The sequence below is a fragment of the Lepisosteus oculatus genome, chromosome 1, assembly GCF_040954835.1.
Source record: "Lepisosteus oculatus isolate fLepOcu1 chromosome 1, fLepOcu1.hap2, whole genome shotgun sequence".
In the NCBI taxonomy this organism is placed as follows: Eukaryota; Metazoa; Chordata; class Actinopteri; order Semionotiformes; family Lepisosteidae; genus Lepisosteus; species Lepisosteus oculatus.
In genome coordinates, this window is record NC_090696.1 from 15826620 (window position 1) to 16068811 (window position 242192).

The 242192-nt window shown below is 47.5% G+C and overlaps 11 protein-coding genes and 1 long non-coding RNA gene across 18 annotated transcripts; 6 read left to right on the forward strand and 6 right to left on the reverse strand.

Annotated features, from left to right (window-relative positions):
- Window positions 1–9289: 9289 nt before the first annotated feature.
- Window positions 9290–43035, reverse strand: ankrd52a (ankyrin repeat domain 52a). Its single transcript, XM_069179849.1, has 28 exons — window positions 42867–43035; window positions 40211–40294; window positions 35060–35138; window positions 33024–33094; window positions 32079–32279; window positions 30987–31074; window positions 29500–29642; window positions 28976–29188; window positions 28243–28321; window positions 27341–27455; window positions 26920–27002; window positions 26414–26531; window positions 25684–25752; window positions 25422–25562; window positions 24824–24886; window positions 24536–24647; window positions 23611–23682; window positions 22888–23089; window positions 21404–21491; window positions 21053–21170; window positions 20492–20711; window positions 19668–19755; window positions 18384–18467; window positions 18054–18199; window positions 17646–17728; window positions 17089–17171; window positions 16756–16847; window positions 9290–16103 (listed from the first exon to the last, which is right to left on the reverse strand). Exons 1-28 carry the CDS (start codon window positions 42891–42893, stop codon window positions 15862–15864), a joined length of 3204 nt encoding a protein of 1067 aa, XP_069035950.1. The 5' UTR covers window positions 42894–43035; the 3' UTR covers window positions 9290–15861.
- Window positions 43036–44210: 1175 nt separating this feature from the next.
- coq10a (coenzyme Q10A) lies at window positions 44211–55791 on the forward strand. Its single transcript, XM_015344304.2, has 5 exons — window positions 44211–44933; window positions 50012–50167; window positions 51069–51261; window positions 51545–51646; window positions 52037–55791. The coding sequence occupies exons 1-5, from the start codon at window positions 44806–44808 to the stop codon at window positions 52202–52204; spliced, it is 747 nt and encodes a 248-aa protein (XP_015199790.1). The 5' UTR covers window positions 44211–44805; the 3' UTR covers window positions 52205–55791.
- A 4881-nt stretch (window positions 55792–60672) lies between these two features.
- Window positions 60673–84337, reverse strand: cs (citrate synthase). Its single transcript, XM_006629232.3, has 11 exons — window positions 84154–84337; window positions 75908–75955; window positions 75091–75198; window positions 72820–72885; window positions 71245–71376; window positions 70587–70775; window positions 68668–68867; window positions 66296–66425; window positions 65006–65107; window positions 63962–64171; window positions 60673–63731 (listed from the first exon to the last, which is right to left on the reverse strand). The coding sequence occupies exons 1-11, from the start codon at window positions 84202–84204 to the stop codon at window positions 63561–63563; spliced, it is 1407 nt and encodes a 468-aa protein (XP_006629295.1). The 5' UTR covers window positions 84205–84337; the 3' UTR covers window positions 60673–63560.
- Window positions 84338–86717: 2380 nt separating this feature from the next.
- cnpy2 (canopy FGF signaling regulator 2) lies at window positions 86718–99736 on the reverse strand. Of its 4 annotated transcripts, none has more exons than XM_006629233.3 (6): window positions 99598–99736; window positions 97590–97724; window positions 96957–97072; window positions 89260–89457; window positions 88975–89071; window positions 86718–88481 (listed from the first exon to the last, which is right to left on the reverse strand). In XM_006629233.3, exons 2-6 carry the CDS (start codon window positions 97675–97677, stop codon window positions 88438–88440), a joined length of 543 nt encoding a protein of 180 aa, XP_006629296.1. In that variant the 5' UTR covers window positions 97678–97724; window positions 99598–99736; the 3' UTR covers window positions 86718–88437. The 4 variants fall into 4 exon arrangements, with proteins under 4 accessions (XP_006629296.1, XP_015199520.1, XP_015199521.1 ...); XM_015344034.2 differs by having other exon boundaries at window positions 99645–99716; XM_015344035.2 differs by lacking the exon at window positions 99598–99736 and adding an exon at window positions 99341–99528.
- A 1283-nt stretch (window positions 99737–101019) lies between these two features.
- LOC102692806 (inactive dipeptidyl peptidase 10) lies at window positions 101020–149373 on the reverse strand. 3 transcript variants are annotated; one of them, XM_015344046.2, is made up of 26 exons: window positions 149171–149373; window positions 133507–133621; window positions 132342–132437; window positions 131418–131512; window positions 130599–130673; window positions 121814–121866; window positions 120128–120209; window positions 119653–119773; window positions 118851–119005; window positions 117123–117220; window positions 116542–116665; window positions 115955–115996; window positions 115061–115165; window positions 113990–114084; window positions 113530–113577; window positions 110778–110896; window positions 108359–108406; window positions 107711–107809; window positions 107556–107622; window positions 106588–106782; window positions 106105–106159; window positions 105686–105785; window positions 105115–105173; window positions 104398–104470; window positions 103823–103896; window positions 101020–103149 (listed from the first exon to the last, which is right to left on the reverse strand). In XM_015344046.2, the coding sequence occupies exons 1-26, from the start codon at window positions 149207–149209 to the stop codon at window positions 103012–103014; spliced, it is 2370 nt and encodes a 789-aa protein (XP_015199532.2). In that variant the 5' UTR covers window positions 149210–149373; the 3' UTR covers window positions 101020–103011. The 3 variants fall into 3 exon arrangements, with proteins under 3 accessions (XP_015199532.2, XP_015199530.2, XP_015199531.2); XM_015344044.2 differs by having other exon boundaries at window positions 115061–115168; XM_015344045.2 differs by lacking the exon at window positions 149171–149373 and adding an exon at window positions 146847–147576 and having other exon boundaries at window positions 115061–115168.
- Window positions 149374–154338: 4965 nt separating this feature from the next.
- On the forward strand, window positions 154339–166274 carry racgap1 (Rac GTPase activating protein 1). The gene is made up of 17 exons (XM_006629234.3): window positions 154339–154496; window positions 155758–155845; window positions 156960–157162; window positions 157576–157712; window positions 157923–157992; window positions 158418–158471; window positions 158565–158642; window positions 159281–159398; window positions 159923–160068; window positions 160802–160966; window positions 161876–161971; window positions 162434–162632; window positions 163020–163125; window positions 163309–163441; window positions 163756–163885; window positions 164211–164319; window positions 165012–166274. The coding sequence occupies exons 2-17, from the start codon at window positions 155761–155763 to the stop codon at window positions 165085–165087; spliced, it is 1905 nt and encodes a 634-aa protein (XP_006629297.2). The 5' UTR covers window positions 154339–154496; window positions 155758–155760; the 3' UTR covers window positions 165088–166274.
- Window positions 166275–166609: 335 nt separating this feature from the next.
- On the reverse strand, window positions 166610–171370 carry LOC102693004 (uncharacterized). Its single transcript, XM_006629339.3, has 5 exons — window positions 171136–171370; window positions 169498–169603; window positions 168599–168705; window positions 168064–168236; window positions 166610–167590 (listed from the first exon to the last, which is right to left on the reverse strand). The coding sequence occupies exons 1-5, from the start codon at window positions 171254–171256 to the stop codon at window positions 167315–167317; spliced, it is 783 nt and encodes a 260-aa protein (XP_006629402.2). The 5' UTR covers window positions 171257–171370; the 3' UTR covers window positions 166610–167314.
- A 1059-nt stretch (window positions 171371–172429) lies between these two features.
- Window positions 172430–195428, forward strand: bin2a (bridging integrator 2a). The gene is made up of 13 exons (XM_006629340.3): window positions 172430–172864; window positions 174041–174222; window positions 179070–179150; window positions 182134–182188; window positions 184715–184809; window positions 185041–185136; window positions 186357–186464; window positions 187454–187539; window positions 187974–188049; window positions 188400–188482; window positions 189025–189784; window positions 190414–190509; window positions 192356–195428. The coding sequence occupies exons 2-13, from the start codon at window positions 174142–174144 to the stop codon at window positions 192476–192478; spliced, it is 1740 nt and encodes a 579-aa protein (XP_006629403.2). The 5' UTR covers window positions 172430–172864; window positions 174041–174141; the 3' UTR covers window positions 192479–195428.
- A 766-nt stretch (window positions 195429–196194) lies between these two features.
- LOC102693410 (cell adhesion molecule 2-like) lies at window positions 196195–202533 on the forward strand. The gene is made up of 4 exons (XM_015344025.2): window positions 196195–196342; window positions 199556–199636; window positions 199951–200004; window positions 201222–202533. The coding sequence occupies exons 2-4, from the start codon at window positions 199606–199608 to the stop codon at window positions 201392–201394; spliced, it is 258 nt and encodes an 85-aa protein (XP_015199511.1). The 5' UTR covers window positions 196195–196342; window positions 199556–199605; the 3' UTR covers window positions 201395–202533.
- A 2020-nt stretch (window positions 202534–204553) lies between these two features.
- On the reverse strand, window positions 204554–216032 carry dazap2 (DAZ associated protein 2). Its single transcript, XM_006629235.3, has 4 exons — window positions 215836–216032; window positions 210898–211019; window positions 209886–210134; window positions 204554–207730 (listed from the first exon to the last, which is right to left on the reverse strand). Exons 1-4 carry the CDS (start codon window positions 215846–215848, stop codon window positions 207602–207604), a joined length of 513 nt encoding a protein of 170 aa, XP_006629298.1. The 5' UTR covers window positions 215849–216032; the 3' UTR covers window positions 204554–207601.
- A 5637-nt stretch (window positions 216033–221669) lies between these two features.
- pou6f1 (POU class 6 homeobox 1) lies at window positions 221670–237173 on the forward strand. Of its 2 annotated transcripts, none has more exons than XM_015344049.2 (11): window positions 221670–222032; window positions 226332–226426; window positions 227503–227680; window positions 228601–228737; window positions 229637–229862; window positions 230508–230710; window positions 231942–232070; window positions 232484–232711; window positions 234621–234765; window positions 235392–235560; window positions 236823–237173. In XM_015344049.2, exons 2-11 carry the CDS (start codon window positions 226355–226357, stop codon window positions 237166–237168), a joined length of 1833 nt encoding a protein of 610 aa, XP_015199535.2. In that variant the 5' UTR covers window positions 221670–222032; window positions 226332–226354; the 3' UTR covers window positions 237169–237173. The 2 variants fall into 2 exon arrangements, with proteins under 2 accessions (XP_015199535.2, XP_015199534.2); XM_015344048.2 differs by having other exon boundaries at window positions 221670–221829.
- Window positions 237174–237234: 61 nt separating this feature from the next.
- Window positions 237235–241055, forward strand: LOC138224201 (uncharacterized). The gene is made up of 2 exons (XR_011182567.1): window positions 237235–237872; window positions 237986–241055. It is a non-coding gene; the product is annotated as an uncharacterized lncRNA (long non-coding RNA).
- The last annotated feature ends 1137 nt before the right edge of the window (window positions 241056–242192 follow it).

Here is a 242192-nt window from a genome sequence, read left to right on the forward strand (position 1 = left end):
GTCTGTAAACTTCAATGGAGACATATGGCTCAATTTGTACACATATTCAACACTTCAGAAAGTACTGGAGTGGCGATTGTGGTTTTGGGAGGAGGGAGAGAATCTTTAAAACTTCTGCTTTCTGAAAGAAAGGAGCAAGCCAATGTACCCTACTGGACTCTGATCATTTTAAACAGGTCAGGGTGGAATAAAAATGAACAGTGCACCACAGGTATTTTCATGTATATGCTACTGTTGAACCATAATGGAGACTATTAATACAGTTTGGCTTCACATTCCAGTGGTATTTGATATAGATATATATATAAATATTTCCATAGAACACACACATACACTCAAACATACTTTTCTCCTCATTGAAGATGGTAAGATGCTATATTATTTATATATATATTTGCTAATACAGATGGATATCAGCTGGATACGTTGATGAGCTGTAAAATGTGGAGGTAGGAATAATATAATAATAGTAACAACAATAAACCAGAATAGGAATACTAGGTTTACAGCATTTGTAGTAGCATTCGATCACTGGCCTCCTGTTTTGAGAAGTTTCATCTTGAATGGAAAAGATGGGGATAGCCCTGTGTTTGTAGGCTGGAGACCCAGGAGCCTGGGAGGAACTGTGTCGCGTGTTCTGGCAGTAAGATGGTTGTATTTACAGTTATGTCTATGAGGTAACGGGACATCAGATGCCCTGGATTTAATATATATATATGTATAGGCTATAGGTGCTACTTGTTCATTTCTTCTGCTACAGTTTGGACTGAGTGCCTGATTTACCAAAGCTGGAAGAAAAAGATTGAAACTTTTTTTTGACTAGCAAATTTCACAGATCTAAAATTGTGAAAAACAACGTGACTTGCAAATGAATTGAAGGGGAAATGTCAACAGACCGATTAAGGAAAACCTTGAACCAGCTTTGGAAAATAAGATCATTCAGCATGCATCCCCTAAACAATAAAGGTTTGTGTTTTTTCCCCTCCTCTCTATTTCCGTCCCCGGTCGGGATTCGGAATCTCCAGCCGCTACTCAATCCCATTTGCCCACCAGGACCCAGCTCCCTTGGACCCTGAGATCCAAGAGGCACTGCTCTTCTCGCCGCGATCCCTGTAAACTCACATATGTGCAGATTCGGTTTTGCTTGGACAGGCCAGACCAGGCAAAAATCAACGTGTGCTCATTGGCTCCTCGCCGGTGCTGAGAGGACTGTGCAAGGCAACATGTGCTCAACCCGCTGTAGTGACTGTGAACAGCCAGCCCAGGAGACAGCAGTGCGCTGGAAGGTCACAAAACGTGTGCTCAGTAAGTAAACCTGGTCCATCTGGCGTGGCTAAATCACAAACACACAGACACACACTAGTGGCCACAAAAGGGTGGGACTAGCTTCTCCCCCGCCCCCCCATTCAGTTATTTCCCCTGTCCAATTCATTTCCCCTTGTCTCGAAGTCCCATCTAGCATATAGAAGCAGTGCCTCTAGGAACTGAGGCCAAGAGAGTTGCTGTACTTGGAGATTCATCACAAGATCTGCAAAGTCATTAGTGCACTCTGTACTCCTGGCCCGTTCTAAGCTACAACATAAAAAGTGTTCTTATGGTGCTCTTAAGGCAAAACCTTTGCCTAACGTCATCTAGTCAGAGCTTTCCTATGATGCCCCATTGAAGTCCCTACCACAGAGATGTTCTTCCAGGAACCCAGACCGACGAAAAGCACCGCGCATATGAGGCTCTGCCTGCTTTCCACACACCCTGCAGCTCAAGGCTCCAAACCCAAGCCAAATGCTCTCCGCTCGCCCTCATCGGATGAGGGGACCAAGGGAATGTTAAGTAGTGTTCCGCCACCTGGGGACTTTGCAAAACTGTAAACGGGCAGAGTAGCGCGCGCTCGTGACGGACGCACAGTAAACATTCCTGACGCAGTCTCTCTCTGTTACCACACGCTTAGCTGCCTCGTATGTACGCCTGTCCCTCCGTGTGCGTGTCGACAAAGAGAAACCTGTCCGCACAGAAACCCTCGAAACTCGCCAAAAGAAACAGAGTACCTGTGGCGTTTTAAGCCTGTGACCCGTAATAACACGACGATCCACTCCATTTTTTGTTCCTCTTTTGAGCAGGACGTCACCCGTGCCCACTGTGAAAACAGGGCGGCTCTCTGGTATATTGGTATGTCCTCTGCAGCCCACCTGGCCCCAGGACCCCCAGAAACTGACAGCAGCAGCACTGTTAAAGGTCCGGGCTACACAGTCCTCTTCTAGCCCTGCTCTGAAGCAAACTCAAGGCCAGTCCTAGTACATGCGCAACAACACTGATCAAAAGACAACCGGAATGTGTAGAGCACTCCAGACCTCCTGTGCTTGATCAACAGGTGGATTACTGGGGGAAGGCAGCCACCTCCCGTTCTTATGCTTGTTACTATTGTCTCGACCACAGAAGACACTTGCAAACCAAAAACCAAAAACAGGGTGCAGATGCACACTAGGACAACAGCATAGACTGGGGGGGGGTGCATATTGACCAGGTGGGAGGAAAAAACTAAAGTTTTCAACACCGGATGGTGAACTGGCAGTACGAGCACCAGGGTTCCTCTCTGAATAGCTGCCTCCATTGATGATTGAATCTATTTAATCCTGGCAACCGGGAGCCACAGGGCACAAGTGCATCAGTGGATATATGTGCAAACACACACAACTGGGGCACCTGGAAACCCCCCCCACACACACACACAGAAACATGGGAACATGCAAACTCCACACACAAGGCACCCTAGACTGGAATCCAACCCAGAACCTGTCATACCTATCCGCTGCCTCTGAAAATGTTCAATTTGCCATTTCAAATACTACAGATGCTTTGCGACACTCAAGGTTCGGAATTAAAACACAAAAGAGCGCAGCATCTACCACCGATTTCTGAAGAACACATCCACCTCCAGCTGCAAGACACTTTCCAAGGAGCCTGGGTAGCGAAACTGATTGCATATGTTTTTACATCGTGGAGGAGTGCAACACACTGGAAGAGAATTCACTGGAATACTTCCAAAAGCATCTGTAAGAGGTCTTTGGATCGAAAAGCTGCCGTCTCTAAAAAGATATTTTCACTGCTTTAAAGGATTTGCTGGCTGTCTAGGCTCCTTTGCTCCCTTTCCAGGGACTGTGACCCAACTAATACATTTACTTAATTGATCCTACTAATCTTAAAAGGTTTCCTACTAAAGATCACATGAATATCACTCTAGAACTGGAGAGTTCTGCCATGTAGCTCCCATGCTGGTTAGACTATGGATAAACGGAAGATGTTTACAGTTGTTCCCATAAACGAACTTACAAGTGACGGACTTGGGAGTTTCTATTGTGCCGATCAACCCTTCTGGTTGCCAAGAATCTGCCAGTGTCGGTGATCGTGGTGGGTTGGTCCAACTGGGCAGGGACCAGCAGGATACAGTCATGTGCTCACTGCTGATGGCCTGGGTTTAAACAGGGCCTATTTCAGTGAGGCATTTTCATCCAATGCTGGTGCACGCTCTGTGTGTGTGTGTGTGTGTGTGTGAGGGACCCCCCCCTCCTACAACAAACAAAATATGACACAGAGATGTGCAAGGTCAGATCACACACCTCCCATGAAAAGGTTTTGGTTCTTAGTGCCTGATGTTTTACAGACACCTCTACAGAGGTCAATGTTCCTGAAAAAGCCTAAAACACAAGATAATTGCTTAAACCAAACCCCACTGTTTTAGAGGGGCATCAGCACTGTGCAAAACCAGCTGAGGTGATCTTGCTTTTGTTGAAAGACATTGATGAGGTTTTTTTTTTTGCTGTAGTATTACGTTCTACAAGCTGGTCAGCGAGGAAGGGCTGTTCACTTATTGCACTGTCTACCACCCATTCCTGCGGGTCTCAGGTCTAATGCTGCAGTTGCAGTGTCATTAGAAGACATCAGACACGGGGACCTACAATGAGATGACGGCTTACTAAAGGCTAGTACAGACTAATAAAGATACGGCACACTACTGTAGCTACAGCAAGAACAGAAGATACAGCTGCACACCACCAGCTAGACTACTAGAAATCCCAGACAAGAGATTGGATCCCTTGCCCTAAACGTCAGGTAGATTCGTAATGCACACTGCCAAAAACTGATAACACTTCAGGTTCAATCTGACTACCTTTTTGATATAATGACATGCAGTTCTTTGGGGGGGAAAAAAACCCCAACATAAAAAGCTTCCATTATTTTAAACCTTTCAAAGATCCTAGTCAAGCCACTCTTCTCTGTTATTGCATTGCACGCCGGAAATGAAGCTCCTCCCTAGCACATCAGGAGGACTGTCCTGGCTCTCCATAAGATGCTTATCCATCCGATCCGGTGTCTGCCCTTAAAGATGACACTTGAGTATCCCAAGGTTTGCAATTCCACTGTAAAATAATTAGATGAGCTTGGAATTTCAAACTATCTGACCTAAAGGGCCATGATCCTTTTTTCAGCACACAACGTGGTATAAAAGACATGAGGGAATCCTGACCGACAAACTACCCAGCATGCAACTTCCAGCAGGCTTTTGCTTTCAAATCTCCTAAAACCATAAATGTAAAATACACCAAGATATGATACTGCTGTGTGCAGAAAATAGTTACCCTTCATTTGGAGCCCTCCTAATGCAGAAGGCGAAAGAGGCAGCGAAACAGGACTCCTGTGGCATAGCAAGGTGGTCCGCTTCAGGTTTTAACAGCTGCAGGCTCTTGCACCCACTGCAGGCAGAGAAGCAATGCCACTTTGCCTTCTCGCATCTTTGCAAAAAAAACATGCCAAAGAAATAACCAGTGCTAGGTGCTGGATGATGTAAAGACACGCAATTCAAACAATTCTGAACTGGATCCAACTGCAATGGGAGCTACAGCATTCCTTGAACAAAACTGACCTGTTTCTTCCTTGAATGTGCTCTAAATCACTGTTTCTAGAGTGCTGGAGACAAGAAGAAGCCCTTGACCAATGCAATGAACAGAAGAATAAAACTGTCAGTATTGAAACAGCTTCCCAAATAAGGTGAACAGTGTACAAAAACACTGGCTTTTGAGACTTAAAAGAAAATATATATTTTTAAAATGATTAAAAATTAAAATTCTTCTCTTGACCAAAGTGTTGGGGAGGTGCTACTGGCACACGTTCTGTGCAAAAACAAACACCAAAGCTCTTTCTCCTCAAGGCTAGCACAGCTGCTTCCGGGCCATCCAGGCTGAGTGAAATAAAATGCAAGTCTATCGAAAACTCAAAGAATTTTTAGTGAGGACTCACACCATTACCGACACGAGACGAACTGCATGTTGAGTTGCAAAGTGCTACAGGCCAAATAGCTCTGCTCAAAACAGCTACACTACACTCCCCCGCCCATTCAAAATGAACTTCTGTGCTCAAGGCCTGGGAAAAAGGCTGTGCCTATGATCAGAGTTTGGAACTGATCTTCTCCTTGTGGAACACCAAGAGAAATGAAAGCGATAAGTAACTGTTCCCCCCTAACCGCCCCATGTTTTTGATGGAAATCACAAATCGGAGATCAAGCACTATTGCCCAACGTCCGCTATGCAGTGGTTTAGCAACGGGCAGCACTTTAATGAAAGAAGGCAGAGGGATGCTTCACGTGCTTTTGAGTCATCAAGGTGATTGTCTGCATTGAGGCAGTAACGTTAGAGAAGCGGATCTGTCTGAAAGATGTCAACTGAGGTATGGAGGAACGTCTTATTTGGCCTGAATACTGACCTTTTTTTTAAAAAAAAAACGACTCTGGGATCACCCCCCAGTGTCCTGAGCCGTATAGTGCACATGGAAATAAAAGCAGAACAGAGGTCACAGTGGGTCTTCTGTCACGCAGCAGGGTTTTGAAAACTCTCGAAAATCATAATCGTAAAAATTATTTTGCCATGATATGAAAAGGAATGCAATCTTACTTTTTCACATGCATATAGCATTAAGCTCAAACTACAAAAAAAACACTGAATGCAGTTACAGTACAATCACCCGGCAGAATGATAAATCACTTAAATGAACAAGATTAACATCACTGCCCTTGACAGACAGAAAGAAGGGATTTACTGAGGACTACTTGGGAGAAAAATGGTGTTAACCTTTCAGGAGAGCAAAGACGCACACAATGAGAGAATTATTCTGACCTTTGTCCACACAGAAGCGCCACATCCTAACACTTGGACTTCTCTGGACCAACATTATACCAAGAGATCACAGCAAAGGGAAATTCAAAACTAAATACACAAACAAATGGACCGTGGACTTGAGATTCCGAAAAATATACAGATTACAATTTACAAGGCAACGCGTTAGTAGCTTTCCAAGTTCTGTCCTGTGCCTCAGGACAGACCCGCTCTGCAATAAATGTTTTTTTTTTTTTTTAAAAAGCATGCCATCTTGTCCAACAAGCTCTTTGTCCAGTATTGCAGCCAAACATTAACAACTTTAAAATCACTATTTAAAAGCAGACTTAAGGTATATTTGTGAACATCTGAACATGGTTGATTCCTTAACCCAGCTTTAAGGCAGAGTGCTGCTGAGCCCAGCAGATCAATGGGGCTGATTTGCTATTGCCTCAGAACACATGCATCTTCAAGTAGTAAGGGACTCGGACGTCCACGGAGGTAAAACGGAACACTCTTCTCAGAGCAATGTTATCAGCTTACTAGCTTACTAGCTACCCATAGAAGAATATGAATGAACTTTAATCTTGCAACTCCTACCGAAACAGACAAGAGAGACAAAGATCACATTTGACAAGAGCAACACCTGGCTCCGTTTCTGCACCTGCTAGCATTGCTCGCCACAGTCACCAGTGCACGCTAATAAACTGCCTTTAGATTCCCTTCGAAAACCAGGAACAACGAGCAAAGACCCATATCTGCCAAGATGCTGTAACGAGCATGAGAACCCTCAACTGTTTAATGGGGCTGCGTTAACCACTTGCCCAACTGGTGACAGTGCCCCACACCTCAAGTGCCCCGAGTTTACAGTCCATCTCCCAGCTTTGCAGAACGGTCTCTTCTAAGTCACTCTGCTGCGGTACTTGAACCACCAGCACTTTAACTGCTACGCTGACCCAACTAATTACCGGTTAACTGCTTAAGGGGGCGACTGAACTTTCACACAGACAAATGCTGCCACGGAGCTGCCCACGAAGAGCTGCAGCTGTCAAACACCCCTCCAATTGATCATTTCTTGTGGTGGCAGCTGGATCTGAAAAGCCAAAACTGATGACGGAAGCGGATATACAATCAGGAAAGATTAACCAATTCTGAACTGAGAAAAGAAACAACAAAACTCTTGCCTTGCTTCACCCAAAAACTCAACCCTGAACTTAAATGTCTGAGTCTCTAAAGATTAAATGATTTTTTATGCCTTTTTTGGACCCTCCCCCCACCCTTTTGTGCAACATGACGTCACTTGGTGCCAATGTCATCTACTGGCGATTGCTTTTGCCTGTAATCTGAATCAGCTCTGAAATCAAGTTTAATGTCTGAACGAGCCCTGGTTCTCTGCTATAGAATTACATAGTCAGAGCCTGCTCCAAAATTAACATTTCCCACCTCTTTTGGAACTGAAAAGCCTGGTAGTCTGAACCAATCAAGGACATTAATCACAAGTGTAAACTTTGCCTGTGATACTGCATACCTTCTGAAAGCCTGCTGATCTCCGCTATTGCGTATTTCCTGCAAAAAAACTGCACTCCCCAAAAGTTAGAGATTCCTTATGCACGTTCTTCAAAAGACACGTCAAATAAAAGACAGGAGACAGCAAAGACGTCTCTAAAGAATAACTAAGGGTCTTATGGCACTTTATAGAGACTGGTTTGTTAACATGGTAGGTGGTTGAGATACTGGAGTATTGTTTAAATTGTCATATATTTAAATCACCCTTCAAGTGACTTGGAGAACTTTAAAGACCTGTTAAGGCAATCGCAATCAAGTTTTCTGCGCTGAATTTCCGTTTGTGTTTGGTCACGTCATGGGACACCCACTGTCCCAACAAAGCTAACTATCTGAGCGCATCCGGGATTAAGGTAAGTCTTTGTTTTAAAAAAAAGCCTTCATCAATATGAAGATTGTGCCGATTTGAATACAATAAGACTTGAGCACTAAGATTAAATGATTGGCCCAGACATTTTCACTGTTCCTAAAACATGCTCGAGTTTATATCTGGACTGAAACGGTCAAGCGACGGAGGCCCAGGATAAAAAAAAACCCAGCAAAACAGCTTGAAAAAAATGGACATTAACCGCAACCCCCGATATTTCAGAATAGGGGCGCACTGTCCAGTCGCAGGAAGACATCTAGATCCCTTTTTTTAGGGTAGGGGAAATTGCTGCCTTTTTTAAATTCATTTATATATTGACAATGCAATTAGATTCAATATTATAATAGTCTATAACCAAACTACTCCTACCACTGCGCATAATGGACCATACATTCAGTTTATGTCAGCAAATCACTTTATGGCTCAGTTGAGTTGTCCTGTCTTTATTTTCCCTCTTCAGTAAAATCTTTTTTTTTGGCAACTCTTCTTTAAATGAATGGCAGTGCAAATACACTTTTTGATCTGAAATGTATTTGTGCTACTCGCACACGTGCCCCCGCGTACTGTGACGGGCACGTGTGCGCTCCCCCCCTCTATCGATCTGTCCCAAGAGACGCCTCTCCGCATCTCTTGGCTACGTCCCTCTCGCCCTCTCTTCTCTCGTTAAGGTTCCGCTTAGGAGATTTTAACCCTTTTGTTATTAGAATATATACACGCACACATACATATATATGCATATATATTTGAAAAGTATGAAAGTGCTTTTTTTTTTTGACCAAGTGCTTTGGATCAGGGCTGAGTGGAACGATTCATACACTTGCAAATCTGTATTGTTTTCAACTCTGAAAAGCTTAGCGGCTTCGCATGGCCCCCTGACTACAGCGCAAATCCAAACTCCCTATCGGTAACTGGGCAGGCAAAAAAAAAAAAGTTACTTAGTAGGATAGTAGGATACAACGTGCCATCCTTTACTTCATGGGTATTACCTCCCTGGTCACAGACCGCTGCACTCTTAAAGGGAACTGCACACTCTTAAAGGGTTTTTTTTTTGCCTGCCCAAACTAAACCCTCAGCTTCCTTCTCAGATTCGGCCTCGTCGATGAAATGTCACAAGGTCACTCAACAACAACAAAAATGTGACTTTGCGCTTATGGAAAAGAAAGCCTAAAACTAATCTCCAATTCGACAATTTCACCGTCAAATGGCTTAAATTCTCACGATGTCTCGTCTCCTAAACTCGCCCCTTTCTGACATCAAAAAAGGCTACGTAACAACCTTACAAAAATGCTCAGGTAGCTTAATACAATCATTTTCAGCATATTTAAGTACCATACAAATGAGGAATAACAATGACACTATTTTGGCATTCGCTATTCCTACATAATGTAAAGGATATCGATTTAAAGGCTGTGAAATTCAACATTAAAAAGACCTTGTGAAACCATTTTAAAAAATCCCAGTACTGGCCACACGACGGCGCAAGTTAAGCTTTGCATTTTCACGCCCCGGTTCCTCCTCAGCCCTCACATTTACGCACCAGGGAACCAAAAACAATCTCACTCCGCGAACTACCGCAAGATTAATTGTTTGAGTACTACGAATATTACTCTTAGTAGTAACAAGCTGTGCTGTTGATGTGTACAACATTCCGTTAAAAGAGAACAATCCTGCGGGTCGAATGAAAGGTTAACAGCCGTGAGGATGTCAAGTCAAAGCTTTTTGCCCAGACGCAGGCGTCGGTCGTATTCAGTGTAAACTGTAGCAGGGAAATGCTGGTCAACAGAACACGTCCGAAATCAGAGGGGGTTTCCACTGGGGAAGGGGTTAACAGACGCAACACACACTTGACATGGCCCCGGACAGTCTTCCAAGTTTTTAAGGAGAGAGAGAGAGGAAAAAAAAAATTCTAAAAACCGAAACAGACACTTGTGCAGCAACGCTAAAATAAATAAAGTGTTTCTTTGAGAAATAAAAGCCCTTACGATACTGATTGTCACTTGAAAAAAAAAAAATATGACATGAAAAGTTCTGTTTGATGCAGCAGCGTTCTTCAAAACATTTGGGAGAGGGGAGGGGGGATAAGGAACCACTGACAGTTCTGCAACATTGAGGTCTCCCCTCAACACCCAGGTTCTCAGCCATACTGGAAAGATTGCTTAAAGACACCCATTAGTTCTCTGTTAGGATGACACGGAGGCTTAGCCACATGGTGCTCGAAACACGGCCGACTGATGCTCATGAAGGCTTTGGGGCTTTCGTAATCAAGATGGGGATGGTCCTCCTGTGTATGATGAACAGCTACAGTTCTGCCTCTGTCATTATACTGCGCGCCAATCTTTGGAATTCCCCCTGAAGAGAAGGCAAGAAGGAAACCCTCTGGCCTCCATCTCAGCATTCTGGAAATCCACCTGTTCACCAGCTGCTGAGAAACGGAACTTGAAACGCAAAACTAGACATCGCCTACTGTTCCATTACCCAACCGAGTTAAAAGTGAATTCCTACCCAGACTTCAATCCAAGTACCCCAAAACACCACCTTCACATTAGTATCCCAAGTTCTGGTACATGGGCAGAGTGACAGAGTTAACGCCAGTATCATTAAAATTTCTTAAAGCTATAGTAGTTCTGGGATTTTCGTTAGCAGGATGATTACAGTTACAGTTTATCCGGTCGAAAACACAAAAGTGCCAAAACACAGGCAACACCACGAAGAACACAAACTTTAGAACAGCTAATATACTGGCCTTCAAAATCACACACACACACATACACACACTCAGACAAGCACACAAATAAGAGACAACCCTTCAAGTAAAAAAAAAACCGACTCAGTCCTTCAGGATGTCAGATTTTTCTGCTCATCTCCAAAAACGTTTGGAATTACAACAAACTAAAATCTAAAGAAATCCATCGTATCAAGCGGGCCCTGGCAGTTATGAAGAAATTAGCACCAAAAAAACAAAACAAAAATCATAGCTTTTCCCCCCATTTAAGTGCTTTAGTTACCACATTGCCACGAACAGTAAAGGGGTGTGTTAAGTCACTTCTTGGTCAATGGCCAAGACAAATTAAGCTCTTTGAAGGGACTTAATAACAGAGAGACAGGATGTTAATCCTGCATTCTGATACGCTTTTTGCAGGATGAAAGATGTCACCGGTGATACCCTCAAATATAAAGAAACTGGAAGACTTTCCTATGGGGAAAAATGGCAGAAAAGAAGATCAGATGTTACAGCAAGTAGCCAGGGGAGGTCAGAAAGCAGCGAATAGCGACACCGACGGAACCTTTGGGATGGTAATATTGCTAAACTGGGGTGGAAGTTAACAGGTGCAAGTGATCAGGACTGTCTGGTGTCGGATTGCTTAAGGTCCTTGGGTTTTGTAAAGCTTACAAATCTCAAAAGAAAAAAAAAACAGTATAAGTCTCCACTTAAGAGGAAAAAGTGCACCGAGCGGTACATGTGCAGTCCTGGATTCAAGCTCAAATGCACCAACCAACTGGCTGAGCTGTACTGCCAACCAGAGCCAGCGGGCACAGAGACAGTCCTGTGGAGCTGTAGAAACAGCTGGCCTGGGATTGGGGAATCCTCTGCTGCAGGCATGCCATGCCATAAAACTGAAGGAGCTTGCAAGCGAGCTGGACACGCCGTTGATTAGCAATGCAAAAACACAGCAGTTCACAAGTGGTGTACACAAGGCTTCTCGAGACAGGCACACACACCCCACACACACAACCCTGCAGTCTCTGCCATTTCGAAGGTGTGGAGAGGGGGAGGGGGGGGGAGAGAGTGAAGCATTTTAACCAACGCGTAAACAGAACCACACTAAAGTAACTGATCCTGAGTTTGCATTGTAAACATTGGAGAGCGGGTCCTGTTCTATCAACACGAGACCCAGCTCCGTGCGTGAAGAAACAAAATCACAAAAAGCCACCAAACATAGTGCAACCGTTTGCCATACGCCACACATATTGCTGTTCGGCCCCAGACCATGAGGTTAGAAGGGTTTTCGATTTTACTTTAAAAAACAAAAAGAGGTCCTGTGCAACGTTAACTTGAAAGAGTAAGGCAGAACCAGAGCTGCTATCAGAACGGACAAAACAATGCTTCCAATTAAAAAAAAACAGGACTTGTAAAGATTTCCTTCCACCTTTGGGTGAAGGTTTTTATTATAGCCCCAATCTAGAATGGGCAAAATCGCAAAGTGGCCCGTCTAAGGACAAAGCGATGAGGACAACAGTCATTCCAAAACTGTCCAGTGCCTGGCCGTCTGCTCAATCCTGACTGCAAGGCTGCAATGCCAGCAACTGAGCTCTGACCCGGGTCTCAGTGGAATAGCTGCAAGCTCACAGTTTAGTTGCACTGTGCTGTGAGCCACCCAGAAAAGCACCCAACTCCAGCATCACGTGAGCAGCTGTGAGCCACGCCCCCAAGGGAATCGACCAATCAGCCGTCTGCCCTGGCGGAAGTAAAGAACCTCTGGACATCACCCGTCGCTTATGCGTAAAGCATCTCTAAAGTGCAATTCATTTGAATGCCCCATTTCATCCACTCCTATGCAAGCAAAATGTTAAAAGAATGGACAACCATAAAAAATCATCTTTAAGTCAGTCCTTAATGATTCCTAGAGCAAAGGGAGGTTTTTTTACAGTACATTGTTGGCCACTGTGTGACCTATATTTACGCTACACCACAAAACCAAAGTGTGGAACGTCGTGCAGGTTGGTTCCCCAGTTTCTCATTTGTTCAGCTCAACGCCCGAATATGACAGATTTCACATCAAGAGGCATTCGCTCTCTCTCTTTTTTTGAGAGGAGTACAAATTGGCCAATTTTGGACTATTTCAATTGACATTCTGAATGCAAACGCACTACTGAAGATATCAAAACTGCAGGTTTGGTGTCTGAAGAGAAATGTCAGTTTTCAAGTCATTTATATCACCCTGAATTCAGACTTATGATTAATTTTATTTGATATTTTTTCAGGAAGTCGTGAAAAGCAATCTTTTCCAGTATGGCTGCCTGGCATTCTCCAATAATTAAAATGAAAGACACTTACGTTGAAGGAAATCATAGCAGTCACCATAACATTTATAATTATAGCAGTCATAAAAACAAATAACCTTTGGTCATTTTAAAAACAGTAAACAGCATATTCCAGTTTAACACTTCACTACACTTCAGACAATACTTTTTAATTTAAGATTTAAATTAATTGGGTGTCAACTGACACCTCATCACACTCCTCCTTCTTAACAAAAAAAGTGCACATTTCAAGAAAAAAGGGTACCGTAACAGCAAAGTAACACTTAAGAATTTGAAGGCTTTATCTGTGACTATTGCTCTCAGCACATATGGAAAAATTTTTCAAAACAAAAAGAAAACCACTAATGCAGCAATTATTTGTCAATGTAAAAAGGCAGCAAACATTATCAGCAGCCGCAGAAAGCTAGTGTCTGTCCGGAAGCAGGAACGCCTGCTTTTAACTGTTTTGTGCAAATTTTATCCAGTGCTAACAAGCTTTTAGAGACAGCCATCACTAGGCTATCTTTGGTACTCTCTCTAATAGTGTTCAAGTTTTACAACAGAATTCGAATAAGTCCTTTTAATACCACGAGCCAGAAGGAAGCTACATAATAATACTAAAATAATACAGTAAGGACGACTGAAAGCTTTGATAAGCGATCTCCTCTTAAACTTGGTCAGGGCCATGCTTGAAGTGTGTGTTGGTCTTTTCAAGTAGTTAACGCACCACGTGGGGAAATGAGCATTGTTCTCTTTTAAAACCTTCCGATCATCAGTTTAAAAAAGGAGGGGGCGGGGCGATTGCTTCCAGAGGGTGAGATATCGGGGCACACTGCAAGGGAAAAAACAAACATGCTGAACATGATCCTGTTCTACTGCAGTGTGCTGGGCTCTGAAAACAATTCTTTCTTGTAGGGGACTACAGACTCCCCGCTCCCTCCCTCTCCCATCCACCCTCCCCTTCTCTCTAGAGGAGTGTGCAGAAGAAAAATGCATCTTGCTGGGGCTACACCCACTTCTCCTTTAAGGCATCATAAGTTCTTGTAATATGAAAGGTCAGGAAGGGGGGGTGGAAACTGAACCAAATTCGGCAAAAAACACCCCAACGTAATTTTACTGCACTCTGCTAAGGAGGAATTAAGCAGAAGGGAATTATGATTTGCATTTTTGAGGTTGCTTATGAGCGCTCTGCCACTACAGAACTATGATCCACTCCCCCTTCCCCGGGACACTGCACTGTTAAAACCCCTGCAGGACCCGTCTCTTCACTGCGATCAGGATCGGCTCTGCAGTCCGATGCACAGGAAGTGTCCGGGTTCTGTAGGAAATCATCTGCACACTCCTAACCCCACCTGTTTGTCTGTACAGTCAAACCCATTACAAACACCGCACTCTCCGTCTCGAGTTGGAAACGATCCACAGATCACACAATGGGGCTTCCTAGTCAGGACTCGCTGGGTCTGGATTGTAAGCACATGCCCACCTCACAGTCTTATAATGCTGACGTTAGTTTGACTCAGCAGCAGCAGTCAACAGAACACTGCAGTAATGCACAAATAGGCAATTACACCATCTTTTGCAATCAAACCTACAAACACATCTTTAAAAGTTTTCAAACACAAGAAGTCTGGTAAGTTAAAATGAAGGTTCATGATGAATGGAGATGTATTACTGGCTTCTATATGGGATACTACTGGGATACTAGCAGAGTCCTCATCTATGGGACGACTAGCCTGTGGAATATAGGTAACAAAGCATTCGTTACCAGTTGCCTGCTAACTGAACAGTTAAAAAATGCAGAAGCTTAAGCTACGACTGGAAACTGGAGGATCCCCTGGCTCTTTCTACTGTGCAGCTCTTTGGGGCGGGGAAAAAAAAAAAGTCTTCCAGCCACCATGCCCAGACCAAACAAGCTAGCTACTCTAAGATGCAGGAGAAGCTTGGAGCAGTACAGGTCAAACGTTTCTCTGGAGCACATCCCTGGAACACTTGGGTTCCCCCACAGGAAAGAGGAATCTGATGACCAACAGGCAATTCTGTGTTTTTGGAATACAGTACTGCTCAAGCAAGAAAAACGGCACAAACAGCTGTGCTAGACCTGCGGTCATTTCATGCAAACTAATGAAAGAAAATACAGTAAGCGAGATAAAATCAAGATGTAAAAGCACACTTCGGAGTGCTACTTTCAAGCATAGGAAAACTTTTGATAATTTTACTTAATGAACTAACAACAGATAAGTATAGCTATACTTAAAACTACCCTTTTTGGAAAGCTTAAAATTGTGGGTGTGGGGGTTCAGAACAAGACCAGAGTACCGGATGAAGAAACACCACCCAAGTCTGGGATGGTGTTGCTTGGTCACCCGAAGTGTTCAGGGATTTGCAATTCCATAGGAACATGCAATACAAGCGACAGTCGTTTTTTTAAGAAAACAGATTAAATTAAAAGCAATTAAAAATGACCTGACTGCTCCAAACTCCTGCAGTCAAAGGATATGGAAAATCCTGGAATTTCAAACCCTCCTACCAGAGCGTGCAATCAGAGACTTCCCTATAGCTTGGTATTTACCAACACAAGCGATCTAGGAGCCCCTAGGAAAGACTCAAGTTTTTTCAGGATTGGCCTGGAGCTACAGGAGTCTGGGGGTCGAGAGAGTGGGAAGAGAGGAGTGCGTATGATTGTATCTGGGTTTGACTGTACTGCAGGATTCCCGCTGTTTATTTTAGGGATGATTTAGGTGTCACCCGGCACGGGAGGGATGGTGGGCATCACTCAGAGAAGCAGCCATCCAGGCCAATGGCGCCGGGGCGCTCCTTGGCGTAGGGGTGGCGCAGGTTGCCGTTGGGCAGGGGGCTGCAGGCCGCCGCGATGCCGCAGTGCTTCAGCAGGTTGAGGCCGAAGGGGGAGCCCCCGGGGTCTTTGGGAGGAAAAGGCTTCATGGTGGAGAGGATCAAAGCCAGGCAGTCAGCTACATCCTTGTTGGGGGCGCAGGCCAGGGCTGGGGTGTGACCTGGGAGGAAAAAACACACACATACACACACGGGCCTGACATTGCTCCTCCAACAAGGCACATGGATCTACATGGAGATTCATGTCGGAACACTTTATCCATCCCCAAGGGGGGCAAGTTAAGCCGCAAGCAGGGCAACATACAACACATTCCGAAAAGAACAGCGTATCACAACATTTCTAAGAAAACAAATGACACCAGAATGTCCATAAAACGATTATGAAGCTAAACAAGTGCATGTGCACTTTGTCCTATACTACAAAAAAATCACTTCATTAGGAACTTAAGTATTAAAGTCCATGTCTGTTTGCAGAGGGGGCTCTATCCAAGTGAGATCATATTGATAAAACACTTCACACTCATTTCTTGAGAGCCTGAAGGCCTCTGGAACAAAGCTAAATCTGAACAACCAGATACACATTTTCAGGGGTCTGTAAATAACAAAAGGATTACCTACAAGCAGTTTCAATTAGTGCAAGAAAGGGGAAAGGACAACCAATACTAAGTACTGAATTCGCACAAAAAATAACCACTGTGAAAATCTCTAAGGCTGCTCACGTATCCCAGGCCTCATGCTGGGCATAAGTAGAGTAGAGGAATTGAACTGGACCCAGCGATTTCCGAACATGAAGTCAAAACGCATCTGGCTTACCCTCCTCGTCCACAGCCAGGACAGTGGCCCCTCGGCTCAGCAGGACCTGCACCACTGTGGCCAGGCCGTTCCGCGCCGCGATGTGCAAGGGCCTGTGGGGAGACACAGGTAACGCAAGCGCCTCCGGGCTCATCCTCGCAAAATCGAGAAGAACGTTTCTCTAACAGTTAAACACACTTGTGTACTGATGTTAAAAAAAAAAAACCAAGAGCCTTCAGTAGTCTAATAACATTTTGAGGGCTGTTGGAGCCATATGGATCTCAGAAGGAACTGATGCCAGCCCTCGGAAATTAAGCGCCTCTTGAGATTGGCGCTACCCAACACTTTACTTACATCTGCAGCGCGCTGTTAGTTGCATTGATGAGGGCCTGGTCATGGGTCTCCCCCAGAATCAACAAGGCACACATCTCATGGCCCTAGAAAAGACAAGGCACACCTGTCAAGGTGGAATTAACTGCTGAAAGTTCAGCGCGACTGCTGAACTTTCAACCTGTTCCAAGATCTCAGCATGTGACACGTCCTACTCTGACTGGCAAATGGTGATCACTTGGCCGATCAAAACAGAGGGACAGTTTAAGGCCCGAGCACTACGACATGCTCACCGACAATCACCGAGAGTCAGGACCTTAGCTTGACATGTGATCTGAAAGATAAAACCTATTCCGACAGAAAGCACCAGTGTTCCACAGGAGGTATACCGCCTAAACCTCTAGCAGCAACCAGAGACATGACCAACCCATGTACCGGCCAGGCCCTGCGGATCTTCACGGGTCTGAAGCGAGTAGGCTTCACTGAGACATGGCTGCCGCCTCCCCTCTGCTAGCTCAGCATCGGAACAGAAAGACCAGAGGAAGACAGACAGGCGCAGCGCGAAGACTCTAGACCCTCACCTTGCTGCAAGCCAGATGCAGTGCAGTGTTCTTGTTGACATCCATCAGCGTCAAATCAGCCTTTGCTCGGTGCAACAAAATTTCTGGGGTGGGAAACAGAAGACTCAATACATCAGCGGTGCCCCTCTTTCATCAGATCCACGAAAAAATGCTTTTGTAAAACAAACCACGGAGCATAAACGTAAGATGTCTGTGTACGTCTTAACGTCTTTGCGTTCGACAACCCTGTTCTACTTGACACCTTCAGCCCTTTATCTTACGATCTGCATTTCCTCCGGTGGTCGGTACCAGTCATGGGTCCTCGATGCTCTCTGCACTCCCGACATTTGAAACGAACCTTGTGAAGCAAAGCTCAGGGGAATTTGGAACGAGAGAATTGAGACTTCAATACGCTTCGGCTCATCTTACCTACGGCGGCTGTCTGCCCGCGGTCTGCCGCCACCATGAGGGCAGACCTGCCCGACTGGTCCACGGCATTGACGTCTGCCCCCTGGCACAGCATCAGCTGCAGGCCATGCACGTTCTCGGAAAACGCGGCGGCGTGGAGCGGGGTCCTGCGGGAACACAGACAGCAGCTCATGGATATGCAGGTGGGCATGATCTGCTCCACTAAAGGCCTTCAATCTATCCAGCACCTAACTGACTTCAGGCGCATGACTGGCCAAGCTGCTAAGAATCCCTTATACGATGAAGGGACAACTGGACCGTTCTGGGCCTTTGGCAGCCACCCATGCGTACCTTCCTTTGGCATCTCTGCAGTTCACGATCTGGGCACCGATGGACTCCACCAGCAACTCTGCAGCACCATCATGACCATTTATTCTGCAAAGCAAGGAAGAGGCCCTCCTTTCTGTGAATCCTTTCCCACTCATGGTTCCAAGAAGAGCCTGCAGTCCTTCTCATAACATAACATCACTTTATTGGTCATATACAGTTTTTGTGCATACCCCAGCTTGCTTTCCATGAGACACACAGACAGGGAGAGAAGCTTGGGGTCAGAGCGCAGGGTCAGCCATTGTACAGCGCCCCTGGAGCAGCTGGGGTTAAGGGCCTTGCTCAGGGGCCCAACGGAGTAGGATTCCTCTGCGGGCTGCAGGATTTGAACCGGCAACCTTCCAGCCACAGGCGCAGATCCTTAGCCACAGAGACACCGCTCCGCCCCATACCGATACCGCCGACAAGTTTTTCAGTTCCAAAGCAGTAATTCGTCATGTCACAAATTCAACATTCCATGATTGTAAGTTTAGGAAATCTTTTTTGCAATAAAGGTAAACTACCTACCTACTAAAAATTGCCTGTCTACTCCTATTCAACTTCTGTGTTCAGAGAAGTCACTACTGACACTGCTGCGTAGAAATGCGTTTTTTAAACTTGTACCTTGCTAGAAGACGTTTGGGGCCATAAGCTTCTTGGCTCCAAAACACATGCAATCCCAACATTTGGCCCCACATCCTTAAAGTAAATGTTCCCTCAAATTTCAAAATCGACCAAAGTACGAAACCCTTTCTGATGGCAATCCTTCTCCAAGGGATTTTGGAAATGAATCAACCTATTTCCCCACCTGCCTTTCCTGGCATAAGTCAATTCAATGTGTGCTAATCAACCACACTCAGACACGACCTGCATGACAAAGTTCATCCCAGGCTTTTTTCCCCGATTACAGAAAGAAGGCTGCTTTGTTGTGAAACATCAGTGACATTCATGCTTGGGTTTGCATCTAAGTGAAATCCATTCTAAATCGCCGAGCTATTTCATCCGTTTTCACAGATGGCGAGATCTTGTTGAAGCTACAGGGTTCAACGCGTGTTCAGAGCCAGGAAAGGGAGAGGGCCACTCTCCTTCACTGGCTGAGCTCCTCCATGTGAACAGTCTGAAGCAGCACAGTACCCCCCATTTCCAGCACACACAGGCACACCTGCATACTAAAGACAGGCTGGAACTGGCTGAGGGACCACCATCAAAATACATGTTTAAAAAACGTCAGCAATGATAAATCCCAACAGTGTGAACAGAACTACTCACAGAGCACAGTGCAACGGGGTGAAGGGGTTTCCTTCCTGGATACTAAATGGTTTGTTTTCAAGTAAAACGTCCAAACAGTCTTCATGCCCTGGAGAGAAGAGGGGAAATGGAAACTCAATCACGACGCAGTCACTGCCAAGAGGGTCTGCCGCGTTACCGCTGAAGAGCGCTCTCCTGCTCGGAGTCCTGCCACTGAAGGCCAAGTGTGGACACCCACCTGTGGGCAAATCTCCCCCCCCGAAATTAAAAACACAAATCTGAGGCTTTTCAGTGAGCTAATGCGAGCACCACATGAGAAAGATCCCGTGAGTGAAATCACGACGAATCCCTATTAACGTGAAACAGTTTTTGCTCAGAAAACGGCAATGCCCCGCCCCAGTAACAGCCAATTTTCTTTTCCAAAAACATGAATATTACAGAAATTTGCCTGAGAAAGCTTTTGAGGTTCTGTGGGAGCGAGGTTGCTCAGGACAGTTGAAAGAATGACAAAAGAAATTCCAGGCCTTTAAGGAATGGCCTATACAGTCCATGAAGAGACTTCAACACAACTTACTGACACAGTTAACCTAGAGGACTACTTCAGGACCTGTAAAGCAGCAAGGCCCAAGGGGGCACATGTAAAGAAATATTGTTCTGTAAATGCGTCTAGAAAGAGCTGCAGGGAGCAGGGGCCTGGAACACACTGCTCCACCTTGTTAAAGCCGATTCCCTGGCATCTTTCATGAAAAGGGTAAAAGGGATCCAAAAAGACCAAAACAAACGAGCACAGCGAAACCTTTATTATCCCTGTAGAAAGCGACCGAGAAAACCAGGGAGCCGCTCACCGTGGTAGGAGGCCCAGTGTGAAGGGGTGTACCCGCTGTAGTCCAATATGGAGTCCAGGGGGTCTGTATTGAAGGCGGCCTGCAGCAGGCTGCCCAGGAGCTCCATGTGCCCGCAGGCCGCAGCGAAGTGCAGTGGGGTGCGCCCCTTGAAGTCCCGGCACAGCGCAAAGGCATCGTGGTCCAGGAGGGCCGAGACACAGTCCTCACAGCCGATCACTGCCTGGGAACACAGAGGCACGACAGAGGGGGTGGTCACCTGGTCAGCCCGTTACAGAGTCCTATTACAGGGCAAACAGCTGGTCACTTGCTCCTCTGTAGCTTATTTCCCCGTTTGGTAAGGCCGTCTCTCTGGACTCTGCTCAAAAACACGCCACGCTTTACGTGATCTGAAGGATGACCACAGTGCAGCTCAGGGTTCCCCAGTGGGCCAGAGGCAAGGCCACAGGGCCTGAACTGGGAACACGCCTCCGCTGTTTTCTGAATGGCTCTAAGCAGTAAGGAAAGAAGAACGTCGCGGAGGGCACTGGCCGCCCACTGTGGCGCAGGGCCCAAGATGCTCACCCCCCTGTGCAGGGCGGTCCTCCCTCTCTTGTCCCCCGCGTCGGCCGTGGCCCCCTTCTCGAGCAGGAGGTGGACGCAATCCGTGTGGCTCCCCAGCACAGCCAGCATCAGAGGAGTCCTGCAGCCAGACACACGCACACAGAGGGCAGAGGTCACTCTACACTGCAGGCCGGCATGCTGGGCCTAGTCCAGGGGAGCTCAAGGGGCCGATTTTTCATCCTAAATCTGGGCCGGAGGATTTAGATCTCCCCGAGTTCAACAGGACCAGAAAATGGATGGAATAAGGTGAGGAAAAAAAGGAAGAAAAACCAGGAACCACAAGCCCTTTAGGATTTGAAAAAGGGTACTCACTGTCCCTGGGCGTCCATGACATCTGTGACATCTGCTTTCTCGCCACCGTCGATCAGCATGTGCAGGCAGTCTGTGTGGCCGTTGGCAGCTAAGGAAACACAAACACGCCGCTGTTGCCTCGTGGGAGAACTCATGTCCCTTGAGGAACAGCTACAGCCTGGTAACTAGCCTGCCCGTCCCAGAATCCCACCACAGGTCTGAACAGCTCACAGCCATATTAGGCCGAGCCGGCAACGAAGCAGAGATTTCTATACCACTTTAGACAGAACACACAATGTAAACCCCTATTTAAAAAATACACAGCCAGCACTTCCGCATAAATACATCAACTGTCTATGAACTGAGATGAGATGAATGTTGTCAGACTATTTGAAAGCACTAAGGATGTTTCAGTTCTTGAGGACAAAGGCCCTAAGGTTGGGAGTACTTCCCATCCCGTTTTTTTGGGGGGTTTGGTTCTTTTAGCAAAGGAAAAGGTCTGGCATCAACAGAGGAAAGTGCCCATCCATTTGCTCCTGCAGGATGTCTCCATGAAGAACCTGGAATGGCAGCAGAAAGTGTTTCAAACCAACTCTAAGAAAAGGAAGGGGACGATGAAACACTTTTGTCATCTGAGTGACGTGCTCTGGCGAGTCAGCAGGCGATTCCAAAAGGGGGGGAAAAAAAACATCTGAATATCTGGCATGTGATAATTCAGACGTCCCAATGATCAGATCCATCAGTCCCTACAGGAGAAGGCTGATTGGAGGCCGAAGAGGGAATGATTTAAACAATGACAGTTTACGAGGGCCACAGCCTTGCCCTTTCAGTGGAGCAAGTAGAACAGGACAAGTACCTGGGGACTGTTCTGGACTCCAAGCTTAATTTAGAAGATGTTGACCTTTTCTGAGGATCAGGTCAGTATTGCTGTTTTTTTTCTTAAGGAAGCTCAAGCATTTTAAGGTCGATGATTCATTATTGATTTTGTTCTACCGGTCCTTCCTTGAATCTGTTCTAACTTTTACCCTGATCTGCTGGCTTGGCAACCTGAAATCTGAGAGGCAAGGACAGGCTGGGCAGCCTTGTGAAAATTTGGCAGGTCACTGGCGCTGATCTTCCAGCCCTCTCCTCCAACTATCACTCACACGTTTTGCGTAAAGCAAAATCCATCTGTGACGATCCTTCACCCCCTTGTTTAGTAACTTCCAGTTACTCCCATCAGAGCACAGAGACCGACTCCCCAGCTCCAAAACCAACAGATTCAAGTTCTCATTCACACCTGTAGCCGGATCGTTACTTGACACTTGACCTGCTGTGTAAATGTGTGAATATTGTTGTCCCTGTCGTTTTCTTCTTCTGTCCGTCTGCACACCAACACTGCTGCTGTAAAACAACTTGCCCCCCCGGGGATAAAAGACACTCTCCCTCTCCCTCTTGCAAGCTCTCCTGGCGATGCCGTCAGAGGGGCCCCAGGGGAGACGGTATTGGGGAATGCCGGCCCATACCTGCCACGTGGAGAGGAGTCCATTTGTGCCGGCGCTCCTTAAGGACGCAGGAGGCCCCGTGGCTCACCAGCACCTCCACGCAGTCCGTGTGGCCCTTCTGGGCGGCCAGGTAGAGGGCGCTGCGCCCGGCGGCGTCCCGCACGTCCAGGCTGACCAGCGTCTCGGAGAGCACGCGCAGGGCTTCACAGTGACCGTTATAGGCCTGTTCGAAGCGCACGGGAGATTAGCACAGCAAGACTACCTGGAATCAGTCTGGTCTCATCAGAACTCGGACCTAGAGCAACTCTGGGTCTGTTAGATCTTCAATTAAGATTATAGACACTAGTTTATCATCTAGTAACTAAAGAACTGCCTGGAATTACCTATTAACCTGCATCATCTTCAAAAAGTCAGGATTTAATTTATTTCTAGGGCCATGCTGGTACAAAGCACCCCGTATACCTTAGGCCTTTTCTATTATTTTCCATTGCCGATACCAGTAAAAGAACCGTCATACAGAGTAAGCTAAAAATATGTACGCGTATATGTTACAGTGCCTTGCTAAAAACAACTACCCATTACAGCGCATCGGTGCAGTTTATAAATCACCCTCCATGCTGTAAACCAAATGAATAAATCCACATAAATAAACACCGTGCCTTGTCTTAATTCCTGGTTGGAAAACTAACCTGAAGTACGCGATACAATATGAGAAACTGGTAGCAGAAATAAGCCAGTACTTACAGCTAAGTGCAAAGGGCTAACTGGAATGGAACTCTCCACATCTTCCAGGCAGTTGAAAGACATTTCCAAGAGCTGGAAGGCAGAGAGACGACAGTGGAGACAGCAACTCTTGTAACTCTGTGCCAAGACTTGGTCACCCATATCAGACGCTTGTTTCCTTCAATATCCTTTTTTTATCCCTTTTATGGGAGTCACACAACATCTCTATCTTCCTAACCCTTTCAAATATTTTAAAATCAAATTTTGAGAGGAGGCTAGATTTTCCTTGCAAACATAGAAAACCAATGATGAAATACGAGGAGAAAAAACTGCATGCCACCAGAATGCCAATAGCGTTAAGTCATCTTCCAGAACACACAGGGTTTCTAGGGTGCCCAGAGAGAAACCCCTGTTTGACGAGCAATACAGACACAGATGGAGAACTGCAGGTGTGAAGAGATGGATTCCAGAGAGACTGCACTAAAAGGTCCAGACTGCGACCCACGTCACTGCTTCCTTGAGGCTTGCTGATGTGGGTGCCTGCAGCACAGCAATAGTGCTTTAGCCTTCAAATACTGCACGAGAGCACACACTAGTGGTTATTGCTCACATCACACTAACATACACACAGGTCAAGGCCAGAAAAAGGAGAGAGGACCCCCGATCCTAGAGTCCATGCAAACTCCCCCACAAAATGACATTTGGCACCCAAATCTTTTTGGGCCAGGGCTCTGGGCAGCACATTTCACGCATTTAGCATACATATACACATACAGAACTGCAAACTACCCCAACGTTCAAGTCAACACACACCAGGTGAATTAAAATTCCACAATCGCCTTGAAACCAATCAGCGCTCCAAACATTGCTAAACTGGAGGATGGTTGCTCACTTCGGGCAGATTATTTCACTCAAGAGATAAATAGCAAGTGCCCTGAAGCCTCACCAGTTCAAGGTTTTGCTTGTTGCCATGGGCAGCTGCATAGTGAACCGCACTGTATCCCTGCTTGTTGCGAACGGCTGGGTCTGCGCCACTGTCCAGCAGAAACTCCAAACAGCTGCAGGGACAAACAGAGAGGTCAGACACGTGTCCAGCTTGTTCTCCCTCCCATTCAGGCCTCCCCGGCTTCCTGCAGCATCTACACCGAGCAGAAAAATGAAAACCACTTTCTGGCCTCAGGGCTCCGACTCCAGCAGTCCTTCTCTACATGCAGGCACCGGACGAGAAACTCACAAAAAGGTCTCCTTTGCTCTCTCCTCCTCGTTCTCATGGCTCCCGGAGTAATGGCGATCCACTCTGAAAACGAAAGCCGGCAATTTAGTGCTCCGGAGAGACGCTGCTGCCAGGAAGGCTTTCACAGCGGTGCCATTCAGCAAAACTGCCTACTGAAACCAACGTCACCTTGCCCGGTCTGCTAGCACTGCAATCTCCTTTGCATTCCAATAAACTGAAAATCACCATGGAAATGCTATGTCGGAACCCGATGCTTCCAGGAGAACATTTCTGAAAACGGGGCCTTTTAATCCGAGGTTATTCCCCGATCTCAAGCAGGACAGGTTCTGGCGCCGGAGCCAACGGCTGGCTACATGTCCCGGAGACGGATGTTATGAACGTGCTGGAAAGTACACAAAATGCTCCCGTTTATAGAATCAGCTGGCCCACTCAAGAGCATTGTGAAAACTGAAGCAACGAAACACACACGCAACACTAACGATTCAGACCGGAGGGCAGTGCCCCATCTAAGGGTACAAAGTATGTTCCTTTGAGCCTCCAACACCATTCCACTCCCACTGTTCTTTCAAGAAGAGGGCAAGCGTGCGACCGGGTTTACCTTCGGAAGGTTTCGGAAGCAGCAGAGTAGTGCAGGGGGGTACAGCCTTTATTGTCGCCTTCGTTCACCTCGGCGCCGGCGCTCACCAGGGCCACTGTGCACTGGTAGCTCCCGTTAGCAGCCGCATAGTGCAAAGGAGTCCTGCGGACCACAGAGAACACCTGCTCACGCCATCGCCGCCTCACTGGGCAGCAGCCTCGCACAGAGCTCTGCACCGATTCCGTATCGGACCGGCCTGTGGGTACGGCCGGGTCTGCCTTACCTTCCAAATTTATCCTTCTTACTCAGGTCAGCCCCGCTGCTCAACAGCAAGTTAAGACATTCAACGTTTCTGTTTAACGACAACGGAGAGGAAAGAAAAGACGGGCATGAGAGTTGCAGAACTTTAAAGGGTGAAATATTTGGCGGTGGTTAACAATTAGAGACACGGGTCCTGGCCTGTATCCCACATGAATGAGCTCGGCAGAGCATCATCACTATCACACGCTAGGATCAACAAGGCCAGGTTTGTCACACGGGCTGCTTCGCTCACGTGCAATCAGTGCGAGGACAACAGTGACGCCAGAGACAAAGCGGTCTTCTTCAAAACCGTGTTGCTTCAAGGCCAAATCACGTTGACCATCAGCAAGCTGAATATCTGGTTTAAGTGCATCAATTTGAAAAGACCCCCCCCCGAGGATGATATTACAGTCCATAACAGTGAGGTGCCCAAACACATCGATAAAGAACTGTTCATTAGGGGCATATTCATATCCCATCACCACTTCTTCCCCGTATGGTAATCCCTCAATTTAATACACAAAATTGAGAAAAGAGCGGTGTATCTGGCAATGGAGGAAGACGCAAGAATGAAGAAAGAGAAGAGCAAACAGAAAGCAAAAACACAAAACCACAAAACGCAGAAGGAAAAGCAAAAGGAAGGAAATCCAAACTGAAAAACAGTGCACAAAGGAGCAGAGAGCCCCCTGCAACCCCCCAGGCCCCTCGCTCACCCTCCCGATGCAGCAGCGTGTAGGCAGGTCCTCCCGAGGTTATCGGGCGTGTTGATATCGAATCCGGCCGACAGCACGTGCTCGTTGCTCAGAGACGAGACGATGCTGTACAGCTGACCTGCAGAGACACGGGGCACCTTTCACAGACCTCTCAGCGCTCCGAGCTCCGTCCTCCAGCAGGAAGAGCCGGAAACACGTTTAAAAACGGGAACAGGAAGCAGAGGATTGTGGGGGGAACAGAACAAGCTGCCCAGCCGTCTCGTTGTCACCCCATCCTCTTTCAAGAAAGGGCGGGATGAGATTCTCAGATCAGCCAACTACCAAATAGGCTGGATAGGCCAAGATGGCTCTCGTCACTGGCAACGATTCTTGTGACCCACCCTGCATTGAGATTTGCAAGCAGAGCTTGTAGCAGAAGTGTAATTCATGGGCAAGACTGATCATAACCCAGCAGTGCTTCAAGACGGCACCACGTGCAGGTCGGACTGTAATTCTACACCACTCACCTGAGGAGAGTAACTTGCGACAACAGTCTGAAAACCCGTAGAGCACAGCCAAGTGCAGCGGAAACATCCCATGAATCCCTCGCCTGCACGGACACAGAGACAGGTAAGCAGGTCACGCCAAGTGTCAGGTAACGCTCTCGTGCAAAATAAATACTAGCCCTACCAGGCCCCGTCACATTAAAATGAATGCCCCACTGAAAAAAAAAAACACCCAGGTTGCATCTAAATAGTAATAAACCGCTCTTGGTGTTACGCAATGCAAACGCAAACCAGCCAAGCTACCAGATGCTTGTGTTTGCGTTTACTTGCACACTTGAAAAGGTGTCCAACCCATAATCGAGGCTGCGGAGTTGATTGTGACAGGGCTCTACGAGTGCCATGGGGCTCCGATAAACACAGGTGCGCTCGTGACAGGCCTCACCTTGCTGTGTCAGCACCGTTTGTCATCAGGGTGCTAATCAGCAGTTCATGGCCATACTTAGCAGCAACGTGAAGAGGAGTATTGCCATATTTATCCACACAGTCGATCTCCCCGCCTGCGAGAAAACCAGGAGAGAAGACAGTCAGAGCCGTCTGCTGAACCGCTGGTGTGTCTGCTCCACCAGAACTGAGCCCAATCCGAAGCGAGGCTTGATTTAAAGCACGAAAGACAGATTTGCCAAAATGACAATGGCACGGGGAGATTCAAGTTCAAGCACATGTAAAAACGTGCCATGGCAATAATTACAACCCAGCCTCATCTCACAGGGTGAAGTAGAAGCATTTTTAAACCGTCTTCCCCCACCTGCCTGGAGTGACAAACAACTCTCAAACCCAGAGCCACCCATGTCAGGCAGTCCCGCTGACCGTACGATACGATCTCTCGGCGGGTTTGACGCCAAGGTATCATGATCCAAGGAGGCTGGTATGAGGTTCGACCCCGGCTGCCACCCTCTATATCGAAGATGCAAAAATCACCCACAAAAACAGAGAATCAAATTTCTTTAGCCAACCCGCCCCCCAAAAATACATCAGCCCAACAGGACTAAGGAAACGCAGTTAAAAACATGAAGAACACAGATGGAGGAAGGGATATTTCAGACGGCATCTCAGGAACTCCCCCGATTTAAAAAAGATGGCGCCTGTACCCTAAACCAGAGAGTCACTAGTCTTGGTGTCCAGCTGTGTGAGCGCGCAGGGCTGGTACTCTTCTGCGAAGCCCTCCCAGTGTCGGCGGAGGGAGGGAGGGCACAAGCCCCCCCCTCTCTACCCAGGCCAGGATCAGAGGTCGCAGCCCTGAGCGCTGGCTCACCACACCCACGGCGAGACAAGACGGCGACTCACCATTCTGGATCAGGATCTGCGAGCGGGTGAAGCGGCCGTGAATGGCGGCCATGTGCAAGGGGCTCTTCCCTTCTTTACTCTGGAAAAGAGGAAACCGCGAGCGAGGGTCAGCCGGGCCGGGCGGGAGCTCCTCGGCCTCTGCGCGGACCGAGCTTCGGGCACACCGAAACGAAAACACTGATTCATCCGTCCCTCAATTGAACAGGAAAAAGCCAAACCCGCAGACGGCCAGAACAGGAGGGAACTCCTTGGTGAAAGTCTGTGGCGTTACATGGGCAGACGGAGTCGCAGTCCAAACACACATTTCTATACAGATCTCAGACTGAATCCTTTTCCATGACTAATTAGCATCATGAATACAAAAGCCAGAGAAAAGGAAAAACTGAGAAGGGAGCCCCAGCGCCCCAGGTTATTGACCTGTTCACCCCACTTCTCTTTTAAGGGCGGGGTCTTATAAAAGGAAAACGTAAAATGAAAAATAATAAAAATTTGCCTCCAAATTAAATCTTGAGGGAACACGGGGTCCTTGATCACGTTTTCGGTCGGTCTGGGGTAAAGGCAGTCACCGAAAAAGCAGGGAAAATAACAGAAAATCAAGTGACCAGCCAGGCAGGAGTCTCAAAGTCCAATGAGCTTGGGCTACTGGATCCCACGATGAGCTAAGCTCATCAGGACGGGGAGACCCTTTCCGGCCACGCCCGGAGTTTCTGAGACCCCCCCGCCGCGCACAGACCTGCATGTTGACGTCCGCCCCGTTGTTGACCAGCAGCTCCAGGCAGAGGGCGCCGTTGGTGGACACGGCCGCGAAGTGCAGCGGGGTGCAGCCGCGCTCGTTGGGCTGGTTGACGTTGGCGCCGTGGTTGACCAGCTCGTTGGCCACCGCCTCCTGGCCCATGTAGCAGGCCACGTGCAGGGCCGTGTTCCCAAACACGTTGGGCTCGTCAATCTGAGAGAGAGAGGGAGGGAGAGGCAGAGCGGGGAGATCAGAAGAGGAGGACAGAAGCAAGCAGAGAGAGGGAAGGCAAGAAAAGGGAGGCAAGAGAGTTATTCTTCGATGAACTAACCCATGCTGCTTTTATCCCATCTCACGCACCCCTCCCCAGTCGGTAAAAAGGTCATCGCGTGCTTTAATTCCACAACACGCGAAGACCTCTGACCGAGTTAAAGCCAGAAAGAGACGGACGCCTGCAAACAGACAGGTGCACCGACACGAAGAAAAGGCTGCGGATTAAGACGGGAGACCCCGGGGGAGCCCACCTCCGCGCCGAGCCGCAGCAGGTACTTGACCGCCTCGATCTGCCCGCTGGAGGCGGCCGCGTGAAGGGGGGTGTAGCCGCGCTTGTCCTTGCACATCGCGTCCGCGCCGCGGGACACCAGCAGCTTCACCACCTCCAAGTGCCCTGCAGGGACGGGGAAGGGAGGCGTCAGGGAAGAAGGGGGGCGAGGAAAGAGAGGGAAGAGCGAGGCAGGGAGGCGTCAGGGAAGAAGGGGGGCGAGGAAAGAGCGAGGCAGGGAGGCGTCAGGGAAGAAGGGGGGCGAGGAAAGAGAGGGAAGAGCGAGGCAGGGAGGCGTCAGGGAAGAAGGGGGGCGAGGAAAGAGCGAGGCAGGGAGGTGTCAGGGAAGAAGGGGGGCGAGGAAAGAGAGGGAAGAGCGAGGCAGGGAGGCGTCAGGGAAGAAGGGGGGCGAGGAAAGAGAGGGAAGAGCGAGGCAGGGAGGCGTCAGGGAAGAAGGGGGGCGAGGAAAGAGAGGGAAGAGCGAGGCAGGGAGACGTCAGGGAAGAAGGGGGGCGAGGAAAGAGAGGGAAGAGCGAGGCAGGGAGGCGTCGGTGAAGAAGGGGGACGAGGAAAGAGAGGGCTTAAAAACGTAACCAGCTGCTCCAGCCACAGCACACGCTGACTGCATGAGAGCTGACAAAAACAGAACCACAGCCGAGGAACGAGAGAGACGCGCTTAATTATGATCTAAACAACTGCATGTGACGTAACTCAAATAGCCCATTAGAAATCGGGGCCTCCTACATTTTACTTCATTTACATCATTCACAGTACTTTTGAACCTTCCTTTTCTAATGCAACGAGTACAGAACTACTACTACAGGCTGTGCTCTTTCATTGGCGCGTTCTATTAGCAGATATATGCCTAGAGATTCTCCGTTGGGCAAAAAATAATTTCTGGGAAACTTTTGACTGCAAGGGAACATGCACATGAGGGTAAACGAGTGCCAAGACCAAGCTGAAAGGAACCAAACCCGCTTCAGAAAGTCGGCCCTGCCCCCTCCACCCCAGACCCGATAGAAGGATTTGGAGGAGGTGCAGAGACTGCGACGCATTAAAATGGCCACCCCACCTCAGAGGGACAGCGTGCCGACACTTCCACAGGCACGGGTGCCTGTATGATCACAGAGGCCAAGACACCACATGCAGACCGTGCTTGCTTCCTTCCGTTTTGGCGTTGTTACACACCGATTCTCACATCACAGTATTCTGCGCACGTCTCCTACAGCATCACAAATCCCTCATCCCGCCGGGATGAGGTGCTGTCTTGGCTCGTGCACTCGCCAGTTGGCAGCCACAGAGCTTTGCAGTCGCCGTTTGCGGAAACGGAGGGCGTGACAGATGACTGAGAAGAACCGCAGAACACGGGCGGTACCAGAATTTCACACAGGCGGGGGGGGCCGAGAAGTCGGGGGCACCAGATCGCCTATTCACTGCAGGTTCCCCTGGAGTGCTCCCGGCCTGGCTCACCTAAGTAGGCTGCCCAGTGGATGGGCTGCCTCTCCTTCTTGTCGCTGGCGTTCAGGTTGGCCCCTTTGTTCAGCAGCAGGTTCACCATCTGGGAGCAGAGAGAAGAGTAACGGTCAGCCGTCGGCCGCCAGCAGGGGAGGGGAGCAGAGGGGCAGCGCTACAACAGACGCCGACAGTAAATCTCCTGGCAGCGCACTCTTCCTCGCCTGTCAGAGGACATCTGCCTCCTTCTGCTCTCTGGGCACCCCTGGAAAATTCCCCCCTTGGGAAATGTGCGCCACAAAGCGCGCTACAACACACTTTTAACCTATCCTTCTAAATTTGCTACGAACACCATTTTTTGTTAAAGGAGACCTTCCGTGTGATGGGGGTTTGTCTTTGGGCTGCGTTGTACTTGTTGTATATGAAAAGTACTCCAACCATAAGGGGAAACAAAAATGCTCCTGTTGTGTTAAGAAAATACAGGGCAGATCCAACTATGCGTGGTAAATTCTCTTCCAGCAGACTTCTCTCCCACAACCAGGCAGTACTCTTTTTTTTTCTTGGAAATGCCCTCATTTTACTATGGCAAAACCTGTCACACCATTGCGTCACACCGCAATGTGGTGTGGGCAAAGTTTTTTCACTGTGCTATCAACCGACAAGAATAGCTCCATCTTTTACCATAACGCTTCACAGTGCCATCAATGATCTCATGCGGCCCTCACACTTGATCATTTACTCTAAAACACAATACTTTCATCCTTCCAATGCCAACGCCTTGCATGTGTATTTGGAAATGATATTCAACTCTCTCAACCTTGCTGGGCCGTTTCCTTTTGAAAAAGCTCCACGCACCCCCTCGATTGCAAGGACAAAAGTCCGCTTGCTGCTTGCACTGCCCCGTTCATTCCGAACGAACCCCTTAAGAGCTAAAACCGGTCAGCTACAGCTCCTCTACTGGATCCAGATGGGGCTAAAGGAAAAACGTGGCTTCCTCCTGGTTTTGGGAGATCAGGCGGTTTATCCTGGGGGGGCCACAGAGCCAGCTGACCGAGACCAACGGGCACCCCCCTCCCCCCCTCCCCCCCTCCCCAGCTTCCCGATCCTCACCTCCACGTGCCCGCTGTGCGCGGCGTGGTGCAGCGCGGTCCTGCCCGTGCGGTCCGCCACGTTGACGCTGTTCAGCAGGGGGATCAGGGCCTCGGCACACTTGGTGGCGCGGTTGGCGGCGGCCACGTGCAAGGGCGTCTGCCAGAACTTGTCCCTGGCGTTGATCTCCGCCCCCTGCCGCAGGAGCAGGCTCACTGCCTTCTGCACGGAGAGGACAGACCGACAGCCGTCAGCAGAGAGGGTCATGACATGGCCCATCCCCATGCCCACGTCCGTCTTAATGGAACGCAAGCGACTTCCTTGACTCACATCACACGCAGGCCAACATTATGCCCGACAATCATTTTTTGAATTTAGTCTGCATGACTAAACGTTTCTGTAATTGGAATGACCAGTTACACAATTACTGCAGTGGAATGACAACTTCTTCATCCACATGGATCACCGAATCCAAAAGACATCCCAAGTCCTCTAAAAGGCAAACTTTCTGCCCCTTGGACTCCTCACCACACTAAGCTACCTGCAGCAGCTGCAGAGCCCCCGCATCAGAGGAAGAGGCAACGATGATGGGCTCACGACGGTACAGCTAGTTCATGAGCACCAGGGGGAGCGGTTCTGCGCACAACCCCTTGGCCACGCCTGCTCCTCGAACTCTGCCTACCGCCAGGTTATGACGGCCCAAATTGGAACGAGTGATTTTCTAGAGGCCCCAGCCAGGGCCTGTCGCAATGCGAGGAACCCCGCTTTCACTTTCAAGCTGCCAGCTGGTAAACCAGGAGCTGTTACAGGGGCGTGCGACCATCGCTGCATATCCGAAGTCTACTGGAGCCACTGTCCTTGGAACAGAAGCGACTTTCGCCAGGATGCATCTTGCGTTTCGGACAGAAACCAGCCTGGAAGACACATTCCTAAATCAAAGCCGAGAGCCGGCGGACTGCTACTTACTTCATTCCTCGAGGCAGCGGCGCGGTGCAGAGGGGTCAGCCACACATGGTCCTTAGCATTAACACTAGCACCTGTGCAAGGGGACACACACACAGACTCTTACTGGGGGGGACGTGTTCACAGCGCAGCCCTGGTGTTAGCAAGAACCGACAGGCGTCTTGCTGTGACTGAAATGCCTTGAGCGACTGTAGTTGGAATAAGAAAATGCATAGTTAAGGAAAATATTTTTCTACTCACTCAAATGCTTCTTGGATACCATTTTCAAGTAGCAAGGAATGAGATCCATCACTAAACGCATCAACACAGGTACAGTGTTATGAGGTGAGGGAAGAACTGGCTAAAACGGCTTGAGTTCATCAAGTGGTGGAGAGCTAGTGTTCAACTGGTTCCCAGTCCCTCCCTAGGGAAGTGTGAAAATGAAGCAGTGCGAGGAGGAGGAGGAGTTAGCCAATTCCAGGATGTGGGAGAGCCGGCCAATGAATGGAGAAGAGGCAGGCTTTCACCACCAGGCATCTGTTCCTCTCAAATCCTCCAAGAGTGTGGAGTAGTTCTGACCCTTATAAATGTTTACCTGGGACTGCCCAGCCCAAATGGAATTGGGTCAACTGTCCAGATCAGATCATAAACCACGCCCAGGCCCCCAGCTCCATGGCTGGACAGCCACAGAGAGCAAGGATTTGAAAGATCGAAAGTGCTGGGACTCCCAAGACTCGAGGTTTAATAATAAGAATTCCTTACACTTATATAGCGCTTTTCTGGACACTCCACTCAATGCGCTTTACAGTTAACGGGGACTCTCCTCCACCACCTGGATGATGCGACAGCAGTCAGAGTGAACAGTACTCTCCCCACACACCAGCTCTCAGTGGGGAGGAGAGCAGAGTGATGAAGCCAGTTCAGAGATGGGGATTATTAGGAGGCCGTGATTGGTAAGGGCCAATGGGAAAGTTGGCCAGGATGCTTTTCGAGAAACGTTTGAGAAGCGCCCTGGGATTTTTAATGACCACAGAGTCAGGACCTCAGTTTTACGTCTCATCCAAAGGACTGCGCCTTTTTACAGTATAGTGTCCCCGTCAATATACTGCGGCATTAAGACCCACATAGACCGCAGGACCACACACAGGCCCTTATTGGTCCCCCTAACACCTCTTCCAGCAGCAGAGGTTTTCCCAGGACGTCTCCCATCCAGGTACTGACCAGGCTTCCACCTGCTGAGCTTCAGTGGGCTGCTGGTTATGAGTTGCAGGGTGATATTCTTCATTAACCCTTCATTGGCCAGCAGCCACAATGTTATCCGGGCTTCGCTATAATTATTATTAGCAGTTTCAACACCGATGTGATCAAGACATTTAATTTATTAAATGTACTGCAAGGAAGATCTACACATTTTTCATACAATACTTTTATAAATAACCATAAATCAACAGTTTATGTCGATTTCTTTAGTTTATGTTGAAAACGAACGTACCCCCCTGAGCGTCTGTGTAAGCAGGGGTGGTAGGGTTCAGAATAACATATTGAACCTTTATATCAACATTTATGCAAAAAAAAAAAGATTCTTGGTTGATGGAACAAAACTCATGGCCCAGTATTTTAGATGCTTATTGAAATAACGGTGCTGCTCTGTCAAAACTGTTTCACAGCTGCTAAATCATACGGCTCCCTGCTTAGAGCCCCTCTCTCATAGCTACCGGCACTGACACAGGAACTGTGGTATCTGTGGCACGGAGGCCCATAAGGGCAGAAACAGGCATCGGATGCCTGCGATAACCGCCTGGTTTTCCTATTAACGTGAAGAAAGTAAATGCAAGTACTCTCTCAGCAGTCAGCTCACAACAGGCAGATTGTGAACACTGAAACCGTTGGCAGCCTGGGGCTTTGTCGGTGTTCTGGGTGAGGCATCTGCAGGATCACTAAGCAACCCATCCTGCTGACAAGGCTAGGCACAGGGTTTCCTAGCAAATGGGCACCTCATGTGGACAACGTGAGGAGCTGAGGCGGGGGGGGCCCTGCTGGGAGGAGAAGTGGGCTCTTACCTGAATTGATGAGGAGGTCCATAATCGGAACATCGCCTAAACAAGCAGCAGCATGCAGGGGGGTACGCCTCTCTTGGTCCTGCAGAAAGATGGGGGGAAACATTACGCACAACAGTGACCCATCTGCTCGTACGGTCAGCAGACTGGAGCTCAAGTGCCCATACATAAAACTGTACTAGCTTTGTACTACTTTACCAGCAGCCATATCACCCTGCAACTCACAACTGGCAACCCACTGAAGCTAAGCAGGTGTGAGCCTGGTCAGTACCTGGATGGGAGACCTCCTGGGAAAAACTAAGGTTGCTGCTGGAAGAGGTGTTAGTGGGGCCAGCAGGGGGCACTCACCCTGCGGTCCATGTGGGTCCTAATGCCCCAGTATAGTGACGGGGACACTATACTGTAAACAGGCGCCGTCCTTCGGATGAGACGTAAAACCGAGGTCCTGACTCTCTGTGGTCATTAAAAATCCCAGGGCGCTTCTCGAAAAGAGTAGGGGTGTAACCCCGGTGTCCTGGCCAAATTTCCCCCCTGGCCTTTACCCCATCATGGCCTCCTAATAATCCCCCTCTATGAATTGGCTACATTACTCTGCTCTCCTCCCCACTGATAGCTGATGTGTGGTGAGCGTTCTGGCGCACTATGGCTGCCGTCGCATCATCCAGGTGGATGCTGCACATTGGTGGTGGTGGAGGGGAGACCCCATTACCTGTAAAGCGCTTTGAGTGGAGTGTCCAGAAAAGCGCTATATAAGTGTAAGCAATTATTATTATTATTATTATTACTATTACAGGAACACAATAATTACAAATGAGAGGAGGCCATTCACCCCTTCTAAAGCATTTGGATGCTAATGGCTTATTGATCCAAGGATGTTATCCAGCCATTGCTTGAAGGACTGTGGGGACAATATGGCTGTTCCTACCAACTACTGGCAAAGTTTAATGGATGGAGGGCCACAAGAATGGAAAAGAGGTTAGTAGCAACCAGCCCATTTGGAAATCAGTAGTTAATTCATTAAAAGATCTCAACCAGCTGTTATTTGAAAGGAGCCAGGGTAACAGCTTAGACCACATGACTGGGTAGCTTGTTCCAGACTCCCACAACCCTTCTGCTGTCAAGCCTGCTACACTTTGTTTTCAACACAATTCAACGCCTTGCTTTTCCCCTTTGATCAGCAAATGACATGCAAAAGACTGCACCTCGCAGAGCCAACGGCTGTGCTACGGATCGATCCTCCATGACACAGCAGGATTACAACTGCACACGTGAACGCTGCTGCTTAGCGCGAGGAAAGGCTCTCTTGTTTGGATGTCAAGCCGTCAGAGCCGGGAGTTTTTAAGCCTGTTAACAAAACCCACAAAGGGATGACCTAGCCGGTCAGTAGGGCGTCCCCTTCCAAGAAGCACAGCGAGCGCAGACGCCACCCGAGTTGAGATAGCAGATTCCTCCACAGGTGCCGCCCAGACAGATGCTGGAAGCCCCTGCGAGGCCGACTGAAGGGTTCGAGGAAGAGGAGGCTCCATTCAAACAGCTTTCAGTCCAAAAGGAAACTGCCAGGAAGCAAGATGGCTCAAGGAAAGACCAGCTGTCCACACAGCTCTCTCACTCTCTTCCGAGACCAGAATGTTAAAAAAAACACCCAGAGATCTCACCTACAGAACTGGCGGACCCTGCGCTGCAGTATTCTGGGAAAGTATGCCAAAGGAAGTCTGAGAGAAATTAAACTTACAGCATTTCTACCATGTTGCGTTCTTCACCTTGAACCAATTTAGCGAGATTTAATCATCTGCTTGTCCTTATCGGTACAAACCTCTTCAATGATCCTACAGCTGGTAAACCTAGAAATAGCTTCACCGCAATGCAACAGGAACAATGCCTTGGTTGGATATTTAAAAGGACACATTTTTAAACAAAAGCACAAACCCTAAACGGATGCCCTCTGTGCAAGTGTCCCACAGAGCAGAACTCGTTGTTGCCGAGCCAGAAAGAAAGGTGACTCTGAACTCTGGCATTATGGGTCCAACAGCCTGGCAGACAGTCATACAGACAAGACAGGACCTGGGCTGGCCAAGTGTTTAAGTGGTGGTGGTCAGTACACCAGACACTGCTTTAACATGGATTAAAACTACAAACTAATGAAACTCTTAAATTAACATTAACAGTCATTACCAGAAAGAATGGCAAACCACGTAAATGTTTGGAGTTCTTAACTTATTTTATCCAAAAAAACACCAGTCTCAAATCAAGTGCATCAGTAGAGAGATTGCTGGTCATTGACCAGGAAATATCTTGGCTACAAGCGAGGATAACTTCAAAACGACGTGCTAGTGAATGACCAAGCTGGATACTGGAGAACCGCAGTCCAGCAGATCTGACGGGCTCACATTAAGGCACCAGCTTGTAAAGGCCTGGAACACAGGCACGCTCTGACCACTTAAGAAATAGCTCAAATACATCAGGAACAGCTCTCTGGGGTTCTCAAAAGCAACGAGGCAAGTGCACTTTAATTTCAAACGATAGCTAAACTACCAGACTGAACCTCCCTCAGCGATAAAAACAAAGATAGAACATCTTCGCAAACTACCTGCCTCACACAGGTGTGGTCTGACAGGGAAGCACATCAGCACAAGGGCAGAATGGAAAAACAACAGCAAACGCAAGAGCACTTCTCCCCACTAAGTAACCTTCCAACAAGGTGCTCTTTTTTTGTTTTATGAGTCAAGAAATCACTTCACCATTATGCAACTTCATCATCGGTCTCAGGAATTGAACCCCGGGCAACTCAAGCCCTGGAGCGCTGCCCCCGATTCAGGTTTTTGTGCCAGCTCGGGCCTTAATGACTTGACTGAATTACGTGGATGAGAAGTGAATCCTGCTACACTTCCCAGCTCTTAACCCCCAGGAACTCGGATTTCAGGGACTGGTGCTGCTGATCCCCGATTCAGCCCCTGTGTGAAGGGCCACGGTTCGACAGGCATGCCAGCCCTGTGGAGAGGAATGCTGCCGAAGGTGGAAATAATGAACGGCGACGAGCCCCTGCCGAAGGCATGCAAGCAAGATGTCGAGTAGAACGATTTTTGTGCTTCGCATTCCTCTTCGGGACCTATATCTTTCGGAAGATGTGCGAGGGATCAACTGCAGCTGAAGAAGCAGGCAAAACAGATGCGATAGTCTGGAACAAGCTGCCCAGCCATGCTACTCTGGCTTCCTCCAGGAAACAGCTTCCTCCAAGATACGACATCCTGGGATCAATTAACGTGCTGCCACACGGGCTCGGCAAGCGGAACGACCTCTCTTCTGCGACGTTCAAGGAGCGCACCGCCGTTACTAGGGAGGCGGGAACACAACACACGCTGCACTGGGCCTCATTAAAGCACACCACAATTCCCAGATCAGGCACCGCTGCCCTCCCGCTGGACTCCCCCCAGCCCCTTCGCCCCGCTCGGAGACGGCGCCCGGGCCTCGACAGGGCGGGGTCACATGCTCGTCTCAGAGCCGCCGCGGTACCCATGGGCAGATTTTATTTTCACACGGTACCGTCCCAGAAAGTTACAGGACGCTCGCTGGGGTGCTGGCCCTCCCTGCTGCCGCGGGTTTCCCCGCGAGTGGCCAGTCAAAACCCTACGGCTGAAAGCGGACGACAGGTTTGGGGCGACTCAGGGCCCCGAGTCAACAACGACAACAACAACAACGACAGGGCCCCACATCCAGCCGGCCGTCATTGAGAAGCCCATCTCGAAGACGCGCTGTGGAGTGGAGACGTCCAGAGAGCTCCACGCCCCCAGGAGTCCTGCAGACCAGGAGCCCACGGCCCGGACCTGCTGTGGAATGGCATCTGGCCTGCCCATGGAGCCCAGCGCGAGGACTCTAGCTGAACATCTAGGGGACAGCGACAATTTCAGCGCCGAAGCAGTCTCAGATGCGGCTCGGTTATCGAAAATGTTGGCTCAGACCTTGTGATCAGTTTTGATGGGGACATTCAGGACAACACAGCTGGTGAAGACGGGGAGCTCATGCTTTTTCCCCGCCCCCACTACAGTAAGCCGAACAGGATACACTCCGGATCGACTGTGGGGAATTGAGTGGGGCGAGCCCCTGACACAGCCACTTCCGGGACATCATCCCCACTCCTCAGCATACCAACTCCAGTCACTCCCAACTCCCACTGGGGCATCTGTGGGAAATCGGCACAGACAGATAGCACTGGACAGCAAACCGCAGCCGGAGCGGGGCTGGTTTAGATCTGACGGTAGGTCCTTCACCCACAGAATCAAGTACCGCGTGAGGAGTATCTGACCAGCCGAACAATAAGGTCACTGAAAACAATAATGCACAGTGACTTGGCATCCTTCTGTTCCGATACCGAATCCTTTTCTAAGGTGATTTTTTTTTATCAGCCCCACGGCCTCAGAAGTTTTGACTTGCTGCGCAAAGGAAATAAAACCACCACAGACTTTGGATCCCGGAACAACAGGCAAATTAGGGAGGCTCGGATTGTGCAGAGGACTTTTTAAAACCGCGCCGCACACAGTCCAGGCTCGTCGGACGGGTCGGGGCCGGGTTACCTTCGCCGAAAACAAAGGAATCAGAGGTTCTACTAAAATCCCATGTTGCTCCCCTCCATCACAGCAGAAGAAGAAGCTGACAGGGCACAATTTTCATTTCAAGACGCTAATAGCACCAGATACACTTCCAAGAAATGCCATAATGCTTTTAGTTTTGAATTAATTTCAGGACTACTTAGTCTGGGAAAGATTCATCAGCTAATTTAGTTTTAACCCTTTGTGGCCTTTTTGTTTTTGCTCAAAACATGAACTTGTATGAATGCCTGCTTCAGAAGAGTTATTTAGATAGATAAATCAAAGTTGCATTCATTACTGTACAACAATATGTACAGGTAGCAATTTGGAATAGCAGGACTTGGCAGTCTGCTGCAGAAGGCCAGATTCAGGGCTCACAAAGGGCAGGGACTCGATTTGTAGAACGCCGCACAAAAGAGACATCACAAAGTGATCTATCGAATGTGCACAGCAAGGCACACCAACCAAAGCCAGGCCCAATCGCCCACGAGCCATCACAAGAGAACCATTTGTTAATAATTATGGACTCCACCCGCGAAGAACGTGTCAAGAAAAAGACCGCAGTTCTCACCAGTGCATTGACATCTTCCTTCTTGTGCAACAACAATTGAACTTCTTCTGCATTCCGGTTAAATATAGCCTGGACCAGGGGGGGCTGCAAGACAAAACAAGACTCTTTCAGAGTTTAGAAATAACACACAAGCACTTAAACACCCTCTCATCCTCTCGGCAGACAGCATGGCTGGTCACTGTCCTAGGGAGAGCACAGCAGCTGGGGTACGAACAATAGCCACTGTTTCGGGCGAGGAACACCTGGACTCCTCACGTTCATACAATTCTATACATCCATCCGATGCCGTTTGATAAAGGCATTTCCTCGCACGCGCCGTTCTGCAATTTGGGTTTGTAGTTCAAGAACAGGAGAAAGGTTACACCGCCTGCTCGGCAGGAAGACATTGTAATGGATGCCACGATCTGACCCATCCATTTCTTGAAAGAAGCCAGTTTACCAGCTGCCACAACATGACTGGGTGGCTTGCTCCAGACTCCCGCCACCCTCTGCGTAAAGAGGGGTAGAGGGAAGCCGGCGTAACTTAAAAAAAAAACAAACACGGATCACGACTTGAGCACTATTCAGGACTGCGCGCACTGCGACTCGACTGGCTTCATCTTCTTTTCCCTCAAAGGGTTTTCCTGGAAAGGCAGATCTCATCTGCTTATTGGGGGGGGGGGGGAGTCAGGATGCTAACAATGGAAAGAGAAGGAGGCGTCTCCTACACCTTCGCCATAATACACAGAGCGAAAACATGGAAATACAGGGCTGTTGTCCTGTAAAGCAAAGCCCAGCAGAGAATGGAGGTTCCCCATCCGCCTTTGGCAGGGTGCAAATAAATAAATCGCAGGATTGTTAGGTCACAGGTTCACCGCACGATCTAGCAGAGATCACAGGATCCGAGCTAGAAGGACACAGAGTACCTCCCTCAGGTGCTCACACGCGGCTCACAGGCCTTCAGAGGAAGATCTGCTCCTTCATTCACTTTAAGGAAAAAGCCAACTGTCTTCATTACCCCCCCCATACTGGTTAAGAGGGCCAAATTGATCTTTGAAGGGTGAACAGAACGCAGGGTTTCGAAAGACGGAGCAGGGACCCAGAGCACAGCGAGACCTGCCCACATCTTCAACACTCGCATCCCTCAGGCCCTGCCTGGCTTCAGGAGCTCCGCAGTGAAGACCTTCCCGTCACCCCTTGAAAGCCCTACAGCCCTAACTGTCAAACGGCTTCTAGGCCAGGCAAAGCACTCCAGGGATGTCCACTGTGTGGACACAATCCCTAACACTGCCGTATTTTTGCACCACACAGATCATATCACAAGAGGTTCTAGCAATACTCTCTGGGCAGAGGTGTCGGGTCTGGCTCGAGATTTAATGTTCTGAACCACGGGGTTCGCACACGGGGCGCTGGAAGCATAACAGGCAAAGTTAAGACGACATATTTACACATTCGCCTTCTCTGCTTCCCAGTGCCTCGTCATTGCTCCAGGCAAAACCTGGAACGGCCTTAACAGCGACGTCATGGGAGCAGCAAAAACAACGACGCATATATACACACACGTCACACTCAGACCAGGGTCAAAATCCACACCATGGACAGTATAAAATGTGTGGCTCATTAGTTTCATGCCCACTGCACCACAAAACGTTTTAAAAGATCGGTAATATTGTATTTATAAAACGATTCATCTGCCAGGGCGCCTTGTTTCGGCTCACGGATGGGGCTTTGGGCGCTGACCGGAGACGCGCAGTGTTGAGCTCAACACCCCGGCCAGGCGCAGGCACCTTCAGGTGCTCGGACATCTTCAAACACACACTCCCGCGTTTCTTGGCAACCTCCCCGTCTCCCTTCCCAACGACGGCGGGGGGGGGGACAATTCACCCATTAATATTCTTTCGCTTTTATTTTAAGATAGGCAGGTGAGCCGCGACCCTACAGATTAATGGGTGGGCCGCCAGCCCTCAGTTTACCGCTTAGACCAATTGCAACGGAATCGCTTTTGCCAAATGTCTTTCCTCTAAATGTGCAAGCGTCTGGAAAAAGGTTGTGTCAAAATTACAAAAAAAAAAAGACCTGCGTTCAGCTAGCCTCGGCAGCATCACTAGCCAAAAACGTTCCGCCTCACCATGCAAACACACATAAAAACGACGTTGTCTAGGTACAGCGCTTTAGATTTCCGGACAATCGTAGAAAAAGATGCATTTTCATAGTTGCAGAATTTTTTTTTTTAAGCATGGAAAAGAGCTAAATATTTCCGGGAACCGAAAGCGGCGGAAAAACCCCCTTCTGTGTCTGACATTACAACCCGGAGACGGGAGTGCGCGTCCCTCATCCCTCGGCCGCAGCTGCAATTGGAAAAAAAAAACTACACGATTGAGACAGCGCACAAAAGTCACACAAAGAAACGGTCGTTAAGAGAAAATCCAGATCTAACACCACCCGCGACTGCGACCCAGTCCTGCCCTGCCCGGGGGGAGTTTTAAATACGAGGAGATTTGAGGGGGGGGAAAATGTGACGCGAAAAAGGACGTCGAGGGGCCTACAGCCGCCGGCCTTTCCTAGTCAGCCCGGGCCGAGGTCTCAGCCGCCCGCCCTCCGGAAAAGAAGCGGAAAAAAAAACCCCGATCGTTATTTCCACCGCGTTTCTCCCCTCCGCTCGTCGCGGGTCCCTCACCTGGTCAGTTATGTTGAGTATTCCCATCTCCCGGACTCAATCAGGGCGAAGCTCCTTCATCAGGATGGGCTGGAGAGGTAACTGGCGGTAGTTTTATTATGATTATTACTGAGGAACAGGGTCGCTCGGTATCAGTGCGCTCGCTGTTGTTTATTGCTGGTAGACTGGAAGGGAGGGGGAGGAGGAGGAGGAGGGAGGCTGGGGGGGGGGGACACCGCCTACAGGAGCGGCGGCGAGCGACAGCGCCACCCCCTGGCGGGACCGAGCAGCGGCCGCTAAGGCAACCGCCGGCTCCGAGGTGCTCGGAAACGAGACCCAGGCTGCGCTGCGTGGGAGTAATTAATTACGCCGCCTGTAATGAAGGAGGGAGCGCTAGGGGGACTTCACTCTGCTGCTGCGGCTAATTATAGCCCTTACTCGCAATACACAAACAGGCCGGGTCACACGATCCCAGATTTTCCTTAGGCGGCCTTCTGAAAGGGGAGCCGGGAGACCCGCCTGGAAGAAACAATGAGGACCGATAGTTTGAACGGGGGGACAATTTAGAGGCTGATTCCCACGCCGGAACGCAGACAGAAGATAACTACGTCGCGAACAGGGAGGGGGGTTTGGGTTTCTACGTTTCAGCGGAATTAATCTCCGCTTCGCGTTCAGCGGCGCAGGAAGAAAAGCCTGTTGACGGATCCCGACTGCACCCCTGTCCCACGGACAGTGCGTCACGTGTGCACAGTTCCGAATAAAATCGAAACTGAGCGGTCTTGTGCCCAGGAAAGCGCTTTCGTTTATGCCGGGATCCCGGATTCACAATGCGAAAGTACCGAGGACAAGCAGGGCGTGACTCTCTCTCATCATCTCCCCAGTCGCCACATCCCAGCCCCGTTTAATCTCTCGGTGACGCAGCAGGAGCCAAGAACCTTGTCCAAACCTACAAGACAGGTTGCAGGGTTTGGTTTTGAAGGCGTCCTTGCACCCCGGATTAGTGTGACAGAACTAAGCGCCGAGCTGCGCTGCGTGTGCAGGCTGGTCTGGGTCTGTGAGGAAGACTGAGCCAATAAAGCCCATATCGAGGCAGCTGGTGCAAGCAGCCACATTCATCAGCTCTTATGTGTGAATAAACCTTGGGCGGCAGACCTAAGAGACAATAATGAGCTCTGATTTATCGATATTCAGCTTTTTTTTTACTGCAAACGACGAATATGCACGATTCTTTATATATACTATTATCCATATTAATAATATTTTATATAACTTTACAAAAAACAATTTAGAATATCCTGCAGTTGAAATATTTTAAATAATCCCATGAAATGTTTCATGATACTGTTCTGTACTTGGTGTATTTAAACTTAAAAAAAATATTTTTTTCCCCCAAGATAAGCAATTCGATCGCGGCTCGGGAAGGTTCAGAAAACTACCCATCCCAGAAGGCTTTATTCTCGCCCTCCCAACCGGACGTTGTCACGCTCTCGGTTTTACGCAACACCCATTCCAGGGGGTTGGCCTAGCAACTGTATGACGTAACCTCCAGTGACAGTGAGAGGCGACTGAGCCGGTATCTGGCGGAAGGTCGGGATTTGGCGAAGAGGACGACGGACGTACAAAACAGAGAAAAAAAGGAAGAAGCAGTCACAAAAATGACAACAAATCGCTGACAGCAACTTGATTTTTGGGTACTACATGAAGGTCACCTATTTTGGAAAGCAACAGCCGCTATTTTTAAATGTTGGGTTAATCGATCGTGTCCTGGCTTCGTGATATCGTATAGTTTGTAGTATTAGCTGCTCCGGAAAAATAGTAAACCCGAGGGACCGTCCCGGGAGAGAAGAAAGGAGCCTCCTGGACTGCGGAGGGCTGCTTCCTGCCGTCGACGGGGCTCTTTCGGGGAAGGGGGGCATCTGAGGAGAAAGGAAACATCCACCCCCGTTTCAGGGACCTGGCCATGGCCGTCGCGCGGCGGCTGCCCATGGGCGTGCGGACGTTCAGCGAGCTCCTCGAGATCGCCACCCTGGGCACGAGCCGGTCCGCCAGCCGAGTGGGGTCCCGTGCCCGAGGAAAACAGCCAATCAGGTGAGAGAGAGCCCCGCTGCCACGAGCAAAACAAACGGCGTCAATGAGAGAGGGGCGCGTGGGTCCGCGTCCGAGACAAAGCGCAGATACCGCGCGGGTGCTTGTAGACCTGGAGCAGGTCCGTATGGTCTGACCCCGACCCGGCCGGCGTCCAGGTCTCTGGCGTGAGTATGTCGGGGGGGTTTTCTCGGGAGCAGAACTTGGTCCCCCTTCTAACTTTGAGTCAGATTCCGAAGGGGTTACTGGGAGGAACCGGTCTAAATATCCACAGGCCACCCTGTCAGTTCAGCCCGGCGCAGTGCGGCTGGAAATGTTACACCAGGGCCTCTCGTCTCATCCCTTCTGGCGTTTGCAGGCAGCCCATACGCCCGAGAAACGCTTGAGAAGAACATTTTGGGGAGAAAAAGAAAACACGCTGTTATGTCGGCTCCACTACACCGCGTTTGATCTCTTTTGCCAAAACGTGGTGCCCAGCCCGCAGTGTTGTTTCCAAGGGTTTAGTCTTCCGTGCTGAGCGGGGGAAACCGGTCGTAGCGCCTTGGCGTGTTTTCGGCACTGAAACCGTGACACAGCGCGGAGGACTGCTGCCGTCCCGCGGCGCGTGGCCGTGTGGACGTCTTGTTTCACTCAGAGTTTTGACGGGGACCCGAGTGAAGGTCGGTCCAGTACTTCAGATCGGGACTAGCAGAATGAGGCTCCAGTCTCCTCGTTGTGAAAGGCACATCAGTGTAAAGGGAGAACACAACCCATGTAAACAAGTCGTTCAACAACGGGGGGGAGTTCTTTACACGAAGGGTTGTGGGTGGATGGACCAAACAACCTATTGATGCTGCAAATGCTGAATCCTTCCCATTAAGCTTCCTCCAGCCACCTAAAGAAAACAGGCCCAAGTCAAGGATGTCAAATCGCTAGTCTGAGGAGAGGGGAAAACTCTTGTAGGGTTTGCATCTGAACAGTGGCTCCTGTGTCGGGTGGCTGGCAGGGCTTCAGGCCAGACCGGCAGAGGGTGACCTTCCAGACTGGTGCAGCGAGTTAGTGTTGGTGCAGACAGACAGAGGCTTCAGGAGACCTTGACGTTAGACCTTGTCTGACAGTGTGTCACATGCCTCCCATTCCCAGCAGCTGTAGGGGGAGCAGTGCGCGGGGGCGGGGGGGTCTCCTGTAAGACCTGTACCCCCCTGTGAACTCTGACCCCGGAAGGGGTCACCAGCCACCCAAGCCTGTAGATCCCTCCCCCTGGCCAATGCATGGCCTTCATGGAATTAGGGTGGGAGATGTTGTGTGTGCTCAGATATAGTCCTTTTCACTTCACAGTGTGGCTTTTCACCTGAGCTATGCCAGTGCAGCCTTGGGGCTTAAGATTACTGTGGCACCGCTCAGGGCAAGACTGAGATCTCAGATCTAGAATTCCATACACTACAGGCCCGAGTCCTCGGATTGTGCCTCCCTTGTTGTCTGTGTAGTCAGAAAGCAGGAGTCTTTACAGTGTTTTTCAGTGGGTGTGTTCTTTTTGGAAGCGGCTTCATCTGTTTCTTATTCACGTGAATGTGGGGGAAAAAAAGCCTTTCTCCTTAACTGAAAACAGCAGAACTTTCTTTTTTTTCCGATTCTGCACAGAAAACAAAGTAAAAAAAAAAAACCAAAACAATTCCCCGCTGTTGACTCATACAGTAAAATAACATCGGCCCACACTCACAGGAGATCTAAATCCCTCACAGGTTTTTTTTTTATTTGCAGCTGCTTCTGGCACTGTTGTGCGATTGTCCACATGGGCATTTTCCTGTTATCAGCGGGGTTTTGTCGTGTGCCGTCTACCCGGTGAAACTCAAGTCGGCAATATGGAGGTCGAATGTTCCGGCTTTCTTGTCCTTGTGCTGAGCACCAGACCCCAGTGTGTACGCCGCCTGAAGAGACTCTCCGCCTGGCGGTGCCGCTCGGCGAGATCGCTGCGCTGTTGTGTGTTTTTGGGGGGGGGGGTGCGGACTTGGCACCCTCGGGGGTGCTCTGTGAATAAGGTGCCTGCAGCAGGGTGGCAGGGTGGCAGGAAGGGGGCGCCGCAGGAGCTGGGTGCCGCACGCTGTCACCCGGGGCTGCTGGGGGGCCGCCGGCGTGTCATCGTGTCTGGTTTGTTTTTCCAGTGTTTGCTCACCGCAGGCGGAGCTCTCCCTTAAGCCAGGGAGCGGGAGGCTTGCAGTGCAGCTCAGCTTTTAGACAAACAGACAGCGCAGCTCCGCGGGCGTGGGCGAACCTGCTCGCGCCAGTCAGGCTCAGGCCCGGCCCGCCCGGCTCGGGGCTGGCCCCCAGAACCAGAACCTCCCGAGAGACGGGCTGAAAGAGGAGCTGTCGTCCACACCGTGACTGGCGGGAACTCAAGGAGGCCAAAGCCCCCCCGAACGTGGATATCCCCAGGGCAGAGTTAGCTTTGCCTGTGCTTTCCAGCCCAGTGGGGCAAATGGTGGCGTGAGTTGGCTGGATACTGTGGTACCAGTGTGGCTCCTCATCACTGTTGTGAGAACAGGGTGTTACTGGCCATTAGCTTTAACATGAAACATTTCTGCCCTTCATCCATTGACCTTGTTGCACAATAAAATAGCCTTCACTAGCTTCCCCATAGTGTCTGCTGTGAAGAGTTCTGCATCATTTATACCCTAAAGTGCAATAGGTTTTAAGCCTTAATTACACGAGGTAGAGAAGCATCCTAACTCAATGCTTTTTTCCCTATATTATTTTTCACATGTGAGAATGGGCAGACGGTTGGGTTTTTGTACTGACGTGACGTGAGGCCTGAGATAACCGGAATCGGTGGGCCCGAGTGGCAGGGAGGTGAAAGGTCAGGACGGAGGCAGCGAGCGCTCGCTGGGCTCTCTGATGAGCAGACGGCAACGCTGGCTGCTCAGGGAATGAGAGAATCCTATCGGGATCCCGGACCGATGGCAGGCCGAGGGGGGCGGTTGGCGCTGCTGCCTTACGGGTCCAGGGGTCCTGGGTTCGATTCAGGCCCCGGAAAAAGGGGGTGTGGAGTTTGTATTTTCTCCCTGTGTGCGCTTCCGTTTCCTCCCAGACACGTGGAGGCTCTAAATTCTCCCTCCCTGCTTCCTCCCCCGGTCCCATGAGCAAGGGAGGGAGCTGGGCCCTGCCCTGCCCTGCCCTGCCCTGCTCTGCCCTGCCCTGAATGGGTCTAGTGCCCGTTCGTCCTGCACTCAGATCTGAGTACAGATTGCGCAGACAGATCTAAAAAGAGAGATTACATTTCAGACCCAGTGCTGACAGGCTCCCAGGCCTGCCAGTATAAACATGATGTGTAGCTTATGACTGATTTTATGACCATTGCAACTGCATGGATTTTTCGTGGTGTTTCCGTATTTGATGACGGGGTTGTGTGTCTGTGGCGGCAGCCTTCTGGCCAGTTGGCCATTTCTGAGAGAGATGTACTTCTCATTTGACCTTTCTGAAAGGACTGCTCAAACAGGGCTGCCCTGATCAAGCTCAAGGGAAGGGCTTCGGTGATGGAGGCCTCAGGACACTGGGCAGGACTGGGTCTCTTCCTAATCCTAATCTCTGCTCAGCATCCGGACCCTGGCGTCGGCAGAAGTGGCACCTGAACTGCAGGAGCCCTCCTGTGAAATGTCTTGTCAGGTCCGGCTGCTTTCCCTTGCGCACTACCTCAGGGCCCTGGCTGCAGAACTGGCCCTAGACTGGGGACAAGAGCCCGCAGGTGGCCAGGAAGTCTCAGGGCCCAGCTGGGCAGCAGGCAGAGGAGTACCCTGCAACTCAAAGCCTGTCAGCCCCAGACAGTATCAGCCAGTGATACTCCTGCTCACAGTCTGCTGATGATAATAATAAACTTTATTTTATATAGCGCCTTTAAAGGTGGCTTCTCAAAGCTCTTAGAGACAAGATGTCTGGGCAACAGGACATCCTACCAACCCTAATCCTCACCTGTGCCTCTGCAAATGCGTTTTGTTTTCTAAAGTAGCCCTTCAACACTCCCCATAATCCAGTAACTAACAATAACAGGGACAGGCCTGCCAGACCGCGAAGAACTGAGGTCTGCCCCCTCATGAGAAGTGTTTGACTAATCCTGCCTTTGTGCTCATTTGTTACCGGGGCAGCTATTTCAAAACACACTCTGTGCAAACAGTCTGAGCCGCGGTGTCTTACGCAGTCTGTGAGCGAAGGGGTTATGCAACTAGCAGTGGGGCAGCGTTACGTGTTACTGGCATGTGGGCTCATTCATGCATTTGCACAGACGCCCAGGCATGTGGGGATCACAGAGACAGTCCAGCTCCTCCGCAGCGTGGCTGCTCTGATACTGACCACACTGACCAGTCTTTCGTGGCTGAAATGCTGAGTTTCAGTAACTTGCGCAGGGTGTTTCCCTCGGCTTCCCACCCTTCCGCAGTCTGGGCTGGGGTTACAAACCAGTGTCATCGGTCTGTCTGGTGCGCCCTGTCCCAGACCAGGGCAGTGGACAATGTGTCCGTGTCCTGCTGGCGAGCTGGATCACAGAGCGATCGAGTCCTGCAGGGAAATGGATAGGAGCCACCCTGCTGAGCTACATGAGAGATCGGTCATCGCCGATACTTCCTCTAGAAGTGTCTCAAATCGCATTGAGGGTCAATATTTGCATATCGTTCTACTGCAGTAACACCAGGAATCCCACTGTGTTTCGGAAGGGCTCTCGGGAAACATCAAAGCCGTTCCAGTCTAACATTTCCAGAGGTTTGTTATCTGACTATAGCTGTCTATAGTCTTACTACTACCATGATTCTGATGAGAGGGTTATTTTTTAACACTGCTTCAAAAAATAATCTAACCATGAATTAATAATGCCAATATAGAAGTCAGATTAATGATGGTTAGACAATACGATGTGGTGACGTCACATCGCTTTGAAGCTCTTAAAATCCTGGGCAATGTTTTGCTTATAAACAACTTAAATTTCTCCTGATGTGGCTTGGAAATTTGACCTGGCTGCCACTCAACGCGTTGCCACCTCGAGTTGTTTTTGTTCCGTGTAAATGAGTTCCTGTGGAATTACTGGGTGAATGAGAAGTGAACCAGCCGGAATCTTGCAGGCACCTGTCCTCCTGTGGGATTCTAATGACCCGGGCTCCCAGAATGCTTTGCTGCCTAGACTGGGACACACCCATCCCTCACAGCCGGTCGTTCATCAACCTGAGCAACCCGCTGACCAACAAGAGGAAAGAGTACTCTGAGCGCAGGATACTGGGGTAAGGCCGCCCACCTCTGCTAGCTCAGGCTTGACTTTCTAGTTCCGTTAGGCTTTCTTTTAACATGCTCATGCTTTAACCAGCATTTAAAGTACCTATCTGTGTTTTGGAACGAATCACTGCATGCCTAGTCACAGGCATAAAGCCACCGTAATGCCTCGTAAAACAACGGTCAAGCTACTTCTAGTTATAAATGAAAGTCGAAATTGGTCACGAGCATACAGCCACCCTGTATCTTCCCGTGGCACGTGACGCGGAGGCACAGGCCTGCCAGACCGCGTGACGGGAGGTCTGAGCGAGGAACCCGATCATGTGGGTCATCCTTCAAGTTCCAATTACATTGTCGTGCCTTTGGCTTTCAGCGTATCGGCTGCTGACCTTTGATCAGTAACCCAGGCCATCAGCAGACTAGATGGATGAGAACAGCCAAGGTGTCATTTATAACCAGGTCACTGAACAGCTGCCCAATAGGTCACAGTCTGTTTTCAGTGTGGACATGCTCGCAGACGTGTGTGCCGCCTTTCCTAACTTGCCGCTTTGGTTAAAAGACAGATCCCAGTAGATTCTGCCATAATCTCCCCAAAGGCTAAAGAAAATTGAGAGGGTGATCATATGCTTTCGAGACAGAATTGGCTCTTTCTAGTTCTATGAGGAGTGTACAGTAGGTCTCGGTACGTAACAGTGACACATACAGAGTCAGCATGCTGACTGATTCAGCAATGTCAGTCACAACTGCATTTTGATATTTAATTCCATCTATGTGCTTACGGACATTAAGACTCTCTTTCACCCCATTGCCAGCACATCCCTTCAGTGAAGAGAAAGCAATCTTTGCCTGTTGGCAATGTGGTTGACGTGTTTCTGCCATGAGAATTAATCTTGTCCTTCTCTTTCTGGGCAGGTACTCTATGCAAGAGATGTATGATGTTGTGTCCAATGTAGATGACTACAAGCACTTTGTGCCATGGTGCAAGAAGTCTTTAGTGGTTTTCAAGAGATCTGGTCACATCAAGGCCCAGCTGGAGGTGGGCTTCCCCCCGATTGTCGAGAAATACACCTCCATGATCACCAACGTGCGCCCCCATCTCGTCAAGGTACCCTTGCTCTCTCGCATTGTCACAGACAACCAGCAGCGCCCTGGACCAAACAGAGCTGTGATTATCTGCTCTCCAGGGCTCGGGGGAGGGAAGACGTTCTTAGCTTTTCATTCTGTTATCCACCCTGTATCTTCAAGAACAGTCCGAGTGCTCTTCACATTAGAAGTTAAACGGGTGCCATCTTTTCAGATTCTTTAACATAAAAAGATTTGCTGCCTTTCCATTGCCAGATGGCGTTGTCAGCTTGAAGGGTAGGTCTTACCTCTGTCTGGCTCCCCAGGCGGTGTGCACTGATGGCAAGCTGTTCAACCACCTCGAGACGATATGGCGCTTCAGCCCTGGCATCCCCGGATACCCCCGCACCTGCACTGTCGACTTTTCTGTGAGTGGCACCTTTGTTCCCCCCTAGAGGCTGGGCAGATGGCCTTAGCGGGCATACTGGCACAGAGAGGCGTTCAGCGCTTCAGTGCCACACCTTTGTCTTCTATTCTACCTGTTGTTGTCCAGCCCGTTTTCCCGGGAATCGCGGAGAGCCCAGGGTCTTTTTTACGGCCACCAGAAATTCGAGGAGGTCAGATCGTAGTCTGTAGACTCCTCGTGTCCTTCATCCCTGGCCCAGTCATACTTCCTAAAACACCTGTTTAAGCACCTTTTCAGTTCAGCTTAAAACGCCACCCCTTGCTTGGCTCTCATCACTGCCAAACAGTTTTTGTAGTCGAGCAGAAACGAAAGTTCTGTTTTCTGTGAAGGTTTTTCTCTCCGCCCCCTGCAGATCTCCTTCGAGTTCCGCTCGCTGCTGCACTCCCAGCTGGCCACCGTGTTCTTCGACGAGGTGGTCAAGCAGATGGTGGCCGCCTTCGAGCGCCGGGCGTTGAAGCTATACGGGCCCGAGACGCGCATCCCCCGAGAGCTCATGTTCCACGAGGTGCACCAAACGTGAGGCCGGGGGCAGCCACGACCCCCCCCAGCCTGATCTGTGCCACCAGACGCCCAGTCCCATCCCACACCCCATGCACACTGCTACGATTACCCGGGGGGGCACAAGCCCCAGAGTGCCCCCAGAGGAGCTCAGAGCGGGTGGAGCCGTTCCAGTCTTTACCATCGGCCTCCGGCGGCAGCGCGGCACACATCCACACCGTGTCCACACCACACGGACCAACAGTTCCGGCCACATTCATGCGCTGGGTTTCCCGCGCCTGTAGTGACAGGGGAGCCCTTGTACTTTTTACACCTAGCTCTTTTCATCGGAGACCCCAAGAGGAAGGGTGAGAAGGAATAGTAGGGGAGCCGTCACACCGCTTCGTGTGGAAAGTGGTTGCGGTGCAATACAGGAAGCGCAGTGCTACAGCGGCGTGGAGGGAGGGTGCTTTGACCGGATTCATGGAGGTTCTGCGGGCCCCAGGGCCTCCGCAGTCTGCTGTCGGAGACCTTTCTTCCTCCAAATAATAAACACACATTCCTGCTGTTGAGTCATGTGTAGAGGATCTGCATGGCAAGCCGGTTGGATAGTTAGAGGTTTGCAGCAGCCCTATGCCCCTCTGCACGCTATCCTCGTAGATCGCTCCCAGGCTTAATCCGATACCGAGCTTCAAAACCAGGAATGCTGCTTCCTTGGGCAGATCCTGTTTTTTCCCCGATTCTCTAGTGCTTTCCACTTTTCTCTTCCCTTTTATTTGAGCCAGTATATTATATTCAGAAGTTCTCCCATAACCCCACGCAGTCAGACAAAGACGTGAAGAAATAGCTTTTTTTTTTACCCCAAAGAAGGGGATTGATTTTGATTCGGAACAAGTCATACAGAAGGTCATTTTCTTTCTGTGACTTTTGTGCAGATCAGAAAAATACAACTATTAAATGTCTGCGCTTTTTTAATTGAAAGTGATCTTACTGTTTGAATATTGATCTAAAAACAGCAGTAAGAAGTTGCCGAAGAATCAGTGGTACGCCTTTGCTCTTTTAGGGCTGTGTTTTGGCATTTTAAGGGTTCAGAAACATGGTAGGTGCCTTTTGAAGTTCAATATCAGTGAACGAGAAAGGTCAGCAGAGCACACATTTCCAAGCATGCAGGACCCTAGGATCATTTTCAGTCCTCGTTTGTGTGTGCGTGCAAAGCCAGCAGGCTCTGATTGAGGTGGCCTGTGAAGGGGTCAGAGGACATACCCAGGCAACAGATCAGCAGAGAGCTCTCGTCATTTCTTCCTGCTTTAGAAAAACAGGACCTCTGGGAGTAATCTAGCAGGCCCAGTGCAGTGTGGTTCCCACTTTCAGATGCTACGTGTTATAATCCCGAAGTCTGCTCATTCCACTCCTGCCTGAGATTTATTTATTGCTCTTGCACACTTGCCATTAAACATGGAGTCACGGCTTTAACTTATAATCACAAAGACAGTTTGTTAGTTTTGTGCAAAAAAACTGATAAACAGATGCTCATCCCACAATTCCCTGCAGACGCTTCCGGGACGTGCAGGAACTGGAGCAAATCGCAAAAAAAGGTCCAGTACATTTCACGCACGAGAGTTTGGCTGAGGCATGGTAAACCCTGGAATGGCTGAAACCGCCCTGAAAACCGCTCACAAGGCATTTACCACATCTTTGAGGCAGCCATTCCCTTCCATTGAAAAACCTATGGACTCTGTTGCAGTCGGGACAGCAATACCTAACGCGAATGTAGGAGCTTCCCACTTGTTCCTCATAGGCGGCAGCTGAGAAGCTTTCCACCTAGGTGCAGCTGGACAACTCCTGTCCTCTTGGGCTGCAGTGGCTCCTGGTTTCCATTCTGTCCGAGTTTTCCGTTGCTGGATTGGAATGTGCGTTTATTTTAAGTGGACCAACACTGTTCTTCCAGGCCTGAAGCAGCCGTGGGTTTAACAGTGCCCAGCTCGAGCAGCCTGCCATCCTGGCCCAGGAGAGCCACGAGGGCTTTCTTGTTTGCACTCCAGGCAAACTATCCCTCTCTTCATTGAGACCGTTATTGATCAGATTCCTCAGGGCCGATCCCATCTTTAGCCTCTGATTGAAGAAACGTACAGAACGCATGGACTGCATTCTCCAGGAGCAGGGCTGGAGGGCACTACCACTAGATGACAGGAGTTGTACCCCTGACGGTACTTGCAGTAGTTTTTTCTGGGGGGAATCTGTATTGACTGAAATCTACTCGAGTCTATATATAGTGGTAAAGGCTTTGTGATCCTTTCCGGTATCCAGTCTGGCCGCATGAGCAGCTGTGTGTGGGGAAATGCCATGGTCCTTTCAAGGTTTTTCTAATTTCTTCTTTCAGGGCTGCCAGTTTTGGAAGATTTTTCTGCCATAAAAGCTTGCCGTTCGCCTTCTCTTGCACTGACAAAAAAAAACTGAACCACAGGATTAACGTTCATGAAGTCTCCGTTTTCTCAAAAAGGAAAAGGACACAGTGTTCGAACAGGTTTCTCACACAGCGTCACTCTGCTGCAATTGAAATAGTTTCCTTTAATGACTCGGGCACTAAACTAATCCGCCCAAGCCATTCCTTTTATTTGTGCATTGTCATTTGGTACCATAGGTGCCTTCAGACCAAATATCTTTATTTTAAGAGATCAGCAGCATGGTGGTGACATCAGCTGGAGATTGTCATCTACCTCTTTTAAGTGCATAATTAGAAAATGATTTGAACTAATTCAATGATCAGGTATCATTTCAAGTAAAAAGTAGCTGTGGCCCAGCAAAGGTAATCTAAAGTTTCAAAGTGGTTAACAGCAGCTCACTGGCTGCCCTGCTCATTTTCCATTAAGGCTGTCAGGCTGCTTTTCTGGAGTACTGGAAACAGGATTATGTTTCCTTTTGGCCAGGATCTGTGTTTTTTGTTTTGCACAGTTTTTGTTTCAAAGTGTCCGGGTTTCAGCAACTTTTGAAACGGACCATCTCCACACCACATCTTACATGTCTTAATATAAAGAAATGTCTTCAGCAACTTAGGTGTCCAGTTAAGCAACAAAGACCTCCAGTTCAATAAACACACATGCCCCTCCAAGACTGGCAATCCTGAATCAAGCATTTAAAAATGGGAAAAAAAACATTTTCAAGTTACATATGTAAGTACGAGGAACTGCTGAGTACTGTATATTTGTAATACTGTAATGATGGGAACTACTCTAAAAAAAGTGTGCTTATGTACACATGCTGCCTAGCTATAAATCTAGTTTGAAAGAGGATAAATAAATTATATATGAAATATAGGCTTAATTTTAATGTTTGTTTTAAGGAATGAAAGCATGATGTATAATGAGACTGTGTTTTTAGAGAGAATTGTTGTACAGTATTAGTTCACATTAGGAGGCAGTGGGAGCCAGTTCTGGTTTTTCACTGGAGCTTGATTAAGTGTGCCTGTGGCGAGGCAGGGTAGGTTATCAGACTGCCAGGAGCACATGGAAGAGCTCAGCATGGTCTGCATTTGGGGAATTCATTTCCAGTCCTGTTAAGAGCTGTGCGTCAGGGTGTTGCTTCTTACCAGACTCATATCTTTACACTCAGGGTATTAAAAGGTAAACCGTGTCCCCTGTCTGCCTTGTGGTCATTATCTTGGAGACTCTGCCCATCTCAAGTCTCACCTCGGCCCTGTGTCCTGCTTCCATCACAAACCCCTTGCACAGCAGCCTGGATCCAGGGAAAAACCATCTCTCTTCCGGCGAAACAATAACAGGCAAAAGAAATGCAAGGGACCTTCCTAACGTTATTTTCAGAGGAATTGGCATCTACGCCGTGTCTGCTAGAAAACAGTTAGCAGTAGAAAACTTAAATCAGCCCTCGATATCTTCAGCACGTGGCTGGTGCCCATCAAGCTTTCACTCGTGACAGGAGTCCTGGAAGGAAGCACGTCTAGGAACGGCATACTCCAACCCGTTGGTAAAAGTGAGTGGTGCACATTATCTAAACATTAAGGAATTATTTCTTTTTTTAAAAAAAAAGTTTTAACATTGAATTCCTGTAACCTTCCTGAATAGCAGCACCTCATCTAGCGAAACCTTAAATTAAAAGTAATTTGAGTGCAGGCATTTAGGTCAGCAGGTCTGGGTGTACAGAGCTATGGGTTTAACTGGGTTTCATTCCAGTGCCTCCCGGCACCGAAGCAATGAAACTGAATCGGTTTCACGAGGCGTTCGTGTTGTCGCAAGCCCCAGAAGACTCCGCCGTGCCTGAAGGATTCGGTCTCCCCCACAGTAATTGTGTTGCCACGCAGTTGCCATTCCCCTTGACAGGGTTCGCTCTTCCTCATAGCGTCATTCAGTAAATACTGACGCGGGCCCCATCACTGTCAGACACATCTGTTCTGAAACCTTGCAGACGGTGCCAACCACAGTGCCCAATGGGATTTTTTTTTTAAAGTTTGTTGGTCAACAGAATAAAATTATATTTGAAATAAAAAAGTGTTCTGCCTCCGTCTTAATTTTTTTACACAGAAATGGATAAAGACAGACAGTCTAATAATAATAATAATACAAATTTGAATGTGAGTAGTTTTAGTTTACGATATGTCCTGAATTCACAAAGACTTTGACCTAGGTTCTTAGAAAAGCAAAAGCTAGTAGAAGTAGAACACTGACACAAACCCCCCCCCCAAAAAAAGTTTTATGTTGCTACTAAAATCTGTAGCAGTGACATCCAGGCCATTTTTAAAAAGGTATGAACAGCTCAGGTATTATAAGATGCCCACATGTACTGTAGGAATGGCAGTGAGGTACGATATTGCTTCATGTTAAGCCCCCCACAATGATGAGCTGCCGCTGCTGCCTGATCGTCCTGCTTTGTCTACGAATCGAGAGAAATGTCAAACAGTTCAAAGCAATAGTTTGAGAAAACCGCTCACTCCTCGGTGGCTTCATAAGATGCGTCATCTACGTTTTACCAGCAACTGATCATACTTGAAAACCAGGCAGCTAGAGATGAGACAAGTCCTCAATGTCACACACACGGGTCTCACAAGGCACGCATTAAAAAGCGTTCCGCAGGCTCTCGGAACAGCAAATAAAGTTAGAAAAAAGGAGCGATAACAGTGTGGAAAATCTTGAAAATCAAAATCCCTCTATTTCCTTTCCGGCCATCTTGGGGGCTTCGACTTTCCCAAAGGCACAGGGCAGGGGGGCAATAAAACCAGCCGCCCAGGGTGACCTGAGCAGCTCTGCAGCGGGGCCCGAGTGGGGCTGGCCGGGGCACAGTGGAAAGAACGTGGAGCAGCTGGGGGCCTGGTGACGCGCCGGCCAGGACACGGCCCTGTTAGGAAGGACGAGGAGGGCCAAGCCTGAGCAGACCAGAGGCATCTGGGACAACTATTTATAACAGCAGGGAGGCAGACAGCCCCCCAAAATAGCCCAGCCCTGCGCCTACATGCTCATACAGATACTGCACGGCCAGTCTCTCCTAGCGCAATGTTCTCCTCATTAATCTGCTCCTGGAAAGCTGTTAATCATGCACAAAACATATTCCAATGACAAAGAAACATTTACAATGTATCATAGCCAGTATTTAAGCTTGGGAGTTTGAAAACAGAGTGCTACCAAGCCTTTATTAGGGACACAGTTTATAACTTTGGGTGAATTTAAGAACCAGAGGACAAAAACTGCTGATCCAGAAGGCGTGCTTCTAAGCCCCCGCTACATCTCTAAGCTCATTATGTTTTTAGAAAGCCTAGTTGTTCCATGTTCACAGCGTCAACGGTCTAAATTAAGATGAACAACTTTTTATTTAATATCGCCTTATCTGAAGTGCTTCTCGGTGCATTATTTGTAATAACCGACAGACCACAGCAGGGTCACAGAAGTTCTCAGCTGAACAAAGCGAACATCTGAGTTGCGAGAAGTGTAATCTAAACTTTTGACGGCATCTTAACAGCCCAGGGTTAAGGCAGCCAGCACAGCTGCCTCACAACGTCTGGGTCAGGGAAACTTGGAATCAAACTTGGAGTACCTGTCTGTGTGTTTATAACATCAGCATCAAGAGCTGAGGAAAAGGTCTAAAATAAGGTAAACTAACTAAAAACACCCTTAACTGGTAGTAAGATTTTAAGCAAAGAAAACCTGCTGGATGAGGACATTGAGGACGAGACTTGGGCCCCCAGTTTTATGCAGTTCCTTGTCTAGCCTGTGTATTTAATCCTTTTTTACAATTTTAGCTCAAAGCCAAAATCACTGTGCACTGAAATTGTTTTAAATGTGACCTAATTCACAGCAATGGGGGAAGACTGGGCTTGAAAGCCCTGTTCCATAATGCTATAGTCACATTTCTGAACAGAACACGCCTATAGGCTACAGCCCCACAGTTTATAAAGGCAGTTTTCAAAGATCAGTGAGCAACAACCCCAAAAACACGTTCCAACAGTACTAGTCAAGGGCGTAGTCAGTCCTATTAAGTCCTGCAGAGTCTAACTGTAACAAAAGACGGTATCAAGAGAGGCCCTTGGCAGGTCTGAAACCTTTGAACTACTAAAGGACGAAAAGAGTAAAAACCAGGGTATTTATAGAACCTATTACAACTTGGGATAGAGTAGGCACAGACTGCTACAGCACAGCCCAGAAACACGTGACAGCAGCCCTGCAAAGAGGAGCATGACATCTGAGACCATCACATAACAACTACAGAGGAACAGCCGCACACAGCGCCCGGTGTTTCCGACACGGGGATATTCCCACCCTCCCAATAAACAGGACTGCAGTCTCCGATGGTTTCAAATCTCACACTTTCGGTTTTAGTGGCTACATTCCATTACAACATCCCTGTGGATTACCCCCCTCCTAACACAGACTATCTACACCTCACGAGATAGCTCAGTCAGGCAGTGCTTGGGTTCACTAAGGACAGGCAGAACTCACATTCCCAGCAGTGCACACAAAGCAGCAGGGTCTCCGGAGGTGAAGGCGTTTGCTCTGCCTTTTCAGACAAAGTCCCCATTCCAGAGAAGCACATTCTGTACAAAACATGGAAGCCTTAGCAGGATAGGTTCTTATACCATCATCTCCAACTTCGATCCCAGAGAGCCCCAAAAGTCCCATTGGCAACTTCAATCAATAATAATTGCTTACACCTATATAGCGCTTTTCTGGACACTCCACTCATAGTGTTTTACAGGTAATGGGGATCCCCTCCACCACCAGTGTGCAGCCCCATCTGGATGATGCAATGGCAGCCATCCTGGCCAAATTTCCAGAACACTCAACTCACACTAGCTCTCAGCAGGGAGAACAGTGATGGAGCCAGTTAAGCGATGGGGATTATTAGGAGGCCATGATTAGTAAGGGCCAATGGGAAATTTGGTCAGGATTAAAAATAAGGATATTTATTTAGGATTGGTCAGGGCGCCAGGATAATACCCCTACTCTTTTAAAGAAACACCCTGGGATTTTTAATGACCAAGAGTCAGGAGCTCGGTTCAAGTCCCATCCGAAGGACGGCACCTGTTTACAGTATAGTGTCCCCGTCACTATACTGGGGCACTAGGACCGACAGACCGCAGGGTGAGCGCCCCCTGCTGGGCCCACTAACACCTCTTCTAGCAGCAACCTTCGTTTCTCCCAGGAGGTCTCTCATCCAGGTACTGGCCAGGCTCACAACTGCTGAGCTTCGGTGGGTTGCCAGTGGTGAGTTGCAGGGTGATATGGCCACTGGCTAAAATCAATCAATGGCTAAGTCCCCTATCAGCTAATTAAGCCAACAAGTGGGCATACTACAAGAGCAGGAACACACTATTCCTTCAACGACACTAGGCTAATGGGTTAGAAGGCAGAGCATGATCAGCCCTGCACGTCTTTTTACTTTCCCCATATTTCCACAACCTCTATGAAACCCTGGTTATTTAAAGATTTCTATGAGGTTTTCTAATGACTGATCAATACTGTCAAGGTGAGCTTAGTTCCATTAATAACTAGAAAAATCAGATAGAAGTTATATTCATGCATAACCCTCTCAGTCCTTGTTCAAGTAAACCGGTCTAGGCAAAACTGTCTGTTCAGAGCAGCTCCTCACTACTACACAGCAGGCAGCTGCAATTACAACCCAGAGTACTTACAAAAACTATTATATGCCTGTGTACAGGTGAGTATAATTAGAGGTCTCATTTTTCATGGGGTTTGTTTTGTAAGTCTACCGGCCTTAAAAGTTAGTCATCAAGTCATGTAAGTCATGAACATCGTAGAAGCTGCGGTGTAGCTTAAGCTGGCTCTAACAAAGGCCTGTTTTACTCTGTGAAAACTACACAACACTTACAACCGTTCACACCAGGTGCCTTCCCAGAATGCAGTGCTTTCTACATCTTGCACTCCTGGTGTAAACGCAAACAAAATCTCAGCAGAACAAACACAAAAAAAACGGTCTGTAAAAGCCGAGAAACTAGAACACGCAGCATGCCAAAATAAGGAATTCTGAAAAGAAAACAAGGAGACGTACTTTGTTAATAAAAACATTTATTTGTTTTTCCTTTTGTCCCTTTTCCCCCCCCTACCCCACCCTTCCGAAGTTCGTTTTTCCTTCCTGTTAATTGAACGGTTTGTTTTGGTAATTCCTATTCAGAATAACCTGAGGTGTGAGGGGCCGACACACGTGGAGAGAAACGGGACATTCACTCAAACAACACACCACTCGGAGCACAGCCTCTCCACGCAGCTTTACAGAAACAACCGGAAAAGACAGGGATTCAGACAACAAGGGATTAAAACAAAAACAACAAAAAAAAAATCAAGCAAAATTAAAACACAGAGGAGGAAGAGAAGCCAGAGTGCTCGGGAGGAAGGAGTGCATGTGATCTGTCAACCAGAGACAGGTGATAAACCCCGCACCCGGCTTCCCTCCCCAGACTTGTGAACAATCTTACGCCGGAGCGGAAGTGCTGTGCCCAGGGCGGGGAAGAGCAGTTCCCTACCAGGATACAACCGGCTGCACAGATGCACGCCAGCCCGCCATCCGTCCTGTGGCTCTCGACGGGAGAGAAAGATCACGGGACGCCAATGTACTGCCGTGCAGCAGTATGTGGGACGGAGAACAAAGAGCGGACAAAAGCGCACACCTTCACATTTCCGGGGAAAGAGGGAAAAAAAGCTTGATTGAAAGGTGTTTTATGCAAGCTGGAACAAAAATAAATCTCTTCACAGATTCAAAGAAAAGATGAGAATCCAAGCCCCGTGGCATACACTACCATTAACTACTGTACAATAAAAAATAAAGAATACCGACACCCTTGAAATAAAGGTGGGACTCGAACGTTACCAGTCACCAAAAAAGGCTTTCACCTTTATGAAAATCTAGCATTGCTAACTGGATTCCTCAAGATCGGCAATCCCCAATTTACTGATATGGCTTCAGTAGAGGTTAACCAAACCAAACAGCTGATTAAAACTAACAGGTAACGATCAGTAACAATTTAATGAATTAATGAACAAATTCCTACCAGATAACTTAATAAAAGAAGCCTATGATTTAATACATATATGGCTTAATAGCATTTAAATATCACTAAACCAAATTAAGTTCATTTCCAAATCATGTCATGGCCTAATGCCAAGGGTCTATTTAGAAGTAGCACCGGCCTAAAAAAAAAACACCAGCACATTAAATGTCAAGTGCTTAAGGGTTTTTAAATAAGATTTTAAATAAGTTACTATGGGAAAAAAAACACTCATGCATAAGATTGTTCACAAGTATAAAAAAAAATTAAACCCCCTGCCCCCAATAGCTCAGCAACGCAAAATGCACCTCGGGGCATTTTCAGCTCCTCACCCCAAGATAAACATAACTTATTTCTCCTACAGCCCTCTTCAAATTAACCGACTGAAAAGGTACACAAGATATGAAATATAATACAATATCCTTCAGGTTATTCTGACCAGGCAAGACAAGGAAAACACCAGCAGTGAAGGAGAGGGAGACATGAAGATTTCACAGACGGCTTAGTGGAGTTTGGATAGTGATCAGTTTTAAAGGGACAGTTGCCTCGAAACAGACCTGTTTCACAGATGAAGAACCTGGAGGTCTGACTGCACTCTGTAATGCTGACTAGAAGGACTACTCTTTACTTTGCATACTGGAGTGTTCTATGGCCAAGGGAAGACATTGACATTCCATTCCATTCTTCTGCCGGCGCTCCACTGAGCGCAGTGCCACAGCCCGTGGCGTTTCCCATCATTACGGACTGGCCAGAACCGAGTCCAGGCTACCAGATTGCCCGCATCCTGGATTAGGGGAATCTACTTGGGAGGTCTCCCTCCTCGAAGCCAAGGCAGATCTGAGACGGCTCGGAGCTGCCGCATGAGAAGACCAGGCCAGTTTGTTTGGTTTTGCGTTTCTTTCCTCCTTCACCACAGCTTTGAAAAAAAGATATGGATATAAATCATGTCTTCGTGATTAAGGGAAATGCTGAGAGAGAGGAGCAGCCCCAGTGGCAGGGGGTCGAAATCAAGCTCTGCCTCCTTCCCCTCCCCCCATAACAGGTACTGTGCAGCACAGGCAGATGCTCACTCAAGGCAACGAGACATAACAAAACACCACGCGGTCTTCGAAGGTGATGGAGGAAAGATAAAGGAGATAAATGGCTGTACAAACCAGCAAGATCAGCACTTCTGATCTGATCTCGGAAACTACAAAAAAAACTGTAGTTTCTGAACGGTTCTATTCTTGCTCTAATGGAGTGCTTTGGCTTCAAGGGAAAGACCTCCTCCTATACTCTGCACACTCCGGACCTCCTCCCCAGTGCAACAGAAAGAAAGGCAGGGGGATCTGCAACCATCATGGCCTTCCGATCCATTCCACACCGTCGCTGGCCTCTGAAGAGCCTGCCTCCGTCGCGCAGTCAGTCGGGTCAGTTAAATAAGCTCGCGGAGCACGCTGCTTTTCCAGGGCTCGGCGATCGGGATGGAATGAGCTCCGGAAGCCACGGTCTGGAGCGCACCGAAGAGACGGACCCGTTCCATCGCAACTCGGCCGAGGCGGGCAAGGCTGCTTGAAACTCTGCATGTGGTCAATGTTAAAGCGGATCACATTTTAAAATGAAATTGTCAGTTTCACAACAGGATGATAGAGGCCGGGGGGGGGGGGGGGGAGTCTATTATACAAGGGGTTGGTGTATTTGTATGGGGGGCGGGGGGGGGACTCTGCATACAAGCAGACAGAATCCCCCTCCCTTTGAAACGGACGAATTTACGGCTCAAGACAAAAAAAAAATAAGACTGGGATACTGATCGTTTTGGAATACCTAAGCGGTCTACGGAAGGCCCTTCTTTTACTTGTTTTAAAAGCGTACTGTCTCTTTAATCCCCGGGGTGTCTCTCCTTGGGTCATCCTGGTTACCCAGATTTGGAGCCCACCAGTGACATCAGACCGTCAGTGCTCATGCTCTTGGGGCGCTCCAGGGGGAAACCCAGTGCCCTGCTCCAGATCAGCTGGGAGAGGACCCCAAGGGCACGGGACACCCCAAAAAGCACAGTGTAGTAATTCATCTCTGTCATCCCATAGTACTGCAAGAGAAAGACATTAAAAAAATACTTTCAACACACCAGTTTCTCCAACAATGTTCAATCACAGCCTTGAGATGTTCACTTTACTTTCTGAAGTACCTTTAAACCAGTAAAGGAACCTGTCACCTGTATTTCAGACCTTTCATTAGTGTCCCCATTGAGAGCACAACATTTTTACGGCCTGTGAAGGCAGCACCCTGAGCCCCAGAACCCCCGTCCCCCACACTGACCTGCAGCAGTACCCCGCTGTGGGCGTCCACGTTGGGCCAGGGGTTCTTGGCCTTGCCCTGCTCCAGTAGGACGTTGGGCACGATCTTGTAGAGCTGGGCCACCAGTTTGAACATGGGGTCACTGGGGAGGTGCTTCAGGGCGAACTCGCGCTGGCAGGTGTAGCGGGGGTCCGTCTTCCTCAGGACAGCGTGGCCGTATCCCGGGACAACCTGGGCGTCAGAGTGAGGGAGGGGGGAATCGGAACACAGGCTTGTTATTTCAGTCTGCAGGACCTGCTTCCTTCCCCTTGTGAGCTCTCGAGCAACTCAGCGCAAGCACAGATGAGCAGCACCTGTATGATCAGCAGAGCTGCCTGTGTGAGATTGTGCTCTACCCTGAAGAAAGAAAAAAATCCTGTAAAAAAAAAACCTTTTTGGATACAGTGATGGGGGTCTTACACATACACCTTAACGCCAAACCTCTAACCCCCCCATTATAGCAGTGGGAAAAACCTCGGTCGTTTCTGGTTGGTTGGGTACGCTCATTAACAATCAAATTTAGCTGAGCACTAAGAAAGCTTAGGACACCAACAATGAAGCATCTGTAGCATCTAAAGCTGGGCCCTGCAGAGTCTTGTGGATCCAGTTGGTTAATTAGTAGTAGTTAATGTATTTCCCAGTCTTCCACTCACAGGGGCCAGTGAGGAGAAGGGTTATGCTCCGCACTTTGTTGCGCTGTGGGTTTGAGTCTCCTCTCCAGAAGGAGACAATTTTCCCCAATTGCCCCAGTCCACTCATCCATATAAACGGGGGTATCTCTACAGCTGACCAGTGTCCCAGTCGGGGGTAAATAGTGCACTACAGAATAGTGCTATGGAACCCAGTGGACTACTCATTAAGTTTTTCAAGAACAGCAAACCACATCCTGCTGGATTCCAAGGTTCACTGCTCAAGCATGCATGGCTCCCCCATTATCTCATTTAAAAAAACCACGGCTGGGACCACGTGCCCAGCGGGCAGCTGAACCGCTGGCCCTCTCCATCCACGGCCCCGCCACTCTCTTACCCGGCCAGACTTGAGCGTGTTCCAGATGTAGTCTCTGAGCTTCTCGTCCGACACCTCTCCTCCCAGCTCCTTCTGTAGCTGGGTCAGCCACACCAGCACCTCCTGCAGGGCACAGAGGGAAATGCAGGTGGTCATGAAGCCGAGGGCCTCAGTAAATCTAAATTGCCTAAAGCAGGACAAATCTATATCACTCCTAATTGTGCCACTTGTCTGGAAATAGATACAAATAAACCTTAGTATTATTTGTAACGTTCTGCATTTTTGTTAATTTTTAACTAAATACCTCCCTATCAAATACCACCCTCTGTAAGTGTGGGATGTTTTTTAGCGTTAACTATAATTCATTAAAATATTGCAGCTGTGCGTATGGTACACTATAAAAAATTCTGTCCTGCTGTGAAGAAGACTCGTCAGGATATCTTGTTCAATAACTTGAAGAATAGAAACGACCAATTATACAGTTTCACCTTGAGCATTCGATATATGAATCTTGCAACAACAAATCAAACTAACTTTCTCAAAGACATTCTCACATAAATGAAAGTTATTCCTTTTGTCACCGCTTCCCCTCGTGATCGATTAGCCGTTTTTATCGTGGGACGTCTTAATTTTTAACATCATGTCAGCCAACTGTGTTGCCAGGGCTGGGCTTCCTTTTAGAATTTTTCCCTCTTCCCAGTTTAACTAGCAAAAGGCAAGTTTAAAGGGATGCCACATGGAATATATACCTGCACAAACCAAGCATGTTGGTTTTCCATTCACTTCATTTCTTTTTCTAAGGGAAAAAGAATTTCTCCATTTGCGCTGAGGTTCACTGCTTTGAGCTCATGCGCTTTTTCACCTTGTTGTAATACAATCAGCTGTGATTGCTACATGACAGGGCTAAAACCCATCAGCCCCAGCCTGCCAGAAAATGATTCCAATCCCATTCCAATGATTTCTATGACTTTCAATCTGCCACACCGAACTCCTCTGTCCGACACATTTGTATTTCTAGATCTGTAAAGCACTCCTATCCACTCATTTTCCTTAACGGTCAAAACCGGAACCTGACAGGGCACAGGTGCAGACCCTACTCCAACAGGTTCTGAAACCCTCACGGTTTTAATAATAATAATAAAAATAATAATAATAATAATAATAATAGCTTACATTTATATAGTGCTTTTCTGGACACTCCACTCAAAGCGCTTTACAGGCAATGGGGACTCCCCTCCACCACCACGTTTTAAGACGGTATAATAAAAAAATAAAAAGGAAGTCTGCCTCCGCTCCCCGGGAGCAACTGACCTGGTTGGCGAGTCCGTGGAGAGGCCCGGCCAGCCCGTTCATGGCGGCGCTGAAGGAGAGGTAGGGGTCAGAGAGCGCGCTGCCCACCAGGTGGCTGGTATGGGCACTGACGTTCCCACCCTCGTGATCACTGCGCAGACAGAAAGGGAGGGAGGGCCGGACGACAAGGTTACGACAGGTGACAAAGAACGCCGATAACCATAAGTGGCTACCCAACCACATAGCCCCCTTTGGACAGTTAGCAGACAACTCATCCAGAGAGCTACTCCGACTCTTTCTTAACAAGATGCCAGCTAGTAGAAGAGGATGCCCAGGGTTCCCAGATATCAGACTCCTACAATCCTTGGTGTAAAGATGTGCTTCTCATTTCTGTTTAAATGCCCTTGCTCAGTTTCCCTGTGTCCGCTGGTTGGTGCTTCCTGGGATTGTGAATAAGTCCAGTGGGCTGACTTTGCCAATGCACAAGAGAGGGACAAGGATGGACATAACACTCCCACTGCCCCACACTGGGAACCATTTCAGATTTCACAAGCTGTAGTGCTCCTGAAAGCAAGGCAATACTATTGACACTGTACCACCATGAAAACCATCATACACAAATTTGAATAGTGTGGCCTGCACAAGTTATCACGTATGGACTTTTCTTTATTTTGATTAAGCCCTGCACCTGTGCTGCTATATTAAATCGTAAACGTGCTTTTAATAGAGCATGTTCACTTACTGTGCTCTACAACGTCCACTAGGGGGCAGTCCATACCAATATACACAGAGCTTGAGCGCTGATTTAGAGAACTTCATGGCAAAATAAACTCCCAAATAATCACATTACTGGATTTTGAGTTTTGCTATACAGACAAAAGCAGAAATATACTTAAATTACACAGAATTTAAGTCCATAACTTTCGCTGCTAAATGCATAGCCCATGTCACATTCATTTAAAATCAGTAAATGAATACAAGTGCCTTTGCACTATTATTGATTGGAAATTAATAATTTCTTACACTTATAGAGTATTTTCATGGACACTCCACTCAAAAGTGCTTTACATGTCCACCACCACCAGTGCCTCCAGTACGGAGACAAGGTATTTGAAGCAACAATTCAAAAACCGTATTTTAAGAATGGTAAAGGAGCTTTAATGTAGAAAGCGCCATCTTGACATTTTTTTTTTAGAAGAGTCTTATTCCGAGTATTAAAAACTGGGGAAGTGTCTTGTGTTGCAGAACAAAAACAAGTTGAACACAGTGATCAGGTCTGGTGGCAAAACTACTGGTGAGTCCTTGGACTCAATAACACGTCTACCAGAGTGACATTAACACCGCACATAAAATCTTTGATACCACATCTCACCCAAAAGCATACCATAGTTGTAGTTTTCTTATTTATTGTTATTGTCATCCTGTAAAGCGCTTTGAGAAGCCACCTTTAAAGGCGCTATATAAAAAAGTTTTTTATTATTATTGTCGTATATAAAAATTGTCATCATGTTTATGAGCTCTATCTGTAAGAGACAATAGAGGTTAATTAATTCATCATTCATTTACCTTCCTCATCCACCAATATTTAAAAGCAGTAAATAAACATGAATTTCTGCAAATGTTATGGTTAGGACTACACATTTCTGCGGTTAGGAGTCCTAGGTATAACTACCCCAGGAAAAAAAAAGTTAGATATTTATAGTTGGAAAGATCTGGCCATAGTTTAAGTAACTACTGCGTTTTTAAGGCTCTGTATAGATTATATTTCAGTGTGCAAAGTCATGTGAATCAACCAAATGCACTGCCTGTAACTACAGCTGCAGCTTCCACTGTATCTGCAGCTCGAGATGATTGACAGCTGCCCAGTGGGTCCTTTTGGCATTTTTTTGTAAGCTTTACCTTTGAACAACCAAGTATTTCTTACTTGGAAACATGGATTCAATTTATCTCCCTACAAGGACCTGATTCTAGTTTATGAGAAAGTATACAGTGATATCTATGTGTAGACCTTTTTGTTTGTTGTGTTTATCAGACAATTGTATGGCCCCCCCATACCTGCTGGCATAGTGTAAATAGTTAATTTTATATATATGAAATGTAGAAATGTAAGATGAAGGCAAATGTTTATTCTGCTGTTTTGGTTATGTTGTTTGTAAACCCTTTCATCGTTAAATAAGTTTTAAAAAAAGTATTTCTGATGAACGAATCGAGAAATCACCCCCCCCCCCACCCTGATCCCAACACCTCTCTCTTCGCCTGGCATACCAATGTTATAAATGCCGAAGTGCTGGGTGGTTTCTGACCATGTGCCCCGAAAGGTGACCATCCCCTGGTAATGTCTGCTCTGACCGCACTCCCCTTGCGGGGCGCCCAGCGACGCCGAGGCGGCTGACCTGTGGATGGTGAGGTACAGTCTCATGAGCTCGGTGAACTGCTGGTCGCTGTAGCCCAGCATGTTGGTGAAGTTGTGGGACCAGTCCAGGCTGGAGTCGATGGCACCGATGCTGCTGCCCTCCCGGTACAGGTTGCGGTAGATCTTGGCTGCCACGCAGGGCAGCTTGGCGATCAGATCCATGGAGTCCTCGTAGATGAACTGCCAGAGGCAGAGAAAGAGTGAGAGAGGAGTCAGCATGGACCATCACAGACACCACTGACCACAGAAATGACCTAGAGACCTGTGACACATTGAACACGGGAAGATTCTTTTAATTTAAGCTTTAACCTGGTGTGAAGAGAGGCACAATCAAAAGAATAAAAGCCACAATGAGGTATGGGATAGGGGGCGATGGTGACAATTCTGTTTGTAGTTTATCCTCAAGTTAAAGCCCAGCCATGCACCACTCATGCCTTCTCACTTACAAATGAATATTCAACTGCCCACTCCAGTATGAACAGAGACACCTATATCCCGTTACAAATGCGTCAGCTAAATTACACAGCAGACATCCCTAATATGACCACCGCAATGAGAGAAAATGACAGCATAATAGTAGGCGATGTGTTAAGCAGTTCCTGTTAAAACCTGACTTCCCCTTGACTTCAAAGGCATGGGGTTCAGCAAAAATAATGATGTATTGTGGCCAACTTCATGCCACAAACACTTCTCCCTGCCTGAAACCAACACTCTATACACTGTGCTATACACTGCTATGTTAAATAACAACACTTTTTTTATGAACTGGAATCTCCTGAATTATTTGGCAAGATTTTAAATACATTTTAGAGCTGTAATAACCACAAAGAAAAACCAACAGGGACCCATTTGCAGCTTAATGAGATTTTCGTGTCTTCTATATTGAGTTAAAGGCTTTACATGTCATACAGGCAAGAAAACAGAACCTAAAATGTAAAACAGCCAGCTCATCAACAGCAACAAAGACCACAGCTTCAAACCTGATAGGAAAGTACTGCTCACAGTTTCACTTTGGCATCAACAAGTCTGAGCTGCCTACTGATAAAGTACTATGGTCTGAAATCACTTCCCTTCTGCTGAAACAGCACCTTGTCATCACAGCAGGTGACCTTCCCCTCATGCCTTATCTTTATGACATGAGTGATAAGCAGACCCAAAACATGACCTCTCATGCCCTGTAAGGCAAGTCTACAGCAGGCCAAGTGCAGGATGGGAAACCTGGAGAACTGTACGGCTGCCCATGATGGGGAGCTAACCTAACCCCTCACTGACCTAACCTTTACCGCCATCTCAGTTAATTTACAGGGTCTGTTCTCATAGCACCCTAGCTTTAACTTATGGCTAATCCAACCAGACTCTGGTTAACCTTTTCCAGGTTAACATTAACGTGTTAAAGAAGGTGTTTCATTTAACCAATAAATCTTGCTGGACAGTTGCTAATGTTTCCAAAGATTCCCGAAAACATGGGAAGAGTCATTTTTGCCAACTCTGTTGGCAGGAAACACCAACACTTTAAAGAGACATCGAGGCCAGGTCATATGTACAATTCATAGCCATGGCTAGCAGACATGGGAGTGTTGTGCTCGCAGCACCATTTCATATTCTGACGAAAGGCATGGCCCTTGTGCCTCTATATTAAAAGCTGCAAACTCTGATAAAACATGGCCGCTAAAAGAAGCACAGATGATTGCTTGAAGTCGGACATTTCTTTCATAACAAGACACCTGTACAGCCATGATCCTGAGATCTCCGATCCTTGAGGACACCTGGTAATGCGAGTATCGCCAGGGAAAAGAACACCCAGTTGGCTAATGCTTCGAGCCACAGCTTGAGAGGACTTCGGCACAAGGTCATGTGAAACCCTCCCCGATGAGGTGAAAGCGCCCAGCCCCGCCTCACCTCCCAGTACTTGGCCTTGTTGACTCCTTCAGAGTAGGCCCTGGCGAAGCTGCTTTCGCTGTTGAGTGCGGTGATGGCAGCACTGAACTGAGACATGGGGTGCAGGTTGGTGGGGAAGTTGTCCAGCATGGTGACCACATGGGAAGGCAGGGCAGCTCTCTTCGCCCACTCTTTTGACACCCAGCTCACCTGCAAAAGCAACGCGTGTCCAGTGAAGCAGTATTACTACAAATCCCTCACAGTAACTGGCTTGACTATGTCAATAGCAATAAGATGCTGAAATGCTCAAAAGGCCTCAAATCCTGTTGATCACAAGAACCGGATGTGTGAGGGGACTGAATTGTGTACAGCAGGATTATTTGCCTTGAGCTGCTTTGGGAATAAAAGAACCCCAACACACCCGCAGTCTGCACTTTCTACAGAGTGATCCAACAAAAAAAACTGTGGATCCTTGGGTCCAAAACATCTGGTTTTATTACAGCCCGCCTTGCGCCCTGTCCTCCTGATACGGGCTCTGCTGTTGTGACCCCTTTTGATAAGGGGTGGACGATTTTGTTATAGACCTCCCCACCCAAAGCAATGAGAAAATCTGTCCAGGTTCAGGACAGCAGACCCCTGCTCTGTGTCGTGCAGCCGCAGAGCAAAACTGCTCTCTCACCTGCTCCTGCGTGGGCACCTGTCCGGTAACCAGCAGCCAGAACAGTCCCTCGGGCAGAGGCTCATCTCCCCCTGGAGCTTTGGGAAGCAGCTCCTGGCACTCTGGGATGCTGTAGCCACGGAAACGGATTCCCTAGCGACAAGAGAGTGAACAAAGAAAGAGTTGAAATGTGTTAAGTTGACCGTTTACACTATTTCTATCTGAAGCATTTATACTCCTCCACTAGAAAAGCCTACTGCATAGTAGGGTCTGCATTTCCACCCAAAACAAAGCTGATTTTGATCCCCAAAACATTTAAATTAAGAGTACAGCAGTACAGGATACCTAATACCTGGTGATTTTCCCCAGGGTGAGTAGTGTAAGCCACAAACGAATATTAGCAAGTTGCTCATCGGAAACAGGCTGTTCAAGGCTAACTCGATATTAAGTTAATGATTCTGGGAAACCTACTTTGACAAGTACCTTGAGTTTATAAGGTCATGTCAGGAAAGGCAATACTGATAGGAGCTCACTGAAAATAGGAGATTAACAACCTTTAAACAGCCTGAAGAGGAGACTGGTGCTAGGTGAGGGCCTCACTTTTTTCAACAAACAGAGACAAAATCTATGGTGCTTATCAAAAAAAAACTTTAGAAAGTTAAATATGCTCCAGTAAGCAATACTCCAGGCTATTATGGGATCTCCGTGTCAATGACACAAGGTCTTGTGATCATCATCCACTTAGCCTGCAGATTAGGAGCAACATTTCCTTTTGTGTAATAACAGAATATACATAGATCTGCAGCATAAGTGCCTTGTACCCTGATTAGCATCATACCTCTGGCACTATTTACAGAGATGAGTTTCAGTCTTGGTAAGGGAGATGTACAGATCAATTAACACAGAGAAGAGAGGGGAAAAACCAAAGCGGTGCCAAGACAACACTGCCAATACCAGACTAATATATTTACAGTCTTAGAAAGCAAATCAACGGATTTAATCTCAATGAGTCACTGAGTAAAAACAGAAAGCAGCATGAGAAAGCCGAGCAAGGCGGACGAGGCACATCCAGCCTTGACTATCAACAGTGATCAAATGGTTTAACGATGCATCAGTTCAATACCTTGACTCTTGTTTTCTTTAACCACAAATAAAAGCACAGGAATATACTCTGGTGCAATTGATGCCTAATGTGGCTGTTCTGTTTAGCCAGGTCTTTGTGGGTTCCTGCTTTATGGCCCAAATGAGTAGCATTTGACCCTCCTGGCCCTAGAGCCACAGCCCAGCTGGCTTTATTGGGAACATACAAATGTAGAAACAGTGCTAACAAAGAAAGCCAATTAACTGAGTTACATCCCCATCAGCTGAAATGAAGATCAGATCCTCCGACTGACAAAGTCCAAGAGCAACCGTCGAGGACCTGCGGAAGGGTAACACACCAGGTCTTGTGCTACCTTCCGGCACACGGAGGTGTGGGAGGGCGCTATGCCCTGCTTTCGCCAGGGCACGTCGTGCAGCCCGCCTGTGTCCAGGTTCCATGCGGCTTGTGGAGGACTGATCCTGAGCGCAACATGCATGCCTCATGGGGCCACTCACCTCCTCTGGGTCCAGTACCGAAGTCTCATACACCAGCCCCTTCATGCCCCTCATTCCTCCATACACCTGAGGGAGAACAGAGAATGGAACAGTCAAGCCCACGAGCCACTTCAAACCCCTGAGCCGGTCTACTACACAGCCTGGCTCCCAGATGAACACGGATAACCTTCCCTGTATCTCAACCTCCTCCTGCCAACATAACAACCTGAGTTATTACTGCAATCAAGATTAATGAATTACTATGTAGTTATTACTGGGATGATGGTTTTTAGTTGCCTACTGGATTAATACACTTTAATTTAAAAAAAGCTAAAGTCGATCCAGAAACAAAGCATCAAACTGCACGGACCAGAGGTCAAAGTCCAAGAAAGTGAAATGTACTCTCCACAAAATTGGGTTTGCAGTATTCCAGAATGAAGGCTTTGCTTGATGGGAGACAGAGGCCGTTCTGCCATCTTGTTCAAGGCATGAAACAACCTTTTTAAAATAAATGAGATACTCGCAGGCTGCAAGAAGTGCATACAGGCAGGCTTTCACAATCCTGCTGGGCTCTGGGCGTATTTAGAATTTTAGGTTTATGTGCTGTAAATTGTGGATCTGTAAAACAGGACAGATGCAGCAACAAAACTAAATCAAACTCTTAAATAGGAGAATTATACTTCATGTCCCCGGCTCTGGGAGAGCTGGTCAAGAATATCCAATTACACAAACTGCCTTAACTATTCAGATTCCGTTTTAATGAGGGGAGTCAGACACTAATCAAGTTCAATATGCTTTTAACCAGGAATTAAGTCCCTTCTTTCACTTTCAATCAACACAGTGCTACTCTAAAAAAAAGCTGGATTATTTAATATTCCACTGGTGCTGGCAGGAACATGGTATGGGACTATAAATAGCACTGCTTTAACTATTGTACACCTACAGTACCATAAACCTCAGGACTGAGGAATTATTTCTACTATAAATTGAGAATTACTTTGCAACATATTTAAGGTGAAAATGTAGCTCAAAACATGCATTTTAACTAAACCTGTTAAATGTGCACCACAAACTAAAGATCTGTCACCCTACTGAAAGAAGGTGGGATTCTCCAATGTTCCTGTAGTGTATCCGTAGTACAATGCATAAGCTTATGCATCAGACCCTGCACGGCACAAGGCGGTATCAGTGCTGCTAATCGTCGTAACAAGGTTGTATTTCAAAATCAGAGTACACCGATACAAGGGGGTGCTGCGGTGGCTCTGTGGCTAAGGATCTGCGCCTGTGGCTGGAAGGTTGCCAGTTCAAATCCCGCGGCCGGCAGAGGAACCCTACTCCATTGGGCCCTTGAGCAAGGACTTAACCCCACCTGCTCCAGGGTGCTGTATAAATGGCTGACCCTGCGCTCTGACCCCAAGCTTCTCTCCCTGTCTGTGTGTCTGTGTGTCTCACGGAGAGCAAGCTGGGGTATGCGAAAAGAAATTCCTAATACAAGAAATTATATATGGCCAATAAAGTGATCTCTTAGATTTTGCTTACTAGAAAAACAGAAACAGGGAACGGGTATGAATCATGTCCTGTCTATTGTTTAGTCAGTTATTCCAGGTAATCAATGAACTGAAAACGACGATGTTGATTAAGAACAGTTTCACATTGCTGAGTTGAATAACATTTGGAAACGCATGTGGGCGAAGAATTCCTTTCCTCTCTCACCACGGCAATCCGGTGGCTTTCAATGTCTCTCCACACAACACTGCTTAACAGGCGGTTCTGGACCGTGTGGAAGTGACAGAACCATCGTTTCACAAGGTAAAGTGGCAGATTGCCACCCCCCCCCGTCCGCCCCTCTCCCGCGTTAATGATCCACTGGGACACCGGGGTGTCAGCGGCTGACAGAGATGTGTGGGCGGCAGTGCGTGAGTCAGTCTGAACTGAGCGGACCCGGCCCCTGTGACTCAGCTAAACCTCAGCGCTCCCATCAGCTGACAGCTCAATGCTAAAGTGCATCATGATGCCTCCAACGCTGCGAAGGAGACAGAGGAAACCGAAAGCTGCCTCACGTTGTTGTCTGGGCACACCCTCGTCACGCATAGTCTTTCAAAAGGTTTGGCCAAGAAGCATTAGTCACTAAAAGCAATGGGTTTTTTTTTTAAGTTAGTAAACAAACACAGCAGGACTAATGACAACTAGCCACAGCTAGTGAATTTCAGCGAGAGAAGGCTGCCCACAACACAAGCAGAGACTAGTTTTGCTCAGCCTCTGTGCCACACAGAGCTGGAGTGCTCGGCTTACCATGTCCACTGTGATTTGTCCGATAACAGTTTTGCCATGCTGCTGTTTAAAGTTCTTGATCCGGGTCTGTTCTTTGGGGATAAGGTCTGCCAGGACATCCTTCAGGCTCTAAGGGACACAAAAATGGGTTAACTTTGATCACCAAAGATTTCACAGGGAAAACTTATAGTCCACATAGATCCACAGTCCACAGAACTATTACAAAGACTCCCAGAGGAGGCACCCTCAGCCGTACCCACGGTATATTAAACTCTCTCTCGCTGTCAGACCCTGGTCGAGCCAGTGCTTTAATTGCCTTACTGATCATGTATTGGATTATTGACCACACTGCTGAAAGTCACTTCCCGATTTCAAGACTTAAAAATTCAATGGTGCAAACTACCTAGAGACCCCCAGCTTTCGTCTAATCTAGGCAAATGCATAGAGGAGTTTTTTTGTGTAATATATAAATCGATAGTGACCAACTTCTCTCCATCTAAATCCTAATATACTGGAAGTAGCAAACTTTTCCATGAATGTACTACATTTATTTTTTTTCCCTTTAATAAATAATAAAACTAAATAATTAAACTAACTGATATAAAAACGTATGTATCCCTACTTTTAAAACTTTGTTCTTTGTGTAAGTATGGACAGGAAACGGGACCGGTGGAAGAGCGTCCTTCAAGGAACACCAGTACGAGATCGACCCATCGGCTGCTAACACACAAATGAGTGAGAGGGTGGCCGAACCACTCCGCAATCTCGCGATCTGCCCTGGGGGATGGCTCCGTCAACGGGACAGGCGAGCAGCAAGTGTGCGGACTGAATTACTTACCGCCGACGAACTGGCGTGTCTAGCTGCGACAAGGACGCAAGCAGCGTTCTGAAAAACAAAAAGAGGGGAAAAATAAAACTAAAACCTGCAAACGTCACCGGACATTCACCAGCCACAGGACTGGCATCATCATGGCCACAGCACACTGAGGACTTAGACAGCAACAGGGTGGAGAGCTGGAGCTCAGGGAATAAGCAAAGCTGGCAACCAGGAAAACCACCAGCCCCCTCCGAGATGGATCAGGCCCCTATCCAGCCAAGAGCTAACCACAGGGGTCAGTTCTACCAACTCGGACACAAAGGGAGAAACAGGGAACAGGGGCGCTGAGAGACACGGGGAAGAAGGCTGAAAGATAAAGAGGCCAGAGACGGCAGACAGCTCAGCAAACTTGCATGACACGCCAAGGGCTTTAGACCCCGCCCCCACCCCAGCTCCCAGCAACGCAAGAGATCCCACTGGGACCGACTCTGAAAAGCAGAGGTACGCAGACGCTGGTTATTTTTAACGCTGGCTTCACGTAGCAAGTTTGAGATTCCTCTGATCAAGTTACTATAAAAGCAGGGATGCTTCAGAGAAGATATACACCGCAGTATAGTTTAAAGGTGTAAACAAGGACAATGTTTTTGAATACGTCGAAGACAAACTAATTAGAAGGCAGCATTCAGGGCTCTGAGAGGGCTCGTTTTGTAACTGGATGGTTGTGGATTGAGAACATGAATGTAACACAACGAAATTCACTTCACAGCGGTGAGATGTGAAGCTGCAGTGGTTCATATCTCCGGTCCTGGGTTTCATTGTGGCTGAGACAACAGTCCGGGTGGCTTTTTCATGTTGTTCCCAGCATTGCATGTGCTTTTACCAGGCAGTTGGCTTTCCTCAGATCTCCCAGAAAAGGGGCAGATGAAGCGGTGTAAACCTGAGAAGACCACTACCTAATACGGGATAAATGGATTCGGCAAAAGATTCATTTGATGCAGATGTTATAAGCTGCATCAAGTCCCTCGTTATTACAGGCAGGAACTCACCCCTCTTTGCAAAGGTCTCTGTATCAGCCTCCTTCGGCTGAACGAGCAAGTGCCGATACAGAACGAAACTGCACCAGCAACACCAAGAGCAAGATGACTCATCCCGACATCAGTTCAACAGGTCTCTGCTCAGGATTATCTGGCTGAAAACTGAGAAGCGACTTTACGAACCACACCGCTGACTACAAATAAACCTCACAATAGTACATAAAGCACTATCATGGACGCTTTCACTGAAATCCAAAAGACTTAAGTAAAAAGAACACTAATGCTATGGATCCTTCTGCTACTGTTAAGCACAGTTATGTTCACCTGGGATCCAGTTGGATTTAGAGAACCTTAATGCCACAATGGTTAAAAAAGGTTATGTTCTCCTGTGGGCTTGAACGTCACCCCTGTGACCTCAAACAGGAGAGAATGAGGAAGTGCGGACAGTCTCCTCCACCCCGCCCAACTTCGAGCCACCCGCCTTTGAACACTTCACAGGCAGCACAGCTGTGCATGAGAGCACGGGTGACCAGATTCAGACTTACACCACCCGAGGGGGGGATGACAAGAGGCCAGACAAGATGACGTGAGTTCCAAAGGTCACGCCTCGTTTCAGCAAAGCAATTGTGTATGTATATATTGTGTATGTTTATGTGGAAATTCAGATTTATATGGAATGCGGCAGAAGCTTTCAGGGGACCATTAGGACACCTAGCCACACAGAAAGGGAAGCCTGGGATAGATGCAGAAGAAATGTAAGCTTTAAAACCGTCATCTCTTTGTATTTATGGGTTTCTTAAAACTCAAAGCAAATGCATTTGACCATCAGCTCCTCTGTGGACAACTTATTTTTGGCACAGGTGACGTAAATTGCACTACTTGCTAAAATAAAAGCATTTGACTGAAGCCACCCCACTTCAAACGAACAAAAATTAAAATTAAGAACTGGCACGGTTTAAAGCATGCATGGAGGAGTAAAAAAACAAACAAACACTTTTACAATGTAGGTTCTGTGCTTCTGTAGCCTTCTGTGCTTAACCGAAACCTGGCACAAACAAACTGGTGGACTCCTGTTTAACCAATCAGTCCCTCCTGGGTATGGTTTGTTTGACCTTCCGGTCTGTCAGGCAGAGGCATCATTGTTATTTATAATCTTTTTTACAGTCTAAGTCCTATTACTACACCCCCTCCCTCTTCTTTTGAGTGTCTTGTTTTAAATGTTTCTACCCCCCAATCTACTATTATTGCCACAGTTTCTAGACCACCCAAACCCAGTGAAGCCTTCTTAGGTGAGTTTGCTGATTTTCTCTCATTTTTATGCCTTATGTTTAAAAGGATCCTTATTCTAGGGGACATTAGTATACACATCGATTCAAGCTCTTCCAGTCTGGCTGAACACGTCCTTTCTCTATTGGGATGTTTTGATCTTACTCCGTTTGTTTGTACCACTACACATAACAAAGGACACACCTTAGATTTAATTATTGCAAATGACTCTTTTGTCTCCCACTGCTCTCCCCTTGATCTAGGCCTCTCTGACCACTTAGCCATTCTTTTCAATCTGGAATTACCTGTTTCTAACACCTCCCCCTCACGCTCTGTAAATTTCCACAACTGGCGATCAATTGATCAACCAAGGTTTGCAAATTCTGTTCTGTCCTCCTTATCTTGTTTCTCTTCCTCTGACCCTCTAGAGGACAAAATACAGTTACATGACAGTGCTCTTTTATCTACCCTCGACACCTTTGCTCCTTTAAAAACTCAAACCATCTCCTTCAGCATCCCTCAATAAACTAGTGACACATATGAAACCTACGACATCTATTTTAGATCCCATTCCAACCATTTTATTTCAGTCCTGTTTCTGTTCTCTCTGTCCCATTGTCCTCAATATTATATATGAATCCTTGAGCACTGGCATTGTACCAACGGTCCTCAAAACTGCTGCCATTACCCCCGTGCCAAAAAAGCCTAACACGGCTCTCGACAACCTTAACAACTTTCGCCCCATCTCCAACTCACCCTTTCTTGCAAAAATTCTAGAACATGCTGTCACACTCCAGTTACATAACCACCTCATGACAAACAACCTTTTCGAACCCCTCCAATCTGGCTTCCGTCAACTTCACAGCACAGAAACTGCCCTGGTCAAAGTCACTAACGATCTTCTAATAGCTTCTGATTCTGGTTCTTTCTATACTCATCCTTCTTGATCTCAGTGCTGCTTTTGACACTGTTGACCATGACATCTACTTTCTTGTCTTGAGACTGTGTTTGGAGTTTCTGACACTGCTCTCAAATGGTTCAAATCTTACCTCACTGATCGCTGTCACTTTGTCTCTCTTAATGGGTATAGGTCTGAATTTGGTCTTGTTAAGTCTAGTGTTCCTCAGGGCTCAATACTGGGCCCCTTGCTCTTCAGCATTTACATGTTTCCACTTGGTCAGGTTTTAAGATCACATGGCCTCAGCTATCATTTCTATGCTGAGGATACTCAAATATACGTCCATACCAAACCTGACACTGATGTGGCTGTCTCTATTCTATCTAATTGCATCTCTGACATAAAAATTTGGATGACTCAAAAATTCCCATCTATATTGTATGGGTGACGGGCCCTTCTCCTGTTATGCCCCCCAAACTCTGGAACTCTCTGACCAACGATATCAGAGTCACCTTCTCTAAACTCCTTCAAATCCAGACTCAAAACCTTCTTCTTTAGAAAAGCCTTTACTGGTTCCATTCTTTACCCCTCTGCTTTTCTTAGTACCACCATCCACGGTCTCCTCTGTATACTGTAATCGTGTTTTATCTTGTGTATTCTTTTTATTTATTGTTGCCATTCTGTAAAGCGCTTTGAGAAGCCACCTTTAAAGGTGCTATATAAAATAAAGTTTATTATTATTAGGTTCATCCAAGTCAGTGACCCTAGTAGTAACATCCCAGATCAGACCCCCAGGGAGCTAGAAAGAGAAGTATAGTTTTAATGCGCTTTCACAAAGGCACATTTTCAAACACCTATCAGCAAGCTTACTGACCAATAAAGGCATCCAAAACATTCTTGTATGATTTTTGCGTCTTTCAGTCTGCAATTAAATCAAGGATGTCTAATAGTTCAATGAGGTGTGAAGTTTTTGTAGCCATAGAACTGTTAATCCCCACTGCTCTACTCCAGCTATGAAGAGACTGCACACTCATTATATCTTTTGTTCCATCAGGGAAGGACATTCAGTCCAGAAATTCTTGTTAAATTTAACAAAACACAAAAAAGCAGAAGCAGCAATGCAAGAACTGAGAAGATTATAATAAGCATGTTAATTTTTAAAAAGGCACATTGTGAAGGGGCAACCAGAAGATGAGAGTCAGCACACTGACACTGTGCAGAGATGAAAGGAGCTTGTGATGAAGTCAATCTGATCAATTCACCACCCCTCAGGAAGCCAGTAGCCCCATCAACAGATCAGCATGAGAAAAGAAGATCTAGGCGTGCAGGAGGCCTGAGCACGGTGTGCCCTCCACACCCAAAGAGGACGCTCTCCATACGGGTCAGAGTTGAAATGGCAGGCAAACCTGCAAAACTGCAGTCAAGGTAAGCTTTCAAGTTTGAAGATCAACTTTCAGCCCTACGAAAGACAATGCTTTCGGTTGCTGCAGGGAGAAAAGTCACACAATTGACCATTCTGAAGGTAACAGCAACAGGTGGCCTTCAACAGCGCACCCAGTGAATACAGTGAACCCACAGGCACTCTGCAGAACAGAAAATGAGGCACAAAGATGCTTTGTGGCAACTTATGTTACGGAATTTTATCATCTCATGTCACAGAGATGGTTCATAAGGATACTTTAGAGGGCAGGTGTATTGTATATCATTTGCAAAGAAAAAACAGAACTACGCCTCAGTGGGGCAGCAGAAAGTCTGTTTCAGCTGATGACATATGTTTTCGGTCACAAGGACACGGGTTGTTATGTGAACCAGACGTGATCTGTTTTGGCAAGATTCTCCATATGTCAAAAGCAACCACATCATCACCCAATAAACTTAAAAGTGGAATGCAGTCCCGCTCACTGACCTGGTATACAGATTTAATTCACAAAACAAAACTGCCTTCGCTTCTGTAAATAAAAGACAGTGGGAAAATTCTTGAGCTCGCACTGCTTGTTCTTTAGTGTCACCCTGGTAATAATAAGCATAAGCCACTGCACAATGGCCTTACCTTTTGCTTCCATCCAGTGTTTGTTCTGGTACGGAACAGGCCCAGCCGTAACAGTGAATTGAGAAGCTCAAGACCGTTCATGCTTCAGACTGGGCCGAAAAAACGGGCACAGGAGTGTATTGGCACTGCAGGGGTTAATGTGCTGCAGTACCATCCTGTCCCATCATGCCAGAAAAGGGGAGCACTGTTTGTTGAGCTGCCCAGAAAAAATACAGCCAACAGCTTTTGATGCGACAAAGCAGATCATGAAAAACTAGACATAGCATACAGTGCACGGGGGAAAAAGACTCTTCCTGATTTTTTGTTACCGGATCTGCGATTACCATTCCCCATATCTGAAAGAATTCATTTAAGACCCACGATCAATACAGCCAAGAGGACAATGACCAATTGTGAATGGCACTGACCAGAAGGCTCGGATCGCTGCAAGGTCAATCAGTCACCTCAGATTAGTTCTGTGAAGACAGGCAAGCAGTGGAATTCTTCCTGAACCTTTCCAGTACGGGTCACTATAACACTAACCCCTGTGAGACCACGTTAACATATAACCAAGTTAATCCCGGCCTCTCACCATCGCCCAGTGACCTTGAGCAAGCACCACGGGCCTTCAGCTCAAGTCCCAACCAGAAAGAGCATCAACTGGCCTGGCCTCTTCTGGAGCTGTCCTGACTGCGCCAGTTTTTCTGAAGCCTTGCATTAAACCGCAGTTTCACTGGGGCTAATGGAAAGGCTGACACGGGAAGAGCTCTCTGCGATCTTAAATGCTTATGTGGACTTTTAGCTTTTCCAGTCTGGAATGGGAGTCGCCCTCCAAACACAAAATGGACTGGACCAAACCCTGTTACACACAGCAGCACCACGTCACTCTTCAGAAAACGGTTTTGCGTCGTCGCTTAGAGGTCAATCACAATGTCTTGTGTGGGCTGACATTAAAATGACTGCAGATCTTTTATTCCAGGTTTTTTTTTTGTATAGACAATTATGGCATTGCTTAAAAAAAGAAATTGATGCCATCGTCAATTTTCTCCTTTGAAATGCAAAAAGTGACCATTAAGGACTTGAGAAGAGTGTATACCCAGGGACGGAAAGCCATGTAGGTGTTTTAAGGATGTACAAAATAAAGTAATTGATTAGGACCCCACAAATCCCATCCATGACCACTAAAGCTGCCCAAAATGTATAGAGACACCTATAAACCCAGCTAGCATGTGTTTGAGAGGTAGAAGAAACTGCACTACTTAGAGACAATGTATGCAAAGACAGGGAGAACATGCCAACCCCCAGACCCAAGAGCTGCTGTAACTCCCATACTGAGTGCAATCAAGGAATTAAAGATCAGAACTGGGACAAACACCAGAAGCCCTCTCAGCAAGGCTGCAAGCTGGAGAGCACTAAGACAGAGACATTAGAACCGCAGCCTTTTCTTCAGAACCTGTTTATTAAAAGCAATTCATATTGAGCTGCATTAAAAGCCTTGCTCATAACTTTCTGCACCTGACTGGATTCTTAGGGTTGGTGTAAATAACAGAAATTAAAATACATGAATCTATATAGTCTACATGAATCTAAAGTGATAAAACAGATTTGTCTAGCAGAATCCTAAAGGTTTTTAAAAAAGTCTACAAGTCTGCCCGAAAACCCTTAAGCTGTGGATAAAGGTCAAGACTGGTGCAATGAAAGGCATTTCTCCTGACCTTGACACTCTAGAATACTCCTTGGGTAGCCTGCCCAAACGCCACAATGTGGAATTCCACTTGATCTGAATGAACTGGTTATTCTGTTTGAACCAGAGACTACCACTTTAAAAAAAAAGTACTGTGTAAAGTGTAAAAAAAACATAAATGGACAGAGAGCCACACAGGTATTACTTAAAGAGTGTAACCAGATCCTCCCTTTGACAAGTGCTGCTTGTCTTCAGAGATCTGTCAATGATTGGCCACCATGGAGAAGAGCTGCCAAAATCGAACAAGCTCAGCCCCAAGATAAGAAGTTATTGATCTCTCCTCCTTTAGAGCAGGCCACGGTCAGCTGTCAATGGCGAGGTCATACACCACTCGTGACCATCTCAGGCCCCGCAAAAGCGCCTGTGGAGAATCCACGTGCACTTCCTAACACAGACGGACTTCCGAGCTGCGAGGGCGTGCGAGTTTGGCCGGCTTGTAAATTTTAAAAATGACTCACGCATGCGGCTGCAAAACGGTTTCAGCTCGGTTTCGGGTGCCACAGGCGAAATATGTGCATTTTCTTTCACAAAAAAAGGAGTAAAAAGCGTGACTTCACATAGGTACATCCTAAAACGCTTTCATTTCCACGTTCCCGTCATGAATGTGACTTGAATTCGGGTGACAGATAGGTGCAGACTGAGGTGAAATTAACCGATTGGTAAACGCCAGGTTAACTGAACATAACATGAATATATAGCAAAGCGGATTAAGGTTTTAAACGGTTCTAAGGCTCCGCAAAAGGCATATGCAAAGAATAAGAACAAACTCTTAGGAGAAATGGAGAAGATAGACTCTTCAGCCCAGAGGACCTTTAAAATGAGTGAACCAGCAGCTCGGGCTGCTTATTTAAATTATGATCGGCAGCGTCCGGTTGCAGAACGCGGATTTAAAATCCAAGAACTCTGCCGTTTTATTTTTTATGTTTTTGTCGCGGTGCGGAGATTTCTCAGAGAGAGAGGTCTGTTACTGTCGTCAGAGCTACAGATCACCCGCTCGGCAGCCGCCGGCTCCTCCGTTACCGAGTATTATTCCGCATTCCCGTGCAGACAGGCCACGAACCCGCTTTTTCACCGCCAAAAAACGGCGAGACGGGCAGCCGGCAGCCAGGAGCCACACCGACGCCTTTAAACCTCGCAGTGAAAACCGGTGCTGTCATGCAGGGCCTACTCGCCCGGCCAGCACAAGTTAAGGCGAGGAACTGATAAGAACGCATTCGCGTTACCAAAAATAAAATTACCACCAACTCTGCAGAAAACGAGGTAGCGAGGACGGTACCCTTTTCTGTTCCTACTTACCTTAGAGTTCAGGAGCCTGGGCGCTAGCCTGCTGACTGTTAGTAAGGACATGGTGCCTTGTGTGTGTAGCGACTATTGTCGGTTTTTCTTTAATGATTAAGCTGCCGGCACACCGAGGAGCTTGTTGAAGGTGCCCCTCCTGATTCAAGTTCGGTAGTGAAGGTTGAAAGAGGGACTGCTGGCCCCCAAGCACACGCAGCTCGGATTGGCCGAGGGGCCGGACGCGGTCGTGGGGATGAAAACAGATCCGATTCGCTGGCCGAGCGTTCCGAAGGCAGCGATTGGCTGCGGCGCCCGGCAGCCTCCACCGTGATTGGTCTGAAAGAAGGGTGACCTAAGAGAAAACGACGACCCCGCTACGAAGACTGTTCAGGGTAGTCCGTTAGTGTGCCTGTACAAAAAGCCCTTTTACTCTCTTCATCGCGTACTGTTAAGATTTGTCTGTTAGGTTTTGTATCTTGTTGGAGCAGTTTTATAACATGTCTTCATGTTGCTGTATGTGGTTGTGAATGAAACAGATTTTCCAAATCAATATTAAAGCCAAGCACAAACTTGTTTAGGCACAGGCATCTTAATGTATACCCTCTTTAAGCCCGTTGCCCTCTCTCTCGAACTTGAATAATAATGGACGTTAAGAGCCTGAGATCAAAAGGGTGTCTCTCTGGTCATTTGCAGACCAGATAACCAGTCTCAACTCGCTACTTACACTAAGTTTAGAAAATGCAGGAGGTTGAACTATGGTGTTCAAATAAATGACAGATTTTTAACGGTGTTTACAAGGTATAAAGGATTTTCAAAACATCAATTGTTTCAGGAGGCCACGTGAAAGGTCCCCCTTCGGCTCTTCAGAAAGTTCACATTATTACCTTTACTTTATAATTGTGCTTTATAATATTAAAGTAACAATCCTACTTTTTTTACAAACTAATTTTGGATTACCTCGTTGTTAAACATACTCATATTGTAATCAGAAAATCAGAAAACCCTGTTCCTTTAGACTAAGCAGCTGCTCCCAGACTTATCTTCAAACTTCCTTTCAACTTATGTAGGCGTGGCACGGAATCCTTGGTTATCTTACACAACACCTCCTGAGCAATGCATAGGTTTTGCAATGCTAATTTTATAACAATGCGGACGAGCATTTTTTCTGGTCCAATGACGCACCTATGCGGTGATGTCATCTGTCCATTTGGGAGAACTGGTGCTCCCACTGTGACCTGGCTGCACACAAGCCAACTGTCAAAATTGCCTGCTGTTCCAAGATACATTTGAGGGACACTGCCCCAGTACCAAGAATAGCGCATCCCTACAACGCACGGCCCTGACCATTGCTGACTTCTAATATGCCAAGAGGAGATATATTTACCACCACTACACAACTCGCGTCAGTTTAAATCGCCACACGATTTAGAACTAGCGTGGTAAGCCGAGCCCTTGACCTTTTACCCAGAAAGCACAAAGAGATAAGGTCAATTGTCACAATCTTTACATGCAATACTACAGACTACTCACCTCACTGAACACCAGATAAGCACACATATCGTACGATATCTATAAAAAAAGTGAAAGACTGGGGATATGGTAGTTTTTACTAAGGACATTTTTCCATCACATGTAGACAGCATATGCCGAGGTCAAATCATTCATATTCGCAATAATTTCCCACCTCCTCTTAAATAGAAACAAAATGCTGTGCTGGTACAGTTTTAACGAGTTCTGTATAAACGAAAGTCACCTGTATGACGAAACTTGCACACAAAAAAGGGTTAAGGTGTGCAAAATGTTATATTCTGCCGCCATAACGACAATAAAATAATATTGATGAATATAACGATGAAAGGGGCTGTTTGGAAATGTCGCATTTTATAGGGATTTACGCAAGGCATTAATGAATTTTCCAGTCTTGGAAAATGGATTTCTGATTCCTGTCCTTAGAATGTGGAAACTAGCAGATCTTCTTGTCTTCAGTTATAAACATTTTGTCTAGGACATGTTTTTCAAACCTTTATGGCCTCAGTTTGTTTTTTTGTGTAAAGGTAGTGCTAAAAATTGAGATTGCTTTCTTTGACAGAAAAACAAGTTTTCATTATTGTACATTACAATACGGCCAGTATTGTGTAGGCAGTGGGAAATTGCAGTCCACAGAGCCCAGACTATTGCAGACAGGCCATCAAACCCCATCTCAACGAGCAACGCTCTTCAACAAAGAGAAAGAGAATAGCTACTGCTTTCCAGACTAAATTGGGAACCCACTTCAAGTGTGGAGCTACACAATCCGGCAAGACTTCGTTCTATTTTTGTATGGATCATGGAACTGCAGATCTGATATCACACGCCAATCAAGTCGGCTGGCCTCTACATCTTCCGAACCCGCGCAGTTAGAACTCGGACTGCGCATGCCCACTTCCCCTGACACGCCCACTGCCGCGCAGCGTGGCCTCTGATAGGCTGCGAGCCTCGCTAATACACGCCAGCGCCGACCCCTGGAGCTGCCAGTTTTGTCTGTGCCGCCTGGCCACCAAGAAACAGAACATCACCTTCGGAAATAAGACAAGCAGACGGTAAACATTGATGTAGAAATATAATTTTCTAAAAAAAAAAAATTAAATCAAAGAAAAATCTTATACAAATTTATAGAAAGAAAAAAAAATTGGGGGAGAAGCCATTCGGATGGAATGTAGAATTGGAAGGATGTAATGATGCCACACGATTTATCCACATGGTGAATGGAGAACACGGAATACACAAACACAAATAAATTAAAATTAAATACAGGGAGGGATTTGTGTAGGTTTGTCAACAGTTGTAGAGAGAATGGTACTCTCAGCTCGTTACAGCCATGACAGGTCAATAAACAGCATAAAGGGGTTGATCAGTGTGGCATAATCCCTTTTCCTTCCAGAACGTTCTGTTTCTTCCGGATACAGTACATCCCTTTAAAATCTTGGGAATTGGCTTTCTGGAGTGGACAATTTAAACAGTTAATCTCAAGTTCCATCATACAGTAAAAAACAAAACTGAATATCTTATGAAACTGCCAGCAACTCCTCAAGATGCTACCAACATTGATACAACTGGTGTAGTGCTAGTATTGATAAAGAGCTTGAGAAATCAGCCCCCCATCAGTGCGATCAGTGTGACTGAAGTGCTCATACAGGCTTCTCACAGTACTGATTGCTGTACTGATATGTGACAGTCCTAATGCCCTAATTAGTGCACCTCCCAGTTTAAAGCTCATCTTTTTTCTTTGGTCCACCATCAATGAGAAAATACGTCCAATGCTCTGAAACATCTGGAGGCCTGTGAGCACTTTTTTAAACCTGTCCATGGATCCCCACATGTGGCAGAGTGCTGAAGTCTAGGGGTATATCTTGGAAAAATCAACACAAAAAAAGCAATGCAAGGGGCCAAAACTATTCCTGAAAATGCACCCGCCGACAGGACAGTCTCCAGTCTTCGTCTCACACAAAGAGGTATTCCATTTCCTCCTGAGCACCGGCCCAGCCCATGAGCCAGAGTTAACAGTCTCCATTTTCCACACAGCATGGACACACTGAAAAACACCTCCATGGCTGGGCACTATCACACTATCTACCCAACAGAGGTAAAGACTGCTTCTAGGATGAGGCAATGCAACCATCCATTTAGAGTGAAGCACTTGTGAGCACATGAAAAAGCACCATGGGTCAAGACACAGTGAGCACGGAGACTGCAGAGTCCTGTCAGCCCCTGGAGAATTCAGAAAGACTGAGTTAGCCTTTAGCCTAGCATACATGTCCTTTAGTCTCACTTGTTCTCAAGAGGCTTCTCACAAAAACTAATTTGACTAACAAGCCTTCTTTGCCTTCCAAATTTTAGCCAGATGTTATCTTTTCTGCAGGTCATGGGTTGGAGCTGGCTGTTTGAGAACATCCAACGTTTCCAGCCAGTTGAGCGATCATCTCGCTTTCTGCCCTTGACTGAGCCCTGGGGTTGGTGGGTTGGTCCAGGGATCTGGTTTGCTCATTAATCACTGAGAACCAAACAAAATAGACAAGGGGGGAGGGAGAAAGCAAGGAAAAATTGTCCAGGGATTCTGTTACACATGGACACATACAGGACAGCAGGTATTTCCGCACCCGATTCGTCACACTGATCTCCACAGAGGGATGCGCTAGTAGGCAGATCTGGCTGGTGAGGCTCCAGGGCTCAGGGTTTTCTGAAAGGGATGGAGGAGGTTGCTGTTGGGTATCTCAGGCACCCTCTCCGCCTCAGCGGATAAAGAGTTCTGTACGGTGGCAGTGATCAGAGCTCATCATGAGGTATCTGCAGCGCGTGGTCACACAGATCTGAGGGTCGGAAGTGAAGAAGAAAAATATGGCCATCAGATTCTTAAAAGAAAATCAACGCAGTCATCTTTCAAACACCTTCCCTGCAAGCAAGCCATTTCAAAAGCATCATCCGAAACCCACCTGGCCCAGTGGCATTTTCTCATGAACCTGGACGAGCACCGAGCAGCAGTCCCTGGGTCACCCCAATGCTGCATCTTTACCTGGTTACCCAAGTTAAAACACCCCTGCACCAAACTCACTGTGCCCCCTTCTCTCCCCAACCATCTGTGTATCACTTCCAAAATTACAAAACGTCTCCTGGCACACAGCTCTATGTTACGAACTGTTGTTTGAGGGGGATGTGAAATACCCAAAATGGTTAATATGAGTTAACCACGGAGGGCAAGATTTAGTCATCCAGGCTAAATCATTCATTTTATCTGGGCCTCTGCAGGTCCATAGGCCAGTACCATCTGTTTAAACTACCCAGGGAAAGGCCGGGAGAGGTTACCTGTCCGTTTGCTGCACAGCTTGTCTTTGACGTTGTCCGTTTGGTGGGCGAAGAACTCGATGAGCTCGTCCTCGTGGTGCTCCACAATGTACTCGCACTGCAAGACAGTACTGGAATTACGTCTGCAAGCATCGTCACCGTTCTTCAGAAGCTGACTTGAGACAGAAAAGGGTATGACGGCACTTCTCAACGAGATCGTGGCCACCGCGAGTCCGAAACCGTACAGAGTCACTCAGTAAGGACACAGCCCCTGGGTGCCGGCAACGAGCAGGACTCAAGACTCACAGTGAACTTGAGGCTGGCGGTGACCTGGGAGTCCAGTCTGGTCTGGGAGAGGTCCATTTTCTTGCCGTCCCGGGACACCACGCGCTCGTAGATCTTGCGGTGTGTGTTGGGGTCCATCCGCTCCCCGTACTCCGTCATCGTCTCGCACACGGTCTCCATCAGCTCCAGCAGGTGGGCCTCCGATCGGGCGAAGGGTACCTTTGGGGGGGGGGGGGGGATTGGGGGGTAAAGAGGGGCAACACTGAGGTGATTCAGCTTGCCTGGAAGAGCCCCCACATGGTTACCAAGCTGACATCACTCAACAGCTCCCAGTAACCTCTAAAACAGCAGCGGGAGCATCTTAAAGGAGATGACCCTTCTACACACAGGAGGGTATTCCCTTTATAATTATAATAATAATAAACTTTATTTTATATAGTGCCTTTAAAGGTGGCTTCTCAAAGAGCTTTACAGAATGACAACAACAATAAATAAAAAGAATACAGAAGATAAAACACAATTACAAAAAGTAACGCCACACTCTCTCGTTTAACGCAAACAGGTAGCTGAAGCACCACGTCTCTTCCCCTAAAAAAGTCTTTGTCTCCATACTATGCCCGCTGTAGCGCAGGCTCGCGGATTTATTTGTAATGTGAACTCAGCCCAATCCCTTGGTGTATTTCTATTATATTATATTCTCATGTACGAGTAGAATAGGTTCATTGTCTTCCAATGAAAGACAGGTTCCTTTCGCCCAAGACAGACAGGGGACAGTAGAAACTCGCCACACCCGGACTGTTACAGTAACTGAATCAACCTTAATAGCCTTGCAAATGAGCTCACACTGTTGGATATATACTCGACGCCCCAGATATGTCACATTTCACTGTACAAGTCAAACCGGTTGCTTTCTATTGCAGATGTGTTCCCGCAGAGACTTTTTTTCCTCACAGCACTTTACACTTAGTTTAATTTAATTCTCAGATTAATTAGTTAATTAGGTTTAATGCAGGTGGGTAGCCGCGTACAGCAAGCATAGGCTGCAAAGGAACAAGTAATAAGTTTATTAGATGCTGAAAAGAGAAGAAAGATTTAAAAAATAGATCGGTCTGTTATTGAGAGCTGGGGGAAAGTGTAATCTGCCTGATACAACTATTTAGAATAATATAAGAATTAAATCTTAAAGAAGAAGACTAAAGAACACTGAACACCAGATTGTTGCTAGCTTCCGACTAGACAGACCGTAGCCTTTCCACTTTTTTGTTTCCTTAAAAGTGGCTTAATAATTGCTAAGTATAGATAAGGAGAAAACCTGCAATACAGGGATCTAGTATCCACTACCCATTATCACAACTCCTTCATATTCCTCTTCTTTAATGTTCCAGTTCTACAACTCCTGGTAGAACAACAATTTATTCTGTAAATAATTTGGGAAAGCATTTCTACACCAGGTATCACACTATTTTGATCTCTTTGTAACAGGGCATTCCTTGCTAGATTTTCACTGGGCTTTCACTACACAGACTTAAGTATGCCAGAAATGTCTTAAGATTTCAAACTCACAAAACCTGAATCTTTGATCTGAAAATTGATACAGATGGCTTGCTTAAGTAGCTTATTTGTACACAGGACTTCCCAGAAATACTATTTTAATCCTTAAAAAAGTTAGTTAGTGAACACACACCTGTACAAACATTTACCTATGTACTGTACGTGGTGCTAAAGCTCTCTGGAAAACATTTTTTTTCAACTCTGTTGCTGTTAAAAAGATAGCACAAAACAACAGCATCCAAATCATATGCTACTGTATATAAAATAAAGTAATATATTTACTTTACAGTAATTTAAAGTATATATTTAAAGTAATAATTTAACAATATATGTAAATGTTTTTATGATATGTCTTTGTTATAAATGTCTGTAATTTGTAGATTGTATCTTATTTTTAGTTTTTGTTTTGTTTCATGTTAATTTTATATGGGAGAGTGTCATAGAGAGACCCCCATCTTGATTAAAATCGCAAACGTGTGTTTCATAAAATACCTTTATTTTTCACAATCTGACAATGCAAGACAGAATTCACATTCACGGCGCCCAGTGGCCTTACAGATCAGCAAATCAAGGAAGAAAACAGTGATCATGCCCGGCTCTTCAATGGAATTGCTTTAACTTGCTAATGCGTTACTGGAACAGTCCAGGTGTGGCGAGTTTCTAATGTCTCCTGACTGTCTTGGGTGAAAGGAACCGGTCTTGCATTGGAAAGTGGGGGGGGAAGCTGTACAGAAAAGCGCCGTTTTTCATTCAACAAGTGTCTGAGTCACTGTGTCCATCCTATATAATAGTGCCACAATATGTCTTTTATGTGTCGCAAAAAATATATTTACAAATTAACAAACTATATTTACTAATCCTTTCGCCTGGCAATCTACCTGAATGCCCAACTACATGAGAAGCCCTCCGTGAAACCAAAAGAACCACAACTGAACGAGTTTTGATAATAAGAGAGAGAAGAGAGAAATAATAAGACAGTCCCCATTACCCCCATTTTGATTTAATGTGTACGATGCTGTAATACAGTTTAAAATAATTAAAAGTCTAAACAGTATCAACTTGAATTCTTATCTCTATTAGTAAACTATCAAGTGGTATTAAATAAATACAGCCTTTTAGTATAGATTACACTTTTCTAAAATGTATTTAAAAAATAAAAACAATTACAATCTAATCTTTCCACGGTTAATTCCAAGAGGAAGTACAATACACTCCTGCTTTGTTTAGCGATGGTATGAAAAATAAATCTAAATGGTGAGAAAGCTATGCTGAAAGTTTATTAAGATACTTAGAAGACAAAGATAACGATTTACGCTGCATTGTCAGATTGTGAATCAATAAAGACATTTAATTAAACACGCGTTTGCAATTTAAACATGAAAAAGTCTGTACATTTTATAAAAGAAAGATTGCTCAGTTGGACAGTATAAAGCAAGTATGATTTTAATGTTTGTAATTGGTATTCTTGCAAATACAAACATAAACTGGAATGCTACAGAACCCTAAACAGACATACACACTTTTAGTTTAGCAGGATTTGCGCGATAAGCACATTGTTTAATGGGGATGACATTACCCACTTCTATTATCACTGTACAAGACTACTTCAGCCTGCGTGGTCTGCAAAGGAAAGAGTAATAAGTTTATTCCATGCTGAAAAGAGAAGAGAGAAAACACAATGTTTCGGCTATGAAGCCTTCTTCAGGTGTGAGGGTCTTCAGCTCAAAATGAAAGGCTAAAATGTAATGTAGGCTCTGAACGGGTTAAACTTTGATTTCGGCTTGCTTGATGTCACTGCCTTTCACATGAAATCCTGCTAAACTAAAAATTAGACACGAGAAGAGTATTTCAGGTGGGTAGCTATGTCAGCATGCGTAGGCTGCAAAGGAACAAGTAATAGGTTTATTCCATGCTGTTTATTCCATACAACGTTTCGGCCGTGGAGGTGCTCACACCTGAAGAAGGCTCTGGTGAAATTTCTCTGTGAACTGAAGAGTTAAAGTGTAAAGTGTCTCCTCCTTTTAAACTTGTTAATGTGACACGGAAGACATTACTGTATTAATGATGTAGTGTTTTCGGCTCACGTGGGTTTGCGCCCTACACCCTGCGGTACCGTTGTGTACATACAGTACGAACATGTTGGGATATTTAGAAATATAAAAAATGTCAATATACTGTAGTGTGCACAATATTGGCTATTTTAATTTTATTTGTAAAAAGAAAACTCATACGGATGGCTGGATTTGAACACCCGACCTCACGCTTATAAGTCAGTCACTTAAGCCATCACGCCACCAATGCAGTCATGTGACAAGCACTGAAACAGCAATACACATATCAATGGAAAGTCTTACACTACTGTTTGTGCATGAGTACATGAATATATTTATATCGTTATTAATTTCTTTAGATACGTGATTCCATATTATATTCCCTATTAATCAAATTCTAAAAAGTATGCTTTTGTTTACTCCGATAACGAGCGTATTCGCAGAAAAGGTTAAAATGATCACTTTTCACAAAGTATATAAACGTACAGTAATATGGTCAGAAGGAGCACGTAAAAACGTTTCCGAAATAACCACATGTAAGACTTTGACTTTGCTCAAAATGTTTAGGGAGAAATTGAATACTGGTGTGTATTTTTTTCTTTAAATTACCAATACAAGCCATATACAGTACAGTTAACATAATGGTTATGTTCCGAAATTAATATCGTTTATGACCTTCAGAAGCGTTATGCTCTTCTTTTTATGCTCAGCAACTAAAATTGCCCTTTAGTAGTAAAATTCCATATAAATATTCAATACTAAGCGGATTAAAATGAGCACAGTAAAGACATAAAATGATTAAATCTTTTCCCTACCGACCAATGCAACACGAGTGCCCCTGTCGGTCATTTTGGCCAGCCAATCATGTACCACGGTACGGCGTGGTGGCTCGTGCGTAGTTGCGTGTGGTACAGGTTTGTACTGCGAACTTTGAATGGCTGCATCTGTAACTAGTTTATTGAGGGATGCTGAGTCAAGAAGAGAGAAGGGAACCAGAGAAGTTGGATGAGGAGGGTAGAGGTATAGAAATGATGTGTGTAGTGGAGAGAATGTGATGCCAGATGTTGTCGATCTTAGAACTAAAGTAATCTAAGAATGTGTTGCAAAGTTGTGATGAGGCAGGTAACGTGGTAGGACAGTTTGGCTTGAGCAGTCTATTGATGGTGGAGAAAAGATGTCTGGGGTTGTTTTGGTGATTTTGATGTGAGTGATGTAGGTGGATCTAGCAGACTCTATAGTAACCTTATATTCAGACAAGTAATCTCTCCAAGCCTGATAATGTACATTTAGGCCAGAAAGACGCCACCTATGCTCAAGTTTGCGAGAGGCTGCCTTCATGGATCGCAGATGGTCACTGTACCAGGGGGCAGGACGAGAGAAGGAGATGGTTCGAGTTTTTAAAGGAGCAAAGGTGTCAAGGGTAGATAAAAGAGGACTGTCAAGTAACTGTATTTTGTCCTCTTGTGGTACGCGGAGTGCCGCCAAGTGGTACGCCTGGAACTTTGTTGTGTGCTCTGAAAAATTGGGATGGGTTTTTCTATTTTAATAAAATTAGTTTGTGTCGAATACACAGCCTATGTACTATGATACAGTGTGCACTATACTATATTATTGTATAGGAATGCGTGCTATGAATGAAAGCGGCCAATTGTTTTTAAAAAATGTTATCTCCAGCAAATATGAAGGTAGGAGAATGTGCATGATTTTGGAACAATGTCAATGTTGTAAGCACAGGAAAGCATAGAAATGTGTACTAGAAACACTGGCAATCTTGTGAGCACAGGAAAGCGTAATAGATAACAGAAAAATATTTAAGAACTGTTCTAGGTTAATTTGAGAAAAATACACCGAGCGTCTCTGTGTTTTGCTCCCATGCGCATTAAATAAAAACTTCTTTTAACTTCTGAGACGGACTCCTGAAATGGAAACGGGTAAAAATGCAATTTATTATTATAATATTTATTCAATGTGTATGCGAGTGTGTGCGCACACACATGCTCGTGTTGGTCACTGAGATTTTCTGGGGTTCCTATGAGAAGATGACTTGTAGGTGGTGCTTGGATGCTTTGGTTTGATCAGGGGTGGTAACTACTGCTCTAGAGGGTCAGAGGAAGAGAAACAAGATAAGGAGGACAGAACAAAATTTGCAAACCTTGGGTGATCAATTGATCGCCAGTTGCAGAAATTTACAGAGCGTGAGGGGGAGGTGTTAGAAACAGGTAATTCCAGATTGAAAAGAATGGCTAAGTGGTCAGAGAGGTTCAAGGGGAGAGTAGTGGGAGACAAAAGAGTAATTTGCAATAATTAAATCTAAGGTGTGTCCTTTATGTGTAGGGGTACAAACAAACGAAGTAAGATCAAAACATCCCAATAGAGAAAGGACGTCTTCAGCCAGACTGGAAGACCTTGAATCAATGTGTATATTAAAGACCCCTTGAATAAGGATCCTTTTAAACTTAAGGCATAAAAATGAGAGAAAACCAGCAAACTCACCTAAGAAGGCTTCACTGGGTTTGGGTGGTCTAGAAACTGTGGCAATAATAGTAGATTGGGGGGTAGAAACATTTAAAACAAGGCACTCAAAAGAAGAGGGAGGAGGTATAGTAATAGGACTTAGACTGTAAAAAAGATTATAAATAACAATGCAAAGGAACAAGTAATAGGTTTATTCCATACTGAAAAAAAGAAGAAAGAGAACAACGTTTCGGCCGTGGAGCCTTCTTCAGGTGTCAAATAATATATAAATAACAATGATGCCCCTGCCTTTGCCTGAAAGACCGGAAGGTCAAACAAACCATACCCAGGAGGGACTGATTGGTTAAACAGGAGTCCATCCGTTTGTTTGTGCCAGGTTTCGGTTAAGCACAGAAGGTCCAGTTTATTCCCCAAGCATCACAGCAAAGGTTGATTTCATCCACGAAAACAGCACAGTACATTCTGGGGTGGCACATGGAGTCCTGTCCTGCACCAGCAAGTCAACTACTTCATCGAAGAAAGGGTGCAAAAGAGAAACAGCGCCACCTTCTGGTCCATCATCACCACCTACTGCAGCTTGATTAGGTTCTGGGACCTGACCAGATCGAGCTATAAGGTAGTAAGTCTGCTGGCAAGGTAGACTACGGCTGAGCAAGAATTCATCAAAGGACACTGGAGTTACCATATCTATTACTCCTAACACTGCCAGGGGATTCTTAAGGATCAAAATCAAAGACTTTTAGTTTATATGACAGGTGGCACCTTCTGCAACACAGTGTTCCCCCGTCAACATGCTTATTACATTGGCTTGGAAATTCTGGTCATAGGTGCCACCTATGCTAATTATAACATAATTAATCACCACATTATTAAGTGGGAGCTGTACACTGATGGAGGTGGAGGGGAGTCCCATTACCTGGAAACTGCTATATAAGTGTAGGAAATTCTTCTTCTTCCATCCATCCATTTTCAAACCACTTTATCCAATACAGAGTTGCAGGAGGAGCCAGAGTCTATCCCAGCAAACAACAGTAACAAGGTAAGATGCACCCTGGACGTCAGTCCATCATAGGACAGACTACACTCACACCAGGGTCAATTTTCACAGAAGTGTGTCCCTGGACTGTGGGTGGAAACCCACGTAAACACAGGGAGAACACACAAACTCCACACAGAGAACGCCCAGCGCCGGAATCAAACTCTGGGCCTGAGCACCACAAGGCAGGGGTTCTCAACACTGTGCCACCCTATAACATTGAGATGGTAATGGCACAAGGAAATTGGCGCAGACATTCAACAGTTACCGTAAACGTTTGGTTGAAGTCAGTGTTGCTCAAAGGGGTCACACCAGTTACTGAAAGCATAGGTTCACATCAATTTTCCGACAAAGACATTTAATGTTGGATCACTTTGATCAACAAATTAATAAAAAAGTATATCCTTTTGTGTGTTATTTGTTTTATTGGGTTCTCTTTATCCATTTTTATGACTTAGATGAAGGTCTGATCACATTTTAGGTCAAATTTATGCATAAATTCAGAAAATTCTAAAGGGTTCACAAACTTTCTAGCAGCACTGTATAAGGATCTTCTCTTCAACAAATGCACTCCACTGATCCCCATCTAACACTTCAACACTCACCTCTGTGACTGACTGGCTGCCATCAGGGTTGATCCTGAACGATCCTGTCTGGATCATTTTCTTGGGATCCACCTGAGATATTGCCCACTCCATCTCATCCACCAGGGCTCTGCAAGCTGAAGAGCAAGGAGCAAGTGAGACTTGTCAGCAGGAGGAGAAGCATGGAGAAAGATCCAGACTCTTCATTTAAGCACTTAAAATGAACACCATGTTTCTGGAATAAATCCCTGCAGAGCTGTACCTAAAACTCTTTACATACTAATTCCACAAACCCAACTAAGTGATTGTGTTGCCACTTCTTGTTCTCCAGAAAGAGGTTTTATTCAAAATACCAGCAGGGTTGACATCAAAAACTTTATGCCACGTTTTTGTGCCTCAAACTACATGTTCAAACACACTGATCTGCCCATTCATTCAGATCCAGGTTCTCTCTCAATACCTCCACACCTAGAAACTTCCTCTGCCAGTACTGGAAAACAGGAGGCCAGTTTTGCTCTGCAGAAAACACCTTTGAAATGGGTGGATCTTTCCCCCTCACTTATACTAACATGCAGCATGAAAACCGGGACTGAACCAGTGACTGGGGTGTACTGGGATGTGTTTGGCGGCCACCCCTCACATGCCGTACTCTACCTCCGCAGCGCATGTCCTGTCCCTGCCGGGCGCCGAGGCTGGCCTGCAGGAGGAGCCACACACAGAGCGCGCTCACACCACCCCTCATCTTCCTCACACCCTGGCAGCTGAGCCTTCACCTGGGACCCTGGACACCTGCGAAATGGGTCACGACAACAGCGGGAAATGAAAGAAAACCCAGACCTCCTTCCTGCAAGAAGCTCAGGCAAAGCAGACAGGTGCTCCTTTGCAAAGACATTTTGGAAGGGAGGGTGGATAAGCCCGACGAAGGCCCAGGGTATCTGACGTCACGCCGTCAGGGAGTCAAGCTAACGAGGCCTCCAGTGGTAGAGGGGTTAGTGCTTTTTAATGCTACACCTTCTCTAAGAAAGGCATAGTGTTGGAAAACGTGTCTTGCAGCCTCTATAGCCACCAAAATTCATGCTGCTGACCTTTTTACCTAAATCACAAGAAATGCACTCTCCCCTCCAATTCTCAATTAATGTTCTCAGAAACCGGGCTCCGCTTCTGGTGCAAGAGACAAAAAAGAATGAAGAACGCACTAAAAAACGAGACTGCACTTCAATGGCTATTATTAATGTGGGATTTTACTACAGGCTACAAACAGCGGTTCGTCAAACGAGTGCAAACACGGCTGTTCTCTATGATGCAACTTAACTGCAGTTACATCGTATAAAGAGATGCAGTTTTGTTTTTTACCTGGAGCACCTACTGCTCTTCATTTTTAAGTTTTTTATTGTAACAAAAATACATACAGTACATACAAGAGTACTTATAACATATCGATGACATCGTCAGGGGCACCTACTGCTCTTCTGGCGGGGCTCAAAGTGTGCTCAGTGAACACTGGCCGCTTTATTAAAAGGGTTGCCTGTTGTGAGGCGCTTCAGGGTCCTGTCCACATTACTCAAATGCGCAGATAACTTTCACAACTCTTTTATTGGGGGTAGAGAGGGTCGCTTTTGTAATCATACGTTTCACAGGTTTCGTGCCATCTCATGTTCTACGCTTTGGTTAAATAACACGACACGCGTCTCCGTGCCTCACGACGAAGATCGTACTTTACGCATACAATCCACAAACTCCCATGATCTTAAATAAATGAACAACACGGAGCGTCTTAGTAGAGGGGGCAACTTTCTTTCAAATTCGCACAAAAGAAGAACTTTTAAAAACGGTTTACTCAACATGCCCCTCAAAACAGAGGTCAATCGTGTTTCTCCAACAACTCAGAAAGCCGACGGAGTTTTCAGCCGTTTTTCAGCAGATCTAATAATCAAATATTTCAGTCCGCCGTTAAAGCTGCTCTCAACCCCTTGATTCACGGTTTCGCGACACGTGTCCACTTTACCCTCCCTGGGGCAACAAGTTAAAAACACAACTTCCAGATCACAGACCACGTGTACGTCACATTACAATATATAACCTATATAACTGCCTGACACTGCAATCTATAAAACCGGTCTTGCTGTTAACAAAACAGCAGTAGACTCGGATGAAAGCGGTGGTAATGAAAACATCTTTTCTTCATCGTTTCGCCATACGTAAGCTCAAAGAAAAAAAAGTCCACAATGAGTGTATAGTTATAAAGAACAACGTGGACGACGTATTACTATAGAGGTTAAAGACACAGCAAATTACAGACTAAAAATAAAATAAATACACACTCCAAAGCGCTCCGTTAACCGTGCTGCGCCGCGCTTGCTAGAAAATTCGACTGAAACCCTCGGCACGTTCATATGCTGCCTCACCTATTCCTGCAACACTAGCGGTCCAACTGTCGCAAAATCTGTATACAGCCTCCCATTTACCGAAAAATAAACTTTCAGGGCACAGAGAGTGCAAATTAACGCAGATACCCGTGCTACGAAGTAAAACAGATTGTTGCAAACGAGTCTCAAAAACAACCAAGATCAGAGTGCATATTTGGACGTTTATTAATGCATCAATCCACACTGCTTTTGGGACAGGACAACGGCTTGAATAAATTAACAGTTTAATTATTTACCCGGAGAAACAACTTGGCTTGACCAGTGCAACAGTTTAAATATTCACCCGCTGACGGCCGGTTAACAGCTCCTCTACAATGAGTGGCTTGTCTACAGCTGTCCCATAGCGGAGCTCAGCGCGGTGACGTAGTAGCCAAGACCGCTTTACCGGGGCTGACCGGATAAGAGCCGGCGCAAATCTCAGGACCTCTCCGAATACGAGATAACAATCGCACACAATCACCACTTGAGCCAGGCTCGGACTGGGTTTCGGGCCAGCGACGCCTGCGTCATGAAAGAGGAAGGATAAGAAGCTAACAAAAGGAACGGCATTTTTTTTATTTTTCGGCGTCCTTCTCTCCAAGGCAATTTTCCGGCCACACGTCGTTACTTCGAGGTCCCCGCCACCGGCTACTGCGTGGCGCTTCCGCGCGCACTCGGTCCCCCCATAGAGAAGCAACAGCAGAGGAGGTGGGGGGGGGGTGGATGGACAGTACAGGAGGCCTGTCCTAGTGGTGGCTCATGAAATGAAACATTCATCCATGCATGTTGGAATAAAGGCGTCAAAATTAGTGCACGTCTAAGCATAGACGTAGGAAATAATTCGTTTCTGTGTTCGATTTCTAAATAGGGAAGAAAGGAAGACTCCTTAAAAACATTCTGGCCTCAGTCAGTGAATGGAAAGGTAGTTTGCACACGTGTTTCAGGAATGGTAGTTGCTCAAGGCGGTCCCACCTCACCCACAGCAGAACACACTGGCACTCTTCGCTTGCCATTTAGGGTTTCATTATAGAACAGGGAGAAATCAAGTTATACTCGATTTTGCAGTATTTATTTTTTTATTCAAAAAAGTTGTAACTACAGTTTAAACAGAAAAGATCACAGATATAAAAATTAGAACTCACACTTTATTGAAAGATAAAATTCAGGAGCATTATCATTATCGTTACTATCAAAGCAAGGTCATTCCAGTATGGTTGAACTCATGCACAGGGCCTCCAGAAGTCTCCAGAGCTCAGTGTGGGCTGATAAGGAGGTGTCAGGCTCCCGGGACCCCCAAATCACAATCCTGTAATCTAGTGTAAAAGTTTTTCACCATTAGGCAACACCTCTCCACCATCATCAAACACGAATATTGTTTTACAATAATAAATAAACTGATGTTTTTTATCGTTCTCTTCTAGACTGGTGGTGCAAAAGGTCCCAGTGTCTGCAGGTTTACATTCCATTCCACTGTTTAGTTTAACAATTGTTCTAATTGCACCAATCAAACACTTGTCAGGGGTCTTCAGCTGTCGGCTCTTTAAAGAGAGCCAGAAAACCCGCTGGACTCTGGCCTTAAAGGACTGTAGCTTTGTACCTCTGATGTAGCCTGGCCTGGGTCAGTGCTCAGTGTGCAGCCCTTCCATTGAACTCCATTGCAGAATCTGGATTCAACCTAAGCCCAATTCTGCCCTTTTTTTTAAGAAAAAAAAAAGCTTGCGGAATAAAGAGCGGTATCTGGTTCAGCAGTCTATTGGGGGAAAAAAAACATTGGGATTCCTCACCAAACCCCTAATCCTATGACAGGAAGCTGGAATGAATGGGAAATCTTGACCCCCTGACCCCTGGAACTGAGTGAGTGCCCTATTCGTGCAGCACTGGCCTCAGGCTGGTGGAGCTGTGTGGTCTCTTCTTCCGAGGGGACGTGGGCAGTCGTGACTGGGGGGCGCGCTGTGGCAGACTCATGCAAACTCGTAATGGTGAGTATTGTTTCATTCCAGCTGGGCATGATGGACAATCACCTCAGCTCTTGGAAAAAGAAGCTACAGCATAGACGTGAATCTATATGAACCTGGAGTCAAGCCATTTGATATCCCAAGGTGAGTTTCTTGCATCACTTAAAAACTACAAACACTGGCACAATGCATATTGGATTTCCTTAAGTGAAAATTTAAGGCAGTGATGGTCAAATGGCCATGTGGCTAAGGACATATTTACACCATCTGACCTGTCAGTTCAGCTGTTTTCAAAACAGCTCAAGCTTAAGACTTCAAGTCTTACTCTGACTATAATTAACTTTTCATAAACAATAAAAATTTACAAAATCCTGCACCGCAGCCAAATCCTATGAGGGTGTACTAAGAAGCATGCTGACTGCACTCTCCTTAAGCATTCATTGTACATGTAAGATAAAACCATTGCTAATAATACTGGCCAATTGAAATGGTCATTAACCACAGCAAACTTGCAGTTTCAACAACAGCTGGATTGTGGTACCATATTTAAATCAGATTCGTTTTCTCCCTATTTTTAATTTCATACCTTTTTTACATTCTACCAATGTATGTCCCTCATCTATCTCCATTTCTTTGTCATTGTCTCAGTACCTTGCTAAAAGCCTTCAGAGCCTTGCACAGATTTAATTGGGTTCTTCATCCCCATAAAACTACGCAAATAAGCTTGTCACAAACATCCCTGGACAGAGACATTGTCCGTGGACGTCCAATAGTCTCCCATTATTGTCAGGCCATGTTCTCGAAACTTCACAAAACTGCTGGACACGCAGTCGCCTGTTTGTAAAGAATTCAGAAATCACTCTGCAGAATAGTGTTAAGTGTACAGGCTAAATATGACATTTACACAATCAAGGACATTATCACATACTGAAGCTAAAGATGTCTTAGTAATTTTAAAGTGGCTACCCAGAATTTAAATACCAGTTACTGCAGAAAAAAACACCAGCAGTCATGCAGAACATGTAACATAGAGTCAAGGAATAAATTGGAAAATGCAAGTTATTTTTTTACTTTTGAAGCTAATGAGGTACTATTCTGAGACTTATTTCCTAAATGCAATTATGCAATTTGTTTGTCAGGCATCAAGCAATTAAAAACAGCAATCAAATATTGCTTTCTTTACAAAAAAAAGAGTATAGCAGTAGATATGCTACACAGAAGTGTAATTCACTCCTAACTCTCTCTCTTTCTCTCTCTCTCTCTCACAGTTGCAAAACTCATACCTCTTCTCTGCTTTGGCAAGAGGTAGATTAGTATTGATATTCGTGCAAGAATTCATTTTTTTATATTTTCTTTGTTCATTACAAAATGCCTCCCAAAAAGCTGCCTGATGGTCTTAGATGTTGTGGGTTGCAGTCCCCTCCCCCCAAGCACCCCCCATCCCTCCAGACTGGACTCGGCTCTTTCTCACAAAAAACTGTGGCCGGAAGCGCTAACATGGGCAGGGAGGTTCCGGGGGCTCTGGCCCAGTCCGGGCCCGTCAGCGCCGCCGTCCCACCACAACTGGTACAGACGCACGCGCACAGACACACGGGAAACCCAGAGTCAGATCCTGAGACATGAGTGGAATGATGAGCAGCATCAGCTGGTTTTCCTCCAAAACATGGGAGCACTGGTTCGACACAGGCAATGTGGTCCGGGCCGGTCCAGCAGGGGTCAGTACTCGTCCTCCGGCCCCTCGGAAGACCTCCTCCGCGGGTTGTGCAGGCAGCTGCCGATGTAGCGGGTCACTGTCCTCTGGAAATGCTGGGCGCTGCGCTCGTCCCTCAGGGTGTGGCCCTCGTCGGGGTAGATCTGCAGAGACAACGGGACAAATGAGGCCGATTAATTTCCACACCTTTCCCATTTCAAAACAACAACACTGTCCCCCCCCCCCCCACTGATAGCTCATGTGTGGTGAGCATACTGTGAGCACTCTGGCTGCTGGTCCACCATTCAAGGGTGGCTACACTGGTGGTGGTGGAAGGGAGTCCCCATTACCTGTAAAGTGCTTAAAGTTCAGGGTCCAGAAACGTGCTGTATTATTATTATTATAATACCGGCAGGAGAAGGTAATGATAATAATGACTTGAGCAATTCTCTGATGCCTCAAGCCTGCCATAATCGATTGAGATTGAGTTTGAGCGCTAGCAGGAAATCAAGGGTACCCCAACTGACTCGAAAACCACTCTGTCTTAGCCTGGGCGCCGCCTACTCGGAGCAGCTGCTTGGGGCACACCAGTCAAGCAACTGGGTAACAACACAGCCCTGGTTCAAACTGCCCACGTATCCCGTCCTAATGAAGTCATGAAGACCGTGAGAGGTCTAGGCTTGTTTGTGGACTGTGCCCTTTCAGGTGACTGACTCCCTGTGTGTTACCCTAAACTAGTGACTCAACTCCCTGGTCCTTTAGAGGAGTAAGAAAGGGGGAGATCCTGGGGGAAATGACTCTGCAGGATCACAAGACCAGGTGGGTCAACCTGCATACCTGCAGGGAGTAGTTTGCGTCCACCATCACCAGGCTGCTGAGGAGCTCTGCGGTGTGCTGGAAGTGGACTCGGGCTGCAGACGCAGAGACAGACGGAGATGCATCCAATCAGAGCTCACAGTTACTGCAGAGCGCAACACTGAACACCTGAGGCCTTAGGTTTATCTGGAAGCACACCCAGAAAATGAGCTCTTACGCCAAGCATCCCCTTAGTGCTCTTGGTATCCTTGTCGGGACAAGAGCCATTACCATGCACACAGACAGGAAATTAAGTTAGTTAAGGATCAGGGTTACAATTAGGGTGTCAATACTTTTACTCAGATTTACTGTGGTCCACGGCACTGGTAACAAAAGGGAGAAGTCATTTTGGTTAGATGGCATCACCATGCACAAGGCAAGAGGCACCGCCGGACCATGACAACACAGCACATTTGACAGGAAAAACCAGCACAAAAGCGAATCACAGACGGGATGTGAAAGCGCCTGTTCGCGTGGCCAGGTCAGTGCGCTCCAGCATCTTTCAAAAGAACACACTCCCGCACCGCGAGAGCCCAGCCAAGTCGCAGTCTCCTTACCGTCGGCTGTGCCGTGGAGCAGCAGGAAGTGTTCGCCCTTCAGCTTGTGAACTTCCCCCAGCAGAGAGGCCACCTGGGCAGGGAGAGAGGAGGAGAGCCACACCAGTGTGATAGCGTACGACCGGGCCATCCTGTCCAGCACCGACACGCATTTAATACCACTGTGTGACTGGACTCCATTAGGCATCAGAATTAAGACTGGGACTGGGACAATGGTTCTGACTGGAATATTTCTATAATGGGCTTCATCTCTCTGTTCTCCCCCCTCCCCCACTGATAGCTGGTGTGTGGAGAGCAGACTGGTGCACTCTGGCTGCTGTTGTGTCATCCAGGTGGTTCAGTGGAGTCCCCATTACCTGTAAAGCATTTTGAGTAGGGTGTCCAGAAAAGCACTATATGTAATGATTATTATTATTTAAATATCAGTTATGAACCCAAGATTGGAATAATGCTGTTGATAGTGACCTGGTGGCCTTCATTAAACCATGAATGAATGTGCTTTGTGAAAACTGCTTTTAGAAGTGCCATAGAAAATATAGTTACTATTAAAATTAATGCATAAACTGTATTGAAATGCATGTACTGTAACAAAGAGGCTCATTCATAGTGCATTTTCGGGCTGGCCCGGTGTGTGTTGTGTGTGTGAACACGCCTGGAGGGGCTATCACGACGTGTGTACGTGTCCGTGGATCTGCTCGGGACACAGCTGGCACTCACAGAGTAGGAGCTCTCCTCCTTGGCTGGCAGCCCCAGGTAGCGTTCTGAAAATGCCGCACCTGCAGACACACGAGAGGGGGAGAGAGAGTCTGAGCGACGGACGCGTGTCCACACTTCCTCACAGAAACACCATCTGAGTGACCAATTTGCATAACTTACAAACGTCAGCTCAATATCATGGGCTTGGATTATTCCTCATTGCTATTTTCTATGCTGAGTAACTATTGCAGCAAAAATGGTTTATCTTCTGGGTTTTGGACTATTAATTAGATGATGGTCACTTTGAACTTAAGACACTACTGAAGCCCTGTCTAAGTGCTTAAACAAGATACTTTACCTTATTTGCCCTCATTCCAATCTGCTTTATAAATAGGTTTTCAATGGATAGAACACAATCCTTGTGCTCTTATCACACTCTAGATAAGAGATAACAAACTCTGGCCCAGGTCACGTCAGCCTGTGAAAGTGACCTTTAACTCAACAGTGTTGAGTCTGCGTTGTAAGCTAGGACAAAAGCTCCTGATTTGTCGGAACAGCCTCTCTGTGAAAGAAGGGGAATCTGTGGACCTACTGTAGAACCGGAAGTCTGTGATCGGCGCCACTGCTGCCACACATTTAAACCGCTGCTCTGTCGCTGCCAGCATCTTCAGGGTTAAATACCCACCGAAGCCCTGAAATAAGAGCCGTCTGTTAAGACACTGCGTTGCCCTGCCTGCAGATCTCACACGGACACACAAGAGTGCTGGGGAGAGCACAGAGAAGCAGGACAAGTCAACGCCGAGGGGAAGCCAGAAATGTGCAAGTGGCATGGGAATAGAATATCAAATACTAAGGGGGTCCAGCTAAAAAAAAAACCCATCCCCCTGGCCAGGTCAGGTCAGATCTCTGATGGGAAACTCCAGTCATTGGAGATCACCGTACTAGACCTCACAGTGGGGAAATGTTCTAAGGGTTCTGGCTTGGGGGAGCAAGCTCGTGTTTCTGAAGTACCTTCCCGTACAGAGCGATTCGTCTCTGGTCGATGTAAGGCCGCTGTATCAGCCACCTGCAACAACAAAGGGACAAAATCTTAGATTTCACAGCTCTCTTCCCAGCTGCTCATCCACAGGGGTGAGCTGCTAATACAGTTAACCGATTTTCCCTTAATAAGACGTGCAGAACCTCCCATTCACACCTCCAGCAAAGCAGCAATGTGATGTTGCATAAACCCGATGTTGAGATCGGGATGATTTCCCGAAAGGATCTCCAGATGTTACATGAACCAGATGTAACAGCAGAACTGCCGATTTAATAGCTAGATTAAACTATTTACAAGGAGGGATGGTTTTGAACATAATGGATGATTTTAAAATGTATTTTGGTTTTTGTCCGTTTGCACTGGAATAAGCTTTTAAAAAAACAACTGCCTGATGGAATAAAACTCAATGGAAATTTCCGACGGTCACGGTGGCACCTCCTCCTTGTCGTACTCACTCCACGGCTCTCAGCTGATCCTTGACCTGCAGGGAGCCCAGGCTGTAGGGATCGAGCGCATGTGACCTTTGCCCTCTGCTTCCGGCGCTCTTGCCGTCCACCCAAGCCAGCGCCACGCCCAGAGAGCTGGACAGCGAGGTCGCCCAGTCCAGAGTGAACTGCTCCGTCGCTGACTGGCTGCCCGGTCTCCCGTCCCTGATGGAAACATTCAAGTGAAGGTCAACGAGCTGCCCAGCCACGTGGTTGAAACTGATACCCTGGCTGCTTTGAAGAAACAGCTGGATGTGATCCTGGGATCAATCAGCTACTGATTCCCAGCTAGGCTGCTTGGAGCTTGTATGTTCTCCCTGTGTTTGCATGGGATTCCTGCTGGTGCCCTGCTTTCCTCCCACAGTCCAAAGACATACTGGCAGGGGCTGGGATTGGCTTCTGGGAAAACGCCCACGGTGCGAGTGTGTGCGTGTCTGCGTTTGTGTGGCGGTGTTTGCTCTGCGATGGACTGGTGTCCCATCCGGTGTGGCCCCATGCCTCGAGCCCATTGCTTGCTGGGATAGACTCCGGCTCCCCTCTGCCCCTCGATCGGAGGAAGTGGTTGAGAAAATGGATGGATGGGATGAGAGCCCTCCTCTCTGTTGCAAACATTCTTGTGTTCTTACGAATCCAAGAGAGAGAGAGAGGGATCTCAACAAGGATGCAGACGTGGAAGAGACGGCAGGAAATGCAGGAGAGCAAGAACAGCCAGAGGACCTACTTCCTGTCTTCCAGACTGCACCTGCGTTCACCGGAAACACCTTCCAGACAGGAAGATGGGAGTGTAATCGCAAACCACTCTGATGCCTGCGATTCAGCTGCCTGTGGTGAAGGGGGACACTCAGGTTCGGCTAAGGGGCGCGACGCGTGTGCCTGGGGGGCACGTCAAGACACCCGACGTGTCCGAAGCTCCCCGCCGGTGGGCCGCGGAGACTTACACCAGGAGGAGCAGGGGGTGCAGGTTCCCCTTGTACCCCGCGGGCAGAGCCAGCTTCAGCTGCAGGTCTGGAAGGGAAGGAGAGGGCCGTGAGGCAGGCGTCCCGGCCGGCAGTCGGCAGGCGTGCAGGTCAGGGGGCGCGGCCGTTTCCGTTACCGTGTCCGTCGGCCGGGACGGTCTCGAACTCGGTCACCGGGAGCCGCTTGCCCTCCAAGGCCTCTTCCAGCTGCCCGTTCTCTTCCAGGACTAAGTATCCTGCCGGCACAGAGCCACGCAGGGACAGCGGTAAGACCAGGGCCCGGAGATCGGGGGCCATGCTCACGGGATGGGAGGCTGCACAAACTGCTTCCTTCCAGTGAATAACCCGCATGTCAAGTCAGAACTGACCCGACCTATTTACATACTATTACTGTCAGGTGTTTAATCAACGTGTGTATAGACACTCAACGCTTTGCCATTTTTTAAATAAACCTTTCAGTACATTTATGAGGCATACTAATTGCCGCACCCCCTTTACTTTGTCTTTGTAGGCTGTTAAAGAGCTTTAGGGTTACACAGTATAATTTACGCCATACACCGCTGCACCGACAGATAAGTGGACAAACACCGCCCTCTAGCGGTAGACGGATGTATACTCCACAGTGCAAACAATTCTATCAGGGTTAACAAGCATTGTACATAAAATCACAACATTTTCAAATCAGCCATGTTAAGGGGTGGGGGGGCTAAAATGGCTTAAAATGTTCCCAGAATGCCTGGGGCAGTCTAGTTCTCCCCAGAAGCCCCCACTCCTGCTGTACTCACTGTGGGGCTTGTCTGTGCTGTGAACACTCACTCTAGGAACGCCGGGCCCTGCAGGGAGAACACAGACGTGGTACAACACAGCAGCCTCACATAAGGGTCCAAGCCATGCCCAAGACATTGAGATTTTACATTGAGAGTAATGGCTACATGGACACACAGTTTTCATTGTATTCAGCATACTGCACTACGTGGACATAATGTATTGCATACACACCTCGCAGCTCTATTTATATTGAGCTCTGTCTGAGTTTATTTTATTCCATTTCTATTGCCCTATTAGGTATTATGATGAAACCTTATTTTGTAACTTTAATTTTGTGATTTGTACATTTCATTGCCAGCAACTACTGCTGCACGCTGTATTGTTGTGCATTTGATAAATAAACTTCGATTGATTGATTGATTGGCAGAGCAGTGGCACTGTGGCTAAGGAGCTGCGCCTGTGGCTGGACAGTTGCTGGTTCAAATCCCAATGGCCGGCAGAGGAATCCTACTCCATTGGGCCCCTGAGCAAAGCCCTTAACCCCAGCTACTCCAGGAGTTGCTGGGTATGCAAAAAGACAAATTCCTAATATAAGAAATTGTATATGGCTAATAAAGTGATCTCTGATTGATTGATTTCCATGATGAAGCAGTAGGATGTTCTTTTTTCCTCACCCAATCCCTAAGAGTCCCCAGGCCCACTTTGTTACTGTTGCCAGGAAACTCATAACCAAAACTGACGACTTAGAGATTTGACACAAGCCTACACCTCATCCGCTAATGAGATGTAGTTTCAAGGCAGAGCAAGTCTTCGATAAAAAAAACTAAGCACGCCCCAGGTGCATCACAGGTTTCCCACATTCCTGCGACTGTGGACCTATGCTGACTCGGTTTTCTCTCGGGTTGAGAAGCCGTGCCAGTTTCAGTCGGCACGGTTGGTTCTCCTGCGTGTGGATTCCTTCGAAGGGGCAGCCAGCTGCTCAGCTGGGACAGGGTTCTGAAATGCGCCCTCCTTCGCAGATCCCAGCTGCCTGAGGCTCAGGAGACCCGACAGCACCGACTGCCTGCATCTCAGTCCTTCTTATTGGAAGGGAAAGGATGCTTCGAAAATGCCGCAGCGCTGTGGCCAAACTGGTTCAGTTCAATGTCTTTTTTTTCATTTAACGTAGAAATAGAAAACCGTGGAACTGCACTAGCTTGGGACACAATCCAGGAGCTCTTTCAGAACTCATTTTGAATCTATTTCGATGAGAAATGAATGTACTTCCCGCACTATCTGAAATCAATACTGCTGCAAATGACAAAATGTTCCAATATTGTACAAGGACGTAGTCTTTCCGAGAGACACAAGATTGCTTTATTCTCAGGGAAAACACATGCTGAGAAATTTTAAAGAAACACACATGCAAATCACCACATATCAAGCACAAAGGGGCATTTTATATGTGTGTTATTAGACCTATCAAATGGCTAACATCTGACCTTGAACCTTTGTGAAGTTTCTGTCATCAAGCCCACAAAGGTGCTTTTTTTAACACTTTTTAAAAACATTTTCACTGTCGAAAAAACATCAGCAGGCCATAGAGCAATTCCAAGTTATTTTATGTTAATCATCTCCTCTATTACCGAATGAAGGCTCTGTCATTGGGTCTGACCTGGACCCCTTGGAGGTAGTGGCTGAGAGGAGAATGATGTCCAAACTAGAGGCCATCATGGACAACTTCTCCCATCCCCTCTATGACAGGCTTGCAGGAATGAAGAGCCCGTTCAGCAATAGACTGATTCATCCACAGTGCGACAGGGAGCGCTACAGGAGGTCATTCTTGCCTTCTGCCATAAGACTGTACAACGCATCCACCTTGCGTCTGGGCAGAGGTACCATTGACAGTGACCTCTTTCTGGACTGAACGCATCTACACATCTACTGCTACATCTGTTCTTTTTCTTTTTCTTTTTCCCGTTTACAACCATTTTTTGTGCAATATATGCCAGGGACCTGTGCAATACATTTATATTTATATCTATATTTACATCTATATTTATATTCATATGTGTGATACGATTTTTCTGTGTTCTGTTCTAGTTTGTTCTTTGTGTGTCCGGACTGTGAGTAACTCTTGTATTGTATTGTATTGTATGTATTGTACTATTATTATATAATTCGTTACACTGTGGCTGTGTTGTGTGTGTTAAGCTGCTGTTGCACTGCAATTTCCCTCACGGGATCAATAAAGTATCTATCTATCTTATAAAGAATGAAATGCACTTGTACCTGTCATTAGTGAGTAGGCTTGTTTTGGGTTGAACTAAAAAGGCAGAGCTGGTGCAAAGAATCTAAGAGAAGCTGCAAGGGTTAAAGGCAACAGTGTGCTCAGATACAAAGTGCCTGGGCGGACAGTGGCAGCGCCTCGGGTTCGAGGCTCAGTGCCCAGCCCACCTTGACAGAGCAGGACGAAGCTGGTTTTCTGGGGACTGAAGCTCGCCCCGAAGAAGGTGCAGTTGGGAAGGAGGTCGCAGGTCAGGCAGCGCCGCTGGAAGACGCCGGTGATGTCCGCGCTGTTGGGGGGAGAAGGGGAAGAGAAGAGAGGGTTCAGATCCAAGTCTGCGGAAAGCACACTACAGAAGGAGCAGGCTGGACACTGAAGTGTTGATCTTTCACTGAAAATGTGACTTCCCGGCCCAAGGAAGTGCTGAATTCCACCAGGGTCCTAATACACAGAAAGTACTAATAAAAAATGTAAAAAAAATAATACTCTTGACTTTGTCTCGTTAAAATAAAAAAAACAGCAGAAAAAAGAATAATGCATCACTCTAATAAGCAGGGGAAGCTGCAGTCCCCTTTCGTTTTCATTAAAGCCACAGCAGACAAATATTATTGCTCTACAGGCTGCACTCGCTGTGGGAGGTATTGGCGCCTGACAAAGGAGGGTGTTGATTCCCTGTAATTACCATCACTCTGCATCTATCCTCCCCCTCGCGGCGTTGTTCTCATGAATAAGCAATGAATCGAGCCACCACACTGCGAGGGGGAGGAAACGGTGGGGAGTGAGCCCTGATCATGAGGGCGTCTTGGGGGGGGACTCGCTGAGCGAACACCGGCCCCGGCGAGGGAGGAGACGGCCAGGGGGCTGGGGCAGGGCAGGGAGGTCAAAGACTGGAAACACTGGTCTCTTGACAGGAGGAGGGAGTCCAGTTTTCTCTGAGGTCTAAAGTCTGTAGCTTTACGGCTGTGCTTCGATGATTACAATAAAAGAGAACACTGTCAGCCTCACGTATCAGCACTGCATTGCTTTGTTTCCTGATGGTGACTCATTCAAAGACCCCGAAGTCAGAATAACCCCCCACCTCATAAAGCACTCATGCCGTAATCTGGTTTCGCTCTTAAATTGTCTCGGAAGATTTATAGTCATAACAGTGTGAAAATATTGCCAACGTCTATAATTAATTAACCCTGCTGCACACATACACAAAAATGACTTTTTTCTTCCTCAAAAAGAAGGGGGCTGCAGCGGATGGTGCCTTATCATTGCTGTGGGCCTGACATTGTTTAAAAGCAATCGCAAAGCCACGCGCTGAGTTCAGCAGATCATGATCCTCCTGCGAAGTGTACCACAGATGGGGAGCGGAATTGGAGCCGACAGCTATAATAATTACACGTGGCGTTTTCAGCGTGAAAGCAGAGATGATGTATTATAAGGCACCACAAAGGAGTCCGATAAATTACCAGTGTGCGTTTAAGCAAAGCCTCTGGCGAGCAGGAATTATTGGTGTGATTGGGCATCAGGGATTCTTTGCTGGCTGGTGGATGGTGAGGAGTGCAGTTGAGTTACGGTGCACAGGGCCCAGGGTCTCTGAGCAGGCAGAGCTGACACTAGATCAGCATGTCAAATGCTCAGTGAAACACAATCTCCTGCACAGCAGCACCTGGATTTCCGCTGAATGTTAGGAAGTAGTACCTTGTCAGAACGCAGCACAGGTACAGAAATGTCAGGCATGGAACACCGGAACGTAAGTACATACAGCGACTCACGCTTCATATCGATTGACAGTAATGTACTGTGCAGCCATGATTGAAGATCCAACGACCCTTCACTGCTCTGACATTCCAGTACCAGTTTCTGACAAGCGGAGACACATTCACATTCAAAGCGCTTGTCAGATGTAATTCACACACCTGTGTTCAAACACGGTCCACTGCCAGACACCGACAGGCATCCCCTGTTGCGTTTTGGACGACAGTAAGTTCAAACTGTACCGTACAAGGCTCTAATGAGACCAAAATAAGTCTTATAATATAATAAGCTCTAATAAGAGCCAAAAAAGATGGTGCTGCTCTGGAGGCATCCCAGGGAAGAGCAGACCGATACATTCCCCGTGCGTAATAGCCGTGCCAATGCCGTTAATCAACAGGCTATTGCCCAGGGTCCCCCCAGGCTCGTTTGTTCCGTGACTACCCAGCTAAGAACCTCGCCTGCCTTATTTTGGAAACTCAGTGATATGAAAGCCATATCATCCTGCAACTCACAACTGGCAGCTCACTGAAGCTCAGCAGGTGTGAGCCTGGTCAGTATCAGGATGGGAGACCATCTGGGAAAAACTAAGGTTGCTGCTGGAAGAGGTGTTATTGGGACCAGTAAGGGGTGCTCACCCTGTGGTCTGTGTGGATCTTGAGTCTTGAACAGGGAAGATTACAAGGGGACCTGACACATATTTAAAATCCTCCAGGGTGCTGACACGGTCAACCCAAACTCAACAGTGAAGAATCAACATAGACTCAATGAAACAATAACCAGAGGCCAAAAGTAGAAACTCCATGGAGCCGCATGTATATCTGAGAACAGGTGGCACTTCTTCTCCAAAAGGGTGGTGGGAGTGTGGAACGGGGAGCCGGCCATGTTGTTGAAGACGATATCCTGTCTTCATTCGAGAAACGGCTGGATGAGATTCTCAGATTCTTTAGTTATTTATAAACCAAACTTGCTAGATGGGATAAGTGGGCTCTCGCTTGTAACATTTCATGCGTGCATGCCATTTTCACGATAAAAAAGGTTCTGTGCACCTACGATAAGCACTGGGCAAATGCTGTCATTTTTTTGCAAATGTTTCCAGTGCACTCCAAGAAAATGCAATGACAAAGCTGTCAAAGTCGCTATCTGTTACAACAAACAGGGGCAGAATCTCGGGCTCACCTGTACAGATGCCTGGTGCGCTTGGACGCCTCTGTGCTCAGGAAGTATCTGTAAAAGACCAAGGTGGACCACTGTGATTACACTAATGTTCCCAAAAATGACCTTGCACGGCACTACTTCGACAACGCAATTCAGCTACTTTAAACAGGGCATACCCAAGGAGCTCAGTTTTGGTCCAGGCTGGCTGATGTACAGTACATGATCTCCCCACTCTTAGGTCTGTATTATTCAGTCCTCATTGTTTTTAAAATGCACTGCAGGCTCCTAATGAGCTCAGCTCACTACTAAAAACCTTATACCATCACAAGGTGAAGGCAACATAAGCATCAGCACACCCAGCAGCTCCAGAGCAGATTCTGAACTGGCCTGCTCCCAGGCGTCAGGACAGTACTGTCCATCCCGACGGTTATGCCCCGTGTCTCTGTCTGGTAAGATGCTCCTTGGAAGGAGAATCCCGTACATTTTCCCCCCCTCCTCATCCAGGGCGCAGAGAGACGTCACGTCCCAGTTTCCGGAGGTCAGGAATCGAGACGGGGTGGAGGGCACCGCTGGCTGCTGCGAGGAGGAGAGAGAGGATCATGAGATTAAGATGGTGCTAGGATCGGCACCTGTCCAGGTTTGCCAGGACTGTGCCCATTTTGAAGTGGCGGCCCAGTGAAATCTCTAATATATCCCAGGACATTACATGTTGGATCCTTGATACAACGTTTATCATCCTTCAATAACAATGTCTATGCTTGTCAGTCTCCCCTGTTCCTGAATTGTGAACTATTCTTCTACCCATGAGAAGAAATCGCAAACTCATTTGTTAGCAGACGCCCACCTTTATTACCACACGAGGTTAGTCCTTGCATTTGACTGGCTGTACAAAGCTGTAAAAGCCAATCAGCTTGGCCAAATGATGTTAGTTTCACAACAATACATTTCTATATTTTATAAAAAGAGGGCTGGCTGAAGCAACAGCCATTACATCAGCTTAAATGTAGGTAAGAACTACAGTAGAAAAGTGTAGACACCTTTACACTGGGCATATACAGTAACTAATGATTTTTCTCATGTAAAAAAATGATGTCCTGTTTTTTGTCAGAAGTCAGAAGTGGGCTTTCTTCTTTGTGCATGTCAAAGACTCTCTCTGTCCACTGCGATTGTTTTATAGTATAAAAAGTTGGTTAAAGTGGACCTTTTTAAAAGTGCAAGGAATTTCATGCATTACAAGCCTGGCATCAGAAGAGCACAGCTGAGTTAAACCAGGGCTCCCAGGTGAAAGTGCATAGCATTAAAACACTCCCACTGCAGCAGGGCACCAAGCCTGTATTTCAGAACAGTACTCAGTTCGGCTGTATGATAGAGCAAAACCGTTAGAAAGCTGTGGTGATCTGTGTACTGACTGACAGGAAGGATGCAGAGGGCTGTCTTCTACAGATCAGAGGAGGGACAGTGCTGTGTGCCCAACTTTCATTTTATCAAGGATTTTACACTGTGCACTATGTCAGCTGACAGCGAGGCCTGACACTGTACAGCGGGCACCTACCTGGGCTGCCAGCGTGGCAACGTGGCGATATTCGCCACGGGCCCCCTGCTTGGCTGGCAGGGTAAGGTAGAAGATGGAGCCATCCTGGGAGAAGAGTGGCGCCTCCTGCTGGAATGCGAGATGTACAGTAACAGAAAAAATGAAACGGGAACATACAGTATAGATTCCACTATATTTGTATTTTAAGAAATGTCTCTACACAATACTCAGTGTCTCTGATCAGTGATTTTCTTACCAATAATTCCACATACAGGTCAGAACCACAGTGCATTTCCAACAGTAATGTGGAAACTCTTAGGAATGATCTGATATTCTAATGTCTGCTGTCAGTATAAATAAGAAATCTATTCTCTGGGTCAAGCAATGAGACACTTTCTGTTCACAGCAGTGTGTACAAATCTATGAAAACCCCCTGGAATTGTATTAACGGCATCATGTCAATGTAGCACATAACCAATTAATGTAAAATATTGAAAGGGAAGAAGTTGCATTATTGTGTATTTGAAAACAAGCCACAATTTTTTAGAACCGTGGAGTCTTCACAAAACATATTACATATCGAGCAGACATTTTGGTCAACGCTGCTATTCCATTTGGGAATAAAAAGCTGATAGAGCAAAGTTTCCAGAAAGGTAATGACTCCACATGCACTTCCAGGAAATGTGCTTGGGTTTTTTGAATGAGTTTCATTAGATGAGTTTGCAGAATAAAAGTCTCTATAGGAAATGAATGTATTTTGGCGTGCGGACTCAAAAAGTGATGAACTTTGAGGTGTCTGAATGCATTTTCTCTGTGTTGGAACTCAGTCAGATGTCACAGATTGGACCGCCTCCTGAAGGCCCCTTCGATCAGGAGCGCATCAGGCTCTGGGCTGGAGCGATAAAGGCAAGATACCTGTGCTGGGCCTTGCCAGACATCCACAGCAGATTTGTATTTCTGAAGAAGAATGAGAGAAAATGGAAAGCAGCTAATTAATTTTAAAAATAGCCATTGTTTTACATAATCCATTCTCCCATCCATTTTCTAACTGGATGGAAGTTATCCAATACGGAGGAGCCAGGGCCTATTCCAGCAAGCAAAGGGTGCAAGGCAGGGTACACCTTGGATGGGACGCCAGTCCAAAGCAGGGTACACAGACACAAATATACACACACCAGGGCCAGTTTTCTCAGATGCTAAATTAACCCAACAATACATCTTTGGACCGTGGGAGGAAACTGGAGCACCCAAAGTAAACCCTCGTGAATACCAGGAGAACATGCAAACTCCACACAGACAGAACACCAGGAACCAAGCCTAGGGCCCTAGTTCTGCAAGGCAGCAATGCCAACCACTGTGCTGCTATGCCACTCATTATACATCATGATAATAACAATTTATCATTTGGCAGACTGAAGCACTGGGCAGGAACTAGAGGGGTGAACTATGGTAACAACAGCTGGTTGATCTCCAAACAGTGTTACTGAACTCTGACATCTCACCTCTAAGCATGCCCCTGTGGTGGCCTCGCACACGGTGAGCACTGATTGGTTCTGGGGCCGGTTCAGCCATCGCACGGCCAATCGGGTGCTGCTAACCCAGGTCACCATGGAGATGTAGTACTCCCTGCCAGCAAACACAACAGGTCCCACAGTGCACTTCTTTACTATTCCAAATTGTTTTAATCCATATCGTTAATATAGTAATCAACATGTGTACCAGCACTGTTTGTGAGTTTTTTTAGAGGATTTTCTGTGTGCGTCTGCTTACACACAGAGCATTTTACTCATCTTGCCAGGCAAAGCAACAGGAAATATAAAATCTGGACTTAAGGAATATAGTTATCTGACTTATTACTTTATTTCTGAGCAGAACGGAAAGCAGAAAGGGATATTTGGTACAGCTGCAGGGTACACACTCTATGAACATTTTCTGAGGTAAAGTGTGGCTTCGTCAGAGGTGACTGTACAGCAACAGGAAGAACTAAGACAAGAGTGCTGACGTGGACCAATGACCAATAAGCCTCCATAAAGTCCTGCATCTTTGTTGTCCAGCAGGAGAGGTGATGGTAGTGGCTGTGTACCTGGCTCTGATGGAGTCTGGAGGGATCATCTCCAGGGTGTGAGCAGGGCCGTACAGATTCACCACGAACAGACCGACCGAGGGGATGGGGGACCCAGCCTGGAACAAGGCACACACACATGTGCGTACGAACAAACACAGCTCCTCAACAACAGCACACATGACGTTACTTTGATCTGCGTCCGTGGTGGAGGCCGTTACTAAATGTGAAGTGCTTTGTGACACTTTCAGATGAAAAGCACAAATAAAGTTCATGTGATTGATTCATTGATTAGGACAACAGTGTTAAAGCCCCCTGCTCTTTATACAATTTATGCTGCTGTATTTTAATGATGTGCTATTTAGCCTTCACTGTGGCTGAATAGCCAGAGATATTGACATTCACCAGGCTTTATGACACTTTCAGTAGATAACGGAACACATCACCTTTGCTGTAGCACTTGGTATTCAGACATGATGCCAATCAAGGCAGCAACCCAGGTTTATGGAAACTGTTACACTGTTCAATAAAAAATGTCTAGTGTTGTGCATCTGCATAATGTATTGTTCTAAGAAAGTATTTCTAGTTCCACACGTGCAGGCGCATTCCAGACAGGGAAAAGTCCCTATGGGCCTGTTGAGTTCAAACGGCCAAGGGCCCTTCTTAGGGAGCTCAACTTGCAGCTTAATGCAGCCAGCTGACCACTGAGATTAATTCACTGTGTGAACACTTAAATGTTCTGTTAAATAGATTAATTATAGTTCTGCGATTCCACGGAAGTATGTTTTTCTTTATCCTAACTGCCATTACATAATACATTTTATTTCATTTTATATAGTGCCTTTAAAAGTAACTTCTCAAAGCATTTTACTATAAGAGGGAAAAAAGTTAAGACAAGGAGAAGAGATAACAAAATGAGCACAACTGAGAACAAGGGTTTGGAATGCTTGTTCCAAGAAGAAGATGCAAGGTGCAGACACAGACCTGATTAGGTACAAGCCCCTATGAAGAAAAAGGTTTTGAGTCTGGATCGGAGAGTGCTCAGGGAAGGTGATATTTTTGGGGGTAGGATTCCAGAGCTTTGGGGCATAGCAAGCAAAGGCCCTGTCACTCATAGAATGTTATATTTATAGTTAATAATTGCTTACACTTATATAGCACATTTCTGGACCCTCCACTCAAATCTCTTTACAGGTAATGGGGACTCCCCTCCACCACCACCAGTGTGCAGCTCCACCTGGATGATGGGATGGCAGCCATAGTGTGCCAGAATGCTCCCCACACACCAGCTATCGGTGGGGAGGAGAGCAGAGTAAATGAAGCCAATTCATAGATTAGGCCATGATTAGTAAGGGCCAATAGGAAATTTGGCCCAATGTAGATGGGCTTAGGGGAATGAACAGGAGACCAGTGTTGTGAATGTAACACAGATCTGGATAGATGACTGATGCACCTTCTTTCAGACAACACAACACGTTCGCAAGCATCTAGCCAATGATGCACAGCCCAATTCCCCACACCCATCATCACACGCACCGCACTGCTCCCTTGAAAGTAAGCACACACAGTCAGTCAAGCCTGGGGAAGAAAATCGATCTCCTGGCTCTTGTGCACTCCAAGAGAAAGCTTTACAAAATCTGCCACTCAGGTGCCCAGGAATTGTGAGCATTCTTTCCTCGTTTACAGTTATTTAACATTTCACCTACCAGCTGTCTGCAGCCAAAAGCCTCTTCCTTAAGCTGCTCTCACCTTAGGGTAAGGATAGTAGATGTTGGCTGGGTACACTCCACCTAGGAACTGAGGTATTTCCATTGTGGGCGTGGCAGAGTTGTTGATCGTTAGGTAGGCTAGCCGCGCCCCGTCACCTGACCACCAGTGGGCGGGGTATGTCAGAAGAACCTCCTCTGTGGACGAGCAATCAGGAGCAAGCAGGAACAGGAAACTAGTGAGACCACTGGGCTAGCTTTTCTCTTTACTGAGTAAATATAATGGAAAAGAGTTTAAGAAATAAATTGAATGCACAGATAAATACTGAGCTTTAAAGATTTTTTCCATCATTTACAGATCTTCAAAGCAGTAACTAGAAGTGTTCAGCTATACTGTATAAGTTTCTTAATTAAATCACAGAGTTCTGCTTTGATGATGATGAAAGAGGCTCAAAGGTTTATTTAGGAATAAATAATTACTCTCATTATTGCAAGAGTTTAGTTACTGTACAGTGCCTGTTACATGAACAGAGATCTGCTTTTAAATTTGACAAATGAAAACACTTCAAGAATGGCAAATGGGAGAATAATCTACACATTTATATTAAAAAGAGAGCCATTTAAATTACACTGGGAAGCTGATAGAGCAATGAACCAGGTAGCCGACACACTGTTTATCCTCCAAGGAAAATGAAATCAGTCTCGCTGATAATCGATTTGGCTGCTGGAACAGGATACAATTAAAGCCAATGACTCCAATAATGAATAAATGACAAGAGGTGGCAGCACTGTAAATAAAATCCAATACCCCCACAATACACAATCACAATAAGAGATATCCTCACCCTCGTAGAGCCAGTCAGACACTCCATTGACGACCAGCCCCTCCCTGCCAGTGGAAGTGAGCCGCAGGGCGCTACTGGATACATCCAGCTGATAGTAGATGTTGTTCTCAAAGACATACACCTGGTAACCAACGAGAGGCCTGGGAATCAAGAGCTTATACACTTCCTTACACTAAGTGTTGTGGGGGTCTGGAACAAGCTGAGAAACAACAAAGGTGAAGCTGACATCAGAGAATACTTTAAGACGTGTCAGGAATAGATCAAGCTATTAATTGTCTATTAACACCCAATCAGGGCTCTGTCATTTGTCACCTTTATGGGGTTAAGTTAAACATCCTTTGATTGAGAGGGCGGTAACAGAGATAAAGAGCAACAGAGGCACTGAGGAAGCTACATGCAGAGGCAATGCAGTGACTGAGAGAGGAAAGCAGTGGGACAGACAGACCTGTGAGGGCAGACTCACTCATTCACTCACCAGCTGGTTCCCCTGGGGTCCCCAGGCAGCAAACTGCAGAACAGAGGGCTTCACCTCTGGGGGGTTGAGCTCAGAGATCTCCCTGCAACAAAAAGACAGATGGCATTCATGGGCATGAGGGAGAGGCGCTTGTTACAGGTCTCTGAGGGAACGCAGGTGACATTCACTCCACGGTTCCTTTACAGTTGTAGCCCTAGGACAGGGATGGCAAGTCCAACTCCTGGAGAGCCGTCGCTCTTCTGGTTTTTGATACAACCCGAGTTGTCAATTAAGCAATTAGCCTCATCGTTTTATTACTTAGACATGTACAGGATGTTTCTCAGGAAGTATTTTTTTCCTTTTGACAACTTATTCACTTCATTAAAAGTGTGGTTGCTTTCAAAACTCTTCGGAGTCAGGGCAGAAATAGTACAGTGATGCAGTCAATTAAAATAGTTAGACCCACTATGTCACTGAGGGCTCAGGTGGAAAAAAACCAGGAAGACACTGATCCCTCCAGGAGTCTGACACCCCTATTCTAGGACATCAAAGCAGGACCACACTGGCCTCAGGCTTGTATTTACACCTTCTACCCTCAGCCAATCAGTCACTCAATCAGTCGCTCTAATGGACTTAATTATTTAAATGAAATGGTTAGTGATACAGTGGGGTCTTAAACACTTGGGAGGCCAGTCTCTTCTGGTTCATCAGATAATCACGCCAAATCCAGCAGGCAGGACCCATGTTGACCAAAAGCCAGAAAACACTATAAGCAGTGTTCCAATCTCTGGGCTAATTGCTATCAGGCTCCAAGATCATTATATCCAGGGTGCATATTGAAAGAAATGAACATGCAAATAACTCTGTTTCATCACAGCCCTGCCATGTTGCAGCTGACATGTGAACAGGACACAAGTTATCTGCTTTTTGGTTTGGCCCGTTACACATGCTTTTCCTCCTTTTCCTCTTTTGCGGTCTCCATGTGGAATGTCATGTGCCATGCCCACTGATGCTTCTGTCAGCAAACAGCTCCCATACAGGTAAATTCTCCCTAGAAATCTCCCAAGGAAATGGCACAGGGAGGTGGATCGCTGGCGTGCCAGCTCTGCTTGTGCAGCAATTAAATGCTTCCCCCCAGATGCAGATGCAGATTACAATTAGTTTTCAAAGCAATCTGTCCAGGAATGGTTAGTGAACAGCATTAAAACAATGATTAAAAGGGAAACCATGCAAAACAGGAAAAGCAGAACGAAGGGTGGATGAGAGGAGAGGGTCCATTAATGCCAACAGTATTGCCAACCTTAGGGGACATGTGTGAAGATGGGTTCAAAGGTCAAAGACCGCAGGTGGAATTGTGTGGCAAAAAGGACTGCAATGGTAGGTTATGCAGGGGTCACACTGGGCAACACCTTGAACTGCACTCAAATCATTTTAGCAGCTTGTTACTGTTCTATTAGCTGAAGACAATCTTCATTCAGACACTTACCTGAACAGTACGGGGGCTCTAGATCTTTAAAAATTACTACTGTACTTTGTGACACAAGACACTCATTTTGACATGCCATTTTATTCTCCAAATGGGCTAAAAGTTCATTGCAAGCAGTCACAGGCAGGTGTGAGACTTCAGCCCTTAAAACAAAACCAGCATTTCATCTCTCTGACAGCTCTGCATGCCAAGTGCCAAGGCCAAGCCCTTAGTCCACCTACCCTGTGCCCACATTGTAGATGGCATAGGAGGCTGTGAAGGACTGTGAGTACACCTGCAGAGGCAGAGCACATGGGCGCAATTACAAAACCCGGCACAAGTAGGCTCTGGCCTCAGAGGAGTTTTCCACAGTGAATCTGCAAGGCAGGTTTGAGCTCAGGTCTCATTGTCCTCGGACATTTACCCAGCATTTACCTTGCTTCCACGGTTTGACTGGATTAGTGTCGCCATGCACGCTTTACCACAGTTAACCACGAATCCAGTTCACGAGCAGCAGCAATTCCAACACAGCAGCTCCTGTGTTCCTCTGGGCTCAACAGTTTCACACATCCATTCCCACCCATTCCCAGGTCGGCTTCGAACCCGAGACACATCGGAGCAAACAACACCTGCTGGAGGCCTGAGTAACTGCACTGCTTCAACGTGTGCACTAGTGATGTGTGGGTCAGCTTTTTTTTTACCCACACCCGCCCGCGGTTGTGAGAAACGAACCTGCACCCGCCCAGCCCGATTTAAAGTGATAAAAGTACTGACCCAAACCCGGTCCGAACCCGCTCCGTTAGAAATCACAGCGAACAACTGCTTTTTTTTTTTTACCCGCACCCGCCAGCGGTGGTGAGAACTGAACCTGCACCTGCCCAACCCGATCTAATTTTTTTTTTTAAACCGGGCGTGAGTCAACCCGCGCATCACTAACGTGCACACACATGCCATTGTCTTACCACACACTAACCTTAACCTTCACAAGCTACTACCCCTTCATCTGGACAGAACCCAAGGATGAGCAATGAAAATCCAAAAATGATCCAACGCAGCCCCCCCTACTTGAGCAGGGGTGGCCAGTCCTATGCCAGGAGATTCATTTTACTCACTAAAGCAGGCGATGTTTTTCAAGAAAGTAGTTTAGAGATCATTTGAAGTGAAAGTAGCAGGGACTTCTGTATCATGAGGACCACAGCTGGCCGTTCTAGGCCTTGTTAAAGAAATTGTTAAAGAAATTGACTTACTAAACATCCGGCCTTTCCAATTCTTTACAAACGGGTGACTCGGGGGTGGGCCTGGGATATCTTCTGGACTGTGACAGGACTAGAGATGGGGGTCTTCCTCGCTAAGGGAGGTGGCCAAGTGGGTGAGCTGAGGCTGGTAGGGAATCAAAGCGTTGTACTTTCTTGTTAGGAATGCATTGCTTTGCCATTCACCACCTTCACCCCCCATTAACTCAGGGCCCTGAGTTACAAAGTGGTGCAGAGAGCTATACAGTATAAGAATGAAGAGGAGGAAAGTTGGATTAATGGAAACTCTTCGGGATTTTAGCTGTTTTTTTATAGATGACCATGAATAATTAATGACTATTAAACTACACCATGAAGCCTCTGTAATGAAATAGTGGCAGCCTGCTCTGACCATGTAAATGACCTAACACAGTACTAGCCACCTCACAGATGAATCGTGTGTATCATCACGCAGACTCATGCGGCAAGAGAACGAACCAAACAATATATACTGGCCACTCACTGGTCCTGCTTGTGTGTGTGTGTGACAGTCACGGTTCCGCGCGGGGTCGTGCCCCCCGCCGCCCGTTCCGGCCCCCACAGCTGGGGCGCGAACCCGGGTCTCCGGCGTAACGCAACAGGGATCCAGCCGCATGAGCTAAAGGAGACCTCCCCCGGCCCAGGCAGCTGAGGACCCTGCTAGGCGCAGTGAGGCTGCTGACGTCACCACACCAGCTCGCTACATGTGTACAGCCCAAGCAGTGATCCCCAAACTGAAGGCAGCTGCCACCGCTATAAGTGAAAAGCTAGAGAGTCCACAAGCCACACAGAAGTGATTTTTGTCCTACTCCGAGTCTCTAATGAGATTCTGTGATTGTGCTGCCTCTTATTTTATGGTTCATGGGGTTCCCTGCTGCGATTCCCACAGGCTACTTAAGTGTGAGGTGACGGGCTCTGCGCTTGATAGGGGACACGTGCTCGTGACGGTTCAGCGCCGGGTTGTCATCAGCGAGCTGACGGCCCGGAGAATCCAGCCCGCTGTGGCCTGCAGGCCCGGGCTGGAAGTTCCCAGCCTGTCGCGTTTTGCTGGATTAAAAACGTGGGTTTGAACAGGCTTGAGTGTGACAGCGGAGAACTTTGCCAGCCTGATTTCTCGCTAGGTTGAGCTGAGAGCCTGTTAATTCACATAGATCCCCATGGATTCTCTTAATGGTTAATGGGGTGGAGGGCGTCTGCGGGGCTGTCAGGGGCTGTGCTGCTGCAGAGGGAGATTTGGGGGGACTTTGGCTTCAGCTCACCAGTTCTCTCACACCCTGGTTAACTGGGAACATGGCTAAGTCATCACACACATTTAATCAATCAGTCAGTCAATCAAGCAGAGGAACAAAAAAAGCCTCTGCGGTAATTGCCTGCGCTCGTTATGGGCCCTCATTGATTCCCCATCATTAGAGAAACGACAGTGCCCGATTATGCAGAAGGTGCATTATTGAAAGGCAGACCTGGCTGGCAGCTGTCCGGCCGCCGCGAGAGAGAAGGAGGGGCGGATGGATGGGGGAATGAGTGTCGGCCTCCAGGGGTCAGTGACAGGACGGCCAACACGCATCATCAGCACTTCTGCTAATTGGCTCTCTTTAGAGGCTGTCAAGAGAGCCAGGGCTCACTCATACCTCCGCGTTATGAAGATACAAGAGCAGTGGGGGAGGGAGGGAATGGTCAGGAGAAGGTAACGGTGGATTTTTATTCATTTGATGGGAACTTTGAGCCTCCCTGATGTGTTTGAACATGCCTGCTCTCCTCCAGGGCCAGAAGGTGAGCTGTAACCCAGGGCTCTCAAACTTGGCTCCAGGAGGGCCTGGTGTTTTCCGCGGTTTGATCCCCCGGTGCTCTTGATTACACAGTTGGTGTAATTACTGATCTGCCAAATTGTAGCACCCCTAGCTGAGCTTCAGGGTGTGTTATAGATCACAGTACTTGTGATGAGCCAAATGTTTAGAATAAATGAACAAAAGACCTTAAGAAATATATATATGTTTAAATAAGGAAATACATCCATCCATTTTCAAAATGCTTTATCCGATACATAGTTGCAGGGGAGCCGGAGTCTATGGCAAGCAACGGGCGAAGGGCAGGATACACCTTGGACGGGATGCCAGTCCATCGCAGGGCGCGCACACACACTCACACCAGTATGCCTTTGCACTGCGGAAGGAAACTGGAACTCCCACAGGAAACCCACATGAACATGGGGAGAGCACTCAAACTCCATGCAGAGAGCACCCCAGGAAATGAACCCAGGGCCCCAGCACCAGAAATATTAAAGGAAATATGACTTCCTTTTAAACTGAGGACAATATTTAGGCTATCGTTTTTAATTGACTACTGAGTTTTGAGCAAAAACCTGAAGAGTTCGGTTCAGTGTATTTGTCATATGCACAAGTGCATTGAAATGCACACTACAGGAAGAGGAAGCTTGATGTACCTGAACTAAGCAGAGACTCAGGCACTTCTTCTATAGTGAAAGAAGGGGGCAGTGTGCACTAGCAGTTCGGGATGTGGGCAGACCACTGGAAGGTCAATGTCTGTTCAGGCCAGCGGTATGGACACTGTTGTTGTATCCCTGAGCACAGCAGGGTATTCCAACCTGTCACTGGAATGTGAGTTTGACATCACTGGAAATTACAGTCTCCGTGTGGCCTTCACTCGGCTCCTGCCGTTCACAATTTCACCCCCATCTCTGTCCTTCCCCTTCCTCTCCTCCCACACCCCCATCTCTTGCTGCCTTCCCCTCTCTTTCTACAGGTGCCGCTCCTATCACTCCATTCTGCTCTCTCTCTCTTTCCCATTCTGCCTCTCCCAGCCACTGCCAGCTTTCTCCTGGACCGTTACTCACCTTCACCCTCTCTCTCTCCTTCTCCCCTCTGTTACTGATTCACCATCTCTCGCTCTCCCCCCTCCCTTCACCTCCACCCCGCACGCTATTGCAGCTCTCCTGCCAGCCTGCCCCCTCCTTCTCCTTCTGCTGCCCCCCGCCCCCTCCACCTCTCTGCCACAAATCACTGCGGAGCCTCTTTTCCCTCTTAATGCCTCCTGCCGCATGGCAAGCCAGGAAGAACGCCCGGAGCTCAGATGTCTCCCGGCGCTCCTGTCCTGCCTGTCTAAGAGGTCCCGGCACAGCCCTGCCTCCGCCCCGGCACAGACACACAGGCCGTGTGACAGCTCGCCTGTCAGTCACTCCATCCCTTTCCACGCTGCTGCTCTGCTGCCTTCTGCAGTGTGTTCCTCTCCCCTGCTGGGGCCGGGCGCAGCCCGAAGCGCTGGTGTCAGCAAAAAAAAAACCCCACACACGCACACAGAGCCACAGATCCAGAGGAAAGAGGAAAGCACATTTCTACAGGAAGAAAAAGGCCCATACAGTCCTCCAGATCCATACACACGATAATGACGACTAGATTTCTACAGCGCAGCACAGGTAGTGCAATGTCAGCCTTGCTAAGGAAATGCAGGAATTATGGAATGTGCAGCTTGGAGATAAAAGCTACTACACTCCATAACCACAGCACCCACACACACACTGTACACACACACTGAACCCCATAACCACAGCACCCACACACACACTGTACACACACACTGAACCCCATAACCACAGCACCCACACACACACTGTACACACACACTGAACCCCATAACCACAGCACCCACACACACACTGTACACACACACTGAACCCCATAACCACTGCACCCACACACACACTGTACACACACACTGAACCCCATAACCACTGCACCCACACACACACTGTACACACACACTGAACCCCATAACCACAGCACCCACACACACACTGTACACACACACTGAACCCCATAACCACAGCACCCACACACACACTGTACACACACACTGAACCCCATAACCACAGCACCCACACACACACTGTACACACACACTGAACCCCATAACCACAGCACCCACACACACACTGTACACACACACTGAACCCCATAACCACAGCACCCACACACACACTGTACACACACACTGAACTCCATAACCACAGCACCCACACACACACTGTACACACACACTGAACTCCATAACCACAGCACCCACACACACACTGTACACACACACTGAACTCCATAACCACTGCACCCACACACACACTGTACACACACACTGAACCCCATAACCACAGCACCCACACACACACTGTACACACACACTGAACCCCATAACCACAGCACCCACACACACACTGTACACACACACTGAACCCCATAACCACAGCACCCACACACACACTGTACACACACACTGAACCCCATAACCACAGCACCCACACACACACTGTACACACACACTGAACTCCATAACCACAGCACCCACACACACACTGTACACACACACACTGAACCCCATAACCACAGCACCCACACACACACTGTACACACACACTGAACCCCATAACCACAGCACCCACACACACACTGTACACACACACTGTACACACACACTGAACTCCATAACCACAGCACCCACACACACACTGTACACACACACTGAACTCCATAACCACAGCACACACACACACTGTACACACACACTGAACTCCATAACCACAGCACCCACACACACACTGTACACACACACTGAACTCCATAACCACAGCACCCACACACACACTGTACACACACACTGAACCCCATAACCACAGCACCCACACACACACTGTACACACACACTGAACCCCATAACCACAGCACCCACACACACACTGTACACACACACTGAACCCCATAACCACAGCACCCACACACACACTGTACACACACACTGAACTCCATAACCACAGCACCCACACACACACTGTACTCACACACTGAACCCCATAACCACAGCACCCACACACACACTGTACACACACACTGAACCCCATAACCACAGCACCCACACACACACTGTACACACACACTGAACTCCATAACCACAGCACCCACACACACACACTGTACACACACACACACTGTACACACACACTGAACCCCATAACCACAGCACCCACACACACACTGTACACACACACTGAACCCCATAACCACAGCACCCACACACACACTGTACACACACACTGAACCCCATAACCACAGCACCCACACACACACTGTACACACACACTGAACCCCATAACCACAGCACCCACACACACTGTACACACACACTGAACCCCATAACCACAGCACCCACACACACACTGTACACACACACTGAACCCCATAACCACAGCACCCACAGATACACTGTACACACACTCACACAGTGACACAAGAGGAATATGCAATATGTGGAGGTTTTTAATAAGCCAGAAATTCTGCTGAGAGCTGTGTTTTTCTTTTTTTTCCCCATTTTTTTTACTCGATTAAACTCACATTACACCTCTCCCTCCGGTGAGGAGAGAAAAGAAAAGCTATTTATTAAGTGTGGCATTATTTATTGCTCACAGTGCAGGAGGAGTTTCAGAGATAAAAGGAAAATAAACGCCTTCTCTCCCAATAGAACAGAGCCTAAACCCACTTTCCATTTATTACCCACTGTACAGCTCTGATCCTTCTGATGTTGTGCTGGTACAGCCCCTTCAGGCTTTTCACTTTGGCAGATTCGTATGGTTTTATCACAGTTTTTCATCTGTATTTAGCTTGCCTTCCCTGGTCTCCTAGGGCCCAGCTATGCGGTTTTGTGTTTTAATCCATTAAGCTATGATCATACTAAGCTTTCCCACAATCTGTCATAAGTAGGGGATTGTACGGCTCTTGGAATAATTCACCATAATAACTTTGGTGTTAACTCGCCCAGGTGTACCTGGCTGCGTTCCTGGGGCACTACAGAATCTAATGCTTTTCACTCCACTCAAGCTCTCAGTCACTCAACTGAACCAATTAATTAGCTGGGTGATAAATTGGCTTAATTGCTCAAGATTATCTTTAGGCTCTGGCAGAAGATGCAACTAAAGCCCAAAGGACAGGCCCTGTACTATACAGACAGTTAAAATCATGCCCAGAAAATACCCAGCCGAGTAATTGAAGCAGACTTCCCACAGGATCCGAATGGATGACGTTTTGGTTATTAATTATCTCACAGCAATCAGCTACGCAAGCCGGTTGGCGTTCTCTCACCCTTAATCCTCCCCTTTTTATTATGATTTTAAAAAAAGTTAATAAAAATGCTCAGGTCTCCAGCAATGGAGACAAAACACCAAACTGGCAGCTGGTCTTTATGTTTCTAGTTTAACTAAAAGGCTCTTCCACCTTTAAGTTTGTTCTCTTTTACATGTGTTTTAGAGATACGCGACACGGCTTGGTTTGAAATGCACTTGGTCTCCAATCAGACAGCACGTCGGGTCCAATTTGAGCACGTGTGGACTGTTGATGGAGACAGCTAAGTGTCACGATATTAGTTCCCCCTCCTTAAGGGTGCTCCAGCCCTATCACTCAAGACTTTATTCCATGCACCTGCGCCCTATCCCCTGCCCACCTTAAAAGCCAGGCGCTGACGCTCTTCCGGGCTCTGCATCTGATTTCCGTATCGTGCGAGTCCGGGACCAGGAAGCGCCTGGTCCCGTTAAGGTTTTAACCTCGGTTCCCGTTCCTGTTCCCCGTCCGCCGGTTCCGACCCGGCCTTTGTGGTTTTTAATTCTTGTTCTGATGGATCTGGTTTTGGACTTACTCGTGTGTTTTGGATTTTCCCTAAGGATTACTCTTGGATTGTTCGCCTCGGCCACACCTCCCCCGTGCACCAGCGCACCTTGGACACGCCCCCTTGTCTTCAGCCCCGTTTTCCTGCATGACGTTTCCCCAGTGTTCCCCCACTTCGTCGGATTGTGTCGTCCGCATAGGGTCCGGAAAGAACTGTTCGTTACACTAAGTGTCTTGGGGTGCTAGAGGAGTTCTTTTCCATTAGCTTTTCAGGTCACTGCCAAATACAAACCTGCAGTCTGGCCACTGCTGTAAACTGCTGTCCCAATTTCTCCCACTGGTCATTAAATCTCAGTAACAGAATAAATTCATTGACGGAAAAAAATGATGAATTTCGAATTAAGCACAAAACCGTGAACTTCTGTGAAAGTACTGTACGTCGCCATGTTGATGCAAACTCACATTCGAGTTCCCACAAATTGCGAAATGAAGCGGCCCTTCCTGCTCACTAGTCACTGTAATGACTAATGTAATGTGATGTACAAGTGAACAAATACAGGTCGTGCAGCAGACATTTCAGTGCAGAAATGTTCCAATGTGGTCTGCATGGAGACTTAACAAGTAGCATTTGTCGGAAAAACCGTCTCGAAATTGAGAGCAATATTTCTATTGGATTAAAAGAGATATACTCTCAAGCCTGCTTGTTTACGATGTACTGTAATAAGGCCGCACCGGAAAGCTTTGTCTATTTTGTGATGTGCTATAAATTGGAGGTTTTACAAGTTACTGTGTGCATTTTCCTTTTATTGCGGTTTGAAATGCGCTCATCGATGCTGATTCTTTCTCATCCCGAAATAAAAAAAATAGCGTTCCAGTTCCCCTTTAAAGTGTAGATTTATGACCACAGGCTCTTCTTTAGCTTTCCTTGGGTCATTCCCAGATATTTCTATTGTCATCTCTTTTTTCTGCACACCCACGACTTTTACCTTGTCTGAAACGGATTTTACCATATCCTACTCGAACCAGACCAGCCTTGTAGAGGAGATGTAGAATGCTGCTCTTACACACTGGAATCTGTATTTCATGTTGGTTGTACTCACCGGCTGGACGTTGTAAGCCAGTAACACAAACCTCTGGTCTGGAGACACTTGGAACCTTGTGGCTTTCAGGTTGATCTATGGGGGAAACACAATGGGGACCGATAAGACACAAGCACTGTCCCTAACATGCTGACCAGCTCTACTCTATTGGGACAGGCTCATTTCGACCAAGGCTGAAACAATTAGGCGCACAGCCCCGTGCATTTAACAATACATCAACTTTTTTTTCGGCTGAAAAAACACAGGATTAAATATCACATGGAACAATCCATTGATGTAAAGTATGAGCCTTGCTAAAAAGCCTCTTTGCTCTGGGTCACCTAGAAGAGATGACCCAGATGTGCCCTTCAGCACCACTCTGAAACTTTCAGCGCGTGTTCATGTTCCCTAAGCATCTCTTTAACTCTTATAGGTAGTGAAAAGGCACTTCCTACAAAACTAGAGATGAGCACTCTGGGTCCTGGAGGGCTGGTGCCTCTGAAGGTTTTCAGTCCAGCACAGATCTTCATGAGCTAAGGCAGCTGGTTACTGGCTTAATTGGACCATTTTAACAGCTACCAGCAGCTCCTCAGCTGTTTCTGCTTTAGGGAAACCTGGACACTTTGTAGACACAGCGGCCCTCGCCCACCTCTGTGGGCTTCACCCTGTGAGAAGGGCACGGTCTTACTTTGTCTGTGTGCTGCACTGTGGCTCTGTCTTTCTCAAACTCCTCACCTCTGACTTTATGGGGATCTCTAGCCTCTAAACTCAAAACTATCTGGGTTTTCATCTCACTCTGCCATCACCGCTCCTCTCTCCCATTCTCCAAGCCTCACTTACAAAGGTGCCGTTCTCCACCAGCGTCGAGACCTGGTTTGTGTTAACGTTGTGCTTGATGACGTGGCCCTCCCTGGTCCGCAGCGTGAGCTCGTGATCTGAGAAGAGCAAGAGGTCGGGGGTCAGAGGTCAGAGAGCACAGGAGAAGGACACCTCATTGATCCGGAGAGGTTGGACAACTACAAGTTCCTTCTTGGACAGAGCGCTGAGAGGGGCAAGGAATTATCCAGACACCGCGGCTTTGAGTCAGCTAGGGTTCTCATGAGAAGCTGTTAAACAGCATTTCCTGTGACATCCTGGATAGCTGCAGGCCTTCAGCGCTGTCAGTGAGACACACAGAAACTCCTCCAATCTGCACTAACCCTCCTGTACACCGCTGCAGAGCTGGAAGAGTGTGTGAATGTGAATGGTGTAATAGGTGGGTGAATCAGAGGAGCACGTCTGTCCTGCCAACTCTCCCCCTGCAGGTAAAGGTGTCATGGGAGACAATGGGATTCTTAATTTCTCCAAAGAGCAGGGTAATCAAAATGGTTATGCAAGAAGGTAGAGTTAAAACTCTGAAACAAAGATGCCTTAAGGAGATGGAATCGAAGCTGTTACAATTCTCCAAGTATTGTATATGGCAACCGATTGGGACCAGACCTCTAACTCGGACACAAGGATCAAAGGGCCAGCCATCAAAGATGAGGGCAACACATTCTGAGACTGAGAACAGGTGGTGCTTGTGGTTGCTTTAGAACACAGTGCTAGCTGTGGGCAATCAAGAAGGGCCTGGATCGTGATCTTGGGTCATTAGCCTACTCACATCTTACCAGAGAAACAAGCAGCTTCCTTTCATCTGCATCCTGTCGTGTTTTCTTAGGTCCTCACCTCTAAACTGTGGGAATCACCCCACGCTACAGTATGTCCTACTAATGATGTTCTCACCATTGAGCCAGGCCACCATGGGGTCATGGACTCTGAAATCCTTGCTCTCCAGGTCTTCCAGGGTGAGACGGGACAGTTGCAGGAGGCGGGAATCGTCTGATGCAGATAGAGAACCAGCCACAAAGAGACAGGAAACGTCATTTTTATTTTGCTACTTGCACAGGCATATCCTGACGTCCTGAACTACGGTAACAAAAAAAAAAGCACATAAGTAATTCAGAGGAAATTTAACGTGACGGGTTTACCTGTCAGAAAGGGCCAGGGAATATGAAAAGCAATTTAAGCGGTGAATTAAAAACACCAGTGGAGTCAGAGGCTTGAGTTGCCTTGGGGAGAGAGCTCCAAAGCTTTGGCGCATTTCAACTCTTTTAGAGACGGAGAAGGTGCTGTGCTCTGAATAAGAAAGCACCACACTGATTCAAAAAATGCCGCATTCACAACACGTGTCACCAAACTAAATCTGAACCTGTTCTGATAAGCAATTCAGATCCACAAGAGTTCGCTGACCTCTTTTCTATCTTATTGTTGGGGTTGATTTTAAAACAAGACCAAGCACTGTTAAGACTCTTTCTGGTGCTTGCTGGTTCCGATCTCCCTGAACGGCCGCAGCCTGTGTGCAGTTCTGGGATTCTTCATTCCAAGTCTGCAAGGAACGCAGGCTTAATACTCGGACGACCCCTTGCAGCCACACTCCCTTCATTAGAGTTTACCGTCTGCTCCATCAACACATCACATTCCCAGGTCTCCCCTGGGAAAAAAATGTCACGTGAACTCGACCGGGACTAAGTAAGGTCAATATTAAAAATGCATTGACTGGGGCCGCGGCCCAATTCTAGTACTTCCTCCTAGTCTTTGGAAGGGCGGAGAAAGCTTGGAAACAGAAGCCAGGACACTGAGCGGCTCTATCTCCCCCAGTTCCGCTTGACTCTGGCTCCGTCCAGCCTGCCTACAGCTCGCTCTCAATCGGATTGGAAGAGCTATGTCTCCCTGGCATGCAACACATTCCGAGCTTCGGCGGTGATCACATTAGCTCTCCTTTCCGAAACAAGCAGTGCTTTGGATCCCTTCTGCAGGAAAGAGCACTTCGGGAAGGAATTATGGGAAACAGTGGCATCGCTCGCCCATGGCTGTCTAGCCACACCCCCGTAGGGTGAGGGTCACTTACCGGGGCTGAGCAGAATGATGGACATGATGACCAATGACAGCACCACCAGGATCACCACCACGGCGATGCCAATCCCCTTCCAGTTGCGGGGAGGGGCGCCCGACCCCCCCATATCCTGGGGAGACAGTAAGCGAAGAAGGGGGAGAAGCCCTCATTAAAAGGAACCCAGCGTTTCTTCCCCCTTCACAACTCCGTCTTTTCAAAGTTAGCGTCTCTCCCCTTCCTTCACTCCTGCAGCCCCGTTTCCCGTTTCCTGTCTTTTTCCTTTCCTTGTTTTATCTCCCTGCTGGGTGGGAATTAACAGCGACACTGTAGAAGCCATAAATCAGCATGTGTTCTCATTTCCACGTAAAGCAGAGGGATCTTAATCACCATTCCCCTCATCCGAGCACTGAAGACCAGCTAGGGAGCAGATCCTTTTTCAACAAAAATGATAAATATAAGAATATCAGCCTACGTCAAAGGACTCCTACAATAAACATGTCTAAGAACATGTGAACACACCACCTGACGAGATGATACTGCTGGCACATATGTTGGCTTCTTTTGTTTATAGACATCGCTCTCAGAGAAAGCAGTAACACCAACAGTTCATTTCCTCTGTGCCTGTTTAATGACGGCATCAAAGTATTATTTTGTGATGTACTTTGGGATGACACTATATCAAAGAAAGCTTATTATTCTTACTTTGGACAATTATTTTATCTTATTTACAGAATTGAATGACCAGTCCTCCTCTCCTATTTTTTCATTTTTGTACACTGCCATATTGCAAATTTAATTTCTAGTTTTTTTTTTAAAATGTTCAGAATCTCTACCTGAGGAACTCTTAGGTGTTTTACAATATGGACTGAAATTCATTCCTTTTAAAAGAGGAGTTCTTTAAAAAAAAATTCAAAGCCCGTACAGAGTAATATTATTGTGGGTTAACATACAAAGAAGATTTAGAAGAAAAGCCCAGATAAACAAGAATAAAGTGACAATCGGGATATACAGCTGAAACCCAGAACATTTTCAAAAAATAAAATACAGTAGCTGCTTCAGGGAGCGGGACTGATTTTGTTCTTTCATTTAAAAGAAAGAAAAACTTTACAGTGGGCTTCATTAGAAATGCACACCTGAATGACTTCCATTTGTCATTTAATTACTCCACATCCTTAATTTTATATTTTAGTTTCAACGTGGTTTGGGGCATCTTAACGAAATCCTAAAAGGTTTCTTTTAAATGGCATTTTGCTAAAAAAAAGCCTTTTGCGAATTTCCTCTAAATGACAGTTTCACATAAGTTAATTAACTAAATTGACTGTAAAGCTGTTAAAACATGCAAAAACAGCATCGAGCAATGAGCACTGCCCTTTCCTGCAGGGTATCAGATAGCTGCATAAGCCACGGGAGGTCTGACAATAGCTCCCATATTCGAGGCAAAAATCAAACAATGGCAATTAATCTCACTCCTTCATTTAAAAAAACACTTCTGTTATATGCCTGATTTTACCTCCGGGGCCAGTGTGAGGATTCGCTCACGAGCTGTGCTGCTTCAAAGCTGTGAGACACTGTGAAACACTTTCCACACCTCAATTCCTCTCACATGAAACATCAGCTGTTTTCACCCTCACCCATGAGAAGATAAGGACAATTACAAACGAGAGGAGGCCAGTTACCAGTCAGCCCGTCTAGCACGTGTGGTAGTTAGCAGTTAATTAATCCCAGGATCTCATCCTGTCGTTTCATGAAAGAAGCCAATGTATCGGCTTCAACAACATGGCTGGGCAGCTTGTTCCACACTCCACACCCACAGCCCTTTCTGGATAGAAGTGCCTCCGGTTCTCAGTTTTAAATGCACTTCCACAGAGTTTCCGCTTCGTGCCCTCTGCTCATGTTTCACCGTCCGTTCTGAACACGTGTGCTGGGTCGAAGCAGAGTCTTCTGGGAAACAACAGAAATGCTGCATTTCTTTGCCTTTAAAAACCTCTCTCTTCTAAACGGACGGTGCCAGGCCGTGCTAAATCACCGGGATTAATGCAGCGCCTCTGTCGGAGAGGGCAGGGTTGTGATCGGGGGCACCTGTCCTGCAGTTACAGGTCGGTCATCACTCAGGAACCCGCGGCGCTGTGTCACACAGCAAAGCAATAAAACCGCTCTTTCATTAACATCTACCACTGGGGCAGCTCTTCATCACTCCCCCTGCCTTTAAACAGACTCCCCCCCACACTCTGCACACACACACCCAGAGAACACATTTATCTTGCAGCTCAGGGGCAGGCTGCCTCTCTCTCTGGATTCCTATTCAAGCACCGAACACCAGCATTAACCACCCTGCTGATCATACAGACTGGTTTAAAGCACCCAGAAGGCGGAAACATGATACAAGGAGTTGTGCGTACTGGATCACAGGTGCTGTGAGTGTTTCGATACAGACCACTGCACCGCCCTTCCTAGAGGTGGCAACACTGAGCCAAAACCAGCCCAGGGCCTATCGGGATGCACACAGTAGAAATACACGTCTGAAGCTAGTGCCTCATTTGTGATACACAGCACAACTCTGAACTCCCAGTGCTTTTGTGATATGTGATTTTACCAGCCTCTGTAATGATTACACAAGAAGCTGAATGTGAATAAAGCTAAATGTGAGTAAATTATTAATAATAATAATTGCTTACACTCATATAGCGCTTTTCTGGACACTCCACTCAAAGCGCTTTACAGGTAATGGGGACTCCCCTCCACCACCACGAATGTGCAGCCCCACCTGCATGATGCGCCAGTACACTCACCAGTGGGGAGGAGAATTGAGTGATGAAGCCAATTCATAGATGGGAACTATTAGGAGGCCATGACTGGTAAAGGCCAGTGGGACATTTGGCAAGGGCACCAAGGTAACGTCCCTACTCTTTTCGAGAAACGCCCTGGGATTTTTAATGGCCCCACTAACAGCCACCTTAGTTTTTCCCAGGAGTCTCCCATCCAGGTACTGGCCAGGCTCACACTGCTGAGCTTCCGTGGGCTGCCAGTTGTGAGTTGCAGGGTGATATGGCTGCTGGCCATGACTGAGGGGAACAATACACGGGCACCTAGGGTTCGGCGCCCTGTGCGTCAGTGTGCACTGGAAAAGTGTAGGGCAGGCTGCTTTTTAAGAATGCAATTTCAGAAAAAAACTTCCTGCCTTTGAATTGAGCCAAATCTGTTTTTTTTAATTAATTAAAGACTTCTTGCAGTTCATGGGCATGTTCTCAGATTACATTTATTCTCTGCTTTGCGACAGTGTTCTTTTTTACCACGATAAATCATGCACAGAAAGTGGAAGTGAATTCTTTTGTATCCCCTTTGTATTCCTTTGCAGCTGGCTCTCAAATCAAAGAAGGCCCCAAGCCAGTTCTTTATGGTTCAGCATCGTGATATTTGTACAATTAACCTCACAAGGGGGAGATTCGAAGCAATCAGAGCCAGGGAGATATCAACACCTTCTGCAGTCGTGCTGGAAGAGTGCATGCTGGCTAGTTTGTTAGCTCCGTACGAAAGGGGGTAAAGGGTTTGGGCATTGGTATCACTCCTTCTTTCTCCATGAAGGCAAGTCTGCTTGAGAGCCTTTTTTTACTAGAATTGTAAATCGTCACTCAGACAGGACACAGAAGAGCAGCTCACGCTGGGATCTGCAAAGATTGAGCAACAGAAAAGTGATAAATGAATTCCTGCACCTCCGGGCCTTAAAATATTGATTTCCTTTCATCGTGCATAAGAAATAAGACATAAGAAACTCAAGTTCAAAGATTGTTTTAAAATACAAGGCGGCAGGTAGCTGGTCCATATTCAAAGCTGAATGTAAAATGAATGATCAGATGCTGGTGAAATCCCAGCCTTGAGCTGATGCTGCTTTGGGAAACGCCAATGGAAACAAGCCCTTCAAAGACTGTCACTAACTGGGCTGCATTGAATCATTGCAGCAGGGCAGTATGAAACACAGGGGCATCTGAGCTGGGAGCGAAAAAGAAGAAACAAAAGCCATCATGAGATCGAGCCCATTCCAGCAGTGGTTAAGAAATCATTCGGCCATGTGATTACACTCACAGACCGGCAGAACTGGTCAGATTGTAATCCATGACAGTTACAATCCACGCAAAGCTGTATACATTACAAATATGAGATTTTTTAAATCTGATATATAAGAATCTACAACATTCTTAAAATAAACTGGGAAGGAGATCCACAGACAAGAAGCTTTAAGCACAAAAAAATAACATATAAATGCCAATATCAGTGAGGTACAAACCAAAATACCCAAACAGTAAACGGGAGGCTGGTCCATACGTAAAGCTGAACTTAAAACAAATGACTGGATGCTGGCGAGATCCCAGCCTTGAGCTGAACTGCTTTGGGAAACACCAATGGAAACAGGAAGGAAGCCCTTCAAAGACTGTCACTAACTTGGCTGCATTGAGTCATTACAGCAGGGCAGTGTGATGGAGGCTGCAGGATGCAGGATGAAGGCAGGAGGATGCAGGATGCGGAATAAGCCAGCGGGCGCAAGGGGCTATCATCGACCCCAGCTCCCAGGTCAGTGCCCCCCCAACTCGTGCACTGCATTCTGGGGTACAGCGGGGATCATTTCTGCTGCACTCTGGGGTCTCCAAGCGGAGAGAGGCGAGAGACATAAAAGATCCCGGGGAGCGGCTGTCGAAACTGGGCCACCGGGCCGGTCCGGGCCGCGCCACTCCTGCTCTCCAATGAACAGGGCCGAGCCGCTATTGGGCGGCACTCCGGTGGCCAGGCCTCACTGTGCGCTGAGCTCCTGGGGGAAACGATCGCTCTCTCGCGCGCTGAAGAGCACAGGAAGGCTGCCGGCCTTTAGTTTAGATCCAAGCTCATGACGGAGAGGAAGGGCCGACGGCGCATCTCACAAAGGTCCTGTGAGACCAGCGCAGCTAGGACATCCAAACAAATAACAAGCAGCTCGTGCCTTCGGTAAAACTCGCCATATTATATCCACCCCTTTTCTAACCAAATGTATCCGATACGGGGATGCAGGGGAACCAGAGTCTATCAATGGGCACAAGGCAGGATGCACCCTGAACGGGACACCAGTCCATCCCCGGGCCGACACACACAAAGAACTTGAACTCACGCACCCACTCCCATCAGGGCCAGTCGTCCCAGAGGCCCATCGACCTACCAGAAGGTCCTTGGACTGAGAGAGGACATCGGTGCACCCAGAGGAAACCCACATGAGCCCAGGGAGAACATACAAACTCCACGCAGACAGCACTGCAGGAATTGAACCCAGGGCCCCAGCACTGTGAGGCAGCCACTGAGTTGTCATGCTGCCCACCATAGTATATCTGCATGGTAATACTGTAGATTTATCATGTGTTTTCCTCAGTCCTACACAATACAGCTCATTCAGCTCAATGGACAGTGTCATCAATAGCTTAGATTCTCCTCTACAGTTAATCCTACTAAAGCTTAATCTATACAAACGTGACCTGCAATCCTTCTTCAGCTTGCACTCCGGTTCGCTTTCGAGAATGTGATATTAACGTGCTGACCAGGCATAAATCAAAAGGCTAAACCGTGGGACACAGCCCTGCTTTTACTGGGTGTCTGGGGGAAAAAAAAGACAGCTCTTCAGCTTTTAGAGTGGGGCCTCCCTGCTTCTCCGAATACCGTCGCCACCCGTTGCCCCTAAATTCCTGGCACAGCGCCCTCAGCTCCGCACATCTCACTGCAGAGCTCCTACCACATCGCTCCACATCTGGAAAGAGGTCTACCCCCCCAAACAAACCTGCAAGTGATGCAAAGCTACCAATGTCCATAAATGAACCACAACTCATCCCCTCCCGCAGGACACCGGGTCTCCGGGACGTTCCGAGAACTCCCAGTTCTGCCCTCGGTATCCCTGGCACTGCTGTCCTGGAATGACACAGGCAGCTCTTGCGATACTAGCGCTCCCGGTCTCCCTCTTTTACGCGCAGAAAAAAACAACCTGCCATTTAGATCTAACGCTGATGAATGAGCTGGAGAATGCAGCCCCCAGTGTAGAAAAGCAGCTTGATTCTCAACAAGCCCGGATCAATGCAAGGTCCGTGTTCTGCTGGAATCCAAACCCCTGATTTCCTTTCTGCACCAGCAGCACATTTGCAAATGACTCGTTTTTATGAGGTGAAACCATTTGGTTTCCCACTGATGCTGCCCTTCCGCTTTTGAAAATATACAGCAGTGCTGCAGGAAGATACAGGAGAACAGCTTTAAACATTTCATTATTCGCAGTGGTGGACAGAGAGGAGTACTGTCTTTAACTGTCAGTTTTCACTGAAATTCATATTCTTGAAGAATCAGCACTTCAGTGTCCCAATTCAATTAGGGAAATTCTCAATCCCATTCAATTCCCCATTGTACTGTTTTATACAGACTGTCCCTCGAATTACATTAAGCACTGGGGAATGTGAGAACTTTCCTAATGTGATCCACTGCAGTTTGAAACTCATCAGCCCTTAAGCAACACTAAGCCACTCTCCCAATTAAAGACTGTGTTGTGCTATATAGCAATCCTGGGGTTAGGGCTCAGGGGAGATGAACTGTAATTTAGTTTGCATGCTGCACAATTATCCAGCACAAACTCTCTGCATTATTCATCTTAGGACTTGATTTTTTCTTCAGCATGAGCGTGGCTTAAGGGGTCTTCCAGGCTTGTCCAGGTTACCCCATTCAGTCTGTGGGTGCATGGTCCTGCAGGTGACCCTGATTTGCCCTTTCCGGCCAAGGTTAAATAGAGGGAGGTAAAACTGGCATCTCGTACTCTACCATTAACTCTCACAAGTAACCTGGAAAACTGGGTGTTACACCACGCCCCCAGAGGACTCGTCATTCCACCTCGCATTCCCGCACGGTTCCCAATTAGCCTTTTACCCCAGCCTGTTTAATGCTGCTTCACACTCTGCCCTGGGCTCAGTATGAGGTTTTCCTGGTTAGAGCTACCTCATCTTTCTGCAATTAGTTACGTCTTGGGTTTTGGCTTCCTGACCCTGGTTTGTTCTCCGACTACGTCTCCTGGTTTTGTTTTGGTACTTTGATTATTGTTCTGACTTCGACTCTCAGCTTCCTCGCGGCTCCGCTTCTGGTTTTGTACTTTTGCACCGGTTTGTTTTTCCTTCGGCTTTCGGACCTCAGACTGTTTAATCGACTACGCCTCCGGAGCTCGTCCTGATTTTTCTGCATAGGGTCCTCATTAATATTCCATAACACTGGGCTGCAATTACAGCTGTGCCTGTCATGGGGGGACGTTACATTCTGACTAATCTGTGGCAGAAAACAGTTGCTAAAGACATCAGGAAACATGAGGGATGAAGAAGGAACAAAAAGCCATCATTAGATCCTTCAAGTGCCTTCCAGCAGTGGTTAAGAAATGGCTCGGCCATGTGGCCACACTCACAGGCCTAGCATGCACTAGATTAAAGAGGCACCTCTCCCCACACACCCGTGCCCTGGTGGCAACCTCACGACCTCCAGAACTTGACACATAGCAACCCATGTCAGTTAGCAATCCACACAAAGCTACAGACACCTTATTGCTCCCTCTTTCTCCATTGAAGTTAGTCTGTTTGAGAATTGTAAATCGTCACTCAGACAGGACACAGAAGAGCAGCTCACACTGGGATCTGCAAAGACTGAGCAACAGAAAAGTGATAAATGAATGCCTGCACCTCCAGGCCTTAAAATATTGATTGCCTTTCATTATGCATAAGAAATAAGACATAAGAAACTCAAGTTCAAAGATTTTTTTTTTAAATACAAGGCGGCAGGTAGCTGGTCCATATTCACAGCTGAATGTAAAACGAATGATCAGATGCCGGTGAGATCCCAGCCTTGAGCTGATGCTGCTTTGGGAAACGCCAATGGAAACAAGCCCTTCAAAGACTGTCACTAACTGGGCTGCATTGAATCATTGCAGCAGGGCAGTATGAAACACAGGGGCGTCTGAGCTGGGAGCGAAAAAGAAGAAACAAAAGCCATCATGAGCGCATTCCAGCAGTGGTTAAGAAATCATTCGGCCATGTGATTACACTCACAGACCCACAGAACTGGTCAGATTGTAATCCATGACAGTTACAATCCACACAAAGCTGTATACATTACAAATATGAGATTTTTTAGATCTGATATATAAGAATCTAAAGCATTCTTAAAATAAACTGGGAAGGAGATCCAAAGACAAGGAGCTTTAAGTACAAAAAAAATTACATATTAAATGAGGTACAAACCAAAATACCCAAACAGTAAAACAGCGTGTTTTTGCTCACTTCTGAGAAGCTGCTCTGAGCAAAACCTGGAAGAACAATCTGATCCAATTTGAAAATGGAAAATTAATTCACTCTGGCTTTTGAACCAGAAAAATAAAGCCAGGCTGACGTTTTGAAGTGACGGCAAATTACTGCATCAGCAGCAGCATGAGAAGAACAGTTTGTGATGTGACACAACTGTTATGGGAAGGCACTTGAAAACTAAAGCTAGAATAGAAGAAATTAATCGGCATCAGCCGTAGGCGATGAGGGTCACATCCTGCTGCCCCTCCAAACAGTTTCAGGAGTTGGAAGCCGAGACATACTGTCTGATACTGACAAACCAGTAACACATGGTACGTTATGCACCATTATTTCGAACCAGCACCCCTGAGTTCCCTCTGGTAATTGTCTACATGCCTAATGCTGGACACAAGAAGCACATTGATCTTATGCCATGTAAACTCCCTTCAGAGCCTATCAGCAGCAAATGACACACCTAGGCGACATTGTGTGTGGAGGTTTTCTGTTGCCCTGGTCCTGTGACCAACTGCAACAAATTCTCGCCAGCCTGTTCTGCAGCACAGAGCATCTTCATCTGGTTTTTGTGCAAGAAGGATGCTAGCAGCCCCTGCGAGCATTTAATTCATCTAAATGGGAGGATCAATACCAGAACGACTGGCCCTGCTCCAGAGGGATATAATTTAATTGAAAACAGCACAGCGGGGGAGAGGGACGGCTTTTTGATAGATAAGGCCCCACATGTGGAATCCAGCTCCTTCTAAAACTCAGCGACGCATTCATATCCATAAAAAAACATATGTGAAAGAACAATCAGCGTGCCACGCTGTTTAAATGACCTACTCGATCAAACCCCCTCACCTCCCGTATGAGCTCTGCAAACAGCCCAGCTCCCTCATGCTGTAGGCTGCTCACCATCGCAGTCCTTTAGCTCCCTGTGCTTTTCTGTCTTTCTGCAAAACTCAGGAACGGGCGGCTTTCTGCTGTCATACACAGGAGTGAAACAAATAAATCCATCCATCCATTTTCTAGCCCCTTCTCCCAAATCGGGGTCACCGGGTGAGCTGGGGCCTATCCCAGCAAGCCACTGGCTCAAGGTGAGAGAGATAAGTCAAAGAGATGTTGCAGGTGACAGTACAGGGTTTGATTCCTGTCTCCCCGGGGATATCGGGCTGGTCGAACCCGAGGCCTCTCTACACTGCGGCCCTGACCTCGGAACAGAGGGCCCCTGGATAACGCTTGCACCGCAGGGACAGCCAGAGGCCGGGACGCGAAGAGAGCAGCACAGCTCTGAGTGGAAACGGAGCACCAGCCCTTGAGGATTAGAGCCCGTTCTCTCACAGCCCCCCACCATCATTGTCTGACTGACAGCGCACAGCTGACATTGTAACTCTGTAATTGCAAGTTGACACAGGAACACTGCACCCTTGAATTTTAAATAATGGAATATGTAGGACTGCAGGGAACACTCTTACATGCAGTGCTAATTCTGGACTTAAAGCACATTGATATTGCCCCTAGGAAACTCCCTTCAGAGCCTGTCAGCAGGGAATGGTAGGCCTTGATGATTTTGTGGATGGAGGTTAGTCTATTGATCTATAGACCTTAAAGGATTCCTGACCACATTCCGACCCGTTCTGCACTTGACATGGCAGAGCTGCGGGGAAAAAAACACAACTGTTTTGCACTGTGCGGTGAATTTGCGTGGACGAGGCAAAATCAGTGTTGGAATGATTGCGATCCACGTGTGGAAAAGGCACGCGTGAGGGGAAAGAAAAAAACAGGCTGCAGCAGCTGTGCGATTTCGGCCAGGCGTGTCGGGCTGTGCGCGCGGGGTGCGGGCTCCGCGCGTGCTGCAGCGCGCGCAGGGGAGGGAGTCGCTGACAGGCGCTTGACAGATCACCGCCGCGTGGCTCGGAGGAGAGGGAGCGATTCGGTCGCCGGCGGATCTCGAAGACCCCAGCAAACAAAAGCGCAATTAATTTCACCCGCGTCTCCAGCAGGCAGCGCAGGCAGCGGAGCACAGCTTCCCTGTTCCCTGGGCCTGATTGTGTCTGATGCGCACATAGACACGACTAAGGCTCCTGGGACACAACTGCAGTCTTACCGGGGACTAAAGGGAATCTTTCGTTTTCCAGCTTGTGTAGACCTGCTTATTGACACGCCACCGTACACGACATTAACTCTAATCAAAGCTATGCTATACGAGCTTAATCTCGTATCAAACTATTTCAACCCTTGTTTATTATTTATCGGAACCAGTTGTATTTGTTTGATAATATGCCTGCAAAACCTAGCTTCTAAGAAAAATGAATAATAAGTGAACAATACAAGTCTATCATTGTATTCTTTATCCACAAGCAGTGAAGATATTGCTCCGGGTGAGAGATCTCCTTTATTGTCCTCTGCTCTATGAGCTCTTCTGATCGGAGATGTTGTTAAGAAATCACATCCACGTTTCTACTGCCATCAGAATGAAAGGCTAACAGACTGTCAGAGGAGTACTCTCACAACGACTGGAAACAAATGTTCCGCCTCATTGCTGGAGGAAAGATAAAGGGAGGGAGTATTTGTCCTTCGGAACAAGAAAAATGCCTTTTATGTTCGTCAATACATCGTTTGTAGCTCTAGCGAGATAGATCGCACGTTAAAGAAGCAAGTGAAGTACAATCAGAGCACAGATTGAAGTCACGAAGCTAATTTTACCTGCAGATTGTATTCCCTTTGCAAAACGGAACCGTCAGGAAGTGCACCTGTGTATAAGGAGACGGTTCTTCTCTCTGTATTGATCGATCAGCAGGTAGAGCAGGCAGCCGCGTCATTGTGCGAACTCCAAAGAAATAATCAGAGGTTAATTCCAAACTTGTCGATAAATTGCAGGCGATATATTTCACGTCTTTGACAACACTGGCTGTTGCACCATTGCTGTTACATTGTGTATTTTACTATTTGTGGGTCTCAGCCTGGAGTTAACCTCTACTTCAGTCATACTCATTCCTGGGCGGTCCACTAGTTTTTACAGGTAACTTTTTATGTCAATGAAGAAGAACTGGTTATAAAGATCACTTGAGTGAACAGGTGATTTTAATTACATCACAAGAACAGTTACAATCGAGAACAGAGGCTTGGTTTTACATCTCATCTGAAGGACAGCACCTTTTTGCAGAATAGTGTCCTCTCTCTTTACTGGGGCATCAGGACCCACACAGACTCCAGACCGCAGGGTGAGCGCCCCCTACAGGCCCCACTAACACCTCTTCCAACAGCAACCTGAGTTTTCCCAGGAGGTCTCCCAGCCAGGTACTGACCAGGCTCACACCTGCTGAGCTTCAGTGGACTACCAGCTGTGAGCTGTGAGCTGCAGGGTGGTCTGGCCGCTGGCCTGTAATTAGTAGCTAATTGATCCAAGGATCTCATGCAGCCGCTTCTTGAGAGTAGTCAGACCTGAATCAATCAGACCTGCAGGGCAGTTTGTTCCACTCTCCTGCCTCCCTTCGCGTAAAGACGTGTCTCCTGTCCTGGGTTGTAAATGCTCTTCCCTTCAGTTTCCACTTGTGCCCCCTGGTTCGTGTTTCACCGTTCGCTCGGAAGACTTCCGCCAGGGGGACTCTGTCAGGATCCCGAACACTCGTGTCGCGAGACTAAAAGGGCTTTGACTTGCACAGAGAGGGTTCAGAGAGGACCGGACACGCATCACGGGGAGCCCACAGGGGAATGAAAAGCACAATACTTCAGCAGCCCTCCAGGACCGCGGGGGGGGTACGGGGGCACTGCATGGTCTTCAGGGAGGCCGAACCCACATTTTCGCTGACCTGACTGGCACACGTGGGCTGTAAGGTGGCGCAGGGGTTAGCCCTGGGTTTCGATTCTGGCACTGGGGTGCTGCCGGTGTGGAGTTTGTAGGTTCTTCCCCATGTTCGCGTGGGTCTCCTCGGGGTGCTCCGGTTTCCTCCCACAGTCCAAAGACATGCTGGGAGGTGGACTGGTTTTCTGAGAAACTTGGCCCCGGTGTGCGCGTGTCTGTTTCCGGTTGTGTCCAGAGACGGACCGGATGTGTCCTGTCTCGCGCCCGCTGCTTGCAGGGATAGGCTCCAGCTCCCTCTCGGAGCCTGAACTGGGTGAAGCCGTTAGAAGGTGGGTGGGGGACAGGCACATGTGGAAACCCAGCGGGTGTCTTCATGCTCACAAGCCGCACGCGCATCAGGACGGGGGTCAGCTCCCCCTGCACAGACTCCCAGCCACCCACCTCTTCCCCTCCTGCTGTAGGGGCCACGCCTACACATTCGGACAGCTGAGGGCCACCGGGGAATAACGTGGGGTCAACTCCGGAGCACGTCCTGGGGAGGCTGGAGGAGGCCAGAACGGCAGGTGAAAACTAGGGTGGGGAGCATGCAAACTCCACACAGAAGGTGCACCTCTTTGCCACTGAAACCAGGGCCCCGGAACAGGGAGACGGCCACACTCCACACCTGATGCCACCCTCACCAGCTGCTGCCCGCAGGCAGTAATACTGGGCCTTACTTAGAACCTGCCTGTGCCGGTCCCTAGCCATGCCTGTTCAGGGACTTCATATGGACTAGTCTTCAAGGCTGTAAAAGCGTAATAAATAACGTTATAGTATGAAGGAGATGCACGTTTGGGAAGGCCAACGCAGGCAGGGATCATCACCCAGGCGATGTGGACCTCCTGTTGGCAGGACGATACGGTCCAGGTTAATTTCAGCAGCTGGCATAGGCCCCTAGCCTCTCTGCTGACGCTCTTTTCAAACGCCCGTTCATACACCGCGCCGCGCAAAGGACCAATTACCGCGTTAAAAGAGACCAAACGCTTTTACCAAAGGGTAACCCAGGTTTGAAAACAGCAAGGTATTTTACACTCCTTCTGCCTTCTACTTAACGTTTTGGCGTCACATTCTGTTCTGACGTCCCGCAGTAGTTTTGTCAGGAAAGAGCAGGGTGGACACACGTGAAAACGCGAGAGAGCACAAAAAAAGCACGAACCACCAGAACACCAAAATACATTTTAGGACGAATGAAACTATTTTCTTACCAGGACCGTGGTGAGACCTTGCTGCGCCGCAAACATTGTGGGGAGCTGGGCTTCCTCGCGAGCGAGCGAGTGTGTGTGTGTGTGAGGGGGGAGGTTATACACAAGAGCAGATCCCACAGTAAATGAGAGACTCTGAAGTCGGTCGGGAGAGTCTCAGGCGAGACAATAACGGAAGGTGCGCGAGTGATGATTTTGTCTTCGACGCTCCCAGCCGCGTGTAGTCCTTGGTTTCTGGAGCACGGTCCCGCGAATGAGCCTGTCACACCCACGTACACCCCACGATGCAGTCGCTGAACACCTCGCCTCCTTGTTATCGGCTCGCTCTCGGCGCTACCGCCCGAGGGGCTGGGGGGGCTCGCGCGAGGCGCTGGTGGCGGCGCCTGCGGCGACCGGCCGCGCGGCCGGAGGAAACGCAGCCCCTCCGTGCAGCCCGGCTGCCCCGTCTCGCAGCCGGTGGGAAGCGCGGCGTGATCACAGCGCCTCACGGAGAGACCCCTGGCTCACTGCGGCTGGGGATCCTCCACTTCGTCGAAGCTACACACTGGGCACACACACTGCGGTAGCCCAGCTGCCACCTCGCTGTGGCACAAGACGGACTGTCCTGCAGTCGAGCCGCGTATCTGGAAGCCAGACAAAAGAAAGCAGCGGTCCTATCTTTCCGCTCACAGGGGGAGAGTCCACGGAGATGAAGACGCGCCCCGCAAGAATTTCAAACTGCACAGATCCTTTTTTTTTAATGTGCACGGGTTTCTCTTCAATCTTAACGGGATTTTTTCTGCAGGATTTATGCGAGATAGAAAGTGGCTTTTTTTCGTAGGAAAAAAAAAACGATGACTTGAATTCGTTTCAAGTGTAAGAGAATCGATCCCAGATAACCCACACACCGTCTTTTTAACTCGAGTCAAAACAGCCACCGCAGGCTCAACTCGTACGCTTTATACGGCTCCTCCTCACTCGCCAGATGACAGAATTCCTCTGCCGTGGCTTTTTCTTTCTGAAGCGCTGAAGAGGGGCTTCTGCCTGAAACGTCCTGGGGGCATTGATTTTTAATCATTTAAACATGGTGTAAAACACGAAAATCGAAAAAGCAAATGAAGTTATTTGCACAACGCGCACGGCAGCCCGCTCTAATAACTTGGAAACCCCCGAGTTTCCGAAGCTCAAATATTTTGAGGGAACCATGCGAGTTACTTGTTGAAGTTGTGCACGCTGGGCAGTTTATAGGGATCCTAGAACACAAAACTGGTGACCACCCTTGTCCCCTTGTCGACGTGAAGCAAAGACAGTCGTGTGACTGCACTGCGCCTTACTCGTCTCTTTTTCACTATAAGGGACTCTGAGGGCCGGGTGCGACTGTCCTCACAGTTGCGGTAGAACCAGCGGGCAGCCTTGCTGCTGCTGTTCCAGACCAGGCGTGCTCAAATTCCACGCCGACGCGCCGTGCCCCGTGTCTTTGAACCCCCCCCAGTGCATGACTGACTGAACGGTGCCGTCACTGTTAAATGCGCCCGCGTGCTGAAGAGGGCTTTGGGGGAATGCAGTGTAATGGATGTGCCAAAGGCCGGCGGTCCCTGATCTGTACAGCGGCCTGCCGTTTGCACCTTATCGGGTATCTGTAAGCGTGTGCTGGTGACATTCAGAGCGCCGTGGCTCGTGTCCTCTTGCTCTGATAGTCCTGGAGTGAGCGCAGGGAGGCATGCGGGACTTTCGCCCGCGGAGGCTGCTGGCTGTCAGGTGCTGTTTGGCGAGTGGCTGGAAGGCGCTGGTCCTGGTCGAGGGACGCGTGGAGCGGCGCATCCGTCCTGCAGCCCGGCAGACCCGAGGACGTCCCGGCGCGCCCGGGGTCTGGCACGGGTCCGAGCCGGGAGAGAGGAAAGCGAGACTCGAGACCGAAGAAGACGCGGGGAAGGATCACAAAAGCGTGCGACAGGACGACTGGCGAGCGCACGAAGGATAAATGGCACGGGACAGAGTGCATAAAAAGGAGAGGAGGAGAAGTCCAGTCAAGAAACAAACGAAAAGAAAGCGCAAATAAGCTGCAGCGGCCGTCTGTCCTGCGGCCTCACGCTCCCGCTCACAGACCCCTGAATACGAGCACACCATGCTCCTGCGCTCCAAGCCTCCCCGTGCCAAGACTCTGTCAAACCGTGCCGGGGGGGAGGGAGGGGCTGGGCTTGACAGACGAGCCGGTAGAGAGCACTGCCAAACCCCCGGATACGCTGTACCTGGGAGTGTGAGGAGGGAGCCGCGCTTTGGAGTTGAGGGCGGCTCTTTCCCTTCAAGTTTCTGAAACCACACAGCAGACACCGAGCATGCAGTTTTACCAGGTCCGTGGTCATGTTCTGATGCGTGGTCGCGATCATCTCGGCCGACTCGGCACCCGCCGCTGGTGTCCCCGGTGGCCAGTTATACCCGGACCCGTCCCAGTGGGCCGACCGGCGCGCAGCCCCTCCTCGCTGGCAGCGCCGCAGGGCTCCGAGTTACCGGACGGGCGAACGCGCCTCTCATATACACGCGCGCAAGGGGAGCCCAGGCACCGGGGCAAGCACGCTCTCCGCCCCTCCTCCGCAGCCTCTCCTCCCCCACGCCCGCGACGCGCGCACTGACTCTCTCTCTCTCTCTCGTCTCCCGCACGGCGAGTCAATAATATATTGACCAGCTGGAAATTAATCAACGTGCCACGGAACTTTGCCTTTCTCAGCGATTTCCTTGTCGGTTTCTACACCGACGGAGAAAAAGGAGCGGAGAGGGACCTCCAGCTCTCTCTTGTTGAGTGTGGATGTGCGGTCGAGCCGGCCGAAAACACTCCGTTAGAAGAATAAGATCGCCGCTCAGTCTTTATTTTCACACAGAGCCTCTCACGAATAATAACGACCTGCCCTTGGCGGTGAAACAGCATTGTCTCTTCGGTATCAGAGGAAGAATACGTCTTACACCTGGCGAAGTTTCATGATGAAAACACGTTTTGGTTTTCTATTCCTAATGAAGCTCCCAAGGAGAGATCCTGATTAAACAGTTAAATTCCTCATCTCGCCTTCCGGTTAGAGCGAAAACCGTGAAAACGTGTCTTGAGACACTTGTGTGTTCCGTCGATCTTGACCATTTTCACTGTCAACTTAACCGCTGTATTCAGGGTATTTATGACTGGAAAGACACAGTATAAATGGGATAGACGTGTTTTTGTGTTCATAAGAAAGCGCAATTGAACAAAATTGCTGTCCTCTTTAGTCCTGGAAATCGCAATGCTCGACAAAGCCCGAGTGTAACAATACGACAAACCGCACAGTGTGTGCCCAAGGCAGGCTGGCAGTCATGGAGTTTCACGATATTAAACGATCGGAACAGGGGTGGAACAGTGCAGCGGTGGCTCTTGGGTCCCGGGTTCGGTTCTGGACTGGGTACCGTCTGCACCTTGTTCCCGTTTCAGGCTGGGTTTTGTCTGGGTGCTCGGTGACCTCCCACCTTCCAAACACACATGAGCCAAGTCACTAACGTGTTTCTGTGAGTGTCCGCATGTGCATGTGTGTAGATGCGTGTGCATGTGTGGATGAGTGTGAATGTGCATGTGTGTGGATGCGTGTGAATCTGCATGTGTGTGGATGCGTGTGAGTGTGTGGATGCGTGTGCATGTGTGTGGATGTGTGTGAATGTGCATGCGTGTGGATGTGTGTGAATGTGCATGCGTGTGGATGCGTGTGAGTGTGTGGATGCGTGTGCATGTGTGTGGATGTGTGTGAATGTGCATGTGTGTGGATGCGTGTAGACATCTCGCTGTTATTTGTTCTGTCACTGGTTTGTGTTCAGGATTGTGAATGTGTTGGGTGTGTTGGGTGGATGCTGTCAGGGTCAGCCCTGGGCATGGGCGAATTAGGGGTCTATCTCAGGCCCCAAGGCCACCAGGGACCCCTACCTAGGGGCCCCTCAAAATGCAACACAACATATTTTTAATCAGCACCTTCAAATCTGATTGTCAAATTCCCTTAGTGGCTTTTTTAGTTGCTGCTGTGGATGATCCTAATGGAAGCCCCGTCAACACATGACCAATCATAATTGAGTACGTGATGTTTCTGAAGAATCCCTGGCCGGGTACTCAGAACATGTGCCTGGCAGATAGCTGATCTCTGTACTGACATCTTCAACCTGTCCTTGGCCCAGGCTACTGTACCTAGGTACTTCAAAACAACCACCATCGTACCGGTACCAAAAGAATCTGCACCCACATGCCTGAACATGTGGTGGAGATGGTGAACAACTTCAAATTCCTAGGTGTTCATATCTCTGAGGACCTCACATGGGCACTGAACACCTCCAGTTTCAAGAAGGCACAACAGCGGCTGTACTTCCTGAGAAGGTTGAAGAAAATGCACCTACATCCACAGATCCTCACCAACTTCTGCAGATGTACGGTGGGGAGCATACTGACCAGCTGCATCACAGCCTGGTACGGCAACTGCACCGCATCCGACCGCAAGGCCCTGCAGCGGGTGGTCAAAACTGCCCAACACATCATCGGCAGTGCCTTACCACCCATCCAGGAAATCTACAACACCAGGTGTCTGAAAAAAGCCACCAAAATTACGACTGACCCCACTCACAACTTGATTGTCCCCCTACCATCTGGTAGAAGGTTCCGGATGCTCCAGACGCACACAAAAAGACTCCGAAATAGCTTCTTCCCTCGAGACGTGAAGCTGGTGACCCCCCCAGCTCCCACCCACCAAACTATGATCTCTCCTTACACCACTACATACATCCTATGTCCCACAATTGAATGCAAGCAGAGCTTGAACTGGGTACTGTCACACTGGTGCCATACTCGTTGTTTACATTGTTATTGTTACTGCAGTGCATTCGAGTTCCCCTGGGTATACACCCTCACCACTCCCACCTCAGTCAGCCCTCCACCACTGGGGCTCAAACCCGGGCCTCCGGCGTCACTCAACAGGGACCCAGCCAGTTGAGCTAAAGGGAGGCAGACCTGAGGGGTCATACCCACGTGAACCCGGAAGCGCTTCATTATTCTATTTACTATTGTCTTGTCTGCTTTTCTATATATACATTACATACTGCACCCGAGAGACTGGTGAGAAATACCTTTCATTATGCTACGCAAATGTATAAGTATAATGACAAAAAAAAAGCTGAATTGAATTGAAACTTGGAGAAGAAGAGCGGGACAAGCGATCTCAAAACGGACTCACGCTCAGGTCATTGTAATAGTGCGCTCTGTGCGTGGTCGTGTAATTTGGATCTGTTTGGGTCCTGGGTCAGTCAGATCCCTGTAACCAGCGAACGGTAGATAAGACACCTTTTCAAGCTGGACACGAAGCCCTCTGGGGGTGTTTTACCAGAAGGTAACGGGTTTCCCGCGACTGTACACATGCCGTGCGGGTTGCCTGGCGAAAACTCGACGCTGCCCGGCCAAACAATAGCGTGAAAGGCAATGTACGGTACAGAAGACTGTTCAGCGATCATACACAATTGGCATGAAAACGCGTTGCTGTCCCCGCGGTTTCTCCTGTATTGAGTTAGATGGGGCTGCAGTGAACTCCACCTGTAGCCCGTCGGACTGACAGCAGCAGGAGCGGAGAGCCGACCCGGCCATCATGAGCATCAGTCTTCCAGTGGGTCGACTACTATCGTATAAAAGATATGATTGAAGATTTTGCCCCCCGATGGATGAATTAATTTAGCGTTTTGTTTTTATAAAATCTTACCGTCTGCCCAGCCTGACTGATCTCACCTCCCTTGCTGTTGAGCGCACTTGTTTCTTAATCACATATTTATTTCTACGATTTCTTTCTGCAAAGGTATCAATGCAGTGATTTGTAAGTTCGTTGCTGTAGGTCCGAGGTAACAGTGATGCTGACGTCACCACCCTTCCCTGTGATAGTGGGACCTCTCTTTGGCTCACCGGGCTGGGTCCCTGTTGAGTGACGCAGGAGTCCAGGGTTCGAGCCCCCGACGGTGCGGGGCCGAGCTAATGCGGCAAGGGCGCCCGCCTGAACCCCCGTTGCGTTAAAATACGTTATCCTTGTAAAAGTTGTGCTTCTTCTTCTTGTTTATAACTTATTATGTGTTCTTTAAAGCTGGTTAGTACATTTTACAGTTATGTAATGGATGTCTTAAACTGTTTTAAATGGTAAACTAAGGCTGTGCTGGGAGCTGATAATAGTAGTTTATGCGCAAATTATGATCTGGAACGGACCCTTTCCAATATCTTGCTTCGAGCCCTCAAGCTAGAGCCTGCCCTGGATGCTATCTATTATGTAGTATATTTGTGTTTTGTATATCTTTAATTGTACGAGCCGCACCTGAAGAAGGCTCCACAGCTGAAACGTTGTGTCTTTCTTTCAGCACGGAATAGGAATACAACTTTACCTGTTCCCTGAGTCCCTGCTAGATCACTTAATATTGGGTCCTCCCAGGTGGTGCAGCAATTCTGGAGAAAAACCGGGCTCACGCTGCCATCTCGTGGACATTCGGTGTAGCTGCAACCTGTTTCACCTGGCCCCTGGCCCCGCACGGGCCAAGTGCTCGGAATCCTCCGTGGCGCTGTCAAAGTCACCCCCTTGGGCTTTTTCAGATCCCGCATTGAAACTCCCGAGGGGAACAAGTGGGGACTCCAGGGAAGACCAAATAAAACCGAGAACAGGAACACTTCGTTATACAAAGGGCTATGGGAGTCTGGAACAAGCTGCCCAGCGAAGTTATAAGATAAGATCACTTTATTAGCCATATACAATTTCTTGCATTAGGAACTGGTCTTTTTTTTGCATACCCCAGCTTTCTCTCCATGAGACACACAGACAGGGAGAGAGAAGCTAGGGGTTACAGCACAGGGTCAGCCATTTATACTGGGGTTAAGGGCCTTGCTCAGGAGCCCAACGGAGTAGGATTTAAACCAGCAACCTCCCGGCCACAGGCACGGATCCTTAGCCACAGTGCCACCGCTCCACCAAATCGAAGCGGATACCCTGGTTTCTTTCAAGAAGTGGTGAGATTAGACTCGTCTATTCTTGAGGCTTTATTACAATTATTTATGTGGGATGCTTTGGAAAATGGACTTCACGTGATGAATTATCACGATTTCCCAGGAGGTCTCTCATCCAGCTGCTGGCCAGGCTAACACCTGCTGAGCTTTAGAGGGTTGCTAGTTGCGAGTTGCGAGTTGCAGGGTGATATAGCTGCTGAAATTGCATTTATTGTAAAATAAAATACTTATAATTCCTTTAATTCACATATAGTTGCTAATAGACAGGTGAGAATGACCGATGTCTCTATAAGAAATCTTTATAACCAGAATTTACACTACAAGGAGACGACAACTTTCTCACAGAATCTGAAGTATCGATCCCGCGGAAAACTACGGGGTTTAAAATGAACGCCGCGGCTTTGCCACAACAAAGATGGCGTCCGTCAGGCGTCACGTCGCGACGTCTTCTCCTGCGCGCGCACGCTAGGTAGCGTGGACTGGAGCTTGGTCATTGGCTGGCGGGTAAATTTGAATTGAAACGAAACGGCTGCGATAAGGAAAAGCAGATCGTCAATACTGTGGATAATAACCTTCAGAAGTATTGGGGGAAAACAATATATTAATTTTTACAGAAAGAAAGCCGACTTCTCGGCTTTGTAGGCATTGTGAAAGGGGTAAGACCACAAATATCAATCGTAAAGTTTTCAGTTTGTTTTTCCTGTGTAGTTGTGTATATGTTAACCTAGGGTCGGTGTTTGTTTTTAAAATGAAATACAAAACTAGTTTTGTAAATGTCGGAGGTGAGATTTTGCCCCCAAACGGCAGAATTAGTTTCCATTTTATAATGGTAACTCCTACAAAGCGAGAACTACTTCAGCTTTTTCTTTGAACTTCTCGAAATGGAGGAATGTTTAAAATAACACAACGAATCTTTTCTTGTTCGTCTTTGTGAATCTTCTACAGATACACAGAAAGGAGGCTGTAAAGTACTTTGATTGCTTGACCAGTCCTCGAGCTTTGCTGTTTAAATTCACGTTAAACTGTGTATTGAATGGACTTAGTTTACCAAGGTGCTGCCCAGTTTCGGCTGTAAATAACCTCCAGGGTTAATGTCGCTTTGCTGTGCAGAGTTCGGTTTCTGTCTTGTGCAAGCGGACTGTGCCTTCAATTTGAGATTTCTAAAAATGTTATTAGCGACTCGTTTTCGTGTGAATGTTTTAAGGCGCTTTATAAATAAGGGATCTCAGCGTTGTCGTACTAGAACAGTAGAGGCTGGATTAAGCCCATTTAACCAAACCTCAGTCACCATGTTGGGAACAAAATAGTTACCGAATATTGTTGGTATACCTATACTGCCCTGGTCGTGGTAAGCCCGTACGCTGGCTCTTCTGCGTTGTGTTCTCAGATTTACACAATGCAGAAATTAAAAGCGACCTTGCACGGATTAAGAACCGAAAACGCTTAAAGGATCCCAGTGCGTGCCAGGCCAATTAAGACTAAGAGTTCAGTAACGCAACGAGCCCGGCTGCAATGAAAACCAGCGGCTGCCCAAAGTGATGTGAGATCCCCCAGTTTTGCTGTTTTAGAGGTCCTTTACATAAATGGAGGGCAGTTCTACAGCCTAAGAAATAACCTTGCAAAATGAGTCAGCTCAAGGGCCTTGAGAAATGTTTGTTAGTCTTCCTTCTCCATTTTGCAAACATTGTTCAGTAGGCATGTGCGTTATTCCCAGTGACCCTGCTTGATTTCTCACCCAAAGATCATCTTATTAAAGTTACTTGTTCCTTTGCAGCCTACGCATGCTGACGCAGCTACCCACCTGATCTATATTAAAGTTCTGATGACCTGAGGATTTGGGGCTTTTTGCAGCAGTTACTTTTGTCATTCAAACTGAGAGAGTGGGTATTTTATTCTAACCCGCGTGTGTCTTGGCAGGCGATGGAGACCGCGGTGGTCAGTTTGCACGGCCTGTTTGACAAGCTGCGGCACCACGCTGAAGTCCTGAACGAGAGCGTCGAACCTCGTAAGCGCCTTTCTTTCCTAAAGGGAGCCCCTTCGCACGAGGCTGTTGAGCTACAGCGTGATCTTCACTCCTGGTCCCGGAGGACTGCTGTACTCCGGGCTTCACGGCTATAATCATCCTCGCTGGGTGAAGGCGTAGTGACTGTGGTCATAGACGTGTTATGTGAACAGTTGATTCAGATAAAGCCCTTAGGAGTTGAGGGTGGAATGAAAGAAAACAGCAGCTTGAGGGGACCAGGAGCAAATATCAATGTCAGAATCAAATGCTCATCACTGTCATTAAAGCTAATTTGCCGTGTAAACTCAAGGGCCAAAATTCTAGGTGACCCCATCAAATAACCCGGTGGGCCTTCATGAGCATCCCAAATAGGTTTCATAGGATGTGGCGCATATTCCACAAGGTTCTGGATCGTCAGTCTTATCCCGTCGTCCAGCAGGATATCGTTAGCTGAGGCCATGAGGGGTGACAATGGTGTGAGATGTGGGAATGAACTGCGTGTTCAACCCGTTCTGCAAGATCTGAAGAGGATTCAGTGCTGGAGGTTTTTCTGCCCAGGAAAGGTGATGGAGGTCTCTCCTGCTCCTTAAGCCGCCTGTGCTTTGCAGCTGTGGTGGGAGCCGGTTATTTGATTGTGTTCCTGATATTTTGGGCCATGAGTGTGCAAGCAATACAAATGTTGGAAAACACGCTGAAACTCTTATTTTGCCTAAAAGTAGTCTTAATTTTTCAGTTAAAAATATTGCAGCATAAAACCCAAACATAAGCAAAAAAAATATTGTCTCTTATACCAAAGTTATAACAGGAATTTATTTTGGTCCTGGTTTATACCTTAATGAGCTTTTGTATGCTTAATTTTATGTACTGTATATTTTATTCACAGGTCAATGATTTTGAGTCCCTTGTTAAATGTGTATGTCTTGATACCTCCGATCTGATTAAGATGCCTAATTAAAGTTAGTTTTGCCTCTCCTACAGTAAGTGTCAATTCAGCTGAAATAAAAACTAAGTTTAAAAAGTTGAAACCAAGTGTTACCTTAGGCCCGCCTTACAGGAGATAGTCATACAGCACATATAGTTCAGGTATAGAATCCTCCTGAGCCTCTTTGCTCTTCAGAGTTCATCCAGCTGGCGGTGAATTTCGAGGACTGCCGCCGCAAGTGGCTGAAGAGCGAGCAGGAGCTGGTGTCGTGCAAGGAGGTGCTGGCCAAGGCGGAGACCGAGCGCGGCGCCCTGGAGGTCAAGCTCAAGCACGCCCGCAACCAGGTGGACGTGGAGGTCCGCCGGCGCCAGAAGGCTGAGGCCGAGTGCGAGAAACTGGTGGGTGTGCCCCAGCTCCTGCTCGGGGGCTTTTGTGCTTTCCCAACCTTGCCTATGCGAGCAGCGAGAGTCACACTGAGGCTTCTGTCTTGGGCTTTTTCTGAAGAGACCGAATGAGAGCTAGTTCTCCAGGGACTGAGATGGTACTTGAAGGGGCATAGAATCCTATGAAAATACCTGAGAATAAGTCCTTTTAATTTCATTCTTCAGTTTAACTAATATTTTAAATTTGCTCAGTGGTTACAGCTATACCAAGTTGATGAGGTGTGTTTTTGTAAGTATTGAATAGAGAAGATTCCTAAAAACTATATTTTGTGTGCAGTATGGGCATGTGTGTATTATGTGAAGAATGGGAGCCGTGCTTATAAATGGGCCCACTGTGACCCTCTTTCCCCATTGGCATTGTATTTCAGGATCGGCAGATCCAGTTGATCAGAGAGCTGCTGATCACGGAGGGATCCACTAGCATTCAGCTAAACGAAGAGCAGCGATCTGCCCTGGCCTTCCTCAATGCCCGGACTCAGGCAGCCCCACAGAACACCAGCCGGAGGTAAGCATGACCCTACTCTTCCAATTCCTTTTAAAGGAAGTTGAGTGTTCTGTCCACTGACACATGCTGTTATTACAGCAGGTTGGTGCCTTTTCTGAGGTGGCCCTGAAGGGAAAGGTACCCTCTGTTTGGCTGGCACCTCCAAGAAGCTAAGAAGACCATCCCTTTTTCTTATCTGAGACCTCTATTGCCATTTTTCTTCTTTTGCAGGTTAACCACGATTGACGAGTCTGCATCCATTCTGTCAGATATCAGCTATGACAAGACAGATGACTCCCTGGTAATATTTTACCCCAGACATTTAACGTATTGGAGGGGAAAAAATGGTGACGCACAGAGTTGTAATGTCAGCTCAACCACATTCAAGGCTTTGCTCAGTCCTAACAGTTTTCACTAAGTACTAGCATTTTGAATTGGGGAGAAAGTCCTTGCTGCACCATTGATCTGTGCTGTAAGGTGTCGGTAAGGTACAAGTTAAAGACTAGAAACCGTTATAAACTTTGCTGAAAATTCCTTTTTTTACCAAGTGAGAGAAATGGCAAGTAACATTTCTCTTTTATACTATATGTGGTTATTCATAACTAGTAAGTAAAAATGAAATATCAGTTAATATATTTCATGTCTTGTGACCGCATAACCACATAATTACAGTGCTAAATGCAATCGTCTTATCGTCCCTCAAAGTTCTGTGTTTTTCCTTCATAGGACTGGGACTCTTCAGTTGTGAGAACAGTCCGCCTGAAAAAAAGGGAGAAGAGGGTAAGTGAATGGTGGAGCTTTTCTACCGACGTCGTTGGCATTGTCTGCGTCCCGTGCCGTGTGAATGAAATGTTGCCCGCTTTGTGATTTCAGCGGTCCTCCAGGCTTCACGTCGACGGCCCCCCTGCCGCCGCCAAGAGATCTCGCTCCTCTGGCAAAGCTGCGGACAAGGTGCTGATCCGCTCGCCTTTTATTTCTTCCATGAAAACTCATGTGTGCTTGTGTTCAACATTAGTGTTCTTTCCATACCTTTCCTCTGAAAGTAAGCGTATATTAATACTTAAGAAGCTCATGAGAACCACTGTGTAACAAACACAGTGCTTGCAATGAGTTTGCAAATCTCAAGTCAAACACAATCACCTTGTAATATAAATGAATGGGGTTATGTATATGTTTCAAACCTACCAGTATTGCATTGATAATGGGCTTTGAATTTGTGGTGAAAGAAAAGTTCTTCCTTAAAATAAATCATAAATTGTAAGGCTTCCATAATTTTGCACAGTAGAAAATGCTTCAGAGTGTTTGAATTTAATATGAAGTATATACACAGCTCAGCAGAGCATTATAAAAAGCTATATGAATTTGACAAACTATCTGGTTTACCGAGTTACACATTTACCTACACTTCTAATACCTTAAGAACAATAGATCCGGCACACCTGACAGTACATTATCTCCTCAGCAGAGGAGGTGATTGAATCTCTGGCTGTAATCAAACGTCATGCTTCTCACTATAGATCAATTTTAATGTCAATTAGTTGGCTTGCTAAGTATTCATGTGTCATGCTTCTTTTTAATTCCAACTTCAGGGGAATGATTCGATTGTGGCAAAGACCACAGTGACAGTGCCTGTCGATGGAGGGCCTATTGAGGCCGTATCCACCATAGAAACTGTGCCCTACTGGACTCGCAGCAGGAGAAAGACTGGTATGTGCTTGCTGAGCACCATTGGCTTTTTCTGATATGGCATGGCCTCAATTGGTGAGGCCTGCAACACAGGGCTCAACCTGTTCCCTGAGTGAAGGTATTTGAGCCAATCGGGATCCTTACATATTCATTCTTATCCAACATCTCGGATCGTACTAGTGTGTACTTTTACAACAAACAGCACAGACTCGTTCAGAAAATTGGCATTGGGACTTTCCCTTTCCCTTGTCTGTAACAGTCCTCAACAGTTGGAGCAATAACATACCCTGACAGCAACACATTAGGTATGGTAGTGTTTTCACCAAAAGTAATCAGAATTTGGTTTAAGATTTAATCTCCTCGATGTGTTTTTCTTATATTATTTCTGTGCCTCACTCCTCTTCTGTGGAAGGTTTTAATTTAATTTAAAGGGTCCACCTTATGAGTTATTTGAAATATTCAGTCTAATTTAAGTCACTTTTTGGTTACTTTTTTTTAAAGTTTTTGATTGGTATTAACTGTGTTCATGGCTTTTGCTCTATCAGCCAACCTGCAGAGCTGGGACACGCGCTCTGTCCTGTTGGAGAATGTGGAGGAGTTGCAGAAGAAGCCAGAGCCAGACCGCTGTGCTGAACCCAGTACTCCACAGGGCACTGGAGGTGTCCGGCTGCATGAATTCGTCTCCAAAACGGTACGGCGTTCGCTCTTGGAATGCTCTTGGTCTTTTGAACTCTTCGCTGTATTTCTGATTCCACTAATGTTGATCATACTCACTTGCAGATTCCAGTATCTTTCTAGCACAAATCTGGTGTGCAGCCCCAAATACGTGAAAAGAGACATGATTGAATCTGTACTCAATTTACAGAACTGGAACAGTTCTGTTTAATTTATGGTTAGCATACTTTTCCTCACAATGTGCATGTTCCTTTAAATAAAATCCATAAGGGAGGTGGCAGAGTGCTGCACACAAACAAATGTCTGCTATCTGCAAGGGCTTTAACACGGGGAGGGGAAAATAAATCAGTGCTCCCTCATGACTTCTGTCAGCCCTCATCATTTTGTACTCTTCCATATGCACGGTATGTTTGCATGCATGTGAGGACAAAGAAATCATCCTGATAAAAACAATGCAGCTAGTAAGACGTTGTCCCGTCTTCTATTTTCCTAACCTCTGCAGCAAAGACTGAATACAGAGGGGGGGTCTTAACTAAAGTTATGTTGCCCCCAATACACAGCAGTGATACTCGTGGTTAATTCAATCTCAGTAATAGTAAGTCTCTGTGGCACCCTCCACTAAACACAAGGCTCAGTAATCAAGTACTGGTTTGCCAGTCTCTTTGACGATTCCCTGAGACACTTTGAGGAATCGCAAGGGGAGCCAGTAGTGTAGATTCACCCTGCCCTTCCCCGTTCTGACACTGCAGGTTATCAAGCCCGAGTCCTGCGTGCCCTGCGGGAAAAGGATCAAGTTTGGGAAGCTGTCCCTGAAGTGTCGGGATTGCAGAGTGGTGGCTCACCCTGAATGTCGGGATCGATGCCCCTTGCCATGCATCCCCACTCTTGGTGGCACTCCAGTCCGGATCGGAGAGGTACCGCAGCCAAAATGAGCTTTCCACTGTTATTCCAATGTCCTACAGTGTCCTGCATGCGTTCTCGTACACCTGGAGCGAGCTCTCCAGGATCAAGGAGGCGTTTCTCTGGGATAATAATTTTTTTTTATATATATATATAGTGCCTTTGAAAGTAGCATCTCCAAGTGCTTTGCAGTAGGTGTAGAAATAAAATGGAAAAGGTGTAATAAAAAAGATAACGATAAGAAAATAAGCAGATAAGAAAGACGAGCAGTTAGAGGTACAGCAGAAGATTGATGGTTACTAGAAAATGGAGAAGAGACGGAGTTAAAGCCTTTCTGTAGAAGAAGGATTTGAGTCTGGATTTGAAAGCGTTCAGGGAGAGTGGCAGATAACCAGATAGGAAGCCAGTGCAAAGACTCAAAGACTGGTGTAAGGTGATCACTTGCAAACAACATGGTCAGGGTTTTGCATTACCACATGCTGAACATATTCGATAACCATTGACTCTTGAGGTTATTGAAAGTCTGTAGACATTTTAAAGATTTTTAACAATGTTTTCAAGAGGTATTGTTAGGTTAGCTTTGATCCTTATGTAATTGAGGGAATTGAGATGTACTGCAGGGGTAAGTGACTACTTTTATGTGCAAGAACTACTTAATCTGAGAAATATACGTTTTTGTATAGAATATTGCAAAGTGCGGTCTTGATGCTTAAAGTGAGGTCTAAGGCAAAGGCTCTACTTTCCCTTTGAAAAATCATGTTAAAACAACTTTTGACCATGAAAATTAAGCTAATAGTCATTTAGGAATTTAGGAAAAGGTTATTTAACATTTTTTACAAAGGTCAATAAGGTTCTTTTAACTACAGTATAGAAGGGATTACAGTTCTTGAATGAATGTGCTGATCTTGTCGCTTCATGTCCAGGGCACCCTGGCGGACTATGTTCCCACCTCCTCTCCCATGATTCCATCGCTGGTGGTTCACTGTGTCAATGAAATAGAGCAGAGGGGTCTGCATGAGGTAAGCAAGTGTGTGCACAAGAGTGTGCATTTACAAACAAGGAGGGTTTTTTGGCTCATCCAGCAATTTCGTGAAGTAATTGCTTCTTTCAAGAAAGTTAATTTGAAATAAGTGTGGATGGCGTTCCGGAATCCTTCCTTATGCACTATGTAGATAACACTAAGAAAAGCTGTTCTGTTTCTGTCTAACGTTGCTATGTTCTATTCAGTTATCTGTGTTTAATATTACTTGGTTCACGGGATGGATGCAGACCTTTGTGAACTTTGGGTTTGCATTCTGGAGAACGATACTGACCATGATCATTTGAAAGGAAATTTCTAAATAGTGTGATGTGCCGGTATAAGATAGGTTGAATCGTGTTTCCTGATTCCAGAACTGGAGGTTCTAGTGGTTCTTGCTGTAAAAGAAAAGGCACGGAAGGTGGCATGGAAAAAAGTATTCTGTAAATCTTTGTGCATGTAGACAGGGCTGTACCGGTTGTCAGGGATGGATCGCACAGTGAAGGAACTGAAGGAGAAGTTTCTCCGGGGGAAGACGGTTCCCCTGCTCAGCAAGGTGGATGACATCCACGCCATCTGCGGCCTCCTCAAGGACTTCCTGAGGAACCTGAAGGAGCCGCTGCTCACGTTCCGCCTCAACAGGGCCTTTATGGAGGCTGCAGGTCAGTCCAGGCCGCCTCGATCTGAAATAAGGGAGCAAATCCTTAATGAGCAGGTCAAAGAGACTAGGGCGTTGGTTGAAACTGTGCGAAATGTTTTGAAGCTGAGAGCAGAAAAAAAATCAAACAAGCCGGAAGAAGCAAACGCTGGTTTCCAGGAACCAAGGCTGAGAACCACTGATCTAAAGGAAAAAACAGATATTTTCAGTCTAGTAAAATGTAAAGATCTCCAGCCTCTTGTATTCCTTAATCATTATCCTGATAGCCTGACTTTAGAAAACATATTGCTTTAGTAGGGCTCTTGTATTGCTCAGCACCTTGTGATTAAAAGAGACTGAACTGGTTCGGGTGTGTATATTTGATACTTGCTGACTGAATTTGTCTCTTCAGAAATCTCGGATGATGATAACAGCATTGCCTCAATGTACCAGACCATCAGTGAGCTGCCTCAAGCCAACAGGGACACGCTGGCTTTCCTGATCATACACTTGCAGAGGTAGGGTGGTGGAAGTGCTGTAGTCCTCCCCTTGAGGAGCTCAAGGCAACCTGAACCTCGGATATTTGAATTCTAATGAAACTTTAAATATGCACCTAGTGCAGTACTGATTACGCAATAAGCATTGTCATTCTTGTTTTTCTTTGCCACTTACAAGTCCTGTGATATCCCTCTGTTTTACAGAGTTGCTCAAAGTCCAGATACAAAAATGGACATCTCAAATCTTGCCAGAGTCTTTGGGCCCACGATACTTGGCCATGCTGTGCCCGATCCAGACCCCATGACCATCCTGCAGGACACTAAACGACAGCCCAAGGTAATTTGTGGGCCGCATTGAAGGCAATCTGTAACCATCCTTCCTAACAAAGTTTTAAGGAATGAGTAATGCGAGGTGATTCATAATTTGTCAAGAGGCTTGTTCATGTACTCACTTTTATTTAAAAATTGTTCTAATTCTTCAAGCTTTTCCTAAGGTATGAAGTCTACAACAATTAATCTGAGCGTCTTTACCTTCATTTCCAGATAATCTTGTTGTTTTTTTCTCTATCGCCAAAAGCCGTCTTCCATATGCCTTATACACGGTATTAAATAAGAATAAGACTTCAGAGCTCATTGTGTGTGCGCCTGCAGGTAATGGAGCGTCTGCTGAGCCTGCCTGTTGAATACTGGAGCCAGTTCATGATGGTGGACCAGGAGCATGGCCATCCTGACCACATGATCATTGAGAATGCTAACACATACTCCACTCCTGAAACCAAAGGTAAGAGTGGCAGGACTGCACTTTGCTCAATAGAGAGGTCTGCAGAAATGTATGTAGTCTTTTTATGAGACCTGGTCCCTTTTTGGTCCATCCAGCCTTTAGAATGTGTTGTGTTCAGACGTACAGGTATATGTGAATAGGGTTCTATAAATCATTTGTGAACTGATTTTTATATTTTTTTTCTAAAATGCTTGATATTTTGTAGCTGTATATGCCAATGCAAAAACTGCATTTCAGTTTCTATTTTTTGTGTAGAACTGAAGAAAATCTTCAGCTAATTCTGATAGCATCAATTAAAGCATGTTTTTGCCTGTTCCTATCCCAGTAAGCATGCTTGGCCCCCTGACCACTCCTGAGCACCAGATGGCTAAAACTCCTTCATCCAGCTCACTGTCTCAGCGCATGAAGACGACGCTAAGCAGGAACACTCCCAGGTCTGTTGCAAACTAGATCATTTTAATTACTCCAGTTCATGTGCAGACCAGAAAATTCTAAAAGCATCTTTATGGCTTTTGGTTTATCAAAAATGCCTCTTTTATTTACTTGAAATCTGAGAATGTTGGCTTCGTGGTTCTCGTGTAAGTAGATTTTTTTGAGAAACGTGAATTGGCACGTTACGGACACTGCTCATACATCTGCACTGAGATGGTGAACCCAGGGAATGTTGAAAATACTTAAATGCAGAAAAGTTTGATTTTGATTTCTTGGCGGAGTGTTGTAACATTTAGTACAGGACTATCAGACACAATTGGTGGAGGGCATCAGGGTCCACTGGTTTTCATTCCAACCTAATTTTCTTCATTAGGCTTTCTAACAAGTTTTTATTTTTTATAGCTGATTAGTTTAATAGATACAATTTGTTTTGGAAAGCAGCAACTATCTAGTATTTTCTGGGGCCAAGAGGGAAGAAGTGCATTTCTCCAACTAATTAGGTAATTAAGACTACTGAGAACTTACCTGGAAGAAAAGCCAGAGACACAACTTCTCTTTAGGTCTATAATTTGATGCCCCTGGATAAGCAGTGTCTTTAGAAAAGTGTTGACCATATAATACCGCATTGCCTTCAATATATAGAACAGTTTTTCTTCACCTACCCACTGATGCAATGTTTGTTTTTACATTGCAGATTTGGGAGCAAGAGCAAGTCTGCGACTAGCTTCACTCGACAGGGCAACTTCTTTGCCTCCCCACTCCTGAAATGAAGCAGTGGTAGAACGACTATATTCCTGAATCTCGCACTACAATTCTATTGCAAGAGTTTGTTTTTTTTACCCTGTATCATGCTTCTGAATCTTGCCCATAACCCATACTTACAGGTTTTAAGTTGTATTTTATCCTATTTAATATCTTTATAAGTGATTACAAAGTTTTTTTTAAATATTTTTAATACTGCAGTAACGGAAAAATCATAACCAAAGGGAGAAACCTGTTTGTTGAGGTACACAGGGAGGATATGAAATCCATTGCTCTCAATGGGTTCTACAGAAACTTGGGATTTGTCTTTCAAGTTTTGCGGTGCAGGTAATCTTCAAGGAACCTACAAGAACTGTAAAATTGTGTGTCACCAACAAGAGCTGTAAAGTAGAATGGAACATTGATTTGGAAATAGTACTAAAATGTTCATTTCTGAAATGTCAAAATTGTTTGTATCGTGTACTATGTTTAACGAGCAATCCTAATACATTTAACCTGAATTATAAATGGATTGTGGCCAACTTGTGTACTTAAAGTATTAGACCTGATTACATTTTAAGGTTTCAGGATTTATATAAAAGGTGTCTAAACACAACGCTTTACTGGCACTTCATTGTCAATGCCCAAGTGATGCCAGTAGACATCAGTATTATACTATTGTGGTATAAAGTGAAGGAACAGTTTTCAATTCTCCATCTTTTTATAAATATTGGGATTGTGATTCTAATTTAAGTAATGAAAACTGCCCTGTTTTTCCACTTGCCTGAAAGGTACACAATTGAAAAGGCGCAAATTTATATATGAAGTTACTGAAAATTCCTCTTGACTCTGGTTGTAGGCTGATCTTGGTGGAATTCTGCCTTGGAGGGGATGGGAATTGCAAATGTTGCTTGTTATAATTCCAGACCAATGGATGTTACCTGACGTGTTTTAGGATGGAAGGGGTGTTTATCACCTGCACCCTTCTACAGCTAATCTTAGCTGTGCTCATCTTTGAATTAGTCAAGATCTATCCTAGTCTGATCAATTGGCTTAGAACAACTTCAAGACAAACTGGTACTCGTAACCCTCATGGGCTTAGTCTTGTTGAAATGCAGAAGTACTGGACTTTGTGTTCTAATCTGATTACACAGTAATAAGTGTTCTATATGCATGCTGTGCTATTCAAATTTGTCAAATATAAATTTGTCAAGAATCATGCCTGTTTCTTGCAGAAAGAAGATGCATGCTCTGAGTACAATTTATTTTAATCATGTCTGGATTTCTCAACTTCTGAGAGCTTCCTGTTTTGTGACATCATATCATATTACAGTGAGATAAAGTAGTTTTAGGTTTTGAGAGCATGGTGCGAAAAATGTTTTATAAAAATGTATAGGTTCTGCATGGTTGGGAAAATGACATTTTTCACTGTTAGTAACTGCTCCCGGATGTGAAGATACAGAATTGGTGCACTGTAATGAAAAAATGATGCTGGACTGCATTTAAAGTTAGTGAATACTGTATTTGGAAGAATACTAGAACTTCCAAGTGTTTCATACCAGGGTTTTTATTAGCAAATATCAAAACTTTGATGAACCCCCACCCATTAATTATAGTCTACGTTTTCTCAGACTGCTACATAAAGGATTATTTCTAAAATGGAGATCTGTGTTAGAATGAAAAGTCACAGCTCATCTGTTATCAAGCAATGCAGTACATCTGTTAGTGCCAAAGCCTAGAATGCACCTTGGACCAGTGGTATTCTGTGCTAAGTACAGTATTTCATTTCTGAAGAGGAAATCCTTAACCTACTGTGAAATTGGATTATATGTGAAATACAAGGTATTTTAACTTGATAACGTTAGAGGGCTGGTTTGAAATGCACTAAATGCCAAGGTGTTACCTCTGATTTCATTTTTATATTGTACATTATAGTACTGTAAAAATAAGTCAATGAAAATATTGCTTGTGAGAGTGGAACACCCTTATTACAGTGTTTTACTGAGGTTTAGTATCCAACTTAATTCTACATTATTTTCAGATCCTCTTCCTTTATATAAAAACTTATCAAATGAAGCAGAAACCCCCAACCAGTAACATTTTCACCAAGTGGTAATATTTTCAGTTTGGTATCTGCATAAGCACCTGCTACAGTTCATTTAGTATGTAAGAAACTGAAGTTTCGAAGTGTGTTCTGTAATGTTTAATATTTCCCCTGCACCCATTGCAGCCAAAGCTAGAGTCTGCATTGACCTGTTATTTCCAGAAGGGCCAGAAAACAGGAGTATCCTTGACATATTTCTGGTACTGAGGGTCCGCGCCCCACTTTTTAAGTGCATATTCCTCCAAGGGGGGGACTCCACTGAGGTAGCGAATGAGGAACCAGAGGATGAGGGGCGAGGTGACGGTAAGGTACTGGGTGCCCTGCATCACTGAAGAGGCAGAGATGAACAGGCCCGCCCACTGCATGATCTCTCCCACGTAGTTGGGATGCCTGCTGTAGGCCCACAGCCCATGCCGGATGAACTTCCCCTGTCAAAGCACAGCACAGGGACTTGTCATTAGAGCCCAATTAGTGAATACAGAAGCTAGACCTGCCTCTCAGGTGAGAAATCAACCATCAAGCTGGATATCTATACATAAATGCTTTCCACTGTGTTGGATGACCATTTCCTCCACCATATAACTGTTCTGGTGCTTCTGTACCATCAGGACTTCTCATTTCCTTGCTAGTGTGGATCGTTCACTGTTTTCAATCTTGGGTCATCTAACCCAACATTAAACCCCACCTACCCCACTCATAAATTCTACTATAGAAAAGGGTTTAGCCTCCCCTTTTGGATTAAATCAAAGCTAGCCTATCTCCTGGGGCACTATCACCTTGTGAGGGTTCAGAATAAGCCCTGCTCCATTCCATTGTCATATTTTTCCCCAACTTGTGCATGGCCCCCTCTGTAATTTGGAGGCAGCAGAGTGCCCAGCTGTTTCCTCAGAGTGGTACCTACAGCATTATCGGGGTCCCGTCTGAAGTTCCACTTCTGCTGGTCTGCAATGGCCTCCATGAGAAAGCCCACTCCCCACAGGGCCCAGCCCAGGTAGTCTCGGAAGCCCAGGGGTGGGTTCCGGCGCTCCGTGTTTAGGATAACGGTGGGAAGGAGAGTCGTGAACACCCACACCCCTGGAATAACAATGTACAGGTGAAGCTCTGCCTGCTGCTAACTTCATTTTACCATTAAGCTTGCCTGTTAAAAAAAAATTCAAAATGGAGAATAGGATTCAACAAAATCACAATATCTGTCTCAGCTGCCAAATAAATCTTGAGTGCACAATACTGTTGCGTATGCTGTTTTGCCATGGACTTGGTACATTTCCAGAAAATGTGTCTATGTTGGCTGACTTCCAGTAGAGAGTTGATACATTTCCATCCCATGGATCTCTGGCTGATTGGCGACTGAGTTCAGCAGGGTGTTAACCTGTTTTACTTGTATGGTCTTGAAAGCAGCGTGAACTGCCACAGACCCACGGGTGAATCCTGGGTACCTTGCATGGTCCAGTAGAACCAGAAAACCCCTGGTCTGTCTCTGATGTTGTTAAAGCGCCGATCCTGGCCAGCAGCCATCATTCGCAAGAACAGGAATGTGCCCAGCCTACATGGAGGAGAAAGGATCTGCTGAAAACCACATAAAGCAGACAATTTAAAGCTGCTGTTTTTTTTTCTCCCAAAACTGAGATTTTCTGGTTTATGAAACATTTTACCATTTAGTTTGTGTGGCTTTACCACAACTTGAATCCATGGAATATCACAAAGGAACCATGTCAAGTTCGGGTGTGTTGAAGACAGCCAAACTCATTAAACCCATCTGCGGCAGCTCGCACCTAATCCCGATAGAATTGCCTCAGTTCCCATATATACTTCACCCTCTTCTCTTCCTCGCTCGTTTTCACATCCATCTCCACCTTTGCAGCTACCTCTTGGGCACCCTTTCACCAGGAATGGGGGTCCCAGTCTCCCCATCCTATGGCTGGGAGGGTGCCCCTCAGCCAAGTGGGCTAAGTCAAAGTTTTCATTAAATTCAATAAAGGATTCTACTGTTACACGAATCTCGGCTGCCGTCATTCCTCAGAAACTTCAACTAAGCAGGCGGGCTTCAATTAAGTAATTAAGGTAGTATCGTGGGCCTCCAGGACCAGGATATGGAACCCTTGACCTATTGGATAAACGGCATGAGGGCTCTTCAGGAACAGGGCTGGAGACGCCTGTTTTAAGGGATTGTTCTTCAGTGGGTAGTAATATGACAGCTGTCATCATTTCTGCAGTCTTGTCATTTTTCGGGCATCTTCTCCCGTCCCCTCCCCTGTTCAAACTGTTCAGTTAATCTCCGATTACTACAATAATAACACGGCAACGGGTGCAAAGTCATTCTGTATTGTTATTTTACCGGAGCCCCCACGCCGTCACCAGCCAGCCATGCACGGTCTGACGCGTGTAGCTGTGCCCTCCCCACCGGCGGCTCAGGTGGGTGAGCAGGATGAAGGATCCCGTACCTGTAAAGACAGAGCCAGAGACGAGAGTCACTCCTGCTTTTCGGAAATACCTCATCCTGGGACGACATGTCTGCGAGTCCAGCAAAACGTTCAGTTTTGTTAACGAAGTCCGCGGTCCGCCAGCTGCGCCGTGAGAGATTTCGAATAAAACTGAGGGGACACCCATCATTACCCCCCATCAAAGGTCAAGTGGGAAATCGGGATTATGACTTGACGACGGGGATTAAGGAAAACACAGAGATTTGCCACCATTTAGAAGAAAATGTCGTGGGAGTTCGTATTTGACGTGACCGCTTCCACATGAAAATGGCGATTCCGACAAGTAAGCAGGTGCGCCGTTAAGCGCCTTGGGTTCCGTAAATCAGATTTAATAAAGTCTCTTTTATTAGCCTTTTGATGAACCGTCAATTAAGCTACCAACTCTCACTATCTCAACAAAATAACTATAATCTACATTTCGCTCAATGTGTTTAATTGATTCTGAATCACTTCGGCAACCGATCTACAGTACTTCCAGTCTCCAGTTTACGGTGTTTTTTAAATACTCTGTACGAGTAAAGGCTACATTTCTATGTACATTAGTAGAAAGCTATATCGCTAACGACTAAAAGCGAGTTTATGACTTGAATTTGCGAACTTCATTAGACCCGTTAGGCGACCAAGTTGTAACCATTAGATTCTTTATTGTTATAAGAATCATCATGGAAATAAACCGATTCTCTCTAAATCTAATGATTACCAATACCGAATATTCTCTCCAGTTAAGTTACCACTTATTTCAAACTAGTTTGCAATACAAGTATAGGTAGCTGCGTCAGCATGCGTAGGCTGCAAAAGAACAAGTAAAGGTTTATTCCATGCAGAAAAGAGAAGAGACAACGTTTGTGGAGCCTTCTCCGGGTATCAATGTTTGCAATACATTAGTGTATTGTGACACTTTATGTGCGCCCCGTTTCTGGAATTTACGGTAGTACCAAAACGAAATTCTTGTAAACGAAATTTCCCGGTAGTCTAAAATTGAAACAGCTTCTTTCACAATCAAGAAGTTCGAGTAAGGAGCTGAATCAGCAAGCGGAAGATGGAAAGGAGTAGATACAGATTTATTGCACGCTGAAAGTGAAGAAATGAAATTGCCTTCTTCACACAGCCGAAACGTAATCTATTTTATTTTCACCTTTCAACAGGCAATGAACGTTCACCTGCTCCTTTGTGTCACAATCACACCCCCAAAACCCACATCCATGTGTAACAGTAAACAGCACGCACAGAATAAATCGAGAGAAAGTTTAGTGTAACCCCCAAATAGTAATACAATTCATGCGACCTAAGAAAAGGCGTATACTAAATGACGAGATTTGTTCTGCACTGTTCTTGAGATGTAGTAAACATGAACAAGACCCGCTCCAACTGAACAGAACCGTTGCATAATGCGAGTTGCGGTGCGATTCAAGATGGTCCCAATTGCTCTTGGTCAGTTTAGCCACAAGACACAGCCAAACAGGACTCAAGTATCTCTCAAGCGCAGTCCTCACCAGCTAGGTCGTAGATCTTCTCGGATTTGAAGACAGCGGATACTGCCCAGCAAGACCATTGTATAGCCAGATCGATGGCGGCAGTTTTGACCACGGCGTTTCCCATAACGGTACCCCACATTATTCCTCCCTGTTACGGCTGTGCCCACCGTTTGCCTCAATCCGGACAACTTTCAGACGAGACGCGTTACAATACCAATGTATTTCATAACAGTGGACTGTTACGAAAGGCGGGTCCTCCGCCCCCTGGAGCAGCACAGTGCTCATGGGTACTGTAGTTTTTCCGGAACAAGTCACAGACAACTGTAGTGCTGTCTGTGACTTGCGCCCGGCTTAGGATACGATCTGTGTGAAGTTAGCGTGTTCTCCCCATCCATGATCAGACTCCGGACTTCACCCACCTTCTAAAGACCCGCTAGATGGCTTTAATAAATTTGTCCCCGTGTACTCGTCTGGGCCTCCAGGGTGTAATCTCACAGCACGCCAGCACCTTAGGGCGTCTCGCTGTGACCCGCAGCAGGAATAAGAGACATCCGAGAGCGGGAGTATGTAGCATCGGTCATGGTACTACACAGAGGGATTTGGGGGATCGGGACAAGAAGTAGTTTGGGCCAGATTTAATCTAAACATTTATTTACTACACGTGAGTATTCAAGAATTCTGTGAAAGACGTCCATGCGCTACATGTGTGGTGCGTTCGTGATGTTACGGACGTAGAGATCTTAAGAAAATCGGTTTACACCGCCTGTCCTAATCAGGGACACAAAAACTCACCACTAGATGGCAGATTGGAGCCGTAACCAAAGCAGTGGAGGATGGCGATAGGAGCAATAACTGGTAATAACTGGCTAGGTGTATTTCGGGGCCAAACTGATTTATTAGGGTTATTGCTGTGCTATTTTTTAAAATAAGAGAAATATTTTTTTAAATAAATGGTTTTGTATAGCTTTCTAATAAATGTACTTATCACACTGTCAGTGCCTTGGTGAGGCCGTGCGGTTTCACACGTCAAAAACCATAACGCCAAATACGGACCTGTCGTTATTAATATTAACTCTGCTAATAATTTTGATCTAATACCTTTGGAATAATTGCACAATTACCCATTCATTGCAGGATAATCATTTTAAAAGCAATGATTACATTATAATTGTTAGCTTCCTCAAGGCAGGACAGAACGGTGCAAAGTTCGGCTCACAGATCACACCTTAGAGCTCCAGAGTAAGGCGGTGGCCGACAGCAAATAAAACTAAAAAGCTGAACTGAAGCTGACGTGTGAGCGAGCAATCCGGTGTCTCAGAGCCAGCGGGCCCGGGTGCTCACTGGAGCTCTGGGTGCGTGGAGGGGCAGGTCTTATTAGCCGACACTCGGCTTACGGTACTTTCCTAAAAAAAAAAAAACAAATCGAGAAAAACCTGTTGATCCATTGCGATGAAGACAAGCCACTTGTCATAGCTTGCTCGATGTTCTTCCTAATTTCTCAGGGGAATGAGCCGCTCTTCAGACAGGAATCGAGCCGGAGTGATCGTGCTGCCCGAGTTTCTACTCGCCTATCACTTCCTTCCACCCTCGGTTCTCGCCTCTCGCCTTAGTTCCCTGTCAGCCTAGGCGCTGATTTGTGCTGAACTGACACGGCGAAACTGTGCGGTCTTTCCTTCTTCTCCTCCTCTTCCTCTTGAATGAGAGACGACCCGTCCGAACTGGACCCGACGCCAGCCGGCTGTGGAGGGTGAGTTCGGGCAGCGGTAGCCCAGCTTTGTAGCGCTCGCACAGGTGGGGGCGGGCAAGACCTGCTGTCCTGGAGTCAGAGACGCGGTTTGCTCCTGAAACAGGCGTTTACAGACCTCCGTTGAAATTAAATGATCCGTTTCCAGCCGCAGGTCGTTAAACGAAATTAGTTCTGTGGACCGGTTAAATGGTGGATTTAAATATATGAAACACACCCATTCCACTGAAACGGGAAATGCTTTATAAAGGGCGTTTGTTTTTGGAAAGGGGTTGGTGTGGGCAGAGTGGGGTGTTGCTGCCGGCTGATCTATTACTAGAACTATTTCAGAGTTATGTTTAAAAAATGACATTCAATTTCAAGAGATTGTTCTGAATTGCTAATTCTGTCCCCCTCCACACACACACACACTACAGGTTCTTATAATTATCTACATGAGAAACCCTTCGTGACAATTAGTTGAATGTTTACCCACAAGACTGATAAGTAAATTCATTTTAAAAGCCCCTACGCAAGTTTCAGACACTCTGCAGCAGGGGGCTGTAACTGGAAGGCTGTGGATTTGAATCCCAGCTGTCCTAAGCTTGAGCCAAGCAGTTCACCTGAACTGCTGCACTAAAGCTCCCAACAGTACAAAATGGGTGACTGGCGCTTTGGATACAAGTGTCAGTAAAAGTATTGGTTTCCCAGGGAAGAGTCCAGTGAGATTCGTTCTCTGTGTCTTTGGAGAGGAAGATATTATCTGATGAGGTGGGCAGCTTTGGTCTGTTAGGTGTGTCTTTACTGAGGGAGACTGTGAACGGCCTCCTAATAACCCGTCTCTGAACTGGCTTCACCACTGTTCTTCTCCCCACTGAGAGCTGGTGTGTGGGGAGAGTACTGGCACGTTGTTGCCCCTCTATCAGAGGACAGCGCAGTGCTCAGTGTCCCACAGTAGGAGAGGTGCCTGCACACAAACAAGCATTTCCTGCTTTAATGCTTCGAGACGCCTTCGCCTCCGCTGCCCTGGATTGGGCTCCGGGTTCGGGTAGGCCATGGAGGACCGCAGAGGCTGGGCTCCCTGCGCCCTGTCAGCCACCTCTCGCGGATGTGGTTTGGTGACGACATCGCCGGGGGGGGCGGGTGAGAGAGGAGGAGGAGTGGGGGGGTTGACGGTTCTTGACTTCCCCTCCTCCTCAGAGAAAAACAGCAGCCGTATAAAAGCTGCAAGACGCGCGGCGGGCGCCAGCGCCGGGCTGAGCCGCGGAGGGCGAGAGAGAGAGACACAGAGACGCGGCGACATGGCGGAAAACAAGACGGGCGGCGCAGCGGGCATCTTCGCCAAGCGGGTCCAGAAGCAGCTGAGCCGGGCGCAGGAGAAGGTAGGCATGGCCGCGGGCAGGGCGATGCCCCTTGCCCTCTCCCGAACCAGGAGCATCCAGGGTAGGGCGAAAGAGCAGGGTAGGGTCAGGTTAGGACTTGATGGAAGCGCAGGGAGGCTGGGGGTTGCCTTGCGTCTGCTTGACGTGCCACCAGGACTTCTCAACAGAAAGCAACGGTTTGAACAGAATTGGAGAGGGCTGCGTCTTGCACAGAGGTGCAAAACTCCAGCCCAGGACGGCCGGGTGGTCTCTGTTTCTTTCTCCCCTGAGCCCTTCAATACCTAATTGCGCTCCTGTTTTTATCTGGACGGGACAAGCTGAAGCCTTTCCTTGCTCCTCAGATGCTGGGGAGTTAAAGAGACCCATAAACCCCGCTGGACAGCCCGAGTTGGCCTCCCCGGCTGTACTGCTTGTTCCTGCTCTGAGCAGCCCAGGAGCACTTTTCTGAATGCGTTATACAGCATGATAGCGATCTCCTTGAGGCTGCCTCAGAAGAGACAATGATATCTAGGGGGAGACTGACAGACCACCCATAGATTGTGGCTGGGAGCTGAGGGTGCTGGGTGGGCTGTACTGTACTTCTCTAGCTGACTTGTGCCCGAAGAACTGAAGGGGTTCCTTCAGATATCATGGCGGCCACTGTGTAGCCCAGTGGGTCCCAACCCCTGGTGCTGGACGGACCCTGTTCCATCTGAGCTCTACTGTACTTCTCTGGCAGTCCTTGATGGCTTAAGTAAACTGCTTGCTGGTGTAGACTTTTATTTAACTTGTTGGTCTGTCCCAAGCGTCAAAAATACCCAACTTCAAGGACACTGTTGCCAACATCATCAGCCCAGAAGTGTACACAGCTTCTTCTCCTTGCTGCCTGATATTTATCTGCCTGCTGCTGGTATTTCTGAGTAAACAGCTCCTACTAGTCGATCAGCTGATGAAAAACAGACACAGGTGGGAGTGACCCTGTGTCAGACACACCCACAGCTTTGTCCTGCTGCAGAGTTTCAGCTGGTCCCATTTCAGGCAGCACACCTGAATGAAAGCAGATCTGAACTCAGAAACTGGCACGGGGTTCATAGCAAACACATTAGTGAAATGCTCGTGATCTACTGCAGTGAGGCAGATTGGCTGGTCCCATTTCAGGCAGCACACCTGAATGAAAGCAGATCTGAACTCAGAAACTGGCACGGGGTTCATAGCAATCACAACGACCAATTACAGGATGTGGGCTTTACGAAGAGATACTGCACAAGCATAGATCACAGCTGATATAGCCGAGCTATCACTCTGCTGAGCGTCTGTGCATTGAAGATTCAGCCTCAGGTCCACAGTATTTTATTGTGTATTTTAACATCGTGTATTTAGGTCACAGTTACAGCTTTCTTATACTAAAATGAGCAGAACCCCCTCCTGAAACGGTGACCCCAGTTTCCTTCAGACCTTGGGCTGTGCTATTACAGTATATCCTGCCTTGTTTGTGTCTCCTCTTTTCTGTGCTTGGTGCTGTGGCACAGTTCCAGTATCTTTAAGAAATCTGCCCTTTCATTGCAAGTTAGTTTCTCTTTGCTTTAGAAGCATGTGAGAACAGAACAGGAAATGCTTAACACTTCCAAAGTGGCCTTCTTCTTGAGAAACCTTCTGTGACCTTTTGCATGTGCTGTGAAAAAGAGCCTCTTTATTTGCTAAAATGTGTGCTTTGGGGCTTCAGAAAAACTGCCTGGATGTTCCTGTAACTATGAAGAGACTAGGGTGGATCTAATGTCCTCAGTCTTTTGCAATACTGTAATTTCACCATGGTGAATGTTACTGAGCCCTGTACAGGTGTATGCTTTTACACATTAGTGAAATGCTCGTGATCTACTGCAGTGAGGCAGATTGGCAGAACCATATCCCAAGCAAAATTTGACACTTTGTTGTGAAAGTTACAGGAAAAAAGATGCCGCTCAAAGTGTAAAATTACCCTGTGTTTTGACTGTGACAAACTGTCAGTAGGGATGTACTCAGTTGCTGTCTCCAGGCTTGCAGGGAGGCCAGCTTCATAAACATGTAAGGATGATTACAAACAGAAGGAGACCGCTGGGCCAATTTAGTTTGTCGTTAGTAGCTAATTGATCCAAGGGTCTCATCCAGTCATTTAAACCTCGGCAGCAGATGTACCTTTTCGAACAACTGGACGTGTTATAGTGTTTATTCTGCATTTTGTATACAATGGGACTTGGGGATTGATTAAATGCACTGTTACACACTGTCTACTTCTAGACCTGTGAAGAAATAATTTGCTGTGCTCATTTGCTGCAGCAAATGGAGTAACACATCTAATGCAGTAACGGAGAAATTGATTAGGAAGATGAGTCAGAAGACGCCTAACCTTTTAAGAACCCAAGACGACATATTGAGAGCACAGCTATTGATTCAAGTGTCTCACCTGAATAAATACCTTTTCTGAAGGACCCCCAGTGAACCCGGGGTAGCTCGTTCCAAACCTTAGCAACGCTTTGTGTAAAGGAACACCACCTGATTTCAGTCTTCAGAAGAACTAGAACCTCTAACCCATTCTTGCTGATCTGTGCGTGCCATGCAGCTTATTTTGAAAAAGGGGAAAAATGAAAAAGTCCTTATTTCCCCAAGCCCAAAAGTAACAGCTGTACTGCCTGCCGAGGCTCTTAAATTTGCATCCCAAACGAATTCTGTGACACCGTGATGGTGGTGTTAGCCCATCCAGAAAATAAAAGCAAGCTTAGGGTGGTGATTTGTGTTTTACAAACACGGCACTGTGTGTGTGGTCTACAGAGGCCCTCGGATCGTGTTGCCCTATCTTTCTGGGCAAAACGTCCTCTCCTATTGAACTGGCAAGCACAGCCAAAATAGTACAACAGCAGCAGGGTCTATTTCCTTACGAGCCCCTGCATTCTGATGTGGAGGGAAGTGGTGAGTGCTGAAAGACAATTCTGCACCTGCCTGCCTGCCTGCCCGGTCCACAGCCAGCTGCGGCTTGTAGGATGTTCCAGCCGGGCTCTGTCCTTTCGTTCTGCCAAGTCATCTACTGCGACCAGCTTGCATTGTCGCTCTCTCAGCACGGGGGCTCCCCCGTTCTGTGGAACTGCTGACTCGTCGCCACGCCTCGGCACGTCGCCCCAGCTGGACCGTTCGCGTCTGCCAGGCCAGAGGCAGCCCGGCTTCTCCCTCAGGGCCTGGCGGAGAGGCGGCAGTGCCCCCAGCTGCGAGGCTGTGCCACGTCATGCGACGGCGCAGAAGAAAGGCGAGAGTGTGCATTTTAAAGGCCGCCGGGAGGGACGTCCGCTGGAGCTCGTCAGGTCTGACCCGTGCTGCTGCCGAGACGGGACAGCCAACTGAAGCAAAGGCGTTTTTGTTCTGAGATGCCAGAAGTTTAAAAGCCCCCCCACCCAAAAAAAAAAAACGGTGAAGATTTGAATGAAATTGCAGTAATTGCAGTAACGGTGCTTTCACCTTCATTCCAACAGGTCTAATTTGAGATTCGCATGTCTTTTCAATGGGAGAACCTCAGGGTTTATTTGCAAAGCGAAATAAAAAAGAAATGAAGAGATATAGAGCAACAGGGGATCCAGTAAGAGGCATTGTTTTGTTTTTTTTGGGGGGGGGGCAGATCCCATAATCTACCAAACAATGGATTTTATTTAAACTGGCGAGAGGGGCCTTGTAGCAGAAGTGCCCCCTGTTCCCCTGCAGTGCTGTACTGTCCTCAGTCTGCCTCACACCTAAAACGACATCCTAGAAGCGACAGCCAGCAAAGTGCAGTAGAGAAGCAATTTAGAGCTACACAATGCTTCGGACCCCGTGGAAGAAGAATGTGATGGTGATGTCTCTTCCACTGTTATTTCTGCATCTGAGACAGGGCATCCAATGTTGTTTGGGTTACAGAACCCTTTGCACACACTGTGATACGGATTCTTTTCTTCATGTAAGCGTTGTGTCTTATGTTTTAGAACCCGACTAGAGTCTCTTTCTGGTGTGTGTAAGCAGGCTCAGACACGAGAAGAAACTAACAGGGGCACTTGCTGTAGGCCCTGATTCTTCTGGGTCATGGTGTCGCTCAGAAGCCCGCTTCACCGGCCTGCGGTCAGCTTCCCTTGTCCCCTTCATTAGCAAGATGAGGCCAGTCACCGAAACTGCAGGTCTCAGATTTATTTGAAGGAAATTCTGCTTCTCTGTTTCCCCTCCCCAAATGGAGTTTTTAAATGACCTGCATCCCAAGCCTAAATTTAGCCCTGATATAAATAACTCTCTCTTCCAGAATTTGTTCTCCTGTATTGCAGCTGTGTTGCAGTACAATAGTAACCGCGAAGAGTGACAGCGTTCTCTGTGGCTTCCTGTGACTGCAGACTTCCTCTGCGAATTCAGCTCTGTGGCCTCTAGAACTGTTATATTTCCAGTGCTGTTAAGATCAAAACAAGAAACCCCCGTGTGCAAACAGGAGCCCTTTTAAGTGCCGTAGTGTCTGAGGCTCGTGCCTTAGGCTTCTCTTCATCGAGCTGCAGAGAGCGGAGCAGGAATATTGAGCCTCTGGTTCAAAGCAAGCAGCCCAAGCAAAGTCCCACTCGCACCCTGGGGGAAGTCAGTTACCAGCTGCCGCTCGGTTTCCCCCAGGCATCCAGGGCCCAGTGCAGTTTGGGAAAGTTTATCCGAAAGGGGAAAAACAACGTCTATCCATAAGGTTTAGATGAGAATATCTTCTCAAGTGACGTACCTGTAAAAACAAAGAGAAGAGAGAACTTCCCCTCCTGGGGTTGCCGTGCTTCCTGGTGGGGGGGAGGGGGTCCTGGCGGGAGCTTTCCGCTCCTCCCGACTGAGTGCTTGTCCCCCTTGTGTTCTAGGTCCTGCAGAGGCTGGGGAAGACTGTGGAGACGAAGGACGAGCAGTTTGAGCAGTGTTCCCAGAACCTGAGCAAGCAGCAGGTAACGTGTCCCCTCCCACATCAAGAGGGGGTGAAAGGGGATTTTATCTCTATGTGTGGTACCACAACCTGCTACTGCGGTACCTTCCAGCTGCCAACTGGTGGATGAGTCAGTGCCCTCAGGGTCAACATTACAGAATATGTGCTACCGTGGTTTGGAAGTATCGTCTTTGTTGTCGTCCCTGGGACTACAGTGGATCTTACAAAGTTACACAGTTGCTATCGCGTTATAACCTGTTTTACTCAAGTGCCTTCAGTCAAGAATGATTAAGAGCCAGGAGCCAAAGGTAGCCAGGGGCTGCGGAGAAGTACCTGTGATAAACGGCTGCAGAATCAAACAGTCAGTGTCAGAACAGCAATCAGGCGTTCTGGGTGCTGTGCAGTGATGGCCATTGTCCTAAAACAAGCAGCCAGGACATTGTGTCTGTGGGACACACCAACAGGCACAAAGCAGAGCACACTCTATCATTGCAGTGCCCAGTCACACTGCCTTGGTCTGATTTGAAAGGCGAATGTGAGAGACGGATATTAACAGTACATTCCTAGGTGTTTTTTTTTTCAGCAGTGGTCATTGCAACATGGAAAGATTGTGTGATCATCCTTAAATCCTAAAAATGGCAGAATCAGGCTGTTCTGGCCAATGGGATAGTTAAAGAATTCACTAGTCTCTCGGAGCAAGGGCATCCAGCGGACGCTAGTCTAAGGATCTGAGGTCCCCTGGTGAATTCTTGCAAGCTCTCTGGAGACGTGTGAATTTTTCAAACCGGTTGTTTCAGCCAGGGTGTGATATAGTAAAGTTTTTAAATCCATAGGTAATCCAAACAATGGATTGCATTCTTTTGTCTTAATCACGTTGATTTAATTTTGTGCCAAAAACAACTTGAACAAACTTGTATGTACAGATGCATGCAATGAAGTGATGTCAAAATCAAACAGAAGACGTTAATTGTTCTGCTTGCCTGCCTAGTTAGATGTATTTATAGTGAATTGCAGGGAGTTCAAATTAAAGTGGATTCATGTGGAAGACTGTGTTTAGTTTTACAGATAAGGCAAATATGTGAATGATCTGGCAGAAAAATGGTCAGGAGACACGGTATATTGCATATCTTAGACACCATATATTTGGAAATATGTTTGTTAAAGTATATTATGGGAGTTCTATATTCAATTATTTTTCCAATTTAATCTTTACAATATACCTTTCAACTAAATATATTTTACATTATATTGAAAGATATGTCCATATATTTTTCTGGTATATTGCAATATATTTCTTTTTCGTAAGGGCCATGCGCCGGCGGAGGGCAGTGATATGAGGAGTGTGTACAGCCCCTGTGCCCGGCAGGGGGCCGGCTGGCTCGCATTGCCGGACCTATGGCCGGCCCGGTTTATTTCTGCTGACCTTGTCCACATGGCTCAGTCCGCCCTCACCCCGCGGCTGCGCTTCGCAAACGTGTCATTTCGAATGAGCTTGCAGGAAGCAGCTCCACCCCGGCCACCTTCCGCTGCCGCGAGGCGCCTCTCTTCTGGGGGTTTCGCGCCTCCCGCGAAGCGCCGATGCCTCTCCCTCTCCGGCTCGGCCAGTGCTCGCGTCTGAGCCGGCGCAAGCCCGGGTCTCACGTGTCTGTTTTTCACAGTGTGCGAAAACGGGAAGGACGCTGGTGTAGGTGCTTTCCCTCCGCCTTCAGCCCTCAGATTGTTTGCTTTCGCTTTGCTGCGGTTTAAACCCTTTTTTGTTTCTGCACCCGACTGTCCTAATGCCACGATCTGCCAACGTGAACGTGCTCGTTCTATAGGCATTGCCTGATGTGATGAAGGGACATGTCCTCTTCTTCAGCTACCCTTCTGATTGCCTATCCTGTCCGTCTTGACCCTTAAAGCAGAAGTGCAGGCGACTCTTCTGGTTCCTGAACTGGTCTGTCCACACATCACTGTTCCTTTGTTCTGGGTGAGAGAGATGTGTTTCTTTCCAGAGGATATAATAGAAGGTACAGCTCTTGGAAACCATTCAGTGCCAAACAGCTTTTAGCAAAGCTAAATAAGAAGTGAAAAACTGGCAATTTAGGATCAGTCATCAACCGGCTAGGCCAGCTCCCCTTGATCAATAAGTGGATCAATACAAGGACAACAGATCATTAAGTTAATAAGTGGGGCTGCTAGTTTTTGAGGTTTATCCCCACCAGAACGACCCGATGTGTTGTCTGGGCTGACGGTACACGTTGACTAGCTGCAAGCCTTGCTTCAGTGAGACTCCTGTCGTGGCCAACAGGCTGGTGGAGGACTGCGGACGATTCCAGTCCAGTGTCTTTTTCTGCAAGACGCACTCAGTTTGAAACCCTGTCCTTGTTAGAGCATGCAGTTATTCCTCTGGCTGTTTCTGTATCTGTGGTATTTATTAAAGTTAATGAGGCGTGTCTCCGGGCAGTGTCTCTACTTCACCAGGCAAGGGCTGTAGTGATCTCTGCCCATAAATTCACTCTTTACTGTCAAAGCGCCTTGTGCGAGATACGGTTTGAGAATTCTAAGTGCAGCTTTGGGGAACAAGTACAGATCCATGGAGCCATATTAAAGGTGAAACCTGGCAGCACCTCGAGGAAGCTGAGGGCACCTCTGGAGGCAGATTGGGCCAAAAGGAGAAGTCTTCGTGTTCAATCAACAGTCTGAAACACCATTCCAGTGTTTTTCATTTCCACACAAAAACCAAAAACAAGGACTCTACATAAAAACCGTTCAGAATCCAAACCCACAAGAGACATCCTCTTGTCTCCCTTCCATCTCTGCACACTCTGAATTCGACTCTGTGAATTGGACATGGAACACTTGCCATATCTTCGAAGTGTAAGAGAGCCGATGTTCCACTGGTGGACAGAGCACACTTGCACGCCCTTCCTCCGTCTTCCGCACAGAGAAGCTATCCAGCTGTTCTGTGTGGCCATGCTCCAGCTGTTCGCGTGAAGTAACGCCGCTTCTCCTTCTCCTTGCAGAGCGACGGCAGCAAGCTGTACAAAGATGTGAAGGCGTACTTCAATGCAGTGAAAGGTGATTCTTTTTTGTTCTGTTAAAAAAGGTGTCTTTGCAATGTTCATTTTCACTTTAGCGTTCTGTTTTTTGGGGCTCGTGTAGGAAAGGGAATCTGGATGATGCAACCCTCCGCACCAGGCCGGAGTGTGTGAGCAGTAAATGAGTGTGAGCAGTAGGTGAGTGTGTGAGCAGAAGATGAGTGTGTGAGCATTAGATGAATATATGAGGATTAGATGAATGTGTGAACAGTAGGCGTGTGTGAGCAGTACTTGAGTGTGAGAGCAGTAGATGAATGTGTGAACAGTAGATGAGAGTGAGCAGCTGATGGGATTGAGCAATAGATGAGTGTGAGCAGTAGATGAGTGTGAGCAGTAGGTGTGACCAGGCCATTGAACCTGACAGTATGACTGGCTACCCTTGAGGCTTCACAGGTCCAATATAGGAACAAGCAGCACTTTATATACAGAGAATTTCAAGTCGGGAGCAGTGTCAGCATGCATAGGCTGGAAAGGAACAGGTAAAGGTTTATTCCGCACTGAAAAGAAAAGATACACAACATTTGTGGAGCTTTGAAGAAGGTGTGTCTTTTTTTTTCCCTTTCAGCATGGAATGAACTTTTACCTTTTATATAGAGTGAATGTTTATCGAAATCGAAGCCTAAAACAGAGCAAGCACAAACACACCCGCTCCTCGAGGGGACTGACCGGTGCGCAGTGTGGGGGCTGATGCAGGCGATCGTGCAGAAGGCTGATCTGCGCCCTCTCAGGGCTGTTTCCGAGAGCCGTCTTTTTATCCCCTTGTGTAACTGGCTCAGGTTACAAAAAATTCAGAACAGCTTTTAGAAAACTCTTCTGGGGGTTTGTGTGTGTCAGGAGATTGCGAGGGGAACACTATTTCGCCCCACTTTCCGTGGGCTTTTCTGACCCACTGGAGGCTAATCCGCCCTTTTGGGAAGATTTCCCAGAATCCTGAGTTTTAGCAGTGCTAAGGATTCTTCCAGAAAGATGCTGAAGAAAAGCTCCAACAGTGGAGATTCGCTTTTAAAATCACTGTACTTGCAGCTAAGCAGAAACAAAACAGGAAATTACACTGAGTATAAAACACTTCTTTTAGATGAATCAGCTTGATAGGGACCACAACGTCATTGCTGGCACAGGAACTGGAACTATATGTGCAGATACCTTTAACTGTAAATTGAGTTATTACTGGAATATTTCTATATTCATATACACAGTATACTGGGATACACCGTAGTGCTGCTGACCGTGACCACATGAATGCAGCCATGTCAGTTTTACACAGGCTGCTCTGAAGTGTGCACCAGGTGCACCAAGCTACAGCACTTAGTCCGGGGATCCTCTTTCAAGCCACTGTGCTGAAAAGGGACACCTCTTACCTTAAACATAAGAACAAAAATGCAGGCAAGAGCAGCCATTCAGCCTTTTCTAACTCTTTTCATACTCGGTAGCTAGCCGATCCACGGATCTCCTCCAGCCATTTCATGAAAGAAACCAGTTTTGACAACACCACATGACTGGATAGCTTAATCCATACTTTCTTAATCCAAACTTCCTGTTCTCAGTTTTAAATAGTTTCCACTTGTGCCTACTGAACACTTTTCACTGTTCGCTCTGAAGAAGTCTGCTGGGTTCACTTTGTCAGGGCCTTTGAGGAACTTGAATGCTTGGATCAAGTATTGCATGGAGCTGAAATGTGGTGTTTATGACTCTGATGTTAGTACACACTACTAGCTCAATACTAGTAAGTACCAGAAATGTCATGCTGTGGAGTAAGACATTAGTAAATGACAGTCAAGGCACTCGTGTTAATGAGAGCACAGGTGCTGGCTTCCTCAGAGCGCTGACTTGATTGGCCTGTCTTTGGAGTCCTGTGTCACTTGCCCGGATCTTTCCAAGAGCTGCTATGGCAGAGTGAAGAGGCCGTTAGTCCAGTAATAAAGGAGTCGCACTGTTCACTCTCAGCGTGCTCTGTCTGTGTGGAACGTGCAGTGTTTTAGCGGCACATTTTGAAGGAGCCTGCCTGTCAGGAACAGTTCTTTCCGGGCCCTATGCGGACGACACGATCCGAAAGGTGAAGAAACAATAGGGGAAAAATATCATGCTGGAGTCGGTCAGGAGACAGGGGGGCGTGTCCATGCAGTGCTGGTGTCCGGGGGGAGTGAATCCAGGGCGAACAATCCAAGGGTAAATCCAGAGGGGGAATCCAAGACGGGAGGTTTAGTCCAAGACCAGGGAATCCATCTGAAGTTAAAACCAGAACCAGGTCGGGACCGGCGGGGCAGGGAATCAGGAACAGGAAACTAAAACCATGACGGAGCCAGACGCAGCAGGACCCCGGGCTCTCACGATGCGGAAATCAATGAGAAGCCCCGAGCAGTCGCCTGCGTCTGGCTTTAAAGGTGGAACTAAAGAGGGTCTGGAATAAGGAACAGGTGTGGGGAATGGGACAGAACGAGGAAGGGCTGGAGCGCCCTTAAGAGGAGGAGTAACAATCGTGACACTGCCGTCCTTGTTGTGTCCGCAGTGATGCACGAGACGTCCAAAAGACTGTCCCAGACCCTCAAAGACGTGTACGAGCCCGACTGGCAGGGAGGAGAGGAGCTGACCGTCATCATGGAGGTGAGACGCTCCGGGGTCATGTGGAGAAATACTTCCTGCGCATGACGGCAGAACTGCAGGGCGCCTGTCCTTCGGGAATGAAATAGTATCCCGAGATGAGCTGGCTGTCCACGCTAACCTCGCTGTGCGCATTGCAAAGCGGGAAGGGGGTGGGAGAGTTGGATGTGTAATGGTTTTGATGACATCTTGATTGGGTTGAAGCCGGATTAAACGCCCCCCTGATCTGTGCAGAGCGAGGACCTGCTGTGGAATGACTATGAAGAAAAGCTGGCGGACCAGACTGTCCGCACTATGGAGACCTACATGAGCCAGTTCCCCGACCTCAAGGTGGGTCCACCCCTGTCCTCTCCGAAACACTCGGGCACCCCGATGATCAGCTTCACTCCAGCGGACTGATCGGATCGTCTCAGCCTCAGTCCAAGTCTGGGTCTGGGTGTGGATCTGGGTCAGTCTGGCCTGTTCCATTTACACTCGTGGCAGCATGCTTGGACAGGGTCTGTTTTAGGTATCGTAAACTCCTGTAGCCTTGCACCCCTCCCTTCTCGGTGACCACTTCACCCTCAGAGGGGCGCTGTGAGCCAGAGTCTAACCTGCCAGGCAGGGGGTGCAAGGTGGGGTCTGACACTGGGCAGGGCGCCAATCAACCCCCCGTTCCAGGATTCAGGAACTCTGGGCTTCATCGGCTGATAAGATAAGATTTTATTGTCCTCTGAGGGAAATTATTTATGGACACCCAGCACTCCGTTACATTTAAATAGAAAGCAAACAAAAAAAGGAGAAGAAAAGAAAAACATTGCATATTATACTATTACAAAAAAATAAGAAAAAACATTGCACATCAATGTATTGCACATGTACAGTATAACACAGAACAACATGTAACATTTATAACACATCACAAAACATATCGCACTCAAGTGGGTGGTAAGAGTCAAAATTGTGTTTATTCTTGACCTTTGCATTGACAGCTTTAATGGATAGTGGAACAAAGGAATGTTTGTATCCGTTTGACTTGCATTTGGGAACCCCAAAACCTTTGCCAGAAAGAAGAAGTTGACATTCAGAGTTGAGGATGTGGGAAGAATCTGATACCATTTTTCCCGCCTGTTTGATTATGGATTTTTCAAAGGTTGTCTGCAGGGAGGGGTGCTGTTTCACCCCCATGACCTTCAAAGCTGTCTGGATGAGGCGGGTAATTTGCGATTTAAAATGAACTGATAGGTGACCAAGCCACATGCGCTTTAGCGCGCTGTCTGTTAGGTTGGTGCTCTTTGAAACAGGATGACTGCAGTTTTTCTATTTGCTTATCTGTTTTTTTTTCCCCCCAATTTTACAACCAGATTTTCAGCGTGATCTGACTGGGGATGTTCCTCAGATTGTGCCGTTTCTCTTATCGCTCTGATTCCTCGGGCTACTGCTCTGGCTGGAGGTGCAGCTGTCTGTCACTTATTTGCCATTTTTTAGTTCCTTCTCTGCTCTTTCACTTCGGCTCCCCCTCTGCTGGACGCCAAATTCACCCCAACCTTCCCTGTCACACACCTTCCCAGGAACGAGTGGCCAAGCGCGGCAGGAAGCTGGTGGACTACGACAGCGCCCGGCACCACCTGGAGGCGCTGCAGAACACCAAGAAGAAAGACGAAGCCAAGATGGCCAAGGTGAGGCGAGAGAGGAGAAGGAGGGAAGAGCTGGGGGGGGCAGCGCGAGTGACGACTGGGAGCGCGAGCTCTCACCGTCTCTGCCACCCCAGGACTCTCGCCGACAGGGGAGAGGGGGTGCCAGCCCCAGAGGCCTCAGTGCTGTCTCCTCGCTGCTCTCCAGGGCGGAGGGCTTTAAACTCCTCCTGCTTGCGCACAGTGCCTCTGTATCGTCACTCTGTCGCTTTCGGCACCGGGGGCACGAGAGGCTGAGTTTGAGTCAGAGGAAGAGAGGCAGGTCCGCAGCCCACTGTCCTGCAGGAGGCACTGGTGCCAGTTTCACGAGAGATGTGCCTGGAGGTCTCTGTGGCGTTAGACTGGGGGTGTTTCTCATACCTTCTGAAGACCCCTAACACTTGAAGCGCACAGCAAGACACGCACAGACGCATAGAAACAGATGCACAGAGACATGCACACTGAGACACGCACATAGAGATACACACGGAAACAGGCACAGAAACAGACAGAGAGACGCACAGAAACAGACAGAGAGACGCACAGAAACAGACAGAGAGACGCACAGAAACAGACAGAGACACTCAGAAACAGGCACAGAGACGCACAGAAACAGGCACAGAGACGCACAGAAACAGGCACAGAGACGCACAGAAACAGGCACAGAGACACCCAGAAACAGGCACAGAGACGCACAGAAACAGGCACAGAGACACCCAGAAACAGGCACAGAGACCCACAGAAACAGACAGAGACCCACAGAAACAGACACAGACGCACAGACACAGACACACTCACAGTTACCTGGCTGGTTCTTTCCCTTTCAGCACTCTTCAGTGGGGTACTGTGAGGGACAGGAGGGCCTAGCCCACCTGCATGCTGATCTCCAGTGTGGAAGAAGGAGACCGTGGATGAAAAGCTTCACCTGCTGCGATGTGCTTCTTTTTCATCGTCACAAACCGGTTCTGTTTTCTCTGCCATTTCTGTGTTTCCAGGCAGAGGAGGAGTTCAACAAAGCGCAGAGCGTTTTCGAAGAGATTAACAACGAGCTGAGGGAGGAGCTGCCCGCGGTCTATCACAGGTGGGAGGTCTGGCACTGCCCCACTTCCCCGGGCACAGCGATGCCCGCGAGTCTGAGGCGTTTGGGAGGGGCTGTCGAGTGTCGAGGCATGATGGGAAGAGTGGTTCAGGAAGAGGAAGTCAGGACTTTCCTGCGAAGGAAAGAGATCAGTAAGAGGGAGCTGCACAGGTGGAGATGGGCCGGAAAGGGGAGGCAGAGAGACGACGGGGGGAAGAGTGAGGCGCTCTTAGGGGTTTTTATACCTTTCGGAAAATGACATCAGAAGTGATTCAAAGTCAGGGCAGCTGAGATGAAATGGAACTTGGTTGCTGTCCTCACTCCCAAACCTTCATTGTGAACTCCTATGTTGAGTTAATCCGAGGCACAGAATAAACTAAGTGGAAACTCTGGTCTCTTTTTGCATCGTCACAATCTGTATCGTCCTCTCTCCACAGCCGAATCGGATGCTATGTGACGGTGTTCCAGAACATTTCCAACCTGAGAGATGTTTTCTACAAAGAGATGAGCAAGGTAAGACAGACTGTAACTGGTTCATTCGCGATTCTGCATAAAACTTCGCTACTGGTTTACATGAACAAAAGACTGATTTCATTCGTCTCCGGCAGCCTTGCATTTAGAGATTCCCAGAACATAAAATGTGCAGCTGCAGGTATAAAATAATGACCTCCTTTTCCCACATTTAGTACAAACAATGAAGATAAATGCAAAAATAATAAAAATATTAGCATTACCTGAGCATATGCATCCGGCCATGCATGATTGAATTGGCCAAGGTTACCTTTCTCATTGCTAAAGGGCAGGGCCCTATTTTTGCTCTGCCCAGCTGTGTGCCCTGACCTGTGTGTCTGCTTCGGTTGCAGCTGAACCATGAGCTGTACAACGTGATGACGAAACTGGAGAACCAGCACTCTGATAAGGTCTTCATTATCAAAGGCGTGACCAGGTAAAGCACACGATTTCATTCTGGTCAAAGCACCAAGTCTACAAATCGAAGGGTGTGTGTATGTGTTAGTGTGAGGTACAACTTTGACATAGCGGCTATACTGTATAAAGATATAGCAGAACAGCCACGTATGCATTGCAGATTTGAGTGTAGATTAGCTGTAGGGTGCTCAATCCAATTCTTAGAAAGCTACAATCTAGTAGGGGTAATCTATAACACTTAAATCATCCATTTTTAATGACCTGGCACAAATGTGTACACAATATAATTAATAAAGCAGCTAAAGAGGTTCGGAACCAATATCATTTATGATTTCATGTGTACAGAAACTGATTGGTTCAGATCAGACAGGGTGCGGTAGTTCTAGTCCTTGAAAGCTGTAGGTATTATGGTAGAGAAAGAACTGCTTACGTGTAAAAGATGAGGTCGTTCTTGATAAACTGACGATTTCCTGAGGATCTGCTCAACCAGCGGTTGAAAGTGCAACAGACCAGCGGACGGCAGACCATAAAGAAATAATCTTTCCTTTTCTCCTTCGTCAGCAAGAGACGCTCTCTGATGATCTCCGCCCCGATTCCCTGCAACACCGCCTTCCCGCCGGCTGAGAGCAGCCTGAATGAGACCCCCCACCCCGCCCAGAACGGCAAGGAGACCGACTCGGCCGGCACGGAGGCGGAGACTGCAGGAGCCAATGAAACGTCAGTGCCGGGCGAGGAGCAGGCCAATGGGAGCGCGCCGGCCCCTGAGGCCCCTCCCCCTGATGACACGCCCCCAGAGGCCAGGGAATCCGAGGCAGATCTCGGCAGCAGAGCTGAAGCAGGTGAGGACTCTGCAGAAGAGGAGTCTGGCGAGCATCAGGTGGGCGGTCCGGCTGAGGCCGCAGAGGAGTCCGGTGGACACCAGGCGGACAAGTCTGCGCCTGCTGAAGATGCGCCTAAGGAGACGGCTTCTTCTCAAGACGAGCCGACGGGCAGCGCCTCTGGAGACACAGCTCCTGTTGGAAGTGACCAGCCCGCCATCGATCCTGCCACAGCCTCCGAATCCTCCGCCTCCTTGTCCAGGACTGAGCAGGAGGAGGGGGAGGAGGCTGACTCAGCTCCCGATGCCCCACCGGAGCACACTCCGGAGGGGTCTCCGGAGGGGTCTCCAGAGGGGTCTCTCGAGGGGTCTCCTGACGCTCCGGATCCCGAACTGATGCAGGCCGAGGAATTGGAAAGCCCTGCCTCTCCTGATCCTGAGAACGACAGCCCCCACGAGGCCGGTGAAGGAGCGGGAGATCTTCCTCCGGGATTTCTGTACCAGGTAGGCGAGTCCCTGGGATACGGGGACAGGCCCTGGATGTGACCTGCTGCCTGTAGCACACCTTGCAGCAGCTCAGCGCTCCCTCCACTATCACAGGGGCTGCAGTAATCAAGGGACCACAGGGCGCACGCTTTCGCCCCGGACAGGACACCGCCACACCGCAGGGCACACACATGCAGGGACAACACAGAGGCACCAGATCACCTGGCTGGCGTGTCCTAAGTAGGTGGGAGAAACTCCACAAGTTCAGAATCAAACCTGGGGCTCAGGCTGTGAGGCTAGCTGCCTCCCTGTACTGCTCTGAGCCTCATCATCAGTACACCAGGGGCGTTCTCACGCTCTTCTCATGGCTAGAGACCGATGCAGTGGATTTCACTCTAATGAAGCTGAAGTCCATGACAGTAGTGCTTTCCACTGTGAAGCCCAGAGCCCCACTCCACAAGGGGCTGGAGGGTGGCAGCGGACACACAGGGCGGGGCAGAGTGGGGCAGGACAGGGCGGCAGGCCTGGACAGGACAAGACAGGACAAGACAGGACAAGACAGGACAAGACAGGACAAGACAGGACAAGACAGGGCAGGGTGGGGCAGCAGCTCTTGCTAAAGCAGCCTGTCCACTTCTGCCTTGCAGGCCGTGGCCCTGAAGGACCACCTGACAGAGGAGGCTGGGCAACTGCTTTTTCAGGAGGGAGAGATCATTCTCGTCATCGCTGACGCAGAGCAGAGGGTGAGTGAGGTTTAATACGTCCAATCAATTGCTCCCACATCTGTCTCCCACGCACCACTATTCTCATTACAGAGAACTGTAGCCCTCAGAACTAGAGCTCGTGTTATTCAATTAATAACCTAAGCAGGGCCGGCCCTAGGTCTTTGGGGGCCCTAGGCGAGAAAGGGGCCCCTCCAGTTCACAGTTTGCAAATACATGAGTATTATCAGCTCCCAGCCCAACCCTATTTGACTATTCAGAGAAAATAAATAAATGAGTTATATAACTAGAACCCTTTATCAACCAGCTTTGAAGAACACTTAATAACTTGCAAACAGAACCATAAGTACACGTTCTACAAAGATAAAATGTATTTTAACATGTTTTGAAAGTAATAATGTGAAATATGAATCCATTAACTTTTAGTAAAACACCTCAAGTAGTCTAATCTAGTGTAGATTAGACCACAGAAAATGTGGCTTGCCTACTGCTCGCTGCTTATATGGATCTGACAGACTCAAAACCAAATACACATGCATGAGTACAGTGACTTGGTGTTCCTCTGTTTTGAGATCACTTATCCTGCTCTTCTTTTCCACATTTCCTTTTCTCAGCGGCCGATAGGTACGGCCTTTTGTGTCCCTTTGGAGGACGATGTGCGTTTACAGGCTACAATTACAAGATTTTAATTATAAACCCTTTAAACATAGTCGGCAAACGCAAGTAAAAGGTCACTTGAAATGTTTCATTACATATGAGATGATTAATAAAATTGATCATCTCACCATTACCTGCTTTCTGATATTGTCATTTTACAGCATAGATGAGTCATCAACTACATCGCTAGTAAAAAATAAAACACTCCATTTACATTCACAATTAATAATATTCTTAGTATTAATATGACCTGAAGAAGGCTCCACGGCCGAAACGTTGTGTTTTTTCTCTCTTCTTATTTTCAGTGTGGAATAAACCTATTACTTGTTCCTTTGCAGCCTACGCATGCTGACGCAGCTCCCCACCTGAACTAATAATATTATAGTTCAAGTAGGTAGTGGCATCAGCATACGTAGGCAATATGTGCATAATAATGTTATAATTTCTAAACAACAAACTTTAACAGCCTAGAGTAGCACAGCAGCAACAGTAAGAGTTACTGGAAGGTACAAGCCGTTTAAAAAAAAAATGTTGTGTCGCACATTGAGGGCTCCCCCTGGTGGCCTCGAGGCCCTAGGCAGTCTCCTAGTTTCCTAGGTCCTGAGCATAAGGCCACAGATCTGAGCTGTGTACACAGCTGACTACCACTGGGATTCCCCTGGCACACAGCACTCCTGGTATTTTCTGCTCGCTGCTCAACAGTGACCCCTGGTGGCAGTTTCCTACCTGCAGGCTCGTGTGAGTGAAGGGCTACAGGGCCTGTCAGACCAGACAGAGACCGCATGTTTCAGGAGAAGCATGTGTGCCATCTATATCTGTCCCTCTGTGGGGGGGGCAAATCCAAATTAGTAGGGGGGAAGGAACTGTTGAGCCCTCAGTGAAAATGGTCCTTCCCAGACAGGGCAGAATTGTCCAAAACCTTAATGTTCTAAAACCTTACACAGAGTCTCTCACAGAATGTTCCAAAACCTTAATGTAAATAGTTTTCCCCTGGACCTTTTAATCCTTATGTCTCTGAGGTAAAGCCAGGCACTGTGCTTTCTGTGTCTTTGAAGCTTACTTTTAAAATGCAGCTCTCTGTCGCTGTGTGGTTGTTGTCTTTGTCTGTGCTGTGAAGCCGTTTTGTAGAAACTGCTTTGAGGTGTGCCCAGAGCTGTTACCGGGGTTGCATCAGTGTTCATCGGCCACTGACGGTGTTGTACTCTCTCAGCCTGAAGGTACGGCGACAGGGGTGAAGGAGAGAGACTGGCTTCAGCACAGGAACCCCTCGGATCACAAAGGAACATTTCCAGAATCCCTGATTGAGCGAGCCGACCCATCTCCGCAAGACTGAGCTCTCCTCCGACTGGCCGAATAGTCATCGTCCCCCTTGAACACGGCACGCAGGGCAAAGCCAGTTGAAACGAACGTCTCCCAAGCACATTTGGATTGCCAGTTGTTTTTTTTAATTTGGCTTGAAGCAGCAAGTCAGCGGGATGACCTCCAGTGATGTAACGGTATTGTGCGTTCTGCATTCAGGTCCGGCCTGCAGCACCAAGCCTAGCCACCAGATCCTGGGTTGTTGGTGCCTCATCTGTTTTGTGCTTTGTGTTGTGCCATCAGCTCAACATTTATTAGTACTAGCTCAACTAAGACATCTCAGTGCTGCGTTTGAAGAAACATACCTGTGTTGTGCTTCAATAGATCTGACATTGCAGTGCTGTTTTCTGTGCTGTCTAACCTCTGAGCAAAAGTGCTCTCCAGCAGGAATTATAATTCTCAGGTAGAAACCTTAATTCCATGTTTTTATAAACTCACAAATCATCTTATGACAGGTTAATCAAACAGCAGTCTATTCTAATGCAGGTCTTTGTGTTAACACATAACCTTAGCCAAACACATCTTCAATTTTACAGAATTGAATCAGTTTTTAATTAAACAGTCACAGATTTGGATGCTGCAGAATCCTACAGAAGACCGCTTATTTGACAACCCCCGATCCAAAATATTTCTGTCATTCACACTACATCAATACTGGCAAAGGCATACCTGTACAGTGTAGCACTGCCTTCTCTCTTTTTATTAAGAAATTGTTACAAGGCAGCAACAGGTCATAGCAGCAGAAGCTGAAAACTGAAAAGGAAAGGTTTCTCATCCTGCCATGCGTTCAGGTGGTCCCAATTTTGCTTTTGCCTTGTCAGCTGTTTCCTCACAGCTCGATATGGCTCCCTCTGCCTGTCTGAACACAGCCCTCTCGCATGGCTGGCTTTGCTGGCTCCCAGTCCTGCGTGATTTCCAGACCTGAGCCAGCTCAGGTGCGCTATAGACATTTAACACTGCTGCCCCTCACACGCTGATATACCTCTCGGATTTCCTGCTGAGCTAATGCGTTGCTGGTGAATCATAACCGGCATGCAGTGCGGCTATACTGGACAACACTGGCAGGACCCCTTGCCTGGGCCATGTGTAAACCTTGGGGCATACAGTGAGAGACACCATGCCCCCATTCAAGATTCCCATACAGGCCTGGAGGGATCCAGTCTTCCCACAATGCCTCCTTGCCCCGTGGCAATGAGATCAACCGTGCACCTGACCATCTGAGACGGGCCCCACATCTTGCTCAATGCTGACCCTGCCTGGGTTCTCCCAGTTGTGCACTGCCGTATGGAGAATCCCAGTCCAGTAGCATATCGGAGCAAGGATTAAAGTCAGGATCTTCAAGGTTAAATCGAATAATTAGGTGTTTGATTGGGCAGTGTGGTGTTGTGGCAGTGGGCCCTGCTGCCTCAGCTCCTTGCTCGAACCCGGTCTTGGTGTGTGTGTGTGGAGTTTGCATGTTCTCGCACGGAGGTCACGTACTCTCACACCACCCGCAGACGGCGTTGGCCACGTTTGAGACGTCATCCTGAACTGTCTTTTTCTCCGTGACCCTGAGATAGGACACGGCTGTCCATTCGGGGGGGGGGTGTTGTATTCGGTCAGACACAAATGATGAACTCGCAAAAGCTGTCACCTCAAACAAACTGGTTTATACAGCCAGTCCCAAATTTTTCAGCATGAAATTACAGGCAACGAATCGAGAGTCTTGCTAATTTTTACCAGTGAGATCCTTGTTGCATTAAATTTGCTTTCCATCAACATTTAGCTACTCACTGCCTCACAGGCCATATGGACTGAAAGGCCTTCTCTAATTCAATAAGAACTTTTCATATGTTAACAGATAATCTTAAACTCTTTCCTAATATGATTTACATGAAGAGATTATCCAAATAAGTATAATGGCAACTGGATGTTTATTCTACTAACAAAACCAATATGGGAGCATACATCCTGATAAAAGCAGTAATTAGGGTTGAATCTTAAGATCGTGGCTCCTCTCAAACCAAAACCATTTTCAGGTCACGGATAAGGTTTTAAAGAGCTGCCTGTCACAATGTATGGACCATGCCAAGTGGCGGACACTAGGACTCCTTGTCGGTGCAGAACTACTGTACAATACATAGTTTCATTCGTCTTTTACCTCCCCAAATCAGATGGTAGAAAATGCTGTGTGAATGTTCACTTAAGTGTTGCATGACTTAAGGTACTGGGTTTTTGGGCAAGAAACATTTTTTGAGGTTGGACCTCGAAGCATATGTCTCTGTTCACCTTTCCATAACGGGGGTAATGAGTTTTTGTGAGGATCAGGAGAATTTTTTCGAGGATCGTGACTCTTTAAAACCATCTCCAGAGAAGTTGCCGAAGGCTTATCTGTTTAGCACTGCCAGCACTGCCAAGATACACAAGATACTCCCACAGCTGCTGTACTGCATATCCTGCTAGCTCATGTTTGCCTGAGAAAGTCTTATCTAACAACAGGAGGTTTGCCCCTTTCTCTGGCCCAGGGTATATTATTCTCTCTGCTCTGTGCTGGGGCTGAAACAGGAATGTAAAACATTTCAATTCATGTGTACTGAAAAATCAATACAGTGTTTGTAGCATGAGACTTAAGTATTGATTCTGGTTTGGTTGTGATTCATTGTTTAGTATAAATTAGAGTGCATTCTAAAACAGCTAAACGTGGTACTTAAACATTTCCTGTGGTGATAACATTCAAATGTGACCATTGTATTTTTTATACTAATACTTTTTTAATAGTGCTTATTCTGCCATTTTGAAACAGGATACACCGTCCTGTAATATACAGAATGTAACCTGCCTTAACAACGTTTTTTTTTGTATAAATACTTTACAATATATTAACTTTTTAATGTGTAAATGTGACACCTAATGAAAGAAAATAAAATTTAAAGCTTACACTTGAAGTTGCCACCTTTTATTTACACATGCAGATCTTTTCAAAGTGTTTTTCAGACCTGTTTGGTGCTTTTTGCTGGAAAGCACCAAATGCAGCACCGATACTGCAGATTCCTGCTCTAAGCAACTTAAGCAAGTGATTTAGTCACTTTGTTTTTTTGTCAGTTTGATTTTTTTGCAATGGGGCGGCACAGTGGCGCAGTAGTGAGCACAGCTGCCTCACAGCGCTGGGGCCCTGGGTTCAGCTTCAGACCTGGGGTGCTGTCTGTGTGGAGTTTGCATGTTCTCCCTGTGTTTGCATGGGTTCCCTCAGGGTTCTGGCCCTGGTTTGTGTGTGTGTGTGTCTTCCCTGTGAGACACTGACGTCCAGGGTGTACCCTGCCTTGTACCTGTTGCTTGCTGGGATAGGCTCCTGCTCGCCTGCAACCCTGAATTGGAAGAAGGTGTTAGAAAACAGATGGAAGGATAGGATTTTTGTCGATCTGATTTTTCGGTGGATCTCTGAAGAACCGAGTTCACCAATGAACCTAGCGAAACTGATCAAAACACACGAGCTCCAACAAGTCTTCAACAACTCATCAGGGTGGCCTATTCTGGAGCTGCTGGGCTGGTCAGGGGAATGTCTTAATACGACAGCGGGTTGCCAGGCGCACACACGTGGTGTTTTACAATGAGAATAAGAGGAAGCGGCCCCTCCGGTCAGGCGGCTTGAGCGCAGCCCTGCGGCCTCCGGTTGTGACTGTGTGGTAAGCGCCTACTTGAGGGAAGTGTGCTGCCGCGGGGACGAGCAGGGCGCGGGAGCGCGCTTGGAACAGGGCCCTGCAGGAGAGGAGCGGTCATGTGACGCCGCTTGCAGACGCTCTTCACGGACGCCTGCTCGCCTCCTTCGGAAACACACGTTATGCTTCTGCGGGAGGGGCTGGTGGGTATCTAGAGTCCAGATGCTCTATTTCTGCGGATGTAGTTAGTTGGGTTTTTGCTTTTTTCCCCGCGATGTTTGAGCGATTCCGGTGACCGGATTCTTCTTGGTAACAAAACTTTCTCACCAGTGTTTGAGGTTCCCAAAGTGCCCGGTTGTGGCCGTAATGATGTGTCAGTCGGGCGTGCTGCTCTGAAGACCCAGGTAAGGTATGTACTGTGATCCATAGTGATGCCAACGGGTCCTAAAACCGTATTTGTTGTTGATCACGATCTTAAACTTGCGTCTGATTTGGTAGGGACTGTGGTAAGTTTAAAGCTCATTCAGTGTAACTTTTCGTCCCCCACCCCACAAGCTTTTGTCCCACAGTTAAAACGCTGTAATGTATGGGACCTCCTCTCGGTTTGCCTCACCCTCGCGTGGTTTTAATCCCTCGTTGGAGCTGAACACCGACTTGCTTTGCGAGGCGACGTCTGCTCGCGTGTTGTATGAGCTGACAGAAAACGCCCGTGGGTCTCTCCTTCACAACCTGGCGGCTGCTGGCGTTCGCGAGTCACATTTTCCGTGGCGTGAATTTCCTTGCTCCGAATCTCACGGTCTGTAATGGCGGAGCAGAAATAATCTGTGTAATCGCACAATAAGTCCCTGTTTCAATTGCCGTTGCGAGAAACTTGTGTACGCCGGTATGTGTGTGTTTTTTTAAAAAAAACTCTACAGATGTTTCTGGAAATGTGAACGAACGGGACGAGCCGATAGTTTCCGAGATCTGAAGTAGTCAAGGCCGACCGGGGGAATGGGGGAACATCGAATTTGGCAGTTTTTTTTAAAAAAAGTCATCCAAATTAAGGCTCAAATCAAGTCCAAGAAGGCGCATGAAACCGAGGTGTAGTTTTTTTACTGCACTGCAAAACAAGCGCAATCTTTGAAGACAATGGGGCCCCTGAGTACGATCAGACTTGTGCGGGGCTCTGATGTTCAGTTTGGACACGACCAAGCAGATGTTTCCCTTTGACAGCCGATTGTCTCTTCGGAGCCACGATACGGCCTTTTGTTTTATTCTAGTTTTCTGAGACGCGTCTTCTCTGTAGGTTTTTTTTTTAAAAAAACTTGTCACTGCGGTATGATGGAAAAGAACCAGTATCGGCGAGTTTCAGATCTCCTGACTTAGAAGTTTATTATGTAATCAAGTTTTCTTGAATTGCTTATCTGGGAAAACAAATGACTAGAGCGGCGGAACAACACGGTATGGAGAAGTGCTGCAGTGTCCCCTAGTTAGGTGAAGTTTCAGGATTTGTCAGACGTCCAGCGTGGAGGTGCGGAACTTTTTTTTTTTTAGAAATGAAAAGATGACCTTCTCTTCTCGGGGTGTGCCCTGTAGTTTCTTGCCTGTCTTTTGGGCTCTCGCTGATCCCTACAGCCAGCCCGACCGCAAAGAACGGACTGTCCGAGCCGTAACCCTCGCAGTGGCTGAGACGTCGCTACGGCTGCTAGGATAGTGCAGCCCTTTGCAAGGCGATGTGTGGGGAAGTGTTGGTAGGCTCACGGCGTGTTAAGTGCCGGGGTTCACCTTCACATTACTGAGACTGTAAACCGGAATACTGGCTCAACTTGTTTACACAAGGAGAGTATCTTCGGGTTTTTGTTTTTACTTCGACAGCGGACTGTCGCTACGAGTGCTTGTTTTTTTTCCCCCTCTCTCCCTTTTGTCTTGTATGTATTGTACCGTGTTCACCTGCAGACAGATGTACAGTTTGTATTCCGCGGCCTTTCAAGCCCGAAGTGTTTTTTGTCCCGCGAGTCGGAAAGGCAAAACGCTCATGAGAAAAGCACCACACCCCGCTGCAGTACTGGACCGCCCCGGGAACCTAATCACAATGTAAGCGTGTGCTGAAAAGAGAAGAAAAACATAATGTTTCGGCTGTGGAGCCTTCTTCGGGTGTGAGAGCGAGGAAAACCGGCGGTTGGTAAAGCTCAGGAGAACAAAAGCCGGGAGTGGGGAGGAGGCGGGAGCAGGAGAGAAGCGGAGTCGACATTCAGGCAGTGTGAAGTGAAGAGGGGTTTGGTCAACACCTGCAAATGAATAGAGAGGATTAGAAGGAGATGAGTCTGTCTGTAAGAGAAGGGGGGGGAGGTGTGGTCCTCGTTCCAGGATAATTTTAGTTTCGGATGTCTTTTTGCAATAGGAGTCCCGAAACCCCTCTTTGAGAACACAGACGATGAGGTCAGTGGGGTCGTGGCTGTTAGGAGTGAAATGGGCTGGGAGAAATCTTTGATCCTCACAGTCCTGACGTTCCCTGAAGCGGTTTCCCAGTCCCCTTCCTGTTTCACCAATGTAGATGGCTGGGCATTTACTGCAACAGATGCAGTAAATAAGGTTGCTGGAAGCACAAGATGTCTTCTGAGTGGTCCCGAATTGCCCAGAGGGGCCTTGGATCTCCAGGTCCTGGAGAGCCACAGCCCAGCAGGTCTTATTCAGTAGGTCCCCTTCAAAACCTCAATTGTGAAAAACTTGGAAGTATTTAACTGGCTGTTGAAGCAGGTGATTTGTTCAGTTACGTCGTTGAGAGCCCATGGGGCGGAGCTGTGGCTCTGTGGCTAAGGATCTGCACCTGTGACTGGAAGGTTGCCGGTTCAAATCCCGTGGCCGGCAGAGGAATCCTACTCCGTTGGGCCCCTGAGCAAGGCCCTTAACCCCAGCTGCTCCAGGGGCGCCGTATAATGGCTGACCCTGCGCTCTGACCCCAGGCTTCTCTCCCTGTCTGTGTGTCTGTGTCTCATGGAGAAAAGCTGGGGTATGCGAAAAGAGGAATTCCTAATGCAAGAAATTGTATAGGGCTAATAAAGAAACATTATCATTATCATCTGAAATGAGAATACCCGCACCCTGGGGCTCTGCGTTAGAGGGAACTGTCAGCCAGCAGCTGAAGTAACACCTGGAAGCCACAGCAGATCGAACTGCTTTCCCACTTAGTGCACTTGGAGCCGTCCGGATATCTGGCGATATTTGCCCGGGCCTTGCGAGATCTGAGGGTCTTTCCATTTTGTTTTTGTTCTTTAGCTAAAACCTTATAAGTGGCACAAGGAAAACTGGTGAATTGGTAAGACAATTCCTCTCCCGCATGGCAGAGCTCCTATGGAGTATTACTGCTGTCCCCCCCCACCCCCCAGTTTAACACTTAGGCCCTTCCTGACCAACCACGCTGCTCTGTTTTCCAGCTCCAGGAAGTCCACAGCAAGAGAAGAGGGATCGTGGTGCTACAGTTACCATGACAACCCAAACAGCCACCACTTTGACAGGTACGTGGGGGAGGTGAGGGGCACAATTGTGTTGCCTCTAAGTTGAAAGGTGGTCTGTTCGTATATCTAGACTGTTCACCGCTGCTCTCCAGATTCCTGCGAAAAGAGCTGAATCTTGAATTGATTGGTGCGTGTAAACCCGTTAAGGCCTCTGCCTGCAGCGTCGGGCCCTGTCTGGGAAGGGTCACTATGACCGCACTGTCCTGCTCAGTGGGCCCTGTGCCCCCCGAGACGACGGCACCTCAGATGTGGAAAGGATTGCTGTTGCTGGCAGGAGGGGAGAAGCACAAATCGACTGTCTCTTTCTCTTTCAGTTCCTGAGGTCACAACTCCCCAGCCTGCCCAGACGGACTCCACCGTCATTGGAGGTAATGTCCAAAAAAAGTGCCAGACCTCGCTGTGGAACAAGTTTCCCGCTTTCACTTCTGTGCTATCAGCGTTATTGACCGTCGACCGCGGGACAGGAAAGTGTAGAGATGCACTCGCACGCAGAACCAAGAGAATGCTCTAGAGCCGACAGATTTATGTGTTTTCACGTAAAGAGCATTTTGTTGTAGTTGGGTGAAATGACCGCGTGCTTTATCATACAGCGGTGACCAAAAGCTTCCAAACAGGTGGCATGTACACCAGCGGGGCTGGACTGCAATGACGAGATTGAAGGTCGTTTTGATACTAACCAAATTCATACTGTCAGAAGTCTGAAAGGGGGTGTTCACTGAACGATGTAGGGAACGCAGATTCAAGATCTCAACGCCAATATTTATACACTAGTGCGGTGGTTCATAATCCTGCACTGGTGACTCTTACATACTTTGCTGGTTTTTGTTCTTGCTTAGCCCTCGGTAACACAATAAAACCCTTCATTTGCTTAATAATGAGATTAATTTGCACCGTTTCTTCCCACGTTGAACCTGTTGGAGCTTTAACCGTGGTGCTTTGTAAGTGAAATAAAATCCCAAACATTTGACTAGAAACTAAAGGCAAATATTCAATTGAAGCGACTTCTCAGATCAGGTAAGCCTTCAGTTAGCTCATGCAGGTGGGATGGAATGAGAACCAGCGAGCGTGTGGTGACACCAGGGCCGGTACTGGGAACCACCTTTATAGTGGATGCAGAACTGACCAGAGAATCTTGTTTCAGGCGAGGTGATGCAATACCACAGTCAATGGTTGTGTTGTATTGGGGTTACAATCATTATCTGAAAACCCTGAGCACTGTCGCGGAAATCCCAGGCCCATCTCTGTCATTACAATAAAGGCCTCGTTTCGGTCATTGAACACGTAGTTGCACTAGTCATTAGCTTAATTAGACCTATTGGATAGCTTAGTTTTTTTTACTTGCAAGCCATAAGCTGCTTGGAGCCATGTGTACAATATGAGCTCTTATCCAGAGCAGCTTCTATTTGTACTCATCAGCGGACAGCCTGAAGGCATGACGGGAGTCCCCTCGGGTGAGCTGCTGGTTTTAGCCGGCGGTCGGTTCACGGGGGATCAGATGGGTTCGGGATGAGAAGAGGCCCCAGGGGTTCATCCGGCCCGCCGGCCGGGGCCCGAGGTGACGGCGCTGTCCGTCTTGTGTCCCCAGTGGTGATCGTGCTGGTGCTGCTCACGCTGGCGGGCGCGGCCTACCTCCTCTTCCGCTACCAGTGCCAGAACAAGGGGGCCTACAGGACGACGGGTGAGCCGGCGCCGGGCGAGGAGCTGGAGCAGGTGGCGGCCGAGGCGAGCCCAGAGGACAAGAAGGAATATTTCATCTGATCCCGGTGGCGCCACTTCTTCAGGAAGACAAGTTTGCCCAGGTGGATGGACGGTGCCCAACTGTACCGAAGCTGTCGGGCACCATGACTGGGCTCCGAAGCTCGTTTTAAAGGGCTGGTTTACAACCGCGATTACGACACGGCGCACTATAAGACAGGATGCTTGGGGAGCCCAGAATGTAAAAAATAAAACCCACTTGTCTGGACAGGGGCTGCAGCCCCACTCTTGCGAAGTGCCACCGTCCTGCTCCTCTGTTCCTCAGAAGCAGCAGGTCAGTTTCTGGTGCCAGGTCTCTGCCATGTCCTCCTGTGCCCCACTCAGCCTCCGCTGACCCAGACCTTAGCCTTCAGTCACAATGACCCTCTTTACAACTCTTTACAAACCGAAGGTGCAGGCTGAGCCGCCTTTTTTTTTAATACAACAGTTTTAAAATGTGACCAATTTATTCGGATCGTGTATGATTTCTATTTTCGCAGCTTGACAAGTTTCATAGTTCAATCCTTGTTACGTTAAAATCTATATCTTTATTCCTGCATGTGAAATATGGTGAAATTGTGCTCTTGTGGGGGTGAGTGAAGGTGCATTAGTCTGGATTACTTGTGGCGGACAAGTTACAGTGGCCAAAACACATTAGTCCTATCGGTGTTCTTGTTTAAGCCGAGCGTTAGATAAGCGGAACTCCTGGCGGAGGCAGTTGTTCGTTTTAGTTGATTTGGTAGGACATGTTTAAGCAGTAGTGGAACAAGCTAAGGTGCAGTCCAACAGTGCAAGGGATAGCCCAGTTGGCGCCTTTTGAATGCTATGAATTGTTTGTAATGGGTTCAGAATGTGGATAGTGGTTTTATGATTTGATTTTAAGTATGTTTAAACATTTTGCTTTTATTAACTTGTATCTATATACATTTTTGACAACTTATGAACTGTGTTATCTGCAAGCAGGAATGTGCAAGGTGACAGTATGTGACTGCAAGACAATAACCAACAGGGGGAGCTGTTTCATCCCATAGGCACCACCTGTATTGTAGCTGGAATTTAGTGATTTTCTCAACTTTTTTTTTTCTATACTATTTAGCTTTTGCTTGGGGTCCTGCCATACTGGAAACAACTAAGATTACAATAAAATGCCCATTTGAATCTTATCTGTGAAAATGTTTATAGTAAATGGCCAGCCTTTTTGTTTTAAATCTTCATTTGAGAGGATCCAGACCCTGTCTTGGAGGAACACAGCTCTTAATTTCTAGTGCTAATTCACAAATGAAGTGCTCTAGTTCCTTTTTTAGACTTGTATTTGTTTTTTTCTTTGGCCAGTCCTGAAATGTCCAAAATCCCCAAATTCAAGAGTATTCCAGTATACAATACCGTCAGCACGCAGAACTGTACACAGCCCCTCACCTTGCTGCTGGTATTCCTGACTAGGTAGCTCCTGCCAGTTGACCAGCTGAACTGCCACAGCTGGGGCGCTGCATCAGACACGCCTACTGTGGGAGTGGTGCTGCATCAGACACGCCTACTGTGGGAGTGGTGCTGCATCAGACACGCCTACTGTGGGAGTGGTGCTGCATCAGACACGCCTACTGTGGGAGTGGCGCTGCATCAGACACGCCTACTGTGGGAGTGGCGCTGCATCAGACACGCCTACTGTGGGAGTGGCGCTGCATCAGACACGCCTACTGTGGGAGTGGTGCTGCATCAGACACGCCTACTGTGGGAGTGGTGCTGCATCAGACATGCCTACTGCGGGAGTGGCGCTGCAACAGATAGACCTGCTGTGAGAGTGGTATTGCTCCAGACACGGTGACAGTGTTTCCTACTATTGTAGAGTCCAGTCAGTCATATTGCATACACCAGCCGGGATTGCGGGCAGTGGAAACCCAGGAGTCGGTACAGGCCAATTCCAAATCCAAATTTCAAAGAATGCAAAACATCACACATTACAGCATATCGGCAGCAAAATCCAGATGAATCCAAATCCTGGAGACGATCTGTTTCTCCGGGACCAGGGTTGGGAAGCACTGATCTGGAGGTGGAGTGTTCCTGGGTTGCTCCACCTGAGCCCTCATAGTTGTACCCTTAACCAACCTAATAAGCTTTATTGACTCATTTTCAGTTCCTATACAAGTTACTTAAGAAACTGTTAACATTTCAAACCTCTGACTAGGGGAAAAACTTGTTAAAGGTTCTAAACCTGCAACCTGTTTATTCAATTTGAAGGCAAGAGCTCAGCTGGAGTGGAACCTGGGACCAGGACTGGGATCCCCTAGGCTGGCTCTTTACCTCCGTCCATCCATCCATCTTCTAACTACTTAATCCAGTTCAGGGTCGCCAGAGATTATCCCGGAATGTAACAAGCACAAGGCAGGATGTATGGGACACCAGTTACCATGGAGCATGCACAGAACCAGGGCCAGTTTTCCTAGAAGCCAATGAACCTACCAGGGTGTCTTTGGACTGTGGGAGAAAAGCGGGACACCCGGAGGAAAGCCACACAAATGCATGGAGAACATGCAAACTCCACACAGTCAGCATCCCAGGTCCTGAATTGAACCCAGGGCACCTTTGCTGTGAGGCAGCAATGCTCCCCACTCCGTCACTGTGCCACATTCAGTTGTATTTCATTGGGTATAAATACAGCCTGTTTAGCACAGTGCTGAGTAGTTGTTAATTCCAGCAACTCCTAACCTGTCAGTATTCTTAACCTTTAAATCTATCATGAACATGGTACCATGATGAGGGTGGAGCGGAGTGGTGGCACGGAGTGGTGGATCTATGGCTGTGGCTGGAAGGTTGCCGATTCAAATCCCGCAGCCGGCAGAGAAATCCTACTCTGTTGGGCCCCTGAGTAAGGCCCAGCTGCTCCAGGGCGCCGTACAATGGCAGACCCTGCGCTCTGACCCCAACTGTGTCTGATGGAGAGCAAGCTGGGGTATGCGAAAAGACGAATTCCTAATGCAAGAAATTCTATATGGCTAATAAAGTGATCTAATGTATTGGGAAAAACAGCTGCCCTCTAAAGCACAGCTCCATCCCTTAGTGGGGCTGAGCCAGGTTCCGGCTGATCTACCTTGTGCGTTTCATTCCCCAGCTTGGAAACCCTACAACAGCATTACATTGTTACACTGTTCACTGCAGGATTAAAAAAAGGAAGACAAGAAAGGAAGGTTCAAAGTTCCAAAATAGTCTTTTATTCTAAATTTTAACCTTAGTTTAGTATAAAAAAAGTTAAGTGCACCCCCACTCCGATGCAAAGAGAGGCTCTTTCCCCCTCTTAACAGTCTCTACACACAGCGAACAATACAGTGACGCTCATCTCCTTCTGAATAACCTTAACAGATAAAATATATTCCAGATCCATCAAATCATTTTTAATATGTATAAAAAAAATATTTAAGAGTCCCTGAACTATTGTTGTCCATAAATCCTATACACAAGACTTCATCTTGTCTGAGCCGGAAAGAGGGCAGGGTGGCGTCTGTTTGTTGGGAGATTTCAGGGGAGCTGGGATTCAACGGGAAGCCTGCTTTCCCCTGTGTTCTCCAAGGGAGTTTCTGCTAGAATCCCATGGGAAAATAAATCATTTTAACTTAATTTTAAGACCGGAGAGTGCAGAGACACCCAAATTGTTTGTTGAATCCCAGTATTTGCGTTGTTTCGGAAGCCTGAGACCCCGCTCCCCCTTGCGAAGACATGGGATGGGGTTTCCTACACTCCTATAACCCCTGTGACCCTGTCACCCCAGGCTCAGCTCTCAGCTCCTTCAATAGGCTAAAGATTTGCTAGCAGGATGGCTTTGATTGAAGACTTTACGTGACCCTAAACCGTTCCTGACTTGACATCTGCAACTCCGTAGCAAAGCACTCGGAGACGCTCCAACAGTGGGCAGCACAGATGAAAGGCAAATCGAGGAACAACCCAGAAGCCTGGAAAGCTGTCAGTAACGCAGCTGAGCCCATTCACCTCAATCAAAAAAACCCACCAGCTGTTGGAGCGGATGCCCGCCCAGGATGGGTGTTGTCACCTGCTTGAGAAATACCACTCATCAGTGAGAAACTGCTGGCATCCTGAATCATCTGCATTGTCTCCGAGTGGTATGCTCACAATGCATTTCCTTATTACAAAGGAACTATGGACCACAGTGACCCAGGGCCTGATTCCCACTCATTTTTTGGGGGGCAAACCATCCGTCTTATTTAGTGTATAGTGGAGGCAGGGGCAGCTGGCTCTTGCAGGGCGTTAAGGCCTCCAAAACACGCAGTGTGTGTGTGTCGGATACCCAGTGTTCAGTGTACCCAGCCCCAGCGAGCTTTCTAAACGAATGGATTCTTCACACGACCGTCATGTCGGCTCCTTGACATCATTTTGAAAATGCATGCTGGGAAACGGCCTACGCGGTCCATATCCCACCCTTAAGGACCTAAAATGACGACCCCTGTCAAGTGTCTTCAACCAGCCTCCTCGACATTAACTTGAGGTGAGGTGAAAGCAGTGCAAGTACTAAGCTGCATGTATAAAAATCAGTGCTTACAGTACAATATACAGGTAGAAAAGATCTTAGGCATCTATGTGCAGAAAAAGGCTATTGAAACAGGTCAACAGCACACTAAATGCATTAAGTTACTTCTGGCTTAATAGGAATAGTGCATTTCACACAACAGTAAACCCATCAATATTTTGTTCACTGTGCAAAAAAAAGCATGCGACAGAAATCATGCATTTACACTCAACGTGTGTGTCTCTCTCAGTCAAATGACCAAAGACTGCTGGCTTGCCTCTTCTGAATCCGACCTGCCACCCCTCTGCCCTGTCCTTCCCTCGCTCCCTCACGGGACCCCCGATCGTTGTGGTGGGCAGCACGGCAGCCCCTCTAAGACACGTTTCCCTGTGGTTGTCCGGGGGCGTGGAGCTGGGTACTCCCGTTTCGGAGCGAGACAAAGAACCGCGCGCTTCCGAGGAGGTCGTATCCCCGCTGTCTGAAAACATTTGGGTATCCGACTCGGTTAAAAAAAAAAACGAAAAATCAAAGACGCCACCCACCCTCCTTTCGGCGTTAGAATTCCCACCTGTACTCAATTATGTTTCTGGATAATTAAAGTTTCATTTTGTATTTTTTAATTAAAGGTGCACAAGACTTTTGGCACCTGATAAAGAGTCCTCTATAAGTTGCCCCGGAAGGTACAGTAAACCACCACCCTGTCCTTATGATGTATTGGTTTTATTAAACGCCGCTGGGATACATTTGCAGAAGTCATTCTCCCACAGAAGAAAGGCAGGGCAGTGCTCCACTCGGTGACGGCTCACTCTTTCGTGACTTGACTACGGGATGCCCTTCCTGAAGTCTGTTTCACGCCACTGAAACCACTATCAAACCTTTTAAGAGTGGGGTTTTGTTCATCTCTTGTTTGGGGGTGGGGGTGGGGTGGGGTGGGGATTTTACTTGATTCCCAGCGTGATTTGACGGAAGACCTTCTAAGGAATTGAATCAAGGCTGCGTCGCCCAAGGGAAAGTACACCTGTGTTTGGATGCAGAATTGAAAACTAAGGGGTGTGGCAGAGGTCTGCGGGCTCAGATTGTGTCCGACTCCCAGTTTGGTTTGAGCTGCCCCGCTGTGTCAGCCTGCTCAAGCCCCGTAGCGCATTTTATTTTCATCCGAGGCCTTGCAACCCCTTTGTTGTCTTTTGCAAGGGATCAGAAAAATGCCTCTGCCCAAGGAACTAGTACAGAAAAGTGGGATCTTGTGAAAAGACTTCTCTGCCTGAACTCTTTAAAAAAACTAAAAAAAACAGCAATTTAACGGCGCGAGTTCAAAAGACTGTCACAGAAGACAGCCTGGATGTTTTATTGGCCCCAAGCAGCTCTGGACTCAATGTGTCCCAGGAAAGGGACATTTTCTAAACTCACACATTGGGAGTATTGGGATGCTACTGTCTGGAAAAATAAATAACATGCTATTACTATGCCTTAAAAATGAGAACAAAAATGCATGACAATTTTTTTTTTTTTTTAAACGTGCTTCCCAAATAAAGGTGTACTGTCCCTTTTGTAAAAATGGGCACATGGTCCTGCCTTGGATCTGCATGTGGGCAGGAGGGGAGGTGGCGGTCCCTGCTGGTGGTGGTGGCGTACTGCACCTCGTTGGCACTAAATATTACATTCCGTTAGGTGATGTCAGTATTGAGGGCGTGGCAAGCTGCCCAGCTGCATGGTCCCGTTTACCAGATGGTGTAGCCCCCGCTGGAGCCGCCCATGAAGTAGTTGCCCTTGCGTTGCGTCATCACCACGTTGGTGCCCTGCATGGCGGCCAGCTGGGCAGCGCTGGGGAGATGCCCAGGGGGAGGAGGCTGCAGAAAGACAGAAGGCAGACAGGGGTTGGGGGGGTGGGGGTGGGATGGGATTGTTAGTGTTTCAGTTCCTTTGTCACCTTTTAGCCAATCCATACACACAGGGCAACCTCCCAGTTCAGAAAGCTTCAGCATTTAAACCTCCCAGTAAAAACCAGAGACTTGACTGACTTCTTTTTTTAAACTTCCACAGGAATAAATAAAACTGGCCCCACTATGCATTTCAGGGTTACAGAAACCTATGGCCATAAATAACAATAGGCTGAGAACATCCTCCTATTACTAGAAAACACATCTTTATGTCACACAATTATTCCATGGGTTAAAATGAGCCAAACCATTCCAGATAGCCCATTGCCCATATTGCAGATTGTCAGCCAGCGCTGTGAGTTAATCCCTCCTGCTGCACAAGAAGAAGGCCTGATCTGATGGGCTCCATGGCCTGCTCTTGTCAAGAGACCTTCAACCTTGTACCATCAGAACAGGGCCTTCTCTCCAAGACATGGCTCACCTTTCGAGTAGTCTGATTCCAGCTCCTTAATGCCCTGGACTTCAGGCATTTCTGTTCAGATGATTAAGAGCCACTGGCACACAGCAGCGTTGCTTTCTAACCCCAATCCTGGTCCTGGTGACTCAACACCTGCTGGTTCTTCTTCCAGCCCAGCCCTCAGTCACACAATCAGACCCTTCACTGACTCCAAGGGGAACTGCAGTCCCAATTTCTCAGACCGGTTGGGACGAATTTCCAATTAAGCGCTAAATCGTGAACTTTCTGAAAGCACTGTGTTGCCATGTTGTTGCAAACTCGCATTCAAGCCAGCAGCCATATCACCCTGCAACTCACAACTGGCAGCCCACTGAAACTAAGCAGCTGTGAGCCTGGTCACTACTGGTCACTTGCTGCTGGAAGAGGTATTAGTGGGGCCAGCAGGGGGCGCTCACCTTGCGGTCTGTGTGGGTCTTAAGTCCCCAGTATAGTGACGGGGACACTATACTGTAAACAGGCACCGTCCTTAGGATGAGACGTAAAACCAAGGTCCTGACTCTCTGTGGTCATTAAAAATCCCAGGGCTTCTCGAAAAGCGTAGGGATGTAACCCTGGCGTCCTGTCCACATTTCTCATTGGCCCTTACTAATCATGGCCTCCTAATAATCCCCATCTATGAATTGGCTTCATTACTCTGCTCTCCTCCCCACTGATAGCTGGTGTGTGGTGAGTGTACTGGAGCATCATCCAGGTGGGGCTGCACACTGGGGGTGGTGGAGGAGAGTCCCCATCACCTGTAAAGCGCTTTGAGTGGAGTGTCCAGAAAAGCGCTATATAAGTGTAAGCTATTATTATTATTATTATTATTATTATTATAAGTTCCCACAAACTCTGGCGTGAAGCGACCCTTCCTGCTCACTAGTCACCATAATGACTAATAGGCTGTGATGTACAAGTGAATAAATACAGGTCGCGCAGCAACGTTTCACCACAGGAATGTTCCAACATGATCTGCATGCAGACTTAACAAGTAGTAATTCTGTGCAAAACCGTCTCGAAATCGAGAGCAATATTTCTATTGGATTAAAAGAGATGTATTCACAAGTCTGCTTCTTTACAACGTAAGAAGGCCGCTTTGCTTCAAACGCCGAAATATGAAAATAGCATTGCAGTTCCCCTTTAATAAGAAGATTCTTTTGAACGGTTTGCTCTCAGTTCTTAAATATGTCAGCGCTTTAACTTTTGTGTTTGTAAAGTGAAATAAAATTCCGAACATGTGCCTGGAAACAAAAGGCAAATATTCCAACGTAGCCACTTCTCAGATCCAGTAAGGCTTCAGTGATCTCATGCAAGCTGAACTGAGAAATTTGAGTGGAATGAGAACCAGGAGGTGTGTGAGGCACCAGGACCAGGACTACGAACCACTGGTTTAAAAGCACCTTCCAATTAGCACCTGATCAGAACCTGGAAGGCCAAGCTTCTCATCCACTTAATGTATCCGATTAGGTCATTAAGGCCGAAACTGGAGGTGAAAGCGCAGAATGGAATGTGGCACCAGAGGACAAGAGTTGCCCTCCCCTGCTTGGCACCAGCCCTGCTCGTTGGCCCTCGTGAGCTCTGCCCAGGACTCGGCGGCGGAGGAGAGGAGGAGAGTTGGGTCTCGCTCACCGGGATGCTCTGGGTGCTGCCAGCTCCGAAGCGGGCGCCAGCATCATAGCCCCCTTCCACCAGGACAGTCGAGCCAGGCGGGTACAGGTGCCCCATCGGGTAATAAGCCATGGGCACGTTGTGGCCCACCGCGCCCACGGGCATGGACTGCGCCAGGGGCATGTACATCTGGGTCCCGGGATAGGCAGAGGACATCTGAGGCAGAGGGCCGGTGGCCGTGGGAGGGTGCATGTACCTAGGCTGATAGATCTTTCAGGGGAGAGAGAGAGAGAGAGAGGGTCAGGCACAGACAGCGGCTCTCAAAGCCAACACTCATTCGGGCGCTGAAGCTTCAGCGTCCTGCACCCATTTCCTAATCAGGCAACCCAGTTTTCCCTGGGCGTAGTGCCCGGGGCAAGGTTTTTGTAAATCTCCTTAAATCGCCAGCTGATTGGGACCTGTGCAGTTGTACCAAAAGTATCCCTCTTCCCGAGTTGAATTAAAGCAGGCGTCGCCAAACCATGACCCACTGCAGTCCCAGTCCTGCAGATATTGTTGGTGACAAACTGCTAGTTTCTAAAGACATTAATGGGATGGTGATCGTTTAAGTGAGTTTCTAAATCTTAATAGCATAATACTTAACTCCAGCTCTCGAGGAACAGTTTTTCTCAAGTCAATTGGACAGAGGCTCTGCAGTCCCAGGGTTTGAGGCCTACAGTAAGCCTAATCTGAGAGTGGTTACTAACGTAAGGTATAATCAAGTCCCCTCTGGAGCTGCTGCCTTGGGGAGACCTGGAGGAGGCGCTGTGTCCGCAGGTTTTCCAGGCGTCTTTACAGCAGAAGGACCTGCTGAGCTGGGAGAAGCTGTTAAACTGGTTTGATTAAGCCCGTAATGAGCTGAGTCAGGTCACCAAGAGCCCGGCTGGACTAAAAACCTACAGACACGCCAATAAGTGAATTTGTTCAGGAGTGGGGCTCCCCGGGAAGGACAACAGACTGGAAGGGCAAGGCACCGAACAGCAGCGGTTCTTACCTCCGAGTAGGCAGGGGGGGCGTCGGAATAAGGGGGTGCCTGGGAGGGCACCTGCATGCCAGGCGGGTAGATGGCAGCAGACGTCTGCTGAGGGGGGTAGGCCTGCTGCTGTGGGTACGACCCTGAAACACAAAGGGCAGATCGGGCCATCACACCGGGTCCGCTGGCGCTCGGTCTCCAGGCCCGGAGAGAGTCACGATCCCGACTCCCGGAGCGCGAGGCTGGACCTTGACGGCATCGAGTTTTCCTTCTACGGCCACCGCGGAAGCCTGCCAGTCACCGCTGGCTCTGCCAGGGGGCCGTGATGGGTTTGACTGAATTCAGGCTCAAGTCCCCCACTGTCCGCAACCAGCCTGCTCACATCACATCTGTCTCGGGGCCTCTTTGGGTGCCAACTGCAAACGCACACCGCGCAGGGCGCTTCTGTGTGATGTCTGGGAAGTGGCTTTTGTTCAATGCCCTCACGGACCTTGGAGGACAGGAGCGCCGTCTACCATTTTGTGATGCAGGCCTGTGCTCGAACGTCACCCTGAGCTAAAACTGCCTCAGAACCTTTAAAGAGCTCAATGTTTACATACCTGGAAACAGAAATCATTCAGATGAGTTAAGCGCAGAATTAATTCAGGTGAAAATGTGCACACTAGCAGCTCTCTCACCCTGCAACTCACAACTGGGTGCACTGGAGCTCAGGCCAGTACCTGGATGGGAGACCCCCTGGGAAAAACTCAGGTTGGAAGAGGTGTTAGTGGTGCCAGTAGTGGGCGCTCACCCTGCAGTCTGTGTGGGTCCTAACTCCAGTATAGTGACAGGGACACTATACTGTAAATAAAAAAAAAAGCGCCGTCCTTCAGATGAGACGTATAACCGAGGTCCTGACTCTCAGAGATCATTAAAAATCCCAGGGTGTTTCTTGAAAAGAGTAGGGGTGTAATCCAGGCATCGTGGCCAAATTTTCCAGTGGCCTTTACCTTTCATGGCCTCCTAATAATCCCCATCTCTGAACTGGCTTCATCACTCTGCTCTCCTCCCCACTGAGAGCTGGTGTGTGGGGTGAGTGTACTGGCGCACTATGGCTGCCGTCACATCATCCAGGTGGGGCTGCACACTGGTGGTGGTGGAGGGGAGTCCCCATTACCTGTGAAGCGCTTTGAGTGGAGTGTCCAGAAAAGCGCTATATAAGCGTAAGCAATTATTATTAATTACACTGCAGCACTGTGGCAGTGAGGAACGTAGTTTCAGACAGACTCAATACGCGATGTGCTTTCTTTTACGGCAGGTTTCAGAATGGTTTCCTATGTACCAGGAACAAGAAACCCGCCAGGGGGGACACCACGTGATTCTAAGGAAATATCTGGGATCAGTGGCAGCAGGGGTTCTCGGCTCGGCTCCACATGCACCAAAGCTCCAGGTCTGTCAGTATCATGGGGATTCTTGAGAGCCGCAGATGTTGTCATTACCCAGAACCTGCAGACATCCAAACCTGCAATCTGGCCTAGATTTAGGAAATAATTCCATCCCGTGGTCTGACAAATTCAAACGAGGGAAAAGTAACCTTCGCTGGGGAGCACCAGCGCCTTAGTTTGTAAAGCTGAACGGCAGCCAGAGGATTCCTTTCGCGGTAGGTCACCGAGGTACGTCAGCCAGATGTGAGCGTGACTCACAGGCCGTAAACCTGCTCCGCATGAAGCAGCTCACAGGAGGGGGGAGTCTTAGTTTCGTTTTCCCAGATTTCAAGTGGAGTGTCCAATAACACTTCAGTACGCTTACAGTTCAAACCTGCTATTCTGTCATTTTTAGTAAGACGGAAAATCAACTTTTTTGTGTATTTTACCAAACTTGAGTCACCACACAAATTCTAGACATGGAAAGGTCAGAAACGATGATGCCATTTTAACCCTATATTTCTAGGGACACAATACCTGCAAGCAGTTCAGAGATCCTATATCTGCTTTTAATAAGGGCTATGTGGTCAAATGAAATCAAAATAGACTTCTGTCATGTATTTCATGACAGCTGAAACGTCTAAGAAAGATATTATTTCTAGGTAGCTCTAACCTGATTTGGGCTTAACAAGTTCTATTGGATGTTTGAGGAGAAATCTTCTCTACAACAATGAATCGTCCAAAACCTAAACCCAACCTCAATTAACTGAAAGGACACCTTTCGAATTTCTGTGCCAGTTGAGATCAGATTTATTGCAGAACTACTGCGGATTCTTTTTGTTTGGATTCTCTTACACCACAAAGCAGACGTTTTAGTCAAGCTGTGAACACACAAATTAAAGACCTATCGGTAGCCAAATAAATCATAAAAATCTCTGGTTTAAAGGGTTTTGATTGCAGGAAAGACAATTCAGCCCTGGATGGTATCTTTGGAAAGTACTCTAAAATATATATGTGCATTGTCTTTCTGAAGACAGAACTACACCACATCTGCTGACACAATGTGGTTGTCTCTGCGTGGTCAGAAAATTAAGTTCTATGCAAATATGGGGTGTATAGATTTTAAAAATAGGCTGGATAGCAGCAATCTAAGTCTATAAATCGGACTAGTAAGTCACCCTGGATAAGGACATCATCTTAGCACATGCAGTAGATATCAGCAGGAAAGGGCAGTGCTTTCATAGTTAACGTATAAAGGGGACGATTTTCAATTTCAACTTACTGCACAGCAATAAATATTTTGATGCATTTCAAAATATTACATATACTCAGGTTTTCAAAAGGTTCATGACCTTGGAATCTTTTACCAATAGTGGACCCACCAGGGAGAAGCAGCACTGTGATCTCAGGAAGTCTGTAGAGTTTTAGCTCTGCACAAAAGAGATGTCACTGGTGCTCTGGGCCAGTATTCTCACCCGGTAAGCAAGCCTGCACAGCTCCAGGGACAGCGAAACACTCTGAGGTCAGAACACTCAGAACACTGCCGGTCTAGATGGTTTGCATTCAAACTAATTATTTACCAATTCATGCGGTGATTCACATTTGCACCCATTTGTACAGCTGGGTGATTATACTGGACCAATGCAGGTGAAGGACCTTTCTCAAGGGTAAAGGGGTGTAACCCTGGCGTCCTGGCCACATTTCCCATCGGCCCTTACCAATCATGGCCTCCTAATAATCCCCATCTATGAACTGGCTTCATTACTCTGCTCTCCTCCCCACTGATAGCTGATGTGTGGGGAGCGTTCTGGCGCACTATGGCTGCCGTCACATCATCCAGGTGTATGCTACACATTGGTGGTGGTAGAGAGGAGTCCCCATTACCTGTAAAGCGCTTTGAGTGGAGTGTCCAGAAAAGCACCATATAAGTGTAAGCAATTATTATTAAAACAGCAGTGTCTCCCCTGGGATTCGAACCCACAACCTCCCAGTTACGAGTCCAGGATCCTGACCACTGGGCTGCATAGTGTGTGGCCGGTCTGAGGGAGCAGGAGACCCAACCATCACCATTCCTGACCCGAACGACTCAAAGATCCCAATCCCAACCAGAACCAGTGGGTCAGTTCCATCTCACGCATCATCACCTCCTTCCCAAGCTCAACCAAAGACCATCCCATCAGAAAAAAGGGGTGGGGGTTGGGGGTGCAGGTATTTCCAAGCCAACTACTCGCCCTTTTTTACTTGCAGAGTCCCTGCATTCCATTTTGTAGGGCTTTGAAACCGTCTTACCAGCTGCTGTTAACAACAATGCCACGTTAATACACACTGTAGCTTTGGCAGCTGATCTGGTCTGAGATGTTACACAGCTTGTATGACGTTTACTCAGACTCGGGACCGGATCACCACTGGCTAACGATGTAGTTCTTATCCCTCACCATAATTCCCCCAGCCTTTCTTTCTTTATGAGCATAAATGAAATGAAAACCCTTTCTGAACCACAATGCGAAACCTACGTTTATTTTTAAAAGAAAACTCGTATATTCTCTAGGATATTCTCTATTCTCTAGGATGAATTCTGCACCGGTGGAGGTGCGCCTTTTTATTTTTAAAAAATACATTATACACGAAAAATGACTTTCTTCATCTTAATCGACAAAACCAAATTAAAACTTAATCTGTCTCCCGGAGTGTTTGTTTTAAGATCCTAAATACGAATTCACTTCGTCATTTAATACCGAGTTTCCCCGGTTCATTGTTAAAATGATGCCAGCAGCGAGTTGCAAGGTTAATATTCAAGGATATTCAAGAAACCAGGCCTCTACCCCAACCCCAGCAAGACGATATTCAGTAAAATGTCTAAGATACAAGTCCCGTGGGAATGAATACGATAGTGTTATACAAGCCTCGACATTATAAGGTACGTTAATTTAAACGGGCTGAAATAGATTTAGGTGGATCGGCGGATCGCGGAATTTCGCGTTCTTTTATCACTGCTTTCGGTGGTGCTCTGTAGACAAGGCAGTGTCCATTTTAGAGTAAATAACGAAGCTCGGCGAAACACGTACACAGCCTGACATCCCCTCTCCTGGCGCATAAAACAATGTCGCCAATCCGTAACGCATAAGACGCGAACGGCATTTTTTGTCTCCAGAAGGTTCCGGATTTGCAGCAAATGATTATTATACCATCGAGGTTACACAAGGACAGCCCCACAGCGCTTGCTGTTGACGCTTTTACCTCCGCCGCCGTGATCCTGCAGCATAAGCTACGCAGCTGCTCTGCCCAGGTTTGCACACTGACACCAGACGGGCCTTGTTGTGCTTTTACTCGGTTCGGCGGCCCAGAACCCGAATCCACGTTCTTGGACCGTCAGCCGACCCCCGCGGTACCGTGTCCGCCGATTGTTCAAGAACGTCCTTACGAGATGCACGACCAGGGACGTGAATTGTTCAAATAACAGTTAAAAACAACAACAAAAACAAAACCCTTTAACCCAAGTCGTCTCCGAGGCGACCGAGCCTGGATCGAAAACGACCGGGTGCCTAAGACGGCTTACCTTTACTGTTCATCGTCCTGAATTCCTGTGCGGGTTACTCGAATCAGAGGGAGAGAAAGACGCGGAGCTAGGTTTCGGGCCTTTTTTTTCCGCGATAACAACAAAACACTGAGGTCTCCGTGCAAAGTTTTTCCTGTACTGTTTCACTTCCTTGTTTGCGACGCTTGCCTGATCTATGCGCGGAGCCGCGGTGCTGCGCGTCACCGCCACTCCCTGTTGGGGGAGGCGCGCCCACAGCCACTCAGGAGTCCTGTCAAGCGAAACCAGGCCGTTAGTTGAAAGACTGTAACCTGTGCAAAAAGACGTAACTTGTCGTCTCCCCTTCTCCTGTGCAACGTGCATTTCTTTTTTACAGAAAAAGAGTAGTACAGCCCAAAAGCTGTAGCTAATACCTGGATGAGTTCACTTAATTAACTTCCAAACGAACTAGATGGACCGGTTGGTCTCTTCTCGTTTTAAAACTTTCTTGCATTCTAATATATTAGATGGTAACTTCAGTGTTTGACAGCGGAGAGATTTCGATCAGCTTCCCGTTGAAATGTCCTTCATCTTTTATCACCACACAAAACCGTGGTTCATCGTAGTTTATTATGCATGCATAATTTGTCATTTAAAGACAAGCGGCACGGATTTGCTTAGACTCTGATATTCCATCAATTTATTTCTTAAATGAACGTTAAATTAGCTTAAATTAACGTCGCCTTATGTCTCAAGTTAATCATTTATAAATGACCTTCGTAAAGTTATTTATAAATAGTTGACGTGTGGTATTTATTCTTCAGTCATTTAAGAACAATGAAATCGTTACACGTGTTGTCGACACAACTGACGGACTTGCAGTTTACGCGCTTTGAATTCTCATCGCTGGACGAAGTCGGTTTTCGCCCCGTGGAAGGGGTCGCCGAACCAGACCGTGGCAGGCGGAGCAGACTTGCACTGTGTTGTGTGATATTACCGGTGCTCCGGTCGCTAAACCCTTCAACACTACCGCCACCTGTAGGGACTTCGCCTGCGCCAAGTCTGACGGCTGACTTCGGCCGGGGCGAGTGGGGTGCGGCCGGCAGAGGGTGCGATTGCGGTTTATTCCAGTCCCTCTACCTGGGTTGCTTAATCTTCTTCTGTCAAGCCCGCGGGCTCCGAGCTCGCAAGGGCACAGCGCCGGCCGCCTGCAGAGGGAGAGCTCAGCGCTCTCCGCAGTCCGGAGGGCCCGACCAGTTCTGTAACTCGCCCGGAGCGCGGAGCCATCTCAGAGAGTGTCGAAACCTGATCCCATCCTTCTGCGTGCGCTCAGATTTACTACAGGACACCAAGGGCGGATCGCAGCTTGGTCTGCGGCCTCAGGCATGTCATGAGAGAAATCCACAGGCCTTGATCTCCTAAAGCTTCTGGAAGAAGTTCCGTTCTTGAGCCGCTTCCTCGCGCGGCATCGGATTTCTACGTGTGCATTACTGTAAAAGTATTTGTTCTGCCGTTGTCGTCAGGAAATCGGGGCAGTTGGAGATGCTCACACTACGTGTGAAGCGGCTGGACGATTGATGTCTGAGCCTCAGGTGTTCCCTTGTACTGCCTTCGCAGTGCTTCGCAGCTCAGGCTTGCCTGGGCTGTGGCGTTTCTGTCGTTCTTCGGCCTGCCGGAAACAGGGCAGGGGAGAACCTGTTTTTATTTTCACTGAGCTGAGCTCCGTCCACAGACGGATCACGGCCTGTCGTGGATCACGGAAAGTGGAAGGGAGCAGTAACAGCAGCCCTAAGCGGGACTTTGATGTTTGTGGAGATAGTGTGTCTCCCTGCTTTAACACAACACCTCCAATGTAGAGCTCTGCTCGAGTGTGAATTTACTGTACACACAAGCTGACTATGACCCTGTGAAAACGGTTCAGGCAGAAACACCGGTGACCCAGGACAGACACCGATCCCGTTTCCAAGGAACTCTGCGAAGGCGTCATTTCTGGGGATGAACTCGCCTTCACAGAGTGTGTGACCCTTATCTTCTGTCAGGTCATCTCTGAAGGCTTTTACACAATTAAGCACAATTAAGGACACGGGTATTTGCAAATGAAATCCAGCTCTTTGGCCCATCTTGTTTCGTTGATTGTGGCATCCTGGAGTGAGGAACTCACCCGGCGCATTCCTGAAAGATCTGAGGGGAATGCTTTAGTGCCGCGGCTCGCTAGCTTGTTCCAGACACCCGCCACCCTTTGTGTAAAGGCGTGCCTCCTTGTTTTCTGTGCGGTACGCCAGAGGCGAGATCAGAAGTAGCCCTTCGGCTCACGGTAGGTACAGGGAGGGGGCGCTCAAGGTTTTCGAGGAGAAGGTTTCGATTGGAGAGAAAGGTCACCTCTGCGTCTGTCGGGTGCTGAGCGGGTGAAGAGTTAACTGGGAGGTAGGCGCTGCCAGCCACAAAGCCTTGGCCCGGTGTCTGAAGTGGAGCTGCGTTGATGCCTCTCATTAAACTATGAATTGGCTTCATTACTCTGCTCTCCTCCCCACTGATATCTGATGTGTGGTGAGCGTTCTGGCGCACTATGGCTGCTGTCGCATCATCCAGGTGGGGCTGCACACTGGTGATGGTGGAGGGGAGCCCCCATCACCTGTAAAGTGCTTTGAGTGGAGTGTCCAGAAAAGCGCTATATAAGTGTAAGCAATTATTATTATTATTATTATTATTATTATTATTATTATTAAACCCCCTCTCGCAGAAGCAAGGCCGGCTCCTATGGGTGCATACTGGGAGAGTGAGAGTTGGACACTTGGGATCCGTTAATGAGGAAGTCGGGAGGTCTGGGTGGTGGAGAGGTGGCCGGGGGTTATGGGAGTGGGGGGGGGGCTGAGTAGCGGCGGTAGTGGAGGTGGTGGGGGGTAGAGATGCACTTGGCTGCAGGGCTAAAGGAAATCTGTAATGAAACAACGCAGTCGAGTGGAAATCGACGCTCGGATCTGGGCTAATTAGGGATTCAGCAGCATTCCGCAATCCCAGCTCTCCCCTTTCAGTGCCGTGGTAATGGTATGCTAATGCATTCAGATGAGACGGGTTGCCAACTGGCAGGAAAGCAGTTAAATATTCATGACCAGAGCAATCTAAATACATAACTACATTTCCAGGGTCTGTGCAAAGAAACCTCCCTGATGGATTTTGTGACCATCTCAGGTTGAGTTCTTAAAGGATGTCCAGAGGTGTCTTCTCCTGGATTCAGGATGCAGTAGTTGAGCTTCACCTGGCTGTTGCGGAGAGCGTGTTCGAGTAGAGGGAGGAGCCGGGCGAAGTTCGGCGAGCGCTGCCTAGCTGCGTGTCCCTGGAGGTGCAGGCGTGGAGGAGAGGTTCACCTGAGCTGGCAGGAGGGAGCTCAGCCAGGTGCGCAGAACACTCCCCTGTCTACCCCCCCCTGCTTCATGGAGAGAGGGGAGCACACCTGTCTACCCTCTCCCACCTGACCAGAGACAGGACTCTGCACAGGCCTCCTGCAGTAACAGCAGCAGCTCAGAGGCTGCCTGAAGAGATGGCCTTCCAGCGACTAGTTTATGTGCCAGATGCTTTTATCCGAAGCGACTAAACATTTGCTCTCATTTATACAGCTGGGTGATTAACTGGAGCATTTCAAATTGCCCAGGTCTACAACAACAACAACAACATTGTTTTCCCTAGGATTTTAACCCACAAGCTTCCAGTTACCAGTCTAGAACCCTGACCACAGCTCCACAGATACAGCAGGGGAGTAAAGCAACATGCTTCCTCTAATGGGGGAAATGACCTTTAACCTTTAGGCTGTAGCCGCAAGCCCTTACCTGGATTTACTGGTGCAAGGCTCTGGCCCGAGTCTGATACTAGGGCTCGTCTATGGACAGCGTGTTGCTCCATTGTACTTTTTTGGACACTCAATCTCTATATACAGTACCTATGCACATATTTCACATATTTTATTGTTTTTACAGTGACTATGATCATATTTTGCACACACCTATGTATTTATTTATTTTTATATTTATTTTGTATTACTGTACGTATTCTAATTTTTCATCTATTCTGATGTCTGTTTGTTTTCTGCTTGTCTTGGGCTGGACTGCTGTAACACATCAATTTCCCTTCGGGATCAATGAAGTCTTATCTATCTATACTGGCCAGGAGTGAAGCTGGGCTTGCTGTGGTGTGTGATGGGAGATTGTGCCCAGTCTTGTACAGGGCTGGTTTACCAGAGGTCACTTGAACTAAACAGCCACATAACTATTGAGACTCACCTGTCTCTCCTAATCCATGTCAGCTCTTTCAGCCTGGCCTTGCATCGTGCCTAGGAACATTGTCCACCCTGTCCCTTATAAAACTACTCAGGTGTGTTCAGTTTAGCATAACGTGTCTTATAACAACACTACTCTTCCTACGCTACACAAGAACTATTAATGTGACTGCTATATTGTAAGACTTGAAAAGAGGGAGAGTCAGAGAACTCGGGCAAAACAGACAGGTCCAATCCAAGCTCCACTCTCAATAATCAGTTGTGCCTTCTTCAACAGAAATGCTTTGATCAGGCTTTTTGAGGATCTCTTGCCCTGGAGTGCTGCCCCTAATGTTTTATTATTTGTGGATTAACTACTATACTTCAAGTTGTTTGTTAGTTAGCTGTGTAAGTTAAGAAGGAAAGCACAGATTTAAATAGGGGTGTCCTACCCAGCCAAAACGTTTGGAGGACCCCTGATTTCTCTCCCTCATCTGCAAGCCAGTCATAACTCAATAATCTGCATGGTCTGTCAAATTAATATGCATTTTCACGGGGAGGGTTATTATTATTCATATGCCCCACTTCATGCATATGGATGGGCGTTTCCTGTTGCGACTGGCCTGCAGTAAACATCAAATGGTTGAGCCACAGCCTGGCTGATCAGGCCTGGAAGGGCTCTGACTTGCTGGGGTTGCCCAAGGGGAGGAGGTGAGCTTGGAAGGCAGTCTAGCTGACTGGTGACTGGCGCTCAGGGCTGTGGACTGCAGGTATTCAGAACACAAAGCAAAAATAAATGGATCACTTTGAGCTGGAAGCTGGGGTTGCCTGAAAAGGGGGGAAACGTCTTTCTGGTTTATAGAATTAAATGAGGTTTTTTTATTTTAAGAATGAATTATCCCATCCTAGCATTCATAGTTACCACACTAACCTTGATATTACAGCGAGCTGGCAGACACGGGACCCCAGATGGGACCTGATCCTGGAAGGGACACTGGTCACTCACAGGACACTCACCCTGGACGGGACGCCAATCCATCACAGGAGGCACACACTGGATGGGACACTATTTACTCACAGGACACACACGCTGGATGGGACACCAGTTACTCACAGGACACACACCCTGGACTGGACGCCAGTTACTCACAGGACATACTTTAGAAATGCCAGTTAGCATTGTGAAGGATGGGAATCACTTCCCAGCCTTTTGGCTAAGATGAAGTGCAGCGTTGGGAAGGTTCTGGAAAAAAAAACCCACAAGGTGGAACACGAGCTCCACACAGAAGATGCTTCGGGCAAGAATCGACCCCGGGACCCCATGATCGGAATGACCCCAGTGACCCCTTGGGTCATGTCGGAGTTCTGGAGAGGGAGGGAGACAGCCACCTGCTTTTCCCGGTTCGAGCACTCCATTTTAAAAGAACTTTAGTTTCTTGTCACAAAGAATGCACAAGTATAAACAAAACTTTATAATATCATATAACTAAAACGATGTATGTCCCGCGGGCTGTTTTGACCGCGTTAGACCTTTGTTCGTACAGCTGCAGTGCCCTAAATCCGCACTTGTTTTTAAATAGTGAAATCGGCCGCTTTCTCTTTAAGAAAATGAGAGCTCCCCCTTCAGTCCGGCAGTCGGTGTTTTTTCCATGCAATACTGGCCTTGCATAAATTATGTTCATGACGTAGTGCAAAAGAGCAATTTTATATGAATTTTGTGGGACTTTTCTGCGGAAAGCGCCGTTTTCCAAGTGCCCCAAGGTGTTCGGAGTTCACCGGCGCTCCAGGTAACCGCGGGACCGTCATTAAATATTAAGGAGAGGAGGTTCTGAGGGGCTCCGACCCTCTTTATCAATGCAAATACCTCTTTGTGTTCAGCCATAGTGCCCAGCTGCAAGCTGTGAGATGAATTTTTAATTACCCGTCTCCTCAAACAGTAGCAAAGCGTTTCAAAAAAGAGCGAAAACGGTCAAAAAGTCTCGCTTGAACGGTAAGTTGCTCTTGGTAAGCGTTTTTTTGAAGGGGGTGTGCTTATTGTAAGAGGGAAGAAGGAGAATAAAATGGGAGGTTTTTTTTGTTTGGTTAATATGCAATGGTCTTAATTAGCATAATTTATATATTTATGATAAAGAGTGGGGGATAAAATATCAAATAGATCGCTTCGGCTGGCTACCGCAGCCGAGAGGCTCGGCGAGCGCGAGCGAGCGTGTGCGGGGCAAGCGGGGTCCCGGCGCGAGCGAGCGTTATTGGATCAGAACAGCTCGTGCCGCGGGAGGCGGCGGACCTGCGCGAGACCGCTCGGGCTGGTCGCGTCTGGGGCTCGCGGCGCGAGCGGCCGTGTTTTCATTGACGCTGTCGTGTGATCAATACATATTTATCATCTGTAGGATGCGATCCCCGTTTGTCCAGGCGGAAGAGGGGATGCGAGAGAGAGACTAGGCCCTAATAGGCCGCCTTCTAAAAAAGAGAGGAACGTCTCCACCTCTAAATGTTTATTTATACCAGATCGTCTTCTGTTAATAAGAGCAGTGTATTTCAAGAACATAGTCTCAGGTTGACACGTGTTACTAAAACGGGAACATAAAATACAACTTATACTTTCCTTTTTTCAGCCGTTGTTAAATATATTTTTTTAAGTATCGTGTTGTGCACTGAACTTGTAATGGGTGACAAGCGCTAGTTCCTATTTTGTCATCCTATTCTTGCAGCAGCCGTTATAAATAATTCATGAGATACTGTATTGTATTTGTATGCGTTATGTAACCTTGTGCATATTGAAATAACCCCTCCCCCAACCCCAAAAAGCCAAAGTGTGTTTTTAGAGCCAGTAAAATGACACCCATATTCGGGTTGTTTACATTTGCTGTACAAAGGGGCTTTGTACATGTAACCTGATTGAGCTCATTAACTGCAGATGTATTAAATTTTGCTATTCTTTAAAATATGTTGTTGTCACTTCTTTATTCTTTGGAGTTTGCCTAGAAAAGTGAAAAAAAGTGTGTTTTCGGTACGTCTGTACGTCAAGTACAAGTCAAGTAACTGAAAAGAACTATAAATCGGGCTACAGATCTTATTTCTTTAGTGACCCGCTTTTCAAAACTAGGCTTTAATTTTGCACGTTGTTAAATTACGCATCAGGCATCATTTTAAAAATTATTTACAGCTGTAAGAACTTTAGAATGGCTGGGCGTAAGAGAGTTCACAGACTTCTTACAAAATGTTAAAAATAAATTAATGACCAAATATGAATTATTGCAATTTGCATAGATTTTTAAGCTATTGTTAACTTTCACTAAGCAACCATAACATTCTGAGGTACTATGTATCCCCGCTTGCCTCTGTGTACCTGCAAATATTAGAGTTTGAACATGGGAGTTATAACATGCTACATTAAACATTAGCAGCTCAAAAGTAAGTATGGGGTAAATCGACCAGATCAGAATTAAGTCCAGTATATATTTTGTCTGGTGGAACTGGCGCAGTGGTTAGCATTGCCGCCTTGCAGCGATGATGCCCTGGGTTCATTTCCTGGGGTGCTGTCTGTGTGGAGTTTGCATGTTCTCCCTGTGTTTGCTCCCACAGTCCAAAGACAGGCTGTGCCCCGGCATGGACTGGCGCCCCGTTCAGGGCTCATCCAGTCTTGGGCCCTCTCCCCTGTCACCCTGAACTGGATAAAGACAGTATAAGATGTTTGTGTGTATAGGTGGATATGATTGATCAGTCAGCAGGCAAGCTATTTCAAGCTTATTTAGAGCCTGACACTGATCAGAATGTGTGTCTGGACCCTGAGCAGGTCCTGAGGAGCAAGGCCACCGTCTGGAGCTTTCCATCTCGGCTACACCCTGTGTCCCTAGACATCACGGTCACTCCCCTGTGTCCCTAGACATCACGGTCACTCCCCTGTGTCCCTGGACATCACGGTCACTCCCCTGTGTCCTGTGTCCCTGGACATCATGGTCACTCCCCTGTGTCCTGTGTCCCTGGACATCACGGTAACTCCCCTGTGTCCTGTGTCCCTGGACATCATGGTCACTCCCCTGTGTCCTGTGTCCCTGGACATCATGGTCACTCCCCTGTGTCCTGTGTCCCTGGACATCACGATCACTCCCCTGTGTCCTGTGTCCCTGGACATCATGGTCACTCCCCTGTGTCCTGTGTCCCTGGACATCACGATAACTCCCCTGTGTCCTGTGTCCCTGGACATCACGATAACTCCCCTGTGTCCTGTGTCCCTGGACATCACGATAACTCCCCTGTCCCTGGACATCACGGTCACTCTCAGTAGCTGCTCTTTGAACTGGAGTTTGAACCCTGAAAAGATAGCATCCCTGTTTCCCTTCCTTTTCCTAACAGCTTCTTCCAGTTCAGGGCTGTGGGGTGATCGGAGCCTGTCCAAGCAAGCAACAGGCTCAATGCAGGGTACACCCTGGATGGGACGGCAGTCCATTGCAGGGTAGACAGACACACACGTACTCAAATCCAGGGCCAGTTTTCCCAGAAGCCAGTTAGCCTACCAGTATGTCTTTGTACTATGGGAGGAAACTGGAGCACCAGGAGGAAACCCATGCAAACGTAGGGAGAACATGCAAACTCCACACAGACAGCACCCCTGGTTGGGAATGGAGCCCAGGGCCCCAGCGCTGTAAAGCAGCAATGCTCATCACTGTGCCACCATGTTACCCATCCCTGAAATATCTCATGTGCTGAACTTCCTGCTGTCTCATCGTCCAGTTTGCCTGACCATGACTGCGTGATTGAATCAGGGCCCCAGAACGAGACTTGGGACACACACTGGGATGCGCTCACTTGCAAGTGAACTTGCAATGTAAGGCAAATTTCACAGCTGGATTAGAATAGCTCCGATTCTGGTGTTCGGTGTGGAACCTCAAGGTGTCATGATTGAGCCAAGCGAGACACTGATTAGTCGCCCTGCTGACTTGGCAATATTCGCAAATGAGCCTCGATACCGATGTCTCTCTGGGCAACATGCCAGCAGTGGTTATAACCAGACAAACATGCCCTTTAACTGAGAGTGAGGTCATCAAATGCAGCTCCATTGGAAGAAATAGTAGTGAGCAAACCAGCTACCCGCGAATTCTAAAATAGCTCTAAATATTAATGAGACCCAGTTGCATTCAAATTCTGCTCCAGACTCTGGGGTTCTGCTTTTGTGGTAAAAAATGTAAATCCATTGTATATTTTTTTATACAATATATTGTATATGTAACCCCTGCGGCTAAAATTTAGACTCATTATTACGTGGCGTGTTGGAGGGTGTTTTAGAAACAGCTGGTAGTTTATTTGTTTATTTGGCATTCTTTAGCTCCATGTGAAGGGAGCAATTTGAACAGACTGGAAGAGTCTGGCAGAGTTTTGAGGGGAGAATTCTCAAAACTCTGCAATTATTCTGAGGTTATTCTGATGCTCCCATGAATTTTACAGAGTTGTCTAGACAGCCTAACTTCATTATTCATTATAATAATAACAAGAGTAACGAAGAAAGTGAGTGAAGCAGTGAAGGCGCTGGTTCAGAGCTCAGGTGAAGCTGCACAGTCCAGGTGTTGCCGAGTCGAGCCTGACCAGTGACCAGTGACCAGTGACCAGTGACTGGTGAGACTCTGGGCTGGGCTTGACCTCTGTGACTTGCCCACCGTTCTGATGACGTCATGCAAGAGCTGTGTCGCTCTCTGCTACATGTGACTGTGGGCCAAACAGTACTTTCAAATCTGGATTTTGTAACTGGATTAAAGGCTGCAGATGTGTTTCAACCAGATCTGAAAAGATAGTATTAAAGGGGCTATATTATGGGAAAATCTGGAATTTATAACCATGATGATAATGGCGTATTTTAATTATCACTTAAAACATACATAGTATAGCACTATGATGGCACAGTGGTTACCTTCGCTGCCTCACAGCGCAGGGTCCATGGGTTTAATTCAAGACCTGGGGTGCTGTCTTAACCTCCAGTATCTTTGGACTGTGGGAGGAGACCAGAGCACCCAGACGAAAAGCATACGAACATGGGGAGAACATACTGTCTCCGTACAGCACCCCAAGAATTGAACCTGGGACCCCAGAGCTGTGAGGCAGCAATCTTAGCTACTGCTCCACCTTTCTGCCCAAAAAGGTTCATTCAAAATAAAAAAGTAAATATGATAATCATTACCGGACTGCAGCTTTCTGTATTTAGTTGTTTGTTTCACGAAGACGTAGTGGTGGCGAGGTTTTGTTACCGGCGCCGCCCTGCTGGATGGAAATGGTAATGCAACTTGTTGTTGCTTCCCAGTATGAAGGTTCTGTGACAGCTGTATGACCCAGGAAGGGACCATGGATTCAGAGGAGCTGACAGGCAACGACGGGCCTCTCACGGTCAATGAGCAGGTATGTCTCCGTTCCTGCGTTGAACTCACTTCCCAGATCGTGTGACTTCCCGTTGACCCCATTCCAGACCTGTCCCATCCCTCTCTTCGGTTTCTGAAAGGAGACCCTGGCTGGAGGCGTTGGCGTAAGGCTGCTCTGTTTCTGGTGTTTGCAAAGGCCAGGGAGACGAAATCTGCTGCCGAGTCCGTGCCCAGTCCATTCTGCAACAGCTCCCGTTGAGATGTTTCATTTTCAGATGTTTTACTAATTCTCCAGTGAGCAGGGCTTTGTGAAACCTGAACAACTCAAACTCACCTCTGTGGTGGAACCAGAGCCTTGTTCCAGCACTTGGCAGCTGCTGAGAGCTACACCTGCTGTCACTGACTGCTAGAAAGCATTTGCTGATAATTTGTCCCAGATGAGTCCCAGCTAAAATCGGTTTCTTTATTCTGTAGCACTTGCTACTGGACTGGGTCATGGATTTGTCTTTCTATGTCTTTCTAATGGGCATTTCCATGGTCTGAAAGCAGAGACAAAATCGTTTCAAATGCTCGTTGCACCAGTAAGCTCCTCCTTGTCTCTCCGGCAGGGAGGACATCAGGAGGTTTGCAGTCCAGAGGAGTCTATCTGGCTCGTTTGGTTTTTAGAAACTGATTGATCCCAGAATCTCATCAATAGCATGGCTGGGCAGCTTGTTCCTCGCTCCCATGAGCCTCTGTGTGATGTCCTGTTCTCAGGTCACAGCCACTCGTAACAGCTCAAGTAAGATCACTTTATTGGCCATATACAATTTCTTATATTAGGAATTTGTCTTTTCGTATACCCCAGCTTGCTCTCCATGAGACACACAGACAAGGAGAGAGAAGCTTGGGGTCAGAGCGCAGGGTCAGCCATTTATACGGTTCCCCTGGAGCAGTTGGCGTTAAGGAGTAGGGCCCCAATAGGGTAGGATTCCTCTGCCGGCCGCGGGATTTGAACCGGCAACCTTCCAGCCCCAGGCGCAGATCCATAGCCACAGAGCCACACTGAACAAGTCGGTTCAGTGCAGAAAGAAAAGCTTTATTTTTTGCCATTTGCCCCTCCCTTGTCCCCTTCAGGTGATCGTGATGTCCGGACAGGAGACCATCCGAGTCCTGGAGGTGGAAGTTGACGCCTCTGTGCAGGCAGCGGGGGCTGATGGGAAAAGGGGGGAGAGCGTGGGCGGTCCGGCCCTGGAGCCAGGTGAAACGCGTGCGGACGACCCCCCGGCACCGCAAGGACATGCTGGGACCGCAGGTGGGACCCACAGGGTGCTAGAACTGAGGGTTCAGGGAGACCTCAGAATGGGTTAGCTCTGTGTGGTTGGAATCGGGGCTGGGTGTCACTGCCCAGCTGAGACCCGGACTCGAATGAAGCACAGTGGGCTAACGGGGATCGCAGTCATCCAGGATCTCGTGCGAAGCTTGGGAAGGGTTCCGAGCGAGAGGAGAACAAGTGAGGTTTCCCTGTCCTCCCTCTGAGGCTAGTCCAGAGACAGGATAGTGCGATTAAAGGCAAGCTCATATGTCTGAGCACACATGCATGTTCTGGCAAATTTTGGCGCTGTGTCACAGTTGACAGTTTCTGCAAAGAGTAAAACAGCTGATGAAAAGGCAACTCCTGGGACAGGAACTCATTTGCTTGGATTGCACTCCAATCCGTTACATTCACTTAACTGGTATGTCCTGGGGGGAGTTTGCATGTTCTTCTTGGATTGCAGCTTTTGCTCGGCGCTCCAGTTTTCCTCCCACTTTCCAAAAACATAAGAGTGGAAGTAAGAGGAGGCCATTTGGCCCATGAGATCTGTTCGGTAGCTGATGAACCCAAAGGGCTCATCCAGCTGTTTCCTTAAGGAAACACAACGGCAGGTAGCTTGTTCCCAACTCCCATATCCCAGAGACGCGGCTGGGATAACTGCTGTCTCTACAGTGGATTAGTGCTGTATCCATGATGGCACCTCATATTCCTAGGATATGGTCTGGGTTGTTGGACCCTTCCCGGGAGTAAGCAGATTTCTGATAAGGAATGGGTTGATCCGGTTACGGGAGATGGCTGAAGTGACTGGGGACTGACTAACTTGCGTGGAATGGGACGTCAGTGACCATGTTGCCCATCCTTGTTCTGAAGTCCCGCTCCCTGTTCTCTCATCTGCGCGTCGTTCCCGCTCTCTTCCTCAGCTCCCAGCGATGGGGAAGCAGCCCTGGTCCCACCGGCCCCAGCTGCCCAGACGGTGCCCCAGGCTGGCGCCACCACCGTGTCCTTCTCCTCCCAGCCTCAGACGGCGCTGCCCATCACTGTCCAGGCGGGCCCCCAGGTGAGGCCGAGCGCGGTCGGGCAGCCCTGGGGGAGCGGAGCTGTCCTCGTCCAGGACAGTGGAGTCCATGGGATCCTGTCGTGCTGGGGTCCATCAGACTGCCTGATCTCTGCACAGCGTCCGTCTCCCTCAGTCTGTAACCGTCCCTCTGTCTCTGTCTCCCACTCTGCCTCACTTTCTCTCTCTTCTGTGCTCTGTCTCTGCTTTGATTGGTGATTCAAAACCAGGACAAGAAAACACATGTTCTCATCTATCCCCCTATTTGGCTCCTCTAAGCTCCACCTCCTCCTCAACCTCTTTCGCCTGCTATTCTCCCTCACCCACTCTCCCTTTTTCTCTCCCTCTCTCATTATCTCTCTTTCCCCTCATCTCCCTCTCTCCTCATCACTGTCTCACTCTCCCCATCTCCCTCTGACCTCCCTGTCTCACTGTCCCCGTCTCCTGTCTCTCTCTGACCTCCCTGTCTCCCTCTCCCTGTCTCCTGTCTCTCTCTGACTTCCCTGTCTCCTGTCTCCCTCTGATCTCCCTGTCTCTCTCTGACCTCCTTGTCTCCATTTCCCTGTCTCCTGTCTCTCTCTGACCTCCCTGTCTCCCTCTCCCTGTCTCCTGTCTCACTCTCCCTGTCTCCTGTCTCTCTCAGACCTGCCTGTCTCCCTCTCCCTGTCTCCTGTCTCTCTCTGACCTCCCTGTCTCCCTCTCCCTGTCTCCTGTCTCACTCTCCTTGTCTCCTGTCTCTCTCAGACCTGCCTGTCTCCCTCTCCTTGTCTCCTGTCTCTCTCAGACCTGCCTGTCTCCCTCTCCTTGTCTCCTGTCTCTCTCTGACCTGCCTGTCTCCCTCTCCCTGTCTCCTGTCTCTCTCTGACCTGCCTGTCTCCCTCTCCCTGTCTCCTGTCTCTCAGCTGCTGACACAGGACGGGCTGACCACAGTGGTGACGGGGATGATGGCTCAGACAGGCGCAGTGACCCAGCCCCTCCTGATCCCCCTCAGCGTGGCGGGGCAGATGGGCGGGCAGCAGGGCCTGGCAGTCCTCACCTTCCCTACGGCCACCGTGACCACCCTCCCAGGGCTGACCGCTGCGTCCCCAGCCGGGGGGGTCCTGAAACTGCCCTTCACCGGCCTGCAGGGTGAGAAGCTGCAGCGTGCTTGTGAAAGGGCACCAGTGTGATAGACACAGTAGCTAACACCATTTCAGTGCTGTTGTACTGGTGTCCGGGAGGCAGTAGGTGGCGCTTTTCTCTCTGGGCCCCAACAGTAACAGACCTACTACTGTACTGTTGTTTGCATACCTTGTAACCTTGTGGGCTGGAAAACTAATTGTTCAAAGGGAATCGTGCCAAATGAAGAGAATGTGGAGGTGGCACGGTGGAACAGTGCTCAGCATTGCAGCCTGGGTTCAGATCCGGCCCTGGGGTGCTATCTGTGTGGAGTTTGCATGTTCTCCCTGTATTCGAGTGATCTCCTCTGGGTGCCCTGGTTTCCTCCCGCAGTCTAAAGACATGCCGGTAGGTTAAATGGGTTAAATGGTAGGTTAAAATTGGCCCTGGTGTGTGTGTGTCTGTGTGTGCCCTGCGATGGACTGGCGTCCCCTCCAGGGTGTACCCTGCCTTGTGCCCGTTACTTGCCAGGTTAGGCTACGACTCCCCCACAGAAAATGGACGTCTGGAAAGGAATGTGGAGGAAGTAGTCCAAGATTCATAGCTGCGCCAGTTGCTAGTTAACAATCTAGGCGTGCAGTAGGACTAGTGCCACATCTTCTTTTCTCTTTCCAGCGGCCACCGTGTTGAACGCCGTCCAGCCGCAGCTGCACACCCCTGCGCAGACGGTCCTGCAGCAGCAGGCGCAGCCGCAGATGACGCAGCCAGCTGCGCAGAGCAACGCCAGTCCCGCTGCGGCCGCTGTGCCCAAAGCCTCAGAGCCCAGCGCAAGCGTGGCCACGCTGCAGACGGCGGGCATCTCCATTAACCCTGCCATTGTGAGCGCACTGCCCCTCGCCCGCCCATAGGTCCAGTGAGGCAGGTCACTCCCTCCTGCTGCAGGAAAGCCCTGCAGGCTCCCCTGGCACTCTCACTGACGGGGCTCTCCAAGAACTAATAAGTCAGGAAGGAATGAATTCAGCAGCAGCTGTGTGTGACGGGGATTTCCCAGGAGCTGGGGCGCGATCGGTAGAGCCCATCTAGGTGAGGGAGGGGGTCCGTCAGGGTCGAGCCCAGTGGCTAATCAGGCCAGAGCTCGTCCCAGCTGAGGCAGGCCAGGGCAGCCTCTGTGTGAGCCTGCCAGTCGGGACCCTGTCCTGTCGCAGGGTTACCTCGAGCACGGGCGGGACTGTGACGCTCATCCTGCTCCAGGGGGGCCGAACAGCTTGTCAAGACGCACGCGGCTCAGTGGGCTGGAGGGTCAGGGGACCACGCCCGGTCGCTCTCATCTGCAGCCCCTGTCGCAAAAAAAACCCCAACCATAATATGGGATTCCCAGTTCGGGTGGGCGGAATGTGAAAAGTTAGAGGAAAACCTAAGAAGTGTTGTTGTTGTGCTTTGTCATCTGATAAAAGGTCTGGTGGAATTAAATCACAAGTCATTCTGCTCTCCAGCACTAGAAGGTATGAAGACCAGACTCCCGTTGTACAGCGGTCTGATGATCCATTCCAGACTTTACCAGCTGCAGGGCTTTCTGGACATAGATATTAGATCCTGCCTGGATAACGTGGGCACATGTAGCGCAGAGCACTCTGGTGTAGATGTGTGTATGAAGTAAATAATGTGGAGCACATGGCCTTCCTGCCCTGTCAGTGCAGTTTACAGTCCAGTTTGCAGCTCATGAGGAATCCCCAGTGGATCCAGCAGCTGTACTAAGGGGGGTTGTTTGCCTCCCAGCTGTGAGGTGAAATGGCCACCGTTTCAACACGGATGAACCACGCGTGTAGTTTTTGCCGGGATTGTCCAGGGATCACCTGGGATTGTTTACAGACAGCACCGCGGGCAGGGGCAGTGTGGTCTCCACGCTCTAGGTCTGCCGCCTGAGAATGGCGTCGGCCTTTTTCGACTTTCTCCGCGGGTCAGGGTCCGATGAGGACGGTACTCGGAATCCCGGCAGAATCTCGGGTCAGATGAGGCCGACGGGCCGATCAGGCTCCTCTCGTTCGTAGACGGGGTGCCGGGGGGGCCTGGCTGGGGGGCCCCAGCTGATCACCTGTCTCTGTGTCGCAGATCAGCGCCGCCTCTCTGGGAGCCCAGCCCCAGTTCATCAGCTCCCTCGCCACCACGCCCATCATCACCAGCGCCATCTCAGGCATGCCTGGCATCACCGGGCAGATCATCACCAACGCGCAGGGGCAGGTAAGGCGGGGGGATCATTGTTATGATTTCCTGGCACCAGTGAATAGCGCTTTCCTCTCTTTGAACTAATTGGCCTGGATTCGGCTGTGTTCAGTCCTTGGGAATGAAAATTGCTTCCTGAATGTGACTAATTAACGTAATTAGTTCTTCTATGCTGAAGATTACCATGCTTGTACTACACCGTACAGCAGTAATAAAGGAAATGATTGTGAGTCCTTTATGACAATTACTCTGTGGTGAATCAGGCTAATGTGCAAAAAGAAGGGAACAAATGTGACAATATGGCAAAAACAGTATTATAAAATGTCCATGGTAGGCCTTTAAATGGTGGTTTGTGATCTTCACCCCTGGGGTCGCTCTGGTTGATCTCTCGGGGGTCTGTGACCTGTGCTCTGTGCTCTGCGCTCTGCCAGGTGATCGGGACCCTGCCCTTCCTGGTGAACCCAGCCTCCCTGGCCACTGGCTCCACAGTGTCCCCTGCCCTCTCCACCCAGAGCCTGCAGGTCCAGACCGTCTCCCCGCAGCTGGTGCTCAACGCCCAGGGCCAGATCATCGCCACTATCGGCAACGGGCCGACGCCGGCCACAGTCCTGCCCAAGCCCAGTGTGCCAACACAGGCCCCCGCCAAGCCGACAGCACAGGTACGAGGCACTGGTCACCACGTGAATCCCAGAAGCAGGGTGTTTCATGCTGCTGCCTGTCCGTGTGCATGAACTCAAGGTAGCAGGTTTGAAACATCAGGCGTCCGCTGCAGGCTTCTGTACAAGAGCTCAGATTGACTCTTGCAGTCGTGCGTCTTCCTGGTATGGTCTTCTTGCTTCAAAAAGACACTGGATTACTTAGACTGATCGCTGTTGAAGGGGCTGGAAAAGAGGAGGTCATTTTGAATCCTTCAGAAGAAACAAGAAAAGCTAGCTCGATTACTTGCTAGAAGATCATCCGAGGATCTTGTCCTGCCACCTCTTGAAAAAAGCTGGGACATCGGCATGTACGTACCATGGGCCCACGAATTGCACATCAACTGCAGATGTGCACATGCCTCTTCAAATGGCTTGACTGGCTGAGGCCATCTGTATGCGGTCTGCAGATCTGTGTTTATTTCTCACACAGTCTGTAGATGTGTGGTCTGCATGCCACAGAGCGAGAGCTGTTGCCAGTCGCCAAGGCACACTGAGAAAAACTGCACTCTTTCATCCTGTGCGAATGCACCGGCGAGCTGTATGGACGCCCAAGCGAATGACTCCCTGTCCGCTGTGCAGTCTGTGATCGTCAGCCCCCAGGTGACCCTTAGACTCTGCTGTGTTGTCACTCGCAGGCAGTGCAGTGGGGGTGCTGTAGCCTCCGTGCTGCTGCCTGTAGGATATAATGCCAGTCTCTCTGCTTTTGCTGAGCGGTTTAATGTTGAGTATCACCTGCAGGGCAGGTCCAGTGGATCTTGTGGATTTGCATTTGCTCGGCCCTATCCGGGAGGGGGCCCTGTATTATGCACGATCGACTGTGATCCAGGTCCATCACATTCTCACAGTGTGGCCCAGTGTGCTGCTCTGCCGTCCAGATCAACCTGGGTTCAGCTTCCTGTTCTGTTACATTAACAGCATCCTCTTCTTCCTGTTGCCTTCTGCCGCCTTTCTGTGATGCTCTCAGCGTCCAAGTTATTAACTGTACTATCGTGCACTGTTGTACTATGACTCTGGGCAGATCCGGAGTGTGTAAAATGCGTTCAGGCCCACAGATCTCCTCTATACTTTGTCCCTGAACTGTGCGGGGAGGTGATCGAGTGACCTTCGATCTGAAGGAGTTCAGAAATTGCTCAGCTGGCCGGAAGCACACTTGAGACAGAAGGGGAAGGCATGTGTCGGTTCGGTTCAGTTTATTGTCATATGCACAAGTGTAATGGAATACATATTTGCATGTATGCTCCAATACAAAGACATTAAGGAAACACCAAAAACATTAACACAGAACAGCAGCAGCAACAACAACAAGTTAAATAACATACATCTTAGAAAAAAAACACATTAGTGTGAGCCAGAGCCAGTCAGTGAATCTGGACGTTCGTGCCTTGATGCTCCTATAACGCTTACCAGAGGGGAGAGGGAAGGGAAATGAGAAACCAGGATGACCAGTATGATCCTCGGCGATACTTCCAGCCTTCCTGAGACAGCGAGTTATAAAAATGTCCACAATGGAGGGGAGCTGTACTCCAGTGATGGACTGGGCTGACCTGATCACCCCCTGTAACGCCTGATCACCCCCTGTAAGTCCTTCTGGTCAGACAACGAGATACTGCCACACCACACTGTAATACCTAGATTACACACTGTAATAATCAGATTTGTGCCTCTGCTGTTGTTTGTAGCAGCCGATCAAGCAGAGCTTTGGGGTTCCACCTCTCCTCACGTGTAGTTATGATGGCCGCCTGTCTGTCTGGCGCGTGCGTGTGGTCACGGCTCTTGCGTTTCAGAACAGGCCAGCGATGGGGAGGGGTGTGTGCGACAGCCCTGGAACGAACCCAGTGAAGAGTCTGTTCTTCCCGAATGTCCATTCCAGGGGTCCGTGGTGACGGGAGTGACGGTGTCTCAGGCCCCGGTGGTCATCGCGCCCCAGCCCTCCCCAGTCAAGACCGTGACGAGCATCTCCTCCTCGGTGGCCATCGGCTGTGGAGACACCCCAACTGTCGGACAGCTTGTCAACAGTAAGAGCTCGTGCTAACTATCACGTGACTACCCTGCAGAGAACAGACATCCTTCACAGGACGCTACCCTGGGGGGGTTTCCTTTCGTGCTCCGAATATTTCACCCTGGGGTGAATTTATTTAGAAGGACGTTGCGATCGCCAGTTATTTTTGATTGCATAGCCCATTCCCAGTTTGGGACTGCCGGTGTGTCAAGACTCAGCCTTCCAGATACAAGCCCTTCACCACACAGGAGGGGATCCCGCCACTGTCGGAGCCACTCGTCCTGTGTTCGACACGCTGCTGGTCCCACTGACGCTGACGTGAGCGTGAGGCCACTGCAAGGTTGCAGGTGCCTGGCGAGTGGCTGGTATGGGTGTTTTGCTGGCTGACCAAAGCCCTGACTGTCCCACCAGCGCTGTATCAGCTCCGTTCAGTCAGCCAGTGGCACGACCAAGGTCATGGCCAGCTTGGGTACCTGTAGTCAGGGCTGGGGTACGTGATGTCATCTGGGAGTGGAAAAGTCATTGCACTTGTCTTGCCAATCGCTGAAGTCTTCCCCCCCGTGTAAAATGAGGATGAGCGTGGTAGACGACCTCTAAATCAATAGATGATCGTCATGCCCTTCTTGTCCGTTCCTCTTTCAGAGCCCCAGCCTCCCGGGACGGACGAGGAGGGGATCAATCTAGAGGAGATCCGCGAATTTGCCAAGAACTTCAAGATTCGGCGGCTGTCCCTGGGCCTGACGCAGACTCAAGTGGGCCAAGCACTCACTGCCACAGAGGGCCCCGCTTACAGTCAGTCTGCCATCTGCAGGTAAGAGCGCCACCTGGTGGCTGGGAGGAAGAACTGCGGGGGGGGAGAGAGAGTGAGGGTGCCATTCACTCAGCCTGCTAAGATTGTAATTTCTGGTGAAAATACAATGTGTTCATTGCTTTTTTAGTCTAATTTATTTTGCTGCCATAGTTTGAAAAAGCTATTTAGGGATGGTAATAATGGCACGGAAACAAAAGCTAGATGGTGAATATTTTGTTCTTCTGAAGAGGTTTTAGCAGGGAGCTGCATCAAGCGTCATGCAGGGTGCAAAAGAACGAGTAGAGATTCATTTCATGCTGAAGACTGGGGATCCACTTTAGGCGGGAGTTAGGGATCGGGAATGTGTGGCAGAGGACTGAAGAAAGAGCTTGTACGATTGGGTACAGGAGGCGAGACGGCGTGTCCGAAGCAATGGAAATCTGGTACACGAATGAATGGAGAGACTTGGACAGAATTGAGTTGATCATTGAGAGATGGGGGAAGGCGAGGACCTAGTTTAAGGATACTTTTGGTTTTTCCTCCTTGGATCCACAAGAAAGGTTGGTATAACCGTGGCACGCGAGAGGGCCAATGAAGAACTCTCAGAGAAATCTGTGATCCTGCTGCACTAACGTGTTCCCCGAAGAGACGGACCCGTCTGCATCCTGTCTGGCCAGTGTAGATAGTGGGGAACTGTTCAACAGTCATCAGTATGGACAAGGTGCATGTGGGGGGAAAAAAGGCTCCAGTTGAAGGGTTATGCAGTGAAAAAGTGTGGCTGGTGACCTGAGGAAAATGAGAGTGTGCTGAGGGTGGAAGTGAATGGTAAGTGAAAGGCTGTTCTGTGCAGGACCATTTCCTTATGTCATTTAGTGTCGTCCGACAAAACAAATGGGTTTAAAAGTGTATTATGACCCGCACTCCAGAACCACTCTCTTTAGAGTAAATGCATGGGCTTACATTTTGGAAACTTGTAAGCCTTCTCATGTAAAGCTGCAGACTTTGTAAGACGGCACCTGCAAAAGTAAAGGGGGGAACTTAATTTCATTATGGGGTTCTGAGCAGAACAGACAACCTAATCTTGAGGATTGCCTTCTGAGAGCGTGGCTTCAGGAGAGCCAACCAAATATATAGACCAAGCCTGTCTGCTTTCATCCCCACTGGCAGCAGTCCTGATGACAAGCTCCGAAAGAGAGCGGCCTTGCAAAAGCAGAAATGAACCACATACTTGCGGTGTAGATAGGGGTACCCTTTGTGAATGTCCCTCCTAATGTGTGCTCCAGGTTCGAGAAGCTGGACATCACCCCCAAGAGCGCCCAGAAGCTGAAGCCGGTGCTGGAGAAGTGGCTGGCCGAGGCCGAGCTGTGGAACCAGAAGGGCCAGCAGAACCTGATGGAGTTCGTGGGCGGCGAGCCCTCCAAGAAGCGCAAACGGCGGACCAGCTTCACGCCGCAGGCCATCGAGGTCCTCAACGCCTACTTCGAGAAGAACGCCCTGCCCACCGGCCAGGAGATCACCGAGATCGCCAAGGAGCTCAACTACGACCGCGAGGTGGTCCGCGTCTGGTTCTGCAACCGCAGGCAGACCCTCAAGAACACCAGCAAGCTCAACGTTTTCCAGATCCAGTAGCAGGAGGCGGGGAGGGTGGGATGGGGTGGGGCTGGGGATAAGCGGATGGGGGGGGGGGGGGGCACTGGAACTTCCATTTGGAAAAGGGGGTGAGGTGGGGAGTGGAGGGGAGGAGAGGGGGAGCGCTGAATGGGAGGTAACCCTAAGGTGTTCAGAGACTGAACCCACTCTCTTGCCCCTCACCTCTGGTACTGATCGCCTGCGTCATTGCTCGCCCCGATTGCAAGACTGTTCGTGTGTCACTGTGTGTGTGAGCCCCACACCTGAAGACGGCAGGAGCACCACATTCAGTGCAACCTGCTTAGTCCCCCTTACCTGACTCTTGATTTAGCAGACTTGGTGGGGCCCCGATGTCTTGGGGAAATGTGCGTGGAGGCATTCCACGTTCGCTCACCTCCTGCACGGGCGGCGTGCTCACTAGTGCGGCGTCGGATCTCCACCCGGCGTGCACCGATCCCCTCCTTCCGTGTGGAAATAATGCGGGGATCTTGGAATCTTCGGGATCGCACGCCTCGATTCTGCAGAAGATCCTGACTCGTGAAGCTCTGAATCTCTCCTCCCAGCTACATGGACGCTGTCACTCACAAGCCTGCGTTGGATGGGTTATGAATGAGAATCCGCAGAGGAATTATAAATTGTGCACTAGGGCTATTGCAGCTTACTGGACAATCAGTCACGCTTTGATGGGAAATAGGGACTGAAAGGTACAAAGACTATTCCACTGTCCTTGTTTCATTCCTCTGCTGGAGTGACGTACCTGATATGGTTAACGGGAAGAGACTAGATGAATGAAAAACTGTCTTATTGTTTTAAACAGAGGAGGGGAGGAGGAGGCGTTTGACTCCGAGAGTGCTGGAGAAGACATCGCTGTCTGACCCTGACTCGTTTCGCAACAAGACAGCTGAGAACCGGTGCAAGAAGCTTCAAGCACTTAGAAATGGCGGCATCCTGTTTGTTCAACGAAAAACACAGATGGCATGGCCTTCAGAGCTTGAAAGTGGACTTCCTGTTCATGTCTGGAGCCGTGGACATCCTAGAAAGACATAAAATCCGTAAGGAAGATGAACCGCCCTTGACAGTAACGAGGTTGGTAAGCAGGAATGCTGGGAATTCGGCAGCGCTCTCTCCCAAGTCATGGGATGAAACAGGTGGGAGAGGAGCACGTACTTGTTAAACTCCGGGATGTCCCGGAGTCAATCAGAATAGCGCGAAAATTAAAGTTTCCGACCAGGGGAAGCGCACAGGATCACCAGAGCACGACTTGTTTCACACCTACCCTCCGTCCCCTCACCCACACGGTTTGTCCCACGCCCTACCTTGCCAGGATATCGGTGCCACCTGGCTCCCTCTACACAGGTATTTTCCAGTATTTCTTCTAGCCCCATGTGTGGTGGGAGAAAGAGACAGCCACACTTCGTTCTGGACAAAAGTGGACTTTCGGCACAACCCTGAAAAACCGACAGGGGTCGGGAAGAGGTGTGATAGATGATAGCACCAGTATAGTTATTATATAATTATATAATTAAGAGGCATGCATGGTTAAACCACCGGTTCTCACAAAGTCCTTCGGAAAGTCCTTCAGTCCAGCTGCAGTTCTGATTTCTGCCCCAGCATACCTCCATCCCCCTGCCTAACTAAAGAGTAGTTTGTTTCCAGAACTGCTGATGGCTCTTTTAAGGCTCTAACCCTCATTCCCATCCTGACAGCTTCTAGGTATTTTTTATGCTCTGCTTCTAAGGACTTAGGATGATGATGGCTGGTGGGGGGGTTGGCGCTCTCTGTGCCATTTGACCCCTTCCAAAAGAACAGAAGTATGTGCTTTGGCCATTGTGACATCATAGGTCATTATCGCTGTGCTCCTGGCTCACAAATAGGTAAATAACAGACCAAAAAGCAAGTGCTGTAGCTCTTTGGAGCCTTTTGTTACTGTTCTTCTGGAGGAGGTCTTTGTGGACACGCCAGTACTGCAGAAACACAGGGCAGGTAGCGAGAAGCCTAGCTGAGCATGATCTGGACCATGCCAAGACAAATTACAGTTAAGGTTAACTGTATCGCCGGCGCTGTGACTTGTGTGGAAGTATAGTGCCACCATTTGTCTTGGCTTGTAACTGGTAGGGGCGTAAGATCAAGGAATCTGCTGGAACAAGTTCTCAAGACATTTCAAGACGTGCAGCCGTGATGCTGCGACAGGTGAACTGCTCCGGACTACCAGGCAAACGGGTTTGTTCACTTCGGGATACAGAAGGCATGAAATAATGAAAACCAACTGCAAAGCGTTCCTGACCCATAATGTGAAGGGGGGGGGGGTTTGGCTTGAAAAAAAGCCTCTTTACACCTTTTCAGTTTACAAGGAGATAAAGCAGTTGTTTTTCAATCTTGTAGCGCCAGTCATATTTTATTTTTCTCTTTTACAGAAATGTTAGAAATGGTACTGACGTAGCCTCTTAAACTGAGAGGCAGTGTGGTATTTTCTTTTTATCTGTTGCTTTACAGATAACAGTCCCGGACGTTGTTGGAAAGTCCTCAAAATGTGTGGTATCAGCACACTGAATACACCTGGAGATGCAGAGAGCCATTTTCGTAAAACACTTCCTGTCAGGCTAAGATAGCTCCCTCTTTATTACTAATCGGAAAGTGACATTGCAGAGAAGATGTGAAGTGAACTCTTTCAGTGCCAATTTAAGAGACCCCTGCATGGGTAGCTAATAGTTCCTTTTTTGACTTTGAAAAATTAGGACGAAAGTGTTCCCTGAGAATGTCAGAATGTTTGTTCAACCTTTGTCCTTTTTATAAAAACAGTGTAGCAAATTATATTTGGCAAAATATATGTTGTGCATGTAGGGCTTTGATATCTCCAAAGCTTTTACTTGGTCTCTCTCTTGTGAGACTGGAAATACTGAGAAAATGTTTAAAAAGACACATTTTGCGAACAGTACATTACTGCTTTCCACCTCTGCCCACCTTGGTGTAGTGTATTTTGTAAAGGCACAAGTAAAGGTTTATTCCACGCTGAAAAGAGGAGAAAAGAAACACAACGTTTCGGCTGGGGAGCCTTCTTCAGGTGTGAAGAAGAAGGCCCCACAGCCGAAACGTTGTTCCTCTCTTCTCTTTTCAGCATGGAATAAACCTTTACTTATGCCTTTGCAGCCTACGCATGCTGATGCAGCTCCCGACTTGAATTACTTGGTGTATCTTGACTGCAAACCTGTTTTTCTTGTAGTGTCTGCAACATTTCTCTTGAAAAAAAGTTTTTTTTTTTTTTAAAGGCATGAACCACTCTCCCAGAAGGGGGTATTTTGGGGTTGATTCTCTGAGCTTATTCGAATCATGTTCTGAACGAGCCCTGAACGAGAGTATGGAAAGAGTCCTCCCAGTTGAGTTTAATTAACTCCACAGATACAAGCCTCCCGGTGACCCGGTTTGTGAGATCAAATTAGCGGGATCAACAAAAAATCAGGACTGAGGGAATTATCCATTCAGTATGGTTGTGGGAGAGCAGGTCAAAAAAGTTGTTTCTTGTTTCTAGAGTCTTTTCTGTACATTTCTTCATAGGTGTTTCCTAGTTCTCTTTTCTTACACAGTAGGGTAGCCAAATGATTTGGCGTTAGGATGACTGTCCCCTACTGTCTCCTCCCTCTGCTGTAATTATGTAGTATTGCTAAAGTAATTGATGCCTGTAGAGACAGTTAAATCACATTTTCTTGTCTGAGCATTTGAACAGTGTTTATTTTTTTACTGCCTGCTCTAGCCCTGAACACTAGCGTTAATCATTTTCTTCTCTGTCATGCATTTATCCGGCCCCAGTCTCCAAGAGACCCAGTTATTCAGGTTTAATGCTATTTTCAGTCAGCGACTTAATATGTACATCTTACGTTATGCTTTCAGTATCTTCTGCCTTTGTTTTCCTGCACTGCGCAAATTGCTTTCATTGTGACGATCTGATCATAAAACCATTCCATCTTCACAATATTTGGCCAATAAACGACCTGTATTTCTTTAAAAAAAAGTGTTTTGAAAGCCACACATAGCTAAGAGGATGTGCTGGAAATTGCATGAATTCTAGCACTTTGAAAACAAAAATAGAGGAACTTTGCCTCAGTTGACCGTGCAGACAAGGAGTTGCGTAAACTGTTCGAAGGAACATGTAAAAGTTTATTCCATGCTGAAAAGAGAAGAAAAGAAAAACAACGTTTCAGCTGTGTAGCCTTCTTCAGGTGTGAGGAAGGCTCCACAGCCGAAACGTTGTGTTTTCTTTTCTTCTCTTTTCAGCATGGAATAAACTTTTATTTTAGTAGCTGACGCAGCTACTGACTTAAACTGTTCAAATTCTCAAGAAAGGAAATGTAGGCGACCTGTCTTGTTTTAAAATATTCTAATCAAAGTAATTCATGAACTGATTTAAGAAACGTAATTTCATATTTTAAAAGGTTCACAGCTGGGAAAACTTTTAAAAGGTGTAAGCGCCTTGTTATTTAGCATGAACGTGTGGCCTAATATAGAAGTTGCAACTTACAAGATGAAATTACTGTATGAAAAAGCCATGAAACTTCACATTGAACCCTCTGCCACACCGTTTTTAATTTGAACAGAAACTCTCCGTCTTACATTGTCTTTAGAGAATTAATTCCTTTGGACTGACGATTTCTCCTATTGTGTAAAAAAAACAACAGACATAGCCTGTTTATATAAAAAAGTATATTTAAAAAAACTAATTCTATTTATTTTATTAATGTCATTTAATTTAAAAAAGTTCTAGTGGCTCCCTGTTTGCATTTTTATGAGTTATGTATAAATAAAATGAACTAGATACCTGTGTCAGGTCACAAAATATAACTTTTAATGTATGAATTTTTAAAACTTGGTCTAACTAAGTTTGAGTTTGTTTCTGTTAATAAAGTCACTGAACTTTCAAGTCAGAATGAAATGGTATTCGATTACTGATGCCTTGTGTTTTTATACTTGTGACACCAGAGCATGTTACTGATTCCGATGTGAAAATTGATCATCTGAGCTGCCAACAGATT

Excerpts from the sequence above, each read along its gene's own strand:
- ankrd52a (XM_069179849.1), bottom strand. The coding sequence starts at position 42,893 with ATGGGAATACTCAACATAACTGACCAG. Across the intron at positions 33,095-35,059 it reads GGACCTCCTCATCAATTCAG|GTGCTAGTGTTAATGCTAAG; the intron begins GTAAGAGCCCAC and ends CCCCTTGCACAG. Across the intron at positions 18,468-19,667 it reads ACCCCGTTGCACTGTGCTCT|AATAAATGGTCATGATGGTG; the intron begins GTGAGTAGTTCT and ends CTTGCTTTGCAG.
- coq10a (XM_015344304.2), top strand. The coding sequence starts at position 44,806 with ATGGCCGTCGCGCGGCGGCTGCCCATGGGCGTGCGGACGTTCAGCGAG. Across the intron at positions 50,168-51,068 it reads TCTGAGCGCAGGATACTGGG|GTACTCTATGCAAGAGATGT; the intron begins GTAAGGCCGCCC and ends CTTTCTGGGCAG. Across the intron at positions 51,647-52,036 it reads CCTGCACTGTCGACTTTTCT|ATCTCCTTCGAGTTCCGCTC; the intron begins GTGAGTGGCACC and ends CGCCCCCTGCAG.
- cs (XM_006629232.3), bottom strand. The coding sequence starts at position 84,204 with ATGTCCTTACTAACAGTCAGCAGGCTAGCGCCCAGGCTCCTGAACTCT. Across the intron at positions 71,377-72,819 it reads CGGTACTGGACCCAGAGGAG|GGAATCCGTTTCCGTGGCTA; the intron begins GTGAGTGGCCCC and ends TCTTGTCGCTAG. Across the intron at positions 70,776-71,244 it reads AGGTGCCCACGCAGGAGCAG|GTGAGCTGGGTGTCAAAAGA; the intron begins GTGAGAGAGCAG and ends TTGCTTTTGCAG.
- cnpy2 (XM_006629233.3), bottom strand. The coding sequence starts at position 97,677 with ATGAGGGGTGGTGTGAGCGCGCTCTGTGTGTGGCTCCTCCTGCAGGCC. Across the intron at positions 89,072-89,259 it reads CCGCCAGCCTCAAGTTCACT|TGCGAGTACATTGTGGAGCA; the intron begins GTGAGTCTTGAG and ends ACTGTCTTGCAG. Across the intron at positions 88,482-88,974 it reads GCTGTGCAGCAAACGGACAG|ATCTGTGTGACCACGCGCTG; the intron begins GTAACCTCTCCC and ends TCCGACCCTCAG.
- LOC102692806 (XM_015344044.2), bottom strand. The coding sequence starts at position 149,209 with ATGATCGCGACCACGCATCAGAACATGACCACGGACCTG. Across the intron at positions 119,774-120,127 it reads GACCCCAGGGGAACCAGCTG|GTGTATGTCTTTGAGAACAA; the intron begins GTGAGTGAATGA and ends GTTGGTTACCAG. Across the intron at positions 114,085-115,060 it reads TTGCCACGCTGGCAGCCCAG|CAGCCAGCGGTGCCCTCCAC; the intron begins GTAGGTGCCCGC and ends TCCTCCTCGCAG.
- racgap1 (XM_006629234.3), top strand. The coding sequence starts at position 155,761 with ATGGAGACCGCGGTGGTCAGTTTGCACGGCCTGTTTGACAAGCTGCGG. Across the intron at positions 155,846-156,959 it reads GAACGAGAGCGTCGAACCTC|AGTTCATCCAGCTGGCGGTG; the intron begins GTAAGCGCCTTT and ends TTTGCTCTTCAG. Across the intron at positions 158,472-158,564 it reads TGAAAAAAAGGGAGAAGAGG|CGGTCCTCCAGGCTTCACGT; the intron begins GTAAGTGAATGG and ends TTGTGATTTCAG.
- LOC102693004 (XM_006629339.3), bottom strand. The coding sequence starts at position 171,256 with ATGTGGGGTACCGTTATGGGAAACGCCGTGGTCAAAACTGCCGCCATC. Across the intron at positions 168,706-169,497 it reads GTGACGGCGTGGGGGCTCCG|GCTGGGCACATTCCTGTTCT; the intron begins GTAAAATAACAA and ends TCCTCCATGTAG. Across the intron at positions 167,591-168,063 it reads GACGGGACCCCGATAATGCT|GGGAAGTTCATCCGGCATGG; the intron begins GTAGGTACCACT and ends GTGCTTTGACAG.
- bin2a (XM_006629340.3), top strand. The coding sequence starts at position 174,142 with ATGGCGGAAAACAAGACGGGCGGCGCAGCGGGCATCTTCGCCAAGCGG. Across the intron at positions 184,810-185,040 it reads AGCTGACCGTCATCATGGAG|AGCGAGGACCTGCTGTGGAA; the intron begins GTGAGACGCTCC and ends TGATCTGTGCAG. Across the intron at positions 190,510-192,355 it reads TCGCTGACGCAGAGCAGAGG|CCTGAAGGTACGGCGACAGG; the intron begins GTGAGTGAGGTT and ends GTACTCTCTCAG.
- LOC102693410 (XM_015344025.2), top strand. The coding sequence starts at position 199,606 with ATGACAACCCAAACAGCCACCACTTTGACAG. Across the intron at positions 199,637-199,950 it reads AACAGCCACCACTTTGACAG|TTCCTGAGGTCACAACTCCC; the intron begins GTACGTGGGGGA and ends TTTCTCTTTCAG. Across the intron at positions 200,005-201,221 it reads GGACTCCACCGTCATTGGAG|TGGTGATCGTGCTGGTGCTG; the intron begins GTAATGTCCAAA and ends TTGTGTCCCCAG.
- dazap2 (XM_006629235.3), bottom strand. Across the intron at positions 210,135-210,897 it reads CCCCCCCTGCCTACTCGGAG|ATCTATCAGCCTAGGTACAT; the intron begins GTAAGAACCGCT and ends CTCCCCTGAAAG. Across the intron at positions 207,731-209,885 it reads GCAGCACCCAGAGCATCCCG|CCTCCTCCCCCTGGGCATCT; the intron begins GTGAGCGAGACC and ends GTCTTTCTGCAG.
- pou6f1 (XM_015344049.2), top strand. The coding sequence starts at position 226,355 with ATGACCCAGGAAGGGACCATGGATTCAGAGGAGCTGACAGGCAACGAC. Across the intron at positions 230,711-231,941 it reads TCTCCATTAACCCTGCCATT|ATCAGCGCCGCCTCTCTGGG; the intron begins GTGAGCGCACTG and ends TCTGTGTCGCAG. Across the intron at positions 232,712-234,620 it reads CCGCCAAGCCGACAGCACAG|GGGTCCGTGGTGACGGGAGT; the intron begins GTACGAGGCACT and ends TGTCCATTCCAG.